This window comes from Pararge aegeria, chromosome 4 (genome assembly GCF_905163445.1).
Source record: "Pararge aegeria chromosome 4, ilParAegt1.1, whole genome shotgun sequence".
NCBI lineage: Eukaryota > Metazoa > Arthropoda > Insecta > Lepidoptera > Nymphalidae > Pararge > Pararge aegeria.
The window spans coordinates 15847939-16136296 of NC_053183.1; the positions used below are offsets into that span (position 1 = coordinate 15847939).

Genomic DNA, 288358 nt, shown 5'->3' on the forward strand with positions numbered 1-288358 from the left:
GGTGGTGAACTACGGCGTTAACCCCTTTTCATTGTGGGAGGACCTGTGTATGACGCTATGGAGATCCAGCACTCAAGATTTAACAATCATGCAATTCCGATTTACGTTACCCCAAAGTTAAGTTTTTAACTTGACAAGTTAGATCACGAGAGGCGTCCTTGCAAATTAAATATGAAAACATAATAATAAATAAATTCCTCATATATTAAATATAAAAAAATCCTTATTATGTATAAAAACGGGACGCCTGGCAGATGTGAAACATCGACATTGTTTTCTGTAAGTTATTGCAGATATTGCATAATGAAATGATAAATCATTATAAATTTGCTGCACAAATAAAAATAAAAAAATACCACCAAATCGATAACCAATCCTTTTTGTAAGTCGGTTAATAATGACTGTTTCATGACAAAATTAATATTCATATTTATTGTTACATACTACAATGTATAATACAAAAATGTAATCATAAAGCGTGGCGATGCGTCGCCACTCAAAAAATCAGGTTTACGCTCCGCCTATAGATGATAGATGCTTCACATCAAAAAACTTAGTTTAACATTTCAAATTATTTTATTATAACTTCCGATATAATATCCCCGGTCCATATTTTACAAGATTCAGCGCCTTAGTTCGAAGGCGCAGGTACTTTTCGAAAGCAAGGACGTCTATTATTGGTTAATGCATTACGAATTCAGGTCGTTTTCTCTACAACAAATATCTGACAGTCGCGGACGCGATGTAGTTACATAAATTTTAACCAACTATTTACCCATTTTGTAATTTTTTAACGTTGTTAATATAAACATAGTTACCTGAAGATTAGCTTGGAGAGAATGGTGCCTTTGAGATCCAGAAGAAAGGCTGCCCTTTTTAGACCGTTTTACGAAGAAAAGGTTGCATTATTGTCTTGTCACTTTTATATAGTATCCACTTGTGGGTACATCAGAGGCAGAAGTCCTAGCCACCAGGCTATCAACGCAAATAAGTCCGATAATTTAGAGGTGTTCCGGGGATCGAACTCTGTGCCCCATAAAGAGAAGCCAAAGTCTTACTTACTAGGCCATCACCCCTTTCGTTAGTACTAGTACTGAGTGCCAACAAGTCTAAAGTAGTGACATCCCTTTCACTAAGGTGTAGAATACATACTCTATTTAGACTACACATTTATCAAGCAAATGCTTACGACACCACATTGCTATAAATAATTATAAGGCGCCTTCAATCATCATAGTTTGATTCCGAAAAAAGGTTTAAAAGTATACTTTGCTTAGTTTATATTTTGCTTTCTTTTTAATAATAATTTTAAAATATTCTTATTTTAATTTTCAATTTTTGATTTTAATGTTAATTAATTATTCTTTTTTAAGTAGTTTATTTTCTTTGTTTCAAATCTGAGATAACCTACTTAAACTTTATTTTTATTTTAGTCTCTTAATTCTGTGTATGGACCTGAAATGAAATGTTTTCTTTTAAATCTAAGTCTTATTTGGCTAAACTATTGGATCTTAGAACAAAAGATAACCTGATTCTGTACAAAGGTTTAAGTTATTAATAATTTACAAAAGTTTTTTATAAATAGGTGTAAATAGGTGACTATAAACTATTTGGAAGAACGTTTTAAATATTTAATGATGAAAATAAAAAATATGACTCTAAAACCTATGTCAGGTTATTTTGTTGGATGCTCGGGTCCCAAGGTGCTGGAACGGCGACCCCGAACACACCATTGGTTGACAGACGACATCAAACGAGTTGCTGGGTGTCGATAAAACGTCTCGTGTGGATGTCCCTACAAAAGACTCATCTCCAGCAGAGCACTACAATCGGTTGAAGTGATGACTATGAATATATCTAGGAATACGAGTACCTTACTAATACTTTCTAAGCACGATGATATGTGTAATGTCGCGTATAAACCGATTAGGGGTACGACTACAATACTTCCTGAGAGTTTAGCCCGCTACCATCTTCCACACGGCATCATTACTTACCACCAGGTGTGATTGCAGTCAAGGGCTAACTTGTAGTGGAATAAAAAAAAATGTGAAAGTGGATTCAACAAACGCAAATATCATTTGCATCAGACGCTATCCGTAATAGGTATTTGTTTAAGAACGGTTATGGGAACATCTTAACAACGCAAGCGAAAGGTCAAATTCCTGCAATAAGTAATCTAGAAAAGGTCAAAGATCATCACATGAAGCTACTATTAGATTGTTGTAATACACCAACACAAAAGATATTACATTGAGCTTGTATATTATAAGTATTTATATATATTACTAGCGTACCCAGCCCGCTTCGCCGGGCTAGATTTTGCTTTATTTTATTTAAACAATAAAAAAACTTACATCATTTTTCATCAATTTTTAATTTAAGTCTCATAATATATTAAATCATTTATTTCTCTCCGTATTCATTCTCTTCTATTCTCTTCTCGAGCGGGTGAAGATCATTATCTACACCCATGTACACCCAACAATAGAATATCATCATAGTAAATAAAAGCTGTATTTGACAGTTTGACAGTTCAAAAATAGGAGTGCTCCGATCGTCACCAAACTTTACAGGATTACTCGCCAGGCAATCCGGAGATTCGCTGAAAGTTTCATTGAAATCAGTCGAGTCATTTCGGAGCCTATACGGAACATACCCACACACTTTCTCTTTTATATATATAGAAGATAGATAGATTCATAAAAATATTCATCAATTATCTTAGTATCCGTAACACAAGCTGCGCTTGCTTTGGGGCTAGATGGCGATGTGTGTAATGTCGTCGTATATTTATTTATTCATTGTATTATCGAGCGTACTGATCTATATTAAAGTGACAGTCAGGCAGACACGCAGATACATATGTAGCTAAATACCGTTTTCATTCATTGGCGACCTCCTTAGCGCAACGGCGAGCTCTGAATTTAAGTAGGAGGTCCAGGGTTCGTTCGGAATTTATAATTTCTGAATTTTCTTTGCTCTGGTCTAGTGGAATACTTCTGGACAAAGGCGATTTGGAGTTCCAGTGCGATGTTGAGTAGAAACCGATTAGGGGTATTACTAACACACTCCCAAACAGGTTAGCCCGCTACCATCTTAAACATAATAAAAAGCATCGTCACTTACCAGTAGGTGAGATTGCAAACAAGTGCTAACTTGTAGTGGAATAAAAAAATCGTTTTCAAACTTCTTTCTCCTTTTGTTTGTATACCTACATGACGTTAAATGGTAAAAGTTGTGTACACATGGTATTGACATACACATCAGCTCATGGTGTCGTATGTGATAATTTTCAAATGTAAAATTTGTATATTGTATGCGTTCCTAATACTAAAATAATAATAATAATACATTTAGGGTTGGCAAAACAAATAACTATCAAACTTAACAGATAGGTGTGTTGTTTTGGTTTTCCCAAACTTTATAGGATTTATGTAGTGCTTTTCCGGACCAGCTCATGTCATGAAAAACTCAAGTACTACTAAAAACGTGAAAAAGAAGTCTAATCTAAAAAACAAACACAATTATATCGATGTTACCAAAATAGCAAATTCTTGGCTTATTTTGTTTGTCTGCTCTTTGAACGAGACATTTTCGCATTTAGAATGTAAGTAGGATTAATTACATTAAATTTGGAATCGTTCTAAAAGTAACCGATACATTTGGCACGATAATATAGATGACGAATATAGTTGAGTATGCGGCAGAACAACCCAAATACTGCAAAAAAAAGCACAAAAGCGATCATCCCTACTACGATAGTCATCAACAACAATGTGCGTGAGTCATCCTGTTCTTTATCTCTTTCCACTAATTTTAAAATCTTTAAACGAGAAACTTTGCTGAGTATCGGTATTAATCTTATACTTTAAAATAATAATCGGATAGTATATTATTTATATAACTTAAACGTCTTTTAAGTAATGAATTAACGATGTTTTGGGAAAATATTTACTTAAAAATATACATAAATAGATATACAAAAGGTTTTCGGAATCTCGCAAGCGACGATACAAGACGTGTAAGTAAGGCAAGATAAGATGAACGATAGAAGAGAGAAGAACAAGGGTGTGTTTTTTATTCAGGAGAGAATAAAAGGAGGGCAATTGTTTTTTTAACTACACACAACACACAAACACACAGAGTTATACAAACAAACTACATAGGGATTTTTGGTACACAATAATAAATATAATAAATAATAAAATATAAATAAATAAAATCTGCCCAAACTTGGCATTATTGCAAAGGCAGATAGAAGATAATGCAGGGAGTAACATATGCTAAATTTTATTTCAGAAATCTACCCCTGAAGTTTGAAATACTTATGAGAGTCCCTTGTATTTTTAAAGTTATTGCGTAAATCATATCTTGCGAAGATGTTACATACAACGTGAAATCCGCATGTATTTTATAAAATCGTTTTGTCTCATTTGCTCGTAAGTATGCTGGAACGAGACAGCTGCTGAATTGGCACTGTTGTACAGTTTCAATGTTTGTATCAAACCTGTTGGACAGCCGCAAGTCACGACTTGGGGTTAAAATTTCGAGTAACTCAGCTCTGGAGGCTAAATAATGCTAAACGAGAGTGAAGCGTATGAAAAGCCATTAACGACTATATATACTATATCCTTAGACTACCCAACATAATGTTGAATTAAATTCTTGTTTAATGGTTCTTATCTTCAATGTAGAATAGATGGGGAATGCATTGGTGAATATAATAAAAATTTAAACGTTCTTAACCAAAGACAGCAACTTAACGTAAATCTAGTTTTTATAGTAATCATTGACTTATGGTTAGTAGAAAACAACCGACTTTAAATACACTTCGCAGAGCGTCCAACTTCCCAAGGAACACGCGCTGCAACGCGTCGCGTCGCCCTGTTTATATCAACCGGCGCAATTCTTCCTCAGAACAGCGAGACACCGTGTACGAACGCACCCTTATATGGTTGACATACAGGCAACACTCACGAAGCGCTTTTCATCTACGTTTCTTCGTTACGTGGCTGTGATGTAATAAAATTTTAATTCACAGAATTAAAGACATACAGAACCCGCATTCAGCCATTTTTGCATGCAGTGCATTGAGTCTAAAATAGTTCAAATGCCCCGCTCACGTCAAACTTCACACCCGCGGAATGTTGCTAGCTCATAAACTTTTACCGTTTGCCCTATTTTATAGCAAATGTTTAGAACATTAGAGGTATAATAATTACTGTCAACTGGTAAATGAAATGAAGCGAGTAACCTTCGTACGAGACACAATTCTAAAGTGGAGTGGTTTTTGATGCTTCAATATTCGTGTACATGGCTTCTGTATGTTCTTAATTCTGTGTTTTAATTATATCCTGAAAACCATTCTTCAATTAAATAAGAATTTTAAGCACATTCGTTTAAATGCTAATAAATTTTATTTACCTATTTAACAAAATTACTGTCGCAGTAGATACTTTTCTTCACTTACAGAAGCCGTCCATCTCCACTCTTCCACTTCTTTGCAATTCCAATTAGGGTTCATTTAAATCAGTAAATCAGTCTGTAAGTCCCTTTCTACATATAAAAATACACACCGTAATAACAACAGACTACAATCATAATAAAAGTAATAGCAGCGCAAGGTGCTCCTCATTGCCCCAGTGACTTCCTCGGATCAGAAATAGTAAACCCTTGTTCCATACTTTTTATATACAATTATAATTTATTAATATTAATAATGTATGCCTTCGACCAGTAATCAAAAAATGTAATAAATACTATAATGAAGTTCCATACCTGCCAGAAAAGTTCCAGAAGGTTATAGGTGTTCAGTGTTTAAAAATATTTAATATAGTTTATAACGTATATGTCACAGTTTTTCACTGTTATTGCATAAACACATTTTTCTTTCACTAGCATGGAAATGAAAATAAGCTCCCAATTTAGGAAACTTCCGGTGCGCTTACAAAAAACTTGACAAATATTCTTTAAGTAATTAATTTGTTTAAAGCTACTTTATTATCATGGGGCTGTAGAAAATAACTGTTTAGAATAAATTTTGCGAAAGCTAATAAAACAGCTATTTATAATTTTAATACAAAGTATTTTAATACCTATTACATTATGTTATTATGACATTAATATGACTCACATAACCTATCGTTATTCAAGAGAACCGGTTTAATGGTGCTTAAAGAGTTTCCATTTACCTTGACGTCCAATAAAGTAAATGCCAGATTATCAAACATTGCTTTTCCATCAATTTAGCATTTTTATCGTTTTTTTGTTTAGTTTAACACACTTTAAAGGATTATAGAAGGAAAATTTTATCACTTACAGGCGCCATGAATATTTGTCACTGCTACGTCTATTCCGTTTTTGTTTTTGTTACTCGAACACTGTGCATTTTTAAGCTTATTTAGTTGGTGGATAATAATTATATATGTACAGTACATATATATAAATATTTATTATTGTATTTATATATATATATATAAATAAGATTTATATATATATATTAATTTTATTTTATTTTCTCTTTTAATAATTTATTATATAAGTTATAAGTAGTATGTACTTTAGTGTCTAAATTTATGTAAGTATAGTTTATTGTAATTGCGATTTCCCGTCTCTCATGTATTATTGTGTACTCCCGTTAAGGTTACCTGGCAGAGATCAATTATAGTGATAAGGTCGCCTTTTGCTTCTATTTTTTTTTTAAGTATATTTTTAATTTCTCCTTTTCTAGGCAATAAAGATTTTTAAATAAATAAATATTGTCCTTAGCTTGTTGAACTACTTCTCTAAGCTGTATCGGATCTCTAACTGTTTAGTTTCGGCTCTATCATAATATAATTGCAAAGTAGTAATTTTTCTCTCAGTAAAAGCATCATAAGAAATTTTTAAAACACCTCACGTAAGCGATACAAAGCGCTAAAAACTAAAAAAACCATGAAATGTTCAAGTGAAATTTCAATACAAAAAAGTCGCTCAAAAAGCAATTTTTTTGTCTTAATGTCTGTGATACGAACACTCGGAAGACAATAAAAAGAAACAATTAAAATGTTTACGATCCCTTACCTATTATTAAGTAGGTACCTTAAATATATTAGAGGCACTCGAAAATTACGTAATCGTTTCCTCAAGGATTCTTTATGAACTAGAACCGCTTCCCGGATTTGTCTATCGTTTCGTTGTCTATAAAATAAAAAACATCATGTTATTGATTCGAATTGAATGGCTCATCACCATCATCATATCATTTCATTATCTGCCTACGAAAGGGCCTGTGGAGAACATTATGGAGAACTCTCAGGCATGCAGGTTTCCTCACGATGTTATCCTTCACCGTTGAAGCAAGTGATACGAGAAGTTAGAGGTGCGTGGGATTCGAACTCAGCCTCCCCGAGAGTGAAGTCGACGTCCTAGCCACTGAGCTATCACCGCTCCTAATTAATTTGAGTTCCTTGCATGCTCTGCGAAGTGTTGATGTGTTTATGGGCGATGGTTTTGGGTGTGGTGGGACATCTTCTTGGTCCTTAAAATTATTAGGAACAAAAAAAAACCTTTATCTAATTGTTACGGTAATTTTATAAAGTGGGTAAATAATTAAACTTTTGATAGCTATAAATTCATTTTTGCCAGATATTTTATTAAATTGATTAGGATTTTTCAAAAACGCTTATAATTATTATTCAATTAACTAATAGTTTGCAAGAAACAATTAAAATTATATTTGATTAACAACCAATGTTCATGACATTGAGTTTAATACACACATCGCCATCTAGTCCCAAAGCAAGCGTAGCTCGTGTTATGGGTACTGAGATGACTGATGAATATTTTTATCAATAATATAAATAAATATAAACATCTAAACACCCAGACACTGAAAAACATTTATGTTCTTCACACAAAGATTTTCCAGTTGCCCACTGCGCCAATCGGCCGTCATATTATATATATATTTATTTATAAGTATTTATTTATAGTAATTGCTCTGGTTCGAAAAATCTAGGTGAACACTTTTTGTGAATCCCTTATCCCACGTTATGTGAGGGTGGCACAATATATATATCTCTTCGTCAAGTTTGAACACAGAAATGTTGTATAGGTTTCGGCAAATATTAAAACCGCCCGTCTGCTAGGTGTCATCCTGATGGAATATTTTTGTTGGGGGAATAACCTTTCTATTGATTCAAGTTGTAATCCGCTTCAAAAGCAAAGTCACTTTGTGGTTTTCTTGACCATACAAATAAGTAAATTTCCAACATACAATACATTACATTTGGAGTGGCGCAGTAGGCAGCGACCCTGCGTTCTGAGTCCAAGGTCGTGGGTTCGATTCCCACAACTGGATAATGTTTGTGTGATGAACATGAATGTTTTTCAGTGTCTGGGTGTTTATCTGTATATTATAAGTATTTATGTGTATTATAGTCATAAAAAAATATTCATCAGCTATCTCAGTACCCATAACACAAGCTAAGCTTACTTTGGGGATAGATTTTTGACTTGTAAATGACAGTTGCAAAGACTTAACTTGGTAAACTGTATAAAATATAACAGATTTGTTCTAAGCAGTCCTATAGGCATTCCTAATAACGTGTTATCAACAAACCCAGCAGACAAGAGTTGTCTGCATTGGAGGTAATGGATCATCGGTTTAATCTCCATTTGCAATCAATCACTAGTTCTTCATAAAAAAACAACAAGTTCTCTCTTCTTCCCACATACATAATTTTACGATAGTTGGTATGAAAAGGAAGCGACGGTGATCTAAAAAACCGAAGTTCCTCAAGCCACTATTGTGGGAGAATGAGTCAATGCTATTTTTACATTGTAACGATTGCCGACGGTTGGGCTTCAAAGGATTTTTTTATTTACGCGTATGTGATTCCCCACAGTAAAATATTCCTTACACTTTTTATTCTTGACAGGTTGATGCTTGGTCCGAATACATAACATACAGCTTTTATAAAATATGTAATACCAGCTGTTGCCTGCGATCAAGACGCATTTCTTTCAATTTTGTATGATTCTACATATGTTTCGAAAGACGGAGTGATAGTCTTTTTTACGTGGTTATTTTAAGTGACGTTTGCGCCTTATCCGACGGTTCTTTTACGATAAATGACGTTAAGGCTTTAGATTATTCATCATTGGCTTCGCTATGGTTTAATTAAAAAAAACGATCTTAATTACAATTACTTAAACACATGAATCTGTAATAGATTTTATTTGATTAAAGAGTTCAACACATTCCCTGTACATTGCTATAAAATTTGAAGAATTCCCACGATCGTCATCACATCTCAACAGTGCGACAATAGAAATTCAAGATTAATAACCGTTTAATGTATGCATTAAACGAATTTACAATTTAGGTCCATGATAATTTGATTAAGAAATCGGTAAAAAACGTTTAGTCAGTACATTGAAACTCTTGCTTCTATGACGTCAATTAAAAAGCAACCTTAATGAGAAGGAATGTAGGGTATAGGGTAACCACCTTTTATAAATCGGCTAAACCGCAATAAACTCTATTGAACTTTGATCTGCTGCATCGTAAACGAATCGTAATTATCGTAAAGTAAAAAATAATATGAAACCCACATCAAATTATTTAAACATTAAAACCATATGGCTTTTAATAGACTAGTATTCAATTCTGATTCAGCATTATTGATGAATCATCATTTTTTGTGTATCGCTCAACAATATTTGAATATAATTAAAGGTCATATGTGAGCGTAAGATGATTGTTACATAATACAATTGTTGTTCACATTTGCTGGTAGTCGGTAATCCTTAAGTGGGAAATTATTCTAACGTAATGTTCCACCCACAGATTATACATACCAACCAGGTTCCCAAGGTCATATTCTAGCATACAGATAATGTATGGAAAATTATGTCAATTGCTCAAAAAAGTCTGTGGTATTTTTTATCTTAAAGCTAGCGCTTTATTGCAATTAAATCTGAATTTGCCTAACATAAGCGCGTATCCATATAAAACGCTTATTCACCTTTTGATTTCAAGGTTAGCACTTGCATTTTATATGTGAAAGTGCTTTTAGTTTTTACCAGTTAGGATTTCTATGATTCGTGTGTCACAGAAATCGCAATACATAAGTTGATTAAACCTCAAGATTTTAGCATTTATAGCAGTAATATTATCTAACATTTATGTATCTAGCGGCATTCTACCAGAATGCTCAAGCAGCAAGTCTTTTTCGGTAGGCTAGTAACCAACCACACCGAAGCCTCTCACTAAACCTGAGATAAGTCATAAAATATGACAAACTAGGTGTTGCCCGCGACTTCGTTTGCGTTTTATATTGTTTTTTAATGTAGCATGAAATTTAGTTGTTGTGCTAAGCCTTAAATGAGGGGTTTGCTGCTGTCCGCTGAGAAGTTCTGTCCCCTATCTCCAACCACAGTTTGGGCAAAATTGAACACAAATAAGCTCTATATCACAAAAACAATTATATAAATCAGTTATAATTTGGCGGAGTTATGGTGTAAAATCGTCAAATGGTTCTTACACTAGTGACCAAAAATGGTCAGATTGATAGATGAATGAATGAATTAATAAAGAAGTTTTAATCTACAATTTATTTTTATTTATATAATTGAGCAGATTAGTTTCAGTAAGAATAAGATGTTACGTCATACAATTTTGTGAATTGTTTTCATTGAACATACTTATTGTTATAATAAAGGTTTATAAATGTCAAACAATAAAACACCAGTGAACCTTTGTAATACTTGAATGCTAACAATAAACAGCCTGTTGCCAATGGAATCCCTTTTTATATCCATACAAAAAATGCCTGCACATCCTCCCATTCACAACTCAGGTAAAGACGGATACTCACGACATCGCACGTACGTGTTTCGATTAGTCTAAGAATAAAAGTATCTTATTCGCAGGTGAATGGACCTGTCTCGTATTTCACTTGTGTATTTGCTATGTTCAGTTTTTTTACAACATTAATGGCTGATATAAGAATTACTGTATAGATTTGATTGATGACACATAATATACGAGTATATTCCATTATTGTGAGCAGATAACCTACGAAGGTTCCAAAATTCCCTGGTCTAAGCTAAGGTCTGGGCTTCACCCACCATGAATCATGAAGTTAGCTAGCCATTTCACAGAAATTGATTTCCCAAGTTTTAAAGACAAAGCGTTTCGTGCCCAAGCACTTTTTCGTCTATATTATCTTTTATGTTGTGTTAGTTTTTTATTCTACTACAAACTAGCCCTTGACTGCCATGTCACCTGCTGGTAAGTGATGATGTAAGATATTGGCGTGCTAAACTATGTATTAACAAAATTAGGAATGCCGGTACTTCCCCGAACGAACTCTGTAACAAAAACGAGACCTTATTGCAACTAAAAGCATCCCTATCTATCTTTGAACTGAAGTTGTCAATATTAGATCGATAACAGTTGGGCTAGCATGCGCACCACGAGAAAATTATGTCTACTCATTGTCTATCTATATAGAAAAAATGCGTGTAACGGGTAGAAATAATTATCTTGCGCCGCACATGCTAGCCCGCCCTGCAGGTAATTTAAAGTTTAAATTTGTGTTACCATTATTTAAGACACATATTAACTGATTTCTATGATTCGTGAGTCACAGAAATCGCAATACATAAGTGGATTGAATCTCAAGATTTTAGCATTTATGGCAGTTATATTATCTAACATTAATGTATCTAGCGGCATTCTACCAGAATGCTCAATAGCTAAGCGGCAAGTCTTTGTCGGTAGGCTAGTAACCAACCACACCGAAGCCTCCCACTAAACCTGAGATAAGTCATAAAATATGACAAACTAGCTGTTGCCCGCGACTTCGTCTGCGTTTTATACCGTCTTTTAATGTGGCTTTAAATTTAGTTGATGTGCTGAGCCTTAAATGAGGGGTTTGCTGCTGTCCACTGAGAAGTTCTGTCCCCTATCTCCAACCAAAGTTTGGGCAAAAACAATTATTTAAATCGGTTATAATTTGTCGGAGTTATGGTGTAAAATCGTCAAACACTTTTATCCTCCCTCCCAAAGGAACCGAGCTTAATGTCCGGATATAAAGTATCCTATATTACTTCTAACACTTCCAAAAATATGTGTACAAAGTTTCATGAGGATCGGTCAAGAAGTTTTTGCGCGAAAGCGTAACAAACAAACTTACATTGACATTTATAATGTTAAGTAGGGTTAGGGATTGCCTAACTGCGCCTTTTTTCAGTTAAATGTCGTGGTGTAAAAGCTTTATTGCATCCTCCAACCCTTGGGCAGCATGAAGGTTATGTGGGATTCCCCCCTTTAAAGGGGGTATAGCTAAACTAAAAACCACCACCGAATGTCCCTGGCAGAAAACCTAGAATCCACAGAATTAAGAGTGTTTTAGTGTCAGACTAAATCACGAATTGTATTTACTGAGTTATGAACCTTAACAAACAAGAAGGCGTAAAAAGAAAGTGGTGACACCAGGGAGTCAAGTGGAAAGGTCAAAGGAAGTGGTTCGTGGCAAGTGGGGCGCGCACTGGACTGCGACAGCACATGTTATCCGACCGACTTCCTACTGGCCGTCTTGGGTTTTTAAGTAACCAACCTTGAAATAAATAGTTACGAAGGGCTACAGTGCCACAAAATGTTTTCGTTTTTATCACTTTGCTATGTTACCTTAAAACTCGAAGAGTATAATGCCCGTTTTAACTAACGAAGGACAAGGTAATGCCTACGGATGATGTCTCTTAAAAAGTTCAAAGTTTGTATTAAACGAAAGCTTATAGAAAAGCCATACTATAGTATAAAGATTAATCGATAAAAAAGCTTTGGTGTGAATTATTGCTCTAACCAGGTTACCTTTTCTAATAATTTTATATGACAATGTAAGATGCTGATAACAAAAAAAAACACCCGGCTAAGTTTGTTGTGGGCTTCTTCTTAGACAAGGATGCGTTTGGAACCCTCGTAGCTTTAGTTTTAAGTTTACGAATATGTTTATCGCTATCATGATTCTCATGTAATGTACGCACCAAAAGTGCCACCTACGGGCCTACTTGAATAAAGATATTTTTGACCTTGACTTTTAAGTAACGCCTTATCAAAGATTCTGCATACATTTACCTTTTACCAATTGATTTTCCATTGGAAACTCATATAACTTATTTTGTCTGTGATTCTTGCTACGAGCTGTCGTATTTTGTGTCTGATTATCATGCTATTCATTTTTCGTATGGAAAATAATAATTAAAAACGAAAATAAGAAATAATTAAAAATAAGAAAATATAAATTCAGAATTTTTAAAAACCCTAAAGGTTATCAACAAAACCGAATTTATAGTTTTTTCATGGTTCAAGTAACAGTTTATAAGTTTCAACCGATTATGCATAGCCGAATCAGTGTCTAAAGATGGCGCCAAGAGGTGGTATTTTTTTTCTCAAGCATCGCCGATGCTGTTATTTATTTATTATTATTATATAATTAGTGCTTCGACTACAACGACTTTACTTCTACTTTGATTATGGATAAAAGTAAATTTAAATTATGATTATAATGGTTTCACCATTATACTTATTTTAATGAATGAAACCATGCTACAAACAAAACAAGAAAATAAGGGGAACTTTTTGAATACGAATCCAGAATCAATATATTCGTAGAATCTCTTTTATTTTTAAAGAGAAAGTTAACCTACATATTCTATTTCTAGTTCTCCGATTGGTAAGTAATAGAGATTTAATACTCGATTCAAAAGTGCTTATCTTTGTCATCAATCATTTGTAATCTTAAGATTGTTGCGACTATTATGTTATTAAGTGGCAAGAACGAGTCGTGCTTTCGGAAAGCTTACTTGCACGGGCATACTTGCATCTTGTAATTTAATGATAACGAAAAATTACCGACACAAAAGGTTGCTATTATTTGATTGTATGTGTGCGTGTGTTTAATCAAACCGTATGAATGGAGAAGCTATATTCATTCATCATCATCGTCATAATGTGGATTGTTAGCCTTCGCACGCCTTTAAAGAGAACATTGTGTAAAACTCTAAGGCATGCAGGTTTCTTCCCGAAGTTTTCCTTAAAGAAATGTAAGAATAATTGCCGGGAATCGAAGTTGGTCCCACCGACAGGAAGCCTAAAGTCCTAACCATTAGGCTGAAAAATTAAAAAAAAAAAAATTTAAATCTGTTTATTATAAATAAAAAATACATACATTGTTGTTTAAATCTCAATTACATTACGCTAATCTTCATTATGGAAGATTTTTGCGCTCGAGAGGGTTGCACAAATATATATTAATTATTATATATTAATTAATGTTTAATGTAAGGAAAAAAAACAAAAGAAATATCTAATTCTATCGTGTTAATTAATGGAATTTGTAGGAATGGTCTGGATGAACTTCCGCCTTATAGTTTTTGCACGTACCCTGAATGTAATAACGTTTCGCGAGATGCAGCTTTGTATAGAAGTTTGCTTGGATAATATTAACATCGAACCTAATAAATGGCTGACATTTCATATACGGAAGCTACTCGTTCACCGACAATATTCCGCGAATCCATAAATGATTCTGAGACGATACTAGTATACTAATAAAGGAATTATTCATCTATTGTAAACGCTTTATACATTGATTTACCAGACCAAAGATTTAACGTTCAAATATAAGTATCTAATTATTGTTTTTAATACTAAAAAATACTTTAAATTAAGTAGATAACTCATCATCATCATATCAATGGATTGACGTCAGCTGCTGGACATTTGCAGAGAGTTCCAAAATCTACGATCCTGGACCGCTTGTTTCCAGCGGCTCCCAGCGACACGCTCAAAGTCGTCTGTCCACCTCGTTGGGGACCGACCTACGCTTTATTTGCCATTGCGGGGTCGCTATTTTAACATCTTACCCCAACGTCCACGTACTTAAGGGGTTTGGGCTTAACAAAACTGCCATAATCCTTAACAGGCTACAGGATAGCCCGCTACCGTCTTAGGCTGCATTATAACCTACCAGGGCTAACTTGTAGTAAAAAAACGAATCTAAGATTAAGAGCCTTTAAAAAAAATTTATTTGTATAAGACAGTTGTCTTATATAAATTTTAATAAGTTATGGTAGTTACCTTCTGGAACTTTCCAAGGCGAAGTGCACAGAATAAAGAACATACAGAAACCGTGTACACGACTAATATGGAAGCATCAAAAACCACTCCACTTTAGTAGTGTTTCTTGGACTGGCGGTTAGTCCCTTCATTCCATTAAGCAGTTGACAGTAATTATTTTATGTGTAATGTTCTAAACATTTCCTATATAATATTCCCATTTCCTGAAAATGGAAAAGCAGGCAAATGCGCAGGGCGTTTTCACTGTCTTTGGACACAATATGGCTATGCAATAATGGCTATATGCAGTGGCGTGTATAGGTATAGGTATGCACAGGGTATGCAGATGACATAAAATGAAGAAAATCTCAAGTACAAATTATAAAAAACTTAAGGATAGGCATTGTGAGAGTTATAAAAAGCCTACCCTTAAGTATTTATAACTCTACTGGAGATATCATACCCTGTGCATTCCCTCTATGCACGCCACTGGCTGTATAAGGGTTCTGTATGTTCTTAATTCTATGGTGAAGTGTTATCTTGTATAAATAGTCCAGTGGAGGACAATAGCTTCGCGTGATGATGTGAATTAGAGCGTAACCTACGGCTGCCGTACTGTCTTAACGGACGACTGCCTTCGAGGGTTTCTAGGATATATAGATTTCTATGTGAGGCTGCATTGGCGTATGACGTTTTCATTTCGCCTCATTCTTCTTTAAAGTTAGTTATAGTTTAACGACCTCCCTGGCGCAGGGGAGAGCGCTGTGGTCTTATAAGTGGGAGGTCCCGGATTTGATCCACAGCAGAGGCAATTTGGGAATTTATAATTTCTGAATTCTCTCTGGTCTAGTTGTTGGGATGCTCTTAGGCCGTGAAAACTTACCACCCTACCGACAAAGACATGCCGCTAAGCGACTTAACGAATTTTTCAGTACCAGAGCGGAGTTTGGAAGAAGACAATATTTCACACCCGGATAACCCGTCTTTCGGATAGCACGTTAAGCTGATCTCTTTCCGGCCGTGTTGCAGCTGGTGTCCTATTGAACTATAAAGGAGTGGAGAGTGCTCCTGTGATTGCGCAAAAGCTTGTGCTCTAAAATATCTCCCCAGTATTGGAATATCTCTCTGCAGATGGACAACTGCCCTGGGAAACTGTTTTTATATATGGCAAGCCATTGGTTCAAGCTACTGGCTCAAGTTACTTTTACGAGCCACTGAAATACATTCAACAAAAGAAATGTAAGCAGAACTTGTTAAGGTCAAAATGTTATCTCCTTTACGTTTAACTTTTAGGCATTGTATCCAAAAGGATGCTAAAGATACAAAGATAATTCATAAATTCTCCAAAACCCAGTCGATGTAAAGCCATAACATTTTTTAACACGCAAATGTTGCATTCCTAATTTATCACAACCGAGTAAAGTACACTCGGCAACGCAGAGAGACATTTAGTTCACTGTACTCTACGCAAAATGGTTACAAAAACTGAGGATCCTACCGTACGTGTATCGCTTGGGGATCGTAATCAAGCGATTCCGAGTATTCCCTTGATAACGGCTAAGTTTACCTGCGCTTTGCCCTCATATAACCCTGCCGAGTTGAGAAACTTTCGCGAAATATTCCACTCTTAAAGACGCTTGAACAATGAATCTTTTGCCAACTTATAATTGCTGTTTGTTAAGGATCATTGGGTGTTATTGATATTTGCTGATTTATGTTTGTTATAGTTCAATTGACATTTTTGACATTGACATTTTTCACGACACTTTATTTAGCTTTAAGGCGAAATTGTACTTAGAGTAATATTTTTTAAATTCTTTTTCTTAATTGTTTTACATTTTTTTTATTTTTATTTTTATTTTAATCATTATTTTCATTTGTTTAATCTTACTATTTTTGTTTTTGACTTAATTTAATTATTTTTAACCGGACTTACTTTAATGTTGTGTATACCTGTAAGTGATAACTGTACTCGGACATTAAACTATAATGTAAAATGATAAATGATAATACAGTGTATCGTTGGTATATCTAATGAAATAAATAAAAAAAAAAAATAAGAAATCATTATTGGACTGTAAAAAAACGTTTTAACAGAAGGGCACAGATACCGCAAAAAATGAAACAAGATGACCTCGTAGTTGTTGTGATGCGAAGGTGTTTTATTTTAAATTAAGTATGGACTTACGTTGGTCAATAAATAAAGTGTCTTGAGATAATATTTTACATAACTTTCTATTCATATGTTGACTGTTACTAACAGAATACGATATGAAAAAATAAACCTTTTTTATCTTCAAGTAATTCTCATTCATATAAAGATTTTATAAGTATAATTTAAACGTCCTGTTGAATCCATATATCAATTATTAAGACCACGTTTAAGGAATTCACTGGTATAGGTAGGTTTAAGACCGACAAATCTGTACGAGTCTTTAGATCTTTGCAGATTTACATTGTACTAATATTGCAACTAATTACTGTAATAGGTTTTATATTTTTCAGTCTAAACCGGAAACACCTACTACTATATTTTTATTAGGTATAATTTACCGGAAAATACTAGTTTCACTTTAACGCTCGCATTCAACCGTCAACTATTGTCCTTGAAATAAAATAGATTTTAATGGATTCCTATTATTTTAAATTACTTTACTGTACCTATTGTCTTAAAATTATACCTCATAAAAATAATTGGATATGTACAATAAAGACATAAAAAGTTATAGGTTTACATTAGTTTTATAAAAAAAAAATAAGTTTAATCGTCATATCGCCCCATTACCGGCCCACTTCAGGGCACGGGTCTCCTCCCAGCAGGGCTAGCACAAAATACAAAGGGATATAATTAAGGCCGTAGTCCACCACGCTGGCCCAGTGCGTATTGGTGGAATGAATAAGTAAGTATACTGAGAATTACGTAATTAAAATTAAAGATTATTTTTGCTTGCTAGATATTATTTTTTTCTGCTTACATACAAACCTAATTAGCTTTTATTATATGTATAAACCATCTGTCAAACATCCTCTTAATACCTAACCACGAAGAGCACATAATAATTTGATTCGTGGTTTAGTATTATTTAGCAAACAAACAGACAGACGCGGAAAGTGAAGAGCGGTGGAGAAGATCACAGAAGTTTACACGCACAAGGTATGTGCAATTTGATAATTATAGCTCTACCAACGAAGAATTTTCTACATAAGTTTAGGTAATGAAGATAAATCATCAACAAAAAGTACAATAAACCCTCAAGTACGTAACTTTTCATGGAACGTGGTAAAAAGGTTTGTACCTTGATGACGCAGAGTACCTTCCAAACTCCGCAGGTTTATCGCAGCGGCCAGCGCACGCGACCGGGCGCCACTCGCGCGCGCACCGCGGACCAAGCCGCTTCGAATTTCGAACGTTACAAACGTCAACGTCAACGCCATTTTTAAATTTACTTTATGAAGTGCCAGTGCATTTGGAACTGAGGATTTTGTGCCAGTATTGTGTTCCTTTTTCAAAACAGGTTAGTATTTATATTTTAAGCTGTTTATTTTGCTCCTTCGGTGTTTCGCATTTAAGATTAGCGTGATAAAGAACCTTAAACGGTTTCATAAGCTTAAGGCGAGCTTTTCGACTTTAAAATAGCAATTTTGTAATCATAGTTCTAAAAGGTTGTGAATTTAATTTCACAAATAAAATAGGTATAATTGAATTTGATATAAATAGGAAAATTTAACAGGTTTATTTTTAACTATTAAATTGTCACTTTTATATAAAAGGAGCTTTTAATCTTATCTATGTCTTAATTTGAACTAAGAATTTAAAACGATAATGTGATAAATGATAAGTTAAAATTCAAAAGTGAAACTTCTTAAGAAAAGACTTCAACGAGTTCTTGTAACCGAATTCGTAAGCAGCGTTCCTTCAAAGGAATCGAAATGATTCTCAAAGTTATGCAATTAGTTTTGGACGTTTAAATACCTATAAATGATTGCTGGAAATACGGTGATATGAGTTTAAAGTTAAAGGTAAACTGTCTACCTAAAATAATAATAGGTAACTTATTAAAAATAATTGCATTCGTTTTAAGTAATTCATAATGACTCAAACAATTCAATAATACCTATTTTATATAAGAATTCTAAATTTTAACAATAGTTTTAAACCAAATGTAACTAGGTAAATAGGTACAATTTTATTTGATCAATTTATGTAATGATGATTACATGAAAATGTCGAATCGTTCGCATATGTCTGTAACCTATTGTTGCATTACGTTTTGACATTCACTTCATCAGAATTAGGTAGGTACCTACTGTGTATGTAGGATTTATGATTATATTTGTCTATTATTTCAGTAATAGATGTTCAGTAGTAGTTATTCAGTATAATGTATTGTCTTTGGTAAATAATAAAACCTATTTGGAAGCTATTTGCGGTAATTGTCTGGGAAACAGGCACCTGTTTATACGTGTAACCTGTCTAAGCACCTGTTATCAGCTAATCTGTGTAAAGCCAGAAGGAATAAATAATAACTACATGTAATAGAATTGCCCTATTTCTCTAATGGTAATAACGTTCAATAACGAATCACAAGTTCGATTTCCCGCATCAAGCGAAGCATTGAGAGTTATTGGTGTCTTGTGTAAAAGTATTCTAGATACAAGCACAGAGTTAGTAAATTACCACCATGGTCGATTGTCATTGCTATTGTTGACTAGACACGTTAAAGCCCGCCAACTTTCATCGTAGCAACATGGCGGGTTTTAACGTTAAATCTGTCTCCCAAGCAAGAGGAGGCCTGAGCCTAGCGGAGCCAACGTGTTCAATTTCTGATTTTTTGTTTCTATTTGCTCTAACTTCAATAATAAATTACATGACCTTGAAGCAATCTACCTTCTAAATTTCAATGTCTCTCGTATCAAAAGTAGGATTTTTATTTAACTTTCCGACTTTTCCATTTTACTTTTCTTGTTTTCTTGTAAAGGGTTAAAAAATAACACGCGTTATGTAATTTTCTGCGCAGTAAAATTCGATTCAGCCGTTCTAAATAAAGAAAAGAATTCAAAAAGATTGTTCAGATTAATGATATGTAGTCTTATAAGTAACATATTAAATCAATGACTAGTTATTTAAAAATTAGTCTATGTGACACTACAGTTTTATTATTCTGTATAGGTACTTAGATAGATACAGTATACAGAGGTACTGAACATATTGAATTTAAATATGTAGGTATAACCTAATGTATCTACCTGAACCGATCTAATCAAAATCAAATCAAACGCGGGATATAAAATCCGAAATGTCCGTTGTAAATATAAAATCCTTATAATTGAATACAAGTCTGTTATATTAATATTCAGATAAACTCGTTTTATAGCTCACGTCAAGGCATCATAGATAGGTACCTACTTAAAACTTCGAACATGTAGGTATGACTTATAAAAACTTTGTATTCTAATAGCTTGGTGCTGTATCAAACATTTGGATGACGCGTGTGCACAGTTTTCTCTGAATAGCTAAGTTATAATAGAATCCGCTAACCTTCATTGCAGCTGCGTGGGGGTTCTAAGTTCTATATTCCTTTATTCTGCTAGAGACGATAGCTCCTTATGGAGCATTAAGTAGACTAATCATGATCTTAAAAAAATCAAACACAATATCTTTTTCGAAACTTTACTATAAAGTTTCGGATAAGATATTGTGCTCTCCCTCACACGCAATGTAAGGATGATGTGATAATGGTAGGTGATAATGGTAACTTCGGGGTACTTAAGAGTTTCTTTTGAATACAGACATACACAGCATGGCCCAATATTATAATTATATAATTTATATATATTTACATTGATTATCATTTATTTTTTAATTGGTTTTCTTTAATATTAATGAACTGTTCCTCATTCTCCAATAGTCATTGGACTCTTCTTAAAGCCTTTTTCAAAAATTATGAAACACCCAAAGGAGTAGGCGAGAATGTAAAAAAAGCGATTTAGTATTATAGTATGGGAACTGCCTCTTCGAATCACTTTCAATATATGGCGTACGGAATTATAATTTTTTTCAAATAAACTATCGATGTGTTACAAATAAATCAATTTCTGGTTGTACGAAGTCAACAAAATCACTTTAAAAAGTAATTAAGATATCACTTGCTTTAACGCTGAAGGAAAACAACGTGAGGAAATCTGTATGTCTGAGAGTTCTACTTATTGTTCTCAAAGGTGCGTGGAGTCCACCAATCCGCAATGGGCCAGCGTGGTGGACTAAGGCCTTAACCCCTTCTCATTGTAGGAGGAGACCCGTGCTTTGTAGTGGGCCGGTGATGGGTTGATGTGATGATGATGATGATGTTTATTTAAGCCCTAATCATTATTTATAATATTATTTGCTTTTGCCCGCTTTCTTCGTTTATTACGGTTTCTTACAAACCCCGTGGTAACAATTTGTTTTCCTTTCTACTAACTCTATGCCAAAAATCGAGTTGATTGGTTGCTTAGTTAGAGCGTAACGGGAGGACAAACCAGCAAACACACTTTCGCATTTATAATATTAGTAAGTATAACCGCCATGTATTCAAGACGGACTTCATCAATACTGCAATCATGTTTCAAATAAATCCAACAATTAACAAACTTAACAATTGTATAAATATAAATAATAACCACTTTGGGGGTGGAAATTTTGTAATACATGATATATCCTGATACATTTATTTTACATATTTAATTGTTAACTAAATACCAAGTTCTATTAATATAACTTAAGAAATGACGAAGTCTCATGGGACGGCTAAACCGAATTGAATGATTTTTCGGTATGCGTTTGGGTGGCACCCTGGATGGTTTAGATTATTTATATATTTTATTATTACGTATATTTATTTAAATTTTGTATGGATTTGTATCTTTATTAAAAAAAATTGTATTTATGTAGTATAAATTTAAACAATCTTGGCACTATCCCGCTTGCTGCAATAAGGCCGCCTTTGCATGTCTACCTTGTTTACTGTATACTCTTTTCTGTTTCTTTTCCTGTATGTTATACGTGCAATAAAGTGTTTCTTCTATTGTTTTATTAGTTTACTTTTCATCATCATCATCATCATCGACCAATGCTGGTCATCTTTTCCAGGATTCACGGCTCGACTTGCATTTCTTTATCGTTTTCAATTATTTTTTAAGAAACAATAATAAGATCAGTCTTTAGTAAAAATTCTACCTTATCGTTGCTTCGATCATATATCGCCACACTGTAGATATTTACGTAATATTTACTCATTTACTTGTCGATTATAAGTGTAAAACGTGAGCTATCAGCGTAGTATTTAAAAACATCGCTCATACTCTTACGTTATTTCGCTGTACATGATTGCATTATTTACTAACGATTAAATAACGTTAAGGTTATCAACGTCACAAAGCATTCTTCTTTTTCCGGCAAATAAATATTACAATATATTTAGAATTAATTAATTATTGCTGCACCGATAAAATATTCCGTATAACAGCCGGGATACCTTCTTATATTATTTTTTAATCTCTACTGATACTAATACTAATAATAAAGCTGAGGGATTTGGTTTTTTGTTTGTTTGTTTAAACGCGAAAATCTCCGTAACTACCTATCTGGTTAAAAAAAAATTGTATTGTATAGGTTATATAGCTTTGCTTCCTTAATAAGACAAGTTAGAAAAAAGAACACTATTGATAATCCGAGTCTGCTGTTTTTATCACCCGACGATAGGCTATAAGACTTATAAAAGGTCAATAGAAGGAGGATTTAAAAAAAACAGTTTAAATGACATACCTTAACTTGATAAGAATAAGGATTATAATTCTGAAACAAAACTTCAACAATATCGAAATATATCCGACGAAAATTCACGTGAGTTCATCTGTCTATTAAACAGTAAAAATCTAGTCACTATAGTTTAAATTCTTAAATATCAAAATAATATATAATAATAATTACTAGTCCGGTTAAATTTGGACATACTTCGAGAAACTACCTAGTTATTACCATAAACTTGCAAAAGAGCATATCCACAAAGCAAAAAAAGTGAAAACAGATATTTTTTAAATATTTAACTGTCATGATTAGTGCTATTCGTTTGTAACCCTTAATATTAAATAACATTTAAATAACGCTTAAAATGGTTTACCATCCCCGAAGAGTGTGAAATCACGCTACACCTTAAAGCGATTTCTCTGGAAAGGATCTACGTGATAAATAAAGACACTAATATTTTTAGAACACTGAAATATGTACTATTGATAAATTTAAATTAGTCAGTTTTTTGGTTTCAAATATTGGCTCCTCTGGGGTGCCACCCGCCATGCACAAAAGTTACCTTTCATAATTATTGTTTCTATTGAAAAGGTTTACAACATCTGAAATGTCTTTTTTCACGCTATATCTTGAAACTAATACTAGTATCGTAATCTACGTGACAAATAAGGAAACTTTCATTTAGGGCTAGCCTCTGAATAAAGCTTTTTTAGCGGAGTTTTACAGGAAAACATTTTGGCTCCTCTCGGGCGCCACCCGCCATACACAAAAGATACACATGGCGCCTCTGCGGAGCCATCCGCATTGAATCGGTTAAAGTATAATGGCTTAAAGAAGTAGGTAGTTTAAATTCTTACTTCGATTATTTGTTTTGGTTCTATGTTTTTAATATGGTAAAACTTTTTTAAATTAAAGTAATGGCTCACATTTGCGTTAAGAATATAATTAATCTGAGAAAATCCATATTTTTTGTTTCTACTATTGTATTGTATTGTATAGCATCATATTAAATTCTCTTTTTTTCAAAGCGAGATTTCCCACAAAAATAAAAACAGGTTTACAGTTCAAGCCACTCCTGACCTTGTGTGATTCTTTGGGGCCGTTTTGGGATAAAATAAATTATTATCATTACCTTTAAAACTTAGGCTTTTCGATACCTAATACGAATTCAGTTCGGCAGAGGTTATGGCACCCAATTAAAAATGGAATTTAAACGTACCTAGGTACGTTTTTATTTGAATCATTCTGACGTGGACGTAAATATGGCACAGATAAAAGAATCGTATAGTAAGACTCGATATGTTAGAAGATAAGAGAAATAAGATTTCTATATGTACCTACTTACAATTCCTTTTTAAGGGCGTTATGGCTTATTGAAGTAACTGAAAGGTAAAACTAATTACTTACTTAAGCTTTACCTATTCTTCCTACCTCTAAAGCACATTAAGTTTTTACCGGATTTTACAGGAAATATTTTTAATTGCATTAATAATTTCGGTAGAGATGCGATTTCCAAATCCAGCCTGTTCCAAAATTGTTTTATTCATTTAAATTTACATATAGACCTGTGATGACAGTCATTTGTGAGTTTCTTACCTTAGTCCGCCAACCCACACTAGGGTAGATTTGTGGGTCTAAGCTGTAACTCCTTTCTCTCCTATGTTCAGCTGTAGCCAAAATACTCTGTTGTGCTCATCATTTTCATTTCTTTAAGATATTGATTACTTTATTTAGCACCTTTTAATACACCCCAAAAATTCAGATCTTCGAAAACTCTCATATTTGTATCAACGACAAATACGTCTATAGTGTCAATCAGTTCATTTAGTAGCGCAACATTTTATATATTTCCACCGACCTAACACTTCAATCATTTTCGATCGTCAAAACTTATATAGACACAAGTTTTGTGGTTTCTAAAGGAAGGCAATTTAATTACCCACTTATTTTCCAAGAAATAGAACAGCTGTGGAAAAAATATTTTAAATAGCTCATTCATTACTAGATCTGACTCACCCTTTAAAATTGTTTTCCTGTATCGATAAAACAAAAACGTAGAGTCTAGCAACGATAATAAACCTCAGACAATTCCTAATTTAGAGTGGTGATCTAAATTAAGAAATCTTGCCTTTCACATTGTTCTATTTCTTGTGTATTTTGCACTACATTGAATAGTTTTTATTATTGTTATTACAATGTGCTTAGTGCAGTCTATTAAACATTTTTCTAAAAAACTACACTTTTTTATGCTTAGATTGAACAATCTATTCTTACTAAAAAAAATTATAGTAGATTGTATAACAAGTGCAAAACAAGCCATTTTCTCTGAAACGTTTATATCTGAGCACAAAAGGGACATTTGATTTTGTCGACCTCCCCGACCCAGTGGCATAGCTGTCGGCATATAGCTGGAAAGTCCGGGTTCTATCTCCAGCAAGAACAATTTGGGTATTTATCTTTTTTGTTTTATGTCTAGGCTTCGGCCTTCGCTAGTTACCACCCTATTTGCAAAGATATGCTGCTAAGCAATTTAGCGATCCGATACGAGCCAGCTACCATCTTAGACTGCAGTCTATTCTACACTGCACTGCAGTATATAGTTGTCGTCTCTCTAGTAATGCTCGAGAGTGAGTGTACCGCCAGGTGAGATTACAGTCTAGGGCTAACTTGTAGTAGAATAATAATATAAATCAGTTTTGGTACATTTACATTTATTAGTATAAACAACAAAACAACTATTTGATTGAAATTATAGAAATTGCGAATCTTTAAAAAGAAAGGCGGAGCGAGATATTTAAACAAAAAATTTATTACCTTTTTTTATTTCAGTATCTCGCTAAAGGACTAACTAAGTATTTCCAGAAAAGTGTCAGACGTTTTCAAGTGCTTTATTTATGTACCGATGCTAAAGTAATCATCAATCAATTGTCGGTAAATTAAATCTAAATTTCAATTTGTAAATTACCTTTTTCAAATCCAAAAAGCACTTACAAAACTAAACGAAAAAATAAAACGATTGGTGCAAATAATAAATTATACATTCATCGGATTTCGTTTCTTTTTATCGGTTGCTTAGAGGTCGTTGTGTCCCTTAAGTTTTATTTACTAACATTGCATTTGATAAAATGAAAACTTTCAATGCAAGAAAGGAACAGAGTATAGGGGTGTCATGTGGTAGAGTAAGACAGAAACACGCATGTTTTGGTTGGTAGGAGTGGTGCAGTATGCGTTTTTGCCGCGGCATTCTGCACCTTCGATGTTGTCCCAAGTTATTAGCAGTAAGAAATATAAGAAAGGATGTAAAGGTTAGCGATTATAATCCTTCAGAAATACCTACACTTTAAACTAACTGTTTACTAAACTGAAAGATCAATGGAACTCCCTGAAATAGAATCAATATAGAATTGAAGATGTAATCGCCTATCTCCAAATCGATATTTTTATTTAAGCAGAATGTTCTATTGACGAATGCACCGTGAATAATAGTATGTCTATTCGCAAAACGTTCCAGAGCTGTGCAAGATTGTAGCACGTGCCTTTTGCGTCTAACCTACGCTGCGCGCATTATCAACAAAAATCATATTTGAGGCATCCACGAGCATGAGCCCCTGCGCACGCGCACGAAACGTGCGTGCGGCGATTGAAAAGGCTATAGACATGTCACACATAATCCCATTGCCGTACTCACTCATTATGATTTTTAATACTTACATATGAACGTATAAACACAATATTTATAACCACGATTTGTATATGTGAGCAAGTGTGAATGTGCTTTAATTAATATTCAGACACCGCGGTACGTAATAAAAATTATTATGTCTTGTTTAAAGTGTCTTATTGACAAAAAAGGGCATATTATGATAATTTCGGCATCGGTGGTATGAGGCCCGATTGCCTGAGAGATGCGGGTTCAAATCCTATTGATTCCGAAAATTGTATTAGAAATTTAAATTTATATACTTACGTACCTGTACGTACCTGTACAGACTTGAAGATCGTATGTTTTCAAAGAGAATCCAAATCGCCTCCGCTTATAAATTAATCATGAACGTTAGACAAAAGCGCCCGCTTGTTGGCCTTCGAGCGACCGGTCCCCACTTACTTTCGCGTGCACCCACAAGCTATTTCGGCCAACGCTCGCTAAACTGCAAGCACTATTAACTTTACTAATGAATTGAGCGATTGCTAAACTGATTTTTTGCTATAAGAATTCCTTAATATCAGAATTAACAGCAGTGTCTAAAACACCTTGCGTTTTATTCAAAAGGTACATTATTACATAGTTCTACGATAATTTTATGTAAAAATAAAAAGTAATAAAAATATTGGGATATCTAGACTGCGCAACAAACGTTATCACAATCCAAATTTTTTAGATAAAATATTAAATTTAGTAGTGCTATCTTTTTTTCTACTCTTTTTTTCTTGATAAGAATAACTCTACTAATTTCATTTTTCGATCTGGAGATTTTGGATTAGATTAATTAATTATTATTTCAAAAAAAAAATTTTTATGATCAGCTGTTGCATAATTTTTTAAAAGTACTCGCACATTCCATTTTTTGCCCATTACATAAACGGCATTCCAGAGTTATTTTTCTCTGCGACCCATTGTGCGACGCCTGTAATGTGCATTAAGCTAGTGAGATATTATTACCAATTTCCTTACATGCAATGATCTGATATGCCGCAAAGTCCGCGTGGAAATTTTTGCTTCCGAGACTAATGTATTGGTAGGGGATAAAAATATCATTTAATATGTTACGCATGTTCTAGACACACTGGTTTAAGTAGAGGGGTTTAGTCAGTTGGTCAATCAATCTTTTAGTGAGACAGAGTTGAATTATTCAAAAACATAAAAATTTACAGATACTGCAATAAAACTATTCTTATGTTGACTATAACTTAACTTGATAGTCAAGTCTAGACTAATATCTTTATCTGTACCCCTTCTAGGCGGTCTAAGAAAACAGACCTAATCGTTCATTAGCATTATAAGTAAGCTCTCTAAGTCAATATGTATGAAGTGCCAGCTCACGAGTAGCCAACACGTGCAATCTTTACACAAGCAATCATGGCGGACTGCTAAAATCATAAAGTGGCAAAATAATTACACATTGCTAAAAACGTCATTACGCATCGCTGTAGAATTTACATATTCGATATCATATTATTGTTTAATAATAATGTATTGAACAGTTTGTATATTGAATTTGCGTTTCATTATAAATCCAATATTACTTTAAGGCGCGGTTTATGTAAAAACGGTGACGATGAAGACTTTACTTTACTTTGACAGAATGTTTACTTGGACAGAATCTTTGCTTTGACAGAATCTTTGCATGGCTATATTACGCGATTTCTGAGCTTACCCGGGCGGGCCCTGTGACTGTGGTAAGGACCCATCCTTACCACAGTCACAGGGCCCGGCCGCTCGGTCTAAACCCTAGTCCAGAAGCCCACCTTATTCCAAATTACGTCGAGTCGTGTCGACGTCCGAGTCATCGCCGGAAATACCTTGGGATCGAATCCCCCCTTCCCCTCGATGTCACCAAGCTCTGGGGTTCTTCTCGTGAAGAGCTTTCGCGCTAACCCTATCACCCCGGTGACGATGTTACAACCGTTGATGTGGTTACCAGATGGCATATTCCACATATGAAATAATTCTAAATAAACCCTTTGCAACTGCGGTACAATAGAGAATTTTTATTTTTTTATTCTGGGTCATGAAGACAAAACATTTAACAAATCAGCATAACGCAAATCGCCAAAGACAAATCGATCTCTAGAGCCAAATGTCAAACCACAGCCTAGTGAGGTCACCCACTTGAATTGTTGACCTACTGGCTTCCACATGCCACCTGATTACCGAAAACGTTTTACGTAATCAGTTACGAATGGAGCTTTGGAAAGTCAATTTACGTATTTACCTCTACTTACATTGGATTTTGTAATAAGTAATATTTAATATTTTTTCGGTGTTTCGAGTTGTTACGACGCATGTTACAAAAGTAAACTAAAAACAGATGATGCAGAAATATTATTAAAAAATATGTAAACTGAACTTTCTGCCAGCTATTCTTTAATGCAATGAATGAAAAAAAATATTAAAACAAACAGCACAGTACCTAATACTTACTAGTATGAAATAATTTGAATGGCAAGATTGAACAGCAATCTAGTGTTTTACATTTTAATATTTTTCCTTAACAAGTTGACATAAATCAGCATTAGTTATATCACTAGACAAGAACAGATAAAGTATTATCAAAAAAATAATAAATTTAGAATACAATACCCGTTGCTCACTTATAGTAAAAACTAAAAGACAAATATTTTTTGTTAATCGGATTTACCCATGGACCATTGGTTTTCTTCTTCTTTGTCGTAACACTCTGCCACTGTACTCTTCGTCGTGTTCATCACGGTGGGACATTGTTTGTGGCAGTTGTGACATTCGCCACTTCTCCCTATTTGCAGATAGTCTGGTACACTCATGCAAGGCACCTCCCACTGAAGATTTGATCTGATCGGTCCATCGCATGGGTGATCTATCGCGAGCGTTTTAGTGCCTTCTACCTTACCCTGCACGACCAGGCGTTCTATGGAGTTGTTGTCTCTCCGGGAGACGTGTCCGAAGAATTTCAATATGCGGCTGTGCGCTAATGTTGAAAGACGTTGCTTGATGTCGAGTTCTCGGATAATGGAAATATTAGTGCGAAATTCGTTCCATGAGACTCCAAGCATACGTCTTCAACACCACATCTCTAAAGCATCACTTTTCCTCTTTTCGACACCCGCAAATTCCACGTCTCCGCAGCGTATAAAAATATGGGGAAAACAAGTGTTTGTACAAGCCGGTTCTTAGTGGCCTTAGTAATGTTACGATTCCTCCATATTTTCTGGTTACCATTGGTTTTAAGAACTCTTAATTGCATGCAATAAGAACATTATGTTTTAATGGATCAATGGATACTTTTAATTTTATTAGTTAGGTTTATTTCAAAAAAACATACAATAATTTACTTACTGTTGCTCAATCACGGTGGCTACATAAGGCTACGTAAAATTATAGTGCAGGCGTATGTAACGACTTAAATCTTTATTAGACTACGCATATTTTATTAATATACTAGCTTCTGCCGCGACTTCGTCTGCATGGACTTCAGAATTGGGTCTAATGCTTCGCTCGTTAACAATTTTTAATCTTACCACGGGAACTTCTTGAGAGATCGGTATAGAAAGTGCATGTCCTTTTCTATAGCATAGGTGCTAGCATATCAAAGCGGTCTGACCGGCTTAGCTCGGAAACAATTTTCATTTTCCCTCGGGAACTACTTAAGGAATCGGGGTAAAAGGCAGCCTATGTTCATTTCCATGTCAAAGGCTACATTCATGCCCAATTTCAACTAAATTCGTTATGCCGTTTTAGCGTGATTGAGTTACAAACGATTAGATTTATAACATTACTAGCGTACCCAGCCGTATTGTTAGTAGGATCATCACCGTTCGGGTAGACCTCTTCCAATAAATTTTAGAGCATAGATCTACAACGCTACTTGATTGCGGGTCTCAAACGATAATTATGAAAGAATCGTAACCGAGACCAAAGGGTTAACATGCTCTCAGAAGAACCGGGGTGGACAATCCTACTCCCCGGAGTTACAAGTTTCTCAAACAGCATGTAATTCATTAATAAGATTTTATTTTATTTTATATACTATGATGTATACGTAGGTGCGAGTAACACCTTTCAAAAAGGCCAAAACATTGTTAAGTGGTGTATAACTTCGAGTATAAACTCAAACAAACTGGTGTGGGTTTTCCAATAGAGTTAACAACGTGTGTACCCAACACGTTAGCTGTATGAGTTAGTACCTATGTTGATAGAGCGCTAATCCTTCGAGTTGCGACGACACGGTGAACACAAGTAGCCGATCACGATCATGTTACATCGCTAAGGTCACGTCACAATCGTTTTATTCAGTATATCACAGCCTTGCTTTTATTTTATAACACACTAGCGGTTGCCCGGACTTATTGCGCGTTTTTTCTCACTTTTTTAACAATCTTGCTAGAGCATTTTCTTTATGGAATACAAAATATGCTATAACTAACTATCCAATAAGGTTTTTCTATAGTTGTAAATGAAGATTCAAGCAGATAGCTGGAGCTATAAGCACGTCCTACAAATTCCGCCCTGTGACCTCAACTTGATGCGTAGGTGTTAAGACACATGTGCTTATAAACCGGCAGTGCTACTTTGCGGCAGAAATAAACAGGACGGTAGTACCTACTTCCCTGAACGAGCTCTATCACAAACAGCTACTACTAAAGTTAAAGTAGTTAACTTTCTATGAGTATTATGTAAGCTTATAATAGCACAAATATATATCATAAATATATATTATAGTATACATAAATTTATATCGGTATTTTTTTATTTATTATGTAAATGTAGGATGTAAATTTATTTTATTTTTTGTAACATACTTTATCCTCTTTCTACATTTTTATCGGCCTCGCACGCTCAGGTTGCCTTTTAAAGATCACTTTTAGTGATAAGGCTGCCTTTACACCCTAGCACTAAGTGCTATTACTGTTTTCGTTGTTTTTTCCTATTGTGTTGTGTTGCAATAAAGTTCTTCTATTCTATCTACTTGTTAAGGAGCCATTTAGTTTTTTATTCAGAAATTAATAGCCCCCAAAAAGTTTTCCGCGTGGTTTATATACAATCGGTATCAATCATTTAACATTTTAACATTAAAGTTTGCATCAAAGATCCAATGGGACAATAATTTACCGAGGATGGTGACAAAGATATTATTAGTAACATTTTAACTGGGTAATATCTAGTTAGCCTATTAAATTTCATATTTTCATACTCATTTTCTTTATTTTCAGATTTGTCAAGGTGCCATCCGTGACTGTGAGCGTGACTAGTGATCTTAACAAACATTACGAACAATCGATTGACATAAATTAATCGATTAACTGTTAAACGAATAACTAATCGAATACCCGGTCCTTATAAAATGTTTTTACACCATTACTGAGGCTGTGAAACTGTATTGCAGTGATTATTCTTCGAGAAACTAACGTGAAATTCTATAACTAAGTGAAGTGCAGCAAAATATCTTCTATTGGGCTGCGCTCATTACCTTGTTCGTTTCTTCTTGGTAAGTGGTTGTATATTGTTTAAATAGTTATTATGTAAAACAAAGGAGTAACGACCTTCCCGGCGCAGTGGTGAGCAATATAGAAAATGAGAAGGTGGAAGGTTCGATACTCGGCAGGAGCAACCTAGAAATGTATCAATTTCTGAAGGGGTAAAGTATAGGTCTAATATAACTGCCATTTTAGGAGATATTTATAGAAAAGAGAGATAAGATTGCAGTCAAAATGTATAGTAGTGAGGTTAAAAAAATACAGTAACCATAAACTGAACTGTTGAATTTTTTCTAAATACTAATGCGGCTACCGACAACTTTCTTTCTCCCGTAATCCCATCCCATAAAATCACAAACGTAACGAGTTATACCGTATTATGTACCTATTACTACAAGACTTTCAGTACATTAAGAACCAGCGTATTGGTAGTTATGACATTCAAACTTTTTTAATCCTCAAAATCCATATCCTTTGTCATCTTATATTAATAAGGCATTCGAGGTATCCAAGAAGGATTTAGTAAGTAATAAATTTAAGAATTAACGTTAGGAGAAAGTTAGTTTCTTTTGTATTTAGGAAAGAATATTGGTATTTAATAAAGCATTCTATCCTATTTTCCAATAAGTAACAAAAGTTTCGTTTCTTTCAGCAAAAAAACCACAGCAAACTTGAACAGCAGGTTAAATTCTTATTAAAACTATAGTCATATTTTTGATTATCTTATTTATCAATTAATTTTATATTTTGTTTAAAATAGGTTAAATATTTCTTATTTCTGGCAGATTATGAAATCCAATGCAATCACAAATATCTATTAAACATATAAATGCTGCATTTAGCCAGTGAGCTTACAAATATACCAGTAATATATCATCAATTCATATAACTAAGTATTAATCTACCCTTAAAATCTCTTACGAATATTGTTAACGAATATTAACATAAAATCAAAACAATTGGAATCGACATGCAAGCCGTATATTATGTTATTATAAGTAGACTCGCAATCGTAAAGTTAGTTTCAAGTATCGAAACACTATATCGTCAAAGCAAAATGAACCTAATGTTTTTTGTTCAAAGTTGCAAATTCTGTAATCCTGATTTTTATTTTACAATAGTGCTTGCTGTCGAAGTGTGGACAAATTTAACCTTTAAAACTAGGTAAATAAATTCTGTATTACTCGGTTTTCTGTTTCGATTAGGAACGTACATATCTTAAACTATCCTCCGTTTAAGATTTGTACGTTCCTAATAGTCCCACTATTAGGAACGTACAAATTATGTAAAAACCTTAATATTATGAAATGGAAAAAATAGCCCACTATTCGCGTTGTCATAATAATAATCGTATAAGCTTTAATTATTTTTGACAAGTGTCGTAGGAAATGAAACTAGTTTTCAGAGCCGCCATTACGTTGAAGCTGTTCCGGTCTCCGATGATCTTGCCCTTGTAGTATCATCAAGGCCAAGGACTTAGCTTGTTCACACTATTTTATTTTGAGGAATCAGCCGTAACGGTTTTTTTATTTTTTTATTAATTATAAATATTACAACGGTCAATTGCACTTGTTATGCGCCATAAGTTTAATGATTGCTTCAAATAATTGAGAGTAACCTTCAAAAGTTTATAACAATAGCCAACTAAAATACCTACATTAATGTTATTTTAAAAACTTAGAACTAGCTTTCTCACATTTCATAATGTACGTAAGGTTACGTATTATTTTCAAAATGTAGTGTCCGATAATGTAGTTAGTTAAAAGAAACCGCAGCTCTTTTATAAAAAATAAATTCATGAAAGCTGGTTAGCCCAAACAAGTACAAGACGAGTATAATCACCGTATGCTTAATAACCAAGTATTCACGAGTTTCTCTTAGTTAAAAGTAAGTTAGTAATTCATCATGTCATATCAACCCATTACTGGCCCTCTACAGGGCTCGGGTCTCCTACCACAATGAGAAGGGGTTAAGGCCGTTGTGCACAACGCTGGCCCGAATTGAACGAATCCACAAACCTTTGCAAAAATTATGTAGAACTCGCAGGCATGCAGGTTTCCTCACGACTTTTTTCTTCACCGCTGAAGCAAGTGATATTTTAAGTGCTTAAAAACGTACATAAGTTAGAATAGTTAGAGGCGCGTGCTGGGATTCGAGCTAGTTTATTATTAAATAACTTGAAGAATTATAATCAAACTTGATTACTGCTGCGGACCGGCCTCCTACTTTTTTTTTAGGATTCAACTATATCAGAAAAAACAAAATACTCTATTAAAACTAAGTATGTAACTCAGTCACATTAATTGACTATCTCAGTAGGTACTTAGTTTCGCATATTCTTTGCATATCCAAATCAGGTTATACGCCAAAAAAATAAATATTCTGTACATCCGCTATTAGCTGTCATAGTCAGGCATTGGTTGTATATAGCCTTGAAAGGCCAAGGACATTCGCAGGCAATTCACAGGCAATTTTATTGTCACGCGGCGTGCGTTGGAAAATCATCCCCGCACTGTTGTGCTGTCATTTATCATGCACAATAGGCTTCGAGGCAGTTTTACTCCGCTATTAAATACTTTTTGCTAACTTTATTACCTTCCTTCTCGGTTATATGGATTACATGTAAAGGAATTGGATTTAAGAAGATCTATAGATCAATAGGTTAGCTAGACTAAACGATTACGGAAAGTTATTTCTAACTAGATGTTGCTTCCGTTCTTCCTCCGCGTTTATTACGGTTTCTTCAAATCCCGTGGGAACCGTTTCTTTTCCTGGGATAGAAAATAGTTTATGTTACTCTCCGTCCTTTCAACTAACCCTTTGCCAAAAGTCATGTCGTATTGTTGCTTAGTTAGGGCGTTCAGGAAGAACCTACAAACAAACATGTTTTCGCATTTATAATATTAAGTAAGTATTTAAATTTTATACTTAAAATAGTTACTTTCTAAATAAAATTATAAAAAAAAAGTATTCAAAGTTTTATTTACGATTATTTATTATTATAATGAGATTTTATGATAAAGTTGCTGTCACTGCTTCTTTATTTATAGACCTGTCAATTGAGTTTCGTTCAGAAATTAGTGTTTGAATTAACACCCTTAAATCTACATTTAACTCTTGAAAGTATGCCCAAGCGGTTAAATCTTCAGACGTTATCAAATCTTTATTCCTTGTTTATAGTTAAGTTAGTTACTGATTTATTTGAGTATTATTCACTTTGTGATATAAAAAAATTCCTAATATAGTGCTCGTTTATGACCGATGTGAATAATAAAGTTAATATTTCTTTATAGACGCGTTTTGATGAAACAAACAGCCAATAAGAAACGCACAGACATTATACCTACATATACAAAAACATATATTCCCCAAGATCTCAGGTTTTGACCTGAGATTTCATGATGACTTCACGAGACTCTTCTCAGGATTAAAGCTTGGTATTGCAAATCTCGGGAGATCTCAGGATTTTTTAATTTTAATAAAATGCATATACTAATTTCGGCATAGAGAGTCGCAGGTTCGAATACTGTTGGTTCCGAAAAGTTATATATGCATTTTAAATTTATAAAATGGTTAATTCCTCCAAGTGTAGGTATAAACACTAATAAAAATTATAAAATTGCAGGTAACATTTGAAAGATCTCTGTAATAAAAAGTTAAACAATATTATCAAAATTAAGCTTAATTTGCTATCTATACTCCGCGAAAAGCAGGAGAATCTGTGTGGCGTAATTTATAATCGTCTAAGTTAATCTCTTAACAATTATTCATTGTAAAGTCAACATCTCCTGAGGATGCTCCGATTTCGGAGATAACGTACGTAACAGATCTTCGGCAATATACCCTATTGCCGAAGATCTGTTTGGTGTGGAGTATAAGGATTGAAGAAATTATAAATTACACCACACAGATTCTCCTGCTTTTCGCGTATAGCAAATTAAGCTTAATTTTGCTAATATATCATGGATTTCCGCAAAGAACTCCTGCTTCTATCCAAGTTAAACAATCTTTAAAGTATCGTCCATTGGTTAAATATTGATCTATTATTATATAATATAGACATTGATTTATTAAATGCCCCACTTTTTTTATTTTCAATACGTATGTGAGAAAATTCCCAAACTGTAATAAGCTGCAGGATTTCTTATTGGAGATCAGCCTTTTTCAGATCTTTTGATTTTTTTCTGGTATCAATAAATAAGAGTGAAGACTCTTAGCAGAAGCTCAGAGTTTCCATCAGCACTTGAAATCTTTATAGTCACCGTTTGTCACAGTTAAAAAAGGCAAACTTGGTGGAAAATTACAGTATTTTTGTACAAGTACGCTCGAACTCCTTACACAACATGTCAATGTAATGATCAGTAAACAGATAACGTGGAAATATTTATGTTCTTGCATCTGTGGACCGCGGCAATACAGTACCGCGGTATGCAAATGTTTGAGATTAACTTCACTTTTCGCAGCTTTCGTTTTTACTTCTTCCGTGGTGATGCATACAGCGACATCGAAGTGATAATCATCATCGTTCTAACAAAAATAGTTGCTATAATGAGCATTTTCCTATGACCACGGCTACAAGGCATTTGGCCAAGGTGAGAGTAAAGCAGGCAGATTAAATAAATTTTGACGACCTCCATGGCGCAACGGTGAGCGCTGTGAATTTAAGTATGAGGTCCCGGGTTCGAATCCCGGGGCAATTTAATTTAGTGGGAGGCTTTGACCGTGGCTAGTTAACAAACTACCGACAAAGACGTGCCGCTAAGCGATTTAGTGTTACGGTACGATATCGCGTAGAAACCGATTAGGATACCATATTCCCTAACAGGTTAGACGCTACCGTCTTAGACTGCATCATCACTTACCACAGGTGAGATTGCAGTCAGACCTAACTTTTACGATATAATTGGGAATGTTGAATTAAAAAAGAAATGGAAAATAATTATTTCTGTATTATTCAGGCACGTAAGAAGTGCTGCCGGCTTTAGGTTTTCCCTCCGCCTATAATATAATAATCAAATCAAGAGTTAATAGGCGTCTTTTATACCAACGCACTCCATGCTAGATAGCAGCATAAGTTACCGACAAGTGTGAATCTAAGCAGGTTATTTACTTAAACATGCTAAGTATTCTTATCAAGATTTAAAAGAACTTTGTAGTCTCTTTATATATTTTTTTATTCCACTACAAGTTAGTTCCTGACTGCAATCTCGCCTGATGGTAACTGTTGATGCATTCCAAGATGGTAGCGTATGTGAGAAAATACCACCTAACTCCATTCTTCCAGTTAACGCCGATGCATTGCTTTTGGGAGAACGTGATCCATACAGCAATATGAAAGTACCCGACTCTTCTGAATTTGAGAGATGAGACTCGTTTTTTTTTATATAGTATATAGTATGTATATAGACGAGCGCTTGACTGCAATCACGCCTGATGATAAGCGATGATGCAGCCTAAGGTGGAGCGCGCTTGCCTAGAAGATGCCTATTCACTCTTGGTTTGAAGGTACTCATATTGTAGGCACTGGGGAAAATGGAAGCTGGAAGGGCATTCCAGATCCTAGCGGTGCGGATCAGTAACGAAGATGCGAAGCGCTTCGTACGCGTCCGCGGTATATCGACCACGTACATTTACATGGATCTCCTCGTCAAGATTTCAGGTTAAACATGCCCCTGTCTCCTTCTCAAATATGCTGGTTTGTTTACTCACTTTATTTTCCATAACCGTAGATGGCCAGAAGTGAAGCTGTCCCTACAGTCAATGCACTCGGAAATAAATGCGTGTATCTCACACGTCTTAAGGGAAAGTGCAGGGAGTGCCTGTAAAACTGGATTCCTTCCAGTATAAAAACTTATGCAACTTAATTTATGGAAATTCCGATGCAAGTGATCGTATACCAAAAAATAATTTTCACTTAAATGCATTCACAGCCTCAAGACACTAATGTTAAAAATAAAAATGTTGAAGTGTTTGTTTTTTTACTCTGAGATTACGATTTAGTTAACCATAAAATCAATGTTTTTTTTACCTTTTAACGTTGGTAAGTAAATGTAATAAACGTTTACTTTAACGTACCTTGAAATCTTGAAAAATGGAGGAAAAATGGATCAATACAGTTACTGACAAAAATTAAGTACCTTTTCTTTCTTTATTTCAATTGTTTTTTTTTTTATTGCTTTGTCTTTGATGTACAATAAAGTGTATTTCAGAGCGTTTTGGTACCTTGTGCGTTTTAGAAGGTGATTACTATCGTACTACATAATTGTATTCTTATGTTGTTTTCATATATTCGTATAACATTACTATACCATAATTATTACATATATATGAAGTTATTGCTTTTCGTAAGGCTACATCATCAGCTAACTGCGCAATTAAACTTAGTAGAAGCAGGTATATGTGCTATCGATACGTGTTACATATGCTATCAAATAATTATATTATGCAAATTAATATTAATAATATAGCATAGTTCGCTCTCGACAATTTAAGTTTCCATTTAATCTTAAATCAAAGTTATGCAATTTATATAGAGTGCTGGTTTTCAATTAAATAATTGGCGTTTTATTGTGCAGCGGTGCAGAAATGCAACGGAGAGTTTGTGTTATGTAAAAGACGAACAGGTTTGCGGGAACGGAAGTGGGTCGTGGAGCTTTCTATACACAATCAACCTGTCTTTATAAAATTTGACTATGAAATTGCAGTACAACCATCTGTATGTCAAACAATAGTAATGTAATAAGGCACACAAGCAGGTTATCAACAAAAAATAGGTATTTTAATTGAATAAAGATGATTTTGCCGTAGTCATTTACCAACCTATATACACGCAAAGCTAAGACCAGAAGCCTCGTAGATTTGGCAAACGAATTACCAACATGTTTGAAAGATATCAGAGTATCTAAAGTAAAATCCATTTCTTTTTTCATAAAAATACTTATTTTTGTAACTATCGTACATTTTACACTGCTCTAAATAATTCATCAAATTAGGTTCGACAGCCGATGACCTCGACGTGTAAAACTATTTGCGATCGTATTACTAAAATATCATAAACATTTCAAATCGAACGTTTACGAAATTCGTCTGATACTTTTTGCGAGTATCTTTTATAAAAAGCCACCCCGTTATATTTTGTAGTATTTTTACTTAAAATAGCAAGGTCGTATCAATGAGGTTAGCTATGCGTTAAAAAAATATGCCATGACTGACTGAACAAAATGTAAATATGATTCTTGAACTTAGCTGATAAACTAGGTTTATAGGTAAAATCTTATGCTCGTTTGGCGACTAATTAGCCATTTTATTAAAAGAGGGCAGCCATAGAAAGCAAGTGAAGTATAGAAAAAATTCGCACGTTGAAAGCGACTATAATTTTTAATTAGACTTTCATTAGCATTTAGCAACATCTCAAATAAAGATGGCCAAATAATAAACCATGTTTATTTATGAATAACACCTTGTTATTGTGGGAGGAGACCCGTGCACTGGAGTGGGCCGGTAATAGGTTGATATGATGATGATGATGATGATTTATGAGTACGGGAAAATTCAGCACCTAGAAATAATATTGAGAATAAGCATTTATTTGGTTTAATATAAAAGTTGAATAAACTTATAAACTAGGACATAATTTCTTATGGGAATATCTTTTTTTTTTGTTTAAAGAATTGCTGTTTTAGTATGTTTGTATAAATAGACTGTTAAATACATTGGACTTGTTTAACGTAGGTTTTATGAGCAAATTTTCCTTAGTTTTAAAATATAACGGTAAGTTAATGGTAACGTTCCTGGAAACTGCCTCGGAGAGGTTAAGTATAAATCGCCGCTTGACATCAATTAAACACAACAAGAATGGATATAGACAAATCAAGTTTATAGGCAATAAAGTAACTGGTTACCAGGACGTCAGAAAGTAGACGGCAGTGAAGCCCATATAAGACGCAACAGCTTTCGTTGAAGTCTGAATGCCTGTCTGATGTTTTGTTCCAATAAGATTAACACGTAGGTACTCGTAAGTTACGTAAATAAAATTCTTACTTTGTAATGAAACTGCGAACCTTAAATAATATCCTATTAGTTAAGTGCTAAAAATTACGCCCGAACGTATCTTTGACAAGCATTGCGCGGGGCTTCGTCCGCGGTTCGGGTTTTTATATGATTTCCACGAGAACCATTCCTATTAGAAATAGGAATGGTTCTGAATAAAAAACAGCCTATGAATTAATCCAGGATATAATCTAACTCCAAATATCAGTCTTATTGGGTTAGTTTTTGCGTGATAGAGTAACTAGCATCCATCCATCCTTACAAACTTTCGCATTAATATTACTAGTAGAAAAATCAAAAAGGATTAGATTATTGCAAATAATCTTGTTAAAGTGTCTCATGAAATCGCTGTTCCTACTTAATTTGAAAAAGATATCTTAGTAGTCGTATCGTCGTGATTTATGCGTCTTGCAAAGATATTTTATGTAATACTCGTCAATTACTTAGCCACTTGATTGAGTAAAATAAACATCTTACGTACTGTGAACGAAAACACATTAGGTATTTTGTAATGATAGCTCGTTCATAGCATTACGCCATTTTTAAAACTCTTTTCATGTAAAGAAATACTGTAACTCGAATGGCCAAACCAACCCAACCGGTAAATGTTGAATGCAGTGGTGCTGTTTGATGTCATCTGTCCCCCGAAGAGATGGACAGATGACAACAAACGAGTCGCAAAAGCCGCTGGCGACTGGACCAAAGCGGCACAAGACTGTGGTATTTGGAACTCCCCAGAAAAGACCAATGCCCAGCAGTGGACGTCCATAGTTTGACATGATGGTGAATCTATGTTCGTATGTTTGGAGCCTGTTGGGGTCCTAAGGTGCGGGGGTGGCGACCCCGAAATCATGAGCCGCTGAGAATTGCTGGTCACAAGACTACTGAAATAGAAATTCTTATACAAAAGACTCGTGATTGTTTATGTTACGTTTATGATAATATTAGTTGAACGAGGTCAAAGCAGTCGGGTGGTGGGTAGGGTGATAATGTTATGGATATTGTGTGTATTCACGGACCGTAAATTTAGAATCAACTTTATTAATTTTATTGTTATTATCTTAAATCAATTACTACTCAATGATACCCCGTTTAGTAGTAATTTATTTAATTCTTACTGCCCCGTTCTTATTGCTTCTTAACAATTTCTATATCTATATATCTTATTTGAATGAATAAATGAATTTTTATTGTTTACATACAGAAAAATAAAAATTTAACACAAAGTATACAATTTATATAAGTATAACTGATATATTTCTAGATTATTCCCAGATGTGTATAGATACACAAAAAGGCAATGACATCTGTAGATTTTAAGACAAACACCTTAAGCACACTATCGTTTTTTTAACTCCCTTACTTAAAAGAATTTTACAAGTCGCCTTCCCAGACATGATACTAAATACAAATATTTTACTATTTATTTTCTCATAAGTGCATCTGCCAGTCATGTATATTATCTAACTCTAATCAGCTATGCGAGAGTGAAACCGTTCAATTAACAGCACTTTTACCCACAGATCGCAAGCTCGCCCAGAATTCTCGCCCATTTCCATTTACGTACACTATTACTGTTTATGGACGTATGCTGTCTATAGCTCTATGCTAATGATCAATTTATAAATAACGAAGTTTTTGTTACGATGCCTAATCTAACTGAAATTATCTATATCTAAGTATCGGCAACAACTATCTATATATGCAGAAAAAACGGCCTTCACTTACCTACTGTTGCTACGATAGAACATTTTAAATCATTGCTTTTATTATAAATATTTTTAGTTTTGATAGCGTTCCGTGAATATTGACAGAATTATTCAAAATAACGCATCAATTTGAATAAAACGAAACCTACATACTAATTAATATTTTTTAAATGTTTGAGATGCTTTTATTTGACCGCGGTTAGCGATTATTACATTGTCATCATTGCTAAGCACGAAATTAATTTTGTGACGTCAATTTTGACTATTGCTCATATAATATCTAGAAACTTTCATATAAACTGGAGAGTTCGATGCAATTTGTACGTCATGCTGAAATGTAATTATAATATTAGGGACAACTTATTTCAGTACAAAAAAGTATTGCACAATAAACCAATAAAATAATTCTGTTTTATACATTCAAGCAACTCAAATTGACTTCAATGCAATGACTGTGTTCTCACCAATAAAGACAAATGCTTTTTCTTCATGGTCAATGATCACAGAATTTAGGTTCTGTAATCTGCTAGCATGAGCAGGAGACAATTATCTCCCCGGGAAAAGGATAATAATGTATCTTCTACCACAGCTTCATCAACTCTCAGAGCTATAATTTTGGTCTCACACCTGTGCTAGCCCTGCTGGATGATAAACTACGGAAAGTAAATTAAACCATGATGTGTATGACCCAAGTAATGTTTCATTAATCATAACCATCTAACACTAAACATAGCTAGGTAATCACATGCTATTTACATAATGGCTGTACGTTACAGCTATTTTGCGTAAATTCTACTCTAACGCAGATTTACACGGCTATTAACAAATTAATATGAGGCCTGTAGCTTATTTTGCCGCCGCAGTGCGTTTATATCGTAACGCTATGTAATTTAGATCATGTTCTATTACTAAATTATCATGTCTGTATGTTTGTTTTAAGCACATAATATACCTATTTTGGACTTCACAGACTGAATGAATAATTTGATCATTTCGTACATGATATACGTATAATTAATTTTATTAGAATGCACTACTACACTAAATTTTGAAGGAGTGTAAATTAATTATAATAATATTTTGATGTAGTACCTGCATGCCTGAGCTTCACTGGCATTTTTCTTTTAAATCTTTTATGTGAAGTGATGAAAAAAATATATAGTCGTATATATATTAAGAGCACTAATAACATGCATATTACACGTTTTTAAATATAGCACACACACAAAAAACATGGACTGATATTCACGTCAATTACAAGTGCACATAGCAATGACAAAGCGTCATGTAAACTTATTTTGACAAAAAATTCAACTCTCCGATAAGTGTTAGGTGAGTTCTTTCCTAAAAACTTTGGGTGAGTCATGGAAGATATCGATGCCAGGTATCTTTCATGATACATGAAATATATCTACATAAATACAAGAAGTGTCAATATAACATTTCTCATATTTTTATAGGAATTAAATGTACCTATGTCAAAGAAAAAAAATTATGACAGTTACAGCTTTTTGAGACACATACGGTTTTAACTTATAAACAGTTTTGAATGTCCTTAAATCGTCAATTATATTGTATGGTCCCGATTTGCAAAATTGCATGAATCCTCATCGGTTCATAAGTTCACATAGCATGAATTTTAACTCTGATACACGGACAGAATATAATGAATATTCACCTTGTTTAACTCGTAAAATACACTGGTATACAAGTTGCTGTACTGGTATTATTATATATTGATTGATTGAATCATAATTTAATCTCAATAGGTAACTTCGAATATTTGTTCTTGCTCTCGCTTCTACATGCTAAATAAAAGTGATTTGATAGTACTTTCTAAACTATAAGTTTTTGCAAAGTAATATTCAAATACGCGGTACGTATCTATGTACCTACTGTAAGTATTTAAAAAAATATACCCCCTTTTTCAAATTATTATAAGAACGTTCAGGATCTCGTAGGTAGCTAAAAAAATGTTTATTTTGAGAAGGAAGGTCTACTTTGCAAGTACATTTAAAACTTTTTTGTAGTGACTCTACCTCTGATGCGGAAAGCAAAGTCTACCAAAAAAAGTAGACTTGACTCAAGATATATTATTTACGACGGTATCCGAAAATAAACGTGCTATAGCTAGCTACAAAGGTATGTCCGGTTGTAATTTGAGAAATTTATCGATTGAATGCTCCGGATAGAAAGATTTCCAGGAAATCATGCACACAAGAAAGTAATCATTTCTCAAATTTAACTACTTATTTAGATACATTTCCTAAAAGTAGATCTGTTTACAATCTTAATTCGATCCACTTTTACTTCCTCACTAATTAAATCAATCAAAGTAATTTAAGTATACTTACTTAAACAAAATTTTAATTTTTGTTCAATCAAATAGTTAGATATATTAGCAAGCAATAAAGCTAAAAGTTTAAAAAGATTAATTTACTCACGAAGTACGTGATCTTCAGTTAAATTATAACATCTCACAAATCAATGACTACAAACACAAACTCTTTGACGGCCAAAGGGCGCAGTGAGCACTGACCCTGCTTTCTGAGTCCAAAGCCGTAGGTTCGATTCCCACAAATAGAAAATGTTTGTGTGATGAACAATAATGTTTTTCAGTGTCTAGGTGTTCATCTGTATATTATGAGTATTTATGTATATTATTCATAAAAAATTTCATAGCTCACCTTACACAAGTTGCGCTTAGGTACTTTGGGGCTAGATGGCTAAGTGTGTATTGTCGTAGTAGTAGTGGATTTATTAAAATACTCATTTGCTGTAAGTGGATAAGGAATACGATAATCAGCTGACCTAAAAGTTACAGTCTAGTTTTTCCCTAAATAAGTCTTGATACTTTTAAGGTGGAGTTGATACCTTGATAAGTGACACAGCCTTTAATATTTGGCAGCCCTATATCCTTGGAAGCCTTGATTCTTTATTGGTCGCTGAAGCAGTTCCTTACGGTCAAGTCTAGCTAAATACTTAACGTTGCAAAATAAAGTTTAATAAAAACCACATTTAAAGCCCAATCAATAAATAATTACGAACATTTAAGTCCAGACATGAAATAAAACGAAGTATTTCGTTAACATAGCCACATTGTTCTCAGTATTACCCAATCAAAGAAGACGCTAGCAAAATAACTTTTACTAAAACATTGCCAGTGCGTTCAAATCCTTGCGACTTAGACATTAAGTCTCAAGATTGTTCGTACCAATCTTCTTATATTCCGTAGCCTAGATTTGGTGCTAAAGGTTAGGCATCGATCACATCGCAGACTAACAGTAGTCTTTGATGAAAACTGTTTGTTAATTCTCCAAAAATGATTAAACAGAATCTCATGAACAGTTTGTTTTTAAAATCACACCAAGTTCGATAAACTTCGGTAAATGTCGATTTAAAAATAACATAAAAGAAATAAGAAACAACAATAAAGAACGCAGAAAGTTTTCAAGCACCAAGGCTTCTGGAATTTCGTTGAAACAAGACCGACCAGCCAGGACGTGATGTTTGCCTCTACGGTTCCCTTCACGCTACTCCAATCCGGGTTTGCGTGGAGTCATCGATAAGAATTTTTAATATGTGTTACTGATAATGAACAGTATCGACGGCGTAACGTTCTTATTCGAGGCAAGGAAGTGCAAAAGTCGATCATATATCTTGTTAACTTGGGAAATCGGTTAATATGCTGTTCCAAAAATGGGCCACACTATCCTAAGCCACTAAAAAAATCACTCAAGCCCCACTTAAATGAATAGCGCTTAAAGAAATAAAAAGATGTGAGCACCTTTCCTCTACTATTATTTGATGGATAAAATCACTGAACACTGATGAAAATCTGCACCGAAATCTACAGAGTTCGTTGACCGAAAACAGAACAGTCATATCTCTTCGAACGTGAAACTGATTGAGCGGAAACTAAGGCTTGACTTCCACCAACATGCGGAAGACAAAAAAAATCTGCCTGTTACGTCATGGCATCTGTCTTTTTTAAGCGATGTAAGTAAAGGACTGAACAGGTTATACATTCATTCGATTTATACTAAATTTTTCCTCTTATGAGTGAGTGTCCGGGGGGGATTTTCAATTATTAAACACTCCTTTTTTAGAATTCTTTGCTCTTTAAGACGATCTCATTCTATTTTATTGTGAAGTCTGTTAAATATGAAAACAAATATTCTTCATAAAAAATATATTCTTTGTGAATCCCTACTTCCCTACTCATATTATAAATGTGAATGTAAGTTTGTTTGTTACGCTTTCAAGCAAAAACTGCTAAACCGATCATCACGAAACTTTGTACACATATTCCTCAAGGTATTAGAACTAATATAGCTATGCATTTTATCCCGAAATTAAGCTCAGTTCTCTCGGGACGAAAATGTTTGACGATTTTACACCAGGCTAAGCTATCCTGAATACATAAAGTGCTGCCACATTAATGAGGTACATGTCTTTCGAAAAACAAAAACAAAAGCGGACGAAGTCACGGGCAACAGCTTGGTATAATATATATTATATATGTTATTATTTTTAATATTTTTTTAAGCATACATCTTAGCTATACTTACTAACAAATAATGAAGTAAAAGAGTTTACATGCTCAGATAAGAAACAAAAAAGGAATATAGCTATCTGATGGAAGTCTTTAACTCCAGCTAGTTACTGAGCACCATCATACTTGTAAAGCCGAAGCTGTTTAGCTTTCAGGTACAACTTCGTGTAGAAATGGAATCATTGATGATTGAATAGGTTTAAAAAACACTGCCTCTAAATTACCCTTTGAAAAAAGAACACGGCCAAGCGGTTTCTAGTATCGAAAAAAAAAATATTCAGAATTTACTCGCACTAGTACATTCTAAATGATTATGTCATAAGAAAATGTACTGAATGTACTTACTAATTAAATTAACTTTTTGTACCTCCTCCAAAATATGAGTAGCATATCTATATTTACGTAGCCAGGCCGTTGGACTCTTAACTTAATTACTTTCAAGTCACAGACCAGTCTGTGGCTAAGTTGAACGGCCATTATGATAAATGAAGATAATATAATAATTTAAGCTCCGCCGGTACAAAAAGTTACAGTAATTTTCCCCTTTACGGTAGAATTATAGAAAAAGTACCTTCATTTTTTCTTTTACACATTGACAGGTGACTATTTTACTGTCATCTTTTACTAGAATGTGATACCTATTGTTTTACTATGTTAATTTCACTTTGTTTAATAACTAAACTAATTCTTTGGCTTTTTAATTAAAGTGGTGCCCATTAAACTTAATGAAAAATCTAAAAGTAGGTGCTACCCATTTTACAATGTTTTGGCGGGAAAAAATAGCAATAGTTTACGTTTTAGTTTAGATTTAACAATTTTGTAGCAAGAAACCTAAACAGGTGCTGTTCTTTTTTGCGCTTTAATAAAATAAATAACTAATAAAACAAAAAATCCCATGAATATTCACGCGTTCTCAGCTCCGCATCGTTTATAATGCAAATAGTAAACAAAAAAAAAGCAAATAGTTTAATTCAAAGATTAATATCTTTTCGAAAGGAACAAGGAAACAATTTATTTTTATATTAATGCTTCCTATAAAAATTGAGATTTCGGGTGTGATAAGCGCCGAACAAAAATTTAAAAGAATTTATTCATAAATCACACATAAATCCGTAACAAAACATATCAATAACCGTTATCTTAAAAGTATAATTATTACTCACATTAGAAACATACGATATTAAAGAAATGTCTTTGTACGGTTTAGCAGCTAAACTGATCTTGTATAAATTTAGCATATACTCGCATTCTAGATTCCTGCCGGTTTTCTTTTTAAACATGGATCTAATCGCGGGCAACACGTCTTCTGATCTTTCTTCTGATCTGTCTTCTATTTCCGGACTGGTCTCCGTCCGTAGTAAGTGGCAGGCAACACTTATTAAACAAAACTTTGTTACGGTGTCGGTGACTCCCATTTTGTCATTCTCTTCCGACCTTTCATCTCCAACAAATACAAGGAACTGGAGCAACTGTTGTTAAGGACGATGCGGCAATATGCATGCCTAAGAAAGCCTAATATGAAAGCCTCCGAGTACTTAGGTGATCTAAATATGTCGTTTAATGCTTTGTTTAAGCTGATTCAAGTCTCCTTTTTGCGCCTTTTAGAAGTTGCCTGAATGAAATGACTCCTAAGTGATTCAGGCCGATGTTTTAAAACTAAATATATATGAAATAGTCTAACTACGTAATTTTTGAGAGCAAATTGAAACTTAATTGAATTGAGAAAGTGGACTCCGGCTCAACCCGCTCAAGGCCGGGGACTCATAAGAATTAGACTGGAAAAATTCTCGGCGCCGGAATTAATCTCTGAAAAGCCCGCATGGTAGAATTGTGAAACAGATAACTTCAAGGGCAAACTAATTGGTAATAATGTTATTGGTAGAAAAACGTAACAGGTGCCGAGGTAATTTGATAATAAGTGTTTAATAGTAACGACGCTTTTTTCCCCCGATCCGAACTATAAATTGCCACGCTCTTGCAGGCTTTGCTAGAAGCCAGGGGAGGCCTCGAGATCTTGACTGATAGCTATTATTAGTTACGACCCTAAGGTGTATCGCTTAGAGTTAAGCGCTCTGGCACAATACTGCCTAAAAGCTGATTAGGGTAGGTAAAAGTCTTTCATGGGTAATGTGTTTCCATCGAAGCCTACATCGTCATTTCCCCAGTAAACTTCGTAATGCAGCCATCCAAGCTCATTCCAGGTGCCTGAATCAGATTGCCCAGGTAACCTAGGACTCTCTGGAATGAGACAGTCGATCCCTAGTAGATTCGACGTTTTTCATTTTAATTCAGAAAATTAATATTAAATCATAGATAGCCGTGCGTTGCGAAATGTGAAGGCACGAGCAGTCCACGACTAAATTGCTCCCATGTTTGGCAACGTGTTAACAAACGTGCTCACGTATTTGGCTATTTGGTCAAGGTTCGGAAACGAGGTTTAACCAATTAAAACCAATTACGGTAAAATGAGTTGAAAGATTTTTGAATAATATTGTTTAAAGCTTTTTGCGGTTTTTTATTAATCGTTGGCCTACTTTTTGCCGCATTCTTGAAAATAGACAAAATATAGTAATCAAGACTAATCTTATCTACTACTTGCCTTTATACCCCCTTATGTAGGGACTTCTTTAAACTATAAGTAACAAAGAATAGTAAAAGAACGTTAAAGTACGAATCGAATTCGCATTGTTAGTGGATTCGTATGCTAAAGAGTGTCGTATTGTTTAAAAAATAAAATATAAAGCCAAAGCTATGTTTTCAACCCAAAAATTGTATATAGTTGTTAAATCATGATGTTCGGTCATCCAAATTATATACGAGCCCGGAATAAAGTCGTACGAACACGGGTATTTTGCATTACCTTTGAAAGTGAGGTAAAAAGACTTAATTCATTGCTCACTAGTACCTATAGCATGTAACGCTTGTTTGTATTAATTAAGTGCCTACGTTTATTTTTAAGCGTGTCTCATTTGAATAAGTAGCAAAATGTTACCTAATGTCTGTGATTAAGCGTATAACTTTATGCCCACAGGCGGTCCCTCAGGGTCGTCACCCACAGTCTTAAACAGACTCTTGGTACCAGTGACATTGGTGAATGTATCAATAACCCGCTGGTAGATACTGGAAAGTTTAACTATGGAATTTTAAGCCGGCAAAGCTCTACCGACAAAGGAATTCGAAATTCCAATACGCTAAGCCATAACCGTGTCACTGCCTTGGCGGTCTAATGGTAAGAATGTTCGGCCTCGGATCACCAGGTTTTCGGTTTGATTCGAGGGCTGGGTTATAAAAAGTATGAGTAGTTTTTCTGTTAGCTAAGTAGTTCTCAGTATGCCCCCTCAAAAATGTATGTAAATGCCATCGTAAACCTCCACCCTTAGCCAATTTATTAGTACTAACATTGCACATAGCTCGTTACAGCCTGGCGGGCTGCAATGTAATGTGATAAGTTGATATAACGTGTTATATTCACAGTAGCGCGTTAATCCTCCTTTCGAAAGAGGAGGCCTGTACCCAACGATTGGCCAAAAGTCTAAGCCCATGTCGATAACTATAGAGAACTTTGAACCAATACGGTTAAAAGTTCTCTATTAATAAAAAACTAAAGCTCCGTACAATTCTACATTGCACAATGTCAACGCACATTTATTTTGCAATTAGCTAGATATTTCAAAAAGTATTTAACATTAGATCGTGGCAGTTGTATGTTGTATATCATTTGTAAGTTGTTGATGTATGATGAAATACGGAATAAAACTGAGTGGTTGGTATGACAATTTATTATTACAGAACATACCTATTCATTAGTCACATGAGAAACTTGTATGGTTAAGATAGCGAATACAAAATTATGTTTTCACTCCTCAGTCACTTAAAGTTCCGGATTATGCAGATTAAAATTGATTGAACTCTCTTGTGCATAATCATGTACCTATATTTTTCTTTATGCGCTTACCTTTCCTTTAGAAGGTAGTAACTAGCACAGAGGATGCTGCCACCAGTTTTCCATTATATTATCTTAGTTGCCTCGAAAGACACCAAACGTTTATGACAACTGTTTCGAGTTAAATATGTAACCTTAAATTCAGCCTACGAAAACACGTCTTGCATGAAATGTTTTGTTTTATGCACTTGTTGTACAATCTTATATTTAAAAAACACCTCATCGCCTATGAATGTCATACTGCTGGACCCAGGTCTCCTCTCTCATTACAGGATAAAATAATTTGGAGCTTAGACCTCCCCAAGCATTTTATGACTTCATAAAGTAAAATGATAATAATCAGTCCTCGTATCTCCACATGTATTTTTTAATTAAAAAGTAAATAACCTCAAAATTAATAATTAGAATTTATTTTATCTAGGCAATATAAGCACTTTTTAAACGTATGTATATTTGTAGTGACTCTTGTATTGGTTTGGAAGGCAGATTCTACTTAGAAGAATCTGACAAGTAAGGCAGCAGCTTCTCTTTTCCAACATTACAAGTGGCATCTATTGTAATCTAATCCAAACGTAAGTTACTAACTAGGCTTATCTAAAGTTTTTAATGCAAATAGAAAGTCAAAATCCAAATTGCCTTAGATAATAATTATGCAACATTCGTCTAAAATCTTTTCCCTCATAGTATTATATGTAAGAATAAACAAAGAATCGTAAAATTTCAGCTTTTATTAAACTTACCGAACTATTAACACCTTTCACCATGGGAACCTCGAGCTTTTTGCGTAATTACTTTATTGTTTTAATTAGTGTTATTTCAAATCCGTCCGTTTCCACCGGACGCATAGCCTGGTGAAGTATATCGCTATACATTATAAAATACTTACGAAATCTTGATAAATAATTACGAAATAGTAAAATTTAGGTAGCGATTTATTAAAAAAATATATAAGTATATTATATTTATTAAGAATATAAATTAACCAAACCAATTAGTCCAATGCGGATTGACAGGATTTAACAATCACTCCCACATGTTATTAATAGTAATCGAGTCGAATTCCGACGCGTTCAGGACTACGCCAGTTTACCCGACCTCGTGCTCATCAAATAAGGTAACAACTACACAAAAGAGATATTAGAACACAATAATTATGCTGATAACGATGGTGACGAACTGAAACTGTAACTGTATGCATTCTCTGGTTTAAGTATACAACTCTCTATATTTTATTTTTATTGCTATGTAACTACAAAATACCGTTAAGTATAGGACGATAATACAACAGAAAAACTTGTTAATACCTGGATTTGCGTATTATTTATAGACCTATTACAGGTATATTGGTTTTATTTTGAACGTTAGATAGCCTGCCTATAAACTTACTTTTTAATTCTAAAGATTATTTTATTCCATGACAAGTTAAGCAATTAAAAAAAGTAAGACAATTTATTATTTCGAAGGGTCTATTTATTGTATGAAATCATTGCAATATATTTTCGTCAACTAAATAAAAATATTATAAACTCATAATTTTTTTTCGTAAAAACCGGTAAGCAACTTTTGGCTGAAAAAAAAAACAATGAAACCTTTCCATTATAATTAAAAAAAAAACCACATTAACCAATAAATACGAAAGTGTTGCTATTGTTTTTTTGTTTCTTACCTATTTTCAACCGCTGCACCATTCTCTATATAATTTAACACAGAAATAGCTGGTAAGGACTGCCTTACTTTAACACGAAATAATCCGCTGGCACTTCTTCAAAAATAACGCACACTGCAAACTACATATTGTTACTCCATAGCAAGTCAACGAATATTAAAGCAATTTTGCTAACTTCATTGGACCAAGACGTAACGCAATCAAACGCACTTTACATATTAGGCAAAGCAATTAACATCAATCGAATACATTTTATAAAGTGTAAATTGATCTGCGGTTTATTTTAGTAAATACCATGACGCCTATTTATTCGGGATAAAAAGATTGATTTACCAGAAAATATGTATCTCTTAGAAATTTGTTTTCAAAGGTATGATGAGTCCACCCATCCGCGCTTGGCCAGCAAGGTGAACTGCGGCCTTAAAACATTCTCATTGTGGAAGGAGACCCGAGCCCTGTATTTGGCCGATAATGGGTTAATATGATACATTAAAAAACAAGGTAATAATAAACGATTAATCACTTCCTTGGAGCAGTTTTTTATTATTAGTGCCGTTCTATATAAACCTGAGTTGTAGGTGATAATCTTCATGTACCTGTAATTGCACAGGCAACCCTTTAGACCGGAGCTTATATGCTGAGGCAGCAGAAATAAACATGGAGGTAGGTACTTTCCGGACGAGCTCCATTACAAAAAGCTCTACAAAAAGGGTTGGAAAGCTTCGATACAAAGCTAAGCATAAAGCATAGATAGATAAGCTGCAGCCAGTCGTATGACGTAAGTCTCATCAACCGTTCATTACACAATTGTTGATATTATAAACTGTTTCGGAGTGGTCCGTTCACATTTTGTCTTACATCCGGCTGGCGCGGAAGTAACGGTGCAAGTGGCGTGCGAATACGGCATACGCAGCAGGGTCTGTGACACTGTAGCGTGTATTGAATTTCTTATTTTGTTTTGTGTCTGACATAAGCTGTTATAATAGTAAAATAACCGGCCAAGTGCAAATAGCAATCGCATGTATTGCATCACATATTCTAAGGTCCCGTATTTTATATATTTTTGTATCGTTCCCTTGAGAGTACGGAGGCTTTGACAAGTATATCTGTTTTTATTCTTTAGTTTAATCTTTTATTGAGCTACGTAGCAAGAGAATGTATTTTGTAAATTTTTAACCAGGAAATTCCATAAATAATTTATTTTTCACTCTCGTAAACTTTAATTTTTTTTAACTTTGTTTGTATCCCACATAAAAATCCTTCTATTTGATTTATAGTAGACATGAAATATAAACTGATGCGGTCAAATATACTAATATAAAGATTTATAGGAAAATCTAATTTGATTGTATCTTCAAGGAAAAACAAAACGATAGCTTAATCTTCTAAACAGTGGTTTTTGAACCTTAACCTATTAATGAGGAAGCATTTTTACTGCTCTTGAAGATCTGTAAAAAAGTTACGGAAATTAATGGGAAATTCATTTTTTTTTATCGTTGACATGTTCGCGCATGACAAGATTCGACTGATGGGCCCAATCAAGCGCTAAATTGTTAACAATAAAAAAGCGTTTGCTAAGTTGCATTTGTGGTTGCGTCCACACCGGCGAGCCAACTTGAATAAAATCCTCGCTAAAAGAATGCTCGTTCGGTGCGATAATGCCTTGGAGGTAGGGTTGCCAGGTCGCCAATCTAAATAGCCGGACAAACCAGGTCGGTTTGGCCGGACATTTTGGTAAAAATGCCACACACCGCTTATTCTAGCTGGACGTGCAATCAAAATGTCCGGCTTTATACGGAAGCCTGGCAACGCTACCTGTACGGCTAGCATAGGCAGAAGACAATAATTATCTCCCCGGGGAAAGGGTAAAGATGTATCTGCTCCCACGGCTTTATCAATATCCAAATAGATAGATAAGGGTCCGTTGCAGTAGATAAGGGTCTTACTCCACTATTCCTTGGCAAAGAGTACTTGGCAACTCAGATCGTGTGGCGGTATGGAAGAGTAAGGAGTTGCATGGCAGATTCTACAAGGCCCTGTCGGGACCAGATGTAGATCAAATCGCATCTGTATCCTGGTTACAATTCGGTGACCTATTTGGGGAAACCGAGGGTTTTGTCTGTGCAATTATGGACGAAGTCATCAAGACGAGAAACTACCGGAAACACATTATGAAAGATGGTACTCTAGACATATGTCGAGCGTGTCATCGTCCTGGGGAGTCCCTCAGGCATATAGTTTCCGGGTGTTCTCATCTTGCTAACGGCGAATACTTGCACAGACATATTCAAGTAGCCAGGATAGTTCATCAACAACTTGCTCTTCGGTTTGGCCTTATCAATTTTGAAATGCCTTACTATAGGTACGACCCGGCGTCAGTTCTTGAAAATAGCAGTGCATTGCTCTACTGGGATCGAACGATTATCACTGACAGGTATATTACAGCTAATAGACCTGATATAGTGCTAGTCGATCGATCAGTGCGCCGTTCAATAATTGTTGACATAACTATTCCACATGACGATAATCTGGTGAAAGCTGAAAAGGAAAAAGTATCTAAATACTTGGACCTCACTCTGGAGCCCTGACCACCGGTTGCTTGGGTATTCAAAAGCCCCGCAAGCGGAGGGTGGAAGTTTTTTTTTTTTTTTATAAATTTTTAATAGTGTTTTTTAATTTATTTTTAAGCACTGTTAATAATTTAAAAAAAAGAAAAATAATAAATGATAAAATATAAATAAAAAAACGGGGGTGACCTTCGCATATTCCATGTTCCCGTGCTTTAGTGGGTGGACTCGTTAATTATATCCCTTGTCAGGGGATATAATCAGGGGTATAATTTTTGTCTTTGCTGGCTCTGCTGGGGGTATAAACTAAGTATACATGCGTTTGTTCTAGGGTCCATACGCCCCAACCATGGTATAACAAGAGAATGTTAAGCCGTTAATGATCTATGCTGCGTGATGGATGTATGCTCTAGACACCTTTCTCCTGTGAGAGTAGGCCTTTGCCCAGCAGTGGGACGTGGTTAAGCGGCGGACGAATGGTGACTTTATTAGTCATTGAATATACGAGAAGAAATAAGCTTGAGCTGCAAACCTCTAGCCACTGTTCGGACGAGGTCATGTGTCATTAAACATACAGTTCACTGTCAAGTAAAAGTTGTTCAGCTTACATAATCAATAACCGCTAATTGACGAATCGAAAGCTAGTCTCACGTCCATTACAGTTGTTTTGAAGATATCAGATCGATTGCGAAACACTTTCGTTCGCTGATTGCTACTAGCAGACGTGTTACATGCTATATCGGCAATATTCTTGATAATTTTACCTAACCAAAGAACCGGCCTAGTGCGAGTCGGAATCGCGCACGAAGGTTTTTGTGCGATTAGGTATCTATAAACGGCAAAAAAATTGATCAGGCAATCTGTTGTATGGAGGCGCCCTATAATGAAAAAAATAAAATATGCTTTATTTCTGTTTATCTCGTAATATGTCAATTTTAAAAGAACTTGCATCAACATATACCAGCATTGTGGGTACATTAGTATCCGCAAGATTCATCTGAGTCGTAACTTTTTATTGGCACACACCAAAGACTATTAATAATTAGTTATTAAATTATAAGTAGCTCCGTGTTTTTTTCTGCTAAATAAACATATAAATATTCATTTTATTCTGCTTTTACTATTTGTTGTAAACAGAAAAACATCATCTGTGAAAATTCCATGGTCCAAAAAAAGAGTTACGTTAAGCTATGCAGCATTGTACCGGAACGCTAAATCGCTCAAAATCGTCCGATATAGCTTACTGAAAATATGAATTTAAGAAAGCGGAAATAACTTTATCGGAGCCTGAAAAATATGTCAATTTAAAATGTATATAAAAACAATAATAAGCACTAGATATCGATTTGTGACATATAATAATTATATCATTGACATTCATTAGGCTTTGGAATTCTTAAAGTTTATTTTTTATGGCATAATGCACTATGCCACAGTGACGTAAGTTACACACTACCAAAGGAAAGCAGTTCCTTCTTACTTAGTTCCCTAACGCCCGTTTTCACTGAACCGGCATCGCCATAAATCGAACGCCTAATCATTGTGTGTGAATGAAGTGTGTGAGAGAATGAGGCTGCAGGCTGTTTTAACTCCCAAATAGTTACGCCGTAATCTAAACGCTGTCGGAACGTGAACAGTTTCTTGGTGACAAAGGCGCTATAATCTCTGTTTATAGTTATCGTACATCTCAATTATAATTTTCATTGAGACACTCATTATAGAGATCAATTCAATTGTATCGTGATAATGGCCCTCGGGCGTGAGCGTGACACCGCGCCCAAATTCTTTGCAGTTGACAGCTTGTCTCGGAGTATATAAACAGGCCGCATTTCTAAGAACATACAGGTTTTTATTTAATAACATATTATGTTCTTATTGAAATACATCTTTGCCACAGCTTTGTCGACCGTTGTGAAGCTTATCAGTGGGGTTAGATCACCGACAGTAGCAATGTGGATACATATAACTTTTAAATTGTCTCCGATTTTATCTGGTGGGAGGCTACAGCCGTACAATGCCACGTAGACAACGATTAGGGGCATTAGTTTTGTATAAATCCAGGTCGTCTGTCTTCTTTCGACAGTTCACAATCTTGAGCGATAAATTATAATCTTATTGGAAAGTGTTTTAAATATAGATCCTAAAATATTGTTTTTTTGCAACTGAATAAAACTCGACCCTGTCACTCATCTTAATGTAACAAAAGCTGAAGTCCTTGCAACAGTATCGTTCTCCTCAAATGCGGATATGGATTAATAAAATTATAATATAAAACTATAAAACCTTAACCAGCGCGCGTGACCAATGCTACAAATAAGGTTGACTGGCTGCATTCAATACTTCGAATATGATCACGACAAAGTCTTTATATTATGTTTATCTGTCACCGGCCTTGTAATTAACGATGACTTCCCGATCATTTGCTATGAAAAACCTCGACAGAACGCTGTTTAATAGAAAAACAAAAAAAAACCCTATCAGAAAGTGTACGCTACTCTGACCACCTGGACAAAACATTTTTAACACAATGTGACGTAAAAAAGTATGGCAGCCAGTGCTTGACGATAATATCTGAACTACGCCAGAAGGGCCAAATCGACTAACATCGCGGAGGCATAATTCTTCGGTTCTTCAGTTAACCCCTATGGCAAGCAAACTTCGTTCCAAAAGTTAAAATTTTGCGGGTTACGATGCCCTTCATGCCTATACTTTTGTTGGATTTGATGGAACAGCTAAACTGCATTGGAGCAAGTACTTTAGTTAGGTTGTCCAAACTATGTCTTGCGTCAGCTTTATATTATGTAAAGTTACCCAAAAGTTAACTGAATTAAAATTCAGAATTTATCACATAGATATGGGACTTTCCTCGCTTCACCGAAGTGTATGAATGATTTCACATATCTTTGCTTTAGTAACCGGTTTCCCCGACTTCTTAAAATCGTCATTATCATTATGAAGTATGCGAAAAATTCCTGTGCTCGCTAAACAGTTCAGAACTAGAATATGAAACTCGTTACGGGAAACGTCGCATGAACAATGAAAACTTGTAATTACATTTAACTATGAAACCGGATTTGTATCGCCCAGCTGAATACCTGTTTTAATTATTAAACCAGAGTTGTGACATAATATTTGGATGTGCAAAATATAATATAAGTATATTATAGTATCTGGTACTATCAGGTAAGTAAATTCACTACCATAAGCAATACTTATTATTGTGTAGTGACTTAAAAATGTTGAAGAAAATATATGTTTTTTTACGATCGAGCTAAAATTACATACCATGGAAGTGATCTGATGACGGAACTAAATCGTGGCCAAGGGAACTCTGTCATAAAACCATGCAATCCCATGGCGTTTGGCTCGTTCGATTCGACTTGACAAGGTTGACTATGTTCAATGTTCATCATAATATGATGTCTATAACAAATATCCATAACAAATTTAAACTGTTTGAAATTATATACTATCTATTAATTATATACCTATAAATTTTTAATCCTATTATTTATAACATTTAAAAAAAAAAATTCTCTTAAGATACCGATACCTCCTGATTTTATTTTGATTTCATACTCTTCCAGTATTACTTTTTATTCATTCATCCGAGATATAATTTTCCGTTATATATAAATTCATTATTCATATTCTATTAGTGAACGAGGCAACGTAAATTTCAGTCTAAATAGATACTTAGATGTCTTCGCAAGTATGCAGACCTATGAACAAAAAATGTCTATGGTACATTAACGCAAAACAGGAGCGAGCGAAACACCAAAAAAAAGTTTACCGAACCGAGTTGATAACGGAGATCACTGACAAGATTTGTTTGAATGTCGGTCAATTTTTTTTACAGTACTAACGTATGTTTCCGATACAAGCCTTCAAATTAATTTCCTAATGCTATTTTGTTTCGCACTCAAACTAGAATTTTTAAGTTTATCATCATACCCCACCCCGACCTCTATCATTAAAAGAGCTGAGAATTTCTAATATATATAAGTATTACGGAAATGTTTGCCGAAATATGATAGCGTGATTGATGCAAATGACAGCAAACCAGCTCAACTAACATGAGTTATTTTCATATGAGCCGAACATATTTTTCTCCACGGGAAAAGGACAAAAAAAGGAACATGGGCGCAAGGGTGGAAATAATATCGGCCGTATTGTTAAATTATCCCCTGTTGTAAATTGTTATGCTGTGGAAGTTGGAAAAGTAAATTTTATCCCTTGTTAGTAGTTTTTTGTCTCGGACTTACTCCTACGAAATATCCTTAGGCTTTATTTTGATTAACTTGCCAGTTTCATAAAAACCTTTGAAGAGTTTTAAGTAGTTATGGTTCTAACCGATAAAATAAAAAATCTCTGTCCCACTAAAGCGATTATATATGCGCAACGAATCTACGCCGCAGTAACTTAATTGAAACTTAATAAACCAATTCTGTATGAGAAGTTCAAGTGAAACGTTTCCAACAAATGACGGTGCCTTGTACAGCGATGGTGAATATCCCACGCGCCTTGGTTCATTTACCTTCGATACCGAGTAGACAGCGATGGTCACTGGCCATTTTACAGTTACCCAAAATGGCGCTTCAAGCTGCATATAAGGAATCGTGCAGATGACAAAAAAAGTGAGATTTACCGCATATACCAAAAAGTGTACAATATAATTGTTAAGAACATCTGAACTTCTATGCTTTTAAAGTGAAAGTTTGTCTGTTTGCCCTTTAATTGCTTTATATATGAAAGAAAGACAATATTCATATCTTTCTAAGTTTAAACGCTTTAGCATCTCTAATTACAACATAGCACATTATAAACATCAATCTATCTGAACTCTAAGCTCACTGTTACTTAACTTCAAAGAGACAACTTCTACCATTTTCCCTTGACACTCCCGTCTGCACTCCTCTTGACCTATATTCCTCTCGCCATTTTGTATGAACTTCCTTTCCGATCCGGGGTTCCGGTCATTTTGAATTCCAACTTCTACCGACCACAGATTATGCATAATTTCGACCATTCTGAACGAAGATACCTTTTTATCTTTAACCAAATGTACATACAAAGGCAGATTTGCTACATTGCAACATTTACAATTATAATATGTAGAATCGTAGAACCGATCTCGATAAAATTTGGAGATTACCTGAACAGAGAGAGAAGCTCAGATGAATCCTGGAAACGGAAATAGGATATTAAGCCCGGGAAAATAAATGGTTCCCGCTGGATGTTTTCCTATATGGAGACGGCTAATAAATTATAATTTAGGAAATCTACATTAGGTAGTAGTGACTTATGATTTTGTATTCACCTCCCGTTTATCCGCTTCTTTAAGTTTCTATCTTTTTTTTACTAAGAATATAAAAGTGTAGATTAGAATATATTTTGATTGGTATTCAATTCTAAAGTTTAAAAATTGCTTTAAGCTTAGTCACGGTAAAGACAAAAATGTCCGTAATCAATCTTCATTACAGCTATAATAATAAGAAGGCTGCAATTTGCGCCAAATTTGTACAGGTACCGTTGCTTTGTATGTGATGCGATCACGCTATATGATGCATAAGAGTAATGGAACATCCTAAAATATTACGGCAGTATATAACTCATAAACACAGTTTAATTAGAAGACAAATATACCAATAATATAATACAACAAAAGTGTTTGTTTAATTAATATGATTGTTACCTTTGAAAAAAAAATTTACTTTGAATGAATAAATGAATGAATACTGTTTTATTATACAGCAAAGAGAAAATGCACAGAGATACATATACAATAGAACAATAAGTTAAAAGGTACAATTTGGCGGCCTTATATCTATATAGCGATCTCTTCCAGCAACCAAAGGTATACGAGTATTATAGTTCAGCTTAAAATTTGTATACACACAATCTACTTACTAGCTAAATCGGCTGTGGCCGTGTTATAGACTATAATTGAACGTTAGTTAAGTCCACCAGCTCGTTATAGAAACATTAGCGCGTTTTTATTTTTATACAAGCTATTATTAGTGTGTGATTAAATGTTACTTGTCGTACTTTCAACTAACTCTCTGCCGCAAATCAAATTGATATGTTGCTTCACTACAAGCAGAATAAAATAAGCAAACAATCTAAAGTATTAAAAATATTAGTAAGGATTGTATATCAATATAATATTATGTAATCTCTGTTATGCGTAAAACTTACTACTATTTCCTAAAAATATGCTCGTACTACAACAATTTTTGCAACACAGTGCAGGCTGTTGGAAAACATACGCAACAAACCTTTTTGGATAGAGCATGATTAATTCCGAATCAATTCAAACCCGCAACGAGGTCGTCTGGTGCACGACACTTGTTCTGCGAGGGCGAAAGTTGATTAACTTAGAGTACATAATACAAAAACCAAAAACACATTTAAAATACGAAGGTGATTTGGATATTTTTTGCTAGATGTACCCAAAGTAGTTTGCCTGGTCAGCCTTTATTAAATATGTCAGATTGTATATATATTTTAAATACAAATCTAAATGTGAAATTCGGCAGGATTTTAAATTTTAAGTCTTACAGTCAGTTTTAATCTCTAGTAATTTCTTCTCTCCACATTATGTATTGGCAGTCCACTATACAGGTTAAACATAAATAGATGTATTTTAAATCTTAATTTAAAAATTTATATAAAATTTGACATATTTATTTTTAAATTAATATTTAAAATACATCTAAATTTCAAATTCAGCGGAATTATAAATTTTAAAAAACAGTCAGCAAAAATTTCAGTTAACCTTCGACCTCTAGTAAATTATACTCTATACATTTAGAATTGGTAGACCACTCACTCACTACAGGTGAAAAATAAATATATGTTTTACACCGTTATTACTTTTAATATAAGACCATAATATATAAATAATAGTACGTCTAAACGCAATCTTATCGTTAACTACTCTAGGTATGTAACTTAGAGTCATAAGAAGATCTATATCTTCCCAATAATTATAGGTACTTTCCCTGAATCAACATACATATGACGGCCGATTAGCGCAGTTTGCAGCGACCCTGCTTTCTGAGCCGAAGGCCGTGGGTTCGATTCCCACAACTGGAAAATGTTTGTGTGATGAGCAGTGGCGTGCATTGCATATATGCAAATAAGCAGTGCATACCCTACCCTCAGGGTCTTAAAGAACCTTCAGATAGGACCATTAAAGTTTAGTAATTAAAAAAACACCAAGTAAAAAATATATGAAAGCGCCATCTAGTAATGAGCGGCCAAACTTCTAGGTCAATGACGATAGATGCGTAGGTATAACTTATAAAATAAAATTTTCTACTTCGTATTTTAATTTTTAACCGTAAATGCTAAACATTTACCTTTTAAAACACGTAAAAATACCTATATTATCATTTAAATCTCATGTTATCGATTGCAGGGTAAATCAATTATTATGAATCACTCGACATATGACGCCATCTACTGTTGCATAGAAATATCAAATAAAATAAGCACGCCCAAAGAAAGAATCGTTCTGCTAGATGTGTGCGTGCAAGTTAGTAGTGTGTGTCGTGTAATGTTATAATCGTGCGCTTGTACTTACAAGATTAGCATCGGTCTTGTGTGAACAGTTTCATTCATAAATTCTCTATGTATGGGTGTCTATAAGCACTGCTTACGGAAGTGGATAATCAATTACGTGTTTGATTTTTTTATGAAAAGTATTCCAGGAATTATTGGAAAGTGAGAAAGTTAACAATAAATATTGTTTCTATTTATTGTTGACATATCAAAATAAAATAGCGTTCGTACCCATACTTACAAAAAAATTAAAGACATATTTTGACTAATTTCGATTGCAATATTATCATTAGCATATTCAATCGCCATTATTGTTTACCTTCGAACAATGCTCTATGGCGTTGGTGATAAATAAACGGTTAAAGTGCATAAATTCAGCAACTTATAAAAGTTTGAGTAGTGATAGTTTAATGTGTTAACGTTATTTTATAGTTTATTCATTCATTTTTATTCGTGCGGTCTTTGTTTGGGTTCAGTGTGCCTGGAAAAAGTACTTAGAGACAACTTTAATTTCTATCCCTTTATCGTAAAATTAGAAATCATGCGCAAAGGAAGGTGTGTACCAATGTTACAAATATCCACAAAAAAAGGTGATAAAGTAAAACGTAGGTATGTGTAATAATAAATATTACGAAAACTATTCTTGACTAAGCGGCTTTGTACACACCAATCGATTATTTTGCTTTCCTTTTGTTTTATTGTCCAATATACGTAAAGTTTGAAATGATAAAGGATATTGTGATATTAATAATTTTCATCAAGACGCTAAAAACATGTTGGAAAAAAATATTATCATCTTCAGTGTGCTTAGAAAATGCTGCCGAATGGTGTGTCATAATTTTGTGACGTAAATCAGGGTATGTACTTTTATTCAATTGGCAGTAGATAGACGATAGTAATAAATCAATCAAAAATATAACTTTCGTAAAGTAATTTGATTATAAACCGACATATCTAAAATATAAATTTTACTTTATGTTTGTGCTGAACACCTTGTGCATACCCTGGGTCAAAGGGCTATGCACACCACTGGTGATGAGCATGAATGTTTTTCAGTGTCTGGGTGTTTATATATATATATTCTAAGTATTTATGTATATTATTCATAAAAATAGTCATCTTAGTACCCATAACACAAGCTATGCTTACTTTGGGGCTAGGTGGTGATGTGTGTATTGTCGTAGTATATTTATTTATTTATTAAAAAAAAAAAAAAAAAAGAAAAAAAAAATATTACACCATTAAATAAAACATTATTTCTTTGTTTTACAAAATATCTGTAATTGTTTTATAATGTTACCGTTTTCTTCTTGACTTGATAGCATTACTCAGGAATAACTTTAGAATAGGGCCTTGGGATATGCAAGGAGCTGCTGTGTTAATTTAATATATGTTCATAAAAAAGTTTCCAAATTTAAGAAAAAATGTGACTGTTATTATTTGAACATTAGAAGTAAGAATAAACTTACAGTGCAATATACTAGGTTACATAAAATTCATAATTCGTTTAAAGGAATTTGCTTACAATTCTACAATAAACTACACATTGACATCTTGGTGATGTCTCTTTGTAGTTCAAAGTTTGTATTAAACGTAAGCTTATAGATAAGTCCTATTATAGTATAAAGGACTACGTTATGTATAAAATGCGTGGGTGTGAATTATTTTCCTAGCCTGATAATTAAAATCACAATGTGAGATGGCGATTACAAAAAAAAACTCCCGGTTAAATTTGTTGTGGGATTCTACTTAGACCAGGGCGCGTTTGGAACACTCGTACCTTTAGTTTCAAGTTTACGAATATAGTTATCGCCATTATCTCACTACCGTGTGTACTTCTCATGTAATGTACTCATCAAGAGTGACACCTATGGGCCAACTTGAATAAAGATATTTTTGACTTTGAATAATATTGTTCTAAACTACTTATTTCAATTTAGAATTTTACGACTTGTAACACTAGTTCCTTGTTCCTTGATTGATTCGAATTCCGGTGCACTTTGAAAATAATTCGATCAAAATTACCTAATTACATCCGGGCGAGAGAATAATTATTATCAATGGTTTTATAGTCTGTATTCCACGTGACTAATACAGAGAGAACTTTGAGTCAATTGAAAGCTCTACAAGGTTACTAAATAAGCGAGAGGGCGGCTTGCGTACACGCATACCATATGAGTCAAGTTTCTGAACCTTTGAAGGATGCTATTGTTCGAGTTAACTCAGCTATGCACAATATGTAAATTACCATCAATTTCTGATACCGAACTCCAAAAATTGTAAAGATATTTTAAGAAGTACACCTAGACAATGCTTTCCTATAGTACCAATAACATATTCTATTTATATCCATAGTGATATTTTTAATTCGAAAGTATATATAATGTTACCTTTTGGATCAGCCAGTGCACTGATTTCCGTAGTGACTTAATCTGTGGGGAATTCATATTTTCATTATACCGGGCTAAAAGTGTGTAAATAATGCTAATAATTAGGGCAAGCAGGCTTTCGGGAGGGAGCCTACTTACTTACTTTAGGGAGGACCGAGTTCGATGCGGGAGGGCAAGGAGCCTTAACTTTTCGGAGTTCTGTTTTTTTTTTATTGTAAAAAATTAATTTATCACCTTCTCGGTGAAAGAAACCTGCATACCTGAGAGTAATCCGAAATGTTCTGAAGAATGTGTGAAGTCTACCAATCTGCGATTGGACGTGGTGGACTACGGCCTCACCTCTTGTCATTCTAAGAAGAAATCCATGCCCTGCATTGTTTCAGTAAGGGCTTAATAATGATAATAGGTATACCATTATAAAAAAATAATCAAAAAACTCTCCGACTACTACTCCGAACAAACATACTCAAATCTTTAAATGTAAAGGTTTTAGTATTGTTTCTGTAATATTAATGTTATTTTTCACTATATACCTAAATTAGAAAATCGAAAGATGAAGAAAATTTACAAAATTTGGTTGCACCTACAAATGAACCCATTTTGAGTTCCTTTCTATAATTGAAGACCTTGTATGATGCATAAAAGGATACAATGAAGACCTAATAGAATTAAACAGTAAAACCGGAATTTTGATTAGCACAAGCGTGGGTTACATCTTCCATCACGATTCAAAGCATTAAACAATCAACGTCACACACCCACGATATATCTTCCCAAGCCTTAAGGTTCAATGTAACTTAAAAAAGCCACAATAGTGTTGGATAATGTTGTAAATTAGTAAGACAAGTGCTAATGGGTACTAATAAACATCCTATCATGATTTTAACTATGCAAATGGCTTGATCAGAGGTCCAAGGTCAAAGAACGAATTTATTCCCAAAATCGTTTCGATTGTTTGATTATTCTAATGTTTATACAACGGTGTATGCAGCAGACATTTTGGTTTCATCATTTGGAGGTGTGGATTCTCGGCTCTGGCCTCCGGTCCATTTGTTATATTGTTTTATGTCGGGATGTGTTCTTTCATGTCTGGAATGGTGGACGGGGCTTATGACCATCTCCCGAAGTCCACCACCGAAAACGTAACGCCAATTAAATCGCGTCTGTGTTATCAGTTATTATGAACCTAATGGTTTTTTTTTTTATTTTCTTAACGTGTTGTTGAGTACAAATACAGAGTGTAAATAAAATAAAATATTATTTTACAAACCTTCCTTTAGCTAAGATATCTGTCGACGAGTGGAAGATTTTGAGCTTTAAAACTAGTTTGATGTAATATATGACATTTGTACACATGCGTGCGCTAGTTTAACATATTAAACTAGCTGACCCGCGCAACTTCGTCTGCACCGAATCGGTTATTAGAGGTTTTAATACCTTAAAAAACCTAGAAACGAATTGCAACGTTACCAGGTCCAGTTTTATTTCCAAACTATGTTATTCGCGGCCCGCTGCATTTTGTGACTTAAAAGTCGGTATTACATCTGTAGAAAACATCGTTATATTTCAGCCAATTGACAGAAAATCATCGTAAAATATAAATTAAATCCATCCATACTTACATGCATCCTCACAAACTTTCGCATTTATAATATCAGTAGAATGGTTCGCATGCATTCAATCTTTGTGCCATATGCCTTGCGACTTGCTAGTATGTTAAATAAAGGAACTGCACTCATAAGTTACCAGCGTACATGGTTTCTATGCGAGCTCCATTCGCTTAAGTTTTCCTGATCATTGACACTAGTGTTTCGATACTCGAACATTGCCGGCTGGTGAGACCCCTTCTTGGTTCTATCTTACCTGTTACCTGTAAACTTTCGGTTGGAAGAATTACGCTTTTTGTAAAGTTAAAAATGAATTTTAAAATTTACACTCATTTTTCGAATTTTACTTTTATTTCGTAACTGGCAAACACATTCAATGCACTATAAACTACAGTTTATAATAAACTATACTTCCTAGACTTGTAAACTCTTTCGTAATTAGGAGTTTTTCTTTAACATAAAGCACGTGGTTTTAACACCTGAGCTTATCTCTATCTTTGAAAGCATTTTTAATTACGACAGCATTGCACAATTGACCTCATGAGCTATCTGTCAGAATTTTGTCAGCTAAACTGCACGAGTCGATTTAGTTACGTTTAACCGCCAAGGCCAGTTGGAAGTAGCTATAAACTGTGACCTCATACTAATTTAAATACTAATATAAGTTGCGTTGTTGGAAACACTGGTTAAAGTTGCAGTTGTATGCAGATCGGATAGCGTGTCGCAAGCAACCATGATCGGAATTACCTAATATTGCAGCCTGCCTGCAACGCTCCGCTCTGAATCTTTGATCAACTTTGGTTTGCGGCATGTCCAACGTTTATAAGACGAGGTTCATACAAATGTGCACCTTACGGCCTTGACAGTACTCCTGGTGAATTACAATTATTGAGCACAAGGGCTTGAAAATTGCTTTAAAGTACATTTTGGCTCGCATACAAAACATGTAGGCTAGTAGCTTGTGAGCAAAATTTTAACTATGTTTTGATTCGAACCTTTGTTTATTAAGTATCGATTTGTCTTTTTGTGAACTGTTCCTTAATGTATTATTACTTCAAACTTCGAAACATTTAAGTAAGACTTATTGCTTAATTTTTTATTCCACTGCGATCTCACCTGATGGTAAGTGATGAAGTAGTCTAAGATGGTGAGGAAGTATGGTAGTCATACCCCTAATCGGTTTCCACGCGACATCACCCGGAACACTACATCCCTTAGCGGCACGTCTTTGTCGCTAGGGTGGTAACAACCACGGCCAAAATCTCCCACCAGCTCAGAACAGGGAAAATTAAAAAAATATTAATTCTAAAATTTGCACTTCCGGGGATCGATCCCGGGACATCCTATTTAAATTCACAGTGCTCACCGTTGCGCCAGGGAAGTCGACAAAACCTTTTATGTACTTTCTTAATTTTTCTTGATTTTTCACTTGCTTGCACTGGTGTTGTGTTTTGGAAATGGGTCAAAATGACGTGAGTAATCTGGATCCGTATGAACTAGAGCAAAAGAAATAGTTAGATCACAGATAAGTGGCAGTCGAAAAATATAATTGACATCGAGTCAACTCATGGACCACATACCCTATAATATGTAGAGCGTTTTACCGAAACACAACAACTAACTCATTTTATTAGTCTGACCAGAAAGACCACATACCAAACAACTGGTTTTTTTCTGGCACTGGTATGATCTTTCAAGTTTTGTCGGCAAAAACCCCCTAGGGAAATTGCAGCAAAAATTATAAAGTCGGCAACACGTGGAAGTACCACGTGATAGCTAATGGTTACAATGGCTGTCAGTGGTATGCTGTTGTCCTTTGTGTAATCCAACTGGATTTACGAAGACCTGTAATGGACTCTTTGATCTTGAAATTTGAGACGCACGAAATGCTTTTTGAGCCTTAAATAACACCTTTTTGTAAATGAGAAGCCGTGTTGTGGCGGCAGATCAAAATATACAGACTGTTGTCACCATCCCTCCGGCTCCCGCAGGCTAATAAGGAATATAACAGAAAACGGGCAGCAGCTTCCTCTCTACAACTACTACCATCTACTGCGATCACCAAGCTGTCTGCTCAGTGTTGGGATTTGTTTAGAATGTGTTACTATTGGAATGTAATCAATCATAGATGTCAGATCATAACTCAATTTAAATTGGATCATTAAGGCAAACAATTCTTTCATATAAAATAACAACAATAGAAACTAAGACTATTTTCATTATTGGTATTTTATATCAAGGGATTTTGAAAGAGGAAGGTGATATAAAAGCTTTCAGACGGAAACATAACCGCACGAATTTATTAGATTTTATATATAAAACTCAGCAGTTACGTGTATTATTGACGAAGTTATGGATTTGCATATTTAAATACATTGCCTGGTCCTTTTAATAGTTGTAGATGAACTAACTAGATAATATATAACAACAAGTTTCCTCATCATTAACAAACATTAAAATGCTATGCATTATCTTCAATCGTTCATCAATTGAATGGTTAAAGACTTGTTTAAGACTGACCGTGCCGATTAAAAACCCTTGTACCTAAGTTTCCTTCCTGCGTCATAAATCTGTAGCTGGTTATCGTTCTAGGGTGATTACCTGATTGTTTAATGAAGCTCGGGTATTTACGTTGTGTCATCAGATGACATAAGAGTTACGAAAGGTACCGAGAAGTTTTATTATGAACAAGGTTCTCAAAAAAGGGAAGTCACGTATTCAGTGGACTGAAAAAAGTGCTACTCGAAGCAAGGATTTACTTAACGGCACTTACTACGATTAACTAGCTCATACTTTCGTGACACGTATTTCATTAATTAACAATCAAAAAGTGCCTTATATTGTATTTATTAGAAAAAATAAAGACAAAGATTTGATGGATCATAATCATCATCCTTTTCACACATGACCTAAATTAAATAATCTAGAAATGATTTACATTAAAAAAAATTATACGCAGAAATAGTTAGTAAACAATAATAATTCTAACACTAAAGTATGAGACGACATCCTTCGTGATGTCACCTTCAAAGCCTTCGCACCCGGATCAGAATAATCTCGATGCAACCACTTTTTATTTGGAAAAAAACACGCTAACTAAAACAACCAATATTTTGTTGTGAGCAAAACTTTTCTATGATATATCCACCAAAGTATGGTTTTAAAGTTCATATAAGTTAACACTGTTTAAGCCCGCGCTGCTAGCGGAATATTAATAAGTAAATACACTACGACAATATATCTTGTGTTATGGGTACTAACTGATCAATATTTCTATGAATAATTTTCATAAATAGTTATATACAGAAAAACATCAGATACTGAAAAACATTCATGTTATTCACACAAACATTTTCCAACTGTGGGAATCGATCCCACTGCCTAGAACTGCCCAGCTCCAATCGGCTGTCATCAGAATATTTGTTAGTTAAACCAGTAGACCTAAATGTAAGTACTACTTTAAACCAAGGACGAACATTACGCACATTTCACTTTCACATTGTAGAATACCGATATGCAAATAGGACAGAAAAATAAAAAATATCTCCGAAATTGAAAGAGTTTGCACCATGTATTTGAAATCACATAGACACATACGAAGCGCTTTGCTTTCCCGTGACTAATAAACATCTCTAAGATCTGGAGATTCCTATCTAGTTTTCTTTTTAAACGAGAGTAAATCCACAACCACCACGTAAATACCACCAAGTTTGATGAAAAGCATTGGTTAATAAAAAGTATTACTGGACCTTTTGATTGTGCAGAAGGCTAAGTTTTCATCAGAGCTTTGGTACATAAATCAAAGCAAGCGCGACTCCGAGCAAGGCTCTTCTTAACAGCACTTAAACTATCATCCTGCAGGGCCAGCACGGGAAGGAGACAAAAATTATATCCCCCGATTATATCCCCTGAAAAGGGATATAATGAACGTGTCCACCTGCTAAAGCTCGGGAACATAGAATAGGAGAAGTTAGCCCCCTTTTATTATAACACATATATTATTTGGATATTATTTCCTTTTGTGCACCAGTGCTCTGAGAGTTGATAAAGCTGTGGGTGAAGATACATTTATATCTTTTCCCCGAGGATATTATTGTCTCCTGCCCATGCTAGCCGTGCTGGCGTTTACTACGATTAGCTCCTTCAACTTTCGTGACACGTATTCAATTAATAAACAATTAATTAGACAAGTTCCATTATTCGTTCATCGTTTCTAGTTTCTTTGAAAGCCGTTGCGGCATAATATCCGCATTAAAACAATTAATTTTCAAACAACCTTGGATGTGATTACAGGAGGTGTTTTAATTAATTGATGAGAATCACGGAATTCAAATGTTACCTACTTAATACTATCTGAATGCAATTAAGACGAGGACGATAGTATGCTTTTCATTTCAGCAACTTTCATCTCAAGCGCCCAATGAGCAATCTCATAATTTTCAACATAATCAGAATTATCAAGGAACTTTATACCTTTACAAACTTTGTTTCTACTATTTTATTGCAAAACATTTCAGCAACTTGGCTAGGTACATTCCGTTTCCGAAATTTTATAATTTTTATAGTGCATATATATAAATTTCGGAACTGACAAAATTTTTAACTGTCTTACCTGCAGAGCTAGCACAGACAGGAGACAAAAATTATATCCTCCAATTATATCCAACAAGGGATATGATTAACGTGTCCACCTGCTAAAGCACAGGAACATAGAATAGCCCCCGCTTATTATTACACATATATTATTTGGATATTATTTCCACTTGTGTGGCAGTGATCTGAGAGTTGATAAAGCTGTGGGAGAAGATAATTTTTGATCCTTTCCCCGGGGAGATTATTGTCTCCTGCCCATGCTAGCCGTGCAGAGCGTTTCCTATTAAGTTACTATAAGCGAAATTAATATAAGCCTTTTTTATCGGTCTTATACTGACTGTAGCGCCATCTAATAGAAACATTTTCGTCCTACTTTTCAGAGGTCCATATTACAATGAGACTTTTTTGAAAGAAGATATCACATTGATTTATTATAATTCTATAATTTGATTAAAGTGTTTTTACCTAAACTTGGAAGATATATCCAATAAATAATAATAGATAAATTTATAAATTAATAAATCCATTGAAACATAGAGATGTGACCTAATTCCATCTTTATCAGGGTTATTAATAAGGTTTTCACAGCTTTTCCATAACACATATTTATACATAGTAAGAGAGTCGTGACTCATGTAGCCCGGAGCTCACTTTCACAAGCATGCATGTGCGGATTAGTGTCGGTGTTTCGTGCATCGAGCAATGAGCGTGAACAATTCGTAATCGAACCCCGACACTACCGTTGTAGCAACGGCCTTAGGAGTGGTCCATAATACAAAATATTTTGTAATGTGCCAGTTTATAAAACATTAATCCGGCTCGAAGGACTATATTTCACAAGCTTTAACACTTAACGTGGACCCCTAAGTTTTGGTCTATAAGAATGGTTTCCAAAAGTTGTTGAAAGTTGATAGAAAGTTTTTAGGCATTATTAATGGAAATACAATTAAAAGCTTCTAACTAAACCCGTTAAATAATAATACTATTCAGTGAAATTTAATATAGAACTTTATAAACAGAGTTAGTCTCTCGAAAAAATATATATAATATTAATATTACTATTTATTCATATATGTATTTTGGGTTACATAATTATTCACTCGTGGATACCTTCTTTATATGTGCCTGATTTTCTGCACGCGGATCGCTTTGGTATAAAATCGGAGAGCTTAACTGTGAAGCCCATTTACAAAGGTTTTGCGCATCAGAACAGCAACAAAAACAGACGTTATGACGGCAAGTACAAAATGCAGTTGGTCTAGTATGCGCCCGGTAAGGCAGGGTTGCCTTTCACAACTGCGTGGTAAGCATTCCACCACAATAAAAAGTTCTATTAAACTATAAGATATACAGCATTACAGCATTAACTTGTATAATATGCATGATGGTTTCATATTTAATTTTTACTACAAGAAATTACAATACCTAAATATTTCTTTGATATTACCATCATTAATTAATAATAACATATTTTTACATTATTCTATTTCATGAATGTTGTACCCGTTAAAACCTTATTTTGTAATTAATTGAATAGATATTTTAATATTGTTCAGATTTCGGATATGAAAATGTGTAATTAAATGAAGTGTATAATATAAAAATCACAATTAGCCATTATAAAGCAAACAATAGAATTGTGGGAAAAACGATCTACATGTAAAAATGTCGCTCACTCCGTACTCAAACAGAAATATGTAGATCGTAAAAATCACGTGCAAAATTACAATGTTAGCATGAAATTTTGACACAAATGCTATCAAACAAATCAGTACGCGTCATTACGAGTAAAACATCATATGTTAGAATGAGTATTTTCGCTGAATCGGTATTCATTCATTGTACAGGGCAACTTTTCATAAATATTTTAACGAGGCTAAATGATTTGAGCTCAATGGTATCTTATCATTATTTTCGATTCCTTTTTCTTAATTATATACGGTGCTAATATTTAACTGTATTTATGGTGGTTATTTTGTTATGGAAATACTGTTCTGCTCAACAAAATTTTAATATTATTGTAAGGAAGGGCAAAATCATTTTCATTTTCTTTTAGTCTAAGATGCAGTATCACAACAATGGATTTTGGAGTCTCCATAAACAAGGATACTAAAATATAACGAATTATTTGGTTTATTATCTACCGTTCTTTGTCTACTGAACGACAGTACCGCGGTCGTTGTATATTATAATTTTAGCATGAAGTCACGCTTCATGTAAATATTCTTATACAGTCTGATTCTTCATGCATCAAATTCATAAAAAGCAGGAAGTTCTAAATTAGACGTCTTGACGTGACAGAAGATATAAGAGTTCAGATCAAGATCTTTCAAAAAACCCTCCAGAGAAGAAGAGATCAAATATAAAATCTCTTCAATACAAGAAAAATAATTTAAGCGTTAGCTAGTAATAACATTGTATCTCAACGTATAAACGGGATTATTTTTACCTAGGGCCCTTAATTACGGCATTTAACGTAACTTAAAATTCATTCTGTGATTTAAATTTGGAAATCTACAAAATATAAAAGTCTATCTATCTATAACTTTACATCTCATATTACGGTAACTGAGAATCAAGGTCCAGATTGTGTTTTCAAATCTCAAAGTCAGATTTTTTTACGTTGATGAATATTGCCATCGCTTAAAATGAAGAAAAAATTGAGAAGGACACGAAATTATTTTTTGATTGAACAAAAGTTGTTTTAATTTTCCAAGAAATGCTGGTTTTTTACATATCCGTACATCAATGCATATTTCGTTTCATTAGTGGATAATAAATTGCTATGGTACTACCATTAGTATCATCATTAACTTCATAGCTGAAGGTCGTGTCAATTTTGTAGTTAAGTGTTATAGGAGTGTTATGCACCATGAACCAAATTAATGGTATTCAATTTTTAATCTGTCATAAGGATTGGCGATGAAATCCTCACCAATGTGTAGTGACTTAAATTTTATTTTTGCTATATTTTATAAGACTATTCAAAGGTTCGCTTAGAACTAAGTATATGACCAACTAGCATATAGTTTAGCTTCGCCAAGTAGTTCTCTTGTTTTCATACTTCATAACTAATAATTCCTTTTGTTTTTCATTAACATAACATTGGTATTTTATACATTTCAGTTTACCTATATTAAATGAAGATATCAAATTTTTTTTAGAATCACCTAACCAATTGTAATCGAAGGCACGAAAAGAAATTCTAATACCAATTCAACTTATAATACATCCTGTACAAAACAATGACAACAATTATTGTTTACATGATTTTTTTCTTCGTCATATGAATCTTGAGCGGACTGCGTGTCCGCACGGACGTTAGCACTTGTTTAATAACCTTGTTTAACACCATTCATTACCTAAAAAAAATTAAAATGACAGAATATGTCATAGTGCGTCCTTTTCTGAACGGAACGGTTGTATGTGAGTGAGCAAAATGCCAGGGGGGAATTTGGTACGCAGCGCGCGGTACAGGAAGACTCCACGAACACCAAATTCTGCGCATGCGCAATACTACTACACTAGATCCTTGGTGATTGGCTCGCCAGTTCAGCGACGACCCAACACGCCAAGGTCAAGGTGAGTAATGTCTTCGGCCTCTTTTCATTTTCCTTTCCTTCGCTAAGTTTTCCTCATTGGCATTTCTTCAAAACCTAAATGAACTTGACCGTGGCGATGCTTAAATAGTAAATATACAGGATAATTAATTGATATATTTGAAGCGGTTTTGAATTACCAAACAATTAACAGCCTGTATGCGTCCTCAACTGGCTATAAGCCATTTTGGAAGCGTGTGACATGATCCAGGGCATTCTAAGTCAGGCATGTCTTGTCCAGTGTCAGTTGCTACTTTACCTTTGTAATTTTTTGTGCTCCGTCGATAGCTTATAGATCTACTTTATGTGTAAGTATAGTATGGTCTGTCCTCAAATACAGCAACATTAAATAAGAAGTTTTCATTATAATTACTAGTTTACCTTCAATAATTGATAGCAGCAGCTGTTCACTTCCTAACACAGTCTATAAACGATTGTCTGTAAAGTTTGAAGTATCATTTATAATCAGTTTGAACTTTGAAACGAGCCAACCAACTCTTATATCTTCTGTCACGTCAAGACTGCCTAGATCGCAAAGCAAAACAAATGCCAATCGTCTCAGTGAGGAACGCATCGGCCCGGAAGCGAATGAATGGGCCCAGTGTAATCGACTTTCAATTGAACTGTGCATCACCTGCCTCGCCGCGCTGCCCTCCTGGTAGGACAGCCGGTTTTTTGCCGTCGAAGATTGTTTGATAACAAGTTTATTTTAACATTTCTTACTTTAATAATATTTCTTCAAAGTAGATACTATTTAGTTTTTAAAATTAAATTATATTCAGACTTTAAATAACTTAATCGTTACAAATATTATAAATGCGAAAGTGTGTTTTTCTGTTGGTTTGTAAGCTAAATTAAGACAATGGTTAGCTGAAAGGATGGAGGGTAACATAGGCTACTTTTTTACGGTTCCCACGGGATTTCTAAAAAAATAATAAACGCGGACAACAGCTAGTACTATAGCTAGTAGATAAAGAACGTCAAATAAACAACAAAAATATTTTGATCGTAAATTCAAGGCCACTTGACAGTAACACTGTCCATTCGATAACGACTTGAAACACTGAATTTGAGAATTTTTTTCAACAACAGTACTTCAACAAACGAGAATAAAAAATACTCGTATAACTTTAGAACTCCTAAAGTTGGAGGTTAAAAAAAGCAAAACGAGTGACAAAACTCTGATGACTCCTATGAAGCATCTGACTGAGGTGCTCATCGCCAAATAATGGCGAAGTCTTACTGCTATACGATTAAGATATCAGAAGCAATTATGTAGCAGTTTCCAGGTTAAAGATGGATCACTAGAGCACTGTAAAATTTTAGAAGTTGCCACATGGAAAATCCGGCCGGTTGAACGGCATACTTAACTAAAGGTCGTTCCAAATAGTAAGATGAATTCTACAGCTTGCAAACAGCTACAAGTGCTAATATCTACAAACCTTGTCATAAAGGCACTGAAATTAAGAAATCACTCTTTGACCTTAAAAACAAGCTACGGTCAACTGCGATTTTCATAAGACAGCTTATTAAATACACAGCAATAATGTGTCATTCTTATAAACCAACTTGAGAAGGAGATGGATTAATTTAAAAGTTTTTTATTCAATAGTCTATTAAAATTTCATGAGGATCAAATTTAGATCTTCGGAGATAGAGTACGTAACTCTTTAATGTGCCTCGCAATAAGTATGGTAATAAGTACGAGTTTAGTAACTTTTTTTATTCTATCAATAATGGGCAATCCGATCTACCAAGCGGCATACGTTGCTTGCTGTGAGAGAATTTGTTTTCTCGCCCCTTCATCAATAGTGTACTGCAGTGGACTAAAAGCCTCCCAAAGAAAGGGTTTTCGCCCTTTAACGAACCCAAAATCGCTAAATTTTCAGGGAACGCAGTAGATAGAAGAAAGTTCAACAATTTGTCAGAAATTATCTGGTGTCACGGATGATAGAATGCCATGCATCCGAATTCCCATTTGAATGCCTGGTATTCTATGTGATATTCTTTATGAATCTATGATATTTGTTTCAAAGGTAGCGTGGTGTTACCCGGATGCCGCCGGAGAAATCTATTACAGTCAAGAAAAATATACTAAAATATTTATTTTATATTTGGCTATTAACTACAAAGATATTGCTGATAGTTTATGGGTTCTTCCCCAATCAACATTAATATGAATAAAACATTAATGCAGTCACTATTACACATAAAATATTTAGGTACTGTAACACATGTATTGCAAAATCTGGTTTCTGATTTAAAGCTTATACAATTATTCCATTTTTAAATACGTCTGCGCGTAATTTATTAACAATAAAAATAGGCATAACAAATCTTAACTCCTTGACACTGCAATTAGAAAAGACCTGACATCATCGGTGACCATGAAATTTGATTATTTATTAGTCAGTCAGGTATTATTAGAAACAAAGATAATTTGTTTTCATAGATAGTGACATAAATTCACAAATAAAAGACACCATAGATTACTTCCTTAGCTTTTAAAAGGTGTAATATGATGATTAGAATGTTAAGAAAAAGACAGTTTCTGAATTGTTATTTGAAAATTGGTTGAAACTGTAAATAGGTTGAATAAGATCCAACACGATAGTCATATGTACAAAGTTTATAACAAAAGAATGTCAGGAATTCGGAAAAATAGCAATATCACAGCTTGACGTCGCGTCGTTTAGTAAAAGGTGGCTTGCCTTGCCGGTACATTATTGAGAGTAAGGACGGCGTGGCGTGGCAACGCATTGCAAGCATATCAAGCAAGCAGGTACATTAACAGCACTTCTATATGACAACACTAGCGGTTCTGGCCGACTTCATCCACAGGACAGGAGAAAAATATTACATCCCCCAAGGCACGGCAACAGAAAATTGTAGAAGTTTACCCCTGTTTTATTTTTCTATCATTATTGAATTTTTAATAAAAACAACTCTATTAAAAATTCATAAAAAATAACATCCACTTCTCCGCTTGCGGGGCTTTGGAATGCCCAAGCAACCGGCGATCAGGGCTACAGAATGACTAATAAACCCGTATTTATACAAGTATATTATTTGGATTTTTTTTGGGATTTTGTGCCAATGCTCGGAGAGTTGATAATAGCTGTGGGAGAAGCTAATATTAATACGTGCTGATTCGTTGCGTCGCTCACCTGCGTGTTACTTAATTAATGAGTCGTAACATGAGGTTAATAATGACTACTTATTCTAAAAATGGGATGCAACAAAATAAAATTTCATTCGACTGGGAATTCCAGAGTAGCGCGTTGAAAATCGCGTTTGTTTCTGTAAAAGGAAACACTTTTCCACGCCGGAACCACTGAACAGATTTCGATAAAATAGATTGCATCCTGATAATGGGCGTAGTATACTTCTTAGCATGGGGTCCAGAACGAAATTACGGGAAAGAGCTAGTTCTTAGTTTAGTAATTTTAGCAATATATTGAAGGAAGGCTATAGCTCAGTGGTTAGTACTTCGCCTTCACTTTAGAGGGGCAGTTCGGATCGCAGTACGCACCACAAGTTATATACTTTTAAGCAATTAATTATCACTTGCTTCGACGGTGGAGGTAAACATCGTCAGGAAACCTGCATGCCTGGGAGTTCTCTATAATGCTCTCAAAGGCGTGTGGAGTCCACCAATCTGCACTGGGCCAGCGTGGTGGACTACGGCCTAAACCCTTCTCAATGTGGAAGAAGACACGTGCCCTGTAGTGGGCCGGTAATGGGTTTATTTGATGATGATGATGAGTAAATATGGCAGACCTATCTAAATTTTCACAAGGATTATTCCACAAACACAACACTATGAATTATGACGCTAGATTATATTGTTAAAGTAGTTTTTACTTAAAGGAGGTTAGTGTTCGTTCCGTCAGAATACGTTGAGTCATAACGCCAAATCTCCCGTTTCTTAGTATGCTGATTATCTTAACGGCGGCGACTAGGTTTAAAATAAAAAAGCTACTTTTTTAACATCGCAGCAACTTTGCTGGCAAATAAACGTTTGATGATAATTTAGCAGGAGGTTGTTTATTTGTACATTCGCTTGGACACTGCCTCTTGTAAAACTGTTTCATAATGCTCTAAGGCCAAAGTTAGCGAAATAACACTAAATGAAATAAACTGTACTTCCTTGCCAAATTTTACAAACATGGAAACTTTAATGCAAATCCTAACAAGCGGCAAAATCTTTTGTAACCGGTATATTGTTCAAACTTCAGGCCGTCGAAATACTGAGACCAATGCATTTCGTGCTACGTTATTCACAATAAATCGCGGACGTTCCGATAGATGCTGGTCATAATAAAAACCTGTTTCATGTATATTAGTGGCTTATTTTTGACCGCTACAAGTTTTGGATTGGATTATAATCGTCCGAAGCAATATGACATAATTCATAGGGACTTAAAAGGGTTAACATAAATCATAAATCAAAAGGACATTTATCAACAAAACGACCTTAAATATTACCGAATAACCTAGAATGGTTATGGATAACCATTTCGGAGGCGAGCAAAATAAAACACTTCGATTCATTAACAGAATCAGTTGGAGAAATTATTTTTCTGAGAGATGAGAGACTTCAGAGAACCTCAGGGTAATAATGAATGTTTATTAACTATCTATATCATAAAACAATTATTAAATGATCTCTTTTCTTTCCAGATGTCAGTCCGCTCCTAAAGTAATGGATAGCCACAGTAGATCGGCGTCCCCAAGGGAGCCAGCGCGGCCGCAACATCGTCCACCCTCCCCACCATCATCCCCCCAGTCAGGCTTCGACAACAGAGCGTACCAGCACGACGAATCAGACCCGAACCACAACGATAGTTTTACCTCCAATGGCCCACACCAAAACCACCAGAATGGGCACAGTAAAGAACCTAACGGTGATACCAAAACGCTAGAGGCAGTGAACTTAGAACTGATAAATCTGACACCTAAAAATGGGTCCAAGAAGAAGGACGTGGAGGTTGACATGAATGCCACAAACCCGTACGACGAATACTTCGTGCCAGTAAACGAGCATCGGAAGTACATGAGGTATGTGACTAGTTTTATAGAGTGATTGATTGATTTTATTGAGACATTGACAATGATTCTTCGCGATACGGCAAAGTTTAATGAAGAACGTGTATCTATTGCTTTCTTTAATCAATCAATCCGTATTTAATAGGCGAAGAGGTACATCGTCAAGAAATTTAGCGTTCTACGATGCCGCGTCAGAAAACGATTAGGGGTGGGTGGGGGATACAAATATATATGACATATGCTTTTCCGATAAGATAGCTGTTACGACTATTTTGTCACACCAGGTATCACAGCCCAACAATAATTTAACAACTTACTTTAATTTTAAAAGATACCAAATTATAATTACGAGTATGTACCTACTTTCGTTGATTTTCACATCTGCCAGAATCTTCTTGAGGTCAGTGTTCATGTTACTTCCACTTGACGTGAGGATAGGCATTTTTATAAAAAAATATTTATAATTAGTGTGCAAGTAATAACCTACGGTTGAAACAATGAATGATATTGAAATCAACAGTCTTTATCAGTGTTTCACTAGATTCCAATCGAAATTGAAATAAAAAACAAGGGCTATGGAGAGAAAAAAAGAGGCCCTGTTTTAAATATCCACCGGCTATTGATCTAAATATAGGTAAACAGATTGTAGACGCCTATTGAAGTTTAACAGTTTTATCTATCGCTATTTTTAATCCGTGTTGGCATACAATCGTATAAGCATGTATCCGTACTCACTTTATAATATAAAAAACTGACCACAAAAAAAACGGTACAGTTACTGCAATGAATGTAATAAATAATGATTTGGACTATCGACGCTAGCAAAACTGACTGATAGATATCTATCAGTGATACCGTTCGGAAACCGGTGTACCTACACAATAGAATTAAAACTCTTCGCCTGTGTTAGTGAACTAGTAAGTTTGTATTAAAAGCTTGATAATACATTTCTGACCGATCAAAATGAGGTGGGATGACCTCGGACTAGAAGCGGCGATAGCCTATTAGATAGATACTAGTGGTTAAGACTTCGGCTTCATTTTTGGGAGCTCGAATCCCAGCCCGCACTTCTAACTTTTCTGAGTTATGTTCCTTTTAAATTAAAAATATTTATTGCTTTCGACGGTGAATGAAAATATCGTGAGGAAACCTGCATGCCTGAGAGTTCTCCATAATGTTCTCAAAGGCGTGTGTAGTCCAACAATGTCCGCACTGGGCAGTGTGTTGGACTACGGCTTGAACACTTCTTTTATTTATATGATGATGATGTTGAACGTCGGAATATGCTTAGTAATTCAGTATATTGTACAACAAAAGGAAAGAAAAAGTAGAGCATAATATGCAAATAAGAATAATAATAAAAATAATAAATAGTTGTGAAGTAGGAATAAATCTGTCACCAACAATATAGCGTGTGCGGTGCAAATTGAAATTCGCGTCACTCCGGGCGACTTGTAAAGCTGCCTCGCTAGAATGCGGTTTGTTGCGTAACCGTGCTCAACCAACTGTTATATTATTGTGTCGCGTAAAGTACCAACTCGATAAATGATTTATATTGATAGGGAAGTAAGAAAATCATTAACGAAATTGCTTAGTTTAATTTGTAACAACGTTTTCTTCTGAGTTAAATTACTACATACCTCATAGTGTCAATGGACCGTTGAATAATGTGAAGGAACCTTTTGTACTTGCATTACAATTTTCAAGTATCTCATTTTCTGAACACATTTAGATTCCCGTGAAGAAAATCCCGAATGGTAAGTAGTTTAAATTAAGTTTACGACAAAATTACCTAAAGCTCCATCGCGCCGTTTTATTTCTATATCTAAACAAGAGCTAAATTGTAACTTTGAATCTGCAAATTTAGTAGCATGACATTCACTTTAGTAAAAAACTTTAATTAAATTCATTAAAATACATTATCTACCTATAAGTCTTTATTTAAGCTAGGAGTATTTTATCTTCTTAATACTGGATAGAAGTAGTAGTAGAATAGAAGCATATAAGCATAGAATTCGAGCATAGAGGTACATTGCCGAAGATCTGTTTGGGGTGGAGTATAAGGATTGGAGAAATTATAAATACACCATACAGATTCTCCTGCTTTTCGCGGAGTATAGCAAATTAAGCTTAATTTTTATAATACAATCTTCTTAATACGTAAAGTTTTCTCAATAGAAAGCGAAATGACTATTAAAATCAACAATTTTTGAGGCTAGGCGTGTGGCTTGTTCTAGATATGAAAATAATGACCTAGGAATTTATATTCGACCTTTTAGGTGAACTTATGGACTAAAGATATTGAATCTCATAATATTACTTAATTCGTTATACCTACAAGCAAAAGTCAATAATACACAACCATAAGTTATATTTAGAACTAGGTTTATTGGTGAATACAATTATATAACTAGTTCCACATATACACAAATATATGTAAATAAACCAGTTCCAATCGGCTATAAAATTCTACTTTAATAATTCATATGTCAAACAGTCACCCGAGAAACCGCAGCAACCTCTTCCCTCGACCTCGTTCTAATAAAGATTATATTAGTAGATATGTACAAAAGTTATTTAACACACTCGCTGACCTTGCCGGTAACCAAGTTGTCAACCGCGCTTTGCGTTTATGAATCCGCGCGAATCGTGGAGGCCTGTTGTGAATTTAAATTTTTTTAATCTGTTTTTCTCAAGCAGGTTTAGCTTTAAACAGGCTAACGATTCGGAATTTTAAAGTGCCGAAATAGGTATTATTTCTAGCTGGGTATAAACGTATACTATAGAAAACGTAGTCCACCAATCCGCACTGGGCCGGCGTAAACTACGGCCTTGACCCGTTCTCATTGTGGGACTGTCATTGTCCTTAACCCGTGCCCTGTAATGGGTTTATATGAATATGATTATTATGATGATAAACGTATAAAGGTAAGGTGAGAGTAGGAGCCTGGGAGGCTTCGGCTGTGGCTGGTTACAACCGAATAACACGACCATGTGATTAAGCGTTCCGGTCGCGTTGAAACCGATGAGAGGTATCGGTTTAATATAACTGCCATACCCCTAACAGGTTAGCCCGCTACCATCTTAGACTGCATTATCACTTACCACCAAATTAGATTGGAGCTAAGGGCTAACTTGTACTTGTGTTGTCCATCCAACAAAATTTATCAAATTTATAAAATGTAAAAGCTTTTTAATTCAGAAATGATAAGAATTGTTTAATATCAAACACTTTATTTCACGAAAAACATAAAATAATACAGAAATAAATTAAAAATGTATGCATGAAAAGGCGGCCTTATTGCAGGCAATCTCTTACAGGCAACTTTTGTATGACAGAACCTGTGGCAAGAGAGCGGGTTAGTGCTTTAAGCGTACTAATAAATATATATTGACATACATATGCTTTAAAAACATATATATATATATATAAACATAGTTCAAACAACATAATTCTAAGACAGGTAGTAGTCTTTCAAACGACATTTAGCTAAATATGGGTTAAGTAAGGGTAAGTTATAAATTATAATATACTAGCGGACCCCAGCGCCATCTGTCGGGCTGATTTGTGAATCTAAACCATCCAGGGTGCCACCCAAACGCATACCGAAAAATTCATTCAAATCGGTCCAGCCGTTTAGGAGGAGTTCAGTGACACAAGAAATATATATATAAAGATAACTTTTAACTAGTAGGTACACGTAACACAGAAGTCGGTTTCGTTTTTTTAAATCCTATTAAGTAGTAAGTAATTATAAGTTTAAAAGCAATTAGTCTGAGTAGGGTCAAGTGGACTATTACTAATTATCGGGGACATATTTTTCTATCACTAATTACGTGCTCTACACATGTTAAAAGTTACTTTCGTGGAATGCAATTAGCTTTAATAGTAGTGTCTAATATAGGACTCGCTGAGTATTCCTTTCATTTAGTTTTTACGACCTTTTTTATCATCGAATGTTGTCCCAGAGGCCAGATAAGCACCCATTTGTATTACGAGTAAAGTACGTTTTTAAATTTAGTTTTAGTACAGTTACTTTTCCCGAGGCTAGTTACCACCCTTTTTTTTTTGGCGTGGTGGAAAAGCTTTATTGCTGCCTCCGACTCTTGGGAAAAAAAAAACATCACGCGGTGTTCCCAGGCGGTCACCTATCCAAGTACTGACCGCGCCCGATGTTGCTTAACTTCGGTGATCGGACGAGAACCGGTGTACTCAACATGGTATGCCGTATGGACGTTTGCGGCTAGTTACCATCAAGTGCGCCTGGATTTTTTATAATTGCCATACCTATAAAAGGTTAGCCCGCTACCATCTTAGACAGCATCATCACATACCACCAGGCTAGATTGCAGTCAAGGGCTAACTTGTAGTGGAATAAAAAAAAGTTACGTAGTATGTGAGTAGGTAGATACTTACACCACCAACAAAACCACGAAGAAAATGTATCTTAATCACTTGCCTCGTTAACCTAGGGGATAAAATTTTCAACTAGGAATCGGAGTTCCTCAACTGATAGCATGCGATCATTGAGTATGAAAATCTTTATCAAAGACCCATAGCCAGCAGTTGGTTAAATCAGTCACGTGCATACAGATTATGCACATGGTATGCACTAAGCGGGCAGATGACAGAAAAGAAAAACAATTCCAGTACGAGTGATAAAAAACTTAAGGATAGGCATTGCCAAAGTTATAAACATAGATTTTCTTCATTTTATATAGTCTGCATATCCTGTGCATACCCTCTATGCACGCCACTGGGTTCAATCTATAAGTTGAGATCAAGCGGGTCCTTGAGATAAAGAAACTCGCTCTCAGGTCGTGGTCGAAATGCCTAAGCTATTTAGCTCGAGAAAGCTGTTGCATATTCATGGCCAGTCAGTGCACAATACAAAGGAACTCTGCGGCTGAAAGAAATCCAAAACAATACGGCTAGACCACAATGCCGGCTGATGTGACTTAAACATCGACAGAACAATTTTGACCCCATTCGTTCACACATAGGTTTGCTTACGGTGATATTATAATAACGTAAAACTTCAACTCCTCTTTTACCTATTTTCGAAACCTACTTAACTGTGTTGTTAATTTTTCGTTTATAATTTTATAGAACTTCTAACGTATGCCTACTGTCCACGGACAGACTAGGCATTTTTTTATAATTATGTGCGTACACTTTTTTGTGCTTTTTGTTTGCCAGTCACAATAATGTATTCAAAGGGTTTTTTTTAAGAACAGAATATAAAACCTTACCTCACCTATGAAAAATATTTTAAATGCAATTGAATAATATATCCAAATAAAATTATACTTAATAAAAAAGAAGTTACTTAAGGAACTCTCGGCGCAAAAGTCTGACTTGCACAATGCCGGTTTTCAATGCTATGAAATGCAAATTCACCATGCAAAATTACATATTGCCGCCCGTCACTATAACTGTCCTCAGGATCTTACGTTTAGCAACAATCATCTGTTTTAAGATGAGGCACATCCTAAAAAACAAATGCGGGGTTTACAAACTAAACTTAGTTTATAAACGCCGTAACTTATGGGTAATTTAGTCACATCCACTGGACGCAAAAAGTCAATTATATTTTTGAAGTAGGTAACGTGTCTAACGAGGCTCGGTGGAGAAAAAATATACGTGAAGAGGAAATGACATCATGTTACGTATAATAAATAATTCTTACGCGCCTCTGAGCTTTTTGATTTTATTTGCAGCTTCTCAAGACTAGGTCAGAAATGCGCAACCAGATTAACCTATGCAACCAGTTTGAACTCCTCGAGGCTGCGACCGGCGGTTTAAGCTGTTTATGTTAGGTTTTAAATAAATAAATGTAGCCTAGCCCCAAAATAAGCGTAGTTTGTTTAATGGGTACTAGGATAACTGATGAGTATTTTTATGAACATTATACATACATATTATGACGGCCGATTGGGGCAGTGGGCAGCGACTTCGATTCCCACAACTGGACAATATTTGTGTGATAAGTATTTATGTATATTATTCATAAAAATAATATACATAAATACTTATCACACAATGAATACCGGTGTACGGATAAACCCGATTGGGTTTTTGTTACGCCGTAACAGATATTATTACGTAAACATAAAAATGTATATTTTTCATTAAATAAATAACAAAAATCTACAGTTAAACATCGCCAAACTAAATGTACGTAATGTATGAACATAACCAAGCTAAAGCGTATGAATAGGAACGTAGTTCACAATCTTGATACTAACATTACAAATAAGTAAGTGATGTATGGTGTGACTTAGCGATGGTTGCGCAATCACAAACACGTTTGCATTTGATCCCATTCATGAATGTCAGATACGCTTGCCCAACTGCTCGTCAATGGAGAGTGAAACTTCAAACAACAATGGACCTATCCAACTTATAACATTTAGAAAATACTATTCAATCATCTGTAGGCATAAACCTTTCCTAATTTTGCTAAAAAAAGACAACTATTTCGCTTTCCGCTCATCCATAAAAATATATTCTGAAAATAAATTTCAACTAAAATATAAATATATTTTGGTTGCCTGGAAGAGATCGCTATTTAGCGATAAGGCCGCCAAATTGTACGTTCTACCTTATTGTGCTGTTGTATTTGTATCTCTGTAAATTTTCTCTGTGGTGTTACAATAAAAGTACATTGTTTTTTGTGCAGTCACTTCGTATTGCATATTTAAATCAAGAGTGAATAGGCAACTTCTAGGCAAGCGCGCTTCACATTAAACTAAAAAAAAAAAAAAAAACATTACACCACAGAGAATGTACATTGTACATTCATTAATTAATTATTGATCGATAAAAGAATCTAATAAATCACCTTATACCATATAATAGTAGTAGAGCTCGCACGTTCGGGGAAGTACTATCGCCATGCTTATTTCTGCCGCTAAGCAGCATTGTTGCTATGCTGTGTTCCGCTATAAAGGGCGTGGCTTCCGGTGTGATTAAATTCACATGAGGCTTAACACCTACGCCTTAAATTGATGGACACAGGGCGGCATGTTGCAGGACGTGATCCTTGCATGCCCTGTTAAGTTTTGCTCTGTTTATAGACGATGGTTTTTCACTTACCTTTAGTTGAACGATCTGCTTGGTCCGTCAATTAGTACAATAAAAAAATCTTGCCCGCAGCAAAACATTATCTAAATCAATTAATAAAATAACCTCACTCTACACGGGAAGTAATCTTTTATTAAGCTGTCGGTTCGGAACGCAGTATGCAGTTATCAATTATAATTTCTAAATACTCAATTTAACAATAAACTGTATCTGAAGGAAACGTTATTGTAAGTGGGTAATTAAACGAAATAAGGAGAAACCAATATAAAGTGCCTAATACTAGTAATTAGGTAGTTACAAGTGAAACTGACAAACTAAAATATTTTAATTGCTGCCAAGGATATTTTCAGCACAGTAACCGTAGTTAGGAGTTTAAAACAAACATAAGGCATCGATGACAAACTTTAACTTATATCATTAGAGGCCCACTGCAGGACACGGCTCCCCTCCCAGAATTAGAAAGGTTTAGGCCGTAGTCCACCACGCTATTGGATAGAAGCAGGTCTTACTCTGCGGAAATCCATATTTTTTTATTAAATTAAGCTTAATTTGCTATACTCCGCGAAAAGCAGGAGAACCTGTATGGTGCTATTTATAATTTCTTCAATACTTATAGTCTACACCAAACAGATAGCATAGCTTGTGCTTTGGGTACTAAGATGTCTGATGAATATTTTTATGAATAATATACATAAATACTATAATATACAAATCTACGTCTCTTTAATGTCTTGTCGTCTGACATCTCCACACCACACCAAACCATATAGCGTTGTTTGTATACTCATCGGGTATAACATACGGTTGGCAACTTATTAGAAAAAAATACTGAATAAACTTGTAAGCATGAGATAAAATCGCGGACACAAGTTACCTACATTCATCGTACAGTCCTCAGAAGCTAATGGCTACTTGTTTTTGCTCTATTGAACAAAGTATTTTAACTCAAAATTAACACGTAAGTAGCAAAGGGCCACCTGCGTAGCTCCTAAATAAAGGGTCACGTAACACCTCTAAGGAGGTTCTAGAGCCTTTGTAACTCACCGGTACCGTACTAAGGCACGGTCACAGGAACAAAGCGCGGGTCAATGACCTGCGCGCTCCGTACCTGGATACCAGCGGATTTTATAATAATAACATGTCTCAGTATTCCATAATACCATATTGTACTATCCTTTCACATCCCGTTCTATTGTTAATGATAGAAAGGGAAAGGTATATAGATGCCTCTTCACTTACTTGCTCGTTTTTTGCGAGACACGATTCTAGTCGATCGTAGGAAAACTATAATAGAACTGGTTCAATTTTTTTATCCAATATTTATAGAACTATACCATACATAAAAAAAAACATAAAGCCATGTATATTGACAAGTTGAATATCCAGTATAAGAGCGAATGTACACTATCGACTATAGTATCCTTATACATGTGTGTGTATGTGTTCTATAATAATCTTTCGGCGACTTACTCGCTTTCGGCGACTTATATGTTGAGTTGTTTGGAATATTAATTTCTTCTAACTGCCTTGTTATCCTAGTGATAAACGTTTTCGATTCCTGATCATAAAGCCCGGTTTTTTTTGCAGTCAAGAGCTAACTATCAGGCCAATTCTGTTTTACACAATTCACTACACTAAACGAAACTAAATTGACGGGTTGTTTTGTCTGATGGGAGGCTTTGTCTGTGGTGGGTTACCACCCTACTGGCAAAGACGTGCCTCCAACCGATAACCGGTACAATGTACCGTAGAAACCGATTAGAAACCCATACCGGGTTTAGTAGAACTGCCATACCTCCTTACGACCATAGCCCGTTACCATTATAGACTACATCATCAGCTACCAGACCACTTACCGATGGAGATTGCAGTCCAGGGCTAACTTGTTGTGGAAAGGATCTCAATCTACTATCTCTTTCATAATGTTTCCCGTTGAATGGGATGGCACTAGACATTAAAAGACCTGGATATAGTCTATAGTCCCTAAATTGTGAGAATGATCTATACATCCCATTGGTAAACATATAACCGTATTCTCAAATGTTTACCAATGCACAGACACCAATCTTACCTATTTTATTAAGTAGTGCTATTTATATAATTAAAAAACGACCAACAACCTCCAAAACATGCACATGTATTCATTTGCATAGGTGTACTAAACCTATCCTACTCAGCACGTTACCTAGAACAAAAATAACTTGGCCAATGAGCATTGCACTTTATAACATAGCAATAGAGTTGTATTTCAAATTTTCTTAGAAAGCTCTATACACCCTTTGAGGATCGTGAACACATCGGAAATTTGACCGCACACGCAGACAGAAAATTTTGTTGAACAAATAGAAATTAATTGAGTGAAGTTACCTACTTATTTTAAAGTCAGTAGCGTGGTGTGTTTTAATGCGACAAAACTAAATTACAAAGTGACGAGAAATACAAGTCTCTCCATAAAAAATATCAAGTAATCAAGTAATAATACGTGTTTGGAGATGGAAGGAACGCCAGCGGAAATTCGACAACTATTTAATAAAAATATAACGCGCAGCGCTGCTATCGAAATCGAAAAGTACGAACATTTTCGAAAAAAAACTATGTATTGTAAATATTATTAAACAATCGCCTGTATCATATATTCTAGCAGTTCACTACTGGAGTAAAGGCTCTTCCAACGGGAGGTTTACCACGCTGGGCAGATGGGTGGGGGATCGCAGTAGATGTTAGTAGTAGCATAAAAAACGTTGCTGCCCGTTTTCCGTTATGTTCCCCTAGTCGCCTCATACGACAATCGAAGGATGTGAGAACTGTATTTTTATCTGCTGTCACCACACTGCACATATTATTGAACTGAATCATTAATTAATAGATTTATTTTATTTAGATTTTAAACGCAATGTATTTGGACATAATAATTTCGACGGAATCATCATCAGATCCTGACTTGGTCGCTGGGGCTCTCAAGAGTATATTCTGTGCATTAATAAAACAATTTTCAAAATTAGTCTATAACTTACTTTAAAAACATAAAAAATAATAAATAATACTTTCGAATATAGAACGTTGGTGCTCCTTTATTGAAGGCAGTGAGAAAAAATGCAAATAGAATGCCTTGAAAAATGAGTGTGCTTTAAATAAAAGTAGGCATCATCAACCTATTAACGTCACTCTGTTGGGCACAGTCCTCACATGAAGATTTATCTGATAGAAGGGAGGGTTCAAGGCCATAGCAAGATTGTAGCGGAAGCTGTGGGCGCGTTGAAGTCTTTGCGTAACACCGTCACCGAGAACTCTAAAAACAATAAGAATTAAATTTTCTTATAGTAATTTTAAAGCAATCAATTTTTCAATATCCGTGTCTCCTTGCTAAGCTTTTTCAAAACATATTTATAATAAAAAATTATATCATTTTGTTCACCTTCGAAACTGATTTTGTAGTGACTTCCACAGAAAGAGTGTTATTTTTAATAGTAACGATTTTTAAGTGCAATTTTTATTCATATCGAGGAGACGGTTATTCATCAACATCACTTTAACCGACCCGGTTCACTGCTGGACATAGGTCTTTTGTAGGGAGTTCCAAAATCCACGGTCCTGAGCCATTTATTGCCAGCGGCTCCCCGCAACTTTCTTGATGTCATCCATTCGCCTGGTCGTCTACCAAACATTTATTAATTTAAAAAAATTGTTTACCTTTCAGAGGAGAGAAACTATACGTGACTGCTGATAAGCGCGGCGAGAAGGGAGGCTGCAAGCGGCCTCTATGCTGGACACTCTTAGGACTCGTCGTGATTGCTATTGTCGCCCTCATCGTATTGGCAGCCAGTAAGCTTGTCGCCTTTGTTATAGTGTTTATATCCTCTAAGACCTATTCATCTTTTTCACTGACTGTAGTGCTTGTAAACTCATTGCCATAACTTCTGAATAAATATTTTTCCAAAGCTTCCATTCTAACCATTCGACAATGTTCTTATAAGAATTTCTCCGAAGAGCGTAGCGAGTAAACGCAACTCATGCGTTTGTCTGACTTTATGAACTTCATCAACCTGTCACAGATCCGATTAGAAACTACGGAGCCTTTGGTTCAGTCACCAAATACTAATATAGAACGGAAGTCAAAAAATGAAAGTTTTACGCCTTTATTGAGGTAGTTTAACTAAGTAATGGCAAAACACCTTAAAATGAGAGATGTTCTTTTTGGAGGCTGCTATCTTAGACGCAGCTTGGACGAAGATATTAAGATACTTTTTATACACTTTCTAAAAATTCTACACCATATACTGAAATCCAGCATTATACGTGTTTCACATTGTTGCTAGACCTCTTCCTGATTCTCGTACTTTATCATTTTGCCTTTAGGAAACTTAGATGATACTTACCCATAGCTTAGTACTAAAAAGCAAGTTAAAAGTAAAAATTACATAGTTTACTGAATTAAATTTTTTCGGAATTTCAAACGTTGATATATCAAGCAATACACTAACTAATACTTTGTAGGTTTCACTTACAGTAACTACTTTTATCCAACGAAGCGATGCTCGCTTTACAGTCTATTTTCTCTTACTTGTCTTACAGTGTACCTACCTAAACAATCTTTTTCTTACAGTTTATTTTCAAATTGTTAGAAAATAATAAAAAAAACACTTACGTAACGAGAATCTCTATTTTTTGTTTCTTATTATTCCTTTATTGCACTTGTGTTTTCATATTTCTAAAACAAACTTTACAATAAAAACTATCTAATGAAAAGATTGATAAAAGTAAAGCGTGTGCCGCTTCAAAAGTGCTCTTGGAGAAAGCAGAGCTCGTCCGGGGAAGTAAGTTCTACCAACGTGCTTATTTCTGCCGCTAAGTAGCAATGTCGCAATGTTGTGTTCCGATCAGAAGGGCATATACATGTTTGAAGGACACACTTTGAAGGATGCGTTTTTTGCATGCCCTACGAAGTGTTGTCTGTGTATAGGCGATGGTTTTCGACTTACCATCAGGTGGGCTATCTGCTTGGTTCATCAATATTAATTAGAAAAAAAATCCTAAGAAATCAACAATAAAGTTATCATACACATTATAATCAATAAATGAGTATTCAAAGTTTGTGATATAGTCGTGTAGGTACATTAAATAAATAAATAAATATACTAACACAATACACACATCGCCACCTAGCCCCCAAAGTAAGCGTAGCTTGTGTTATGGGTACTAAGATGACTGATGAATATTTTTATGAATAAATGAATAGCAAAATACATAGAAACACCCAAACACTGAAAAACATTCATGCTCATCACACAAACATTTTCCAGTAGTGGGAATCGAACCCACGGCCCTGGACTCAGAAAGCAGGGTCTGCAAACTGTGCCAATCATCAACATTGCAAGAAGCATTACATAGGTAGGCACTCCTGGGTGCTACATTTCATAGCTGTTTTTGTTATGCTACATTTCATAGCTTTTTTTGTTATTATTATAGTAGGTATCACTAATAATTACTTTAGTTAGCTTACATTAATTCTTATCGGTGAAAACACCATCCGTATATAAAAGATTCTATGATTCAATGGTTACTTTTGTCGCGTTTCAGCTGGAATTCTCTTCACGAATTCGCCAACTCCCCTCGAGCAATACAACGCATCCGTTAGCTCGGCGCGTGCTTTCGGCGGCATTTCAAGCGATCACAATCACGATCACGACCACAGCAATCATCACCACGACCACAGCGGCCACGATCATCATCATGGTGAAGAACAGAGTACTTCTCCACCACAATACGGTACAGAGACTCAAAGCGACGAAGCACAGTTACCTATGACCTCCGAAGAATCTAGCGACACGTCAATGTACGGTAAGTGGAAATCACTAAAGTTATCAATCAATAAAAATAATGCAATAAAAAAAAACAGCTTCCCAGACCGATTTCTGCCACGGCCGATGGACAATCTCCAGAGGGTTTTAAAACTACGTAGGAGATATTTGAGTGCACAAGTATGTGACATAAATTCATTCAGACAAAACAACAAAAAGATTACCGAGATATCTTATACAGCATCTTCAAGTAGGTACTCTATTGCATAGATAACTTAAAATTGCCATTTTATTTATGTTCATTTTCGAAAATATATTTCAGAAGGAGAAATATGAACAAATGATATTTATCTCAATAAATTATATTATATTGCTGTAGATAAATTTATTATAAATTCAGTTTTCATAGTGTCAAGTTCGATAATAAAAAATTAAATAAAAAAATGTTCAATTTCGTTTAATCCTCGACGACCTCAGTGGCGCAGCTGTGAGCGCTGTAAGCGGAGGTGGCGGGTTTGATTCCCGACAGGGACATTTATGCAATTTATAATCTCCGAATTTGCTCTGGATCCTGCAGACATAGACGTGCCGCCAAGCGATTTCACGTTCCGTTACGATGTCGCGTATAAACCGTTATGGGTTTAATATACTATATAAACTGCCTTACCCCTAACAGGTTAACCATCTTGTACTGCATTACTAAATTGAAGGGCTAACTTTTAGTGGAACAAAGAAACACGTTATATTTTTCGCCTTTTAATAATTATAAATAATAGTTGAATTCACTTTAAAAACCTAATCTTAACAACAAATTCTCGTTAGAATTCTCTTTAGGTTACAATACGTACGTATACTAAAGCACAGTTATTTTATTTCAGTACCGAAAACTTTGGAGGGGGTATTGAAGATAGACAACGAAATATTCACTCCAGAACTTGAAGACACGGAGAGTGAAAAGTACAGAGATTTCACAAAGAGTTTCAGCGATGCTCTGAAACATGCTCTTTTCAATAGGAACACTTTAGAAAATGGAGATAACGAAATAATGGTCGAAGTCATTCAGATAAGGTAAATCTATAAAATAATAATATAACTTCGTCGATAATATAAATAACTAGAGACATCATACGCGTTTATTTCGGAAACCCCGCAGACAATACCTTTATTTTACTGGGATGAAATGTATCGTTTAGTCGTCTCCAGTATGCAGACTTTCTCAATGTGTATTCCTAATTTAACCAAAATAAGTTTCGGTAACGAAAAGCGTTACAAAAAATTGTATTTGTGACCAATGTAACAAATGCTATTTATTAATCCCGCGTGTATCTTCATCAGTAGCTTTTCCGGTATAAGTATTATTCTAAGCCCATCTCCAGAATGCAAGCTACATGCGTGCCAAAATTTCATTCAAATTTAAAAAAATCTTTCTTCATGTAAGCCTATCATAGACACTTATGAAGCGTTCATACATATATTTTTACATAGTTTTAATTTGATGGTGATAACAACGTTCGCCAACTTAAACCTTAAGCTAAGAGGGTTGAAAGACGCCCACAACCAACTCAGATATTTAATTTCATAAAGATCGGTTCAACATTTGAGCCGCTCATAGGTAACAAACAAAGAAACAAACGGACACACTTTCGCAATAATAATATTAGTATGTATAATTACCGATACCGCCCTACTACAGGGCACGGGTCTCTTAGCCGTAGTCTAATACATTGGCCTATCGCGGATTGGTAGACTACCACAAATAACTAATACGGCAATTTAATTAATAATATTTTTCTTTTTACACAGAAATGGCTCGTTAATTGTAACGTACCGAATTCACTGGATCCATAAGTATAAATCAGAACCGACTGAAGAACTACTTACAGAAAGCGCTTTGAAAGCAAACCTCAACAATTACCTCGATGATAACAACAGAATGATCAGCGTTTACCACGTTGCCGAAGAAGAGTTACCCACCACACAAGTACTTGATTTATGTAAAATAAATAACTATGATTGTGAATACAAATGTGAATTTGATGATTCTACACTAGATTTCATGTGTGTTTGTCCAGTTGGACAAATCGTTGATATCAGCGCACCTAAGAGATGTACACCTCTGTTAGATAATTCAGAGAAATATAATGCAGAAACTGCAACACCAAAGCAAACGAATGTTGATAGATCTAATTCGAATGAAAGTTCAATGAAAAGTAACTCTGAAGAACAAGGTAACACTGAAACAGTTCGTATAGCTAATGAGGAAAGTGTATTTGACTGGAAGGAGCCCCGCCAATATACCCCAGAAACAACAACCGAAACGGAACCTGATTTAAACTTTTCTCATATATTTGGACCGGAAACACCAAAACCTGAACCGGAACCAAATGCAGAGCCTGAAACCATCCCTATTTCAGAGCCAACACTTTCTCCAAAACTTGAAGACGAATCAGATTCTATAACGGAGCCAAAATCTGAACCAGAACCTACATCTGAACCACAAGCAGAGCCAGCACCTGAACCTCAAGCAGAACCAGCACCTGAACCAACGGCTGAACCAATTCCTGAACCAGAGGCAGCTCCTGAACCTACAGCTGAACCAAAACCTGAGCCCGAGCCAGTGCCAGAACCCACAGCAGAACCTATATCTGAGTCTGAGCCAGCTCCTGAACCGACGGCAGAACCAAAGTTCGAGACTGAGCCAGCTCCTGAACCAGAAGCAACGCCAGAACCTAATCCAGAACCTGAACCAGCTTCATCATCCACTGCAGAACCAAAATCGGACCCTGAATCTATAGCAGAACCACAATTAGACGCCAAAACAACGACAGAATCACAAAAGGAAACACAGTCTGCAGACTTGACGACTACTATTCCGGAGACAATCAGTTCCGTTAAAGACATGCCAGTTGCAAGCGATGATCAAGAGATAAGACCAATTAAATTGAATGAACCTAACACTATAAGGCCAACAACAATGTTTGACAATCCTATATTTGATTTAGAAAGTATAGTAAAACTTCAAACAACTGCAGAGCCGGAATCGAATGAAAATAATGAAAGTTATTTGCAAATCAAGCCTTTAGAAAACAATGAAAACTATGATGAAGGCATGGAAAAAATGATGACTACAACAATGAGAATATCATTGTCTGAGCCTAACATCATTAACGAACCGTCTTACGAACCCAAGCCTGATATCATATCAATTTTGAAAGAAAACGGACAACGAATGAATTTTACAAGTATTGATACTACAGATTACACAACTATTGAAAATGATTGGCTCGAGGCAGAAGACGAGAATAGTACTTTTAGTTTTGAAACAACATCCAGTAATATTAATGCTCAAATGGACTTAGAAATGCATAATGAAGGAAGTAGTGAGCATGCTAATAAAACGGAACAAAGATCGTCAAAGCAATTTGAAAACTTTGATTTTGATACGACAACCGATAGCATGAACGAAAACAATAATGAAGATATCACATTCGATCAAATTAAAAAAATATATGAAATGGCACCTGTTCTCACTACAATAGGACCAATTGTAGAAAAGACTCAGGACTTATCCAATGATGATACTTCCAAAATAAATAATATAGAAACCACAACATTAACCAATATTTTCACCAACAAAATCTTTGATCAGGGAGAGGATAAAGTGAAAGAAACTGCTGTAGAAAATAATACAGCGGCCGTTACTCTAAATCAAACAGAAATTAAATCCATTCAAAACGAGACCACGCCGCAAGATCAAAAACTTATGGAAGTAATAGATATAAACAAAACATCGAACAACATGCCAAATGTTACACCTACAGAAAAAGATTTACCGGAGGTAAGTACAGATGTAAGTTTTGATACTATCAGTATGCTTTACAATAGATCTCCAAAATTAATTGAAAAAGATGTAAATATAAATAAAGAAGTTACAGATTCAAATGAATTATCAAAAGAAGACTCTGAGGAAACTATGACTGATTCAGACTGGTTAACTGAAACAGTTACAGAAGTTAATTATGAAGGAGTTATGAATAAAATGGAAAAACATGAAACCACTGAAACTTCTTTAACAAAAATAGACGAAATAATGGGTCGTGGAGTTAGCAAAGATGATTTTGAACCAGACTATTTAAGCAACATGGGCTCTAAAACAAGCAAAATATCTGACCAAGATGAACATTTGTATGGTATGTCACAAGATTACGATAATGAAGACCCCAGAGTAAAGAGAGTTAATTTAGATGAGGATAAATCTGAAATGAACCCGCGAGAAAATATAGGTAAATCCAGGAAAAAAGACACATCCATGGCAACAAGTTTAGCTTCAAATGCCACATTGGAAACAACAACCATAGGACAATATATATACCAAGTATCGGCACAAAAAACGAATGAAACAACAATGGGTAACTCCGAAATTTCATTAAGAACCGCTGTACCAGCTCCTGTATGGGAAGAAAATGATCTAAAAAAAGATCTTTCCGTACTGCCTCAGCAAAATGTGGATACCCAACAGATTGATATTATTAATCAAACTTACATGGGCCGTCCTGTAACGACTACTGCCGCCAATTTTGATCAAGATAATACAACAGGAATGAGCGATTTTATCGCCCAAAACACAACACAGGTAAATAATCTAAACGTAACTATTTATGAAATATCTAGTCATAGCGGAAATCAATCATTCGTTTCAGCAAAACCTACCAATTTACCAACTACTGAGTTCGTAGATCATGAAACTGAAATGAATCCATTTTTACCTGAAGTAGAAAATAATAAAAGTCTAGTAAAAAAACTTCAAGAAGGACATGACCTAGAACCAACAAACTTAAATGAAACACAAAATGAAAACGTAGAAGAACATAATCCAAATATTGCAGACGTACCTAGCGTCAATTCTAAGCAAACGACAGAAATAAATGAAAGCAACACTTCAAACACAACATTGCTGATTACTCCTCAAGCGGAACCTGAAGTTACCACTGTGGCGATAGTCGATGATGATTTTATGTTTAATCAGCTGTATACCAACTCCCATGAAGAGGAATCTGAATTCACAACTGAAATAAATAAAGTTCTAACTTCGCCGCCAACATCTTCTAAAGACCCAGCTACTACAGAACTAAATAATGATAAGGAAGTACTGCCGATTTCTACATTCCTATTAGACACAGATGATTTAGATACAACGAAAAAGCCAAGTTCTTCAACGGCGAATGATTTGAACTCAAACTCTTTCAATGATCAGATGACATCAAATCCTATTAAACCTAATGATAGTGAATTTTTAAGCGTAGTTCCCATCGAAAAGGAAAATTACATGGAACCGCTGAAAAAAAATTACAATAGTGCAAGCATTCAAGAATTAAATTATATCAGTGATTCGCCAAAAAAGAGTGACAGGAGGACAATCGATGTAAACAATTTGGATTCTGTTATAAATGATGTAGCGTAGTAATATGTTTAATTGAAAAATTGTACATTATTGTTACTTTGTTTCCTGTGATTTTGAAAAATAAAAATTATTGCGACTTTAAATACCAATGTAAATTCATAAACAGTATAGACATAAAATAAGTCGTAACATCAATATTCTCGCTAAGATTCCAAATGGTTCTAAGTTTATTAATAAATACTAAAGATATTTACCTATATTGTATTGATTAATAATAAATAATTACTTGTTTTATTAGACTAGTCAAATTAGAAAAAGTAAAACATCAAGAGGATTTTAGATTATTTATTGCTTCAACTACGTAAGATACAGGCGCGGTTAAAATGAATTATGACATATTATAATTTCACAGCCTGACTTTACAGAGAATTTGATGAAGGTTATGTTTTTTAAATTGTTACCATAGATAAATGTATATTTTATTATTATAACCGATAAGTCTTCATTTGTTGGAACTTAACAAATCAAAATTCGACTTTAAATAACAAAAATATAAAATTTGATCTGTGTGTCGTAATGTGATACGGTCGAAGAAGAATGTGGCATTCCAATTGTTAATATTTTTTTTAACTTAAGTGACGCTTTGCGGATGTGAGGTCTGATTGTAAAATAATAATTTTATTAGTTTAGTTCTTGTTAACTAAGATATATTTTGTATAATATGGTTGAAAATGTAAAGAAGTATGTTGTAAATAAATATAAAGTTAATAATAATTACCTAATTTCATTAATAAATCCCATATTTCTTAGAAAAATAAAAACCATTTCTAATAAAATAGTGTTATATAATTCAGTAGTTAACAATAATATATTAAAGACTAATTTAACATTAATAAAATATATGCAATCACAGAAAACACTATCTTGATATATTTGGCTGTGGAGTTATTTCATCAATTTCTTGTGAAATTATTGTCTGGTCATCCATGGCCATCTTCGCACAAAGACATTCCTCACTCATAGCACCGTTTCCACTTGCAATACATCTCCCTAACACAGCCTGACAACTATTGTATGGCACAAAACTATTAAACTTAAATATATCATTTTGTTCATCTACTTTCATTTCGCTTATAGGTGCTGTAGTACTGATTGGTGTTATGTCCATATCAAATGTATCTTTTATTTTTATAACTCCATCGTTCCTGTATTCTATTTGTGGGAAATCATTGTCATCATAGAACTTTATGCCTGCATTTAAATTACACGTAGTTTTACTAGAACATTCACAGCCTCCGCAGTTATTATTTGATTTTATTTTATCGCCAAGTGATTCTATGGGCACCAATTCATTTTTAACGTTGAAGGGTTCAATAGGACTTGCTATATCATGAAATTCGACATCTATTTTAATTTGAGCACACAAGCAGTCGTTATCGGGCGAGTCGCCACTAACAATACAACCACCTAAAATTGACTCACAGTTCAACTCTTGCTTTTTCGTGATAATATTGTTAAACTCTTGGGTATTAGGCAATAATTTCAAAGACAGGTCTTTAGGATTTTCTCCATTGAGTCGACATTGTTCCTTATGATATTCATATTGCGATGACTGTATCATTTGCCCACATGATGCACAGAGTTTTGAGCCTGTAATATAAATTTAAATATGCTTAAATTAATTATCTTTATCATTAATTAAATTGCAATACCGAAACCAAAAATGACGGAAACTAACCTTTGGTGAAATCTTGTGAAATATCACAGTTCGAATCTGATGATATTCCGCTGTCAACCGTTGTTTCTGAAAAGATAGTCACAAAATTATTTGACTGGTTTAATTGGAATTTTAATAATTTTGACGTGTGATAGGTTTCCAAGTTAAACTCAAATTCCTTATAATGTCAATAAAGAGACATTGAAATTGGAGACCTCGCAAAATTTTAACGTACCTATATTTATGCCCAAGACACATTCAAAAAATCCTAATCCGAGATAAAAATAATCAATTTAATTTGAACACGCATTTGAAAGTCGGTCTACTATTCGTTCCACGTTTGTAATGCCCGTCCGATTTGGAATAAACAAGCATGATTTTTCGACCAGGTGCCACTTAGTATACGTTACGCAACAAAAGCAAACCAGAACCTAGTGAACAGAACATAATACACGAGCCACTACAACGTCACTGCATTATATGAGGGCAACCAAAGCACTTTATTTACAATTAGACACTACACCTAGTAAATGATTGCTTGAATTAATACTGTGTTCTCAGAGCAAATGTAGATACGACACTAGGAGAGCATACTGTACGCATACTACTGTATGCTACCTACAAGAAAACTCGAAGGTTACTGTCTCGAGAAGAACTAAAAGAAAAGATCCTATAAAGTAAGTTCAAATGCTTCTTTTAATAGCATGTGTATTTCTGTCTTCATATGTAAATTAATGCAATACTTACTGTGTCTGGCAATATGTCTTTTTCTAGAGCATTCAGTTGAAAATGTTTTATTACAACCCAAAATAGAACAACTTAGCAGCTTATCTGAAGTATGGGATTTAATATGTGTTTTCAGATGATGCAATTGGATAAAACCTGGAAATAAACACATAGTATAATTCCAAAGTAGTCTGAAATTGGTTCAAGAATGCATATCTTGTTAGATATCATAATGAAAGAATAAAAATCCTCTTTTACTGTTTTTTCTTACAATTGTTTGGTTTTATTAAAAACTATTTTTCAAAGCTTTTATGTGTACCTTCTGTACCACCTTTTACTAGTTAGATGAAACTCTAAAGAATACATTGTAAAATTAAGCAAAATGTTTTACACGAACTTTTCAAATTATATTATAACTGGCAAGATTTTTAAAACCGATTACATTTATTGTTTAAGTTTTACTAATTCACCCTTTATATTCTTTTATATATTTACCCTTAGCGTAAAGAAGTATTTCTCACCCTCCTATACTGTAAAAATGTTGTCAGATAGGTATAATGTGACAACCTCCCTGGCACAATGTTGAGCGCCGTGAATTTAAGTAAAGTTTTATAAACTCAGGACCCCCCTGAGTTTATAATTTAGGGAGACTTTGGCCGTGGCTAGTTACCACTCTACCGACAAAGACGTGCCGCTAAGCGATTAAGTGTTCCGGTGCAATGTCGCGTAGAAACCGATTACGGATATGACTACCGTACTCCCTAACAGATAAGCCCGCTACCACCTTACACTGCATCATAACTTACCACCAGTTGAGATTGCAGTCAAGGTCTAACTTGTAGTGGAATTAAAACAAAAAAAATATTCTATGGAGCATTTTGGTATACAATTTTATACAAGCATCTTTTAGATGCAACTAGTAAATCATAGATGGTTAAAAGGTTCATTATGCATAAAACTGTTATTTACCTACGTAATTAATAATGAATAATAGGATGATGCATTGTATTCTGTTATCTTGTTGGTTAGAGAAATAAATACTTCATACTATTTGGTATGAATAACTTTAGGACAAAGTATGCAAATAATTACTCATGAGGAACCACAAACAATCACGCATTGAACTGTGATTTCACAAACAATATAAATAAATTTTGTATGAATTTTTTCAGGCATCAATCTACCTACTCGGAAGATCCCTATTGTTAATCATTGTTATCATACTTAGACTGGGATTTTATTGTCAAGAACTCTCTGTATACATATACATCTTGGTGTTACAAAATTAGCCCTAGTATAAAAAGGTGGCTTACTACCAGAGTAAATAGATTTATTATTTCAAAATAACAGTTTTATATTGCATACATTACCATCCCTAAAAAAAAGATCATTATACTCTAACAAGAGAGCCAACCATAAAATACTACTGCTCTAGGCAATGGTACTAAGCCCCCATTTTAAAATAACAATAAAAATAAATTGACTGTAAATTCAACGTCACTCCCAAGTTACATCGTCCACTTGACATAAATGCACTCTTTAAAAGTCCAAACAATAGGTTTACCTTTGCCACATATGTCACATCTATGCTGTTTTTGATTTGTATGTGTTAGCTCATGGTGTTTCAGATGGTGTGTGAAGTTGAATGACTTGTTGCAGCCAAAATATTTGCATTTGAACCTCCTATCTGACTTTGGTTTGTGTGACTTCATATGGGAGGATAATGCCAGCTCGCTGTTGAATGTCGAACTGCATTTTGAGCAAACAAGAGTACCTGCAAAATCCATACTAATAATTAGGATAGCTGTGTCTATCAGCATATGCTACGGCTGTCTATCAGTTGGGAAGAGAACACTTATGAATATATTAAATAAAATTATGCAGTGTGGTGATGGCAGTTTAGAACACAGTTGTCGTCAACCCCTCCTCTTGCTATGGGCATTGGATGAGACAACTAAGGGAATATAAAACAGAGTGGGCATCAGTGTTCTCTGTGCTATTGTCTACCACAAAACCGTTCCTTTAAGAAAGGCCTTTACTCCAGCTGTGGATTGTTATAGGCTATTGATGAAATAAAATTATTCATAGTGGGAACTACAGAACACAGAGGTTAAATAAACCATGGGTTGTCAGTCAATAAGTCAACCATATACATACCCTTATGTGCATATTTTATATGACGCTTGAGTAATGAATCATCTCTGAAGCTGCGCCCGCAATCACTGCATACAACGCTACAAGTCCTTTCATGTTGCTTCTGGTGTCTTTTCAGTGCAGATCTACATTGTCATCAATCAATAAATAAAATCAAAATTATATAAGTGAAAGATAGTAAGGATGGATTGGTGGATGTTTGTTGCTCTTTCATGCAAGAACTACTCAACCAATTTGATTAAAATTTGGAATGATGATAGATTAACATTTAGGCTGCCTTGGACAAGCATAACATATGGCTCCTACTTCCTTTTAACATTAAAAAAAAATGTGTTAACTACACATTTTTTTCACATTAAGTTTTTTCTTCATAATATTCTTTTGTACTGATCTCATCTCTTCAGAAAGAAATTTATATAATTGCTGTTTACACCTGGATAACAAATCTGTTGGAGTTTGATTATAAATTACTATGTTTATAGGTAAAATGTACCCATGACTATTTGTCATATTGAGATAATATTCCAGTAAAACATGAAATTAACCACCTCTTGAATTAAGAATTTATATAGTTGGATAGATATAACTTACAAACTTTCTTAAAAATTCAATTTGTAAAGTTTGCTAAAATTTCAATAAATCTATAAACTTACAAAAAACTAAATCTTTTTCTGCACTCTTTGCATTCAAACTGTGGAATATGACTAAGTTCATGTCGCTTCTTCTCACTTTCATATTTGAATTTTTTAGCACAATATGAGCACTCCAGCATAATAAATTATATTAATTAGTTTATTAATACAATAACGATAGCCTCCAAGAGCAAAATATTTTTAGTGCGACGTGCTCTTGGTAAAACCACAGCGGGCAAGTCGTCCAAGACATTATATTTGAGACGACGCTATTTTTAAGTTATTGGTGATACACATGCTATGTTATCACAGTACTTAGCAGACTTATCACACACTTAAAAATTACAAAATCAACAATACAGTATGAATACATCTATTCAATTCAATTCTTGTTTATGGCTTTTGTCTGCGCCAACTGGGCACAAGGTATTTCGCCAATGTCTTGTAGATGAAGAAGGCACGAAGGAGATTGATCGGTGAAACTAATGAAAAGTTAATTTTGAATTTGTACCAAGAAATAGTTGTTATTAGCTAGTTAGCTCTTTAACCTAAGGACACAGACAACATATGCATATATATCTTACACGGATATTTTTTGTACATTATACTTTAATTTTATTACTTACTATATATTTACATAAAAATCTACAATAAGGACTGAAAACAAACATTAAAAAACATTTAACACTCAAAGGACGGGGGACTTTGGGAGGAAGAATGGTGGGATTATGAAGGTTAACTCATGTTTCTTGGGACGTAAACTTTTACAGTTCCACTGTAGCAGGGTTATTGGGCCCATTTTGGAGTAGTTTAAAAAGTTGGCTTAAGTTTTTGGCAACGTTGGGCGGTAAGGGAATTTCACTACATGGAGCGACAATACTAAGTAGAAATTCAGAGATAAACTCAAGCATTTTACCTTGGGAGGGAGGGTTCTCAACATTGTTGTTGAGAGCGCATCCATTAGGAAGGGATGAGGAGTAATCACCGACAATAGTCTGAACAGCTTTTTTATCGTAGCCCTTTGCTAGAGGAGCTCGGGGACGAGGAGAGCGGAAAACTGTTTGCCGGTAGGAGGTTTTGGAGGAAGTTACATTAGTAGGAGTAAACATTTCTTTTGTTATCTCAGCATAGGACCTGCGGACAGGAGGAAACTGAGATGATGCTTCAATGTAAGATTTATTATTCTGAGACATGACCATTTTAATAGATTGCTGCCTGGAGAATTCTGGGCAGTCTTTATCAGTAGCAAAATGACTACCAGAGCAGTGTAAACATGTAGATAATTCCTTGATGACCAAACATGAGTCACCTGTATGGGGCTGAGCACATCTGTAGCATCTGGGCTTAGATCTGCAGATTGTTTTAATGTGGCCAAAACGGCAGCAGTTCTGGCACTGTATTGTTGGAAGTTTATATGTTTCAACTGGCAGTGAGGTGTGGTATGAATATACCTTAGCAGGAAGCATTTGCCCCCTGAAGGTTAGGACAACAGATTGGGTAGGCACCCAAGTGATGACACCCTCTGTGACAGATTTTCTGTTCAGTCGCCTTGATTTCAGAACCTCACCACAGCCAGGCGGGAGCTCTAGCGAATCAACAAGCTCGTCCATCGACCAGTCCACGGGAACTCCTTTCACCAGCCCCATTCTGGTTATGTTGTATGTGGGAATTATAGCTCTATATTTGCATAACTTCAAAACTGGACTAACCAGAAAGTTGTTGGCAGCTTGGGCAGAAGTAAACTCTACAGTAATTTTGTTGCGGCCTATATTTTTGACGCCGTCGTGGATAATTGAACCAATTTTGTGTTTGTGCAAGAATTGACCGAAATTTATAGCCCGTAATGACGCTCCAGAGGATGGGTCCTCCACTTCCCGTGAGACTTGGACGATAAAAGGCCCATTATCATCGTCAGAGTATGACTTGGCGCCTTCGGTGAAGGAAGGATGTATGTAAAGGCTTTGAACGGATGGGTTTACCAGAGTAGGATCAGTTATAGTTTTTTTGGCCGCATATACGTTGGTATCCTCTCCTTGTCGTTTGCGAGACGAGGCTGATGCCCCCGGGTCGGGCGGCTCAGGAGGTGTATCTAGATCCATTTTACTGGAAACACTATAACTACAGACACATAATAAATATTTAACCAACACCAAATACGGTTAGATTTATACGAATATCACCAATAACAACTATTTCTGCTGCTGTGTAAATTCACATAAAACACCGAAATTACACCGGAATCTCACTAACACGTGTGCACAAATTGACAGGCCAAGTTACAGTTCAATATAAACAACACCAAATCCTTTTCAAGACGAGTTTACAGTAAAATCAAAGAAAAATTTGAGAAAACCGCGTCCGCCATGTACGAAGTTTCCCGCCGAAAAAAAAAAAAAAAAAAAAAAAAAAAAAAAAAAAAAAAAAAAAAAAAAAAAACTAAAAAAAAAAAAAAAAAAAAAAAAAAAAAAAAAAAAAAAAAAAAAAAAAAAAATCTATATTGAAATCTAAAATCAAATTCACAATACGTCAACCACAAACGTCAAAACATGTCATTTGTAATTTTTTTTTTTCTTTATTTTTTTTCCGTAGGAAAAAGGCAAAGGTATATCACCGTACAGCCCAATTCTCATTATTTCGTCAATTGACAACTAATCTTCGTTCCAAAACAAAATGAATATTCAATATATATATCACGTACTTTAATTCATCACTGTTAACCTAAATAACCTCAAATATAACCAACCACTTCTTCTTTTTTCAAGACCAAAACTCAGTACAATCTGAGGTGGTTCTAAGGTTCAAAATCGTTGTCAATGTCACGTGCCCCGTATAAATGTCAATCAAGTTCAAACTTGTCAACAAAAGTCCTCGAAATCAGTTTTTTTCTTTTATTTTTGCGAAAACCCAATTCGTGAAGTGAATTGAATTTCCTGTGATTATTTTATTACAACTTATTTGTAGATATTGGCAAAGTCACAGAAATTATTATAGCAATAAGTACAATGACCCATCAAATATTCGTAAAATAAATGAGAAACCTGTTGCGGTTAAACCTCTCCCAGCGTGTTTTTAAAAACAAAATAATTTAGAGAACATAAAATGCACAGACCCAGGAACTTATGAACGTCGGAATAAGAGCTAACATCTTACAAATTATAACTGGCCACGATGGTCCGCAATTTAATGAGTAGAACAACATTACGTAAACATTTGTATAGCGATACTCTGAAAGGCTGCACGTTGCTCCCATGCTGTCTTGAACATAATTTTTCGTTTTTCGTGACTTAAATAAAAATGGAAGACTGGATAAAAGTAACTCTGATACTATGTTTGTTTGGTACGTTACGAGAGATACGACCCTCTGAACCTTTCGTTACTGAATTCCTGTCTGGTGAATGGCGCAATATTACACAGGAACAATTAAACCAAGATGTTTATCCCGTGGGAACATACTCATATTTGGGGCTGCTTGTTCTAGTATTTTTGATCACAGATTTTCTACGTTTCAAGCCAGTGATTATTCTATCAGGTGAGAAAATAATTGCTTGACAAACTATATTTCTAATTCAGCAAACATGCTAGCTAAATAGTGACAAAAAATATATTAGTGGTAATATGGTGGAATAGATATAGTATTAAGATCCAGTTTTATTCAGTATCCAACTAGAATATAACATAGTAGTTTCAGTTCATTTGTGTTGCTACAATATGTTATAAGAATAATAGTGTAATATATTAACTATATTTTTTTGATTCCTGAGTTGAAACTAGACTATCTTAACATCATCTCATCTTCCTTGAAAACATAGGTCAGCTATTATTTACCACATTATTTATTCACAAAACATACTGTCTGAGACAAAGCCTATCTTATCTTGGTCTTACATGTGAGAACAGCATATACACATAATAACACTTTTATCTCCACTATGCGTTTTAACTTTATTGATACATGTAATCAAGTGTTGGATCACAATGATAGTAAGATTATGCGATAACACATAATCTAATACTTGATTTAAATTAGTATTGAAAAAAATTAAATTCTTAGTCATCATCAACCCATTACCAGCCCACTACAGAGAACAGGTCTCCTCCCACAATGAGAAGGGGTTAAGTCATGCTGGCCCAACACAGATTGGTAGACTCCACTCATCCACTCATGCATAGAGGTGCTGGGATTTGAACTCTCCCCCCCAAAAGTGAAGTCCGACCTACTGGGCTATCTCACTCCTTCCAATTTCTTAATACTAGACTTAATAATATAAAAAATGGTCATTCAGATCTGGCTGATCCAGGTTTATAGGGGAAAATTTATATGAAAATGCACATAGCTGACCTATTAAACTTTATCCATGAAAGCAAGACAAACATGTGAATTTTAATTATTCACTTTATTTATTTTTTACTCATGGAGAAAATCCTCAATGTGATACTCTGTGTTGCTACCACAATCAAAAACTCAAATGATACCAATTATTATTGTAATAATATCCATCAGTTTTACATATTGTCTTGCTTAAATGTTTTAAGAAATATTAGAAGCAACAACATATACCTCAATGACTAAACTCAATTTCAGTTGGTTTTATTATTAGCAATTAATTTTCAAGGTTCTGTACAATGAATGTTATACGTAAAAGTATGTGATGTCACACTGCACTAGCCATTGTCTGCTACTTCTACTGCATAGAATTACTTACTACTACTACTTAAAAATGAATTTTCCAGGAACAATAAAATTGTCTCATTTATTTCTCACAAAGTTTTTCTAAAAGTCTGAGAGAGTAGCGAAGCTGAAGTGACAATGGGCAGGGCACATAGCTCGGAGTACTGATAGATGTGGGGGTCTTAAGGTGCTGGAATGGCGACCCGCACTGTTAAACGCAGAGTAGGTTGGACCCCAACGAGGTGGATAGATGACATAATTGGAGCCGCTGGAGGGAAGCGGCCCAGGACCGTAGATTGTGGAACTCCCTACAAAAGAGCTATGTCCAGCAGTGAAATGATGATTATGATTATGATGAAGTTTCTAAGTTTGACATTTAACCGATAAAAAATAGTAGATGTAAAGTAGTGTGTGCTTAATTGATCTAAATAAAGAAAAATATGGTTTTCTTATTCATAAAACATAAAATTTTCAGTGAAATTGTAACATTTTATCCTCAGTCAACATAAAAGATAGTCATCTGTCAGTACGGAAAATAAACAATAAAAAATGGTTTATCGTAAAACATCGCGTCACTATTATATTGTTCATTCAATAACAGCCTGCATAATTGCTGTTGTATAATATAACATTGTTCAATTAGGCTGTTTATAACTTTTAATCCACATACTACGTGATTAAATCAGAAATGAGGAGATCTTTAGAAGAACCAGAGTTACCGACATAGTTTAGAGTCGCGAAGCTAAAGCGGCATTGGTGCTAGAATGGCGACCTACTTCGCAAGAAGATAAGACACCCGATGAGGTGGACGGATGACATCAAGCAAGTCATCTGTGATGAAGCCGTTGGGCCCAAGCGGCAAAAGACCGTGGTATTTGTAACAACAAAAGCAAAGGTCTTTTGTTGTTACAAATACCACGGCAACCAGCTGTGGGCGTCCATCGGTTGACACGATGATTATGATGACTGTGATCTACATTAACCAAGTTCTTTTCAGGTCTAAGTGGGATATCAGTTTATGCAGTCCTCCTATGGACTTCAAGTTTGAAATGGGTGCAAGTGTCCCAATTTCTCTATGGACTGTATATGGCCACAGAAGTCGCATATTTAACGTACATTTATGCAAAGGTGAGCTTTTTATTTTAGAATACTTGCCTAGTTGTTTCGTTTAGTTAGTTTATACATTTTTTTTTATTCCACTACAAGTTAGCCCTCGATGGCAATCTCACCTGATGGTAAGTGATGATGCAGTCTAAGATGGTAGCGGGCTAACCTGTTAGAGTATCGTGGTCGTACCCCTAATTGGTTTCTACGCGAAATCGCGACGGAACACTAAATCGCTTAGCGGCACGTCTTTGTCGGTATGGTGGTAACTAGCCACGGCCAAAGCCTCGCGCCAGACAAAACTGTCAGACGTGCTGCCAAACGATTTAGCTTGCCACAGATTCCAAACCGATTAGGGGTATGGGTCTATTGTAAATATATAGCAATACACCTAACAGGTTAGCCGCTTAAATTGAAGTGAATAGAAATATAAAACTTTGTCGGCATATGCGATTATGAAAGACGAGGTTCAGGGTACGATCTCAAAATCAAGAGTGTTCGACCGTATCCTCGTGACGAAACGCTCGCGCAACGAATGCAAGACGAAAGTTTGCGAAGCGAATGCGCCCGGTGAGTATCTTCTGTATTAGGAATTGTTTCGTTGTATATGGCTGCCACCTCACTTGATGTTGAAGTGTATCTAAAGAGCTAACTTGTCATGAAGTAAAGAAATATTTACATTTTAGTTGAAATTATCAAAAGAAATGTGACCCCATAGTGTAGGTATTTATCAATCCCTTTGCTGAGCACCGACTCACAATAATACATACATAAAACCTACGTACAACGGAAAGAACCTGCCCAAGCATTACTACCCTTTTACTGACCCACTACTGTAGGGCTGTATCCGTAGTCCACCACGCTGGGCAAATGCGGATTGGTCGACTCCACACGCCTTTTATTGAAAACTCTCAGGCATCCAGGTTTCCTTGCGATATTTTCCTTAAAAGTTGAAGCAAGTGATATTTAATTGCTGACTCTGACTCAGAAGTCAGAACGCACGCAGAAAATATATTATGCGTTAGATTTATGCGTGCCAGATCAATATAACTCGTTCCAAGTCTTTTCCTTCACCATTAGCTCGGCCCAAGACCTCAAATCACATACTTATCGCAATCCGCACTTTAGGTACGTTACAATATACTATTTTGGAGACCCCGTTTTTTACGTATTTATTTTTTTGCTAATATTTCTGTTTTTTGCAGGTGGATCCCGATAAGTATCCGCTGGTATCCTCTTACACACGGATTGCGGCACTGACCGGCCGCTTTGTGTCCGGTGTTAGCTCGCAATTACTTACGCATTTCGATCTGATGAATTATAGAGATCTCAATTATATCACTCTGGTTGGTAAGTAATCTATCCATACTAATGTTATAAATGAAAAGTGTTTTTCTCCGTTTGTTTGTCCTCAATTCACGCCCTATCTAAGCAATCAAGTGTGGCGGTCGCCACATTATCTAACTAGATGGCGCCACAAAGATCCTGGATCGCGCTAACGATGTGTTCACAAATAATGACCTTGTATCCAATTTCGGTTGTAGCCCAGTGGGTAGGAGCTCGACTTCACTTTCGTGGGGTCGTGTACGAATCCCAGCACGCACCTATAACTTTGCAAAGTTATGTACGTTTTAAGTAATAAAAATATCACTTACTTTAACGGTGAAGGAAATCATCGATGTTCCTGCGTACCGAGTTCTCCATAATGTTCTCAAAGGTGTGTGGAGTTCACCAATCCGCACTGGGCCAGCGTGGTAGGCTGCGGCCTTAACTTAACCCCTTCTCATTGTGTTTGTGGTAAAACGCACATAACTTTGATTTGGGCGTGCTGGGATTCGAACACGGCCCCACGAAAGTGAACAATATCGAGAATGAGATGAGATAAGTCTCAGGGGCATGCACGTTTCCTTAAGATGTTTTCCTTCACCGTTAAAGCAAGTGATATTTTAATTTCTTAAATTATTCCTTGTATGCGTGTCTAATTATTTATTTATACTTAACTAACAGTCATGCGCGAATTCGTCCGCGTTTGTTTCGCTTTTTCAAAAATCATGCGTTGAATTATATAATTTTAGAAAAAACATCAGTTTGAAAGCAAGCACTGTTTACGAAACTGGTTCTTTTCATAAGCATCGATCTTTACTTCAATAAGCTTAATGTCAACATAGTATTGAAGAAAGCATCTCTTTGAATAGTTATCGCAATGTAGAAAATATATTGTATCAAATGCAGTCTTTCATTAAAATTTTATACATAAACAATCTTTGTTAGGTCTTATCATACGGTTGGTAATTATTTGTATGTGGATATTATTGAAACAATTTTGATTACAATATTATTCAATCACTTTCTTTTATTGCGAAATGATTGCAATTTTTGATGATAGATAAAGCTCAAGAAGGACTCTTCATCCCTACTACATAATATATTTATATCGAACCTAGTGGTGAGCGTCATTGTGTTATAAATGGGTTCAAACCCATTTATAACACAATGACGCGATTCCCGGCGGCAATTCGGATATTTATAGTTTCTGAATTTTCTCTGTCCGGTCTGCTGCTTCGGTCGTGGCTAGTTGACCACCCTACAGCCAAAATTTTTGTCGCAAAGTGAATATACCGGTACGAAGCGGCGTAGAAACCGATTAGGGTATGAAATTATAAGTCTAAAAAAATGGCGACGTAAAATTAACGAAATTGAAAAAAAAAAAAAAACACCGAAATTTGTTGCTATTTTGTTGCTAATTAGTTGCTAAAAAATTATTTTTTTTGCTCTAACCGATCGCATAAAATCGGCAATAACGCTAACTTTACATTAAGATAGCGAAGTCTAAAAAAATGGCGACGTAAAATTAGCGAAATTGAAAAAAAAACACCGAAATTTGTTGCTTTTTTGTTGCTAATTAGTTGCTAAAAAATTAATTTTTTTGCTCTAACCGATCGCATAAAATCGGCAATAACGCTAACATTACGCGTGGGAATCACTGAATGTCGACTGATCAATCAAGCAAATAAGGGTCAATTTGTTGCTAATTTGTTGCTGGAAGATGCTTAGAAAAAAAAAATAAAAAAAAAATTAAACTAATTGTTATTTTACTAATTACACGTCGCCCTTTTTTTAGACTTTGAAATTATGATTGCCATAGCTCAAAATTCAAAATCCATTAATTTTAGGCCTAGTTTATAAGCACTTGATACGTCAATTAGCCCCCGCTACCATCAAAGACAACTTATTCACGAACCAAAATTTGTAGTTGTGTAAAAAAGACGCAGCAATAGTCCACCAATCCGCACGTAGCTAGTGTGGTGGGCTACGGCCGAAAGCCTTCTCATTCCAGTAAAAGACTCATGCCCTATAGTGGGCCGGTAACGGGTTGATATGATGAACGCAAAAATTATCGGTCTGGCATTTACTGAGATAAACATATACAAACAAAGAAACTGTAACCTTCAGTTGAGCAATACTAGCTGTGTTGCCCGCGACTTCTTCGCGGTTTTTTCGTTTCGTTTTCGTTTTTCATGAATCCTGCGTGAAGCGTACATTTTCCTGGGATAAAAAGCAGCATGTGTGTTAATCCAGGGTATAATATATCTTCATTCGAAAATTCAGTCAAATTGGTTCATCTATCCATCCATCCATCCATCTATACAAACTTTCGCATACAAGGTGGATTACTTAACTTTTCAGCTCAAGTTTTGGCTACTTTCTGGGCGTTTTGGTTGCCACCTGTGCCTTACGGGATCTACTTTCACCGTCGTTCTCGTACATCGCTGCAACTTGACATTGACCACGCCGACAAACACACACCTCCATCTAGTCCAAGTAATAGGGTAGGTATTGTATGAATGAATGTTAAACGTTTATTAAATAATACTTATGCATCCTACAATATTATTTCGTGCTCTGTTATATAGGTAACATATGTGCACGTTTCATTGCAAGAAATTAAAGCGTAAAGAAGAATGTTTAAAAAAAAAAAGAATGTAGGTACTTAAGACCGCACGGCAGAAGTACCAATGACTTTGTATTTTGTAATATTTAATGTTTATAATGTTTTCAATTTATTAGCACGATAAACCGCTGTCTACACACAGTAAGCTCACAATGTTAACCAAATAGTTATTATTAAGTACATACTAATAATAACTATTCAATTAACAAAGACAATTATTAGGTACGAATTGAATATACTAAACACAGCGGCGCAACACCGAACAACAGCTGACTTGTGTCTCTCTCTCGGGTTACACAAGCCGGTCCCGAGTCCACCCGATCGAGCCTTTCATCTCAGAGCGTGACGGTTCAGTCTAACTCCTCGAAAAAGACGTTTTTCACTTAAAGAAAATAAACTCTTGCAGCGCTCGATACGTAGGGGCATAACAGATGCGGCGACTTTAATAACGCGCCACGCCCGCCTAGCGTACACACGACCGAAGGTGCTCGCGTGGTCGGCGCTGTATGCAGTCGTGTTGGCGCTGTTCGTACTCGCCCAAACTAACATGCAGATACTTTGGAAACTTGTGCAAGGGGAGAGCAATGAAACGGTAATGTACTATTTGTTTTTATTAAACTCACATGTATTATGAGGCCCTAATAACCTTATTAATAAACGTGGTGCAACGTCAGAATAGTTACGCTTTATTGTTTCGAACGCTACATGTGTTTCGACTTGACCCTAACCCCCTTAATAAACGTTTAACAATAAGGGGTTACTCCGTTATTTCATAAACGTCAAAATCAATAAGGGAATAACTTCTTATTGATAAGGAGGTAACCCCTAATTTAATAAACGTTTATTAAATTAGGTGTTTGGGGCCATAGCGTCGGAACAACAAATCGTAACTATTATGACGTTACACGACGATTATTAATAAGGGTATTATGGTTTTATAATGCAAAAAGCATAACGTTGGAATAGTTATGCAGTGTTTTTTCGCGCTCTGACATTTGAAAAGTATTCCCAGTTGAAGTGTGACACTGCGTTACTATTCTGTAGTAAAACAACGTTTATTAAAAAGTGGGTTATGTCCTTATTAATACACAGGGCATAACGTCGCGACAGTTATAATATAGTTACATTCACTCCTTAGCATTTCAAAGGTTAACAAAGTTTAATTATTAACAGTTGGAGTTTAACTAAACACTGCGTAACTATTCTGACTCGACGTCACCTTTATTAATAAGGTGGTTTTATTAATAAACGTCGGTATAGTTATGCTGTGTTTCTCTTCGCACTCTATTATTTTAATGGTGCTGGCCGTTAAAGACTGAAAAATCACTGCATAACTATTATGATGTTATGCTTCGTTTATTAATAAGGGGTTACGGCTTTATGAATACATATGGCATAACTTCATATTTGAAAGTTGCTTTGAGTTAAAAGTGTTAAGACACTGCTGTGAATAGATAATCATATCTTCTAGGTAGCATACAACGGTGCAGTGGAAGCGATACTAACTTTGCTGGGTGCATTCGGTGCTTTCATTGCGTCGTACTGCACTAAGGCCTTGCTCCCAGCGCCCGTGGCCGCGGTGCAAGGGGTGGCGACATTCGTGGGCACGTACGTGCCTAACGTGTTCGCGTCTTATGTTGGCTACATAGTTATGGGCATGCTGTTCCACTACACGATCACTTTAGCCAGGTAACCGTTTGATATTTTATATACATACTAACACACAACCACACATACGCACGTACAAACATACGTCCTAACACACAAAACACACACACACACAAGCACAAATACGCAAATACACACACACAGTTTCTCTGACGGACTTTGGCCACGCTGGTTAATCTTTAGAGTGGTTTCCAAATTACAATTAAAAACTGTTGTATCCCAAAGTCAGCGCAGCTTGTGTAATGGGTACTAAGATAACTGAAGAATGTTTATAAATACTTATAATATACAGATGAACGCCCAGACACTGGAGAACATTAATGTACATCACACAGACATTTTCCAGTTGTGGGAAACACACAGCCTTGGGGTCAGAAAGTAGGGTCGCCGCTCATCGACAGTTTAGAATCACTGCCAATTTCTAAACTACAGGCTCGTACTAAAGATACTATAAAGAAAACTCAATACTATTCGTGCATTCTTTTTTTAATAGACATTCTGTGAAAACTTCAACTCTAAGCTATTATGGTTCATTAGATACAGCACGGCGTCATAAATAAATGATAATATATATATCATGACAATACACACATCGACATCTAGCTCCAAAGTAAGCGTAACTTGTATTGTGGGTACTAAGATAACGTATGAATATTTTTATGGATAATATACATAAATACTTATTAAATACAAATAAACACCCAGGCACTACAAAACATTCATGTTCATCACACGAACATTGTCCAGTTGTGGGAATCGAACCCACGGGCTTGGACTCAGAAAGCAGGGTCGCTGCCCACTGCGCCAATCGGCCGTCAAAATAATGAAGATAGTCAAATTGATAAAACTCTTACAAGTACATTTATGTCAAGTACATATATGTACATGACTCCCATAGTCATGTATATATATGTACAATGACAAATTGATAAAACTCTTACAAGATATGGTGTCACACCATAACTTGTAAGAGTTTTATCAATTTGTCTACCTTCATTATTTTGACAGTCAGTGGTTTTAAACTCTGCAATTCATGTTTAGTTGCGATTTCGTTTTGTTTAAGAATCAGGGCCTAGCTAAGTTCTGTTGTTTGCTATTTATTTAAATTAACTCTAATAAAATTTCTGGTAAAATTAAGAAAACATCAGCATCGTATTTTTAATTTCGGTTTACACTATTTTCTATACTTTAAAAGCCCCATTGATAAAGCGTGGACTAAATAAATTGGACATTATAAAGTAATATATCCTATTGTTCCAGTGCAAAAATAGCAAGTCAGCTTACCGACGAGAGCTGCTTCGGTCTCATATTTGGCATCAACACCCTCGTCGGCACTGGACTCCAATCTATACTAACATTAATACTCATCCAGACAATGAAGCTACCAATAACAGCCCAGTATTTCACCATCAGTGGACTGTTCCTTGTACTGGCCTCCGCATGGCTTCTGGGGTGGATAGTGCACCTATATAAACAAAATAAAAGTATTAACATTACCAATCAGTATGGATAACAATATAAAGGTTTAAGCCCATTAAGAATAAAAATAGCTACACAAAATAGGGTTAAAAATGAATACACTAACAATATTTCTATCTAAATAAACTTGGCAAGAAAAACAAATTTTAACCAAATTATTAGGGCTCCTCCTGAAATACCAATATAGTTTATGTATAGATATATATATCTATACAAATAAATACATCTTAATGTATCTGTCTGTTATATCTAAATAACTGCCTTTTATTATGCTCATATTACTAGATAATGGTGATACTTCAGTGGGTAGGACTTTAACTTCACTTTCGGTGAGCAGAGTACAAATCCCAGCATTCCCTCTAACTTTAAAGTTATGTGCGTTTAAAACTAATTAAAATATCATTTGCTTCAACTGTAAAGGAAAACGTGAGGATGCTGCATACGCGAGAGTTCTCCATAAAGTTTCTCAAACGGCGTGTGGAGTCCACCAATCCGCAGTGGGCCAGCGTTTTGGGCTGTGGCCTCAAACCCTTATCATAGTCAGAAAAGACCCGTGCCCTGTAGTTGGCCGGTAATGGGTTCATATTATAACCTAAACACACGATTCCAACTTTAATACATTTAGCATCCTAAAATTATCTTTGGAATAGCTGAACTGATTTTGATAGGATATTCAGAAGACACTTTGAAGGATTATACAATGACAAAGACTCCTTTCTAAAAGTTATCTTGAAATTATGGGCATCTTCTATGTATCTAGATCTTTCAAATTCCAAATTAAATAGGGGGATTGCAAATTTTTGTAGGATAAATAAAAATAATATATTCCATTTTATCTAACCTGTCTTAAACTCTTTGTTTTAGTTTCATAGTAGTGCAAAGTACTTAAAAAAAAAATATTATTAAAAGCTTATTATAATATACAAAAAAGAAATCTCAATTTATTTGTAATTACACAAATGTAGACAGGTAAAGAATAATGGACTGTTATTGCAAAGCCTATGTTGTAATAGCGGTGATAACCTAGTAGGTATGGCTTCAGCTATCCTTTCGTGAAGATAGAGTTGGAGCCCCGGAACTGGCTTGTACGTTTTTAATTTAAGCAATTTAAATATCATTTGTTTTAAACGATAAAGGAAAAGAACATGAGAAAACCGGCATGCCTGAGAGTTCTCCATAATGTTCTCAACAGCCTGTGAAGTCTACCAATCCTCACTTTACCAGCCTGGTAGACTAATGCCTAAACCCTTCTCATTCTGACACTATACACAGCTTTCATCATTTCAGATGCTATGTCTTCTAGGTATATATGTAGACTAAAAAGACTGGGAAACGTTAAATTTAGAAGATAAATATCCATTTAAATTAGAATATTTTCATATGTAAAATTAACATTGTACAGTATTTAAGTATAGAAACTTAAATAAAATGTTTTTCACCAATAAACACAGTATTTTTTTGATAACATAGATAAAAGGAACTCCTAATTGCAAATGCAATAATACCACCTAAAATGTATAGAGTGTATGTTACTGAACATACAACACACTTTTAATTCTTCTGTTTTTCCATTTTATTTTACCGTGCCTGCCAAATGGATGGGACATTTTGATATATCATAAATACCATGCGCATGCATGTCCATGGATAGACTGGAATAATGTTTTTAAGGTGTAAATTCACTTTTGATTTTAATATATTATAGTAGCAGTAAAAGTTTTTGAAATAGGGTGCATCAAGGGAAAAACTACCTTGCTTATTTTTGCCTCCAAGCAGCATTGCTGTGTCTAATTACAAGCACATGTAGCTTAACACCTAAACCTCAGGCTGACAGAAACAAGATGGGACTTTGGTAAGATGCGTTCCTTGCAGTCCCTACAAGGTGTTGTTCTATTGATAAGCAATGGTTTTCCACATAACTCAGCTACTCTCTCACACACACACACACACACAGCTACAGCTCTCAGCGCTATAACGAGTCATTCACTGTTAAAGGAACTGTGGAACTCGCTCCACTGGGAAATTCGTCATTCCAAAACCATTCACCTGTTTAAACATCACTTAAAAAATTATTACTCATCTATGTAATTGAGTATTATGTAAGTTTATAGTAGCATAAATATATATCATATATAAATTTATATCAGCATTTGTGTAGTTAATATGTAAATAGTATGTATGTTCATGTAAGTTTTTTTTTTTGTAACATACTTTATGCACCATCCACTTTCCACTTTTTAATTGGCTTCGAACGCTCAGGTTGCCTTCAAAAGATCACTTTTAGGCCGCCTTTGCACCCTAGCACTAAGTACTATTACTGTTTTCCTTGTATTTTTTGTGTTGTGTTGCAATAAAGTTTTTCTATTCTATTGTATTCTATAACATCATATTGTGGCCATCTATTTGGTCTGTCAATTTATACTACAAAAAAAAACTTTATCAAACTTTTACTTTAACAAACTAGGAAGAAAACTATGTTTAATTGTTATGATTTAAAATATTTTATTACTCAAAACTCACAATAAATTTATATTTATTTTTTTAAATATTTCTACATTTATATCTTTAATCTATATATATAAAAGAGAGTTGTGTGTATGGTGTTACTAACACCATTTATAACTCAAGTACGGCTGGACCAATTTTTATGATATTTGATTTTTTGGATTCCTCTTAGACTGGAATAGGATAGTAAGTATTAAAATATAACATTCATAAAAAAAAAAATGATCCGCGGTACAAAGTTCGCTGTGACAGCTAGTTTAGTATACTGTTAAAGAAACACTCTACAACTCTATTAACTTTCATGCATGAGTTTTCACAACATAATGAAATCAACAAAACACTAAAATGCACCTACAATAAAATAAACCTAGAATGCACAATATGTGGTAAATTAATAATATAATATAATGATCATACTATAAATAATGTAGAAAAAGCCACTGAAAGTCATTATAAAGACCTTAATGACATAAATACCTTAATGATATAAATTGACAATAGAATGTAACAAATGAAATTTCTAAAAACATACTTTTTTCCATATTTATTTTATAGATTACAGAATATTAGATAACAGTCACATATAATTCACAACCATATTACTAAAATTTATTTGTATACCGAATTATTTTAATTTTTCACCATATGCCCAATACCAATCATATACTATTTACACACACTATTCAGGAATTGCATCCGTTACGTATATTGCATTGTGGAAGGTCTAGTCTTGAAGTACACGTAGATACATATGAAGAGAAAAATAACACCAAAAGTTGGTAAAACAATGGTATGTATCTGTTGACGCATTTTAGCAAATTCCTGCTTCCTTTCGCGTTTTTGCCGTGCGTTTTCTTTAACTAGTCCTTTAAGCTTCCTCATAATGAAACTAAAAAATTTTGTGGAATGTTATAGAAAGTTATTATCATAATCATGGCAACAAGACGCACAGTATTCTTTCATTAAATAATGTATGTTGTTGTTATATTTTTAAGGCTCGATGCAAATAAATACTTTACCTGTTAAATCTTTATTTAGAATAAATGCAAATCTCGTATTTTAATATGAATTGTAATTAAACACGTCAGCAAGCAAGAGTTACCGAAAATTATTTACTTTTTACAACCAGTTGTACAATTTCGTGTCGTGTTCATATTATTGACATTGACACCTGACAGTTGTGTTGACTTAGTTACCTACCTACCTACATTTAGTTGACAGACAATATACTAAACAGCGAACATGTTATTAATCTGTGCAGCGGACCTTCTTCCCAATTACCCTCCCAACTGACTGGCTGACAGACTGATAATAATTACTATAAGATAATCTTCTAAGATTTTCTTCATCTTGCGGTAATTTCGTAAATTCCTGTCTATTTATAGCAAGGCGAAATAATTCTAAACTCGCAATTCCCGTCAACTCTCTGATGTTACGAATCCAATACTTTTTACCGGCAACTTTTCCATCATATTAGATGCAGGAGCTCATATCTTTCGTGTCCCAGACATGCAACTTTCCTAACCTTGATGGTATGCAAGTTCGCAGTTTTCGTTGACGCGTCGCAGAACTTCCACATTGGATACTTAGTGAGTCAAACTAATAGCCAACATGCATCTGAACTCTGAATGCCCACAATTCAAATGCTTCTATAAGTTTCCCGAGGTTGGCTTTCATAGTACAAGCCTCGCATCCATATAGCAGTATAGGAATCGAATGCACGAAGGCATCTTAAGTCTGCGGTTGCCGAGTACTTTTTTCATTCTAATAAAGGTACTTCTAGATACTTTAACTAGTCTCAATTTTCTGATCATTAAGCCACGTAGGTACCTAAATATTATACATACCTATAGTATTTGCGCAATCACACCTTTTTGGCCTTCTACGGTGATGTCAACATGAATTTAATCTTTTGATATGAACATGGAGTTGGTCTTCATATTCATCCTAAGACCAGCGTTTTCACTACATGTATTGAATATGAAAATTCTTCGTATCTTCCAAAGACTTCTATAAGGACTGTACCGTCGACTTATGTAATATTATGTATAGTACGGCTACTTATTTTAACTCCACAGTCTAGGCCCCGATTGCTTTGGCGATTATTTTTTTCAGAGTACAAATAAATAGAGTAGGTGACAAAATACATCCCTGTCGAACTCCTCTCTTAATTTCGGCCTCTTCGGTCTCTTCATTATCAACCCGAACTTTAGCTAGTTGATACAGATAAATACAGATTCTAGTTGATACGTATGTCCCAGCCATCTAGGCCGATATTATGTAATTTGGCGATCATGCAGCACTCGATCGAAGGCTTTTTCTTAATCTATGAACACATGTTGCTGCATATCACTACATTTGTGTATCAGAAACTGTATTGCAAGGAGTCTCTCTGGTTCCAACCCCGGTCTCTAAGATTTTAATGCTTATTTAAGCATCAGTATGGTATGCCCTTGTTATAATTAACAGGAATAACTCAAATTGAACTCACACTTGATTGTTAGATATTTGCTGATGCACAAAGGGCATAGTTAACATACAGCCATACGAACCTGAACTCAAGCACCAATTCATAAGTATTTCACCATAATCCTAGCTCAAGATCTGGGTCTCTGTCCAATACATATTAGAGGGTCATAAGATTATTTTTACGTGGACAGTTAGATTCATTGTTGCAACATCAAATAATGTTGTTATTTACAGACTCTTTATTGTTTTATACATTAATATAATAACACAATTGTGTTAGAATTTAACAATGACATTTGTGTTTACTTGATTGTATTTCATTTCAAACCTAAATAATATTTAAACAAGCAATTGCAAATTTAAATTAGATTTAGTTCCGGGTAGCTTTCATTTTATACATGGTACTCCCCTCCATCTTTCTTTTCATCCGATAATGTTGATATGATACTGATAGCTGTACTTTGAGAGAACCACATCAGTGATATAAGTAGGCCTTCCAGCACTCCAATGCCTAATCCAGCAAAAACATCTAAAAAGTAGTGTCTCTCTGCCAAAACTCTTGAAAGAGCCACAGCTCCTACCCATGCAAGCAAAGGAGGGTAGAATATAAATGAGATCGGATCTACACAAATCATAATAAATGCAATCATGGCTGCTCTGCTTGAATGGCCCGATGGAAAGGAATATTTGTCAGGGTTTCCAGGAAGTAATTTGTTCATGGGCACTGGCCGACGTCTTCGAACAAATGCTTTTAACACTGCTATAACAACAATGTCTATTAATAGTGCTGAAACAGAAAATTCATAAATATAATGGGAAAGTTCATTAAAAGACTAATATTTAATTAATAACACTAGCTGAACCGGCAAACTTAGTACCCCCTCAGAATAATATAAATGTAGTACAGTGCATTTATTTCAGTTAGAATTTAATGCACTTTAATTAAATGAAATAAAAGATAACCCGATGAACTCTGTATTACTTATACATCTATAGCAGTACGTAATTATTGAAGTTATATCCATAATATTTGGGCTATTGATTTAGTTTAGAAATAAAGATATTGGTATGCCATTGTTTTTTTGGGAATTTTACCCCACAGGAGCCAAATAGGGAATTAAACATTGTATGAAAGACCTTTAATTTTCATGTTATATCCAAGTAATTCAGTACTTTATTTTCTTAAAAAAATAAAAAACGTTAGTTAGTTTTATGTATTCAATCCAGTGGATAAATGTTTGTAGAAAAGTCGTTAATTTTTCAAGTAATATTGCTTAAAATTGGTATTTAGGTTGATAATTAATAGAAATGGTTAAAAACATGTTCAAGGGTTTATTCCAATAAAATTTTTTAATCCATTTTTTTTCAGTTCCTACCCCAATTCTTGAGTGAGGCTATATGCTACGACTTTTGATCATATATTCGTGCGTCGGGCGGTGTGTCGCAGAAAGAGTTTGTATCGGACGAATTGACTTTAACGACGATACGGACGTAGGACGAAGTCTTTAATATCCTATATTTAATATCATAAAGCTGAATAGTTTTTTTGTATGTTTGAAATTGCCAGCACGATTGAATATATCTTTACGTCAGGTAGCTGATTTATTGAATAATAGTTATTATTAATAATAGATTTATCATGATTTCCCACTGTTAGACCTTCCCTAGACTTCCATGAAAATGTAAAGATCAAAATTAGCCAAATAGGTCCAGCCGGTCCACATTTCTTTTAAATATAAAGATAGGATTATTTCAGTAGTAGTAGAGCTTTTTGTAACAGAGTTATTGGTTATTATGAGAGATAAAATACTGGTGCCAATTATTCTTTGGCTCATTTCTCTAAACTTAATTGACTAGAAATAGCACTGCCACAGTGCAAAAAGCATAGCACTCTATCTACACTAAATTGACAGGTCATCAAGATATGTTGATCTTTGTACGTACATAAATATCTCTAATTCTAGTCCTCTATCTAAATTGCTCTAAAATGTGTGCAAATTGCTCTATATTGCAACTAAAGAACTATGATATTTATTCAACCAAGTACATTCATATCAAAATCATGTGATTTTGATTTGAATGTACAAAATCTTTTTTTAATATTGTTTCGGAAACTACTATGAAGAATAAATAGTTTTTTAAAATCCATTGGGTTTTAAATTAATTAATATACATATTGGCATGTCTAAAAATGGTGCTATCTTCCATAAAGAAAACACTGAAAATATGTGGAACTATTACACCTGCCAATTTAGTTTAGAGATTCATTTTGTACAACTGAATCAGAACCAATATGCTTTGAAAAAATAAAAATATACATACCAATAAACACATTTACTTGTAATTGATACAGTTCTTTGTTGTTGAAAAGCCAAATGAAGCTAAGCCAGCCTGCCAACCAGACAATACCATGGCATGATACCTAGTTAACAAAAATAACCTTAAATATTCTGAAATCCACACTCCAAAAGATACTTATAGCAATAAAAGGAGCTTACCTCTAAAAATTTTGAATGTATGCGTAGGGACCTCAATGCTGTTATGTTATGGGACATGTCCACAAACTTCTTTGTGACTTGGATATCAAAGTGTAATAGTTTTTGCAACATTGTTGGTACTTTCCTTTTTTCTTCTGCTTCTCCTAACTGCAAATAACAAATGAAACAGTATTGTTTTTGAGAAAGACATTTTGATAGTATAATCTTACATTAAGGAGGACCATTTCCACAAAGCTCAAACAAACCATAGAATCCCAAAAAGGCTAATTAAAGATACACTAGAATTTAGCGATAAGCTTAAATTAATCCAGGCTTTGTGACAGCCTAATTGATCAAAATTAAATGTGCTCAACCCTGAGAGGATTAAATCAGGACACAATCCCATCCTTATAAATTCTTAATTCACTAATAATAGGTAGGTTATACAGAACAAATAAAAACGTAAAAGATGGCAAAGGTCTCTTTTAAAGGCAAACAGAAGACGGAAACATATTGTCCATTTATAAGAATACATTTATAAAAGGCTGATTATATGCTACATCTCTTTCACACAATATACTGGTATGAAAATACTATGGCAAATGAGCCAGCAAACATCAGTCATCTTTCAGAAATCAATTCTCTAATTGGACTATACTTAAATTGGGAATTTTCTCTATTTCTTTAAAATTATATTTATAGAAAATTATGATTAGTGTTATAAAATCAAATTATCTAACATTACGCATGTTAAGAGTCTACAATCTCAATATAGCACGTACTTTGCATTATGTATTCAGGTGTTCAGGTGAATATGTACAGTCATTAGTCACTATCATAATGATGTCATATAAATCATGCTTGTTAGGTAAATTTGAACTTAAAGTGGACTTACTAAGATACAAATGACAACTTAATACAATCAAGAACACAGAACACTATCATTGTATTTTCACATTATTTGGCTTGTAGGTAAGTTAAGAAATCTGCATCAGTACCTACTTTGTTATTGAAGGGATCATATAATGATTATGACTTTATTACATACAATAAAGGATTGGTTGATGACATGAATCGAGGAAATAAAAAAGTATGACCTAATCAAGCATCATTTATTTGTAACCAAACGCAAAGCACCTAAAATGATGAGTCCCCGACTAGGTTAAATGGATGGAACTAAAATTTAATAAGTATGCACAACATTTCTTACCACATTCATTATTAAATAATGAGTAAATTAATCTCTGTTAAGGCTGAGCTGAAGCTATAGCTACACGGAACACACTTTTAAATATAAAAACAGATGATAATTTCAAGTGTAGGTACATAAATAACGTAGTTAACCAGGTAATGCACATTCAACAACCATGCTACAAAGATGCTCAGTGAACCTACAAGTTTAGCGAGATTTACTTTATCTTAATATTTTTCTTGTGTGTACCACTATATTGTTTTTAAGTTCACTCCTGAAAGTATTTCGAAATTCCAAAAAGGTAATTACGTGATTATTTACATCAGCTCTTGGAAACAGAACAACAGACTATAGAAATTTCAAATTATAAAATATAGATTAATGATTTAATTCTCTTTGATAGTTGAGTCAACACAGATAATGTCAATATACTCGATGACGATATAAACACCATGTGACCAAGACCAGTTCTTTGCTCCTTCAAGATATTGTTTGTTGCATAGATTTAATATGCTTCTATCTGGTTGGTTGCATTTTTTTTATTAGGTAAACATTACTTTTAAAAATGATTTAAACCTCTTTATACAGTAATTAAAAGGAAACATGTCATAATATTCGTGGTTAAGGTTATTTATTCAAATTTATTCAAAGATTTGATATAATTAATTGCAATAATGAAAACAGATTTAAGAAATTTTTATTAATATAAGTTATTTTTGTAAATCCGTTACATATTATATATCTCCATCCTTCTTCTCCTTTATATATTAGAAAACTAAATGGAGTTTTTTGGAATATCCTTGTACGGACCAGATAATTATATTAAAGATACCTTAAAAATTGATTATGAAGAACCTAAATCGAAAAATGAAGTTAAACCTTTAATGGAAAAAGTTATTCAAAATTCTACACTTCCTAGCAAGGTTGGTTTTTCTGATATGAGGTAAATTGTTCAAATGAAAGAATTTTCATACAGCTTGGTACGCTAAATAAGTACATACCACCGTCGCAGTAAACCATTTACCAATTTTTTTTACAATTTTTAAACATCTAACTAGCTGTGCTATTATCGTCCACATAGTTTCGATTAACCACAAAAATTTAAAAATAAATTTGTTAACCAACTTCAGAAAAGATTTTTTGTCTTTCAACAGATTCAGAGACCCGATATAGATACTATCCGCATAATTGATGTATATGTTGGCAGAGTTGATGGTTTCACATACGGATCTTCACAACGATTTATGAAAATGAAACGTAAGGGTGTGATAAAACCGGTTGGCCCAGCAGATATGTATAGGCTACCTACTACTACTTCGCTTGAGGTTTTAATGTCATAATTTTTACTGTGTAAATTATAAGCTGCCTCGTTGGTCTATTGGTAGGCGTTTTTAAAAATAGATTATGTTCTGGTTTTAATTTCAAGGTGGGGTTAATAATTACCATCCTTTTTTCCTGCCCGAAATTGCCCTTTAATCTGTATGATATACTTCCTTCTAAAATTCCTCGTCCCTTAAATGTCGAGTGTGTGTTAATGTCAGTGTATAGTCGGTATGTTAAATATCTATGCAAATTTATTAAAATTAACAAATTAAAACTATGATTTTTATATTTTGGATATAAAATTTGAATTCTATTTTATCTTCAAATGATTGTTAAATTCATGCGTACTTAGTTCATTTCACTAACAACTACTATTGCAGGTCGAAGTTATGAAATAGACATTTCTTTTTCTTTACTGACCACTCTAGTTCGTGCCTTTTCCAAGCTACTTAACACTGGCAAAGTACATTGTGCTGTTTTGGCACTACGAAAAGCCATAAATCAAAAGAAGAAGAAGAATAATTACCATTGAGTTTTTCTGGCAATAATAAATGATGGATGATGTTATTGACAAAACTTTGTCCTATCAATATAAATATTAAATATGATTTTAGCTCGATTCCACTCATTGTGCGTCGCCACGCCAACAGCTTGTCTTACCTGCTGCTTTAGATATTGTTTTTTTTCCAGTACGGATGGTGGCAGCATGACCCCGCGATAACAAACTCAGATTGGCATGTAACTTTTCCAAGACACCCTCAACCCATATCTACAAATAGCCGTATTTTAGACATTGTTAAAAGGAATAATAAATATGCTACCTTATTTTGAGCAAGAAATATAAATCAAAATGATCAGAATGCGGCATGTTTGTATGCCAATTTTTTATAGATATTTTGTATATTAAAAAAAATAACTGCACAAAATGGTTTAAATCTAGAGCTTTAAAAGCTCGTAATCGCCCATCGTAGTCTATTTATATACACTTTTCTGTTTATAAGAGAAAATATTCTTCAAATGTTCCTGCTTTTTTATAACTTGCAACAAATAAGCATGTTTATTCTCAAATTTCTGCCACAGTCATAATATGTACCTAAAAAATGGCGTGGAGTTCTGAAGAAATGAACTGCCATTTTCGAGTTCGAAACTACTAAAATAAATACATGTCTGTCTCTTTGAGTTAGTCGCTGTTATTCGTTTGCAAGCATTACTGTTGTGGTAAGGAATTTATAAAATACTGACACTACCATCCAATCCTATCCGATCTTAATTTTTAATCATTAATATAGTAGGCTACTTTAATTTCTTTAATGCTGCAAGTGAGTATAACAACCCTATATAACAACAATGTGCACATTGCACTTAGCTCTTATTATATAAAAAAAAGCCAAACAAGCATATTTCAATACCTAATTATTTGGACACTCAATTCATAACTGAATGCTCCAGTACTGCTAAATACCAATCAGTTCACGCCACTTATGGATGAACGAATACTAATAATTATCGTTGCACGTAAATATTGATAAGTACAGCTTTCTCACCTTCAGCAGGGCTAGCCCCGTGCTAGCCCTGCTGAAGGTGAGAAAGCTGTAATTGAGATAAAAAATATATCCCCCGATTAAATCACCTAAAAAGGAATATAATTAACGTGTCTACCTGGTAAAGCACGGGAATATGGAATAGGAGAAGTTTAACCCCGTTCATTATTACACATATATTATTTGATATTATTTCTACTTGTGCGCCAGTGCTCTGAGAGTTGATAATTCCTGGGGATATAATTATCTCCTACCCTTCCTATATTGTATGTCGAAAAGTTCTGTATCTATTCTGTGGCATCGACTGTTCCGCTTTAAGGTTCAACACAGCCTATCTGAGGCTTATCTGTCATTTGAATTGTCAAAAGTTTTTATTCCGTCATTCCGACATTGAATAATCTTTCTCTTTTGTAATTGTGACAACGGTAGGAAGAGGTTGCTGAAACCAAAATGTAAGTAATCTGAAAACATCTTAGTAATTCATTAATTTTGATGCTATTATTTTATTTAATCTTTACAATTAATTGCTTATTCAATTAAAAATATATTTATTTTAACACGTTGGCTGCTGAAAACACAACGTTTGTGTTTGATAACTACGTAACGCGTGTGCGGCTCGAACACGCTAGGCGTGTTAAAATAAATGTACCTACAAGGATGCGGCCGAACACGCTGGGCGTGTTTTTTCGGCGTTCTGCGAGTGCGGCAAACACAAACGCTGTGTTGTTTAAATATACTGTTAGAGCGGCCTTTACGCAACAAGTGTGTTATACGTTACCGCAAGTACGTTTTATTAAATATTAGTTAAACGTTAACGCAATTACGTTTTATTATATATTAGACAGTATACCTACTTAAAATTCGTTGTTTTGTGAGTTATCTAATCATTATACATGAGTGTTTTTCTTAATAATTCCCATGCCATCGAGAGAATCGACCATCACACGTATAACTAACAAGTTCATATAAAAAACATGTTTTCGACCAAATATTTGCAACAATAGTATAATACCATCGATCACTAAATAATACCCACCTAGATAATTGCATTGTTTTAAAATATTTTATAGGGACGCGAAATAGATATTGATATCGATATAGGATCGTCGTCCTATATTTTAGCATACTCTACAATGTTTTTCTGCAATAAAGGTATCCGCAACATAAGTTTGACGTCTATTTGTATATTTTTTAATATTTGTACGCCTGAGTTCGCCTGCACTATTTTCATTGGTATCGGTATCGTCAATAATTTATTTTATAAATATCGGTTTGCATTCCATTATACCGACAGAATTACAAAACGATGCATCCGCATCCTTATTTTTTCTTATCTTCTTAAATAAACGTTATCGGTGCGGCCAGCGGTACCAATAAACTACTCAGGAATGAGTTACTATTGTTTCGAATTTAAAAGTAAATTTAACAATGGTTCTGTATATTTACTGGAAGGATTATTATATTTAAAATGCATATTATTTTAAAATTTGCTTCTTTGTCGGCAATCCGCATTCGTATGTAAGTAGGTATTTAATACTGTTTTTTTACTTATTTATTTATCATGATTCCTAAATGACATTCACAAGTTACACACAGGTTGACGTTGCCGCGATTTTGAATATAGTAAAATAGTGTACCTACCAGATGTAAAGCCACTATATTTAAAGCTCTTTAGAAAATGATTAATTTTGAAAAAAAGAAAATCTGTGTTGACTACATTAAAGTTTTATTCTATTTTATCCAACAAAAAAATACAAATTGCTATTCAAATGCGACAAGTGTTGGGTTTTCATGTTGTTCAATAAATAAATGAGAAAATACGAGTGATGTAATAACACACCTGTTGCGTAAAGGCCGCATAGCTGTCGCGATAAGTTTAAACACGCCAGGCGTGTGGGGCCGCATGCTCGTAGCGCCTGTTTCGAATACGCTTCACCAGTGCTGAAAACACGCCTAGCGTGTAATCCTGCCGCGCTCGTGTACCGTATTTGTTAATGTTAGGCAGCAGTCAACGTGTTAAGTATAGTCGATCACATTCGGAACGCTGTATCAAGCGGTATCCAAACCATGGTGATTAATTTGTGTTATTTCCTACTTTCAGGTCGAAGGTATCGCGTGATACGCTTTACGAGTGCGTAAATGCCGTCCTCGAGACATCCAAGGAAAAGAAGCGTAATTTCTTGGAGACTGTCGAACTTCAAATTGGTCTGAAGAACTATGACCCACAGAAGGACAAACGTTTCTCCGGCACCGTCAAGTATGTTTACCTGGAAAGAGCTTTATTGTGGACATAATTATTATGGACATCTTCACAAACAATTTTGAAATTTCTCACGTGACTGACACGTTTTAATTCGTAATTCGTCCTTTGTAACCTCTCGCGCAAAGACTAAAAGGTCCTAGACCTAAACCTAAAGTACTAGTCTTTAAGAAATATTGCGTTATCAAAACAGATTTTAGAACAACTTTATCACTTTGTATATTAGCTGTAGAATTTCTATTCAATACTCGTTGATCTCAGTTATAAACCCAATTAAAGGAAAACATTTCACTTTCATGCTGCTCACAACTTATGAGCAGCGTGGTTGTACCAAGGGTTAAGGCCTTAGGACATATACAAATACATTACAGTTTGTATATTATGATGTTTGAAAATAGGTAGATGTCTATATTTGCCACAATATTGTATCTGGACAGGGAGTCAGTGGTAACTGACGGGACTCCACCCAGAGTCTTTAAATAACGGGTAGGTTTGCTTTGGCTCACCGACCTAGTATAGAAATGTAAAACTTAAGGACCTGTGGTAAGACTAATGTACAATCAATTTTGATGTTGTAGAACTAATTTTTATTTTGGGATTATAAAATATTTAATAATATATTGCAATGGTGTGCACAGGGTTTATGATCAGAGTAGGCGAAAATTAAGAACATGAACATTCAATAAAAAATCTTCTCAAAGTTCGGTATTTATGAAAATTAGCAATAATAGTAAAAAATGTGTAGTTATACAAATAACTTTTGATTTACTTTCTACGTTTCTGTACAAAGGACCATATTCTTTAATTGTTAAGTAACAATTCTTTATTGTTGGTTAGGTTTTTGAAACAAAATACATAAAAAATATTACCTAATTCAGGGACACCAATAATCATAATTTCTTATTAATCCTTAGTTTTAAGATTAAATGATGATTTTTTGATTGCATGTATTATCTGACAATTGATGATATTTTTCACTGATTTTTAATTATGAATCTAATTACAAATGTTTGCTTATAAAATATTAATTTTATAAAAAATTCTTACAGGCTAAAGTTTATCCCAAGGCCTAAAATGCAGGTGTGTGTATTGGGGGACCAGCAGCATTGTGATGAGGCAAAAACCTTGACCGTTCCTTGTATGGATGCTGAAGCTTTAAAGAAACTTAACAAGAACAAGAAACTGGTCAAGAAACTAGCCAAGAAGTAAGTAAAATAGTGTAAAGTCCTTGATATCCAAAGAGCGGACATGTATTTGCAACAGACAACTAATGAGTAACAGCACATTAATAAATGTATCATTCTATGAGCTGAGTTTATTTCAAACAATAAAAAAAAAAAAAATTTATTAAGTATATTTTTTTCGATTTGCTATTATCTTAAAAAGTTTCATTTGCTTAAAAACAAGCTGAAAATTTGAAGTTTAAATATGTACCGCTCACTCTTAGTACAATTTCTTAATTTATTTTTAGATATGATGCTTTCCTTGCTTCCGAGTCCCTCATCAAGCAGATCCCTCGTCTGTTGGGCCCTGGTCTTAACAAGGCTGGCAAGTTTCCTGGTCTCCTCTCCCACCAGGAGTCTATGACAGCGAAGATAGATGAGGTTAAGGCTACAATCAAATTCCAAATGAAGAAGGTAATAACAATATACTTTGTCGTCTCACTAGCCTAGAACTAGAAATATTTGAATAAATTGCGAGAATTAGTTGTGGAGATACCATTGTAATGTTTTAATTTGCAAGAATGCGATTAGTGTATAATTTCTTTATACAACCTGTTGTGCTGGAAAAAAGTTGTCAAATCATTCCTTAATTTATGTATTTTATTTATTTCAGGTATTATGTCTCTCGGTAGCTGTTGGCCATGTTGATATGACTCCAGATGAGCTTGCACAAAATGTGCACCTGTCAATCAATTTCTTAGTGTCCCTCTTGAAAAAACACTGGCAGAATGTGCGCTCACTGCATATGAAATCCACTATGGGGCCACCCCAGAGATTGTACTAATTCATTGTAATAAAACTTGACTAAGAAAATTCTAATGGTATTATTTTACAAAGTTCAATTCAAAAATTTTACAGTAATGCGTAAAAGTGCGAATTAGCTGCAAAACAGGTAATATAATGAAAACTAAAATTTAGCTGTTTAAGAGACATAAAATACGCTATTCTCACATAATATAATTACCACTCACTTCCATGAAACCCATTTACGCCCACTGTCCCCATTCGACCCCATCCGCTGTGATATGTAAATATGCGTGTTCCGGAGTTGAACCATATTACTGTACATATTGATAGTGAGGATCAACTATACCTATAATAAAACTAATTGGAAGATTTCTGCACATTTAATCGAGACTTGAGTCCAAAACAGATTTTTATTTAATTTTGTGTCTGTCCGCATCACGCGAAAACTATTAACCCTTAAATGCATGATTTTATTTTTAGACCGAGAAAAAATATATGTTGGAGCCATGAATATGCTGATTTAGGGAAAAATAATAAAAAAAATAGTTTTTTTTATTTTCATAGCTATTTTTATTAAAAACCATTTGTTGCAGAACTACAACACTATGCACTCACTAGACAATAACTACATATGAAAATTTTTAAAACAATTTTTGGTTGTGGTAAGACAAAGAGCTACTCCACACTTCTCACACCTGTTTTGCGTGTATCCCTTGCATCCAGGCATTTTGCATCTGCTGCGAACACAATTACCAGGCCAGTGACCAACATTATCAGTCCTTATGTCCTAAGGAGGAATATGTTGAGCTGGTCCTCTCCTTTTTTTTGCTTGTATTTCCATTTCAACACTGTTGCTGGTACTTGGCCTTCCTCTTTTGTTGCAGAGTTCAAATGAGTTATTTACTTTGGCTAATACCTCAGCTAGTTCCAGTCTATAGTTACATAGGTTTAGAACTGATGAATTGGCTTCAGTTGTTTTTAAATTTTTATACACAGCCAAGAATTTATTACCGTCATGTCCAATAAGTGGTAAAAGATACGAAGATACCACTTTCGGCTTCTCATTGCAATTCGGTACCTCCCAATAAAGCTATCCATTAGGTCCACTCCGCCCATTAGGGCATTATATTCCTTTATTATATGTGGGCATAAAATTTTAATTCTAGTCTTATTTGCCTTGTCAAATCTTTCTACTTGGCCCACAGGTTCAGCTCCAACATATGAAGATAGAAAAGTTACAACTTTATTGTCCTTCCAAGTAACTGCTGTCAAATCAATACCGTCAAATTCAGTCATCTGCTCTTCATAAGTTCCACGAGGAACAGATTTCTTCATCATTGTTTTTTTGTCCGGCAGTTTGCAGTTCACTAGCCTGTTAGATTGCACAGTACCTAGGCTATAGATTCCTTGTTTGGCAAGATAGGTAACTAAAGGTACAGAGGTGTAAAAATTATCAAAATAAATTATATGATTTATATGCCTTGGGACACCTCTAGCAAGCCGGACTACAACATTTCCCACTGGCCCAAAATCTGGTTCATCTGGAAGCCGTTCATTCTCTTGGCCAGTATATATTTCAAATTTATGAGCATAACCTTTCACGCTGCACATCACATATAATTTAAACGGATTTTAATTAAACTCAGTATAGTGTTAGCTGATATTCTGGGTCAACATATAGGACATTTTTATCCCGAGAAATGGGAAGAATTTTTTATCAATTTTACTTCATAGCTCGATTGAATTTGAACCGATTTTAATATTTTTTTGACGTCCACTTCTACTATCAAGCATGTATCTGTAAGATCTGATAAATATTGTCGGAGATAAAGGATATAACTCTTCACAGATAACAGCAAGTCGCAAGGCATATGGGACAACAATCTAATGCATGCGTACCATCCTGCTAATATTATAAATGCGAAAGTTTGTAAAAATGGATGGATGGATGTTTGTTACGCTTTAACACCACAAGGAATAAACCGATTTGGCAGACAGTCTGGAATAGCTCATAGGCATCTTTTTATCTCGGAAAAGTAAACTGCACATACAGGATCGCTAGCATCACTAAATGCGGGCATTTGTCTTTTAAAATCCGCGCAACGGAGTTTTAGATTGACGCAGTTTTTTTCGATAGGCATAGTTGAGGACCTGAAAAGTGACGAAGGTTACTTTTTAATCATTCCAGAAAAACAAGCGGCAGCGTGCGTGCGCATGTGTATGTGTCTGTTGTGTGATGACATTCCTATCATGATATTAATCCTTATCCAACTAAATAGTTTTACAATTAAAATTGATAATGTACCATCAATTTTGTAAATTCCTCTATTATTCAAAATTTGAACTACCGTTTAACGAAGGGTACGGAAATGCTAAAAGCAAGAAAATGCCGAGGGACGCGGTCTTCCGGCCGCGTATAAAGGACTTCACACGTCACATGACACGTACATTAACATACATAATATAATGTATGTTAATTTACGTGATTTTATTTCTATGAATAATCGATTTTTTTATAAATCATTCAATCAATTATTACTGATTTTTCATCTTCAACCCCCCAACATTGTTTGCTTTTTTTGGCCCAGAACCCAGAACGCGACAATCAATACTACATTAATGCCATCTATGCGTCTATGGTGGCATTCCTTCTGTGATTTTGAAACAGTTCAGTTTGATCAAACCGTAGATCGAGTCAAAGAACTGCACCAATATTTGGTTGATATGCCAACCAAATGTTGTGAAATGATTCGTTGGTGAAACATAATTTTTAAAACAAGCTGTTATTGCTGAACTCGTTGCCTACGGATTTTTAGTTTTTGAATAATTTAATTTATTTGAATAATTTGATTTATGTGAAAAAGATTTTAATTTCAACTCTTTAGCATTTGATTGTTCTTAAAACCTTAATTTGTGTTGATTATATAAGAATTTACTATTTATGTTATTCATTTTTAATTAATGAAACTATTGATATACTATTTATGGCGTTTATTTTGAAATTAATTGAGGTAAGAAGAAAACCCGATTAATTAAAAATCGATTTTTTATGTACAATGTCACACCCCTACCTGCAAATTCCTCTTTAAATTATTAAAATTTGAACTACCGTTTAAAAGTTACGGACGGGTACAGAAATGCTAAAAGCAAGAAAATGCCTGAATGCTAAAAGCATAAAGGACTTCACACACGGCAGCTATAATGTGTGTTAATGTACTCCACATGTATACATCCTGGGATGTATAGCTTTAAATTATCTTCACGTATCACACACACAACAGGTAATGTAATACACACATCACCATCTTGACCCAAAGTCAGCGTAGCTTGTGTTATGGGTACCAAGATGACTGACGATTATATTTATGAATAATATTCGCAAATACTTATAATTTACAGATATACACCCAGACACTGAAAAACATTCATGTTAATCACAAAAATATTTTCCAGTTTCGGGAATCCAATGTTGTAATAATATTGATCTGTCGAGGTACTTATTACTAAATTAAATCACATAATAAATTAGCACACAAAAAAATTTGTGATTATTTCCGAGAGTCAAGATTAACCTTTTCCAAACTCCATGGTCTAATTAACACAACAACAGTGGGAACAGATTGACTGGCTGTACTATTTGTGTCTCTGTCTATCACATAAACATTTTGAAAATCCGTTTCGAAGAGAGATGTTTAGTAAGTAGTAGTAGCATCTATCTATAGTAGTAAGTATCTATCCTTACGCGTTACGCTGCACAAACAAAAAGAGATAAACTATAGATTCACTAAAATCGGCTGGATTTGTATATGCGATCGAAGTAGAGTCGCTTATTGTATATAAAAACAAAATTGATTTTTTTTTTAGTTATAACTATTTTATTTTTCTATTAGTAAATTCAAATTTTCTTTATTCATGTAGGCCTATCACAGGCACTTATGAAGCGTTCATACATAAATGTTTACATAATTGTAAGGGGATGGTGATAACTTCGTTCGCCAACTTAAACCTAAAGCTACGAGGGTTCCAAACGCGCCCTGGTCTAAGTAGAGCCCACAACAAACTTAGCCGGGTAAACATTTTTTTTTGTTATCATCATCTCACAGTAAATTTATATTCAGCTATGAGGCTAGAGCAATTCACACCCAAGCTTTTTTATCGTTTAAGTAATCCTTAATATTATAATAGGATTTTTCTGTAAGCTTACGTTTTATATAAACTTTGAACTTATTGAGAGACATCTCAAAGATTTCATTTGGTAATTTGTTATAAAATAAAATACAATTGCCCTTAAATGAATTTGCAATTTTGTGTAGCCTAGTAAACTGCACAGTGAGTTTATTTTTGCTTCTAATGTTTACATTGTTACAGTCCATTTTATTTTTAAATTTTGTTATATTTTTATGGACATAAATTAAATTTTCATATATGTACTGACTATGCACTTCTTTAAATTTATCCCTTAATGACTCTTTTGGGCCCATTTTATATATCGCACGAACAGCCCTCTTCTGCAGGACGAAAAAAGAATTTATATCAGCAGCATTACCCCATAATAAAACGCCGTAGGACATAATGCTGTGAAAATAACTAAAATACACAAGCCTAGCAGTCTCTATATTTGACATATGACGAATCTTTTTTACCGCGTATGCTGCAGAACCAAGTCTGTTCGCTAAATTATTTATATGTGGGCCCCATTGAAGCTTAGCATCTAACGTTATTCCTAAAAAGCTTGTCGTATCCACCAAATCTAACTCTTAATCTTATTAAGTTGTGCAATGGTTTTTACTTGTTTAACATTCGGTAACTGGTGAATTTTATACTCTTTTCCGTTAAGAGCTAAGTTATTAGCCTCAAACCATTGTACTACTTTAGCGAGACATATGTTTACATCGTCAAGATTTGTTTCACGTCGTTTAATTTCAAACATCAATGATTTATCATCAGCAAAGAATACTATCCCGTGATTGTCCTCAGCAAGGTAAGGAAGTCATTCATGTAAATGAGGAAAAGAAAAGGTCCTAATATAGATCCCTGGGGGACACCAATTTTCACAAATGACCCGTTAGACCGCTTTAATTTTTTTTAATTCTATCATTAAGATAGGAAATCATTTGTATACTTTATCCTGGGGAAAGGGCCTGGTGGCTTGAGATACAAGTCTACCTAGTTCAAGCATCAGTCCCCACATTATAAATGTGTAACAAAATAGCCCGTAAGCAACATTATATTGTACTCGTACTTATAAGTAATGTAGAGAAATAAATAAATCATTCATTCATTCATTAAATCTAGAGCTATGACCCGAATTCCATAGTGGTGTAATTTCCTGATCAATGTTTCATGTTCTACACAATCGAAAGCCTTGGACAAGTCAAAGAAGACGCCAAGTGCGTCCCGTGACTTCTCCCAGGCTTCAAATATATTTTTTACTAACTCAACACCAGCATCGGTTATTGAGCGACCACGTGTAAAACCAAATTGCTGCCCATGCAATAAAGCGACCACGTGTAAAACCAAATTGCTGCCCATGCAATAAATCGTATAGCATGGTATGTACAGTCCACACTCCACAAAACTTATTAACTTATAACGAAATAAAATATCGCAGAAAACTGAGAATATCAGAATTATAAAAACAAGCTTTTTCGAAGTTTATTGTTTGCCCGACAAACGTCACTGACATTTCTTGGGCACAAAAACAGGCCTCGGTATCTCCGATAGGCCGTGTTTCGATCGATTTTAACATCATCCAACTCTGGAATTGTCACTCAGATTTCTGTAATCTGTCCTGTCACACATGTGACATGACTAATTTTACAAATGACGTTTCCATGTTATTTTAGTTGCAATTTGCATTGAGGTTACTGAATTCAAGAAATAAAATTAGGACCTCGGACTTTTTGTATAGGTAAAGATGAATCTTAACATTTCGGGTCTAAGTAAATTTATATGGAAATCGCAAACAGTGTCGGGTTTCGGGGTAAGTTGAAAAGACTTCAGTTAAGGTTTTGAATAGTTCGAACTTCGCTATTACATTTTTATCTCGTACAGTTTCAGCAGGTTAGGAATAAATGGGCAAATTGGTTAATGGTAAGGGACGTAAAGAGGCGGAGGATGAGCGCTGAACATTTTCTGGAAAGGACTAGAATAAACGCCTTAAGAAAAAACAATGTATTGCCCTTAGAGATCAGAGAACTGGCCGATAAGGAAATCAACAAGTTTGAAATGAATGCTATACCACTAAGGATCAATAACAGATGTGTTATAACATCAAGGTACACTGTTAATTATTTTTGTACTAAAGAACCCTAACCAGATTTTAAGCCAGTAATATACATAAATTGCAAACTTGCTCTGATAAAAAGCTGGATCCTTAACTTGTTTACTTATTTAATGTTAAAATCATTTAAAATGTAATAATTCCAAATTTTAAGTTTTTTATAATTCTTTCTTTTACCTTTTGGAAGCTTTTCATCCAGAAATATACAATATTTCATCAATTATAAGATGTCAGCTTGAAGTAACAGTACTTGTAAGCTAAGCCAGTAGAAAATATAATTTTATAAATTATTTTCAATAAAATTGAAATATTATTAATTACTATATAATAGTAGTAGGAATGTGCAAAGAATATGAATGACTAGTCAATGCATTTCTCCATTAAAACTTTGCCACTGGCCAGAAGATTTTTAATGACATGTTTTGTTGTTTTTAGGCCACGCGGTATTGTCAAAGAATGGCGGATGAGTCGTATTGTCTGGAGACATCTGGCTGATTATAATAAGCTCTCAGGTGTACAGAGAGCTATGTGGGGTTAACCATAACCTAGGGCATTCTTTATACAATGAACTATTATGTAGGTAATTTGTTTTTTTTAGTTTTTAATTAGACCAATAAACATTGTTTTATATACCATTTTGATTTCATTTCTGATTTTTAGCCTAGCAAGGGCAGGAGACAAAAATTATGTCCTTGTAATAGGGATATAATAAATGTGTCTGCATGCAAGCACAGGAATATGGAATAGGAGAAGTTTACCCCTGTTTATTATTCCAAATTATTTACTTTTGTACCGGTTGCGCCAGTGCTCTGAGAGTTGTGGGAGAAGATAAATTTATATCCTTTCCCTGGGGATATAATTGTCCACTGCCTAAGCTAGCTGTGCAGGACAATAAAATCTTCTAAGGATAAAAATTTATCTTCTCACACATGCAGTGTGTAAATTATAATAATTGGGGGTAAAATTCTCCTATTCCATGTTCCCATGCTTTAGCAGGTAGACATGTTAATTATAACCCCTGGAATAGTGGCAGTGAATTTAGAATTACTTTTTTAGCCTTGCTCATATTGCTTTCAACTTTTGTTTGCCGCTATTGAACCAGTCTTGATGAATTTTGGCACACATGTAGCTTCAATCCTCATGCTGTGCGCTCGAGAAGCGTCACTACCCTTTAACCAATTGGTTGCATACAAAAACACAAACAATCTGAATGTTGTCAGTAACATAGCCAGTGTGTAAAGCATATTGAAGAATTATTGATAACAAAACAGGACACATATTGCATAGTGCTACAAATGTCAATCTCTCCACAAAGGTCAGGTATCAATTTTTTTTGCTAAAAAATTCTTTCACTATCTAAAAGGTTTAAACCAATAAGTGAATTATCTAAAAGGTTTAAACCAATAAGTGAATTCAATAATTCAAACATAGAACAATAAACAATCATGTGTGAACAATAAAAGAAAGTTTGAAATTTTTATTTTTTATATTATAAGTTTCCTTACAACTAAAGAAGCTTCATAAAGCTTACAATGGAATACCAAAGCCTTTATAAAAAGCTTTTTAGTCGAAAAGACCTGTAACAAACAAAGACAAAGAATTAGAATTTCTCTTTTTAGATGTATTTGGTAGTAAAACCAGCTTGGAATCTCAGCTTTATTTCTTCAATCATTAGTTTTCTGAAGCTAATACATTACAATCAGACATCATTGAGAAAACCTAAATGTTAATAAACACATTAAATCAATATCAATCTCTTGTGCCGGCCAATAGTGAAAACCATGAATTCTATATCACACAATGAATGTCAGCATATTAATTGCTGCAGTGCAGTGGACTAACAAGGCATTATATCTGTCTAGCAGGTGGCCCAATATTGAACATGGAAACTACAAAATAACAAATATTTAATATCAAAAAGTATGCTTTGAGACACAGTAATTATTTTTAAATTTCGCTACAGGTTAGCCCTTTAAATGCATTCTCAAAAGAAGATGTAGCCCTTGACGGCAGTGTAAATAAAGATGTGGTCTAGGATTAGACCTATACTCTTAATCAGTTTCTACAGTAAATCATACAGGAACGCTAAATCACTTGGCAGCGTGTCATTGTCAGCAAACCAGCCATATATGTGTAAATATTTGGTGTCTGGTGTATTTGGTTCAAGGCAAACCACTAAAATAATATTAAATGCCACCAATTAACAGAAATAGTAACTGAAGTTGATACTATTATTATAGATGGGACTCTTATAAAATATTATTTTAGAAATCAACAGACCTAGGGACAAGTTCTGAATAATCAAACAATATAAAAGTTTTATCACATACCGAAGCCCATGTCATCATCAGATTCCTCAGGTTCTTCTTCTTTCTTTTCCTCCTTGGCGGCTTCCGCTGCGGGAGCTGCAGCCGAGGCGGCTGCAGCGGGTGCACCACCAGCGGGTGCAGCACCCACACCGGAGCCAATGTTTGTGATCAGATCGCGAACATTGACGCCTTCCAACGCCTTAGCGAACAGACCGGGCCAGTATGGCTCCACGTCTACGTTGGCGGCTTTCAAGATGGTCGAAATTTTCTCACCCTGTAAACATAAATTAAAGAGTTTTTGGTTAACTTATTAAGTGTACCTACGAAATATAAATGAGTTTACAAACCTCGATGACCTACAAACTAATCACTTTTACTTTTTAATAATATATGTAGCTAGTTTTTAAGATGGAAATGGATATTTACGCAGCTATCTGAAGGTGTGTATGGTTTATGGTTATGTTCAGAAATATGCTATCAATACTTACCGTGACGGCAACATCATCATCAACCAGGATGAGAGCGGAGTAAACACAAGCTAATTCAGCCTTTGATGCCATTTTTTTATAATTTTAGTGCAAGTCGCCAAATGGCCTTAGCTCGAAGAGGACAAGCACGTTTGACTTGTAAACTTGAAGAGAGAAGAAAAATTGTTACATAGAATTTGTCAATGTCATGAAATGTCACAATGTATTAACGGTATAGTCTGTGGTTTAAGGATTAACAAACGAAGACAAAAAAATATTAGGAATCTATGATAATCAATGCTATCATAATGTTTCTGAGAAGAACAGTGAAGAGAAAGATGATTCAGAAATTGAAATTGTTCAGCCCCCCAGCGTCAGCTAGAAACCAATACCTTTTTTTTAGTTTGTAATTGAAAAAATAAACCACGTCGTATCCGATTTGAAACATTTTTTCACTATAGAAATTATATTCTCAGCGAGTAACCCATGCTAGGTTTAATTTCAGTAACAATAAGTGGTCAGCCTAAAATAATGGCAGATTTAAAGCAACTACGACACACACAACAGAATTCTGTAATATAAACCAAAAACGAAGAAAAAAGTCTAATGAACGTGCGCTGATTAAACGCTCTGTCATACGCAGCGTTACCAGAAGCAGAATGTTACTTTTCCTCGCCCTCGTCTTTCGATTTGTCGTTTAAGTTTCTAGACTGTTTTTTAACATAGGTAATGTCGATCGGGATAAGGGTAAGGCGACACGGTTCTGAATCCAATACTTTTTGGTTTTTGTGTCATAAAGTTATTGTGTCGTTTTTTCACTTAAATTAAGGTTATTTTTCTTTTCCCGTAAAAATGTTACATTTGACTATTTGCCACTGACAACATTATTCATACGGAGATACTTTAAAGTACATCATTAATCTGTGTAGAAGAGGTGTACAACAAAAATATTCGTCATAATTGATTGAAATTGATCAAACGTCCACCTAGTAATTAATAGGTAGTCTGGCTCGCAGGTTTATTGATTTAAATTATGTTCTTTTAAAAAAGTATTTTGATTTATTTATACAAAATAAAACTGAATTTCATTGAATTTTATACCTAATAGCGCAACCCTTCTTCTTTGTACTGTTTTCTAGATAAACCCAGAAAATTAATTTAAATGGCATCATCTTCAATTCTTATAAAAGCGACAGGTTTATCTAAATAGCAAACGAAATGGGAAACATTAATTGTAAAGCCCACAAGCCCGAATTACAGTAGCGTGGTGGGTCCATTTACTCGTTCTCGTGCCAAGGAGTGAAGTTATAATTAATGATTATCTTTATAAATGTATCAAAGCAAATATTTCAAAATAAAAATATTCTGCGGACATCGTGCCACTAAAGATGGTTCTGTAGGCATGGCATGCGCGCCGATAATAATAAATAAATAATGTCTTATCTATCTCGTCTATCTTTATAGAAGAACAACGAGTAAACAGGCACCCAGAGATAATTGTATCGTGTAATATTAGGCCCGCCCACAGTCAATACTATTGATAATTTAAAATGTATTACAGATTTTTTAACAATACTTCAATGCGCCACACTCAGGCAATATTAATGTGTATTTAATTATTAGTATACACGTGATTTGGGCCGTCAATATCTGTGTAGCCCCTGCGCTGCTGAACATTGGTACAAAGGTAGTGTTTTAAATCCGGCGAAATAAGTTCCGGGGTTCTTTTCCAGGATTAAAGTGTTCTGTGGCTTCAAAGGTCATTATTCACGTAATTTTAATAATCCCGCCGAAACCGATAGTTTTCCTGGGATCCTTTGTAAAGGATGTGATATAATGTATAATGCCAAATTTCATCAATATCGGTGTAGCGCTTGAGCCGAACATCGGCAAGAAATTTACTTACCGACAGCGGTGATAGCCTGGTTAGGACGTCGACTTTTCTTTCAGGTGGCCGAGTTCGAACCCTGTCTGCGCACCTCTTTAACGGTAAAGCAATACATCGTGGAATTCTGCATGCCTGAGTGCTCTATAACGATTAACGTTCCCAGTCGTGTGAAGTCTTCGGCCAAAACCGTTATGGTTGTTATTGATGTTGATATAAAATTAAATGCTGGCAACGGGAAGCACGTTGCGACTGGCGAAGCGTACTAAGCGTATACGTTATAACGAGCATGCCAAGGTGCAGTGGCAACAGGCGATTTGTCACGTGGCCAGCACATTCATATGGATTTCATTTTGATTTGAAATTTTCTATTAAACATTTTCTATTAAAATTCAAATTTTAAGGTTTGTTCTGGAGAAAATGAGGTTCTTGGCTATATTTTAAGTTCCTACAGCTAAATAAAAAAGAAAAGAAAATAAGCACTTGATATATTTTACAATTCATAAACATTGACAACTAGGACACTTTACAAAATAACTATTCACATCAAATAAATTTTTAAAGCTTATCATTAGGTTCACATACGTAACAACAATAAAAAATTCAATAAAAAAAACATAAGTAAAAGGCCATAAGAAATAAGTAAACTTAAGGAATTAATTTAAATATAATATGTATCTGCTATATTGTACTTTACAATAAAAGCTTATAATTTTGAAAATACTCTAAGCAAAGCTATCTTTGGAATGTTAAAGATCCTACAGGTCCCAAGAGAATAAGTGATGTTTTACCAACATATCTCGTACACCCTCTTTTAGTGGTTGGTTTTGTGTATCTTTTTTCAATGGCAGCTCCCAATCTGGATTTAAATTAAATCCAAATTGTGATAGGATTCTTAGTTCACACTTTATCTGCACCCAACCAGGAGAGTTTATAAAAGACCAGGGATGATACCATTTTTGTACAACATCAACACAAGAACACAGCACCTCCAACCATAAATGTAATGCTTCTTCATTCAATCCCATACATATCAATGTGCGTAACTTGACATCCATCTGAGCATGGGCATTGTCATGTGACAGGTTAATAGCTTGCACACATCTGTACAGCAATTCTTCTGGTGTAAGTACTTTACCATCTTCATCTAAACGATAGGTTTTGCAAAGAACTAAACGACTGTACACTGAATTGAAGTCCTTTTCTACCTCTCTGGAAGATGCTTCCTCTATAAATAGCCATGGATGACATGGTCCATCTAAGAAACTAGGTTTTTTAATACCATGTAGAAGTACCCTTTTAAATGCAGGAGCTAGCACACCCCTAACTAAATGAGCGGCTTTTTCTGTAACTGAATCATCACCAGCTCTGCTATATTTGACTCCTTTTTCATCTAATAATTTAACAAATCTTGCTGGGAACCATCCTCTTAGGCCATTTAACTCACCAATCCAACAGTGTTCATCTCTTGAGCTGATGACTTCTATAACATCATTTTTCCTAAAACCAAGTTCATCACCATCCCGCCTTTCAAAGTCCAGCAAAGCTTTAGCTCTGCGTCTTTTGCTTCTTGAAACATTAACATACCTTTCTCTGTCAGCTGCATGACTTTGCATAGTATAATCTGCAGTTAGTTGAACATCAGACGCCAATTGAGGTTCGAGGGCAAGAAAGTGACGAGCAACTTGCAATATTGCCTCCCGGAGATCAACGAGAATTTCTGTTTGCTTCACATTCTTAGAAACAGCATCTTCATTATTTGTATCATCGCCAAACAATATAGTCTGAATTACAGATTTGCTTCGTTTTATTTGACGTCTTTGCAGTTGTTGTTTTGGAAGATTTGGCACTGCATTTGGATTTCCTACCAGTGCACCCTGATCAGCCATTAGATAAGCCAAGTGTCTTCTTCTATGAGTTTCAATCAATGCTGGACTTAATGTATCGCCACAGACCTCATCTATGGTTTTTATTAAAAGATCTACATCATCAATTTCACCAGGTATATCTGATAGTGTGTTGAAAATCTGAGCAGAATTGGATATTTCAGTGAATCTGTTCTCTTTTATCTTCAACATTGCTAAGGTGGCTTTGAACAGTACAATGGAGCCATCTAAAAAGAAAAGATCCCAAATCCTAAGTAGTATTTTCATGTGGACAATATTTGCATACAAAGTGAGGAACCAGTGCATTGTAATAAGGGACAGCTCAATGTCATGTGCGTTTAGTACTTGATCAATACCTGGTAAATATGTGGAGATCAAGCTCCTAAGAACCTTTTGATCGGCCTGTATGCCAATCAATGTGGAAGAGTAATAAGATGCTGGCAAGAGGTCTTCCACAGTGGTACACATAATCCAAAATGCTTCTTCTTCCTCCATAAGCAACAATAGCGATGCAGCAATCATACCAGTACCCTGGCAATAACCAATATCTGGATATAACCAAGCTAACGCTCTAAGGATTCTCCTTAGTCTCGGGACTCCTGTACTGGTGGGATGGGAGAAACATACATTGTTCGGCAATATCTGCACTAGGTCTTTCTCTATTTGTTTACTAGTGACTAATCCATCATCACTTGATGCCCTTACAATTTCATGATAAGTAATTTCTGTTGTAGCTCGCTTTTTGTTGGCGCCGCAGAGATGCATCCAAACTTGGGGCCGTAATGAATGTGGGACACCATCTTTCACCATTCTCTGAAGTTTATCTGTCTTCTCTAACCTGCTTTCATTTTCTGAAAAATTTATTTCCTTACTGTAAAATTCCCACTGAAGACGATGCTGGTCATCTTCTACAAACACATTTGCTAGTAACTTGTTGGAGCTTTGTTCAGGGCCGTCTTCTTCATCTACACAGAAACCAAACTCGTCAAATCTATAGTCAGGGAGCCCACCATGTCCATCTGATTCTGGCTGTGCCAGTTTTGCCATGATATCTTGGGGCACCATACTTGGTGTTAGGGCAGAAAACGGTCCCCCAGGTGCTGGCAGAAGTTCATCGGCGACGTTCATGCCCCGAATTACATCAATAATATCTTCTGGATCGTCATCCGCTAACGCTGCACTAATTTTTCGTTCGTGTTCTTCACGGCCTACATATCCCACATGATCGCGTGAGCTAAATAGAGACTTAGCCAGATCCATTTTTTTGTTAAAATAATTTACATCAACTTGATCACGTATACAATGTAAAAAACAATGTTATTTTCTTTGTAATTTGTGCATCCTGAAACACATTCGAGGCCAAAGACTCCAAAGAGTATAAAACACAAGTATAAAATTTCAACTTTGCTTGACAAAATAGGCAGGCGGAAAAATTATCAATGTATCGGCAACAATTTGAATTGATTTATCCGCTGTGCGCATGCTTTTCCTTCTCCTCAATATTTCTTAGATAGACCTGTTATAAAATATTGGGTATTAAAAAGGATAAATTACTACAATATACTTCCTAAAACTTTAAGTTAAGTCCTAGTTTTGATATAAAGGATATCGACTTTGTGACGCTTCTGGCATCCTAATTACAAATATAATATATAAACACAATATCATCATAAAAAAAAGACAATCTAATGAATGAATATGGAAGTAGAACCCAAAGCCGTAAATATATTTATATTTAAAAAAAAAAGACGTAAAAATCGATAATGTTTTAATTTTTAACCTGTGGTTATCTTATTACACGATTAACGATTTTCCAGCTTTTCACTGTACCTCTGTTTTAACTAGTGTGTAATCTGTGGTACTCTGTGATTGCGTCACATTGCGTTATTTTTGTTAAAATGTCATAAAAAATAATATTTTCTATAAAAGTCAGCATTTTTTATGTTTAGCCCGTTTAAATGAGGCTAAGTTTAAAGAAATAGCAAGCATTTTTTATATTCAGTACATTAAATGAGGCTAAATTTAAAGGAATAGCCAGCCTTAGCCCTTGTACTCTATACAGACTAAAGCTTTGCATAGTACATAGGTGAGTTACATATTATAATCCAATGTTAAATTGTATTATCCTGATTAAACATACTATTTGGCTAATTCCAAACTACGCGCAAGTGTTTACTAATACTATAATTATAATGTTTGGCTAATAACTTTTATAAAATAGGATGGCTGTAAAAAAATGTTCTATAGAAAATTGTAGTTCTTCACTAACAAGACTCGAAGATAAGGGAGTGACATATCACAAGTTTCCTAAAGATACAAAAATACGTAAGATTTGGCTGTCTGTTACCCATCTAACCAGTAATAATAAAGAAAGCCCTACGTATGTATGCTCTCGACACTTTTGTAAAAGGGATTTTAAAATTTATCAAGAATCAAAATATGTCCTGAAGTCAGGTATTTCATAATATGAATAGATTGTAGTGTTTTAGTTTGGCTGTATTTGTTTTTTTCATATAAAAACCTTTAAAGTTTAGTTAGTTCTTGGTTGTTAGTTCTTGGTTGTTAGTTTATAAAAATTATATCTTTCCTTTTTCCTTTTTCCTTTTTGGAATTTATTCCTATATTTAACCTACTCTCTAGTTTTTAGACTCTCATGCTTTAATTGTATATTGTGATTTGTATGACTTTTGCAGATTATTATATTTTAGTAGTTTAAGAATACCTGCACTTTATTGGAGCACCAGACTAGGTTTAGAAACATGTTGACCAGGTTAGGTTTAGAAACATGTTGACTCAATAGAGCAAAAGGGGGATTAAAAATCCCCATTCACAAACTACCAGACATGCAGTTTTTGTTTAGAATTTTATAATTTGTTTTAAATATTGATATAATGCAGGTTTGTAAGGCTAATTGATATAAACATTGTGGACTTAAAATTAAAAGGTAGGAGTGGGGAGAGAGCAAAAGGAGAAGCCTTGGTTAGTTTTCTTAGGGCTTGATCATGTGCCACCCATTGGAGAAGGGCTCTTTGCTTTCGTTTTTGTAGGTCAAATCATAATACACAATTTAAAACTCCTTCCTGCCTTATATTAATTTTCAATAACAAATTTTCACTGTTGATTTCTAAACTTAGTTATTGGTTTTATGATTGTTTTTTGAAGCCAGAAAAATGTTTATAGTATTTGGCAGCCTGAGTAATCGTTATTTATCTGGCCCAACTCTTTATTCTTCAATTTACTTATGGTAATAGCATTATCATAAAACTTATAATCAATTATGAATAGTATTATGAATGTTTATCTACTTGGAAAAAATAGATAGTTTAAAAAAAAATAGATTTCAAACTTGCAAATAACTACTGAATACCCTGCAATTTTGATATTCTAATAAAAATGTTATACATAGATACATTTTATTATAGTGAATACTTTGCACAGGTTACATAGCAATGTTTTATAGAATAGACCTGTGCACAAAATTTGCACGTCTCTTAGGACTATTAAACATGTAAATAACGTTATCAATATTTGTATGTATTATTAGATGCTGTGCCATCAATATTTTCTTGGAATCAAGATATAAAATCTAATAAAATGGACACTGAATTGAACAAGGCTAATTCTGAAGAACAAGCTCTCAATACCTCATCAAGCAGCAAAGAATCTGAAGAAGAAAATGTAGATTCAATAAAAAAGTACATAGAAAAACAAGAAATAGAGATTCAAAACAAAAAAAATGAAAACGAAAGACTAGCCAAGGCAGAAATGGATGACAAGGAGAAACCAGGGACATCACAAAGTGTGGAACTTTCAGAAAGTCTAGAAAAACATGACAGTATGGAGAAACATCTTATTGACCCAGCTGAGAATGTGGTGATAGGTATAAGTGTTATGGACATGATCCTAAGTGAATCTGATGCCCATCAGAATGACATCAAACCCATACCTAAGCAGACTTTAAGTCCTAAAGGTAAATTACTGACCCTGATTCTCTTTTAAATAATAGTAGCTCACTTACATAATTATTTTCTTAAAAGTTAGATTCGGTCAAGGCAGTCCTTGTATATAGACATCTCAAAATATATGTCTCTTATTTTTTACAACAGATAAGATTTCAGCACCTTAGAAATTTAAAGAATCTAGTTTTGGACTGGTTGTTAAGTAAATATGTCTATTTAAAGAGTAAACCAGAAATGGGAAGGATTAATATATTATGCAGAAACCTCATTTAGCCATTATTGCATGCATTACATTGTGTCCAAAAACAGAGAAGATGCCCAAAGCACATCTCACTTCACATATGTTATCGTAAACATTTAGAACATTAGAGGTAAATTAATGATCGAGAAAAACTACTAAAGTGGAGTGTTTGATAAGAATATACAAAGCCATGTACTTAATGTACATGGTTTTGTATATTCTTAATTATGTGGCAGTCGTATTATGGTTTTAAAGAATTTCTGATTGCCCGTTACTCGCTGTATGGCCTAGAATTCATATTATAAAGTTCTCATAATTGAAAAATTACAAGAAACAAAAATAGATGAAAATGTTTAGTGGGAGTACCTTTTAATTGACAACCTCCATGGTGCAGTGGTCAGTGCTGTGTTCTTTTAATTGGAAGGTCCCGAATTAGATATTTCACAGGAGTTGTTTTCTAAAATTACCTATATGGTCTGGTAAGAGGCTATTGCTAGTTATCATGCTACAAAAGACAAGTTGCCAAGTGATATTCCGATATGATGCTGTTTAGAAATGGTTTATTTGGGGTTACAAGTCACAGGTTAGCCCGGTAATATTTTCCAGCACCACCATGCGAGTTTACAGTCAATTTCAATTTCTTTATTTGCAAATTGAGTTACATAGTTGGTAGGTACAATATCATAATAGTGCTACAATCGCCATCGATTGACATGCAAATTAGATTTCTTAAAAACTATGTCTTTAAGTCACAGACTTGTTGTGGAATATATAAAAATTGATAACACACTAACCCAAAAAAGATTTTTTTATAAATTTATAATGATTTTTAGGTAACAGTGTGGCATTGTCAATTGGTTCAAAGGTGAAAGCCAAAGATTTTTCCGAGTCCTGGTATCCAGCGGAAATAGTGGAAGTTGACTATGACGAGATGGAAGTATTGGTGCACTATGAAAATGCACCTAACAAGTAAGTTGTAGTTTTTATTCAAATTACAAAGATTCTTAGAAATAACAATCAGTTGTAAAATTAATTTACGTTTGTTTCGCATTTTAAAAATCGCGCGGGAAATAAAAAGGCTATCCTATATCTTTCTTTCTTTCTATCTCTCTCTCTCTCTCTCTCTATCTCGCGCTCTCTCTCTCTTTTTCTATCTCTCTCTCTCTCTCTCTCTCTATCTATCTATCTATCTATGCTGAAATGGTTGAGCCGAATATGGCTAGCATAAACAGACATACTTTCGCATTTATGATATTAGTATCGACTATCTCTGTCGGATATCTATTGGAGCTAGCTAATACCACATCATCTCAGATATTGGGCTCCAAATCTCATAAGAGTGATGATTGGTATGACGAAAACAATCAAGCTCTCACTGAGGCGATTGCCAAACACAGAGCTGTTTTACGACTGCATCAAGATAAACAGGTTGAAGAAGTGAAACATAGCAATGTAGAACTCCGGAAGCTAGTGCGAGAAACGAAGGATAAATGGTGGAAAAATAAAGCTGACCACATGCAGTGGCTCTCAGACACCCATCAGAGTGGAGAGTTTTATGAGGAGGTTCGCAAGTTAACTGGCTCGTCGATACGTTCCAAGGTTCCAATTAAATCACTTGATGGTACGCAGCTAATTGCTAACAAGAGCGACCTCCTTAAACGTTGGTGTGAGCATTATAACAACTTGCTCAACGTCGACCGAGCCGTGGATCTACAATACATCGGCACGATAATGGCACTACCTACTGAATGGGAGCTAGACGAGCCACTGTCACTGAGTGAGGTCTCTATTGCAATACAGCAGCAACGCAATAATAAAGCGGTCGGCATTGACAATCTTCCTGGAGAGCTACTAAAATATGGTGGAGACGAGCTACATAAAGCGGTATGGAAACTTTTCATACGCATGTGGAGCGAAGAACGTATCCCAGCTGAGTTTCAGATTTCATGCATTTGCTCGCTATATAAAAATAAAGGCGATCGCTCGAACTGCAATTCATACAGGGGAATATCATTACTAGCATCTCCAGGAAAAGTTTTTGCGCGAATTCTCATGAACCGTTTACTGCCGCTATCGGAAAAATTACTGCCCGAGACACAATTTGGTTTCCGGCCAAACCGAGGCACATGTGAAGCTATCTTTTCTGTACGCCAGCTTCAAGAAAAAAGCAGAGAGCAGGGTCAGCAATTATTCCTATGCTTTGTTGATTTGGAAAAAGCTTTTGATAGCGTACCGAGGGAAGCTTTGTGGGTAGTATTAGCGAAAATTGGTTGCACAGAGAAGTTTGTGAGATTGATACGGCTTTTACATGATAACATGCAATGTTGTATAAAGATGCAGGGTGAGCAATCAGAATTTTTCAATGTCAGCTGTGGTGTTAAGCAAGGTTGCGTGCTTGCGCCGACTCTTTTTGCCCTGTACTTCTCAATTGTAGTAAGAGAAGCCCTGCAAACTTCTAATGAAGGTATTCGAATTCGCTTTCGAACCGATGGCGGTGTTTTCAACCTATCTAGACTAAGAGCGTATACCAAAGTGTCTTACGACATAATAACCGAAATAATGTACGCTGATGATTTGTGTCTTGTAGCGGAATCCCCGGATGGTCTGCAACACCTAATGACTAGTCTTGATGTGTCTTGTCGCAGGTTTGGTCTTAAGATTAATGTGACGAAGACAGAAGTAATGGCGTTAGATACATCTATTGGTGAGCCAATGGCCATAAAGTTAGAGGACGAGTCACTTGGGCAAGTGCAGAAGTTCAAGTATCTGGGAAGCGTGATAACATCTAGGAGCCACCTTGACAGTGAGATAAATTGCAGAATAGGAGCAGCTGCTGCAGCTTTTGGCAAGCTGAGAGACAAGGTGTTCCGTTCACATGACATAAAGCTATCTACCAAGGTGAGCGTCTACATGGCAATGGTGCATCCAAATCTCTTGTATGGCTCTGAGACCTGGTGTCTTTACCGTAAACACATCCGCACTCTGGACAGATTTCACATCAGATGTCTTCGAGATATAATGAATATTCACTGGTCGGATCGTGTTCGCAATACAGAAATATTAAGGCGAGCAAATGTCTGGGGTATCGAGGCATACTTGATGAGGCGGCAGCTACGGTGGTGTGGGCATGTCTCACGGATGTCTGACGAGAGAGTTGCAAAGCGCATCTTCTACTCTGAACTGCAAGATGGCAAGCGGAAACAAGGCGGCCAGCTTCTGCGGTATAAAGATGTGCTGAAGCGTCATATGAAGCAATGTTCCATAGTTCCGGCAAGATGGGAGACCTTTACAAAAGACCGCTCACATTGGCGGCGCTTAGTAAACACGAACGTGACGAAGTTTGAGTTGAGGCGACTTAAGGCGCTTGATGCTAAACGCGATGAGCTAAAGGCCCGACAACCAGCGGCCTTATCATATAACTACATTGCCGGTGTGTTGACGTGTAGCGAATGCAGCCGCACGTTTAGCACAAAATCAGGTTATGCGAGTCATCTAAGGGCTCACCAGCGGCGCTCTCAGCCGGAATCTGAAACAGTCGCTGTGACCGAATACGGTTAGGATTGATTGATTGATCGACTATCAACCGGCCTGAAACTCCTTCGCCTCGATCTACTCAAGATGTTATGTTACGTTCGAAATTAATTATCAGTCTATTCCAATATCTTCAGATGACAGAATGGACTTCTAGGTCGTAAGGTAAGGGTAACTCTACTCTCTTAAATTATATATTAAATCTCTCATCTTAAGAATTTGAATTATATTGATTATTTATAAGCACCAGGTGTTAGATAATAATAATATTAGGATGTAAGACAATATTTATTTGTGTTAATAGTGGCAACACTTGAAAAATTTTTAACGGGCTTCAAAAAGGAGGAGTGCGAATCGCATAAAATAATATGCATTATTTACGCAATCGCACATCATAACATCGCGCCTATGAGTTCGTAAGTGTTACGGTACAAGTTACAGTACGGTTTATACAAAAAAATCATGTACTTTTTATAACAATTATTTCAGACATAATCTTTTTTTTGTTAAAGAAATTTCTATTTTGAATAGTGACAAGGCACATTTGTCCGCAACAAAGCAGTTGACTCACTACAATTATATATCTTGTCTTCATATATATGCTACGAGTGCTGCAGATAGACAGGGGCCTTGGGTCAGAGTGTGAGTGAGCTATTGTACCTAATATAATATAATACTCGAATTTTCTGGAACGTTATGGGTATTTTATTAATGTATTTGACTATCACCCCAGCGAAACCCGGCTACGCTTTGCTGCGTCTGATGTTATTTCCGTTCCGTTGCTTAGGGATAAAAAGTGTACACAAACCTTCTTCATAAATAAATGCAATGTTGTGTAAAGATGTGCAATGTTCAAGTCAGTCGAACGTGTAATTTTTAAGTTTTGTGGATACAATGATACTGTATTTTTAAATAAATTATAAACTTGATTTACAGGCATAACTGTGTATACCTTTTCAATAAGGTAAAAACTAGAGTGGGTGCGTATTTTTTTTATTAAATGCAGTTTTGAATCTGAACCACCATAGAGGAAAACAAACAAAGCAATTATATAATATATATTTATATTAGGGTAGATATTTAAATTTGAACTATTTATGTTGAGAGTTAATGCGATTCTAAAGAACTCACAAAATTGAGCTGGCAACTTATGCCGATAACTTGTTTGCCTTAAAAAAAACCAGATCCAATAAATGTGAATCTAAACCCTACACCGCCTCACACATCAAATTTAATCAAAATCGGTCCATTATTCGAATGTAGGGGAAATGATGTGACATAAGTGCACTACAAAAATGATTTAAATAAGAAAAAGATGTCAGTGGCTATGTATATTTATGAGTTTTACTGTATCATTTTCAATATATAAAATCCCATTTCAGGTATAGTTTTTGTCACGTATAAAAACATTGTGTATATACAGTATTTTAAACATTAAAATTGGAAATAAAATAAAATAAATAATTTTACGTCTTTTAATATGTAGAGTTAATTGACATCAAGTATCATGCTTGCCACAAAATAATTTTCTTAACCCATTACTCGTATTTTTATATATAGACGAGATAATCTCTATCCTCTTAGGGTCCCCCTAATTACGGTCTGTTATCCTTTTGTTTTCCTTATCCTAAGAATGAGATGCTACTAAGCGATAAGGCCGTCTTTTGTATACTGTTTCTCTTTTTTTATTCTTCTTTTGTATTATGCGTGTGCAAATAAATAAATAATGGGTAGAGATAATTTCCTCTTTGTGCGCATGCTAGCATGAAGCGGTGATAGAGCATTAGGTAGGAGCTGGACTTCACTTTAGGGGGGAGGGCGAGTTCGAATCCCAGCCTTTAACTTTTCTAAGTTATGTGCGTTTTAATTAATTAAAGATGTGAGAAAGCCTGAGAGTTCTAAATACGGTTCTCAAAGGTGTGTGGTCTCTGTAGTGGGCCGGCAATGGGCTGATGTGATGATCTAAACTTTGCTTCAGATTTGATGAATGGATATGCATAAGTAGTCCTAGACTTAAACCGATAACGAGATCTTCAACGCCAGCAACACCACCAGCGACCTCCGAAGTGGCCCCTGCCCAAAATGCAGTGGAATCGGAAACTAAAGAGGAGATCAAAGAAGAAAAACCAAAGCTACAGTTTGTAGTGGGAGAGCGCTGTTTAGCACGATGGAGAGATAACCGTAGATTTATGGCAACTGTTGCTAACAATTTAGGCAATGGTAAGCACCTATTGTGTTTTAAAGGAGTATAATATTTTTAGGAGTTTTGTATGCATGTGAGTTTCTCGATTCAACCGTATTTTCTGAATTCCTCAATGGAATTGTATGTATGAAGTATTGTTAGAATTCTTACATTATCTTGAGGCTATAATTTTTTTTTATACATTATTTATGGCGGCTTTATGGCTACATTTCAAATAAGAAAATTCAAGTATTGATTAATTGTTTAATTTTAAATAACGTCATGTAAAAATTAAATTAATAGGAAAAGGAAAAAAATGGCGTGACCATTGTTGTGCTATGTAAAATGCATTAGTAATTACATAAAGCAAGTGTTTTATAATAACGGGTATTACCTAATTATTAACAGTTGCATATACCGACGACTTTATCTATATCCATAATATGAATTCTCTATAGAAGATTCTGGAACACTAAGATTACTGCTAACATCAAACAGCCAGTCCTTGCAACCTAATATCATCCATTACTGAGTTATTATTAAAATTAGTAACTATTAAAATTTACTAGAATATGTTGTTTAATTTTAATGCAGAAAAATAGCGGGGATTCGAATAACCTATTTTTTTTACAGTTGCGGTGTTCTGAAATGCGCTCGAATGACAATGTTCTTTTTTTAAATTCATAAAGAAGTTTTTTTTTTGTAATTCACACAGATACCACGCAACAAGCTTTGATAATGTGGATGTATGTTGAGTATACCTTTGCTTAGAAGGAATTAAAAAAAAGAGTGTAATTATGAAATTCAGTACAACATTATATTATTCGTGTGGATGATAAAATGGTTACAAGGACATTGGGTGCTTTAATGTTATCAATAAGCTAACTGTTCCAGAATCTTCAGGATTCATAAAGATATTTATAAGAAATATGATGAATCAATAATAATTCTAATAGTAATACGTCGAATATTTTTTGATTCGCTGAAGGTATTTATTATACTTATATATTTACCTATTTTGATTAGAATCAACAAGATACAACAACATGTTTACAAAGCTGGAATGATTTTATTGGAATTTGCACTAATATATATATGTTCTCTCTGCTTCCCAGTGCTGGCCTAGTCAGTACTAACGGTAAATGGAATCCAAAATAATCCAGACAGATAGTCTGTATTTCTCGTCACAAATCGTTCAAATCACTTCAAACATACAAACTCCTCAGCATTTTAATAATGGTATCAATTTTATCTTATCCAAAAAGGTTTTGTTGAATGCAATCTATATTTGAAAATAAAAAAAAAACACTATGGCTGCTATTGTTTGAGGGATTTATAAGTTAAGTTTGAAAGTCTTGTGTCACATGTATTCTCGAAAAACGCTCTGCTTTTTCTGTAAAGACAAATCTTTACAGAAAAAGCAACTCGTGTAAAAAACATTAATTGAGGTCTATTTTACGTTCGCGTTAATGCATGTGAAGATTTAGCCATAGTATATTTACGTTCAAAATAAAGTGTTGTATTGTATTTTTTATCAACAGGCGTTTACGAGATCATATTCGACGACGGCTTCCGCTGGAAGTGCAATACGTCGCGATTGTATAAAATGAAAGAGTCTCGAAAGTGTTCCGAGTATTTAACGGTCGACACTTCAATGTCAAACATAGCCTCTCCCCCTTCCCAGGTTCCACATGGGGCCGGATCTAGTACCGGAGATATCCCAAATCCAATAATCCCTCCCCCTATTTTCCACAAACATCTCTTTGACCCCACCCGTGATTATTTAGGTTCTAAATCCGAACGTCGTGAAATGAAAAGAAAGCTAAACATCAAAGAAATCTTTAATATTGGTCAAAAGAAGAGGAAGAAAGAAACACCGCCCAAAGTTGAAAAAGAAAAGAAACCAAGGGTGCTTCTGAAAAAGCTGGAAGATAAAGAACTAGATGAAAAGACTGAAATCCAACCTGAGGTCAAAATTGACATTAAACATGAGATACCTGGTTAGTGAATATCTATGTTAAGCTTGAGATTTTGCAGCGTACACTAATTTAAGTCTTAACTTACTCTACGCTACTAAGCTCAACTGTTAGGATGTTGATCTAAATAATCAGACTTAGATTAACATCTCAACTGTTAAGATGTTGATCTATATAATCAGTGAACCATTGCAACGCTCGATTTTGTTTTTAATAATCATTTTGTGCATATAGGTTTTCCAAAAAAGGAAAATACTTGTAGCTAGCACCAGAAAACCACGACCTGGGTTTTTAATACATGCTAACAAAGAGTCAAATTTAAGTGTGTACGTTAACTACAGAACATTATTGTTATGTTATGTTCTGTAGTTCTTCATAGGAGGATAGTTATTCATAGGAGACTTACAAAGTAAGGCTAAGTTTTTTCTTAGGACTACGATGGTAAATATGATACTGTACATAAGTAATTCATTAATGAGACGATAGCCATTGATTAGGGTATTGTGGGATTAATGTTCCTACATTAACGTCAATTATTATCTGCAGATGCTATAGCTTCCATCATTGGCACCATCGCCAAAGATGACGTGGAAACACCAGCAACGCCCGGTGAAAAGATTTATGTGAAAACGGAAAAATTACTCGATAATGTCGAAGAGCAAAACGAAGATGAACTTGAAACGCCCGACGTTAAAGAGGGAAGTGATAAAATAACGTTGGACGACTTGGTAGATAATAACTCGAAAGTTTGCGCCGACATTGAGATACCCAACGATTTTGATATCATACAACCCAAACATTCAGTGGCACCTGTAAGTGTTTTATTTTAACATTAACATACATATTGACAAACATAAGGTAGCAAGTCTACACCTATGACTTATCGTAACCTTAATATAGTAATGATGTAAGTATTAGAACTTTTTGTAGCAGAGCTTGTCTGGGAAGTACTGCAGTGCCATGTTTAATTCTACTGCAGCGCAGCATTTCTGTGTTCCGGTCTGAAAGTCATCCGAGGCTTAACACATCTAACACGCATCCGCATTGGGCCAGCGTGCCCGCATTTTGAGAACAGACCCGTGCCCTATTGTGAACCTGTAATGAATAATAATGATGAGGCTTAACACATACGTTTAAGATTAATGGACACAGGGTGGCATTGTCCAGGACATGTTTCTTGCATGCCTTGCAAAGTGTTAATCTGTTTCTCGATTTTGCTGGTAAAAGATTGTTAGTATTTTTTTGTCGCTTCCAAAGAAACACTAACCTCATGTTATGTGTAAATGTAATATGATATAGTGTTATACTATAAATATACTAAAAAGTCGAATAAATTCTCCCCAGTTTTACTGTTATCTTAACATAATTAGTGGCTTGCATAGAGAGTATGCACAGGGTATGCAGATTATACAGGATGTTTGGTGCATCGTGTGCCAAATCGAATCTGATGATTGGAGGGGTCTTTGGCTATCTCTTCAGCCCTCGTAAAAAAATCTTGCTCAAACGGTTTTTTTTATACTGATTTTAAATTGTTTTTTTAAAAATTGTAAAAATTCTACATTTAAATTTTAATAAAAAATAAAGTTGTTAAGTATTAATTAATTTTCTTTTTAATCTTTAATTTGTAACGTTTTACGCTTCTTTTGAAACTAGAATTACACGCCAGCAACATCTAGTTTTTGTTTTACAGCCCCGCAAAGTTTTTTTTACGTAAAAAAATAAGCTTGAACGTCAACTTTCGGTTTTAATAAAAAAAAAACTAAAAGTGATCATGTTCTTCCAATTTTTTTAAAACATCTCTGGACTGTCCCCTTTCTAATGGTGTGCAATATGCCATGAAAAGTAATTAGTAACATCACTAATTTTCAAATTTTCTAAACTTAGTCACAATTTTCTAATATTCAACAGATGAAAGAAAAACAAGTTTTTGCGTAAATAAAACTCACAAGCAGGTAAAATTTTTAAATTTCGTAGGTTTTACTTGAAATAAAAATAATACATTGCATTTGAAACATTTATTTCATAATTTTTACAAATTCTGCTCAAATTGTTCACCCCTGTTTCGAATGCAGGCCCGACATCTTTGACGTATTGTTACAGTTGTAGTCCGAAGCCGTATTTCGTTCTTAATTGTACCGAAGGCCGCTTCTATGCGTTTTATTAGTACCTCCCTCGTTGGGACTTCTGTGGCGTATACTAGCTCTTTGGCACGTCCCCAGACATAAAAATCTAACGGAGTTAAGTCTGGGGAACGTGGAGGCCATGCAATAGGCCCATCGCGCCCAATCCACGAATTGGGGAACACATTATCGAGGTATTCCCTCACAGTTAAACGCCAATGCGCGGGACAGCCGTCATTTTGAAATACTATGGGCACATCTTCATTAAACACGGGCACCTCGGCCAATAATTCCGGCAGATCATTTTGCAGGAACTCTAAATAATTATCGCCATTTAAGTTATCAGGCAGGTAGTGCGGTCCAATTACCTGATTCCCAATCACTCCTGCCCAAACGTTCACACTAAACCGTCTTTGAAAAGATTGCTGTCTTTTGGCATGTGGGTTTTGCCGTTTCGGTGCCCAATGGTGTAAATTGTGCAAGTTAAGAATCCCTTCTCTGGTAAATTTGGATTCGTCAGTCCACAGTTTTCTTTTTAAAAAATCAGGATTATCCACATCTGTGTGTAACAAAAACCGACAAAAGTGCATTCGTCTGTCAAAGTCGCCACCCTCAAGACCTGCAACAACCAAAAATCTTTTTAATTCCCCTTGAGCAGTAATTAATTGCACTAGAAGATTATGGATACCTGCTAAACAAAGGCAACGTCAAACAAAGGTTTTAAATTACGTACCTTGAACCGGAGTCTCGTGGAATGGATATTTTTCGTTTTGTCGAAGGACTTTCCACACTTTCCATATTGAAATATCAAGTTGTGCCGCCACATATCTAATGCTTCTTGTGTCGTCTTCCTCAAAAAGTGCCAGTATTCTCTCGTCCACTTCAACATTATGTCGCACAACATGTCCCCTTGGTTCATGAAAATTGACACTCCCAGTCTCGCGTAAACGTCGGTATGTGTCTTGGAAGACTCTGCGGCCAGGTAATCGTCGACCAGGAAAGCGTTCCTGGTAAAGTCGTTGCGCTGCACGAGCGACACCACGGGCTGCACCATAAACCATTATGATGTCCGCATATTCCTCGTTAGAGTATGTCGTCATTGCAACAACAAAAAAGTCAACAAAGTTTAACAATAACACCAAAAGTAAATAAAACGTAACAAAAAACAACAAAACTTAACGAAAACTAAATAAAAGAATCGTGGAGTACAGTAAGCTAGCACACACGTTAGGCAGCAGAGGCAGTGATGTCTCGACTAAAAAATAAGATGGCCGCCGTGTCGACGCGACGCGGGGCCCGTTCGCGATTGGTTCAAACAGGTTTGCACTATGCAAGAAAGGAATAGAAGATAGATTTCGCTTCACTAGAGTGAAAAAACTATTTTTGCCTGTTTAAACGAACAACGGGCGTATAACTTTATGAAAGAGACAGAAAATGTCATCTGCCTTGTGAATTGTGAGTGTTATTTACGCAAACCCTTGTTTTTCTTTCACCTGTTGAATATTAGAAAATTGCGACCAAGTTTAGAAAATTTGAAAATTAGTGATGTTACTAATTACTTTTCATGGCATATTGCACACCATTAGAAAGGGGACAGTCCAGAGATGTTTTAAAAAAATTGGAAGAACATGATCACTTTTAGTTTTTTTTTTATTAAAACCGAAAGTTGACGTTCAAGCTTATTTTTTTACGTAAAAAAAACTTTGCGGGGCTGTAAAACAAAAACTAGATGTTGCTGGCGTGTAATTCTAGTTTCAAAAGAAGCGTAAAACGTTACAAATTAAAGATTAAAAAGAAAATTAATTAATACTTAACAACTTTATTTTTTATTAAAATTTAAATGTAGAATTTTTACAATTTTTAAAAAAACAATTTAAAATCAGTATAAAAAAAACCGTTTGAGCAAGATTTTTTTACGAGGGCTGAAGAGATAGCCAAAGACCCCTCCAATCATCAGATTCGATTTGGCACACGATGCACCAAACATCCGGTATAAAATGATAAATATCTCAGTACGGGTAGTAAAAAAACTTATGGTAAAAAACTTATGGATGGGCATTGCAAGAGTCATAAAAATCCTACCCTTATGTTTTTATCGTCTCGTACTGGATCAATTCTACTGAAAAATGTTATAATGGCGTTGAAATCATCACTCGGGCTTTAGGGCATGGCGTTCTTTCTTCTACCTTTTACTCATACCTTTTGATCATACCTTTTATACCAACGGGTATAGCCTCCATAGAAAATGAAATGCCGCGAAAAAAAATCCTACACGTCGCCTGAGTTAGTCTAGAAAAAAAAAATATGAATTGATATTAGAGCATTATTCAATTTAAAAAATATATTTAAGTAAGTTAAATATATTTTTAACAAATTATTTCATAGTGTTGACGGTTTAACTATTTCATCATACGATTCTCTCCTTGAATTAATTTTCTGGATTTTGAGTTAGTGTAGAACAACATATTTAAACTAATAATTCTTTTTTAATAATCACTATAAAATACAGGACGTTGAAGAGGAACAGAAATTAGAGAATTTCGAAAAACCGGATGAAAGTAAGAAAGAAGTCATAGAGAAGATGAAGGAAGTCATTAGCAAGTTAGAAGATGGACTGAACAAAATCGAAGAGGATCATAACAGTCGGGTCAATTCTCCAAAACCGGAACCGAAACCTGAGCCACCCATAGAAGTTATAGAAGTTAACCCCGCCGCAAGCGAAGTTGATAAAGTTGATGCCGTAGAGAAGCCGAAGAAAAAGTTGTCCAAGATAAAGAAAACTAAAAAACTGAGGCTATTGCAGGAGAAAAAGGTTCAATTATTTATTCATTTATCATGTAGAACTTTAGCGGTTTTTTAAAAAAAAAAAACGCAAATGTATATTTTTAGCCGTATTGATTTGATGTGTATGTATGTGATATTATTGTAATTATGTTCACGATGATCTATTATGGCATTAAAAATAATATACATAATTAAATGCGCAGGTATTTCTCCTAAAACTATTGATGGGATTGTGCTGAATAATTTTTTATTGGCTCACATTTTCTTAAATTTAGGAAATGGACCGATTTTGATGAACTTTCATCGATTTTATCGGTTTTCAAGATATGTATGAACATAAGTGTAAGAATAACACACAACACCTGTAAGATCATTTTCTTAAAATTAAACACGTCCCCGACGTCCTTCGCGCAACTTCGCGCGGCGAGCGCAGCCGTTTTAAGTTTGAGATCCCGTCAATGGCAATTTGAGTTTTCTTCGGTCTGGTCTGGTGCCGTGCAGTTAAGCGATTTAGTGTTCCGTTTCGTTTTCGCTTATAAATCGATGAGGGGTATGGGCTTAACATAACGTAAGCTTATAGAAAAGTCCTATTATAGTGTAAAGGACTACGTAATCGATAAAAAAGCTTGGGTGTGAATTATTGCTCTAACCAGGTTGCTCTTCTAATAATTTTAAATGATATTGTGAGATGGTGATAACAAAAAAAAACACCCGGCTAAGTTTGTTGTGGGCTTTTTCTTGGACCAGGACGCGGTTGGAACCCTCGTAGCTTTAGTTTTAAGTTTACGAATGTGGTTATCGCCATCATCTCACTACCGTGTAATTCTTATGTACGCATTAAAAGTGCCACCTATGAACCTACTTTTATAAAGATATTTTTGACTTTGACTTTGACTAACTGGTAGTGGAATTAAAAAAAAAAAGTCAGCGCTTTAATTTTACAAAGCGTTTATTTTCGGCAGATAGTTTTAAAAAAGAACTGATGTGTATTAATCGTGCAGGTAAAGGACCAAGTGGAAAAAGTGAAGATTGAATTGGAGGAGATGAAGCGTCAATTTGAAGAGATGAGAAGGCAGATGTCAACCCCGGTCAGACCGGGCGAGATGCCGGAGAGCTTCCTGTTGCCCGGCGAGTGGTGTTGCAAGTGGGTGAATGGCCAACCGGTGGGCACCGTTAGTGAGATCGAGGGGGACCCTACAACGGACGCTAATAACAAAATGGTCTTGCCACGGCGTAGTGTACAGGTAAGTGTATTCTACAAACTCTCTTCTACTAAGAGGATTCTACGGGTAGTGGGTTACTGGCCAGAGATGGGCACTGTTAGTGACATCAAAAGGAGACCGAAATGGATTCTAACAACAAGATGACTGTGCCGCGACGTAGTGTACGGGTAGGGTATTTTACCAATCCCCTATCCATCGATTTTATTAATTACGATATTTAAAAGATTAAAGGGGTGATGCGCGACTGTCCTAGCTAGGACTGTTCGAAGGCGATCTAAAAATGGATTAAAATCATAAAATGGTCTAGCTACCACGTACTGTAAAGTTTAGTCTTCTACAATATCTCATTATAACGCTTGCATAATCATCGAAAAAGAATTATTGATTACTGATTAAGCGATGGGCACTGTTAGTTTCATTAAAAGGGAACCTGAAATTGATACTAATAACTAAATGACTTTGCCAAGAGGTAGTGTACAGGTAAGCAACTTTTAAGATCGTCTATACGGCTTTCTGTCTACTTAGAAGCTCCAAAAGGTAGTGGGTGAAACCAACCGGTGGACACTGTTAGTGACATCGAAGGCTATCTAGCTACGACGTAGTGTACAGTTAAGAGTCTTTTACAATATCTTATTCTTACGCTTTAATTCTACTTCGAAGATCATACGGGTAGTGGGTGTCTGGCCTAAATGCTTAAATGGATTCTAATAACAAAATGTCCTTGCCAAGAGGTAGTGTACAGGTAAGGAACTTCTATGATGCGCTTTTCTAAGGCTAGCGGGTGAATGATCAACCGGTGGGGACTGTTAGTGTCATCAAAGGCTAGTCAAAATTGGACTCTTATGACAAAATGGTCTTGCCACGACAGTGAAACAGCTGAGGACTATCTTTCTAGTGCTTTCATCATACTTAAAATACTCCAGGGACAAGTTGGTGAATGGCGAAGGGTTTGTCAGGTCGAAGGCGATCCAAAAATGGACTGGGGGGATGGGCCATCTTTTCGGTCAATGAGAGTAAAACAAGCTTATGGGGAACTCTTTGACGTTAAAGAAAGTCAGTAAATATTTAATTTCGGTTTCGCTTGTTAGTTAATTTTTTTTGTTTAAGGTTGAAGACAAGAGATTGCCCGAAGGCTGGACGAAGCACATGGTTCGCCGAAGATTAGGCCAGTCAGCCGGGAAATGGGACGTGGTTTTAGTCAGGTATGTTGTGTTTGTTTGTGTATGTATTGTCACTGTTTTTTATAGTCTTGAGACTCTAAAGAGAATTAATTTATACTGTGATCAGTTGTGATAGTTAATTTTAATAGGCTGCTCGTTTCTTTATCGTTTGAACAATTTTATACAAGTTAATTGACACAATCGACTTAAGTCGCGAGGCGGAAGACGGTATTCTCCTCAGTTTGTTATTATAAATTTAATATGCACGCGAAGCAAAAACTTTGTACCCCTTCTTACGAAAATTGCGCGGACGGAGGAGTATGAAATTTCTTTAGAGAAGGAGTGCAGAATGCTCATATTAAAAAAAAATGCATAACACATTCATTAACTCAATATAAAACACACTAACGTTGCCTGCGACTTCGTCCGCGATGAAATTTTAATTTGCCCCGAAATATAACTACTCGGCTACACCTACACCACGTATTTGACACATACACGAATATTATATACTCTTTTTTAATAGTTTTTTTTGGATTATAATTTGTTTGAAAAATAAAAAAAGAAAATTGACATTGTAGCGAATCAATACAACCAAACAAACAATCAACAAGTAATGACAATAAAACCTTATTAAATTAAATTATTATTTTAATTAATTATGGTCAAATTTTGACCACTGGGCTACCACTGTAAAGTAAACTTAATTATTTGAATTTCAGTCCAACTAATCTTCGATTCAATACCAAAACCGACATGCGATACTACCTGGAACAGAATGGTAACGAGCGTTTGAGACCATTTGAACACGCTTTACTAGATTTCAGCGCACACCTCAAGCTATCCAGACGTATGGGCTGGTTAACATATACCGTCGATGGGAACTCCGATACGGGGGTCGTGAACACTATGTCCCCGTTGGACAAGGCGACGAAATACCGCATTAAAAGAAAAATTGACAGGAAGGAAAAGAAGAAGAAGAGGAAGAAGCAGATCGCTGCATTCCGTCGGCCAAGTGTAAGTTTGCTGGAAACTAAAAGTAAAATGGATTTTATTCGTATTAAATTAAAGCTCAAATTTGATAATTACCAGGAGTACAGAAACATCATCTACTACGTTTACTACGTTTTTGATACTCGAAAACTACTGATTGCAAATGTGTAAATCATTATACTTTACACACAACTCCGTAATAGCTGCATGGTTGCCGTACAGTCACATTGCATTTTTTTAACACGCTTTTATTAGCTTCACCTGTATGTATGTTTGTATGTAACTGACCCCTTTGAGCTCGTTTTTGTCCTACTTTGAACGATCAGATTTCATTCAAACTTTGTAGACATATCGAGGACCGATGACATTACACTAATCTGAGAAGATTATTCCAATTTTCAATATAAAAAATAAGATTTTTTCGAACTATTAATTACAATTACTACAGCGCCATCTAGACCCAAATGTAAAAAGCCCTAAACCCAAATGTAAAAAACCCTAGACCCAAATGTAAAAAACCCATGGCGTTTCAAACAGATGGCGTTCGCGTACCTAACAAATTCCACAGAAAACATTAAGCTACTAGATGGTAGAGGGCGTTAGCTGTTACTTTTTAATGGGCTGTTTTTATAATAATTAGAACTTGAATTTCGAGAGACACTCTGACCGTGCACCCGCGTCGGGACTGTTATGGGAGTTACGTCTTCATATAGATTCCTGAGCGGGTAATGGGGCTCTTACCGTACACATTTATAATTTGAAAAATAATTACAGTTACTTATAGTTATCACGGAATTGATAGTAGATTAGATCAAATAACAGTTTAAAATAAGTAATAAATAAATAATAGTTAAAAACTAAAAAACACGCTTTTTATAGAAAACCGAACTAAAAAATAGAAAAAAAATTAAGAAAGTGTTAAAAATTTTAATAATATATTTATTAATTAATTAAGTGTGTATAAAAAAAATATTTATTTAAAAAAAAGCGTAAATATCTTAAAGAGCACCCTTTAAGATATTATCAAAATAATTATCACTCTACTCATATCTGTCATTAAAATATTTATAACTATTGACACCATGCACCCCACGCTTTTTTTACAATAAAATATTTTTTTTTAAAGCTACGTACAGGTTGACAATTTCTTTTGTTGCATGAAAATGGCATGGCATGGTTGGCACTTGAAAATGCCATCATCTGCCATAGAAAAAAACAAATGTGTCATTAAATCATCTATTTTCATACATTTCAGTCTACAAACGTAACGCCTGGGCCAAGTGGTCTAGCATCGTTAGGTGAAGCTGATATAGATGTTACACCTCCCGGATATCCTGCTCTTGAAGATGGATATGGTATGAATGTTTTTAATAATCACTTGATATATAAATGTTTTAAAATTCAGTGCTTCTCTGTTTAGAATATGCTGCATGGTTTAATTACTTTTTTTATTTCATACCTATTTTCAGTATATGTGGGGTCACTAAAAGTTCAAATTCTCGAGAATTTATTGCGGTGCCCGGCCGAGGGCTGCTTTAAAAACTTCCGAAACAACACGTTGCTCCAAATGCACATCAAACATTATCATAGGGAATTGCGGAAGATGTTGGGAGCGACGCCGAAAGTTCTCGATTTGGCCAGGAAGAGGACTAAACCAACAGGATTGGAGCGGAAGAAACAACCGGTTTCCAGAGTATTCAAAATAAAAATTACCAGACCCCCCAAACGTGTTGAGGAACCTAAACCGGAGCCAAAGGTTGTTAATCCTGAAGTAAATGTCGACATTAAGCCTTCAACTCCAACTCCAAAATTAGATCTACCGATACCAAGGTCGCAAGATTCGCCGAAACTTCGCCAAGCACTAGCGAGTGCTACGGGAAATAAGCCGTTTAAAAAAAGACCTAAAGTTTTATTACCAGTCCGTCGGCCGGATCCGCCTGAACCGATTCCCGAGGAAATAGAGGAGGAATTTCCACCCCTGGTTTACGAAGATGACATTGCGGAGTCTACGATGGAAATACCGGAGCCGCAAGATTTTGAAACTGCGATTTCCACGCATACCGTCACAAAACCGATTGACGATTCAAGACGGAGGGCTGAGAAGAAACGTAAATGCTTTTCGACCGTTTCTAAGATCCCTGGTAGTGAAGACGACGAATGGTATGGCATGAACTCTGATTTGGATACAAGGTCGAGTTGCCCTGGTTCCGGTACTCCCGATTCCAAAACAATGGATAAAGTGTTGAGTCACCAACAGGCTGTTTCTTCGGAATCTGCCGAGGAACAGAAGGCCGCTAATATGTACATGTTAACAGAAAGTAAGTAAGATAGCTAATGTTTTTGATAATTTAGTTGATCGTTTAGAATAGAAGTAGGCGTTTCTTTGCGGAATTCTAATATGACTATAAATATATATACTTTAACCATTATTTGCTATACCTACTCCGCGAAAAGCAGCAGAATCTGTACCGTTTAATTTATAATGTCTTCAATCTTTATACTCCACACCAAACAGATCTTCCGCAATGTACTCTCTACTTGAATCCGATGCTGCGTGATAAAAAGGTCAACTCAAAAAAACATCATATATGTAGGGATGGGAATGTAGCTGCAAAAATTCCGAGATCGTTCTAAGTAGTAATTTTGATTTATTTCCGAAAAACCGTAGCTACCTAACTGTAACTAATTGTTTTGAATGGACAGTATTAGTAAAGCTTTTTGTGTAGCTCTTCCGTGGTAAAACTATCGCTACGCTTATTTCTGCTGCAAAACAGCGTTGCTGTGTTCCTATTTGCCGGTTGCCGTGGTAATACCTACCCTCAAATTGACGGACACAAGGCGGCAATTTGTAGGACATGTTTCTTTCTTAACCACTGAAGGTTTGCTCTGTATATAGACGGTGGTTTTGTATACAACATACATCAGCATGGCTAGCTTGTGCAGTAGACATTTTTCTCCACAGAATAAGGATAAAATTATGTATTCTCCCACAGTTTTAATCCCGAGAAATTAGCGCACGTTTGGAACAAACATCCAAAGAATATAAATGGGGGTTCATCATCAGCCAATGTGCATCCACTGCTGGACATAAGCATCTCTCAAGCAGCTCTTCCTATTTTCAGCCTTTCTCAATCAGTCCTTGCCTGCCACTTTTCGGAGATTGTCACTCCACTTAGTTGAGGGACGTTTACCGAGACGCGGTCTGCATTCGAGGACCTTTCGATTCTATCGTCCATCGGTCCTCCGACAAACGTGCCTCGCCCACAACCACTTTAGTGTGCTAGACCTAAGGGTCATGACAGTAACTTTAGTGCTAAGGCGAATCACCTCGTAACGGACTTTATCACTAAAAGAAAAACCAGTTATAGCTCTTTCCATAGCACGCTGAGCGAAGTTTGTGTATCAGGATGATTTACAAACTTCGAGTCGCTCAGCGTCAGTGTGCACCTTTCGGCAACGTAAGTCATGACTGACAGGATGCACTGATCAAAAACTATTGTCTTCAGGCATTGTGGTATGGGCGATGAAAACACTCGGCGGAGTTTGCCGCAAGCTCCCATGTCCAGCTGTATTCTCCTTTCGATCTAAATTCGATTAAGAGGGGGTTAACTTCTCCTATTCCCTGTTGCTGTGCTTTAGCAGGTGGACACGTAAATTTAATCCCTCGTCAGGAGATATAATCGGGAGATATATATTTATCTACTGGCAATCTGTTTGGTCAAAATAATGAATTTCCGGAAAACCTAAAGTTAATAAATTTAATTTTACATTAGGCGGCGAACGTATTAAGATAGAACACATGAAGCGCGAAGAGATCATCAACTGCCATTGCGGGTTCCGGGAGGAGGACGGTTTGATGGTGCAGTGCGAATTGTGTCTTTGTTGGCAGCACGCGCTTTGCCACAACATACAGAAGGAATCTGAGGTAATTTCGCATTGTATTTACCTACGATCAACTAGGAGGTTGATGGAGAGTTAATTGGGGGGGCGTAACAGCCGAGGACGACCCAAGCTAAGCAAGAGCTAAGCTTTGGTGATAATGATTCAAAGAAAACCAAACTATACACAAAATCCTAATTTTCTGTCAATCTTGTTATTTATTTTCTACTTACGATTGTCATTCCAGCACGGCTTATATTCTACCAACCAAGTGTAATGGCAAAAGACAATCTTTTCACGGAAAAGGACAAAATGTTTATCTGAGTATGGGCGTATGAAAATAATCATAAAAATAGAAATAATACCTTCTGATGAAGGAAATTTCTCCATATAATTTTTAGATTACATACGACAAACTGTACTGTCTGTACATTGATCTGACGCGCCTTAGTATATCGATAGCACGATTTTTTTGTCATTTTCTAAAATCGGCCATGACTTTTGGTCACGTACAGATCTTCAATCTTTTGAATAGGGTGTACATAAAATCCAGTCTGAATATCTGATACGCTCAAATTATTTTTCCTTTTTGCCCTTCTAACAGTTGTATGTAATGTGCTTGTCCTTTTAGGTTCCCGAAAAATATACCTGCAGTATTTGTTTAAACCCGAAACGAGGTCGACGCTCGAAGCGGTTTCTCCACGATCAGGACAGGTTATACGAAGGCCTGCTGCCCGGGGCGAAGCCCTGCGAGTCTTTGAGGAGGTCCCACGAGCTTTCAGGCAACTTGTTGAGGATACAGGACGCTTTGCACGCTTTGAGAGTCAAGTATCATGTAGCTACGTGAGTATTATTTTGTGTGTTTGTTTTAAATAATGTCGAACTTACTTGGATGGATAGCAAAGGTCTAGGTATGGTTTCTCTTGCCTAGAAAATGGCAAGATGGTGGTCTTCTTGCTTTGATGAAAGATGGCCTTGAAGGAGGTTTATACAACGTATAAATGAAAACCGAAATAATACTTTAGAGTTGTAACTCCAACTCAGCTGAAAATAAAGGAAATGTGAATGTGATCTTTACGTTATGTAACATGAAGTAAACTTTCATATTATATTTTTCTTGTTAGTAGTATACGGACTACTTCAAATGATTTTACTAGAGCCGAGTCGGTGTTGAGTCGATATGGTATGCGAAGGTCTTAGCAAGATACGTTTTTTGGCTATACTTATCTAGCAGAGGGAAAAATAATTAAAATTCGACAGTAACTCAAACAGATAGGTTCAATTTGACTTTAAGAAATACACAAAACAAATAGTTTACGAACTAGTAACAAGACGGCAGCCAGACGCCGCAAGTTCGACGGTAGACGATAAAATGACTAGAATGACAGTGACTTTTATAGAAATGCTCGCATTTCTAGGTTGGAAATGATTTCTGGTTATACTAAGTGCACAACAGAAAGGGTGGGGAGTTTATTTTCCGCTGAGGTTGTTTACAAATTTTCATATTTTCAACAATTCTTAAGAAAATTATTAGAAAATTGATTTTGGATAAAAAAAAATTCCATCCCCAGTAAAAAGGACCATCCGAAATTGTACCTCTGGGCGAAAGACTGGGAGAATGCTGAAGTGAATTTAATTCAAGAGAGGCTCAACTCTGATTATTCAGACTTAAATATAATAGTCAATAACATTGACAAAGAGAATTTACCAGTAAAAAAAGAAGAACCTTCAGACATTAGCCCGCCCGCGACAGAAGATTTAGATCAAGAGAGTCAGGTGGATTCCCCGGATCCGACGGCTATGTCCAGCCCTGGTGGTGCATCGTTAGATCTGCCGATAACAACTTCTGAGCTGGAAAGATTGGCTCAGACTGTACAAGGTAAGAGAATAGTAGTAGATTTTTTTGTAACAGAGCTCGTCCTTGGAACCATTAGTGGCACCCGCAAAGAGCGTTATGTCATCCTCATCATCTATTTCATAAGATAATTTTTCGGTAAATTTGAACCAACTTAACGTTTTGAATAGCCTAAAAAGTATGATACCCTTCTTGAGATAAATTAAGTTTGCTTATAAGAAGCGGTGATAGATGCGGCTAGATGGCGTTGTCTGTATTATATTTATTGTCGTAGTATATTTATTTATTTTTGGTATTATTTATTTATGCCCCACTGAAAGTTATAGGTATATAGTTCTTGATGAATTTTGATGGATTGTCAAAGAAAGACAACGGATAAATTAGATAGAATAAGATAACTAGCGTCACGCATGTGCGTTGTCGAGGTACGCGTATATTCCAGCAGTGGCGTGCATAGAAGGTATGCACAGGGTATGCAGATGATATAGAACGAAGAAAATGTTATAAACACTTAAGGGTAGGCTTTTTATAACTCTTACAATGCCTATCCTTAGGATGTTTTTAAACTCTTACTGCAGATTATCTTCATTTTATATCATCTGCATACCCTGTGCATACCCTCTACGCACGCCACTGTATTCCAGTTGAGGCTATTAATTAATCTTATATTAGAATAAATTGCTGAAGAGTTTGTTTGTTTACTTGATCGCCATGATCTCAGGAACTACTGGTCCGAATTGAAACATTATTTCAGTGTTGGATAGCCCACTTATCGAGGAAGTCTTATATATTGTCACGATAAGATAAATAGGAGCATAGCACAAATGTTTCAAAATCGGGAGTTTTTTTTCCTTTTGAGAGCTGGGTGCGCTGCGTAAACGGTTAGTTTCGATAGAATCATGTATGACAAAGTTGTTCCCCTTTAAAAGTTCTAAACAAATAGCACCTAGTAGTATTAGCACTACTAGTATAATTAAAGTTTTTTTTTATTTATTTTCTCGCAGAGCAAGAAGTGCGTAACGTGACGGTACCCCAGCCAGAGGCGGCCATCGAGAACGGCGCGTGTCGTAATCGCCTGTTACTGCATGTACAGCGCTGCCACGCGCTCATCGATGCACGGCTCGACTCCATAGAGGCGCAAGTCGCTGGTAAGTTTGAAAATACGAAATTTATATATATTTTTTAGTTTTTCTTTGTTTCGTTTTTTAAGCCGATGAACTATATCTTGAAAAACTGCCCTATCTATCTTCTTAAGAGGCGTGCATACAGCTTTTTCACAGGGTATGCACTAAGCGCGCAGAGGTTAAAAAAATTAAAAAAATCTCTAGCACGAGTTATAAAAAACATAGGGATAGGCATTGTGAGAGTTATAAAAAGCCTACTCTTAATATAAAATGAAAATTTTCTTAATTTTATATAATCTGCATAACCCTCTATGCACGCCACTGGTCTTCTTCTTTAAATGGCTCTCCATTACTGAAGACAGTGGCGTGCACTTCAAACATTCACAAAAGTGATGCCTACCCAAATTTATTTATACAAGTGTAAATGAAAACCGAAATAATACTTCACAGGCTTTAGTGGCACATTTTTTACTGTCCCTGAGACTTAGTGAAACCGAAACGCTTATAGTTTTTGAGTAAAACACTGCCATAGCTTTTACTGAAAAAAATCAGATACAGCTGCATGCAATATTAAAATCAATTGACTCCTGGCACTTATTTAATCTACTTATGATAAAGGTGCGCGTCGCGTAGCGTAGGCACTATGCGCGTGTCGGTCTTTTATCTTCAATAGGGTTGTCAAAAGTAAAAATTTAAAAAGCTTTTAATTAGTTTGTATGGAAAAATAAAAATGCTTCTTTTGATTTAGTATTTTTACAAGGTGATTCCTTATGAAATATACTTATGCACTCAACAACAGTATTTCGTAATTCGTTAACGCGTTGTATAACTCTAATATAAGAAGGATTTTTCCGGTTTGTGTATTATTCCTCCTTTATGCCTACTAGCTGGGCTAGCAAGGGCAAGAGATAAAAATTATATCCCCCGATTATATCGCCTAACAAGGGATATAATTAACGTGTGAATAGTAGAAGTTTATTATTACACATAGTAGTAATTACCCCCGTTTATTATGCCAGTGCTCTGACAGTTGATAGAGCTGTGGGAGAAGATACATTTTAATCCTTTCCCCGGGGATATAATTGTCTTCTGCCCATGCTAGCCGTGCAGGGTAGAAATCATCCTCAGTCATCGGCGTGTTTTTTTCATCTGTCAAGTGCAGGGGCGTGCACTTCATATATGCGCAAAAGCTCTGCCTACCCTAAAACTTTGGTATTTACTCATGAATGCAAAGGATTTTTCCAATTTATGGCATCTTCCTTCTTTATGCATACCCTGGTCAATAACCCTGTGCACGCCACAGTCAAGAGCCAGTTTACAAGTTACCTTCATTACAATTAAGTTACCTTATATTACCTAGCTAATAAAATTGCAAAATACCTGTATCTACTTTTACTATTTATTTATATGAAAATATGTCTACCGCAGAATTGGAGTCACAGGATCCCTCGTTCGAAGACGACGAAACTGCAGACTATTTCCCTCGAACCAAGCAAACTGTACAGATGCTTATGCGCGATTTGGACACAATGGAAGAACTTGGAATTTTAACTTAATACAAAGACACATGTAGTCTCTAATATAAATGTAATAATATGTAGTTACGACTATATTTAGAACTTTACTATGAACTCTCACTGTGCATGTTGATGTAGTTTCCAAAATTATATCATCCCAGATATTAACGCTTCCTTCTTGTTGTGCCACCAACTCTTTGCACAAGACAACTTTATTAAGAACTAGCTGTTACGACTTTGTCCGCGTTTTTGTCTGTTTTTAAAGTTCATATGAGAGATGTCTGGCAGCGGAAAAAACTTGTAGACTGTTCTGCGTAAGCTATAATAACTGGGGTCAGTTAATAGATACGACCCATTGTGGAGGTTTAGATGAGTTTAGGTAAGAATTTTATTTCACCTCGGTTTCAGTATTTATCATTTTCAAGGAGTAGTAACCGTTTTATAAATTTAAAATGCATATATAAAAGTCAAATCCTGTGGGTTCCGAAAACTTTATATATGCATTTTAAATTTATAAAATTGATAACTCCTCCAAGTGTAGGTAAACACACTAATAAAATTTATAAAAAAAAAGTAGTAACCGTTATATTAAGAGAAATCATTATGCTCTCAACAATAAGGCCGTCTTTGCATGCCTAAATTTTTGTTTATTCTTTATTTTATGTATATTTTGATGTTTGTGTTCAATAAAGTATTCTTGAGTCTTAGTTGACTTAAATAGGTAAAGATATCTACTAAAATTCGGTCGTTCGATCGTTCATTTCATTTAGGTTTAGTTGTACAGATATTTTTAAGTTGTTTATTACTGTATAAAAATTGAGTGTAGTTTTTTTTTTAATTAAATAAAATAAAATAAATAAATATACTACGATACACACATCGCCATCTAGCCCCAAAGTAAGCGTAGCTTCTGTTATGGGTACTAAGATGACTGATGAATATTTTTATGAATAATATACATAAAAACTTTTCTTACATATAAACACCAAGACACTGAAAAACATTCGTGGTCATCACAAAAACATTTTCCAGTAGTGGGAATCGAAACCACGACCTTGGACTCAGAAAGCAGGGTCGCTGCAAACTGCGCCAAACGGCCGTCTATATTAAGTGTAGCTTGATAAAAACTTTTGTTTAGGTATAGTAGTCCTTATATACTAAGCGGTGATAACGCATTGGGCAGGACGCACCAGCACGGACCTCTAACTTTTCTAAGTTATGTGCGTTTTAGTAATTAAAATATAACTTGCTTCATTGCAACATGAAGGAAAACATCGTGAGGAAACCTGCATGGCTTAGTGTTCTGCATAATGTTCTCAAAGGTGTGTGGAGTCCACCAATCCGCACTAGGCCAGCGTGGTGGACTACGGCTTAACCTCTTCTCATTGTGGGAGGGGACCCGTGCTCTGTAGTGGGCCGGTAATGGGTTGATGTGATGCTTGATGATAGTCCTTTAACTTGCGATAACTTCTCACTTCAATGTCAGATTAGAATTTAAAAAAGCTTCTTGCTTCTATATAAGAACTCTTCATTATAAGACTATTTATTTGAATAATTATTAATACTGCTATACATATGTAACACACTTTTCTTTGCTACCAGAGATCTAATAAAATTTTAGAACACAAAAGCTGCTGACTTAACTATGTTAGTTAGATGTTCTTCCCGGACTTTTTTGTAGCTAATAATTAGTTCTTTAATCATGTAATATAATACTATTTTTATTAAGCACCAATATCTATGATCAATAGTTTTCTTATAATGTGTCGTTAATTCTTAATTGAGGGGTTCGCTGCTGTCCGCTGAGGACTTATTTCCTCTACCAACAATGTCTGATTTTCATGAATTTTTGGCAAAATTAATTTAATTATACAGCGTTTCCGGAGAAAGAAGAATTGTGATGATCGGTTAAGATACGTTGGAGTTTATGAAGTACATAAATACATCTGCAAAAACTTTTATCGCATATGCTGAACAAACCTTATTGTTTTTCAAAAAGTGTTTTATTATTTTTATCCCAAATAATTTAATCCATAAATGTACCTGCTGCTTTCAATTCCGGTAAGTAGTTTTTGCGACAAACCAACAGACTGAAGAAGAATTGCATTTATATGTTCCATTGCTTATTTCTAACATCTCCCAGTTATCTATTTGCAAAAATCTTTAATCAACAGACATTGCTAGTCCATGGTTTTATTATATGTATAGATGTTATTCGAGTTATATTTTAAGGGAAATTAAGTAGAGCATCATCCGGACTCAGTGGTAGGTTGAGGAACAACAATTATTTCTGCTACGTGGAACGAGTTGGTTGCACAACTAGGTGGAAGATTTTTAAGCGTTTCGCGTTATTGCTTATTAAGCATTATTTACTGTATATATAGATGTAGCAAAGGCATAAAATAAAGAAAGTATTATCGTGTTTTCTTGTTTGATCTACCTACTAATCCTGGAACCTGATAAATAATAATAACTTGTGTTAATTTATGTCTAATATGATGAGTTTTTAATTTCCTTTAAGCAATTTAAATATCACTTTTACAAAGGTGAAGAAAAACGTGAGGAAACCTGGGAGGAAAACTGCATATCTGGGAGTTTTCTATTTTCTATTTTCAAAGGTGTTTCAAGGTCCGCTACAGCTTTAACCATTCTTTTGAGAGGAACCCTGTGTAGTGGGCACGAAATAAATGAATAAATAAATATACTTCAATACACGAATCGCCATCTAGCCCCAAAGTAAGCCTGATGAATATTTTTTTGAATTATGTACATAAATACTTATACATATAAACACCCAGACACTGAAAAACATTCATGTTCATCACACAAACATGTTCCAGTTGTCGGAATCGAACCCACGGCCATGGACTCTGAAAGCAGGGTTGCTGTCTACTGCGCCAGTCGGCCGTCATAATGATGACGATGATGACGATGATAGTCACAAACGATCACAGGTTTTGATATATATCGATCATGAATAATAAATAAAAATATCTTTGTGTTGGGAATAAATATGAATTAAATATTCAACAGCTTTTATGCAAAATTTATTAATACCTTAAATATAGAAAAACATTCAACCTTCATAGAACTTGGGCAACTGGTCACCAAGGATTACCAATCTTTCTACACCAGTCTCCGTTATGACGCCAAGTCTAACCACACCACCTGAAGAACCATCTCTAAGCATGGCCAAGGTAAGAGTATTGGTGACAAACTTCTTCGCTTCTTCCTTACTCATGTTTGGTTTGAAGTTGGCGTCAACATAACCGTAAACATAGGAGGAGCCGGACCCACCAATAGAAACAGCTTGACGTTGAACCATACCTCCTATTGGCACCGAGTAGATTTGTCCTGATTAAAAAATAATACATTATTTCTTAAATACATAAGGACTAACTTTACATAAGGATCTTACTACTAAGAACCCATTAAACAGATTTGCACAGATACCAAGTTAAGAATATGTTATTCAAATTGTTTTACAAATTAAATTTAATCCATATACTTTCATTTGTGAATTCATTATACTGGTTGCTTAGTTAGCATTATCAAGAACATTTAAAATTAAGAAAAAATTAGAAGTCATTGTCTGGACACCACTTATTATTATTGCTAATAAAACCAAACACAGGTTAACTGAACAAAAATAGATTTTTTTAATTGCAGGGGATATGTAATCATACCTCCTTTTTTCTTATCCCAGCCTGCAACTAAGATACCGGCAACAAGAGAATCACGATAATTGTAGCACAATTCCCGGAAGATTGCTGCAGCTGTTTGAACTAGAGGTGGTTCACCAAGTTCCATCTTGTGGAAGTCTGAAATAAACATTGAATTATAATGAGTATAGGGTGATGCTTCTTCTTCTGAAGAAGAATAAAAAAATATATAATTATAATATTCAATAAAATCCACATCACACAAAATCAACAAGTACTTTTGACCATTCCAAGCATGTCAAGCAATTCCCTACCTGTGCAATCTTCCATAGGCTGATATGCCAATTCATTGCTTAGGCTCTCCTCACTGCTTAGATAATATTGGTGGGCTTTTAAGATTGTTATCACATAGTTACTGAGATATAATGTAGATGTTACCACCACCACCTCACAATTATGTAAAAAATATACCATGATTTAAACATATTAGGGTTCTTAAAGGTTCCTTAACAATAACACTTAATTGTAGTTTTATGGAAACAAATGATATGAGAGCTGATTCAACAATTTAAAAGTGTACAACAGAATTAGGATTTCATTTGCTTACTTTTGTAGAACCTATGCTGCAAGCAGATCAGATGTATAATGAAGAACAAACAATAAGTAGTTATAAAACTTACTCAAATGATAAGTGACAATATCAGCAATAGCCTGGGTGTCGGCAGCTGATCCGGAGCGACAACAATATATGTGGTCAGTGATCTTTGTAAGCTTGTCCGTAACTCTGTTGGCGATGTACGCGCCGGTTGTGGTGCGAGAATCAGCGCCGATCACCACACCGCCTTCGAACTCGCAAGCCATAATCGAAGTACCGGTGCTGTGGGGCGCATTCATCCAACTCATGCTTGGATCGGAATAAGTGTCTACTACTGAAGCAGCCATGTTTTTGTTTCGTTATACTGTAAAAAATAATAATACTAAGTATTTAGTTAGCCAAATTTGGAATCAAACACTGTACAGACTGTTAGACGTAAGTTTTAAAACAAATATATTTAATATAAAACTATACGAGTGAAATACATACCTTTTGATTAAACTACCTAGAATGCGCATTAATTGATTAAATATAGATACCCTTACCTGATTTTGTTTCAATATAAAATTAAAATACAATTTTTGAAAGTCACGATACAATTCGGCTTCGATGTCATATGTCAATTCTCAAATGTCATTGTCAGATATTAAACAGGTAATAAATAGTGCATGGATCTGTGGTATAGCTTAGGTTGCGTTCGGAATAACGCCACGCAGGTTTTTAAAGAGGTTAATAAAAAGCCGAACCCTTACTGTTTGTATCCTCACAAGCCAGCACCTTATGCTAAAGAAGATATGTTTGTATCCTATGAGAATATATAAAAAACGAATGAGAAATGAAATAAATGTTAAGAAAAATGGCAAAATAATCACAAAAAATGGCAAGATTTTTCACCAAACTTTAATTATGTTTAAGCCTCATAGAATTTAGGCAACTGATTTCCGAGGATCACCGATCTTTGTACACCAGCTTCAGTTATAACACCTAGTCGCACCACTCCGCCCGAAGAACCATCTCTTAACATAGCTAGGGTGAGCGTATTCGTGACAAACTGTATAGCTTTCTTCTTGCTCATGTTGGGTTTGAAGTTCGCATCGACATAGCCATACACGTACGAGGAACCGGAGCCCCCGATGGCGACTGCTTGCCGTACCAGTGCACCTCCAACTGGTATTGAGAAGATTTGTCCTGATTAAAAGAAGGTGAAATAAGATCAGGTCATCAGGTAATAAAAGCTTCATTGCTTTTGTCGTTAGCATGTTCAACAGTAACAGGAACGGGACAGGAGTAGCTATATTAGGAGCAGGGATTTACTATCAAGAAGTCACACTGTCAAAATACCCATGTCCGGCAGTGGACGTCAATCGGTTGATATGATGATGGCACCACGAATACTTTTGTTAATTGAAATTATTTCCGGTAGTGTTTTTTATTTTCTCTATTTTCGGGCGAGTGCCGTATTTTTTTGGCTTTGGATTCCTGTTTATAATTATTCTATAAGTATAATAATATTATGAGCATACAAATAGTCATTTAAAATTTCAAATCCTTATTTATAAATTTAATATTTTTGCCTTTTGTTCTCAGGAATGAATCGCTAGTCGTTACGTGGCTTTTAGAAATATTGTACTTTCTAGAAATATTTGTTCTATTATTATAGTATTTTTGTTGTTTTTTATTATTAAAGTTGTGATATTGATTAAAGCGGTGATAGCACAGTGGATAAGAGCTCGACTTAATTTTCGGAGGGCCTAGTTCGAATCCCAGCACGCACCTCTAACTTTTAAGAGTTATGTGCGTTTTATGTAATTAAAATATCACTTGCCTCAACGGTGAAGGAAAACATCGTGAGGAAACCTGCATGCCTGAGAGTTCTCCAAAATGGTATCAAAGGTGTGTGGAGTCCACCAATCCGCACTAGGCCAGCGTGGTGGCCTAACCCCTTCTCATTGTGGGTGGCGAGCCGCGCCCATTGATAAATTCTTTCATTGTGTCGATCTCCATGGCGCAGCATTGAGCGCTTCGGTTATGAGTGATAGGTTTCGCGCTCGACCCCCGTCAGCGGCGTTTTGGTAATTTATAATTTCTGAATTTTCTCTAGGTAGGAGGCTTCGGCTATACCCCACCGACAAAGACGTGCCACTGCCATACCTCTAACAGGTTAGCCCGCTCTAATTTGAGACTGTATCATCACTGACAGGAGAGATTGCAATGAATGAATGAATGAATGAATGAATGAATGAATAAATGAATACACTTTTACTGTACACCAATTAATTAATGTAATTTTACTGCAATAAATAAAGTAGGGGAATAAAAAAAAATCAACACCTAAAGATGTCAATGGAGTTACCTCCTTCCTTGTTGTCCCAACCTGCGACTAAGACACTAGCTTCTAAGGAATCTCGATAATTGTAGCAAAGTTCACGGAAGATTGTTGATGCTGTTAGCACCAGAGGTTCATCTTCTACTTCTATTTTGTGAAAATCTGTAATAATAAATGCATTATCTGTACTAATATTAGGTGAAGATTTTGATTGGTTGAACGGTTCGAATAAGAAAACTATTTTTTGTGTTGGATAGTCCATTTATATTTAACATCATGCTACGACAACTAGGAGCAGAGCAGCAATGAAAAATGTTGTAAAAACGGTGCGCGTGCGATGCGTAAACCGTTAAAGTTACGCCAAAATAATGTAGGTACCTAAAGCGGAACTGTTACGCTTTAAAAGTTTTAAAAAACCTAAGACGACGACGTAGTTGCGAAAGACTGCTAGCAGGTTTGGTTATAAATATTTTTTTATTTTTTATTTATTTATTGATTTGTGAACAATATGAATATGTTATAGGAGGAAAGAGTAGACTACGCGCCCGTGTCGATTCAATGCAGTTCGGTGGATTTTAATGAAAGTGTAATATTCATCAGGACTTCTCTTAGAATGATAAAACTTTATTTGTACAGCACACAAAGAATACAAGAAACAAAAAAAGAACATGAAGGAAGAAGTAGAATACTTACAAAAGGCGGCCTTATCGCTGAATAGCGATCATTGCCAGGCAACCTTAGATTTAGAAAAAACAAAGAGGAGAACAGACAAAAATGTTAAACTACATACTAACATATAACTAAATTTATAATTTTTAAATACATTAACATAATAACTAAATTTACACAAAAACATCATACATACGATTAATAAATATAAAATAAACTAATATATAAAGAGATGGACAACATTTCTTAATCTCTTTTTAATAAATTATTGTGGTACTAAAACTTCATCCCTACAAACAATAATCGCGACAGTTGTTCGTTGGTTTGCCCTATTCTCGCAAAGCAACAATTGACGTGAATTTTTGAAATAAGTAGTCTACGATTAGCATAGGCTACATTTTATCCTAGAAAAATGCACGTTTCCTATCGGATATAAAAGTCATGCTAATTTTGATGGTTTCTGGAATAATATAAATTTAAAATACCACATGTTAGTTTTTATCTTGTAAAATCTACTATTTTAAAAGCAAAAGTAAATGTTTTGGATTGCCCTTCTTAAACTCCGCTTCTTGGGTTGATAATATGAGTAGAAGAAAGATGCCACTGAAGGGCGTGGCGTAGAGCTAAGAAAATTAAGCATACTTAAATGGTAAGTGACAATATCCGTAATGGCCTGTGTGTCCGCAGCTGATCCAGAGCGACAGCAGTAAATGTAATCAGTAATCCTTGTGAGTTTGTCTGACACTCTGTTGGCGATATACGCGCCGGTGGTGGTGCGAGAGTCCGCGCCGATCACCACTCCATCTTCAAACTCACAAGCCATAATCGAAGTGCCTGTGCTAACGGGTTCATGCATCCAACACGTTTTTCTGTCAAAATTAGTGTCTACAAATGCCGCCATATGGTTATGTATATATGAATATTCAATTTAATTCTTGTTTATGGCTCTATATTAATATTCATAAATGTGTATAGAATAATATCAGTCATAAAAATAAATAAAGCAGACATCAAATCAAAGATAATGTTATGACAAAGAGTAAAGCATTTTATTTGACAAAGAGGAGATCCTAGAAGATCCAAATACCACGGAGTATGAAGGAAGGAATTTGACAAAACGTGCGCAAATAAAAAAAAATCGCGTCGGTGGAATTGAATCATTATTGTTGTTGTTTTTTTTTTTGATAACCTCTGCCTAGCGGCGCCCCTCTGTGATTTCTACGGAGCACCAGGTTGGAAAGCCCTGTCCTAGTGGGTAATGCTTTGACTTTCCTTTACATTCCTTTGGTCCTCCTGCTTGGTCCAATCTCTAACTTTTCGAAGTTAAGCAATTAAATATCGATTTTTTCCTTCAGAAGGACTTGCCTCAACGGTGAAAGAAAACATCGTAATGAAACCTGCATGTCTGAGATTTAATAATGTTCTCAAGGAGATGTGAAGTGTACCAATCCGCATTGGGCTAGCGTGGTGGCCTCAAACCTTCTCATTCTGAGTGGTGACCCGTGATTATGGTGGCCATAATTTTGACTACAATTTTTTTAAGTAGGTACCGTTCGGAATGACAACGCTATCGCATTTTCCTTCTTTCCAAAGTTTGCGAACCTACATCTTCTGAAAAATAAAACGATAAAATGAGGTCGATTGATGTCACCTATCAAGCTAGTTTACCAAAACTACATTTTCCGGTGCTGGCTAAACTCGGAGCTACGTATGTACTTACTTACCCTTTAGCTTTGCATTATGTGTAGCTATTTTGGTAACTGAGAATCTCCCATGTATCGCTGTGTTTCTACATTTTGAAGTGAATTGCATTTTAATCCAAGTGTCTATACAGAAAAGAGAAGATCTGATCGCGTTGTCAGATAAAACTATTCCTACAGTGATGTAGAAAAGATAATAAAATGATTCTTCCTAGTTCAACAGATTTTTTAAAATAGGCCCGAACTATAGGCGCTCACATAACACACATGCATATTCACACACACACACACACACACACACACACACACACACACACACACACACACACACACACACACACACACACACACACACACCACACACCACACACACACTAAATAAGTCGCTGCATGTTTTTATTGTTTTTTTTTGTATTTGAAACTTAATCATTGTTTTTATTTATCTTTGTTTAATTGACTCTAATTCTTTTTTTATTATTGGCATTTACTATGTTCTACTTTTGTTTTATTGGTACTATACATTTATTGTTGGAGGTGGGCGTTAATTGTTGCGACAGTCTATACTACTGCAACAGTTATCGTGGCACCAGGTTTATTGTGTCAATTCTGTACCTTTACCAATATTCTGAATAAATAAATAAAAATATGTTTCGAAAAAGAACCTACTAGGGTAGGTACGTATACAAGACGCATCCTTAAGCCGATGTTTTCCTTAGGAACTTCATTTTCTTAACATCCACGGTATTTTTGAAGTGGTATTCTATGAATACCTCAACTTTGTACCATAAGAATTTCAGTATACATTGTTGTATCACTACGATAAAAGAACTTGCAGATCATCGTTGCGTGGGTGTCCGCCACTCATTAGTACTCTTATCCCACTAAAAACGTTCCTATAGAAAAATATTACAATTCGGCACGCAACATTTTGTCCGTCATCCCGAATCGATGTTTATTTAAACTATAAAAGACCATTGATCGCTTTGAATGAGCAGAAGTTTTTGATAAATCGCTTTTTTATTTGAAATTTTTATTTAAAAGGAATATCGAATTTATATTTGTTATTCATGAAGTTTGCGATTCGCCACCGTCGTCTCCCAAAATGATAGGAGAAGCGTCTTGGAACCTCTCTGCTGATTTTATAGAGCTGCGTTCGATCTTGATATTTGGTAATTTTTTCAGTTTCTCGAGTTTTCATTAAGTTTTCATATCTGAGTTGAAATATTATTCTTTTATGCATATTAATAGTAGTGCTTATAGTTAAATAATAGGTTTTTAGATTACTTGACTCTTTGGTAAGGAAGCGGTATTGCCTTCACTAAAGCTAAGTAATTACTAAACTCAGCGTGTTGGGTTTAAATTTAAATCAAGGAATAATATTATATTTATAAAAAAAACCTAAAAAGTAATGCAAAAAAAAATTGGAATAGAATATTTACATTGTATTTAATTAAGTTTACTATCAATTTATTGTTATTATTCATATAGTAATAGAAGATAATGTTTGTTAGGTACCTATTTGATTAAGGAAGTGTATCCTTAACAAATATTAATGTACCTAAGTAGATGTTATCTCGAGAGGCGCCAATACTACAAATATTTGTCATTACGAGTAGTTGTTATCGATAGGACAACGTTGTAACATGTAAGCATGCCACAGTTTTTGTTTATAGCTGTTTCCCCAGTTTTTATCAGAGTTAATTAAGGGTCGTAACTTAATGCTATGCTATATTATTATTCAAAAACTTTAAAAAGCCCCAACATAGGGCAAAATTTAAAAAGTAAAAAAATACCAATATGAAAGCTGTTGAGAGCCGTCTAATTCAATTAAGTAGTTAGCACCCTATTTATTTATTTTAATGGTGGAAATTCATGGACTGCTTATGTAGACCCTTGATTTTTGAAAATGACAAAGACACCGGGAGTTATCTTTGTATCGTTCATACAGGACTGAAGTGTATCGATAATGCAGTCGTATTTATATCAAAATACCCACAAACTCAATTTTATTAACTTTGGTTGTTAATCAAGTATTATTTAAATGTTTTTTTTTAAGTATTTATTAATTAAATTATAAATATCAGCACATTTGTTAAAATCGTAATCAATTTAATAAAATATCTCGCATAAATGATTATTCAAAGTTTAATTATTTACCCACTTTATAAAATTATTGTCACATTTGATTTATTAGCATTTCCAATAAATACTTGCTCCGTTGCAAATCTAGTTACATTAGGTGTTACATTGTTAAGTCTGGGACTGCTATGAGTTGGCAATCTCCCTATTTTTTAATGAATTGATGGCTCAACCTGCCAACTGTGAGTCCCTTTTTTTTGACCAAGAAGAAAAACAGCATTCAGGCCAGTGAACACTGGATACGCCGTAGGTTAAGAAGTCACTTCGCTTCGTCAATAAACCTTATTCAAAGTCAACAATTCTTTATACTTTATACGTGTAAGCCTAACGCAGGTACTTATGATGCGATTATACATATATGTCTCCACAGTGGTGTACACTTCATACATGCACAAAAGCAGTGCTTACCCTAAAACTGATATATAACTCTTGTAGGAGGGGGATTTTTGCCATTTATGCAATTTTCCTACTATATGCTTACCCTGGTAAGAAACCCATTGCACGCCACTGTGTCTCCAGTATTGTGAGGTGATGATGATAAACACCTTCGTTAACTTAAAACTTAAGCTAGGTGTTTGGGTTCCCGGGCGTCTAGTAAAGCAAACGAGATGGACATGCCGTGGTGGGTTTACGAGTCCCAAGTAACCTCTGCCCAAAAGGACGGAGGGAGACATTAAGATTTTCGACCAAGCCAAAAAAAGGGGCTTTAAAGGAGCGTTTAAGCTTCGAGTATCAAAATTGTGCGCACACTACAATTTCAGGAGCAATAAGTAGGCGTATTATTATGTGGAATCCCCGTCCTATGGAAGTAGCTGTCAATCGTACTTGAATAATGACGCGTGCGCCGTGCGGTGGAGACATTTTGTTATATTTTATTTATTTTATTCCACTTTATAGAGACTCCCCCGCCGGCGAGACAATGGCCAGATGTTGGTATTTTTTTTTAAATTACAATGTATTTTAAGTTTCGATTCGGCTTTGTGATGGACACGATGGCAGTTTCCGTTGATTGTGTACTCAATGGCTGTCCATTTTTGTTTGCTGGTTAGCGCTTAACGTTTGATGTGTCGTTATGAGGACTCAATAGCTTAACAGCACGTTAAAAGCACAAAAGATCTGGATTAACTTAATCACATTGAACGCTTATTTAATTTGCATTTATAAGAAGTGCCGCTAAGATGTGGAACGCCCTCCCGGAAACTGTGTTTCCTGCCACGTATAATTTGAGTACCTTCAAGGCTAGAGTAAATAGGCTTTTTCTAGGCAAGCGTGCTCCAACCTAGACCTCATCATTGCTTTCTAACAGGCATGATTGTCGTCAAGCGCTGGCCTATAATTAGATAGTAAAAAAAAAAAATATTCCCACAGTACAACACACGCGGGAAGGAGGAGGAGGGGGGGGTTTGATAAATGTATTCTGATCTGACGTCATCAGACGGAAATCCCAGACTAATGTAGGTACTTTTAATAATATGGAGTGGATTTGTAAGCACATTTTCTGATGCCCGTTAACTGTAGTTTCTTAGTACAAAGTACTCATTTCTTGATTTGGCTTCCCTTTCACAACGTTTCCACATAGGTAGGTACGCCGCTTTTCAATTTCTAAGCGTCAAAGCAAACCATTCAATACCTATAAAAGTTATTAAACGTAGGTGTTTCATATTTCTAAACACCCATAGCGTTAAGCTCGTGATAAATTCTCTCGTATAGACTATATCAACCCCTATGAATTCTATTCATAATAAGTACCGGTTTTTTGCTCCTTCCTCGTGCCGGCAAAGGTACTTCCCTTTATATAAATTTGATACGATATTTTATAGCGGGGCCATTGTAAGCACGCGCCGAAGCTCGCGCTATATTTTGTTCTTTTTTTTTAAGATCGGCTCCCCCCTCGGAGGCTGTGGGGAGGGGGCGGGGTGGCACGGGACCGCAGGGAGGCCGGCCCCTAAAAAGTTATGTATTTTTTCTCCTCTTTTTTCCCATCGACGTGATGAAACGGCGAGCAATATTGATCCAGCGTGCGATGGCAGTTGGCTCATGTTATATCGCTATTAGATTCTGTACGAAGTTTTGGATTAGATAGCATTAGATGTTTAATTAATTTACGACTTCAAAGAACGCCTCTTCTTAGCTACTTATCGTTGTAAATCACTGTGTAGTCAAAGAATATACATTTTCTACATACATTCTTCGACTTTATTTGTAGATACGTATTTTACTTTTTTACGACACCTTGTATTGATCTACCAACTTTTATAAAGTATATTATGTTTTTTATACGACAAGTAAGCCCTTGACTACAGACTCAGACCTTGTAGGGGTGTGGCAGTGATAAGCTATATTACTAATCGGTGTCAGCACGACATCGTACCGGAACGCTAAAATGCGTGGCGGCACGTCTTTGTCGGTTGGTTGGTAACTGGACACCTCGTAAGAGCCTCCAATCAGACCAAACCAGAGAAATTAAAAATCCCAAAATTATCCCTGCCATAATATTTAAACATAATTTCTGCCACGTTGTTGCAAATTGTAAAAAAATCAACCATCAACGATGATCTCTCGAAACTATGATTCAGGGATGTTCCACGGATAAAACAATTCCTTTAAAGATAGCAATGGGTGGTGGTAACCACTTAACATCAGGTGCCCGTGCCTGCCCGTTTCCCCGCTAATAGTACAAAGTAAAGCTCAAAAGTCAATACATTTCCTATATAATGTAGATAACGAGGATTTGTGTGCGTTTCTATTGGCATCAAAACTTCTAGAGCTTTATGATAGCGTACCTATCAAAAAAGGAGTAAGACACCTCGTGGTCTTGGTCGTTTTTTCATATGTAAGATATGAAAATACATATCCATATATAGTAAGATATATAAAGGAATAGTGCTCCTTTTGCAGGTAGGACCAATCTGAAATGCAATTGTAGCAGAATGGCAAAAAGGCTCCTATTTAAATAAAACGCTAGACTTAAAGTAACTACCTACTCTAATCATTAAAATATATCAGGAAAGTATGAAACAGATATCTACGTATCTTACTCATTTGTTGAGTAAGATACGTAGATATCTGTATATCTGTTTTGCAGCGGAAGGCTGTCTGAAATTCACTCGCCTAATTCATTGGAACGGTAGTATTAGAGTACTTCCCTGGTAAGTATAATACAATTAGAATATTTATTCTTATTGTATTATACTTACCAGGAAAGTAGAAATAAATATCTTAAAAGCGAGACCTAGGCGATACCACCGTTGCTACGGCTATTTGTTCTAGAGGATTTTTTGTAATATTTTTTTGCACGCAGGTGCAGTGCGGACGTGCGTCCATCCTTTATGTTATTGTGCGTATGGGACAAGCTGCTCGGATACTGTATGGAGTGGGCACCCATCACGCACATTGTGTTCGTATACAGGCTGTTGCGAGAATTAAGTATATTAAGGGCGAAGTTATGTTACTTATATTCGCTTACAATACCACGCAAATCAAATAAGCAGAGTTTTCGAGAGGTACTTATAGTAAACAAATTGCATGATGATGTTAAATTTAGTGTCTTAGCCATTTTTAGTTTATTACCTTTCTTAGTAAAAATCATTTCACTTATCGTCGCGTGGTTACAATACCACGCAGATCAAATTAGCATACTTTTTGGAGCCTACAGTAAATAGTTCTCTTATACAAAGATCCTGATAAAACTGCCAATGATGTTTAAAATGAAAGGTTGTCTAAGTAATATCGATGGGCATATGGTTTATTTGATTGGGGCATTACATGGTAAGTACCAACATATAATATATCTGCTCCCGGCGCTTCTACCAATTTTAATATGTATTATTCTATAGACATATGGGTAAGGGACTAAATAAAGCTGCTAGAAATCTATACAGTATGGCAACTTTTCATTTTCGATGCAAAATGATATTGAATACGGAAATATGGAACGATTTCTTTGATTAAATAAATACAGTAAGTATTTATTTAATCTTTCTTGGTCATCTTTCTCGTTCAGATTTAGAAGTTAAATGCAACTAATACAAAATTACTGTACGTTCTAAATGTACTTACAATGAATCGAAAGTAAAATGTTGAAATTCTATATAATATTCCTTCCATCCATCTTTTAAGCAACCAATCAAATTAATTTTTGTTGTAGAGTTAGCGGAAAGGACGGATATTAACATTCGCCACTTTTCAGTGGCGTGCGCTTCATACATGCACCAAAGCACAGCCTACCCTAAAATTTATATATAACTCGTATCAGAGGAGGATTTTTGCCGTTGTATGCAATTTTCCTGCTGTATGCATACCCTGGTAAGAAACCCAGTGCACGCCACTGCTACTTCTTATTCCAGGAAAACAAACGGTTCAAAAACCGCAACCAACGCGGGCAACAGCTTTTATTACTATGACTTTTTTTCCAAAACCTATTTATTGTATCAATAAAAAAGAAAATATTTATAAATATTATTTGTGTTCTAAACATTATTACAAACATCCTGTAGATGTTTCTATTGCAGGAGCATACATAAAAATATCCACATTAAATACGCGATTTAAAAGATTTTTTTAGGACACAGTCGTCGGTATTCAGCGTCCCTATGCCGAGCACTTTGGGGTCACTTTTTGGAGATTATTCTGTATTGTGGAGCGGAGTCGAAAAATTCGTACAAAGCGCTTAAGCCCTGTTGACTGACCGAAGACTTTTTCAATATAACGGATTACTTCAACGGGGGGATGGATTTCACATCTTGATTCTGGCAATGACCAAAGCCTGATAGTGATCTAAGTAATTAAGATATCTGTATTGATGGAACGTGAAATTGGTTTTCGTTTTGAAGGAATGAAAACTCAATTGGGCAACAAATTGTTTGTTACGTTTGCCACGTGTCTTGGCAGATGATGGTAAGGTAATATCCTTCATGTTGATAATAGACGGCTGAAATACGATGCTTTCCCATGAAAATTTTCTACCGTATACCTAGTACTCACCTTCAATAAAAAAGAGGTTTGTGTCGCGAATAATTCGTTTACTTACCTTCATAGATTTGATTTAGATACTAAAAAAGGAGGTATAGTAAAGATGTTCTCGTACAATGAAATTCATAAGTAAAACGTGAAAACCTTTTAGGGTTGTATATTGAGTGTTTTAAGTATTCAAATTGATATATGTCGTCATTAAACTGGCGCCATGACGAGATCACCCATTTCTTAATCAAAAAGATTTATTTCAGGGAAGTTTCTATTCATGTTAGTATATATTATCGTGAAATGTGTCTACGAACGCCACTGGTCCATAGCTTTATTAAAATCTCATGTGGTCAAGAGTAAACCAGTTGTTGATAGAAAAGAAATAGTGCAATGGTTCTTGTATGACGATATTAACATCATGTTATTTTTTTACGTCTCTCGGCAAAAGACCTTTCTGACATTCACTGCAAACAAAAAAATAATTAACTAACGTATTTAATAGTAACTCATCGCTGATTGGCCAACTAGTTTTTAACCCATTCGGGGCTCTTAGTCATGAGCTCGTTACAGTAATTTCGTAAAGTGGGTAAATGAATAAACTGTTAATAACTATAACTTGATTTGTGCTAGATATTTTATTAAATTGATTAGAATTTTAACGAATTTGCTAATAATTCTTATTTAAATGAAAAGTTTTCAAGAAATTATATTTGACTAGCTGTTGATTGCGACTTCGTCTGCGTTTGATTTTGTTTTTTGATGTGGCATTAAATTTAGTTGTAGATCTAAAAAAAATTAGAATATTCAGTATCGCTGAGCCTTAAATGAGGAGTTTGCTGCTGTCCGCTGAGGAGTTCTGTCCTCTATCTCCAACCACAGTATGGGCAAAATTAAACACATATTATAACCTCTATAGTATAAAAATAATTATTTAAATCGGTTATGATTTGTCGGAGTTATGGTGTAAAATCGACAAATACTCATCCTCTCTCCAAAAGGAACCAAGCTTGATGTAGGGATAAAAAGTATTCTATATTACTTCTAACACTTCCAAGGATATGTGTAAAAAGTTTCATGAGGATCGGTTAAGTGGCTTTTGCGTGAAAGCGTAACAAACAAACTTACATTGACATTTATAATATCAGTAGGATTCACAATGCTAATGCTTATGACATTATGCCGGCGGGTATTTTAATATGAATACGGGTGCATTTTGGATACACCTCAGTCAACTATAACCGATATGTCCCAACAACTAGATAATTACACACACATACAACCTTCACAGCGTCTTTGCCGGCGTTGAAGGGGGTCCCAATTTCTGGCGTCACCCAACTGTGTATCCATACCACAGTCACGTGGGCCATTATTAGTTCAAAAGTCCACCAACACTAGTCCGCAACATCAAACCGAGCTGAAGTCCAAGCCCTTGAAGGTGGCACCCTCTGGTCGACGTCCTTCCCCACGATGGCGTCGAGTCGGTCTCTTCTCGTGGCGATCTTTCGCGCTCTGCCCATTTCCCTGGTGACGCTGTTACAACCCCTTAGGTGGTTCTCGGCTACTGTCCTACCGAAAAGTAAAGATACACCTGAATCTTGTATGAGACTCAAACGATACAAAGATACCTACCGGTGTTTCAGCGGTTATCACGTGTTATGACACTTATGACTAAGATCCCCGAATGGGCTCGAAACTAGTAGGGCAATCACTGCTGAAAATTCACGCGAGTTCAGCCGTCTATTAAACGGAAAATAAATTCTAAAATTTCATTTTATTTATTTCATTTATTCAGAATATTGGTAAGGGTACAGAATTGACACAATAAACATGGTGCCACGATAACTGTTGCAGTAGTATAAACTGTGTCGCAACAATTAAAGCCCACCTCCAACAATAAATGTATAGCACCAATAAGACAAAAGTAGAACACAGTAAATGCCAATAAAAAAAAAAAGAGAATAAGAGTCAATTAAAATAATAAAAACATGCAGCGACTTATTTAGTGCGGGTGTGTGTGTGTGTGTGTGTGCAATTGTGTGTGAGTGAGTGTGTGTGTGTGTTATGTGTATGTCTAATTGTCTTTTGTTTTAAATCTGTTGAAGTAGGAAGAATCATTTTATTATCTTTTCTACATCACTGTAGGATAGATTCCTATGCCAATGTATAATAGCACTTCTATATTTATGGACAGTTAAAGGATATATATTTAATGTAAAATTAATTTTGTTATAAAGGGTACAGCTAGCATTGTGAAATTGTCTTTTAGCAAGCATAGTGCGGCATGGTTTAATCTGACAGACGCGATCAGATCTTCTCTTTTCCGTATAGACACTTGGATTAAAATGCAATTCACGGTGTTTCCTTAAAATGACATGAAGGATATATATTTTCCTGACTGAAAGTACTTCAGTAATATTGTATAGTTAGACCGATGGGAACCTAACCGGCTTACCTAACATAACTTTTAGAACAGCTTTCTGTGTTCTTTCTAGTCTCAGCAGTAAGGTTTTGCTACAATTACCCCACGAAGTGATACAGTAAGATAAGATTGATTGGGCCAGAGAAAAGTACACCATTTTTAGAGTTTTGTAATCAAGAATTGAACGCAGATTCCTAAAAACGAAGATCAATTTTCTGACTTGACCAACGAGTGATTCTATTTGTGGCATCCAAGAAAGTGTACTATCTATTTTAACTCCTAAATACTTTATGACATCAACACGATCCAGGATACAACACCCGCAAGCAATGTTATTAACAAAATACCATAGTTTTGTTGTTTTTAAATTCTACATCGAGTCAGCCATCGACTGCAATCTCTCAATACTTGCTGGTATCTAAGATGTTAACATGCTGACTTGTTAGGTATGCAGTTGTATTAAGCCCATACCCCTAATCGGTTTCTACGGAACAATTACCGGAACGCCCTTTTTTTTATACAGAGAAAATACCTGGCGCATAGCACTCCGTTGGGGGAAACGGAATAGTTATTTGGGACTTGCACCTACTAAAAACTCTGTGTGTCCCTGGATAGACCTATAAGTAAGAGTAGGGGATTCACTTGCATATTCACCGCACTTTTACCGGAACGCCCTAGTCGAATCGCTTAATGGCAAGTCTTTGTTGCCGAAGCCTCCCAAGACAAAACCAGAGAACAATCAAAAATTATAAATTTCTAAATTGCAGCGGCCGAGGATCAAAACCGAGCACTCCTACTTGAAACCACAGCACTCACTGCTGCACCAGGGAGATCGCCAGAAAACTATCTGAGCTCCCCAACATCGCTACTAGAGACACTCGGCAACCTCGGAAGGCGTCGAGGTTTCTGTAGCAAGGTCGCTTGAGTAGCTTTACGGATGGGGAAGAGATATCTAAGTAGGTATCTACCTACTGCCTAAGAAGTGCCGTGCCGTGTAGCGCACGCCTCTCTGGAGGATTTGGCAGCGATCAGGCCATTGATGATAGGACCCGCCATGCACTGGGGGGTCAAAACCTTGGCAAGAGTGCGGTGAATACGCAAGTGAACCCCGTGCTCTCACTTATAGGTCTATCGAGGGACACACAGAGTTTTTAGTGGGTGCAAGTCCCACATAACTACTCCGTTTCCCCCAACGGAGTGGTATGCGTCAGGCATTTTCTCTGTATAAAACAAAAAAAGGTATCTATCTACTGCAGACGTTAAGATTTTAGGTGTGGAAACTTTTCCAGAAGGGGGTTCAGAGTAACTTGGCCGGAGCCAACTAGAAGTAGCTTGTAGTATTCTATAAAATGAATTACATGACACAATTATACCGCATACTATGTTAATGAATATAGTTATCACCAAGCCCTCCCGATAATGATAATAATATATGTATTAACGCTTCATAAATGCCTGTGGTAGGTCTACATAAATAAAACCTTTTTTGAATTTGTATTTTGAATTTGGTACATTGTTTTATGCGGATGTGCCCTATAGAAAATAAACAAATTAAGTATAAAAAATCCCCTAAAATGAAGTAACAGGTAGGTACTTAGTACCCTATAATAAACCGCATTTTGAAATCAACCACTTTTTACACGCCCATTGAGTAAAAAACGAGATAAAAAAGACCCCAAAGTTTTTAAAGTTACACCTCGAAAATTGACCTCTTTTTGTTAGGGGACTTTTTGTCGTTTTTACGCAGGAATGTAATATTAAATTTAAATTAGTTAGTTTTTTTAGGGTTCAGGAAAAAAAATATGATGAGGGAAGTCGCACTTTGTACCTATTGTTTAGATAATACGATAACAGTTACGAGCGACTGTTCACGTGCACATCGAGCTATTAATGCCGACTTACTGCAATAGACAAAATAAAATTTTTACATAAGGTTCATTTAAAAATCTCGAAAAATAATAGTGCTTTCAATGAAACAAACAGGTTATACAAGTTTTAACTTTATAAAAAGGTGACATTTTATCATAATGGTAAACTTAGGCCCGGATGGAAATGGAGACAGCCAATATTATTATTATAAAGACGCTGACATAAAAAAAAAATCAAATAGTGTGTAAATAGAAATTATTTTATGCTCCTTTCTGTTCAGTACTGAATATGGATTTTTTATTTTTTCGGACAAACACTAAATTCTTAGATTAAAAAACCTTTTTTTAGAATAATTTGCAAATAATTTTGACCATATTGCAATGCTCTAATTTCCAAATAAAAATGTAACCTGCCCACCAAATTTAAACAATTATAACTCAACAATAGATCACCTGACAACCGCAAACACGGAATTATCATGCGTGCAATACTAAAAAGGTGTACAGTGAAAAACATCAAATGTTACATACGTTTGGGGGAGCTTAAAACGTGCTAAACAATTTAAAGGTTTTTTGGTGTTCGCGTGCGTGTTTTTATTCCGGGGCGTGTAATGTCAAGCGCGCTTCCGGAAACCACGACCCTCTTAAGATTTCAACGAGGGCTTTTTTTACAATTAAACTTCTATGTTTTGTTATTTCGATCATGGGGAGCTTTTTATTCGGCACGCGACTATTTGAATGGCTATTTATTATTGTATAGATTTCTAATACGTTATAATTGTAGCTTTTATGAGTAAGTGGTGATAGCCTAGTGGTTAATAGTAATTTTTCAAAGTTATGAGCGTTTTTAATTTAGGCAGTTATTTATCACTCGCTTTAAAGGTAGGGAAAAACGTCTTGAGGCATCCTGCATGCCTGTAAGGTCTCCGTACTGTTCTAAAAGACGTACGTCTACCAACCCACAATTGGTCAGCGTGGTGGAATACGAATAAATTGAAAATTCATATATATTCAAATATTTATGTAGGTCTGTGGCACTTCTCAAGCTTTATGCACCTACATACACCCTTGCTATTCTGAGAGTAGACCATGCCATGTAGTGGGCCGGTGATGGATTGATGATGATTTGTATTATATTGTATAGATATTTTAATACGTTCTAATTGTACCTTTCTTAATTCGGATGAATGGATGAAGATTTTAAAACTAACGCTGAAATATTTTCAAGTTGGACTGAATTAGTACTGACGCTAACTATTCAGCTTAATAATACTAATACGTTAGAGAATGAATACGTTTGGTAACTTTTAAAATATTAAACTCAAATATATGTAAAAAACGGAATAAAAAAGGTTGGTGTAAGTATAAAATATAAAAATAAAACCGAACCAAGTGCGAGTCAGTCCTGTGCATTAAGGAGTCCGTATTTTGACGTAATCCCCAGTTTCATGTAAATTTTTATCTTATAATTATTAATTTATTTCAATTAAATATCTTTTGTCAAGTAAATTTATTTAAAATGTATTCCCAATAAAACTATCCTAGTTGGCAATATGTTTACAATAAATATTTCACATGTTTCCCTTTTTTGACTTCGGAGTTCCGAAAAAACATTAAATAGAAAAAAAATATGTTTGAAAGCGTCATAATCCCACGATTGATCTAGTAACCACGATTACGTACTCAAAGTAATCACGACCGCAATAATTAGACATCTGATTTCCGGTTTTCTCTTTACTTGGAGAATTAAGGGCAGATAGATCAGTTGTTAGCGAGTAGGTAGGAATTTCAGCAAAAAAACCCGCCTTGAAAGTCTACGTCATTAAATTTTCGTTAGTCGACCACGATAGTTATTGGGTCGCCGAAAATTATGTTGTTCAAATCAAATCGCGTTAATGAGGTAAAGTAAATATGTAGTTTGCTTTCATTTCGTAACTTGGGATTTTTAAAACAATAAGAAAATAATAAGTATAAAAAATATAGTGATCAGTATAGGTTTCGACTTGATACCTTCAGTCGTTACGTAGTAGGTACCTACTAAGAAAATCGGGTGTGCTTTTACTCTTTTTAGGATGGACAGAGGAATAAATTGATTAGGGATCACTTTATACTTTTTCTTAAAGATTTTAAGCAAAAACCTAAAACGCATTTACATTATAATATTATAGGAATTCATTAAGGAGTGCGGAGGCATAATTAAAACTAAAATACCTTTTATTGCTTTACACGTGCCATTTTTTATATTAAAAGTTCAAGAAAACGTTTGCTAACATATTCAATAAAAACTGACAGCGTTTCTGATAAAACCTTAATATATATTTTTTGCTTTTATACGAAAACATATTTTTATAACAATAATTACAGTGTTTGTTTGTATTTATTACATACTTTTAGTTTTATGAACAAAGACAAATGAGACACCCCTCGTATATGGCGCCCTCAGGCCGACGATCTCTTATTTTGAGCGATCGACACAGCTCAACGAGTCGCGAAGCAGAAGTGGCAATCAGCGGGGCACATGGCCCAGAGAACCGATTGTCGTTGGGCTCCCAAGGTGCTGCAATGCCAACTACTAACTAAAACAAGTCGCAGGGAACCTGAACCCAAACGGCAAAAGACCGTGGTATTTAGGACTCCCAACAAAATTTCTATGTCCAGCAGTAGACAACCATTCGGTAAGGTGATGATTATAATAAGCCGGAGTTTGAGACGCGGGGTTGGACAATGTCAGCTTCCTTTTGTCTACATACCTACATGAGTTATTTTGATTACAGACAGCTACATATTATTTTGGTAAACACCAAAAGTTTTGTTTATCTTTCGGAATAGTAATGAGAAAGAGCTTAAAAGCTGTAACGGCGAGATGAATGTGCTTAGAGCACCGTTATTTTATACTCGCCATAGAAAACGGTCCTAACTAAACAAATTTTAATACCTTTGTCCATTAATCAAGTTAAAAGGATTTCGTTTGCAAAAACTGTCGGTTGGTCAACCCTTTTTTTATCCACGCTGTCCGAAATACCGTTTTCACTGCAATATATAGAACATTTCTATTGTCTTCAGTTAAAGCTTTTTACGACAGGCGAAGGAGTCCGCCGCTGTCCTTTTGTCGTTGAAACAAACTATATAATTTGCATATTGTGACCGGATTTGCATTTTGTTTGTGGAACGAAGGGCTTTTTACATTTTTCTCTATGACAAAGAGTTGAGTTATAAAATGTAAATCAATGTGAAACTTTATGTCCTGTTTTTGATGAGATTTCAAAGTTTTAAGAATGTTGTCAACGGCCGACTTTTTAAGTTTTATGCAGATTTTAGCTATTATGTAGTTGAGTTTATTTGTAGACGCGCTCACCTATTTTAGATTTTAGTCATAAAATGCAAATACAGTTTTAGGAAGATATAGGCCAGTCAGTCACTTCTTTGAATAAGTAACTACCAGGTGCCGCTTATATAACTTTGTCGTGTTAATCGACTTAAAAAAGGGGTTTATTCCAATGCTTACTTATTTTGATTTTATACTTAAATAAATTAAGTTTAATTCATTATTGTGATCTGTTCCCAGCTTCAGTGACTTTATTTAATTCAAAAAGAATTAATTCATTTTGAATGGTCATATCCTTAAACGGTCGCATTAAATTTTTTATAGTTGTTTATCATAGCACTCTTTTAAAACTGATTCTAATGTTGTAGTGGCTAAAACGAAAAAACAAATGACTATTGTTATTGTAGAGTTCGATATTAAAAACCAAAAACTCTTATCTCATCTTTTGGTAAAATAGTGGTGTTAAGTTATATAAAAAACTAGCTGTTGCCCGCGACTTCGTCTGCGTTTTTTTTTAAAGTATTCAGTATCGCTAAGCCTTAAATAAGTATAGTAGTATATAGATATATATATATATACATATAACATGTGACTGTCAATTAATTAAAGACAAATAATTTGCAATAAAATAAAATTGCGACTATAATTAAAGATATAAGCTATCCTATCTCTTAAGTTGGACCAGACTGCTGACGGTATGCCAATTTAATTTAAAATCGGTTAAGTAGTTTAGGAGTCCATCGCGGACAAACATCGTGACAGGAGATTTATATATATTAAGATATATAAAATTATATTACAGGTTTTAGTGTTTTTTTTTACCTTTTTAAATAGTTGGGTCGGGGCAAAGGTAAGCTACACGTACTAGCTCTTACGCACCGTTTTAACTCCTTAGAAATAGCATTATAAGGAAGTAAAATTAACAATCTCTACACAAATAGCATAACATTTTAAGTAGCGGTGATTACAACTGGAAACTTCTAAAGAAGCAGAGCATACAGACCGACGCGAAAGAAGTCACGTCTCAGGAGCTCTGATAAGCGCCCGTTTTTAGGAACTGGTCACAATCGGAGTATGTTTAGACATATCATATTTGTTTAGTTAATGTTTGTAACCCAAATAAATTAAATAATTACACCAATACATAAAGCCTTCTGCTTTTGTTATATTAACAAATTGATAGTGAATTTTTTATCTTAATATGTCGCCTGTGGGAGAAGTCAATAAGGGAGTCAAGTTTAGAAATAAGATAAAATACTTTAAAAAAGTATTTTTTATGACAGATAGAAGTGGCTTGTGCCGATAGATTATATTATTAATGGACATCATTGGAAGTGCCGTAGCGATGTCGATTAGGTATATACAAAATATGCTGCATTTAGTATATAATTTGCGGCAATTTAATATAAATTTACTGTGAGATGGTGATAACAAAAAAAATACCCGGCTAAGTTTGTTGTGGGCATAGACCGGGGCGCGTTTGGAACCCTCGTAGCTTTAGGTTTATGTTGACTAACGAATTATCACAATCCCCTTACTATTATGTAAACATATATGTATGAACGCTTCATTACTTACTTCATTTAATAGAATTTATATATTTATTTACGCTAATGTACTATCATCATCATATCAATCCATTACCGGCCCACTACAAGGTACGGGTCCATTACTGCAGTGCGGATTGGTGGACTCCAAGAACCTTTTGGAACATTATGGAGAACTCTCAGGCATGCATCTCAGGCACTCTCAGGTATCCACACGATGTTTTCCTTTTCCCTTGAAGCAAATAACTTTGAAAAGTTAGAGGTGCTGGGATTCGAACTCGGCCCTCCGAAAGTGAAGTCGAAGCCCTACCCACTGGGCTATCCCCGCTGCCTATATTTCCGCTAACAATAAATTGTTACGAAGATAAATTACATTACTTTGCTATCTATCCATCTATCTATATATATATAAAAGAGAAAGTGTGTGGATATGTTCCGTATAGGCTCCGAAACGACTGGACCGATTTCAATGAAACTTTCAGGGAATCTCCGGATTGACCTGGCGAGTAATCCTGTAAAGTTAAACGATCGGAGCACTCCTATTTTTGAACTGTCAAATACAGCTTTTATTTACTTTGATGATATTCTATTGTTGGGTGTACATGGGTGTAGATAATGATCTTCACCCGCTCGAGAAGAGAATGAATACGGAGATAAATAAATGATTTAATATATTATGAGGCTTAAATTAAAAATTTAATGATGTAAGTTTATTGTTTAAATTAAATAAAGCAAAATCTAGCCGGCGAAGCGGCCTGGGTACGCTAGTTCTTTATATTAAAAGTGACATTAGAAACGGCAATTGCTATTTCCATATACCTACTACACATATCTTTACGGCAACAGCCTTTTAGCAAAAGGATTAAATTTGTTTTTTTTTTTTCAATTTCTATCCATAACCGAACAAAGAAATTGCAATACATTCGACAATAGATTTTTTCGCGCGTTAAAGATGGATGTCTATGCTCTATGGTGTTTTTTTTCCTTGATAATCACTAGAAAAATTTAGGCATAGAGTGAAGGAAAATGGTAGACAGAAAAAGTGTGGTATGGAGAAGACAATTTTCTATTTCATGTTTGTTAACAGGGTCGACTGGAATCTGCTTACTTACCCTTGGTAATGGGATGCAGAAAAATGCATTGAAACTACTCAATTTCTGTACTAGTTCCTACACTTGTACTATGAAACCTTATTATGACAGGCGGTCACTTTTCCGCTGACTTTACGGAGTTTCTAAATGAAATAGAGTTAAATATATTAAAAATAAAAATTAAATGTAGAAAAATATTTTTTTAATACACATTTCAGAATCTGCGGGAATTGAACAACATTTTTTCAATTCAATAATTGATAACGACGATATATAATAATCGTTTACCTAAGTGCTTCATCATAGTCTCGATTCCCTTCAACTGCGCTAATGTTTTTACGTTTGTTTGCAAGAGCTCCATCCATCTTTTCCCTTTAGTCTGTGTTTTAAAATGGTATGCATATGGCTGCAAAGGGACAGAATAAGCAGGTAGGTTTCGTACTCGCGTTTTTGCATTTCCTTTCCACGCTTTTTACAATAAAAACTTTCTTTTAAATAAATAATCCCGACAACGCTTGACAGGGATTCATCTTAAAATAATAATTGCTGTATGGCCAGCTTTTTATTTTTTGTATCAAAATTTTTGTTGTATCTCTCTGCCATTAGATTTCTGAGGCTATGATGTAAGATATCCGTAAGTTATAGGTACTCGATTCGATACTCGATGAGGTTACTTTTAAAAATTATATCTAATAGTTTCATGTCATGAGAAAATCCAAAAAATTAACCAGTTCTAGTTTCATATGTTACAACAAAATTTATTATGAAACTAATCACTGAATAATATTTATTTTATAGTTTTAAAAAAACAGTAAAGGGCTCAATAAGTTTTTCTAAGTCTAATTTCTAAGGCCTCACATAGTACAACGTGCTGATTTGGCACACCTAAAAGCCAAAAAAGCAAAAGAAGAAGACAAAGAAGGAAGAAGGTTTTTAATATACCTATTATTTAATCTATGCCCCACCTACCAATCGGATATAAGTTCTTTGTATAATCATAAAGTTTTGGGTAATTGCATCATTAATTACATTTTATTTAGAAGTTAGCGAGTAAATCTTATATATTTTATATCATAATGTTGTTTTATATCTAAAGCTCTAGGAAAGAAAAGGTATGTAGAGTAGGATAACTAACATACTAAGCAACGTCCGTTGGTACATATTGTATATATTTGTCGGTACATAAATGTGGTATATACATCGGAGGAGGGTGAAATGGATGCGAGGGAACGGGGCCATAAATTAGCTGAGCCTCATTTGAATTTCCAATACGTTTGTACGTTTATTTACGGGGTGCCATTCTGATTTCTAGAAATAAAAAAGAAAAGAAGAAACATTGCAAATAAAGGAAAATGCAAATGTGATTTATGATAGCAATAATGTATAATATAATAATATTATATATTGATTGATTGGTTATGTTATTCATCAAAAAGGATACTTTAATTATAAGTGTTTATAAAACTGTTATTTGTCTTAGACGCGAGACATTATCGCGAGATTAAAAAAAAATGCATTTTAGCAACATAAACATTTAAGCAATTTGAGAATTGAATAAACGTTTATGCTTCTACCATGTGGAAGATATACCTGCTTAGTAAGGTTGGAGATTATTATTTTTTACTTATGCTACGCTTGTGTTTTGGCTGAAATATTAAAGTAACAACAGATTTATTTGTCACAGATTCCCAAAAAACAAACGAAACACGTGTCGCTGAATAATAGAGCATCTGCGATGGAAGATTAAGCAAGTGTCGCATTCTCTTCCGAGAAGCGGGCGAAATCGATTTTTATTCCAATAATGTGTTTCTGAACGCGTCTCCGGGATTAACTGGGAAAGATTTTTTTGTCTCATCTTTTTACGATTCTTTCAATAATACAATTAAATCATTAAGTCTTTACTTTTAATTTTAATTTTATGTACCTAGCAACTTTATCGCTTAAACGGAATCTACGAGTAACTGGATTTAAATTGCTTAGTAGAGCAATGAAAATATTTGCTTTAGTTACCTTAAGAACGATGTTAAGTTGGAATGCGACACGGAAAAGGTGAACGATGATTATAAGAATTGAACATACTTTTTGGTTCCTAAAGTTAGTAGCATCTCCTGTGATTAAAGATTTTCGTGGTTAATTAACATTTTTTAAGCATAGATCAACGGGTACATACCACGATAATATTTTGAATTTGTTCATATTTCGATCCAGTTGCATAGATCGTGATCACGACGGGACTGACCACGATCCGTGCAACTGGGTCGAAATATCGACAAATTCAAAATATTATCGTATGCTTAAGAAATGCATCTCCTGTGATCTCTTATTATACGTGAAAGATATATATATAACCTTTTCTTTAGAGGATACGTTTCTTAAAACCACTTCAATCATAGTATCCTCTAACATGGTCCAAAAAATCTGTTATATAATGGTTCTATAGTGGTCATCAAACAACAGCTGTCCTTTGAAAAAGAAGAGAAAAAATACGCATACGAGGTTCTGAAGCGTGCCGGCCCAGCACCGCCTCTTACTGGGTTTTTACTTAGATTACTTTTTTTATTAAAAGGCGGTTAAGTTAAGGTACGTGGTCGGCCATATGGTTTTGGTTTACCATGCAGGTTTTATTTATAAAAGTAATTCTCAATTTAAAGAAGTAGGTAACTGAACCAATCTGATAATTCATTTTTCATTTGCAGATAGTTTAAGTTGCCTACTAAAAAGACTTGTAATGTTTTTTAATTTATGTACTTCCGTTATCATTTTGCTTATAAAGAAATGTTTTATATAAAATTCTGCAACAAATAGGGTAGGCCATTTTGAATTTAATTTTAAGGTATTTTATTTCGAAAACCTTTTCAATCGTGTTCTCTAATTTTTTTCATTATACCTACCTACTTATTTTTTAACTTGAAAAATAAATAAAGTCAGTATCTATTGTCTATGTTAAAGAAAAAGCCTATTATACGTTTCGTTACTATTATATATTCCGCATCATTAATAAATGATGCGGAATATCAGTGCTAAATTCAAAAATAATCCGAACCCAGTTTTTATAAAAAATAATAAAAGATTAATAATGAATGTCCATCTTTTACTGTTTAATAGCTAAGTCTTTAAGTAGGTGTGTGTGAAAAATCACAAATTATCGGTCATTTGTGTGTGGCATTAAAAAGATATATCAGAAACGTTGGCGCCGCCCTTTGATGAGTGATTTATGAACGAAATCTGTTGAGCTGAGTATTTTTATTCACGCTTAATTTTTGAATTGTAAAAACTAATTGTTTTTTCTGCAGAACCGTAAAAAAGGTGGTTTTAAGTTTTAGTTTAACATTAGAAGGGTATTTTTTATTTTTAACAGATAAAATTAAAATTTTACTGGTCCAATGCAATAAGAATTTATAATGGTACCATAACGCAGGTAGCAATATGTATTTTCTATAATCTGTAGATAAGTTTTTCAAAGGATAAAGCTTCCTTATCTCATGCTACCGTTTGTCGGTCTGATAGCCTCTATGTTTGTATATTTGTTTATCCTACCTAGTGAAAAATATGTCCATAGTTTTTTTGTTCCTTACAAGTGACAGATTTAATTAATCCATACTAATATTACAAATAGAAAAAGAGCAACTACTGAGTTTCTTGCCGGCTCTTCTCGGTAGAATCTGCTTTCCGAACCGGTGGTAGAGTCACACAAACATACATACTTGACGTTTCAAAAGTGCTTATAAAGTAGGCTTACTTGAAATAAATGAATTTGAATTTGAATTTGAATTTAAATGCGAAAGTATTTTTGTTAGTTTATCTGTCCTTACTTTATACCCTGACCAAGCAACCATCGACTTGATTTTTGACATAGAGTTGAAAAGTAACATTATCTATTTTTATCCCAGGAAATCAAAAGGTTCCTACGCGATTAGTAGAAAACCGTAATAAATGCTACAGACAACAGTGTGGTATGGTTATATTTTTGTTGATGCCCACTACCAGTGGCGTGCATAGAGGGTATGCACAGGGTATGCAGATGATATAAAATGAAGACAATCTCCAGTACGAGTTATAAATACTTGAGGGTAGGCTTTTTATAACTCTTACAATACTCTCTATCCTTATGTTTTTTATAACTCGTACTGGTAATATTCTCCATTTTGTATCATCTGCATACCCTGTGCATACCCTCTATGCACGCCACTGCCAACTACCTAGTATTATTGCCAGGTCACACGAAACCTGTGCATCACGAAACCGAATTATGCTATTCTTTTTATACATCTCTACAAAGTAAGTTTCTTAACAAAAAGTACAAAGTAGTGTGGTGCGCTTTAAAATGGCAAATAAGTGGGTAACCAGTGTATGCGGAGATATATTGTACGTTAAAAATGTGTGCTAAGCAGGTCTTGTATTTTTTTGCGGCGCAAAGACACCTGCGTCAGCACGAACCGTGAAAAAACATGCATTCTTCCATTGAGACACCGATTCATAGGTTTATTTGAGGTGTATGTAGAACACGAAGGTCGTAGAGTTGTCTTTTGAATGAAGATTTCTTAAATTTGGTGTTGTATGGAATAAATTTGTTTTATATTTAATAATTCAATTATTATAATAATAATAATAATAATAATATCTTTGATGGTGATATTAATAATTCAATTATTATGTATTATGTTATTGTTATTGTATTGTATAAATGTAGTAGTCACGTTTTTAATGAAGTGAGAGCCATTTCAACTTTGTACAAATCTATATTCTGAGCAAATTGAGTGTTCGAATCATGTATAGGTTTTTTAGTATCGTTAATACTTCAAAGCTAAGAAAAAGTGAAAGTAAAGAGTTCAAAGTGAACATTATATAGAACTCTCAGGCGTGCAGCAAGTGATATTTTAATTGCTTAAAATGCACATTACCCTGTAGAGTAAGAGGTGCGTACTTTGGTCAGTTAGTAAAAAGATCAGTCGACTCTACATCGTTGCTGTTCTGATTTTATGTGGAGTTAAACCGAATTCTTTTTAAGTTTTTTTCGCGATTCATGAATCTGCAACATCCGTAGGATTTGGGTCAGACGACAATTGTTGCGATCCCCGAGCGATAATGTATTAGTTTTATTGAAACCATTTCTAGTAAATGCCGTTAAAATACATTCTATAGTGCCTAGTGGACGAAATAATTCGAGGAATTTATTAAAAAGGTACCTCTCTATACTTAACGTTTGAAGAAGTTTTTTTTAGATTTGATTCACCGACAAGTTAGTACTTGATGGTGATATTACCTGATGATACTCTTATGTTACCATGAAACTCCAATAGCTACAGTTTACATACTAGACAATGTAACGAATATAATTAATGTCACCAACATTTCTTGAACATCAAATGTTTTAACTTATCATTGATTGGATTTAAACAAGGTTAAAGCGTAAAATGTCGTACTGGTAGGAAAAAAGTAATTTTTAGCCGACTTACGAAAATGGAAAACGTTTCAATGTTTTTTTTTATTAGCTCAGAACTCTGTCATTTATAAACCGATTTGATAAATATTTTTAAATTAGATGATGATCTATACATAGATAGAGCAACTTTCTACATGTTATTTGGCACCGACTTAAAAATGTTATAGAAAATATTTATTTCTTGCTTTTTAGTTGTATTACAAAGTCGGTTTTTTTTTCAAGTTTTTTTTTATGATTATCACCATACTCACCCACCAACATGTATACGAGTGGGTGATTCCGTGCATATAACACCCACGCTATTCTATAAGGAGTTGGCGGGTTATATGGATTAATTAAAGTCACACAATGTTGCTATACGGCAGAAATAAGCAATAGCTACCTACTTCCCCGGACGAGCTCTGTCACGAAAAGTTCTACTACCGGTTCTACCATTAATCGGCTATTGTTCAAACTTGATCTTGATGAAGTTTTATTCTTTTTAGAATTTGTTCAAGTGAAACTTCCTTAGAATCGTTGTGATTTCAAACTCGAAACGAAAAAAGAAGTCCTTAGAGACACATACGTATAAATGTATAGGACAGAGTGAGATAGAGAAAATTATACATTTTTTTACCAATTCTAGATACCATGGAAACTAAATAATAAACCTTACATTTATCCTAATAGTTCTGATACTATACATCCACCTCAATCTCTCGTAGGCAACTTTTCAGAACTTACACTTCTGCCGTGTGTGAATAAATTGCACAGGATTTTATTTTTTTTCTGTGAAACGTTTTTTATGAATCTGCGTCGCACAGCGCAAGTCGTATGTAACGTGTTAAGTCTCCTTTTTGAATTTGATCAAAATGTGGCAAAGTTTACTCATTAAGTTTCGTAAATTTCCAGTCTGTAGTGTTGAGATACCTACCAGATATATAAATAAATTAGTAAGCGTACACATATTAAGTGGGTATTATACTGTACATATAATTTTGTTAGGTAGGTAGGCTAACTAGAAGTAAGTATCTGAGTACCTAATTAACGAGGAAATATTATTTAGACAATAGAATTATTAAATTTAAATTTTTTCGTGTACTTGAAAATGTAAATGTAACTTTAATGTTAAAAAACTTCCAAGTACACATATATTATTATTATTACTAGCTGTTGCCGATGACTTCATTCGCGTTTGTTTTGTTTTTTGAAAATTTCGAGGGAACCTCTCTTTTCTCCAGGATGCTATCTAGGTATATCTCTCTCGAAAAAAATATCAAGATCGGCACGCACAAGGAGATGGGAACAAACAAACAAACGAACTTTTGCACTTATACGTATTCTGAACTAACACTTAAAGCCCTCATAATTAGGTAAAACGCACATACCTCCTAAAAGTTAGAGGTGCGTGCCGGGGATCGAACTTTAAGCCCTGAAAAGGATACCGAAGCTATTATCTGGTTGATAAGAAGGTCTTTTTTTTGAAATCATACACAGACACACAAATTTTATTTACTCGTCTATAGATTTAGCATAAAATTTTTAGCCTTGAGCAAAACGTTTGCATTTACACGTGGCATAAGATTTTTTGTTCATAGCAACTAACTTGCTTTTTTTTTCCATTTACTAATTAATATTTTAAGACCTGCGCATACAAAAGTTGCAGCTTATTTGCATTAGTTTAACGGCGTCGTTGGCCTAGCAGTTAGCAAGATATGAGTCACGAGGACTTGGGTTCGATTACGGCCATCGAACCTGCATTCTTGCAATCACAAGCACTATTTTCCACCTTTATTAGCTTGTTAAGCCTTCGGTTCTGGTTATTCTAGCATGTGATAATCATGGTTAAAGCCCCCCAACCCGCTTAGCGGCGTGGTGGGTCTCTGCTCCAAAACCCTCTGTCATATAGGTGAGGAGGAATATGCCCTGTAGGACCACGATACTAATAAACGTCAGAGGCACAGAATAAAGGACATGCAGAAATCGTGTACACGACTGGTATTGAAGCTTCAAAAACCACTCTACTTTAGTAGTGTTTCTCGAACAAACGGGTTGGCACTTACCATTTAGCAGTCGACAGTAAATATTTTGCCTCTAATGATCTAAACGTTTACCATAAAATGGGAAAATTTGAATACTTTTGTGAGCTACAAACACTTCGCGGGTGTAAATTGAGACGTGTTTTGGACACAATGCACTGCATACAGTAATGACTGAAAGAGGATTCTGTATGTTCTTAATTCTGTGATAAAAACCTATGAAGCCTTATAAACAACTTGTTGAAATAACCCTATTTAACGAATTTCTTAAAATAAAAACTCTTCTTACTTATTCAACCTTTCGCTATTTTTGCAATGGAAACCATTTTTTTGGCTTTTTTAATACTTTGTTGCACTATTAAATATATATATATATATATATGTATAAATATTGATTTATTTATATATTTGTACACCACAAAGAGAAAAAAAACAATGCACAAAACTGGAGGAAACTTAAAAGGCGGCCTTATCGCTTAGTTGCGATCTCTTCGAGGCAACCTTAGGATTAGGAGAACCGATTGATTGAAGATTATTTTTTAAGTTATTACATACACACCAATATAAGATGTGAGGTACGCATTTGTTTGTAAAATTATTATAATTACTTTACGTTACTTTACTTGTACATGTGCCTACCTATGATAAATAAATAAATGAATAAGTAGAAATAATGTGTGTGCGACCTCCTAAAATATCTTATCATTCAAAGCAATGGAGGTTCCACAAGAGCATATGAATATTCATTCGAAGTTTTTAGCCGTAACGGTGACATAAAATAGTATTGTTCTTTTAAAAAAATAGTCGAGCCATAACAATTAACTGTTCAACAAAGGATTGGAGTATTTTTAGACGTCACGTACGTATATGCTACCGTGTAAGATTCGACATCGCTTTCTAGGAGGTTTTAGTTTCAAGACTTTAATACATGTTTTCATAAAAAAAGTTAAAAACTATAACCCGAATACGAAATTTTATTGTAATAGAAAAACTTAAACTGGGCTACAAACAGATTTAATCTATCGGTTCTACAGTAATTCAAGCAACACAAAAATAAATGGAGTTTCCTATGCCAGTCATTAAAAAAATTAACACATAAATTTCTGCATTTACAAATTAAGAAACAGCTGATCAAATAAGTAGGTAGGTCAAGTAATCGAATATTTATTTCTGCTGGGCCAAACACAGGCGATTGATTGAATTGATAGCGCCGCCGCTCGGCACCGCTGACACTCTATATAGGATGTCTATATATATTTTATAGAACTCGGAACCTCCCACTTATCATCCCACACAGTGATCACCACTGCACCAGGTAGGGCCACAAAGAACTCTTACCATTACATTTAGTTGAAATGAAACTTTTATATTAAACTGTTTGCTACAGGTTTGCTGCAAGCTGAAACTCCTTTTCAGCAAAATGCCTTTTTGATCAGCAAGGTTGGCTCTGCATTTAATACATACGAAAATAAGAAGCCATAGCCTCGGAGCTAAACTGTGGGCACTCGGAGAACGGATGAACGTTGGGGTCCCAAGGTGCTGGAATGGTGCACTGGTGAGCTCAGGTTTGGACCCTCAACGAGAGGACCGACGACATCAAGCCCGTCGCAAGGAGCCAAATACAAGCTTCACAAAACCGTCAAATTTAGAACTCCCTATAAAATACATATGTCCAGCAGTGGACATTTATCTATAAGTTGATGAAGAAACCTTATTGTATAGAACGAATAGTCAAGGGGTCGAGACTCGAGTGCTTATGTAGGACGCTAGCATATATTATTATGTAGTTGACCTATTCACAAAAAAATGAGAGAGCATCAACTTATATATACGTCATAAAAGCTTCCGGTTTGGCTTCTTTGTAGTCGGATTTAACTACAATTTATTTAATATTGCCCTTTTCGTTAACATATTTGGGTAAAATGAATATATTTACGAAATAGGTTAATACTATACATGGATAATGGTGCCAATAATTGTATTGTACTAGAATAAAGTAAACTAATAACATTAAAAAATCATTTCCTTTCAATATATCTAGTGTACATTATACTACCAGTCCTACCTAGCCCTTTCATTGGATACCAGCGAGCGAGTTGTGAAAAAATCGGGATTCGCCATTTTGTAGTAGCGGCCATCTTGGAGTATATAGTATTCTATTCATCAATCCCATTTAATTTAATACCCATATTGAGGGAGTTGTGAAAAAATTGTATTCTGCCATTTAGTGGCGGCGCGGCGGCCACAAATCAAGCCATCAAAATCGGTTCAACCGTTTGGGAGCTACGATGCCACAGACAAACACACACAGACACGTCAAACTTATAACACCTGTCGTATTTGCGTCCGGGGTTACATTAAGAGGTTTACAAGTGATGCCATTCTAGTCGCAATGTGGTAATGGAGACCACAATTTTTAAACCTAATTTTGTTACTTTAGAGAATTGTTCTTTCATTGTTTTAAATTGGCAACACTTTATACTATCCAACTGGATGGTTGGTCTAGAGGTTAGCATATTTCACTACGGATCACGAGGGCCTGAGTTCGATTCCCGGGTCAGCCAAAAATGTGAGGTATTGGATTATTCTATTAAGAAATCTCAGCATCAACCCGAAGTTAGTTAGGCGGTGTGCATATGAAAGCAAGATATCATCTTCATTCTGATCATTCCCGGCCCACAATGAGAAGGGGTTAAGGCCGTAGTCCACCACGCTGGCCCAGTGCGGATTGGTGTACCCCACACACCTTCGAGAACATTATGGAGAACTCTCAGGCATGCAGGTTTCCACACGATGTTTTCCTTCCCCGTTGAAGCAAGTGATATTTTAATTGCTTAAAAAACACATAACTCAGAAAAGTTAGAGGCTGGGATTCGAACTCGGCCCCCCGAAAGTGAAGTCGAAGTCCTACCCACTGGGCTATCATAGCTTAGGAACCTATAATAAACCTTAACATTACCAGTTCTGCTCAGTTTGTGAAAGATACTTCCTTTCTTACGCTCTTACTTTTCAGCTGTTATGTGCCTTTTTAAGCAATTAAACACAGAATTAAGATCATACAGAAACCGTGTACACGACTAATTTTAAAGCATCAAATAGCACTCCACTTTAGTAGTGTTTCTTCGAACAGGCGGTTAGACACTTAATTCGATTTAGCCGTTCACAGTAGTTATTTGGCCTCTTATGTTCTAAAGGTTTGCCATCATCTTCATTGCATCATTCCGCGGGTGTGAAGTGAGACGTGCGCGGAGGTTTCACTGTTTTTGGACACATGCATGCAATAATGGCTGCATGAGGGTTCTGTATTTTCTTAAATCTGTCCAGTTTAATATCACTTACTTCAATGGTGAAAGATAGTAAGGAAACCAGCATACCCGAGAGTTCAAAATGTTTTCCAAAGCGTGTGTACTTTACCAATCCGCACATGCCATGGTAGAACATTGGGGACTACGCGACGGTCTAAATCCTTCTCATTCTCTCAGGAGACTCGTGGCTTGTAGTAAAAATCTAATATTAACGTTGACTTCCTATAGTCCAACATTATACCGTTAATTTTAGACCAACTGCCTCGTTGGTTTAGTGGTTAGCATACAAAACTAAAGACCTAGGTAGAGGTCCAATAATCGAACCTAGGTTAGGTTTGATTATTGGAACGGGAAAAAGATTTAGTACTTTTCATTGCTTTTCATTAATTAGTTACCTACGTCTGCGCCTACATGGTTAAGATAATAAAAAAAAAAAAGAGAAATCACAGAGAATTTGAGCCGGTAAATACAATAATTAGTTTTTAATTAAATAGGTAGGTATTACTTTGAACGGAATAAATGTTTTTTAAAATAGTTAAAGGATAAATGCTATTTCCTGTTATTCTAATAAAATAATGTTGTTATTATTTAAATTAAGCTACCTACCTGCTCAAAAACAATAGACATTTTGATGAGTAATTTTTAAACGAGTTAAATAAAAAACCATATTTGAATAAAACTGGTATTTTTTATTATTTTGTTTCCAGCACACAAATGAAATTCTTCCTTCAGTTAAATTACAATAATTTTCCGTACATACATAGTTTATATGACACAAGCAATTTTACTTAGATACTGGAGTCTTATATACTCCGGATGCTACGTTTTTAGATACAACATTTAGTTGTACATAACAACCTTAATCCTTAACAATAACTTAAGCGAAATAAATAAATAAAATAATAAATCTTTTTCTACTACTATAAATACACTTTGACTTAAATGTAGCGTTAAAATTACCTAAAAGATGCTGTCCATTTATTTATGTAGTACTAAAAACCACTTACTTAAGACCCTTAATTTAAGTAATTATTTCTTGATGTTTGTTTTAAGGAAAAGACAATCCAAGTAGCTTCTAAGTTTTGAGATGGTTTTCAGTATTTGATTCTAAGACATCCATTGTAAGGAAATACAGACAGTAATCAAATGAACAACTCTTTGGATCCACAAAATTTTAACGCTATTCAAATAGGTAACTTCACCGTAAGTTAATAATTGTACAACTTAATCTATTCTTAAACACTATCACAAACAAACTTCTTACTGACTTGAACATTGGATTTGTACTAAAACGATACAGTCTTATTTATTTATTGGTCACTCACTAACTCACTTACAATTACAAGGTACATCCATAGTTGTAGTTAATATAGTGTTAACATGTATGTTTTATTCTAAAAGCACAAACCTACTGCTATTTACTTCCGATCTTAATACGAAATATTTTACTTATCCCAAATAAGAAATATACATTTTAATATAACTTCCAGCTGTGTTCATAATAATTCATAATAGGAACAAAATTGAAATTAATAATTCATTTAAGATTGTATTACAACATAATTAGTAAAAGTGCTTTACCTTTAAACGAACTTTTCAATGCCTACAAAAATACATGCATAACAAAATTAATCTTTGGCTAAAATGAAAATACGATTCGAAAATATTCCTGTAATAAATAAGTTGACTTCACCCTAAACAGCTAATGAGCTATATTTACGACTAAGGTATATCCTAGTAGTTTCAAACGCTAAATAGCGTTGACTAGTTTAACTCGTTTACACATTCACAGTATTTTTAGGAGTTTAAGCGTGTTGGGCACGCCCGAGGTGAATAAAGAACGCTATACGATCAGAACTTCTCTCACCGCATTTATTACACATAAAGGGATCGTTGTACCCGTGGAATCCCATGTGGATAGTGTGCATAGTAAGATCTCCGAATGTAATGTCGCAATATTGACAAGTATACGAATTGGAGGCTGTAGAGGTTGGAGCTTCGGCGGACGCGTCGGATTCTGAGTCCGACGCATCTGCATCCATTTTGTTGTCTTCGTGCTGCAATCTTAAAGCAGCCGGTTGCAGTTTGAACGCGCGGCCTTTTCTTCTATTTTTCATTGCTGTGGTGGGTGTTACTGCGTTTGCAGAACTCTCTGTGGGCGGGGGAGAGCCAGCCTCACTAGTCTTTGTGTTAGTCAAGTCGAGCGCATCGTCGGCCTGGGTTGGAGAGTGACTGCGTGGAGCCGTCGGTGTACGGGGTAAACTTGCAGGTGATTTTGTAGGGGGAGGTGAAACAACGTCGTTAGGAACCTCTCCGTACGACAAACGTTGGTGTAAAATGGATCGGGGAGACAGTTGTTGTTCAATTTGTTGTTCGACAACCTTAGGAGAAGTTCTTTGTTGTTCGTAGTTATTGTTGGGTGGGAATAAGAACGAATGAGGCAAAAGTGGAGGTAAGTATGGTAGGTTTATAGGAAAGTGGTTTCCGAATAGAGGATGCGATGGTGGAGGAGGTTGGGGCTTGTTATTGGATATATGGTGTTGATCAAACATCTTCATCATTGGCTTCTGTTTAGGCCCACGTCTAGTGCCGTACACATCTATTATCGGTAGAGGATTTGGTGTTCCATCCACGTTAAGTACCATCGCCGGATTGTGTTTATATTTCCGCAGGTGGAGTTTAAGTGAATGGCAGTATTTCGTTGCATAGTTACAATCGTTGCATCTGTATTGATAAATATTCGAATGCGATTTGAGATGAGAGTTGAGCATCGATTTATTCACGCAAGAATAAGAGCACTGGGTGCATTGAAAAGGCTTTGATCCGAGATGATTTCGCATGTGATATTCGAGGTGGTGCTTGTATTCCGTAACAAAAGGGCACTTTCGACATGTCAGCATTTTTTCGGGCTTGATATGCTCTTTGCTGTGCTCCCAGAAGCTAAGCTTAGTCACGGCGACGAATTCACATTGCTTGCATTTGAACGTTTTCACTTTTCCGTGGGAATTTACTGCTGGTACGCGGAGACCGGGTTCTTCGTCGAAATCTTCAAGCCCAGAACCTTCCTGGCCATCGTCGCAGTCTGGTTTATTTTGACCGACGCCATCGAAGCCAGAATCGTGGAACCGATCAAAAGATCGCCTGTCGTGTTCTCCATCAGGAGACGTAGGAGTTCTAGGGGGAGATTTAGGTGGAGTAGCATCAGCGCGAGCCAAGGGAGTAGAAACGTGAGCTGGAGGCGCGAGAGATCGCGGAGAGTATGATTCGTATGGGGATGGCTCGTGTTCTTCAACGTTCCTGCTGTGTACGAAGCCAGGGGGTGTAAGAAGATTGTATGGCATTCCATTGCGATACGAGTCTAAGTGCATGCCAAGATTTGTTTTAGCCTTTAATGGCATGTTGTCGTAGAATGGTAGCGGTTCCCCGGAGCTGCCTACGCTTCTGGGCGAATGCCCATTTGAATCCTTGCTTGATGACGATGGCGATGCGCTGTGGAACCCCTCCGAATAGAATCCGCTTGTCTGTTCCTTTGAGAAGCTGCCCTCCTCCATTGGTTCCGTTTTCTAAACAAGGAAACGTAGTTTGAAAACAATGTTTTTTTATAAATTTTGATAGTATTTGCTACTAATGTTGTTACAAAAAAATGCATAATTAGGGTAACGGGTTAATTGTTAACTAATGATTATTAGAGTAATCATAAGACTCATCGCATTATATCGGTGTTCTTTGTTGGCAATATTTTGAGAATGGAGAAAAGAAAAAATCTAAATGCTTGTATTTTCTTTAATGCATTTGTTTTTTAAATCCACAAAGTTCAAGAGATTTTTTTTTGATTCTTACAAATATTTTGATTGTTAAAAAAAAAAAAAAATTGAATATTGAATTAAGTTAATGTGACATGTTCTTTTATGGTATGTTTTCACATACGGTGTAGTAAGACTTACAATAATTGGCTGTTGGTTGAACGAGCCCCAAGACTGCGCATGCGGCGCTGGCGGCATGCCGGCGGGGGATGCGCAACTTATCATACCTGTGACAAAGAAAATTATCTACATTATTAATAGTTCGTTTTTATAATAATAACAGACGGCCCACTTGTGGTTATATCAAAACCATGCTATAAAAAGAGCAAAATTTAGCAGGGCATGGAAGAAACACGTCCTACCACGATTACACCAGCAACCACGCCCTTCAGACCGAAACACAGCGATGCAGAAATAAGCATGGTGGTAGTTCTTCCCCGGACGAGATCTGTCACAAAAAGCTCAATACTACTTACGCACTTAGGAACGCTTCTTGATACATTAAGATGTATCAAGAAGCGTTCCTTTAGTATTCACTTCTTATACCTAATGCCAGCCCGAAAACACCCTACAAACAATCCAAATAGGCTTCTGACTTCTTCTGACTGACTTGTTGCAATATAACCTTAGAACTGATAATAATTAATCAAAAACTATAAATAACCATGCTTCAAAGCTAACATTAACTATGATATGGTTATTTCTTAAAAAAAAATATTTATTTCAGTTTCTTACTTTGCAAAAATAGGTTTTAAAAAGGGCAAGTATTTCAAGCGATTTACGAAGTATTTTACGAAAAAAGTTCTCTAAGTTGTCAATATGTTTATGCATCTATAAGGGAAATCAGACTTCGTTTTGATAATAGCACTCTCATAACCACTATATCTGCGGTAAAAATTGAAGTAGGTTGGGACAAAAATTTTGGCCACGAAATGGATTTCGTGTAAAGTTAACATTCTGTTGTGTGTGACATGTTGTTTTTGTAAGCTAGGGAAATATCCTAAAAGCTATCTAACACCCTGAGGAAGGTACCGGAAAATGTGGTACTTAAACCCACTAAAGTCTCCTTGGTAACCACTGTCACACATCCGGCTCGCGGAACTCCTAAGAATGAACAAATACCTTCCTTGCATGGCACCCGTTGCGATCGATCTATGAGAAATATGATTATGTCTGTAGTCTGCAATCCGATCAAACTGAGAAAACCCTACTTATAACCCATATCCCAGACGATTTCCATCGCTTACGATAATGTTGATAAAAAAATTATACAAACGTTATAAAGCTTAAGAGTCCCGAGAAGCTTCTACATCGTATTAATAAATCTATTTGATTTCAATACCTACCGCGTTTATTCAGAAAGATTATAAATATGAATTTATGATAATATTCCTCTAAATAGGTAGATAGGTAGGCATGGTATGGTTGGAGCTAAGACTTCACTTTCGGGGGGCCGAGTTCGAATCCCAGCACGCACCTCTAACTTTTCTAAGTAAAGTGCGTTTCAAGTTATTAAAATATCATTTGGTTACGGTGAAGGAAAACATCGTGGGGAAACCTGCATGCCTGAGAGTTCTCGATAATGTTCTCAAAGGTGTGTGTAGTCCACCAATCCGCACTGGGCCAGCGTGGTGGACTACGCCTTAACCCCTTCTCGATATGATGATGATGATGAAATATAAATGATTTTACCTTTTATTATTGAATAGGTACGTGTGGCTCCATACTATTTAATAATCGAATGATTTATAATAGGTACGGTTATAAAGGGAAAACTAGTACTATTCTAATAAACAGATTTAATTGTAGTTATTATTAAGCATATTTTTATTTAAACGTTACCTCAATCTTTCCGTTTGCAGTAAATAATATAATTGAATGTGCACAAAGTAATTTCATTTGTTAATTTTTGATTTAATTGTGAATGTCTTCATTGAATCATCAGTCATCACAAATGCTTCGTGGAAAAAATTTGCTTGCAATGCAAATGGTAAAAAAAAGTGAAACGTTTAGTCACGTTCCCTATATGCACACATACGTATTATTTATATACAAACTGGTACGTTGTTGCAATCTTTTTTTATTTAATTTGTAATTAACAGATATTTAGTTTTGTAAAAGCTACCGACGGCTATTAGGACTAATTATTTCGTTTGTTTTTAATGTATTTAGAATGATTAGTAGATCTAATTATCTTAGAAGTCCCCCATTGCTTCTAAGATGTTTACGTAAAGGTAATAAAGTTACTAGTTATTTACACCCACACTCATAGCCATATGGCTAAGGGCATTTACCTATATTTGATTACTACTAAGACTATGTGAATGAATGAATACACTTTTATTGTACACCACATCTTAATATATATAAATCTCCTGTCACGATGTTTGTCCGCAATGGACTCCTAAACTACTTAACCGATTTCAAATTTAATTGGCACACCGTGAGCAGTCTGGTCCAACTTAAGAGATAGGATAGCTTAAATCTTTAATTATAGTCGCAATTTTTTTTTCATTGTAAATTATTTGTCTATGATTATTTGACAGTCACAACTCACATGTTATATTTATATATATACTACTATACTCATTTAAGGCTTAGCGATACTGAAAACTTTAAAAACAAAATCAAACGCAGACGAAGTCGCGGGCAACAGCTAGTAAACATATAGAAATATTATAAATAAAAATTTAACAAAAAGAAAAGATCTCTTCCAGGCAACCAACGGCGTTAAACACAGCTCAAGAAGAGAGGTAGGTATTTGCATATATACCTGAATGTCCATATATAATATAAACATATAATAAACTTTAGATTTATATTAGGGGTATATAAAGCATCAGAGTAGGAGTAAGAATTAAGGTTTTCTAAATCGAGTACCCGCGGAGTAGACCCCTTGGATTTTATTTCGCCCTGGTATATAGGAACATAGGAAGGTAAATAGTATTGATTTATCAAGGTTTCCTTATTATATAAAGCTTTATAGTAGATAATAAGTACATAGGTATATAAAGACTTACTTAATATACAATGTACAATAACGTTAGTGCGTTAAACGTTGTTGACTGGGTACCTATATACCTCAAACTATTATACCGATGATAATAATTTCCTTTTGTATACGATACATAATGCGCTATAGATATGTTGTCATAGGATAGGTAATCCAGAATGCTGTATGGACGTCTGATGTCTCCAGATAATCCATCAGGCATCTAAAATGCACAAACCTAAGATTCACTAAATATTTTCCTATTAATAATTCCGAAAAATAATACTTGTATGTTCATAATTATATTGAAGAAATAAAAAAAAAGTTTATTACGTGCTTTTAAGTGTAATTAGGTAAAAATTCACCCTTAACAGGTTGCAGGGTGAATTATCTAAGCGCAATAACTTATAACGTAACAAATTATAAAAAATAATTTTACATTCTATTTAGAAACACCTAGAATAAGTAAACTTAATAGTAGGTCGGTAATTAAAAGGAATACAGTATCTATAAGGCTAAATTAAAAACATATCTACATACCTTCCCCTTAAAATCAGCAAATGTTAGTAAACACACCACTTCGGTAAGTTTAGCATTAATCAAGTTTATAACTTCACTTTTGTTTATATTCCACTCAATGTCCGAACATAGCCAAAGCTCACGAACGTTAAAGCTCAAAATATTTTTTAAAGACAACCCTTCGACACCGCGGTCTGGACCGGTATGACTTCGACAACGTCTCACAATGAACTGAAAAAAATCTGTCAATTTTTATGCCCCAAACATCGATAAATGTATTCTACATTTGAACGCGACGAGTTTTCCAGAGTGAGCTAGACGGCACGATTCAGCAATACGCGCGTCCCTTTCCCACCCCCACAGCCTATTTTTACCCGAGCCAATGCGCGGCCGGCTACTGTGGGTGGGGATCAAGTTATTAAGTTATTGTTTATGCGATATTAATAATAAAAAAACAAGCAACTCCTGGCGGGCTGTTATTGTACTCGTAATAAAGTGTGCGCTGTTTCGGTTATTATGCGGCCATAAAACCGGGAGTACAGGCAAATGAGATTGTTGTTCCTATTGTATTCGTAATGCGATAATGAGATTTTTATGTTTATATGTCACAATAAGCTTTATGGTACAGTTACTTTTAGCGTTAAGTTAGGATGACTATAAACCGAGCCTTTAATTTTTATTAGGTACGGCGTATCACAGTCTACTTATAAAGCTTAAATTGTATTCTTTGTAATCTAGTATATATTAATATGTATATAACAATAATCACTGCATAGTGCAAATATTTCATTCTTCAGTAGCCCTATTTTTAGCGGGATATAAAGAACTGGTTTATAAAAAACGTTTGAAAGGGCAGGCGCGGCGCGAAAAGAGGGCGTCGAGCTTTTTACATCGTCGAATCGACCAATAACAGAGGCCCGTTTAAAAAAGGAATCTCGTATATAACTTTTTTTGGAATTGACACCTAAATCCACCAATCAAAATGCTGAGACGTTATGAGTATATTTCAATCAACTTGATATTTTTAGATACACGGATTACAATTTCAATGGAGTTAAGCTTATTAGAGTTAGGAGGAAGCTTGTAGGGAATACCCAGATGAGGGTGGGGTTTCCTAGTTGTAATTTCTCTAATTTGGTAGCTGGATGGATGAGGTCTGAATGTGGTTTTTATATTTCGTTGTGCTTCAGACAGTACAGTAGGTAGCCGTCGATCCAGTAGGCATCACACACACACCTGTGTGTAATACTTGCTTAAGAGTCGAAGACCGCGGCACAAGATACACGTTACCACGGTACTTGGAAATCCCTACAAGATACCTATTTCCAGCAGTGGACGTCAATCGGTTGATATGATGAAGAGTCGAAGTGCATTATTTGTATACGCTCATGTTATATAGTACCAAACGTTGGTACTATATAGTTTTCAAGATAATGCGGTTTTTCAATCATTTTTCACATATACCCTAAAAATACAAAATAAAGCAATAACCATATACAAAAGGGTTGTATTGGTCCTGAAAATGTAATTATTTGTAGCTCAAGCGGGACGCCATGGTATAAAAAACCACTAGATTAATTTTGGTAGGACTTTCTGAAAGGATTGTAGAGGCTGAGTTTATAGGCTTAGCCTACTTTAAATTTTGGGTTATGAGGTAGAAATGGACTTTGGAAGGTTGTATTAAAATCTTATGGATTTTTTACGAAACAAAAAAGCCGCAGCTAGTTTTTCTTAATATTATGGTTTAAAAGAAGAGTGCCATTGGGAACAATTTCATTTATAATTTAATTAACTCGTGTATGGAGATGGACATGGTATAAATATGCCCATCGAAAGAGTCACATCATGATGTAAAAAGTAGATCTGTTGGCAATAACATCCGAAATTCGACGGAAGGAACCGAATGACTCCTTAGTGTTACGTGACGATTTTTTCAAATTAGCTTCGCAAGCCGATTTAAACAAATTTTGTTCAAGTAATTCTTCTAATGTACACTTTTGAGGGTTGTTTTCCAAAAAAGTACAATTAATGTGTGACACTTTATTTCATCATAAATAACGCAAGTATGTAAAACGGTAGGAAGGAAGGAAAGTACAAAAAAAAAAGTATATATTAGTATTTTTTATTTTTTGTTTTTTTTTTGTAGGAAGGTACATGGAAAGATCGCGTACAACCGCTAGTTGAAAAAACCTCTTTAAAGTTTACTTTACATGTATTTCTGGAGATATCATTTACTTCGGTCCGTATGTTTCCTATCAACGAACCGAAGTAAGTACCTAAGTAAGTAAGAAGTAAGACGCTTGCTGACTGCATTATAGTAGGTAAATATAATCAAATCGTTTTATAAAAGTAATAACGACACTTAAATAGTTTCGTTAATCGTTGTTTGATTTTTAATAACCGCAACGATAACGTAACGCGGCGTTAACAAAGACAAGCAGCCTATTTACTAAGTGGATAATAAAACGAAGGCAATAAAATTAATCACATGTTAATATCCCTTTATTTGTGATATGTGTTTTAAGTTGATAAATAAATTATTAACGATATGTTTAAAAGTGTAAACAATCAGTGAAAACTACATAGATAAGGGAAACTATGGTACTGGCCACCGATTATACTCGACTTTAACCGAAGTATTTCTTTTTTAAACCGACTTACAAATTAGTTTGTTGTTTGTTGTATGTTTGGTAGCTCAGAACTTTGTCATTTATAAACCGATTTGAAAAATTATTCTTTTGTATGAGACGTTATACTTTCCATGTGATCCCATTTTCATCAGGTCAATATCTGTTGACTCTTCAAATATTATAGCGACACATAAAGCGATTTGAGTATTTTTTAAAGTAACTTGAGCATTTGCTGTCGAAAGCCACCATTTGGTCTAGTAAAACTGATGAAACGGATGGCCACTTTAACCACACAATAATAAGTATTACACTGGTTGCGGATCGATTATTGTATATGGTGTATAAGCAATTAATGCCTTACATTATACTTGGCACCGACTTAAAAATGTTGTAGAAAATATTTATTTCTTTAGCTGTATTTACAAAGTCGGTTCTCTTTTGTCAAAATTAGTTTTGTTTGTTGTTTGAAATCTTTATTGCACACACACATTTTATACAAAGTAAACACATATACAGAGAAAGAATACTTAGAAAATAGAGTGTGCAAAAGGTATAGGTATAGGTATTTTGTATATATACATATATATATATATATATATATATATATATATATATATACATATATATATATATATATATATATACAAAATAATTATTTCTATTTCCGCTGTATTATATAGCCTGTACTTCACAATGTATTTAGACAAATATTAGTCTATGTGAAGAATTACTATCCACCAATCCGCACTGGGCCAGTGCTGTGGTGGACTACGGGCTAAACCCTTCTCATTGTGGAGGAGATCGGTGGGTTATAGTGGGCCGGTAATTGAGTTACCTACGAGAAAATGCCATAAATTAAATTAAAAAGAAGAAGTGGTGAGGTTGAGTAGTTATCTATTATCTTTTTATCTATCTTTATATATATAAAAGAGAAAGTGTGTGGAAGGTGTGTGTATGTTCCGTATAGGCTCCGAAACGGCTGGACCGATTTCAATGAAACTTTCAGCGAATCTCCGGATTGACCTGGCGAGTAATCCTGTAAAGTTTGATGACGATCGGAGCACTCCTATTTTTGAACTGACAAATACAGCTTTTATTTACTATGATGATATTCTATTGTTTTCTGTACATGGGTGTAGATCTGGGGTAGATCTTCACCCGCTCGAGAAGAGAATAGAAGAGAATGAATACGGAGAGAAATAAATGATTTAATACGTTATGAGACTTAAATTAAAAATTTAATGATGTAAGTTTATTGTTTAAATAAAATAAAGCAAAATCTAGAACGGCGAAGCGGGCTGGGTACGCTAGTATATTTGAAATAACATGATTTTCCTTAGGTTATTTTTTACTTAACACCGCATAAGTTTAAACAAAGTATAGATGAAGCCCATTGTCCAATAATTGTTTGTAAACACACAGCTCCGCTACCATCTCTCGTAAGACAGAATAATGATTTTAAAAGCTTGATGCTGGGACGGAGCGACTGCTTAGTTTTTTTCCTGATTCTTCTCGGCTGAATCTGCCTTCCACACTGGTGTAAGAGCTATAACAAATAGAGAGACTCGGCATTTCAAAGTGCTTATGTTAGGCCTACTTGAAACAGATATATTTTGAATTTTGTAGAAGTATTGGATATATGAAGGCGTTACGTTGCGGAATTCCATTATATTTTTTTAAAGAAGCGGAATTCTTTGATACTACTTTGTTAAAGAGACTACAAAATTGCACCGCACAGATCTTCCTAGTTATCGCAGATATAGCCAATTAAGTTTTTTTTTTGAGGAATGTTTTACATGATGCAATGTTATTTCTAACTGAAAAAGTTCAGTTGAAATCGTTTATGTCTTTCCAACTAAGTGAAAGCAATCTAAGTTAGGGAAATACGTAGATTAAGGTATTTTTGGCCTTTATAACAGCTGAATATTCTATTAAAAAATATCAGTAGGTATCAGCTTGGAGTACAGAAATTGGCTTTGCCCACCTTTGTGTTTCGGAAAGCACGAAGAGCCGCCTGTCTAGGTTGTTATTACTAACTTGTGATTATAATCGTTGGAGTACAACAACCCGCATTCAGCAACAGCCTATAAAGAAAAAAAACAACCCGCATTGGAGTTCCGTGGTAGGTCTATGCTCTAAATTCCATTCTCCTATGAGAGAGAGAGAGGAGGCTTGGGCGCTAGATTAAATGGCTGATGATGAACCTTTAATTCAAATGATATTTCCATTGTAGGTTTTTTCCAGTACAGAAACATAGCATCCTACTAAAAAATAGACCAAACATTTATCGTGGTACGTTAAAGTGGTACTTTCTCTGCTGCTGGAATTTATTCTACCGTAATTCCACTAGGAGCTGGATGCTGCTGGCTTAAATGAATTTAAGCATAAGAAAATGAACAGTTTTTAATTCAATTTGCGCTACTATCGCGCATTTTTTTTTCCTGCTTGTGGTTGGGCTTAAAGTTGACAAGCATATGTAAATCGAGAGTTGATGGAGCTGGAAGAAACCCTATCATAAAAAGTCAAAACCCCATCGAGGCTCGTTAGATTCTTCTTGACATGGACTATACTTTGGTTCTATAACGAGAGTAGAGTCTTTGATAAGGTTGGTTGACTATTAGAAGTTATTATACATATAGGAATAATATATGACGCACATTTATTTGTATGCCGACTACTGGATAAAATTCTTACTAGTATTATTAATGCGAAATCGAATTTGTTTGTTTGTTTGCCTTCTTTTCACACTCTAACTAAGGAGCTAATAAATTTTATTTTTGGCAAAGTTAGGACGGAAAGTAACATTGGCTTTTCATACCAGTAAAGCAAACGGTTCCCACGGGACTTGTAAAAAAATCAGACGAAACACGCGGTCAAAAGCTTGTAGTACTTAAAGTTTGAGTAGGCACTCTGATTGTTAATATTTTGATCACATAATTTAGACGTGAACGGACAGTTCAAATTATTCACAACGGGGAAATAAGACCCATTTTACGGGCGTATGTACTGAAAAAGTCTTTTTTCCGGTCAGCGCTCAGAGTGACCGGTGGAGAAATATTCGCGTAGGGCCCGAAAGTGCCCTTATCGCGAGTAAAAAGTAATGCGCTCGGCCTTTATGGCAGTTGCGAGACACGCTCTTTATTACGGAGGGCCGGAGAGTGGCCTTGGGACACACCGGGCGCATGAAAATACGAGTAGAAGCATCCGATTAAATCTACTATCTCGGGAACATGCATACCTACATATTTTAGTCCAACAACAAAGTCAAAAGTCAAAGTCAAATATTTCTTTATTCAAATAGGCACATAGATGGCACTTTTGATGCGTTATTATATACAAAATGTGAACATAGCAGTGAGTAGTGATGGCGATAACTACAATCGTAAACTTAAAACTAAAGCTACGAGGGTTCCAATCGCGCCCTGGTCTAAGAAGAAGCCCACAACAAATTTACCCGGTGTTCTTTTTGTAATCACCATCTCACATTGTCATTAGAAAATATTTTAGAAGCAACCTGGTTAGAGCAATTGTTTACACCCAAGCTTTTTTATCGTTTACGTAATCCTTTATACTATAATAGGACTTTTCTATAAGCTTTCGCTTAATACAAACTTTGAACTTCTTTATTGACATCCCCAAGATATCAACCGGTAATTTATTGTAATTTATTGTAAATAACTTCTATTCATTCTTCTATACGACCTGATTTTACACCAAGAACTTCTTGTTTTTTGTATGTAATCGTAGGAATGCTAAATTAGTCATCCAGCCCACCCATCAATGGCGGTGCAGAAAACAATCAGCTACACAACATGCTACGGAAGGCTGTACTGTGGAGATTAGAAATGTAGAACAATGTGAGATAGAGTGAACTCTTTAACGAATAAAAGTAAATCATTTGCCATCATTAGGTTAATTTTATATTTTATCGAAATGTATTTATATACACGGACCGTAAATTTGGCAAAGCACTCATTAAAAATAAAAATGGAACAGCAAATAGTTTATTTTACTTGAAAGGTTTGAAACACAATAAATAAGGTTTAGTGATTAATGTGTTGGGGATGTTGTATCGGCACTTACCTACCAAGTCGCAATACAAGTTGAAATAGTCAAAGTCAAAGTCAAATATTTCTTTATTCAAATAGGCACATAGATGGCACTTTTGATGCGTTTAAAATACGACATAGAAGTGAGTTGTTGGCGATAACTAAATTCGGCAACTTAAAGCTCGAGGCTATCAAACGCGCCTTGTTCTAAGTAGAAGCCCCAACAAACTTAGCCGGTTGTTATTTTTTTGTTATCACCATCTCACATTGTCATTTAAAACTATTAAAGAAGCAATAATATGTTTAAATATAAATTGTATGGCTGAGATATCAGTGGCTTAGAAATCAGCTGTTATAAACCTATTATAACTAACATATATCTAACATATCAATAAAAATATCGTGATTAATTGAAATATAAGTTATCTCTCATAGCGAAACAAATAAGAGGTTAGACTTTTCACGTTGCTTCATTGCCACTTAACGCTGCTTGATAGCTTTAATCATTAATACATCTTTTTAGTAATAACCATCATCGACGGTTTATCGTACTAGAGGCACAGAAGTCAACAACGCCAATTTTCCTTTGTCAACGCCGCTACTTAATAATTATATTTATCCCATACCTGAGAAAGGAGTTAGTCAGATTCCCTCATCAACTAGAAAATAATTAATGAGCTTCAAACGGCTGAACAGATTTTCATGAAACATGGCTAAGAAAACTAAAGATAATCTATGACAAAAAACAAACTTAAATCGGTTCATCTGTTTGGGAGCTACGATACCACTGACAGATACGCAGATACAGAGATATACACGTTAAATTTATAACATCCCTCTCTTTTTGCGTCGGGGGTTAATAATAACAGAAATACCATGCACCCTGTGTGCCCCAGGGAGGGCGGGTATTATTTCCCCTCGCATAAAAAATGATTGTACCTTCAAATCTATCCCGCCCGAGGGCAGCTCCCTCGCAGCCTCCCCTTCCCCCTTCGCCCCTCCTTAAGCGCCCCCACTGCGTATATGAATGAGCCGATCTTGTACGATAAAATGGTCTGGAGAGTCGTTGATTTTGGTAGTGTTTGCTTTTCTTTTTTCTTTTCCCATATATATTTTTTTGAAAAACTCTATAAGTTATGAGTGGAAAGATAGATTGTATAAGTGGATGATACCGGCTAAGTTTGTTGTGGGCTTTTCTTAGACCAGGCAGCGTTTGGAACCCTCCTCGTTTTTAGTTTTAAGTTAACAAATGCCGCCACTTAACATTAATGTTAACATGTTAAATGCATGAACGCTTCATAAGTGCCTGTGATAAAGTCTAACGAAATTCAATTTGAAATTTAATATTTAATTAACAAATGATTCTCCATTCCTATGAGCTAAGTTTATAAAACTTGCTAGTTTCGCCGTGCTAATATTAGTATTTATTAATGCAAAATTATTTTAGGTGAAGTGCCACATGAACTACAGTGTGGTTTACTGTGCACTACGTTATCTAATAAAACATAAACACGAAAATAAGATTAGTACATTTATGTACACCACTGATAGTTAAGTACTATTAATTAGTAGACTTTACTATATTTTACTTATTTATTTATTTATACTCTTTATTTGTACACCACTCAGAAAAACGAGACAAAAAAAAGAACAAACACATGAAGAATGAAGCAGGATACAAAAGGCGGCCTTATCGCTAAGTAGCGATCTCTGCCAGGCAACCTTATGGCAGGATTAGGAAAACTAAAAAGAAAACGAATAGGTGGGGTACACTATTTAATACATACATACGAATATCTACATACTAATACATAAACCAGACTACACAAATACAAAAATACTATTGATAAATATAAAAAATAAATATACTAACCTAATACTATACCTTTATGACGACCTCCCAGGCGCAGAAGTGAGCACGGTTGGGAGGTCCCATTAGCAACCCCCAGCAGTAGCAATTTGGGAATTTATAATTTCAGAATTTTCTCTGACGTAGTCTAGTGGGAGGCCTAGGTAGTTACCTACCTACGGACATGACGTGCCGCTCAATCTGTTACGATTTCGCCATACAACTTTGAATACATTACCCTTTCTTTGATCCGTAGTTGGATATAAAACTATCTACCTAAGACATTCCTTTATATTATGTTAATTACCAGTGATAGTAATTTCACAAAGATATATAAAGTCTTGAGATTGTAATTTACCATAGAGTACCTACTTAGTTAAGAGTGAAATAGTTCAATAACAATGGAGGTAAACCTACCTATGTTTTACACTAATAAATATGATTACCATCATTTTGGAAATGACTTGTTAATTTTAATTTGAAAACGAGTTGTAATCCATTGTTGTATTGTGTATTGTAAAATACTTTTTATGTTCCGTTTATTACGCACTTTGCACTTTGATTATATTAACTTCGGTATGGAATAAATTATAACTTATTGTTAAATAATTAATTCTTCAGATTTAATGTTTACTTACATGATTTAAGAAATAATACTCCGAGAGAGCGTCGGCGATTTAGTGGGAGTGCGTGGCAAGAGATGAAAATTAATAAAGTAGGTCCTGCGTTGCCTCAGTATAATGTATCTTTAGCTGTATGTAATATTTGATTAACCATTGTATACTTTTAAAGAATATCAAAACACATTTGTCATCCAATTTGATCGTAATGTGGACCTTATTGTATGGATATAAGGCTTATAATCCAAGATTAATATCTTGGATTGTAACGTGATGCGCGTGTTTTATTGAAAGTTACCGTACTTGTGCTTTATTTATGATGACCCAATTAAGTTTAGTTTAAACCTCACTGCAAGTTATTTATATGAAGATGGACACTTTTTTAATTTAGCCGGGTGATACAGATTTATTTTTTTTAAACCAAAAAGAGGTTTCATGCCGCTAAAAATAGTAGGCATTTCCTTAAATTAACAAATATTTTTACCTTCTCAATTACGATAAATGAACGTTTAATTTTATCAAATTATTCACAATTTATTACGTTAGTTTATATTTTAATCATGTTTTAAATACGAAAATATTCCCTTTTTTTATATAGGCCGTAAGCAACGAACGATACTGTGGCTGTATATCGGTTTACCTTGGCGCGTGAATAAAACTGTCGCGTGAATAAAACATTTTCAATAGTTAATGTTCTATTAATATTTTCCCTTTAAGGTCTAAATAATAATGGAGGCTGGAATCGTGAGTGAATAACCTGTTTCAACTAAAATCTAGAGAGTGGCTTACGAAAGTTTCATACATAAAAAAAAAAGATCAGTTAGAAGAGAAAGATCAGAAAAGTTTATCCTGTTTTTTTCCTCGCAAGTGTGACGAAAATCGTCGTATGAAACGCGTATTTTACGAGTTCATTAGTAGTTATTTTCTCGGTTTTCTTGGCGCGTTCTCTTTTAGCTCTCGCCTTATACTGTATCGACTGTAAAATGCAATAAAACCATACATGGTGCATAATTTACTATAATACTCGTACATCAAGGTTACTCTACTATCGATTAATTGATTGATTTCAAGGTTTGTCTTGGAAGCAAGTCGCTTCGGTTTCAACGTAAACGAGGTATTGTTGAATTACTTGTCGGCTTCTTCTCAGCAGAATCTGCTTTACGAAACGGTGTAGAGTCACTACAAACAGACATACTTGACGTTTCGTATGTGCAAAACTACCTAATCTCTCTCGGTTTATAATGTAAAAATATGTTTTAAACACATTGTTACGAATAAACTCATAGTGCCAGGTTAATAGGTCTAGGTCGAACCCTAATCGCCTCCCTCGTACAGACCGATGGAAGTCGGTTGTAGGTACTTCATGTGTCCAGCTCGATTTAAAAAATTAAATTAAAATGTATATACTACGACAATACCCGCCATCGCCATCTAGCCCCAAAGCCTTGGACTCACAAAGCAGGGTCGCTGCCCACTGCGCCAACCGGCTGTCAAAAAGTTATAGTTTGTGGACCAAGCAGATTCCCCACCTGTAAGAGTTAAATCATCGCCCATAAACAGAGGATACTTCGAACATGTCTTGCAGTCCATCACCCTGAGACGTTGCTGTTAAGTCTCAAGAGCCTTTGTAATAACACCGGCAACCAACGCGTTCAGACAGAAATACAGCATGGTAACAATGCTGTATTTCATGCATTGTGGTAATGACAAGGTTGCCTGGAAACAAGCCGCTCCGCTTTCGTCTCTCATAAGATAGAACAAAGTTAAATTGTAAAACTATGTTGGAAAAGAGCAACTGCTGAGTTTCTTGCTGGCTTCTTCTCGGTAGAATCTGCCTTCTGAACCAGTGGTAGAGTCACTACAAACAGATATACTTGACGTTTCAAAAGTGCTTATATTATAAATAAATGAATTTTGAATTTCGAAGTTTTTTGACCTTCATGTAATTCTTTTTCAGAGTTATGATTGGCTGACCAAGATGACGAACTTACCTGATAGCAAGAAGAAAACCATCGCAAATTAACAGAGCAACACTTCGCAGGGCCAAAAACATGTTTTACACAGTGCCACGCTGTAAACCATCAACTTGAGGCGTAGTAGTGTAATTACACTTGTAACCACGTCCGTTAGACCGGAGGAATACAGCGTGCAACAATGCTTGGAGGCATGGTGGTAGCAGGAGATGTCTCTTAAAAAGTTCAAAGTTTGTATTAAACGCTTATAGGAAAGTCCTTTTTTAGTATAAAGGACTACATAATCGACAAAAAAGCTTGGGTGTGAATTATTGCTCTATCCAGGTTGCTCTCATGTGTACGTGCGACCTCAATTTTCAAACATGTTAATTAAATTTTAATTTTAATTGTATTTATTTCACATTAAAACATAGAATTGTGATTTAATAACTAATACACGTTTGTCACATGTTGCTTTAAAATGGTGTCAAAATTTAAGCTGCCATTTGTATGGAGTCATCCACTCCAGTATGTAAAAATGGTTCAGTGGTTATGACCAAGTTTCGCACCAAGTTTCGAACAAAGTTATGGCTGCTCATAGTACTTATAGCATAGGCATAGGCAATATTCGGAGGTGAAAAAAATTTACGTAACACACCTGTTGTACTATAAATAAAACTATTCAGCTGTATAAACACTTAATACGACTTATTTTGACTTTGAGTCCAAAATAATATGATGATAAGCATGTGAGACGTAAAAAATACTTATATACGTAACGGAAAAAAACTCCATAAAAGACAGCCGTGGCTCGATATAACAAAACAACACTTGATTCAATATTTTTACTGTAATATTTGTATATTTCAAAAGTTTTCTTGGCTAAGGTACACTATGGAAAATTCCGCATATCAGACTACTATACTTTTAACAATATTGAAAGAAGATACATTTAATACTTTGTATATGTTTTACTATGTATTAAATAAAAAAAAAAACAAAAAAAAAATTATAAATCCTTAATTATAGTAGCCTATAATTATGAAGAATGTTACTAAATATTTTTTATATAATTAAAAACGTTGTTTGATTGAGGATAAGAACTTTCATTTTCACTTAAAATGCAAGCTCTTAGCAAGTTTATAGTTTATAGCGAATAAGTTAATAGCTAACAACTACTTGTAATAATTTGATTTTACTTTGCCATATATTTTAAGTAATTAAATAAAAAAAAACTTTTCTGAGGGAGTTTTACAAAAACGTCCGTGTAGTTGCAGTGTTTCAAACAGAACTGTTCCTCTATAGAGGTCCATAGACGATTCCAATTGCCAAGGATTGCACGTCTAAATACAAACATCACAGGCGACTTTCGAAATCGCATGGAGCGTTTCCATCTGCTAGTAAACTCGCGTAAGTCTTGCAATATCGTTAACATATCGTCCGTTAATATACTGCACAGGTTACTAGTGCAAGTGACACGCACATACCTACTATTTACACAAGATACTGACTGACTACTTGCACAAACTTTCTGTAATCCACGTCCCAATGCAAACGAGTCACAGTGATCGATCGTAACTATCGATTGCATGTGCGTGGACGGCAATTCTGAAGCGATGGATTGCTGCAATCTGCGTGCAACTGATTGCTGCGACGGAGTGCCAGTAAGTGGCGACCTTAATAGCATTACTCATGCTAGCTTTACTTAATCAGGTTAGCGTTACGATAAGTTTGTTACGTCACTAACAACGGCCACGTGTCAATTTTTCGCTCCAAAAAGCGGGTGCCGGAAGCAGAAAGGGCAAAAAACTAAAGTGGCTAAGAGAGAATACTTGTGAAAACACGTAAAGATTACCAACCGACTTTTGGTTCTGCTATCTTAACAGTGAAACAAAGATAAGAAAGATCAAACTTCCACGTTGGTCTCGTAATAAATTACGACAGATCATGAGGTCCGGGTTTAGATATCCGGGTTGTTCTAAAAATTCTCAGGTATTGGGGTTTTCCGGTTCCACATTAGCCTATAAGCAAATAAAGCAATTAAGTATCATGACTTGGACGGCACGATATTAAAATTTGCTACCACATGAAAGGCAGGCAAATGAACGGTTATGGTAGCAACTCCATAACGTTCTCAAAGGCGTGTGGAGTCTTCCAGGCCGACGTCATCACTCAGACGACCTCCATTCTTAAAATTCGGAGTACTTTGCTTAGTTTAACGTTGCTTTTTTTTGAGTATTTCTACAATGAGCAATGAGGATACAAACACTATGCTTTAATTATTTATCAATATTTGTTCAATGAGGAATGAGTAAGAACGTTACTTAAATAAACCATGTTGCTTACGCGTTTTCCTGGAAAAACCTGCGAATATTGGTCCAGATAACATCCAGAAACCAGAGTTTAGTAACTTTAAAAAACTGATTGTTGTGCCAAAGTAAAGAGTGCTATATTCCAGGTCTGTATGATAAATAGGCACTAATTACAATACCTATTTACACACCCAGTTGTAAATGGGTAAAAGTAATACCAATTTACAACAGGGCCTTTGCAATGACAGGGTATGTTTCGTGGGCCCTGCGTGATTCCTTTAGAAACCAATTCGCACTGTTTTGGCAAATTTTATCCTATTGTTATTTTAGTTAAACAATTTACAACCTTATACATGGTGCTCCTTTTTTATAGGGCAAGCTGTTCTTTCGTAGCGCGCATCTAAGCGCAACAACTTAGTTTTAGGTATATAAATACAGCATTTCAAGTTTCAACGCATGTAGGGCAATGTGTTTACAATTACAATGCAACTTTGACTTTGACTTTCTAGTCAGTAACATGTAAAGGTTACTGACTAAAAAGATAAAAAAAAAAAGCTGTGCAATATTTTCAAATCAACAACTAAAACATTTACCGATAATGATGAAACTTTCGTGAATTAGTTTTGAGATTTTAACAAATCAAAACCAAGCGTAAAATCAATAAGATATAATTATTTATCATCTACTTTCTTTACTTCGTGTCAAAGTATATTTGTGTCCCAGCGAGATCCCAATGAATAGATGACTCAAAAGTTTCTCGATTCTCTCGAGTAGGTATCAAACTTAATAACCCATCTAGCATTTGATTTCTTTTGTTCCCCGTAAACTAAAACTGATATTTGTTTTTTATCAAATGCAAATCAAAATACACCTACATAATATTCAAAATAATTAATAAAAATACATAGTAGAATTAAGTGTGTAGGTGCGTTATGGACGTATTTGAATATCTTTTTACTAAAGTGAATGGCCGGAACAGTTACAGACAACACCGATATCGCACCGCGTCCAACGTTGTCGCTGAAAAGTGTTTCGCAATGCACAGTTTTTTTAAGTTCTTACTTAGTTCTTTCAAAATAAAGAATAGTAATTGCAAATTTGGTCGTAGGACTAAGAAGTAACAGACATTTATTTTTTTCCATATAGTTTATCTATGGCATCAATAAATGAATCAGCCTCTATATAAAGTAAAGTGACCTATGAAAGTGAGCTTCATTTGAGCATTTTTTGCTTGGAATGGACACAGGAATCAGCTGCCGTCATAAATCAAGTGTTGGCTCATTCAGTAGCCAAAATATGCTTTACTTAGAAACTACACTTTTTAAATGGAACATTGTTACTGTAGAACCAACCCATGAGTATTTTAAGATAGATTTTACTCTACACTGCAGTTATTTTAACTTTGAATTTTATTTGAACTCCTTTAGAAACTGGAAATAATCATGCTATTTGCATGATTCTTTCCTATTACTGTTACGTGTCCTGTTAGCGTGCTTTGGCAGGTGGACACGTTAAAGCAGGCAATTTTTTATTTATAATTCGAACTTTTAAAATCTTAAGGACAATGAGGCACCCGTCTTCACCGTTTGGCACTTCTTTGCTATCCCATTCAAATTCCGTTTATAAGCAGTTTGATAAATAAGAGAACCAAAAAGGGTTTTTCATGAATTCAACCCGATTGCCAGTTAATTACACAATTTAAATATGGTAGCCATCAAGCCGTCAAGAAACCGATTTTATGGTAAGGATAAAAAATTGTAACGTTCAGAAACAAAAAAATGGCTGCCAGTTGAGCATGCAAAAAGTATTGACGGCACAAGTCGGCACGAGGCGCAGCTGCCGTCGCTTCCTCTTCCTAGAAAAAATAAAAACCCACTGAAAATATTGGATATCAAGAACTGCGACCAATAGAAGCTGCGTATTTTGCAACAGCAACAGACTAGGAATACATGAAATAAAACAATATACTTCGTACACTCTACATCTAACTCAACTTAATTTAATTGTTATATTCGGAGATAAATATTACTAAAAAATGCTTCGAAAATATATCGGTTCCGGTTACTATCATCGTTCATAATACGCTATGATAGCTCTCAAATCTGTTCTACCTAATTTAGTTGACTATGATTAAATATTTTGTAAATAACTATATATTGTACTAGCGTTCCGTACCCAGCCCGCTTCGCCGAGCTAGATTTTGCTTTATTTTATTTAAACAATAAACTTACACCATTAAATTTTTAATTAAAGTCTCATAATATATTAAATCATTTATTTCTCTCCGTATTCATTCTCTTCTATTCTCTTCTCGAGCGGGTAAAGATCATTATCTACACCCATGTACACCCAACAATAGAATATCATCATAGTAAATAAAAGCTGTATTTGACAGTTCAAAAATAGGAGTGCTCCGACCGTCACCAAACTTTACAGGATTACTCACCAGGTCAATCCGGAGATTCCCTGAAAGTTTCATTGAAATCAGTGCAGCCGTTTCGGAGCCTATACGGAACATACCCACACACTTTCTCTTTTATATAGATAGAGATAGATAGATATACCTATTAAAGTTTTTTAATTTTATAAGTTAAATAATGCATGTAAAATATTCGGAACCGATAGGATTTGAAACTGCGACTCTCTGGCGTTCGTGGCCTTAAAGCAGAGAGTTCTAGGTTCAAATCCTGATGATTCCGAAGTTTCCTGATTTCAGGTTAGGGTACTCAAACTCATACTATATATTTTTAAACATTTATTTCGTAAAACAGAAACAAAAGCTGTTAATATGAAAGATTTTTTTATCTATGTTTAAATCGCTTAAAACAATAATAATTTAAGTGCCCCGAATTCAGATGGAATTGCCACCATTGTCCCATTTTGCCTTCCAGTTCCAAACCAGTAGCTAATTGCATAAAAAAACGCATTTTGCACTCATTCCGAGAAGGACTTGCATAGATAATACAGAACGTGAATGCAATATTTTTTTGTAGCAGCTTTTAATTTTGTCGTAAAGAAACGGAAAGTTATTGTTAATTGTTTCTTATGAATTGTTATGCGTTTTGATGACTTCTGTGTTGCTACTTAGGTAATTAAAAAGCCTAGGTAAGTTTTTGGGGATCGTAGATACTTTACGATTTGGATCGATGAGTACACAAAGCGTTTGGTTACTTTTGTTGCTTTATTATTTTGGTTACAATGTAAGTAACATTGTAATACTTATTCATTAAAGTTTATATTTATGTTTGAAGTTAGTTTCTGATATGATGGGACTAAACAAAATAGAAAACATTGAAAATATAAAAAAATATAAAACATTGAAAAATATAAATATTTTAGAATCTACAACTCGAGGCGTTTATTATTATGATGCACGACTTGACCGAGTAACCATAATTTTATATTTTGTACCTCTTGGGGCAATAAGTAAGGCAAGGTTTTATATTACATAGAATTAACTACAGTCATTGGTAATTGATAATTGTTCTCAACACAAAATATATCAACTGCTTACCACGTATTTTACACTGTTTTTACATCAATTGTGACAAAAAAAATTATCACACATCAACTGACAGCAACTTTCAAATATCATAGCGTTAAGAAACACTGCGTAACTGTTCCGAGGTTATGCTAAATCAATTAATAAGGCTCTGAATGTTTTAATTATTAGCTTATGAATTTTTGTACAAAAAAAAGTATATTATAAATTGATGAACTCACGTCTCATAAAATGGATACTATAAAACTTCAAAAGGAGTTTATATAAACATACCTTAACACAACACCAACCGAAATATAAGTCTTAGCTTACAACATTTTTTTCTGTGATAAAATAATGTGTGCAACTTTCTACCATCCAGGAAATTAAATTCAACAAGGAGATTCCATTAATTTATTCAGCTATTTTATTGCGTTAGCCTTGAAACCGTTGTCTTTAATATTCTGTTTAAATTTCAAATTAGTGTCTTAATTCGTCTCTGAGAAAAGGAGTGAAAACACACGAAGGGATAGACGGAGGACAGACGAAGGAAGGACAGACGGACAACAAGTCGATAAGGATTCAGATTCAGAACATAAGGTACATTTCCTGAACTAAATAATAATCTGGGGTGGCTTTATGAGTCAGGTTCATAAAAAACATAACAGGTTTTTTTAGAATCCACACATTCAACTAGTATAAGCGATTTGCCGCGTGAACCGCGAGGGTCTTTTTTACTGTGTTTTTCGGGGGTGAGTTTTTTACATAGATAAATTACACAACACGCGCGTTTCGTATTGAGTAAGGGAGCAATAGAAAGAGATAGATTTAACAAATTGTTTCTTCAAGTATAGTTGCCTACTATCTCTATCTCGTTCTATTTTTGTGTGCTGGTTGAAAATGATTGCGCAGTTCGGACTTTATTGTCAATGGTGTTATTTTGATACAGGTTTTTTATATGATAACGATCTCTCTCACGTTTTTTAAAAGGTTTTTGCACGTGTGACGTTCATTTCACTTGATTAAGGTATGTTTACATGTGTTAACTTTTTGTGTATTCTATTGATGTTTTTATAATAAAACATAATAGTCGCTGTGATTGATACGTTTAGGGATGTTTTATGGAATTAGATATTTTTGTAACGTTAGATTTAATCCCCGATGAAAGAGGATTTAAACTAATATAGCAATATATTTTTACGTACGCTTTCGTATTTTTATTTTAAAAATGTATTTATTTTATGATATGCTTTTTTTTTGCATTTGCTGCAGCGGCCCGTGGCAGCCTACCATCAGACCTAGAGAAGTCATCTTCATCGACCCATTACCGGCCCACTACAGGACAGTGGTCTTCTCCCACAAACAGAAGGATGTAGGCGGTAGTCCACCACGATGGCCCAGTGCGAATTGATAGACTGCACACGCCATGGAGAACATTATGGAGAACTCTTAGACATGCAGGATTCCTCACGATGTTTTCCTTCACCGTTGAAGCAAGTGACTTCTTAATTTCTTTTAAAGCTCATACCTTGGCTTCAAACTCGGCCCCCCGAAAGTGAAGCCGAAGTCCTAACCACTGGGCTACATCTAGAAAAGTCAAAATGATCAAAGAGGCAATATCTAAGTATCGAAAGCATAAAAACCGCTCTGTTGTGCCATGAAGTACGTATGCCCGTTTTCATTAAATTTAGGCATTGCCTAAATAGAATTCCTAACGATTTAGGTGATGATTATAGAAACAAACGTTTCACCAACTCTTAGGAGATAACTATACGTGAAAGGTTGATCGAGTGCAGCAGAATTATTTCGCCTCGCGAAAGATAGACATGAATTTACGAATCTGACTGCCAACCTTCACTAGTCGGAGAGGCACCGCAAGAAGAAGAAGAAGAAAGGTTGATGTATGCCTGGTAATCTCCTTAGATTAGGCGTAACTTATTTAGGCATTGCCTTACTTATCGTTAGTGAAAACGGGCAGTAGTCACGCAACCTCTTGCCCAAAGCATATACCTACTAACCTTGTATGTGTTTAAAACTGTAGTATATTAATATTCATATTACGTCAGTGTTAATAAGCGTTGATTTAAGTTAGAAACTAGCGGACCCTTGCGACTTTGTCCGCGTGTGAGTCAATCGAGAAGCTAGAATAGATCTGATGCTAACATCCTAATCATCGTCTAGCTATGTACCTATTCTTATTTTACGTGGTATATTGAGTTAGTGAGATGTCATTATTTTAGATATAGACATACATCCATGCATCCATCCTCACAAACGTATTTATAATATTAGTAGGATGGTACGCATGCATTCGATCGTTGTCCCATATGCCTTGTCACTTCCTGTTATTTTCGAAGTTACGTCCTTTATCTCCGACAATATTTATCGGATCCTTATTAAAATAAGAAAATACATGCTTGATAGTATACACTTTCGAATAAAAAAAGGATTATTAAAATCGGTTAAAATTTAATGGAGCTATGAAGTAAAAGTGATATAAACTTATTGTTTATCGGGATTAAAAGTATCTTATATGTTATCAGCTACCACTATACCAAATTTTATTTAAATCCATTCAGTAGTTCTCACGTGATGCCTGGACAGACAGACAGTCAGGCAGATCGACAAAAATTAAATAATAATCTGTTTTGGACTTCGTACCGATTACAAAGCATCCCCCGGTCAAAATTTTCAAAATATACTAAATGTACAGAAATCTTCCAGTTATAGTTTTATTATAAGTATAGATATTAAAGGAAAGGAACAAAACGTCAAATTTATTCCTAACGAACTACAGATTATATGGCGAGTGAAAAATCTGCCCTTATAGTTAAATAAATTCCTTACTTCACCCGAGCTTGGAATAGAACCTGGATACTTCCACTTGAAGACCTCAACGCAAACACCGCACCAGCTGCGTTAAAATAAAAAAAATATATGTACTAACGATAAAATAGATGAATCAATGAATGCTACAATAATTTATATTTGCACTTTTGTAAACAGTAATTCATAATTTATGTTATCTCAATAAGCATTGTAATTGTAGCTATTATTGCGGGTCAGCCGCCCTAAGACGCTGGCTGCATTGTGTCGCCCGGTGGGGTCAAATGGTCGGGGGGTCAACGATTTATTGGGTTTTCACAAAATTACACCCGTGACATTCTTCGTCAAATTTCTAAAAGCGAGGATTATATCGTATTACTCAGTGAATGGCATCTGAATCCGTTATGTTCTTGTGGTCAAAAATTCAAAATATTAGGATACTTTATAAACAAAAATTTTGATATTTTTTTTTACTACGACAATACACACATCGCCATCTAGCCCCAAAGTAAGCGTAGCTTATGGGTACTAAGAAGACTGATGAATAATATACATAAATACTTATAATATGCAGATAACCACCCAGACACTGAAAAACATTCATGTTCATCACACCGAATACATTTGATGAATTTCTTAATGACAAGGTACATTGAAAGCAGCCAGCTTCGCTCTCATCTCCCGCAAGATAGAATAATGATTGTAAATGTTGATGATGGAAAAGAGCAACTGCTGAGTTCCTTGCCGGCTCTTCTCGGTAGAATCTGCTTTTCGAACCGTTTGTAGAGTCACAACAAACAGACGTACTCGACGTTTCAAAAGTGCTTATAAAGTAGGCCTACTTGAGATAATGAAATTTGATTTATTTTTTTGCAAATTCATTTATTTCAAGCAGGCATGATTATAAGCACTTTTGAAATGTAAAGGCTGCCTGCTTGTAGTAAATACTCCGGTTCTGAAGGCAGATGCTTCCAAGCACAGACTTAAGATCACACGGAAACCGTGTATACAACTAATATTGAAGCATCAAACATCACTCCACTTTAGTAGTGTTTCTTGAACAGGCGCGCCGCGGTTACTCACTTGACTCCATTTAACAGTTGACAGTAATTATTTTACCTCTAATGTTCTAAAAGTTTAGCATGAAATTGGGAAGATGGTAAAAAGTTAGCAACATTCCGCGGGTGTGAAGTGAGACGAGTGCGGGGCATTTTCCCCGTTTTTGGACGGCGGACAATAATGGCGGAATTAGGGGTCTGTATACGCGGCTGGCCACATCACTGAAGTAGGACCAGAACCGATCATACCAATACCTTTCAGTCAATATAAAACATGGCTACATAAACAAATGCAATCACACATCACATACCCAGATCTATCGATTAGCGAAAATGAGTGTAAACATACAAAGGAGGCCTTTCCAGACCTTAACACATGACTGACAACCAAACTACTAAAACTAAGTCGTAACAAACTAAGGACGGTAGTAAGCATGATAACAGGGCATTGCCAACTAAACAAACACCTTTTCATTTTAGATATAACTGAGTGTCCTCTGTGCAGAGCATGCATGGAGGCAGATGAAACACCGACTCTCGTATTGCTCCGATGTAGAGAATTAGCAGAGCAACGCCCAGCATCACTCCCTAAAGCACTTGGCGACCTGGGCGGCCTGCTAAGCTTCTGGAGTGAGCTCGGCTGGCTGGAGTGACCCAGCGGGAAGCTGTAGATGCGGCACTACGCACAACGGCAGGTTCCGGCCGATCAAGTACGGAGACAAGCCCTGGTAAAGACGAAGAAGGGAATTTACGAATCTTTTCTGCTGTATGTTCAGCAGAAAAGATTCGTAAATAGTTAAAAATCGGATTGATGTTGCGTTTAAACTTTAAAAGTGTCGCGCACTCTGGCATCTAGTGTCGCTGAACGGCACAAATCGGCACGGCTTTTCACAATAATAAAGACAGGATTATTTTTTTGTATCCAGACTCTCTGCTTTAAGAGAGGAATGTGCCATGTAGTGCACTCAATGGCGGCGTGTTACTATGACGCACTTCTACATTGTTAGTAATAAAATAAACATAAAAAAACATATTTTACGGTTACAGCGTATATGCAAATATTTTTGCACACAGCTATGTTCTCGTATTTATTTAAAGCCATTTGGTATATTAATGTTTTATTTTTAGATAAAAATGTAGTTACAACTATTTAAATGGTGTCAATTATAATTTTACCTGGTAAGAAAAAATTCTAGAATTCGATTCGGAAGGAGCAGATGAAATTAGCTCTAAAGTGTATAATTTATTAAGGACATACAGCAGCGCGCGCGCAGACCATGAAACTCTCCAGCATCTGAGAAGCCACTAATAGGCTACGGACTAAAAATTCTCCGCCCATATGATAACTTCAAATGCCTTTGAGTTACATACGTTAGCTAAGTTCAGAGCATAAACTATTTATCATCATCATATTAATCAATTACCAGCTCACTACAGGGCATCTTAGAGAACATTATGGAGAACTCTCAGGTTTCCTCACGATGTTTTCCTTCACCATTAAAGCATATTTTAATTGCTTAAAACGCAGACAACTTAGAAAAGTTATAGGTGCGTGCTGGGATTCGAACTCGCCCCCCTCGAAAGTGAAGTCGAAGTCCTACCCACAGGGCTATCACCGCTACCATAAACTTTTTATACTTACGGTAACTTAAAAGTATATTGTTTGGCTGTGCACTTTCTCGCTCTATCGTAGCTGTTCCTCTCTATCAGAGATTGCTTAAAGCAATACCTAATTCCACCTTTGTAGGCCTTGTTTTTTTTTATTTTGAAGATTGCATACAACAATAAATTCTTTATTTTTCTTCTTCATTAAGATCGTATAACTTCGCTAAAAGAACAATTTTTGACATTCCCGATTGAAGTCTATAGAAATCTACAGGAACATTGCGAGTCCCTTAAACTATATCAATTTATTATACCTAGGTAGGTAGTATAGAAAAACCTTTTCCCGGATTGGAAAATGGAAATCTTTTGATTTCTGAATCTTTCTTATAGCCAACTAATTTTAAAATACGTGCAGAAACTAAAATTATTCGCTACGTTTAAAGTCTATCATCTGTTTGGTTTGAATATAACTTTAAAGAACACATTGGTTTCTTATAATGTACATAAAAGTCAGGACAATTTATTCAATCTGCGAAAGAATCAATAAGGTCATAATTTATGATTCAAATAGGTGGAATTCAAGTAAACGTATTCTCAAGGCGACCGTTAACCTTTGCACTGCAAGTGTGCGATTTGACCGTTAGGCAATTAAAATACGAACACAATCAGCCTATTGACCCGTAACCTAAACATCTTCCCATCCCGGCTTAAAATCCACACTTTCCTAAAATAAATCAACCATCGAACACAATTCGACATTTGAAAATGTGTCAAAATCGAGACCAACCGTCTATGGTCACTTTTTTTTTCCAATTTCTGTTACTCCACGGACAATAGTTATATACGGTTACATTTTATTTTATTTTATTCACGCAACAATGTACAATTGTTATCGAAGGTAAAAGGGTAGTAATCTTCTTAATGGCGTGTGTGAAAAGATTATAAATTAAGTTTCAGCTACAAATAAAAGTGACCCCTGCATTGTAGGGGTGTCAATATGTGTGACCGGCGCTTTGTGTTTGACCCCAGGGTTGCACCAATTTGCAATAGGTTCGCTTCATCCGTGACCGTCTGTCTCAAATGCGGATTTTAAGTTTTTCAATCGATATAGTACTATAATTATTAGCAATAAATCCTTGTCCGTATTTTATTTTTGAGGAATCGATAAATATTGATAGGAAGATACTTGCAAAATATACCTTCGATTATTAATTTACTTGAATATTATCAGAATAGATTTAAAATAAAAATATTTTTACAATGAAAGCTTAGAAGGTACACAATTTTCTAAATATCTGCAATGTAGCAAGTTACAGTTTCATTATAAGTTCTGCATAAAATTCGCGGTTTTTTTAGATTACCTAACCGTAAAGATTCTTGATATTTACACATCTTCCATTGTTACTTCTGTTTACGGTTATTGGACAAAATTATAAAAAAAAAATAATAAATAATTTTTTCATTATTTATTGTTATGATAATCGGCATGTATTTACGTGTTGTGTAAGTTTATTATATTTATGTTATATGTATATATTAATATCATAATGGATTGGTTTAGTTTATTTACTTATTAGCATGTATGTTTTTATTATACACCACATACATGTCTGTCCATACTTCAATATCTCCTAGCCCTTAACTTCCCGTTAACCCTTTAGGTTAACGGGAAGTTAAGGGGAAGAGATCGCTCTTTAGCGATAAGACCGCTTTTTGTACTTAGGTACCTAGATTTAAGTTTAATATTTTTATGTCATCATTATAAGTTTCTTTGGTGTACAATAAAGTATTCACATACTTACATACTTAAAAAAATAATGTCTAAAGACAAATAAAGCACTGAATGAAATCTTACAAATGAGAAACTTTCAAAGTTGGTTAAAATTGTACTTAACAACAAGACAAAAATGTTACGAAAATAAATTGTTAAAAAAAATTGAATCCATTTATACAGCTGTCATATGACGTAAGTAGAAATAACTACAATTGTAATATTTATAAATAAATATTCGAAACCTCGTTATATACTTTGTGACGTCTATTCGAGAAATACTATCGTACCTACATAATATTAAAAAAATATTATTTATTACATAGTCTACATAGTTTTTTTCCAACCCGTCTTTACACAAAATGTTTTATTACTACTATGTGTAAATTAAGATTTAGAGATAGAAAAAAAAAGTCCTAAACCTACCTTACTATAGACGTACATACGAGTATATACATATGTTGTAGGTCTATGTTTTTAAACATTATAAGACCTGACAAAAATAGACTAAGTATAAAAAACAGTTTAGGCGGTGTTCAAAGACATGAGTCTTTATTACTTTTTGCCTTTGAGATATGTACCGGAGGCTAAAATATCTCCTGGATTAAGGTGTTGATCTATCCAGAGACAAACAGACAGATAAAAATTAAAAAAAACAAAACGAGTTATACGGCATACCAAAACATCATCACATCCACCGATTAACGGCCCACTACAGAGCACGGATCTCCTCCCACAATGAGAAGGGGTTAGGGCCGCAGTTCTCCACGCTGGCCTTTCAGAAGATTATATAGATGTCAGGCATGCAAGATGTTTTCCTTCACCGTTGAAGCAAGTGATATTTTAATAACTTAAAATAAATGATAGTTTAAGTTAATTATGCGAGGCAGTTTTTCCAAAAACAGATAAGTATAAACTTAAATTTATTTATTTGATTGGATACATAAATGTCAGCACGCAACTTTGTTTTCGCAGATTTCCAGTTTACTATATCTTGACTCGTGACATGATGGTCTATCGGTATGAGAAATCTCATTCACAATATTCACAATAAATCAACTCTGTACAGCTGTTAAAGGAAAAAGTTTGAACTATATGTAATTTAACTTTTTTCGTCGATTCTTTTGTTTGGTAAAATTGTCCTTAAATTCGGACAGTCCATAAATTTCATTACGTTCACAGGAAATGCAAGCACATGCGTCGGCTCAAAATTTAGATCGGCCATAAAACGCACTCCGTGGATGACCATTAGTTGGACAATAACGCTTGACCCCTCGGCAAAAATAATGGCAGGGGGCAGATAAATTAAAAATGCCTCAAAAATACCCCTTGATGGCGAGACTTGATCGGATCTTCTTACCACCATTAAGCAAAACAACACATATAACTCGTATTGCTATTGCTATAAGTCTCAATATTCAATAACGAGATCGTGGTGTCATTTGAAGGGGCGTATTTGGTCTAAAATGTTTGATTGAACCGTTACATTAACGCTTGACATTTTCACAGAGAAGTTTAATTTCATCTATTCTTCCGTATAAAGTATACAGTAGCGCTGCACTTTTTTTTGAAGTGGCCAGTGCCACTTCCACTTTTGCCGTCCATGATTTTCAAAATATGGTTACCTTAATTCATTTATTTAATTACCAGCTGATATCGTTATATTTGAATATAGTGAAAACAAACTGGACAGCAAATAAACCGAGCCATTGGTTTTGATGGACCCTGGAATTCATATTCGATTTTCTCAGAAAGTATAAAAGTTACAGCTATCAAAGTTATAATTACAGAAAGTGCTTTTCATGCTGATTAAAATGAATGGAAATTCATTGAGATTACTCAATTTATTAATTTAGATTTAGTACAAAGAAAACTGGCGTTTTCGTGTCGTGTTATCAAAAAATAATCATTAGTAATCAAAAAATAAATAAATAAAACCAGACACAAAGAAAATGTTACAAAAAAAATCTTGTCAGTATTCAGTATTCCCTCCCCATTCTCGGATAGCTGCCATCATTATCGTATTTATCAATCTCAGGAGCCTGCGAATGAAATTTTGAGGAATTGCATTCCACTCCTCTTCAATTGCGATCTTCAGCTTAGGAAGCCTTGTTGGAGATAAGCCTTGTTACCTAAAAAGATTTTCTTCAAAAATAAAATTAAGTAATACAATCCACAACAGCTTAACACTAAAATACCCAGGTCCTTGCACAAATCACCTCCTATTCATTTTTTCTAACCATTCATGCCACAAATAGCAAGATCGATGCGCTTTTTTACATTAGCAAACCATTTTTTAAGCCGGTAAAAGATCTACTTTTAGATAGAGTACAAGCAAATGTAGTTCTTTATTTAATACGTTTAAGAACTAAGTATTTTTGAAATGCAGGTACTTGGTCGTAGGTTTAAGCGTGCGTTCTTTATGAATTCTATTGTACTTTAAAAAGGACAAGGCGATTAGGAATGTCCATTTTGTATCGTTTTATCGCTGGCGGTAGTAAATGCCACATTTGATCGATGCATTTATCGCACCTGCAATGAGAAAACTATTGTAGAGATCACAATGCGCAAAAAAATAATATCCACTGACACTGAGGTACTCGTAGGTATATAAAGTTTTTTATATTTTCTTACTTTTCATGGACGTCTTTTCATCATTAGACTCTTAAAATATATCACGCTGAGACCTTACCACTTCTAGTTGCAACTTGTGACGTAAATATATTTGACAGGTCTCGTTTATATGGAGTCGAAATTGACGTCATAATATAATATTTCGTGCGTAGTTAAACGAATGATGACAATAAGAAAAACAAATGAGTGCTTTTACTTTAGTACTTATATTAAATTGGTTATTGAAAATAATTTCAAAAACCAATTTAATATAAGTACGAAAGGCATTCTCAACAAAGTAAATACTTCACGCTGGAACAGCTTCTAACCCTGCACCAAGCTAAATTTGTTCGTGCATGGAGTACTGCAACCATTTATGGAATGGCTCGACCAAGTACGAGTACCAACCAACCAAGAACTCTATGGTTTGGATTCGGTGGATCGTCGTGCTAGGAGACTCATTTGCAACGACGTTGTAGTCAGTAGACTTCAAAGCCTTGAACACCGTCGCAAGGTTGCCTGTCTAACAGTATTCTACGAGATATATTTCGGAGAGTGTGCTCAGGAACGATTCGATTTGGTTAAACCTAAATCTCCTTTCTACCTTCGAACTGCGAGGCACCGAAAGAATCTGCATCGTCACGTTGTTGAAATACTAACAACACGTACGAAGCCCTTTCCTTCCTTCTATCTAATACGCACCGCAAAGGTCTGGAATGCCCTTCCGTCTTCTCCGGTACCCATAATCTGGGTACCTTCAAATCAAGAGTAATTAGGCATTTTCTAGGCAAGCGCGCCCCATCTTAGGCTCTTATCATCAGGTGTGATTGCGTCAATCATTAGATCATCATCAGGTCAAGCGCTATTCTATATATTTAAAAAATAATAATACTGATACTCTAAATTTATATCCTTGATTTCAGGGATTTTTAACTATGGGAGTTGTTGGAACGAAATCAAAAAACGCCGTACTCTGTGATCAGTTGTCACAATCATTTGGACGGACGAACCAATTACCAAATATTCAGTTCTTTTAAATATTTTTATTGGTATGTGGCATTTTTTAGCCAAAACGTATTTGAAAATTTAATGTATATTATAATAATAATAATAAGTAATGACAGTCTAAATTTATATCCTAGGTTTCAGGGATTTTTAACTACGGCAGTTGTTAGAACGAAATCAAAAAATGCTGTACTCTGTGATCAGTTGTCACAATCATTTGGACGGACGAACTATTCAAATATTCAGTTCTTTTAAATATATTTATTGGTAGGAGGCAATTTTTAGCCAAAACGTGTTTGAAAATTTAATGTATGCTCACAAAAATATATCTAAATTTAAGAGAAAATGTGACTGCAATAATTTGAACCTTAGAAGCAAAACTAAACTTGCAGTGCAATATACTAGATTACATAAAATAAGTAATTCATTTAAAGGAAATTGCATACAATTTTACCCTACCAGTTGATGGAGATATCTCGTAAAAAGTTCAAAGTTCGTATTAATACGTAATAAGTAGCTTAATACGTAAGCTTATCGAAAAGTCCTATTTTAGTATTAATGACAACGTCAACGATAAAAATGCTTGGGTGTAAATTAATAGCTCTAAGCAATAGAATAGTAGCAGTAGTAAATAAGAAGCAACCTGTTCTTTCATCATTTTAAATGGCAATGTGAGATGGTGATAAAAAAACAACCGGTTAAGTTTGTTGTGCGTTTCTTCTTAGACCAGGGGGCGTTTCGAACTCTCGTAGATTTAGTTTTAAGTTGACGAACTTAGTTATCGCCATCAACTCACTTCTTGGTCATATTTTACATGTAATGTAAGCATCAAAAATTCCTTCTATGTGCCTATTTGAATAAAGAAATATTTGACATGACTTGACTTTACTTGAATTAAGAATACTGATTCATAGAAATCTCTATGCGATACCAAGTTAAAGCCGAAGGATATATCTACAATATAAGTATGTAATACTCTTTTTTCGAATGCCAAACAAGTAAATAACGAAAGATTGCGAATCTGCGAAACTAGGGGCCCTGATTCGGTTCGAACGTTACATGAATAAAACATGGCGGATTGACAGGGGGGATCAACCCTTTTCCCGTTGGCAATTTAATAAATGCGCTCCCACAGTTTTTTTGTGACAATCGACTATGGGGTCCCGTGAACAATAGGCATATAGGGGTACCTATTGATTTATTTTCATTCAGCCTACGATAAAGGGTTAGGGTATCTGATGGATGCATCAGTCGACGATTATGATTCGACGGAAAATAATTATTTTAAAAATATATCGTAATCCTATGCCAAAAATTGGACATAAAGTGAAAAATTTGGCTGGTTTACCTAAGTATATAACTACTTGGAAGCTTTTTTAAGTAAAACTTTTCGTTGCAGTAGACACTCGTAGTCGTTGGTCTAGTGGTTGGTATGTTTAACTAGGAATCACGAGGTCCTGAATTCGAAAAAAAAAAATCTCCATATCTGCAAGTTAGGAGCAGTTTTGGTGTCCACATACAAACCGATTTCAAAGCAAAGCGGACAAAAATTTTTTGACGACCTCCCTGGCACAATGGTGAGCGCTGTGAATTTAAGTAGGAGGTCCCGGATTCGATTTCCAGCATGGGCAATTTGGGAATTTATAATTCTGATTTTTTTCTGGACTGGACCGACAAATATGTGCTGCTAAGCGATTTTGTACTCCGGTGCGATTCCGCGTAGAAATCAGGTTTAAATTAAAGGTTAGCGCGCTACCATCTTAGACTGCATCATCACTTACCACCAAGTGAAATTGCAGTCAAGTTAACCCGATCCATACAAAATGTGTACTTTTTTTTATTTATTTATTTGTGAACAATAAAGTGTAACGTGTTAAAGTGCAATGAGATGATGGCGATATCTTTACGTTCGTACACTGAAAGAGATCGCTACTAAGCGATTCTTTGTGTGGTGTAAGTACAAATAAAGTGTATAAATAAATAAAACTTAAGCTGCGAGGGGGGTCTAAGAAGGAGCCCAAGCCAAACTTAGCAGTTTTTTTACGTTATCACCATCTCGCATTGTCATTGAAAACAAAACTACTTAAAAGCAACCAGGTTAGAATACTTCTATCTAAAGTCATATCTGAATACGTCCACCTCGGTCTCAGCACGCTAAAACTTAAGCTGCGAGAGTTCCAAACGCGCCTTGGTCTAAGAGCCGAGTGTTCCTCTTTTTATCACCATCTCGCATTGTCACTTAGAAAAAACTATTTGAAAGCAACCAGGTTGCATCACTTATATATAATGTCATATCTGAATACGTCGTTCTAGGTCTTAGCTTGCTTAACGCTAGCAAGCAGTACGTGGCATATTCGCTGATTCGCCGCTATATAGCTAAGTAGGCCAGAAGTCATGGTTAGGCTTCAGCGAGCTAGGCTATATGCCCAGTGATGTGGCGTTAATATTCATTTTTTTCATTTATTCATTTATTAAGAATATTGGTAAGGGTACAGAATTGACACAATAAACATGGTGCCACGATAACTGTTGCAGTAGTATAAACTGTGTCGCAACAATTAACGCCCACCTCCAACAATAAATGTATAGCACCAATAAGACAAAAGTAGAACACAGTAAATGCCAATAAAAAAAAAAAAAAAGAGAAGAAGAAGTTAGTACTTATTTAAATGTCCGTGAAAAAGCAGGAGGCGGACGAATAAACAGGGATTATAAAATAAAGAATTGTTATCTATAATTATTTTGCTATGATATGATTTACGACTCGATATATAGTAGCTTAAAGCGGTTATAGCCCAGTGGGTAGGATTTCGACTTCAATTTCGGGAAGCCGAGTTCGAATAGCACAGCACGCACTTCTAACTTTTCTAAGTTATGTGCGTTTTAAGCAATTAAAATATCACATGCTTCAGCAGTGAAATAAAACATCGTTAGTGTTACAGTAAATTTATATAGTTTGTAAATAAATAAACTTTTTATATCTATCAATTCATATTTGCCAGATATTTTGTTAAATTGATTAGGATTTTTACAAATTTGATTAAAAACCAATGTTCATGACATTGTGTTGGTGGGTATATTGATATAATTACGGGTGCATCAGTCCTAAATGAACTCTAACGATGCAAAGATCACCCTAAGAACCTCCCGGTTTCTTAGTCGCTTATCATTAGGTAACCGGCATGCCTTAGCCCCATGATGTTCTAATCCACCGATACAAAATTCAAATTTCAAAATTCAAAATTCAAAATTTCTTTATTCATGTAGGCCTATCACAAGCACTTATGAAGCGTTCATACATAAATGTTTACATAATTGTAAGAGGATGGTGATAACTTCGTTCGCCAACTTAAACCTAAAGCTAAGAGGGTTCCAAACGCGCCCAGGTCTAAGAAGAGCCCACAACAAATTTAGCCGGGTAAATTTCTTTTTGTTATCACCATCTCACTGGGCTAGCGTGGTGGACCTAAGGGCTACGGCCTTAACCCCTTCTCATTGTAGTTGGAGACCCGTGCCCTGTTGTGGGTTGGTAATGGGTGGATATCATGATAATAGTTTTGAGTTAGGCGAAAGAAATAATAGTTTTGAGAAATAAATAATTTCATCAACGTCATAGTACCGAAAGATATATAGTTCGACATCCAGATTCGTTTCTTATAACTGGGAAATATCCCTTACTCTCATAATTTTAGATTCCCTTGGAGAATATTTTTTCCGAAGGCTGAAATGGGAGAGGATGAGGTTAGAGGGAGAGGCCGATAAAATCCATACTTATAATATTTGCAGGCTCCGCACTTCACTCACACACGTACAGTGCGATTTACTTCTCTTTGGAGACTTTCGGAGTGTATACAGGATGTTCTGATTGGAAACGCACTCTGAAAGTTAAAATCCATTGATAGGTTGTTATAGTTTGAACTCTGGTTTGTATTATGTGAATTAAGATGTGACGTAAGATATTATGTAAACTAGATCGAAGCGTAGCGGCGATAGCCCATTGGGGAGGACTTCGACTTCGCATTCGAGTTGCCGAGTGCGAATCCCATCACGAACCTCTAACTTTTAGAAGTTATTTACGTTTTGAGCAATTAAAATATCACTCTCTTCAAAGTTGAAGGAAAACATCGTGAGGAAATCTGCATGCCTGAGAGTTCTACGTGATGTTCTCAAAGGTGTGTGGAGTCCACCAATCCGCACCGGGCCAGCGTTGTGGACTACGGCCTAAACCCCTTCTCATTGTGGTGGGAGACCCATGCCTTGTAGTGGGCCGGTAATGGGTTGATATGATGATGATGATCATGAAGATACTATGATATTAAGACTGAGTTTCTTGTCGGCTCTTCTCGGTAGAATCTGTTTTCCGAACTGGTGGTAGAGTCACTACAAACATACATACTTGACGTTTCAAAAGTGCTTATAAAGTAGGCTTACTTTAAATAAATGAATTTGAATTTGAATTTGAATTTCGAATTTGTGTTTGGTATTTTTTTTGCGTCGACCTATTCTTTGTGTGCGGGCGATTAGACTGAATCTATGGTATAAAACCCCAGGTATTTTTGCAGCTATTGTTGCATGATTCGTGTGTCTTCATTTGTTTAATTTAACGTATAACTTGTTGGTAATACGTTGTGAATTCTTGTTTTTCCACTTCCTATGACAGCTGCACAAAACACAAAGTATCGTTTATATTAATCCAAGACGGGCGCTATCAGTATATTAAGTAAATTAAACTAAAATTTTCGGGTAAGAAACAGTCGTAAGGTTTAACGAGTAAGATCAACACCATAATAAAGTATCAAAATATTGCGATAACTTACGATAATGTTTGGCAGATGGCTTAAGAACCTATTTGAAGATATGAAGGATTTTATTCCATCCTTAATTTGTTGAGCTAAAATCTTTGATACACTATTTTAGACTTTGCTGCTGAGTATTCTAAAACAGTTTTACATGTTCTTACAGAGTTCGTTCTTCAAATTGGAAAAAAAGTTATATAATGTTAAATAAAAATTTCAGAAATATTTCCAAAGTTTACTCTAGCGTAAATTTACAGTAAGGTTTAGTTTAGCTTAGTTATTTATTGAAATTTTAATAACTGATTATTAATAATGCCATGTTTAATTTCAATAAGGCAACTAAAAATTACGAAAAAAATTGGAAATGGAAAAGTGCACGGAGCATTTTAGGTCGCGTTTTAGTTTGCAGCTTCCAAAATCGAAACCTAATGCCAGGCTTTTAAGTTAAATAGAAGCATGAAGCATCCCCTATAGCGGTACACACTCACATAGAACCACCTCCCCGGACGGCGAGCGTCGCGGCGCTGAGGAAAAAATGTACGATGCCATAAAAAATCACCGTCCATTCGCTCCCGGAATTTTTACCCGTTTTTTCCCCTCGGAGGGTCGCGCGTTGCTTAGCAACCGCCGCCCCCGCCCACCGATAAAAGCTCGCTGTTTTATAGCCGGCAAAAATGTTAGGTCTTTTTACTTGTGGATATATTTTAGGTTTTCGCTAAAGTAAGCGACTCATTTATCTTTTGACGAGATTCCTATGTAAAGGTTAAGAAAAAGTAATCTTATCTGACTACATACACGCAGAATATATAGGTACAACTTTCTATTCGCTGTCAAAAATGTTAGGTCTTAGTACTTGTGGATATATTTTGGGTTTTCGCTAAAGTAAGCGACTCATTTATCTTTCGACGAGATTCGTATGTAAAGGTTAAGAAAAAGTTATCTTGTCTAACTACATACACACAAAATATCTAGGTAACACCTTCTATTCGCTGTCAAAAATGTTAGGTCTTTTTACTTGTGGATATGTTTTGGGTTTTTGCTGAAGTAAGCAACTCATTTATCTTTCGACGAGATTCCTATGTAAAGTTTAAGAAAAAGTAATCTTATCTAACTATATACACACAAAATATCTAGGTACAACATTCTGTTCGCTGTCAAGAATGTTAGGTCTCTTTACTTGTGGACATATTTTGGGTTTTCGCTGAAGTAAGCAACTCATTTATCTTTCGATGAGATTTCTATGAAAAGGTTAAAAAAAAGTAATCTTATCTAACTACATACACACAAAATATCTAGGTATAACCTTCTATTCGCTGTCAAAAATGTTAGGTCTTTTTACTTGTGGATAACTTTTGGGATTTTGCTGTAGTAAGCATCTCATATATCTTTTGGCAAGATTGCTATATGAAAATTAAGAAAATAACCGTATCTACCTAAGCATATATACACATATCTTATTATTAGTTATGTTTAATGTAAGTATACATATTTATCAATCGGAAAAAATTTTAGTTCCTTTTACTTGAATATATTTGGAGATTCCGCAGTATTAAGCAACACATTTATCTTCTGACAAGATTTTTATTGAATGGTTAAGAAAAAGCTATCGTGCCGAAATACGCACAAAACATAACGCCTATATTGAAAGCCCTCAAATGTTAAGAAAAACTTATCGGTTCGGGTTATGGTCTTGATTCATTCACTCACCCGTGCTATAGCTAGACATTTAATCAATAGCAATTTGCTCATGAGTATCGATCGTAGACATCTTAATTTTAAACCAAATTACAAAACGAGGTTTTGCTCTCTTTACTTACTCAACAAATTTTGTGATGCTTGAAATTTAAAAATGGAACCTCGTTTATTTTATGTTTTTTGGCCTCCCTGGCGCAAAGGTACGGGCTGTGGTCTTATTGGAGGGAAAATTTGGGAATTTATCATTTCAGAAGTTTGTCTGTCTCTTATTGTGAGAGACGTTCACCGCGGCTAGTTACCACCTTACCGTCAAAGACTTGCTGCCAAGCGGTTTAGCGTTCCAGTACGATGTTGCGTAGAAACTGATTCAGGTTTATAGGTTTAATGTTAATGCCATACCCCTAACAGGTTAACCCCCTTTCATCTTAGACAGCATTATCAATTACCACCAGGTGAGATTGCAGTCAAGGGCTAACTTGTAGTAGAATGCAAAAAAAATTAAGTCGTTTTAGTTTTAAATATATTTTTTGGCATCAGTGCCGATTCTGTGGGGTACACTATAATCACTAAGTTAAATTGAATTCGCAGTTCGAAAAGTAGCGATTTCTTTTTTAGACTGTATATATCCTCTGGGAAGCTGCTTTCGTGTTACTGTTGCTGCGTGAAACAGCGAGAAAACTACCTAGTTTGTCAAAAACCTTATCAACGCTATCTAATAAAAATATTCTAGAATTTCTACATTCACAGATAATAGATATCTGGTTACTAAACTCTGTGGTAGATACAATAAGAAATAGAATGCTTAGTAAATAATAGAGTATAAACACAAAATTGGATATTCCTTCTGAGTAGTACATTCGCAAATATAGCCGTAACTTAATATTTGGAAATCAATTATCCGTGGACTTATTTGCTCCGGAAAATAACGGGATTAGGAAAATGATATACTGCCAGCAAAGTATTATTGTTTATGGTAGAGCTCTCTTTAATGACACTGAGTTATCTGTGGTGATGTAGGCAGTAAAGTCTTGACTCTTGATCTTTATGTTAATGGTCCATCCGACCGAGCTCTTAAGCTTCAAATCACTTCAAACCGTTGCTGCGTGAATGAAGGACGAATCAATTTAAGCCGGAAAAAGTTTCAGTTATTTTTTTTGATAACTTTTGAGATTATGCTCAAGCAAGACGGCATCGTTCCGGACCGCTAAATAGCTTAGTGGCACATCTTTCTCGGTAGGATGGTAACTAGCCACGACCAAAGCCTCCCACTGGGCCCAAATGTCAATAGTAGCAACGGACTAAAGTGGATTTTGTTACTTTATGTCCCAGGTAATAAAATTTCTTCTACGTGATATTAAAAAACCTAAATCTACACGAAAAAAGTTAAGGGTAGAAAATAGTCGATAGATAGTTATAGATTATTAATGTTTTTATTTCGGACGTAAAAAAAAATATGTATAAGAGGTACCTAAACATAAACTAAATACAAAAGAGAAAATAAACGAAATAAGTAAATACAGAAGAGATACTAATAATAATATCTCATAACAGATTATAAGATACTAGGTACTTGTCGTGTTTTGGCATTTCATTAAAAAACGTTTTTAATGATGAAATACTTTTCAACAATAATCCTATTAAACTATCCCGTATTTCGGCTGTCAGTTTACAGTTTATAGATCTATTATGTTTTTTAAGGGGCGTATTCTTCTCTTCTTTATATACCGAAAAACCCGCCTTCATCTCTTAAAACATATCTAACAAAAACTAAAAAACTCCCCTAGTTTTTAATACCAAAAATAAAACCAACCTCATTGGCCGGGTTCCCCCAATAAAAAAGCTAAAGACGCGTGTTATAAGGGCACGCGTTCCACCATTCAAATTCAAATATCGAAAGCACGCGCTCATACGCCACATACGACGGCGGCTGCAAGTTATTATTGTAAACTTACCATTTTAAAATAACCTCCCCCTTGTTCCTTTTAACGAAGCGGTATTTAAAAATAGAGACCATCTAAAAGTGGTTGGTTAAAAAAATACGTGGGCTAGGAAAAAATATAAAATGAGTAGGGAAGTATTCAAAAATAGAACGTCTCCCCTTCTCAAGGGGGACTCGCTTGATATATTGACGGTGTTACTTGGGATTTTCATAATACACAGCGTGTGTTGGTTCATTGAGGCCGTAAGATTTGTCAATATATGGCATACTGCGGGCGCTATTTCGGTCTGGTCACGTGGCATATCGAATTTCCTAGATATTGTATCTATTGTTTACCTGTATTCAAGTTACATTTTCCGGTTCCGTTGAGTACCGAAATCCGGAACCTTCTTGTAAATACTTTTTAAAATTATTATCCCTAATATTGAAATATATTAGTCTAAGAAGGAATAGGACTAGGAAGTGGGAATCATAAAAAAAATATAGTACCTATTGCTATTCTAATGTTAATATTTCTAAGGGTACATTTTTAGGCTCTGAATACAGTGTTAAAACATATAAGATTCCTTAAATTAAACAGCTGCAAAGGGTTAGAAACAAGTTCCTAAATAGGAGATGTTGCAGATGAAGAGAATTTGCCGTGCTCTAGAAACCTGATTCAAAAGAAAATAAATATTGCCAGGAAATCTTTTTTACAATTATTTAGCAAAAGAGGGATAACTTCTTAATGAGCAATTCAATGTTGTGAAGGCTTCAATAGAATTATGCAAAATCAAAACAAAGAAGACTGCTGCGTTGATAAAAAATAAATTAAAAACCAACGCCATTTTATTATAAAGAAAGAAGCTTCAAATGGCTTAATCAACAAAGATGCTTTCAAAAGAGAAAAATGACAACAGTCTGAACAACAAAAGATACAAAAATAAGGATCAATTTAATTATCATTACTCACGCTCTCCTAAGCGTAGTTAAAACCGTCAATTTATTATTATGGACCCGTATCCAATTTAAAACAACACACGCTCTCATACCATTAGCTTAGGTGTTGGGGAGAATACATTGTTTTCGAACGGAGAACATAAAGAGGGGAATCCTTGTGGAGCAGAAAAAACAATTTAAAAATAAAATGAAATAATTATAAAGGGGAGGGCGCCCGGCTCGTGTCGCTTCTTATTTATTTCCGAGTCTGTTCAGCTGCTTCTAGCTAAGTTTGAATTTCGAACGCCCCGTGCTGGCACATAACACGGCATATGGCGTAGAAAAAGTAAAAATGGTTTCAGTTTTACACCTGTTTTCGGTTTTATAGGAAAAAGGCGCGTTTTTTTTTAAACAAATAAGCTGACATGTACTAGTCATACAGCTGTACACTTAGGTTTATTTACGCAATTTAACAATGAGTAACTATAATGAGTAGTACTTGTAAACTCATGTTGCTAATGATTATACAAAAACTCAGAATTCAGAATAAAGTTGAACATAAACAAAATTCATAACTGAACTAAATTTTTTCATTTAGTTCCGGCTTAAAATTGATGCTATTCTTTTTACAATGCTTCTTGCGGAAAAGTGTATCACTACTTTAAACATTCGTAGAAGGACTCATTTAAACCCATTTTTATTCATAAGGTAACTGACCTTTATTACCTTATTGGATTCAACCTAATAGTTGCTTTGAATTCAGTAAAATGTATGTTTTACAAGAAAATTAGCTCTACAAAATGCGGGTAGAAAATTAATTTAATCACAAATAGGGGCAAAGTTGGCGATCATTATTTACAATTGCTGTTTGATTTGTATTTTCGATAACAAATTACTATCTATGTGTAAAGGAGGGGATTAAAATACTGATTCTAGATAACGTTCTATTGATTCACAAGTGGTTTTTGTTTTGTCACCGTTGGGGAAAGCTCGTACGGTTGAAAATTGATCCTTTTGTTCATCCAATACGTACTCTGTTTAATTGAAAGCCAAGTTTATATTAGTTATTTATAATTTTATATTATTTCACAACTAAAACGTAGAGTTGTAGTTGTGCCCATGGCTTCACCTGAGCGAACCCTAAAATGGAACCAACATTACAAAATTTTTTTTGCCTTACAATTTTTGAACTCTTTCATTTTTATTTTTGTTCCAAAGGTATCCATTAATTGAAAACTGGCGCTAGCCGGAAATCGAACTGAAAGCTTTTCAGAAAAAGGTATACGTCGTGCGGCGGTGTGCACGACTAGAAGTTGGTGCAATTAGAAATTAGTTTTTATGTAACTCCACAAAAAAAAAAACAACAGCATCTTTGTTTCTGGATCTATTAATCTTTATCTGTCACAGTAGGTAGTAATTTCGAAGATCTTAAAGGTGGCAAGTAACAAGCGAGATTTTATCAGATCGCCTCCGAGGTGGCTCGGAACTTTATCTTACGTGGTCACTTAATTACTGACCACCCGTAACAATGTGACCAAAGAGTGACAAATGTCTTTTGATGATTTTATTTGTTTAACTCTGTGCTTATTTATAAGTCTGTACCGATGACAAAAAATGCTAATTTGTCGATTTTTTATACTAATGTAGGTATGCTTTAACGCTTAGTGGTTATGACTTAGGCCTTCATTTCTGGTGGGCCGATTTCGAACTCCGGCAAACAACTATGATTTTTTGGAGTTATGTGCGTTTTTAGATATTAAATGTGCTTTAATGGTGAAGGATGAATGATGATGAATACATCATGAGAAAACCATGCTGATAAGATTTAGAGACATACCAATTCGCACTTGGCCCGCCTGGTCAACGGCCTACACATACTGGGATAAAATGAAAAATTATTATTCTTCGTAAGTAAAGTTTTTTATATGTATCAAAGCATTGATAACTTTGAAATATCCAACTTTCACTGGGTTACAAAAATTTAGGATCGGAGGAATTCGAAGTCGCTTCTTGAAGCATCGCGGCCGCAGAGGTTTGCCAATTCGATTTTTTTTTAATTATTAACGACAGGCCAGCCATTGACGACAATCATGCTCGTTAGAAAGCAATGATGAGGTCTAGGTTGGAGCACGCTGGCCTAGAAAAAGCCTATTCACTCTAGCCTTTAAGGTAAGGCGTTATATTTGCTAGAACACCTCACCGTCTATTTAATAGTCATTCACATAATGTAACCAAAGCTATAAAGTAAAGGAAAAAAAACCTAGTCAGTTAAAAGGAGTGCCGACAGAAGTGAAAACTTATAACAATGGAATAACTGTGTTGAATACTTTGTTTTTGTCAATTATTTTTCTACATTAACATATAAGTAAAATAAGTACTAAGACCTCAGAAAATGCATCGAAGCATTTGAGATGTGGGCATTCAGACATATGTTGGCCATTAGTTGGACTCGCAAAGTATCCAATGAGGAAGATCCATCATCCACATCCACGATCAAGATCAGAAAAGTTGTATATCTGGGGCACGTGCTAAGGCACGAGAGATATGAGCTCCTTCAACTTATTATGACGGGAAAAGTTGCAAGAAGAAGAGGCGCTGCTGGCTTCGTAACATCAGAGAGTGGACTGGAATCGCGAGTGCAGCAAAATTAGTTCGTCACGCGAAAAATAGACAAGAATTTACGTAGCTGACTACCAACCTTCGCTAGTCGGAGAGGCACCGCAAGAAGAAGAAGAAAATAAGTACTGTTGTGTAACGTTGAGTACCTAAGTGTTGTCGTACAACAGTGATTTTATAATTAATCAATTTAAATAATAACCATCGACACAATAATTAAAAATAATGTACCTACTGTATACACCGAATGAAATTTTCATGTTGTCAAGATAATTTCTATTGCTATGACAAAAGGTCAGCGCCGCGAAATCTCGTAATTGCATGCATTATATATATTTGATACCATGTTATCGGTGACTCGCACCCGCAAGTATTACCCGCGGCTAAAGAGGTATTCACTTCAGAAATTAAATTTCTAACGGACGAAATTAATCGGTCACCATCTGAAGCTCTCCACCTACACAACCGATTTGGCACAAAATAAGCACAACAATAGACTCTCTCACAAAACATCTGCAACCGGACACCTATAACGGACCACAAAGACTACTGCACATAAATCTACTCTACACAATCTACAATTATTTTAACCATTGCTTTTTTAAACTAAAATACCCTAAACTAAACGATCATCGATCGTCCACCCCCGCTTTGTGTTAAAAGACTCAACTTTTTCTGGTCATTTTAAGGGCCATTGTTAAAAAGATGTCCCGAATGGGGGGACATTTTTGCTTAATAGCGCGCAGCTGAATTTTTTGTTGTTTAAGAAAGTGTGTTACATGATAGTCGGATGGTCAGTTGACTGAGATATTATGCGGGTATTATTTGATTTCGTATCTCTGATTCTGCATATCGGAAATATCTAATCGTCTTTAAAATTTTTAGAGAACCGCCATTTTGTAAGATGTTTTTTTCTACTGTTAATAACATACTCATTTGTCATACTTTCAATAACATACTCATTGAGGCATCGTGTTGGCCCAGCGCGGCGATTGTTTTCTATGCACCATCAGGTAGACCATCTTATTGCTCCGTATTACCACTGTAAATATAACATTAAGGTACTGTGGTATTATCTACTATAAAAAAAAATTACAAAATACTTGACATGGCTTAGTAGAAAATGCATTAAGTCCGCTTTTTGTAAACCTTTTTCTTTTGATTGTGCAATAAAGAGTTTGAAAAAAGAATAGCAAAAATATAACGTGTGTGCTCTGTCCCCAATGATGGTGGAGAGTGATTATTTTAACGAAGTTTTGAAGTAAGGTTTGCAGTAGGAGCTGACTGGTAGAAATCCTCAAACTATTTACTTAATGTTTTGTTTTATGTTAAACGCCATCGTGCTATTAATTTACAAATTTATAAATTCAGTTTTCCTCTATTTTTAATGGGCACGTACCTAACTGTAGCATTTAACTCTATAATTATGATGGAGTAGCTGTTGTCCGCGTTCTTCATCGGCGTTTGAAACAGTTTTTTATATATCCAGGGGGAATCGTTTCTTTTCCTGGGATAATAAGTAGGCCACGTTACACAAGGACGGGCCTTTCAACTAACTCTATACCCAAAAATCAAGATGTTTGGTTGCTTATTTGGAGCGTGAAGGAAGGACAAACAAACACATTTTTGCATTTATAATATGAGTAAGTATTAATATTTTCAATCAAATAATTAGCTAGGCAAATAACTTCTTTCAACTTGAAGTAAGCGATACTATAAAAAAGCTCTTAAACTTTTGATGGAGACTTGAAAGCTTAAACTTCCAGCGTGACTGACAAGGGTGAGCCGTAGACAAGAAGATGACACGTGGCGACACGAGTTTATGTAACATTTGGTTTTTGTGTTTCGTTCATTTGCGCCTCGTGCGAAATAAGAAAATTATTTAAAGTTTTTCATAACAAAAGGATTAAAAAAATCCTGGTTTAGTACTCATTTCACGAATAAACGATATAATCGAAAAAATATGTGTTATAGTATATACCTATATATTTAATGAGGGGATGTCTGCCATTTCCAGACTTTTTATCAGTCCTATGTAAGGATCGTTCCACTATTCTATTCGCCATGTTTGAGACACAGGTTTTACTGGTGTCCCTGCGGCCGCGGCATCTCGCCCTGAAACTTACCAGTCTCTTTGGTGAGCCTAACAATATCCCCTTTTGAGAGGTTTGCTAGCTTCACATATTCTATCCTTACCTTGTAGTTCCCATCTTACCAGCGCGTACATGGGGTACTCAGATATAAAGTGAAAGCTGGTTTCCACCTCACCGCACTCTGGACAGGATGGATCTTCTACAATTCTCGGGTTTTAGTCGCAGTAGAGCTTTGTGTTACAGAGCTCGTCCGGGGAAATAGTACTACAATCATGCTTATTTCTGACGCTAAGCAACATTGTTGCAGTGCTGTGGTCGAACAAAAAAAAACACTTTCGGGTGACCGACTTTGAATTATGTGCGTTTTAGCGGTAAAGGAAAACATCGTGAGAAAAACTGCATGCCTGCGAGTTCTCTATAATGTTCTCAAAGACGTGTGTTGTCCACCAATCCGCACTTGGCGAGCGTGGTGGACTGCGGCCTAAACACTTATCATCGCGGTAGGAGACCCGTGCCATCTAGTAGTTGGGTAATGGGTTGATATGATGATGATGTTTATGGTGTCTTTCACGCAGCAACTTCCGCATTTATAACACGATTAGGATAACCTTACAAGCGTATTTTAGTTGCCACTACAAACATACTGATTCGTCCGAATTGCTTGTAATATCGAATTTGAATTAGTGTTCTCTACGTGTTATAAAATCACGACGTTTCAAAGGGGTGAATAATTCTGTTCATCATTACACCTGGAAGAGATCGCTATTTAGCGATAAGGCCGCCAAATTGTACGTTCTACCTTATTGTGCTGTTGTATTTGTATCTCTGTAAATTTTCTCTGTGGTGTATTATAAAAGTGTATTAATTCATTCATTCATTCATACTTTTTCTTCTGACATAAATAAGACAGTTATAGGTTTTTAAAGTTCGTTTCCAACATTAATTTAAACACTAAACTATCTCCGTCACATGCAATGAAGACGAACGACCCGTCTAATGAATGACGCGAGCCTACTCATAGATGACGATAATGTTTGCAGATGCGACACTTTTAGTCGGCTTCAAAAATTATCTTGCCTACCCGACTTGAAAATACATTTAAGATAAGCAGCATTAATATTGGCTTATTTTATTAATCCTCCTTAGTCGTTCACTCTTAACATGGTCGTGGTCGTGGTTGACGATCATACATTTTCTTTGGCTACAGCAGCCCCCGCGATGCGCCTCCACTTGTTACGATGTTCAATGTTCCAGAAACGCTTCAGCGTTTCTGGAACATTGGACTATTGAGGTTTGTGTTGCAGCTTTAATTATGTCTGTCCAACGCGTGGGTGGTCGACCGCGTGACCGTTTGCACGGTCCACTTTCCCCTGGACAAAAAGTCGTTCCATGGAGAGTTTATTCCAAGTTATGTGTCCGAAGAACTTGAGGATTCGTATGTGCACAGTCGACGATAACCTCTCTTTGACTTTTAGTTCCTCCAGGATCGACACGTTAGTCCGAAAAGCTGTCCATGGGGCCGCAACAGTGCCGCCAGCACCTCATTTCTAGTGCATCGAATCTGCAACCGTCTTTCAAGCGTACTGTCCATGTTTCTGCGCCATACAGAAATATTGGGAAGACCAAACTTCTCATCAGGCGGACTTTATTAATATTGACGGTCAATTGGCCCAGTGGGCAGTGTCCCTGATTTCTGAATCAAAGATTCGATTTCCACAATTTTTTTTGTGTGATGAACATGAATGTTTTTCAGTGTCTGGGTATTCATATATTACAATTAGTATTTATGTATATTATTCATAAAGATATCCATCAGTTATCTTAGTACTCACAACACAAGCTACGCTTACTATGGGGCTAGATGGCGATGTGTGTATTGTCGTGTTAAATTTATTTATTATTTTCTTCGGTCCTCTTAAAGTTATCATTTGTGCAATGTGATGTCTCTATTATTTGGTGTTTTTAAATCGTGTTGGTTCCTTGCGTGCTTTGTTGGGAAATGTATTCTTTTAATCGGTAAATTTTCAAATATAGATCGAAAGTTGTATACCATATAAGTAATTATCCTCAAGGTGCGATATCTCTATACAAAATTTTGTCAAAATCGCTTCGAAGTAAATTAGTGCGTATGAGACAAATAAAAAATTCATTTTTTATTTAGAGTATTCGTAGTAGGTACGGATTAATAATTCAATAATTCAATATGGGCTTCTCCGTCAAATATTATTCAGCTTCCAAAGAATATAAATATTTAACGTGACCTTATAGGTATTCTATAACTAAGAATTAAACCATGTGACTCATCTGTTTACGAACTCTTTGGCTAAAAGCTATAAGGCGGAACCACCGCTAAAGTTCGTTCGCGGCACTTGTTTCCCCGCATGGTAGCCAACTTTTTACTTGGGTTTCTTCCGCAGATAAAAAATACTGTAACACGAGCCGTACGGCATGCGGATGTTCTGCCAACGATCCTTTGCGTGGCAATTGTGTTTTTAATGCGTTCTCCGTGCATAAATTAGCTGTTTTGCCAGTCGGCTTATTCGGAGAAATTTAATTTTAATTTTAACGACAGTTTTATTTTTAAGTGCGACAGAACTAGATCTTTTACAATCTCCTTCATGCATCGTCCACCTCACTGCTGAGGATTGTGATTCATGCCATGGAATATCATATTCCTGAAGATTTTGCACCATCTTGAACTGTCCGCGGCGTTGTGCAGAGCACAGTTGGCATGGACAGGTGTTCCGACTGTGGTACTGATTTGGCCTGCCTAACGAATAGAGCGTTGCCCAGTGGAGTGCACTGACGTGACGTGTCCATACATGCACAAAAGCACTGCATACCCTAATTTTTTGACGGCCGATTGGCGCAGTTTGCAGCGACCCTGCTTCCTGAGCCCCAGGCCGTGGTTTCGATTACCACTACTGGAAAATGTTTGTTCATTCATCGTGTGTGTGATGAGGATGAATGTTTTGCAGTGGCTGGGTGTTTATATGTATATTCATAAAAATATTCATCAGTTATCTTAGTACCCATAACACAAGCTACGCTTACTTTGGGGCTAGATGGCGATGTGTGTATTTTCGTAGTATATTTTTTTTTGTATAACTCATAAAGGCGTAGGATTTTTCACTTTTATGCCATCTTCCTTCTTTATGCATACCCTGGTCAAAAACCCTGTGCACGCCACTGGCGTTGCCTAACGTTCTTTTGGTCTTTTTCCATCCCATTAGACTGATACCAACAGTTTCTCTACGTTGTCTAGGTTTCTGCGGGCAATGTGTCCGAAATATTCCAAAGTTCGTCGTAGGTCGATAGTCTGGCGGTATTTTTAGTTACTTTAGGATGGACGCGGTGGTTCTAAAAGCCGTGCAAAGTATTCTTGGTCCCCATCTTTCTCCAGCACCACATCTTGAAGGCATATATGCATTCGCAGTCTGCGGATCGAAGAGTCCATGTTTCACTGTATAAAAATAAACTACTTATACCGTATAAAGAGAAAATTAGAAAATTATCTCAGTTTTGCGCCCATAGATATATCTCTACTACAGATCTTCGACAGGTGAGACATTGCGTTTGTAGCCATGCCAATAGCCGAAATCTACCATACTTTTTTTTCCATATGGCTTTACACACACTTTAACCAATGTCAGGTGTTTTCATTATGTTTACCCATTATCTGAGTATATTTTTTTTATGTCATACATTTAGTACCATACATTGACAATACCTTTTCCATTACCTACCACAGACCCTTGCAATGCTTACACAGAATGCAATAGTTTAATATCTATAAAAACATAAACAAATAAAAAAAAAATTACACAAATCATAATGTATGCGTAGATAATATACTTGTTTTTATTACTGTTGCTAACTACTTATCTACAGAAATTTATTTAGCCGTTTTGCATTTTTCACCGTCATTTTTTTCAGTTCAGTAGCAAGTTCGCTCTAGCAGGAAATGATGTTCAGGAATGAGGATATATTCTCGTTAATTTGCTTCATAAATCATCGAGAATGTTCTTTTTGGCGTTTCTGGTCGGTAGGAGGCGTCGATTGGACCTTTTTGTCGCCGCATTTCTAACGTCGCTTCGGCGAATATCGGATTTCAAAGTTCTTTGGAGCTTTTACGAACCACTTTTTAATTGGACACGTTGTTTAAAATAAGCAAAATTAAATTATTCTGTGTGTGGTGCTTTCCTAGTCTTTTAATAACTGATGAAACATGAGTAATAGCTTAATATTATTTAACCCAACTTAGGCTTGTAGAGTATCGTTAGTTTTTTTTTAAATAGGTACAAATATATTTTTTTAAACGATGGTTTTAATGGTTTTAATGGAATGCTCGGAACAGGCAGCTAATTACTATTCACTATTTTTTAAACACATCTCATTGCATCAAGACTTATGCAGGGCAGTGGGCATCTACTTATACTAACTTTTTGGTATAATTTATAAAAGTATAATTAGCTTAAATCGTACGTCCCCGGCTAAAGAGGATATAAACACTATGTTTCCCCTAAATTGATTCAATAATTCCCAAATTAAAATGATGTTATCACATACCGAAAAGATAAGAAAAGTAGTTCCTACGTATGTTGAACTAAGGAAAACCACCTTTTTGCTACGCTCTCGTGCTTTGGTGTGAATACGATATTTTCCATGAAGTCTAACAATCTACTATTCTTTTTTCGAAAATCGCACATAAATCAAGTCTACTTTTAATATCGAGTTCCGGATCGCTTCCCCCGGGTCAAATAAGTCAGAATCGTACACCACTTGGCGTATTCCCAAAACTATCATAACGCTATCCGCGATACATGTTGCTAAAACGTTTCCTCGAACGCTTCAAGACGGACCGCTAGTGTATCCGTAAGCCATAAACTAAACATTTAATAGTCGATCATCGATGAAAATATCATACAGTCTGGGAAAGGTACAGAAACAATTTATGGGAGTATGCTTTAATAATATGATTCCTAAAATAATTTTGGACCTAACCAATGCTAACCAATGTGTTAAGACACATTTATTACAGCAAGGTTACTATAAAATTGATGAATTTCTTAATGACAAGGTTTCTTGGAAGCATCCAGATCTGCTTTCATCTTTAAGAAGATAGGAAAAAAAAAAGCTAAATTGCAAATGGTAAGGAGGTTGGAATAGAGCAAACTGCTGAGTTTCTTGCCGGATTCTTCTTGGTAAAGTCTGTCTTCCGAAACGGTAGTAAAGTGACAACAAACATACAGACGATCCAGGTAAATAGGCATTGGACCTATTTACCTGGATCGTCTGTATGTTTGTTTTTCGTGACATTTTTCGTCCAAAATCTCTGAGTGCCTGAAGACCAGACTTTCGAACAGCGCGTGTTGATCAAATCATCAGATCAAATCAGAAATAGGGAGATCGGTAGAAGAACAAGAGTTACCCACATAGCTCAACGAGTCGCAAAGCTTTTAGGGCGTTGGGGACGTTAGGGCCCCCAAGGTGCTGAAATGACCCCGCACAGATAAACGCAGCGTTGGTCGGCCCCATAACAACTTAGAACAACATGGAAAAATCAACATAAAAGTTACAGAAGTTAGCAACCCAATATTAAACCAAGCCACACAAACTCCAAAACAGATGGCCCATCTTGCAAAATAATAGGTTGACATACATCTTGAGTTCTGACAATAGTAAATGATATTCGGATACCCCCGATGCTAAGTGGCGATCTGCGGAAATGCCTCGCGGTTCAGGGTTCGAGTCCCACGGGACCCCGGCTCATTAGCCGCGCCACCTGTGTTAACCGCACGTGGGCGTTGCAGGAACATTGTAAAGTTAGGAATGTTGTAAAATGTCTAGTTTGTTGCTTTAGTGAATCGAATTTGCAGATAGGCATCAGATTTGGAATCGACTTTACTACCGACAAACAAAAGCCTTCATGAAATAAATAAAATGTCTTTATTAAGTCCAATTAAAATATTATCCAGTGCCTCCAGGACACTAGGGATGATGCAAATGAAAATTGGGCAAGGTTTTTAATAAAATATTATGAGTTACCTTTTACATTTTTTGGGTGTTTTGAACAAGAAGAGACTGTTTCGACTGTGGCTAAGAAATTGTTCGCCGATTTTATGAATAGGCCTCGACCATCCCTCTAATAAATAAGACCATACTGTCCATTAGGGACTCAGTATTATACATAACTCCCAGATAATCTGTTAATTAAGAATAAATTACTAATAATTATTGTATAATTCGCTGAGAATATATCGGAGCTCTGGTCTACTACTACTGCGATCGCCAACCCGTCTACCCAGCGTGGTGGATATGGGCCAAACCTCCCGTTGGGCCTTTAGTCCTGCAGTATAATATTATAGGTTATTGACGGTGTATAATAAATATTTCATAGTGTGAATTATAGAATATCACAATTACATCGAGAATCGGCCCTAGCTCAGTGGCGTGCACTTCATACATGCACAAAAGCACTACCTACCCTAAAGTTGATATATAACTCATATAGGAGGAGAATTTTTGGCGTTTTATGAAATTTTCCTGCTCCTTGCACACCCTGGTAGGAATCCCAGTGCACACCACTGCCCTAGCTTATACTGTACGTGCTTATTTAAAATACCCTAGGTTAATTACATATATCAAGCTCACCTAATGCTCGTTGCATACGTACTTAATTAAAAATACCAACTACCTTAATTACCTAATTTTAAATACCAATTAAAATACCGAATTTTATCCTCGAGGACTTGCCAGCCCCATCGTAACCTACGCAGTGAGATCCTCAAGTTTAATCAAAACAAGAACCGTTTACCGTATTACAGTTAATACTGTGCCACTGTGTGAGAGTAGCAATCGGGCGAGTGTAGTATTGTTATTTTTATTATTTAAACTAATCAATACTAACTTAGTGGAAAGGAAAAATTGTTACTAATATACTAACAATATATGGATGGAAATGTCTGAAATAAATGATTATCAATATTATTATTATACTTACATACTATTGTATGATTTAAGGATGAGCTGAAGCAACTAAGTCATAGAAGTCCATCGCGATCGAAAAATACCTACGTCGTTATAACTGAGGTTGAGTCGGCTTATCAGTGAAAACCTTCCACTTTTATTCCGATCACACTCCATCAACAAGTGTTGCAAAATCAGCAATTTTGTAAAAAATATGGTTATTATCTAACGTTAAAGCCGTAACATAGAAACTTTAAAGTTTTTGTCACAGGACAGGATTTCACACTTTCAAGAGCTACATCTTAGATACGGTTCACACTTTAGCCGTTCACACCGGTACTTAATGTAATGTTAAAGCAAAATATGCTCTATTTCTAACATTCTTAGGTTGGTTTTATATAAAACAGTATTTTAGACGGTAAAGCACGGTAGGTAAAGTTTTGTGGTTTCCTAGAGACGAGTCAGATTGGAGCTGACACCATCGCACTTTTAAAGACAAGAAATACTTAGCTGGTATTATAAGACTTATTCTATAGGTAAATTAAAAAATAGAATGAAATGAAAATACACTTTATTGTACACCTAAATAAATTATAAACAGTTACACTATATACAATACACAATTGCAATGGGCGGCGTTATCGCTATGCCAGACAACCCAATAAAAGAAAAAAAAAACACAGATTAAAAGCCCTCAGGCTAGGTTGTACACTAGAAAAAAAAAAACGTAAAACGATATGATACGATAACGTATGTCTGTTTGTAGTGACTCTACCACCGGAAGGCAGATTCTACCGAGAAGAAGCCGGCAAGAAACTCAGCAGTTGCTCTTTTCCAACATCGTTTTACAGTTTAACAAACTTAGTTCTAACTTGTGTGAGATGAAAGCGGAGCGGCCTGTTTCCAGGCAACCATGTCATTAAGAAACTCATCAATAGTATAGTAACCTCGCTGTATTAAATGTGTTTTTATACATTCTTTAAACTTTTGTAATGGTAAATCTAATATAACTTTCGGTATCATGTTATAAAAGCATATACTCAGCCCCACAAAGGTTTTTTGTACTTTCCTAAGACGATATGCTGATATCACTAATTTATGACCGTTTCTAGTAAGTCGATTGTTTATATCCACTTTTTTATATAGATTAATGTTTTGTTTAAATTGTTATAAATATATTGCGAAGCTACTGTAAGTACACCCACAGTAGCTTCGCAATATGTATAGTTATTTATAAACTACCTAATATGAAATACATGAATAACAAAATCAATTGAAAAATAGGTGCTAATAATTATAACATTCAAAGTATAAGCCAACAACACAACGGAAAATGACGCAGAAGCAAAAGAAAAAGTTGGGTGGCATAAAATGCTTTTTAAGTGACCGCGAACGCCTAATTTTAAAGGAAGAGAGATCCATAGCCGAACAGATGCAACCGAAAGGGATCTAGAAAATAAACAAATACTATAGGAAGGAATTTTCAGGATTAGGCTATCTTCGGAACGGAGAGGGCGACAGTGGGACTGGGAATCACTGAGTACACAGACCTTTTCTTTCAGTAAAGGAGACCTGCAGCTGGTTTGAACAGAACACAGTATAAGAGAGACAGAATAATGCTGAGACTTTGTGGCTGAGATATTGCTTCGTAATTAAGCACTAAAATGTTTGTATCAATTTGACGAAATGTTAATGGAAAAATACAAAGTTGTGATAGCTAGTGTAGGCTTCGGTCTCCTTTTCAGAGGGACCGAGTTCGATCCCCAGCACCTCTTATGTTTCAGAGTTATGTGGGTTCTTAATTTATGCAATGCTTTGACGGTGAAAGAAAGAAATCAAAGGAAACCTAAGTCCTACACGCTTGAGAGTTCTTCATAATTTTTTCGGCGTGTGATGTCTACCAATCCGCACTAGGCGAGCGTGGTGGACTAAGGCGTGACCCATGGCCGTGCCCTGTGGTGGGCTGGTAATGGGTTGATAATGATTCATATGGAAATTACAAAATCAATTAAGTCATCATTAATAGTATATATAAATATTATATATAGATATAGAACACAAATAAAATTAAATCTTAACGTATACATTGAAATAAGGAAGAAATACATTAAAATTTAGGAATTATCAGTTATCACTTTAATCCGTGTCCCACTATAACCTACTATTTTTTTTTTCAATTATAACATAATTAGGGATATAGCAGGTACGTTCATATAGTAGGTAAAGCCATGGGATGAGCTAGTTTTGAATAAGCACCTTGCAGGATGTACTTCTTCATATTCATGCAATTCATCATAAATAATACAATCTCAGCTTCGGAGCCACATTTTGCGACAATCCTTTTTAATCGTCCAAGGGTTTGCGTAGCCCATTGTTGTCATACAAAACACTTGCACAGGCGATTATTTGACAAGAATCTCTCTGTTCTATTTACCTACAGTTAAAGGTGCTCTATTTTGGAATAGGGTAAATGCACAAATACCGAGTTGGTACTCCAAGCGAATTCGTCGGCAGCAGATATTAAAAAAAATTAAGAAATTTATTCTTACTACTAACATTTTTAAATGAATATCCGAAAGTGGGTTGGTTTTTGTAATTGTTTTCACACAGCAACACATCAAAAGTATGACAAGTTTTGAATACATACACAAGTTTTACAGTATCACGTATGTGCAGATCGAGATTTTGTCGGCTATCTTCTGGTTTAATTTCCAGTAGTATTTTTTGACAAATAACAGTAACAGTTTTTAGACAAGTACCTATGTGTATACAGTGGGCATACAGGATTTTCATCTTCTAATTTCTTTTAAAATTATGTGAAATCTGAAGCTTTGGAAGCAGCCTCATGTATCCAGAATCTTTTAAGCATCAAAGTTAGAATTTTTTTTTTAAATTATCGTAATTTACATAAAAATTAAATAGTAATTGTTATCAATTTTGTATACAAAAATCAAACAATTTGGATATTTTTAGGGATGCGCCTAAGTATTTTATTTAATTATAAAAACTAAGGACTATACGAATGGAATTCCAAATATAGCAAAAATCCCGTTCTTAAAACTACAGAATCATGGTAGATGTATGGTAATTTACCCTAAAACCAGTGAAAGGTGCATTTTGAATGGGTTGAGTGCATAACGAATAGAGGTACATAGCTATTCTTTTCACAATAAGTGTTTATTTGCGAATGCATCTGCTGCACACACATGTGCTACAATCGAAATGCCAATATCGAAATATCAAAGGGTGAACATTCTCTTTAGACTGAAATGATTGATTGACCCTCAAATAGTTTTTTTCAACACATTTAGAGAACTTAAGTTATTGATTTACTATAGTAACACTTAAATTGTTCAGTTTTTGTTTTACCGATATAACTGTGCAATAATAAGACTAAGGCAAGACTAACATGCAAAGACTGAGCAGATACATATCAGCGCTTGCTAATTAGGTGAAATTTCATTGTTCCAGTTGGCACATCAGGTAAAAATGTAGACTAAAACTCAGGTCACACTACACTCGTCTTAAGTTTTATTTATTTGTTATTTGTTATAGTGCAACGCACTATAAATAGGCTCGAGTATTATATATAAAAACAGTCGTCTATGGATATGAAAAAAAACTAATGCTCGAAATTTGTAAACAATCAATAGGTATCCTACCCCTTGCCGCCCTTAAACTCATAAATTAGAATTTAAAATAACGGCTCTTTTTATTACATAATGACTTTCACTAATTGCAATAAAACACCGTTCTCAAACCAATTGTTTTCTAAAGAAAAGCAAAACAAAGCAATAAAACCATACTGTCGCAAAATTATTGTTGCAAAGGCGAAACTGCCCCAAATTTTGGCGCTACCTCTTTCCATAAATGTCGTTTAGTATATAGCACAGGTAAAAATTCGTTCCCAGATAAAAAAAAAGTGCTCTATAAAAGCCCCGGTGAAAGTTTTGTAGAATCTGTCTGTACAAACAGGCATAATGTAAGGTTTTTTATATTATGAGATCGTCCGAAAAAATCGGCCTTTCTCCGAACTGGAGGATCACAAAAGGGTTTTAGATTTCACAAACTAAGGACTCTTTTTGCAATATTAAAAAAATACACAAATGTCATATCCTGTGGCGAGGATTCGTATTTTAATTTTTATTTACTTTTTGTTACATACCTACCTAGAAAAGAGATACAGATAATGGCTTTGCAGTGGTTTTACTCTTAATATATTTCGTGGACCTTTTGAGATGTGTTTATTGATTTAAAAAGTATATTAAGATTTATTTTTTATAAATCTCGTTGAATTTTTCTTTTTAGATAAACTGCGTGCACTGTAATTTGAAGCTTACCTCTATTCGACTATTTTCAAAGAAATAAAAATGTTTTGTATTATTGAAGCCAGTTAGAAAACTCTTCAATTAAAGTAGGTACCTAAAAGGAATTTTAATGCAATCTATTTTGAAGCTTTTCTGAGCCAATAAGGCCTACAAGTCTTCCGGGGAGAAGTGTAAAAAATACAGATAAAACTTATAGTCGTTCATATGGTACTAACAAAAACTTCATAATTTCTGGAAAATTGATCAAAAATAATAAATATTATATTCGCAGGGGATTGCTGTTGAGCTTGCCATGACATGCCAGTTTTGATGGACACTCACCTTTTCTGCCCTTTGCAATGCAAGCACGCGACCTTCTTGTATTTAATATTTACACGGTAATTTGTTTGTAATATTTCATAAAGGTTTCTAAGAACACCTTATAAAAGAGGGTTAGGTCATTTTTTTATGTTAACGCTTAGGGAACGTCGCAATTGAATGACTGGTGTTATGATTGAACGACTGTGTTTATTGAACTAGAGAACTTCACTTTTAGATTCATATAAATGTTATTAAACATTTTGGTACCGATTTTACCTTAACTAAGTGAAAATGTTTCTATTACAGACTGAGCATTAACAGCGTCGCTGTGTTCTGTTGTGAAAGGTGCAATTGCTGGTATCATTACAGGCACATGAGGCGCAACACTTACGCCTCACGTTGATGGACACAGGGTGACAGTTTGTAGGACGTATTCCATGCATGCCTAGCGAAGTGTTGCTCTGTATATAGGCGATGGTCTTCCATTAACCATCAGGTCATTTTCCCCAGCTTTTTGATGCCCCAATGCTGGGCTTGGGCCTCCTGCTCTATAGGAAAGTAATTTAGAGCTATGCGCTAATGCGCTCTGTCAATTATGCCATTTATTTGGAATAATGGTGCTCATTCTATTAAACACTCATTCTTTAAAATCCGTAAACTAAATTTACGGATTTTAAAGTAGTAGTGTAGAGTAGAGTAGAGTACTTCTCAAAATATTAATGAGTAAAGAGGAATTTTAGACCTGTCAATTTAGATTTGTGTAGAATTCTGTGTCCAACAGAATAATTACCATTTACCGAACCGAGAGACTTGCTAATTTTTAATTTTTTTACTATTACTTAGCCTTTGACTGCAATCTCGCCCGGTGGTAAGAAGATGGTACTATGTTTTCTCAATTTGCGCCTACTGGGGATCGAACCAATCAAAAGAACATTTATATAATCCTACTCGGGTGTTATTAAAGTATTTTCGAAAGAAACAAAGAAAAATATTGTCAAAGTTCTCAGGTAGATGCGAATTTTTCAATCAAACAATTGTTTACAAATTATAATTTATTCAGAAACCCTTTCAGAATCTTATAAATAACTTATTTGTAACAAATACAAGTTTAATCTCAAGGGGCGATAAATTAAGCTATAACATTATTTATGTTAGAAAATACAAAATAATTTTTAGTTGTCGTCGAAAAAGCATATTTAGCTTTATGGACAAAAACGCTTGTTTGCTAAAAATTATACCTTTTTTGTATTCACGTCATAATTTTATTATATAATAGCCTATCATAGACCATAGCTGGGAAACAGTAAAATCCTTCTCTGTCACAGGAGGAATGTGATAAAGCATAAACTTTCCTACACTGTCCCAATGCTGTTCCCATATTATCACACTTTATTTTTAACAATAATCGGTAAGTACCGTACAAATTTAGTATTACTGTAATTATCTAATCATCTTTTTCTTCTTTCTTTCTCTGGGCTTGTCACCCTACTTGTTCAGCCGTAACCTTCCGTTGTACGTAGTATCTAATCATATAACTTTAGCAAACATCTCTAAGATTAAAACTCCATAGCCATAACTTATTAAATAAAAAATTTAGCATTTTTTCCATAATAATTGATAAACATTATCCTACAATTATTATACCTACTTACATAACTTATTTCTTACGTATAAATGCATTCAATGGCAAATTATAATAAGCTATTTGAGCATCGGAAATTGGCTTCTTTACCCTATAATGAAGCATCTAATAATAATTATTAAAAAAATATCAAAATATAAGAATTAATATCTAATTTTACAGTTTGCAACTGAGTTGTTTTTATTAACCTCCTTATTATACGTAGCAATGTTTAAATCGAAGTTAAAAAAGAGGTTTTAATGTGTCAAATGTGTACAGGATTTCATCGTTTTTGTTTTATATCGTGGCCCTGAGTCTTTAATTGCCTTTAAATCTGCGCACGAAATCGATAATGTTGACACTTCCTCGATTGACATTTGATGCATTACTTACTTGTCACAACACACACAAAGTCGGTTTTTATTATTTTATTATATTCTATTATTAGGAGAAATTGTGACTTATCAATCCAGCTACAAAAAATGTAGAATTTAGGCAAAAAACAGAAGCCTTAACGTATTTTTTTTTTAATTTTTTTGTTTTCAGTGTGGTGTCATAAAAATATCAGACTTTACTTTTGGCTTCCGTACAGGGAAAGCACTAAGCGCGCAGATAATATAAAATGAAAAAAAAACTCCAGTACGAGTTATAAAAAACTTAAGGATAGGCTTTGTAAGAGTTATAAAAAGCCTACCCTTAAGTTTTTAAAGCTCGTACTAGAGATTTTCTTTATTTTATATCATCTGCATACCCTGTGCATACCCTCTATGCACACCACGAGATGTAGAGCATACGGACAAAATAACTACTTAAAGATTTATTTTTGTCAGCGTAAAGTTCCTTAGGCTCTATTTGTACATTTAGCTAAGGAAACTACAAGTATAAATCGTAGTCTAGACTGCTTCCACCGCTGAGGTAGTCGAACATGTATGCCGCCATCTCATCCAGGGCTTCGATCCGTGGGTCGCCAAGAGTATCGTCGCGGACTGACCTGGCTGACCTTGAGAGTGACCTAAAAATAAAAATAACAAAATACCAATCATTAAATACAAATCATTCATCGTTTCTTGAGAAATAAACTGTGAGGAATGTGCAGAGTCCATATAAACTCATGAGCGTTTGGAGACGCCAAGATAATAATAGCGGCGATAACATCCTTAATTTAAGAAAGGTTGTTTAAATAGTTATTTTTTTTAGTTTTAAATTTTCTTCTTTTTTTCTTATTAGTGTTAACAGCAGCCATATGTACGATATTAATTAGCATGCTTTGTTCGCGTTGATAAAGCACAATTGTATACACATGACCTAACTTAACACAAAGTGTTTCGTTAAAATAATAGTCTACAGTGATTTCCACTACCTCCCTGAATCGTGGAAGACACTTTTGTAGATTACAATTATATTACACTCCATTTTAATAAAAACCTTACCTGAAATCGCCATCTGTGTCAAGTTCATCTTCGGATGTAAATCTCTCGCGGATGTCCTTCATTATACAGGCTTCCAATTTCTTGTGCTGTTGGACAAAGTTAATAATAAAAAAAATTTGGTTAAAAAACTGAGTTACATTAATACATTTATAGTAAAGTTGATATTTCTGTGTTAATATCGGTCTTATTGTCGAAACAGTCTTTCGGTATAACAAGGTATGTGCCGTAGCGTACTCGTGGCTTTAGGTTTAAGTTGGCGAACGAAGGTATCAACATCCACTTATAATAATGTAAACATATAAGTATCAATGCTTCATAAGTGTCTGTGATAGGCCTACATGAATAAAGAAATTTTGAATTTGAATTTGAACAGATTTTATCCCGAACAATTTCCATCAACTAGTACTACATACAAAGTGTAGAAGCATTTTCCTACTCCGAACCGAATAAGAAGATATAGTTGGTTGAAATGTATTTTCATGCTATATGCTTTGAATTCACTGACCTTGTAACAGCGGAAGAAAAACATTGGTTTGATCAGCTCCTGGGATAGTGGTGCCACGTCCCGTTTGATATCTGGTACGCATTGCTAAAAAAATTAAAATAAAATATCTTAATCAATTCCTTAAAAATGCTTTCTGTATTATTAGGTAGCGTCAGTAAAAAATATTAAGTGGTTACGAACACGTTATCATCTGTAAACACATTTCAAATCTCACATACACATACGTAAACTGAGGTAATTTCTCTCCCAGGTTAACATGTCCTCACGCAAACACTGTGCACTGTACGCAATACAGAATTTGGACTTAACGATATAGTATCACGACCTTTCAGTTTACTAGTGATGATTTAGTTGAATGTAAATATGAAGTAAGAATTATAGAAACATAAGAGTAGGCTTTTTGCAAGTCCTACAATGCCTACTCTTAGGTTTTTTATAATTCTTACTGAAGATTTCTTCCACTTTATATCATGTATGCAAGCCAGTGACTTGTGATGCTGCAGACGCGAACGATCGTTGCGTATAAGTGTTAATACTTACCGAGAATTTCTAGCAGAACTGGCAACATAAATAAGATCCCGGATGTCACCGTTCAGTTCACTCAATAGGGGGACGACCAAGCTCCTGCATGACGTATGTGATGTTGCGGACCCGACCGACCGCTGCATACACGTTTTAATACTTACCGAGAACTTCTGACAGAACTGCATCCCATCCTGTATGTCTCCCTTAAGTTCACTCGACACGGGGAGGTTGCTGATGCGTTGCGTGATCTGTTCGTAGTTGGGCTGCATATTGTGGTCGACGTAGCCAAGCTCCTGCATGACGCATGTGATGTTGCGGACCCGACCGACCGCTGCGTTGCGGTGGTGGAGGAGTTCGAGATGGTCGCGTTGGTCGTCGCGTTGTATGTTGAAATCGCGCTGGAAGATATAATATGGAAATTATGCGTGAACGAATAATTTCAACATCAAGTTTTTGGTCATGGTATAGATACAAGTAATGAGCAGTTCTTAGTTCAGAATAACTAGTATTTTAAGGTGTTTTTCTCAAGATTATAAATAAAAGTTCGTTTGTTGGTTTGTCCTGCTTTTAAGCTTGCACGGAGAATGAACGCGGTTTTGCGCAGATACCTGTAGTTAATGGTAGGGACCTATGGTATGGTAGGGTATTTTTATATATTAAGTTTACTGTACGCATTGATTTAATATGTTTCTCAGATAGTTAGTTTTCCTTTTAAAGACCAATCGAATTTTTAAAATTACTACGACTTAATAACAAAATGCGGGCGAAGTCGCAGTCAGATTAACTTATTTATTGAAAATGACTGGGGTAAAACTAAGATATGTACTTACCTAAGTATTTTTTTACTAGGGGCTCAGAAAGAAGAAGAGATGCGAGTTAAATGATATTAAATATACTTACAGACATCCTGCTGTTTCCTGCAAAGTATGGTTGTTGGTACATCCCCTGCTGGAAGGGCTGTTGTTGCTGGTACGCGTAGGGGTTGTATTGCAGGCCTGGCGGGGAGTAGAACATGGGGTTGTACGGGTACTGGTAGTAAGGTGGCGCTAGGGGGCGGAACTGACCCGGCGTCATGTACGGTGACGGAGGCTGGAAGGGCTGAAAATATAGGTACAAAATGTCAATTAGATATCTGTATTTCACTATTAACTAGATAAATATAAAAATAATAAAAAAAAAATACTAATCAAGGATAGGAAAAAAATGTGTAGGAATATATACGGAATTGTTTTGTCAAAATCGGCTTAGTAAAACTAAAAGAACCCGCACTAATTATTCTTCACGCAAAACAAATAACTATTTTTAAACAACAACTGATAAAATTGATAGTAAGTGTAATAATCATTGAAACTACTTGCTATCGGTAAAATCGAAAAGCACTAAGTTTTTGATAAAATTTAAGAATATCAATAAGTAAAATAAGTTGTGTAATGCATTGTATTATTTCCACATTGTATTCATCGCCTCTTTAGCTCAGTGGTAGAGCACTGGTCTCGTAAACCAGGGGTCGTGAGTTCAATCCTCACAGGAGGCATCTGTTATATAAATTTTATACTTTTTTTTTATAAATTTGAATTACCCCTTGTGATCTAAATGGTAGAATGTTTCCGATTGGTGGAACTTTCTGAAGTTGTTGCCCTTGGTCTGGTTGTGGTAAATTATTATCATGATTGTGAGCGCCATCTAGCGGCCTAGTTATTGTTTGCGTGTTGGGGTCCATGGCGAACCCTGGTGGCAGTTTGCCGAACAAGATCGACGGCAAGCTCTGTGGGTTTGGCGGTTCGTTTGGCAAATCGTTCGACGGTTCGTCAAGAGATGGCGCTGAACAACACTTTGCGACTGCATCCTTCATTTCTTGTCGCAATTGCTTTACTACTTCTGGGCCAAAACAACTTTCGTAGATCTGAAAATGAAAGAACGAATTATAATTATACTTCTCATTTTGAATGCATTCTCGCTGAATCGAATACTTTCTAAAATATTACCAAGCCAAGCGCCAAACTGTGCAAGCATGTTTCAGCACTAGGTAGGTACATTTTGTATGTTATATTTTAACTTCGAATCTATTTTTCATTTTTAATAGAATAGAATATATTTATCTAGAATATGTATCTTATATTATAGAATTTTAACTATTCGAATGGTAAAAGGACGCAAATATAAAATGAGCTCAATTACGTTTGTGCGGTTCGATGTTCGTATTTTTGTTCCACACATTTTATAATCTAATATATTGGATTGTACAGTAATTTCAACACAATAAGAAGCAGCAGTCGTGGCCGAGCGGTTAAGGCGTCTGACTAGAAATCAGATTCCCTCTGGGAGCGTAGGTTCGAATCCTACCGACTGCGAATTTCTTTTACTATATTTGTTATTTATTTTTTATACCAACCTTCATCATAGCGTATTTTTTGATAAATTTGTCATCACTGATTGCTAACGTTTGGGCCGTTAGACACACCAAACACGCCAAAAAAAGTCTAGTCATTTTCCCCCTGTGAACAAACATTTGAGTTTTTACAGCAGTAAATAGTAAATGGTATTGTAATTAGATTAAAGGTTTTCAAAATGGTAGAAATTGCACCTAATTGTGCGACTTTATCAATCCTTCTTTCCGTCTTAAGCGATTTTTTCACTAACGACATTATAGTTAGTTATAATTAGGAGTAATATTGGTGCTAACAAATTCATAAACTTGAAACTTACGCTACAGGGGTTCGTTCATTGTAAAAACAAGTTTATTTGCATTGAAAGCAATTTATAGCTGCGTGCCGGGGCTCGAGCTCGGTACCCCCGAAACAAAGTCCGAAGCCCTCACCACTACGCTATCACCGCTTTAAAATTTTCCTTTACCGAGCTGTACCGGAAATATAGGTAGGATTTCTTACATTCTACGCGTCAAGATGGCGTTAGTAAGTAAGGGTCAACGGTCCCACACGGCCTTCGCACGGTCTCTTCACATAATCTATCTCCCACTTACACACAACTCAAGTAGAGTAGGTAGGTACTTGCGTAATGTTACTTTAGCACTTTTTGTTCGTTTACGAGATGTTCGAATAACTTGTTTAGTTGGTTGGCTTCTCAGGGTTCCGTAAGAAAAATGCTACTTGGGAAACCTAGTATTATTAGTGCTGACCCTTTCCGTCAGATTCAACTGCCCGTTAAATCGTTTGTGTCTCTGTTTTCGATGTGGTCATAGCCATAGCATAGTGGTGAGGACGGCGTCAGCCTTACCTTAGGGGGCACCGAATTCGACACTATTCATATATAGCTTTGTTTAACGTTGAAGAAAAACATCGTGAGGAAATCTGCTTTAGAGTTTGACATTATATTCTCAAAGTATGAACGCCAATTCAGCTGGAGTAGATGAGAGCCTAAAGTCATTCTGCTGGAGTAGCACAAAAAGTAGTGTACGTACCTAAGTAGTGTAGTAAAAAGTAAGTAGAGTAGTGGACAAAAATTAGGTATATACCCCGATTATATCCCCTGACAAGGGTTATAAATAAAGTGTCCACCTGCTAAAGCACGGAAAAGGGAAGAGGAGAAGTTTACCCCCGTTTATTATTACACATAATATATTATTTGGATATTATTTCCACTTGTGGGCAACTGGTAGTTAATAGAGCTGTGGGAGAAGATACATTTTTATCGTTGCCTACAGCTCTATAAGAGATTGAGATAATTTCTCTTGCCCATGCTAGCCGTGCTGCGAGGAGCGTCGTGTTATTTCGTTGGCCGATAAACGGGTGTGATAAGGATAACGCTGATCTCATTACCTAGGTAGGTACATACAGTGGCGTGCACTACATACATGTACAAAAGCACTGCATACCCAAATTATTTTATATAACTCGTATTGGAGGGGAATTTTCCATTTTATGCCATGTAGGTACCTGCTTTATGAATGTTTATAGCTCGCAAACTTATCCCCATTTTCCCATTTTATGGTAAACGTTTAGAACATTAGAGGTAACATTATTACTGTCAAACTGCTAAATTGTATGAAGTGAGTAACCGTTCGAGAAACACTACTAAAGTGGATTGGCTTTTGATGCTTCTGTCTTTAACACGGTTTCTGTTTGATCTTAATTCTATGGTTTAAATTGGTTATATACTCGCAAACATATAAGTACGTTTTCGTCCGGTGTATGGAACCCTGGGCGTGCGTGTCTACCTCTCACTTGCCATGTGTATTTATATAGTAAACCTGGCTGTTTATATTTATAACCAAGCTTTGTTGACTACGACTTCAGCTGCGTGAAGTGTTGTTTTTCAAAATCAACTCCTTATAGGCATGGGTAATCTTATCTTATATCTTTAAACGAGCAATTCTTGTATATATATAACCGGAATCTCGGAATCGGCTCCAACGATTTTCATGAAATTTAGTATACAGGGGGTTTCGGGGGCGATAAATCGATTTAGCTAGGATTCATTTATATTGGACATACGACTATTTTTTTTACGTCGACTCATTCGCGGACGAAGTCGCGCGGGTCTGCTAGTATTAATTAAACGCGAGGCAATTGTAACGAAATATAAAAATTCTAACTACCTCTTTTGACTAGTTTAAATTCGGTCACGAGATTTGGTTCCAAAGGTGAGTAAAAAAAAAAAACTTGCTGCCTAAGAGAACACGTTAGGGTGATTCGGGTCCGTCGCATCTCTATCCATAAAAGTTGTCGGCATTCTACTATTAATCATTCTATATCCTAAGCCTGTGATAAACAAAGCGAGTAAAATAGAAATAATAAAGAACGGCAAAAAATAGGAATATTGGGCTTGTGGTAATCTTGTGTCAACGACAGTGGGTAGTTCGTTACCGTGTTTTAGCTTTACATAAGTTTTTTAGTTTAGTCGGTTAAAAATTTTTTTTTTCTAAATTAAATCGTTTATATACTTTGAAAAATGAAATATTATGTGGAAGAAATAGTAAAAGAGGTTTTGCAATCAGCAGTGCATGCTGTTTTCTTTAATAATTAATGGTGAAAAACTTACGGTAACCGAGCGGAAAGTAAACGCAAACTGAAGCGACACCCACGATACAGAATAGACAGTGTGGGAACCAGTGGTAAGTATTATTCATTTTTTACTGTTAATAAACGGTGATAGCCCGGTAGTTAGATCTACCGCTTCACTTTCGGGGCCCCCTGAGTTCGACTCCCAGCACTCATCTCTTACCTTTTTAAGTTATGTGCGTTTTAAGTAATTAAAATATCACTTGATTCATCGTGAGGAAACCTGCATGCCTGAGAGTTCTCAATAATCTTGTCAAAAGCGTGCGATGTCTACCAATTCGCAGTGCCCTGTATGTGGTGATAGATTGGTATGATTGTGATGAAAAAACGTTTTATATTTTTTACGTTTGCCGTCTGTTTTTTAATCGTCGCGTCGCGTCGCCTCAAGTACACAGGGCACGTTTCCGAATATAAAGGCCATGCGGACGTTATCGTTTAAATATTCCAAATGGCTAAGTATTAAAATATGATTTCTCTGTAAGTGAATATGTAAAATTATTCTTTAAGAGAAATAAATGACTCTTTAACCTGATAATAAAAACACGTCTAAGATTCTCGCTGGTGTCTTCTTACCCCCTCTGATCTAATCAAAACCCCCTAGCTTTCGTTTTGTCATCGCAATAAATATGATTTAACGCCTTTGGTTGCCTGGAAGAGATCGCTATGTAGCGATAAGGCCGCCAAATTGTATACAAAAGTACACAATTTAGTTAAATTATTACTTATAATTTGTTATGTTTATGTGGTGTACAATAAAAGTGTATTCATTCATTCATTCATTTATGAACGTTTCATGAACGTTTCATAGGTGCCTTGGATAGGTGCTGTAGCTAGAACTAATGGTCCGATTTGAAAAATTCTTTCAGTTTTTGATTGCCCTTTTGCGAGGAAGGTTATAGGCTCATCATCTCGTTAAGACCAATAGGTGCTATGAAACAATGAAGAATGTTTCAAAAACGGGGGTTTTTTTCCTGTGAGAGCTTTCGCTGCATGCGCTGCGTTAACGGTTAGTTTCGATAAAATCACATATGATGAAGTTGGTTTCCATTTAAAAGTGCTAAAAAAATTTCGCCACGGCATATGCCTATCTTTTAAGGTTGACTTATATTTGACGACCGACTGGCGCAGTGGGCGGCGACCCTCCTTTCTGATTCCAAGGCCGTGGGTTCGATTCCCACAACTGTAAAATGTTTGTGTGATGAACATGAATGATTTTCAGGGTCTCGGTGTTTATATGCATAGAATGAGTAATTATGTATGTTATTTATAAAAATATTACCACGCATCTTAGTACTCATAACACAAGCTACACTTACTTTGCGGCTAGATGACGATGTGTGTATTATTGTAGTATATATATATTCATTTTCTACTCGGCAGAAATTTCGAGGAACCGCATATAATATTCATAATATTCTTCGTTGAAAGAACGATGGCCTCTTTGTTATAAGTAGAAACTTTTGTGTTTCTGTACATCATCGCCTCATGCAGATAAAGGCTGTACCAAGCTTTTTACCGACAGCTCCATTAACCAACACGTAATAAGTAACGGTTAACTCCATATCCAGTTCTACCATCGCTCAGTGTAAACTTGTTTGTAAGGGCGATTCTTCTTGAGCCGACCACAGCGGATTTCAATGAGCATTAATAATTTCGAAATAACATGAAGATGAGATCACTGGTAGATTACCAGTGACCTGATTTTGTCTCAACACAGTCTCACACAAAAATTGATACGAGTTTTTATTCAGTAAATGAAATGTAGGCTATGATTTAATAAAACGATGCATTTAAGAAATAAAATAAAAAAAATATATGAACGTTATTTTTAATAGGTAGTTATTTTCATCGGTGACTCGAATACCTAAAGACAAATATACAGCTACACAGTTACAAAATTTGTTTATTTTCAGATGTTTTGCTTCAAAAATAATTATCGTCAGGTTTTGCTAGTAATGACAACCACAGGATTCGTAATAACATAAGGTTGTAATTATATCTACCACTGACCAAAAGCTTTCTATAAATAGGTCCCTGATTACGAATCAGTATAAACACACATTATCGGTGACAGACGCTTTTAGTGCCCTTCAACTGGGTACAGTTTGCCACTTATAGGAGAGGTGGTTTTAAAAGATAAATCTACCAGCTCCTACTCGGGGTGGTGTGATAATCACCGACACCTCCGGGCTGGTGTAAGTTACGTCCAATGTCCCGGCTAAGGCTAATGAAGGCTCTGCCTTTTGGGCTAGGATGCGCGCCACGAGAGATTTATGTCTACTCATTATCTCGTGCGTAGCAACGCAGGCGTTCCTATAGTAAGTGCATAACAACACGATAAGTTTTATCCAACATAGTGTACGGGAGCTATGGTGATACGCTCGACCGTAACAATAGGAAGATCTTCCTCCGAGCGGGTGATCGTGCTTGGGGACCGAGGTCCAAACATTCATTTTTGGAAGTTGTGTAAATAGGCATTCTTTGTGAACACTTCGCTAGCGCGACGCAGGTTTTTGTTAGCGCCATCTAATTATTTAATGTGGAGACCGCTACAATAGTGACACATTAAATCAATGTATCCAATAAAATAATTAAAAAAAATTTATGTCATCCTCTTTCAAATATTACCACCCAATGAGGATCAAAGTCAAAGTCAAATATATCTTTATTCAAATAGGCACATAGATGGCACTTTTGATGCGTTATTATATACAAAATGTGTACATAGCAGTGAGTAGTGATGGCGATAACTACAATCGTAAACTTAAAACTAAAGCTACGAGGGTTCCAATCGCGCCCTGGTCTAAGAAGAAGCCCACAACAAACTTAGCCGGGTGTTCTTTTTGTTATCACCATCTCACATTGTCATTAGAAAATATTTAAGAAGCAACCTGGTTAGAGCAATTGTTTACACCCAAGCTTTTTTATCGTTTACGTAATCCTTTATACTATAATAGGACTTTTCTATAAGCTTTCGCTTAATACAAACTTTGAACTTCTTTAGTGACATCCCCAAGATATCAACCGGTAATTTATTGTAAAATTGTATACAATTTCCTTTAAATTAATTGCTTATTTTGTGTAGTCTAGTGTACGGCACTGCATGTTTATTTATGCTTCTAACGTTCAAATTATTGCAGTCACATTTTCTTTTAAATTTTGATATATTTTTGTGAACATACATTAAATTTTCAAATATGTATTGGCTATAGAGTGTCATTATTTTAACATCTTTAAATTTATCTCTCAATGACTCTCTCGGACCCATTTTATAGATCGCACGAACAGCCTTCTTCTGCAGCACGAAAATAGTGCCAATATCAGCAGCATTACCCCATAGTAAAATTCCATATGACATAATGCTGTGAAAGTAACTAAAATAGACTAGCCTAGCAGTTTCTATGTCTGTCAGGTGGCGTATCTTCTTTACTGCATAGGCAGCAGAACTAAGCCTGTTCGATAAATTAAATACAACGGTTAACCACCTTTGTTTTCACTGGTTGAGCTTAAATTATACTGAGCAAATCCATAGATAAAACCGGAACGTACGCTATTGCATACCAGTAAAATAGTTGGTCTTGACATTGATTGGACAACTTTATCGGCGATAAGACAAATCTTAGATTAACGGAACATCCGTTATCTCTTACTGTCCGAAGAACTAATTAACGGCTCAGTGGAACTGTCCTTTCCTCCATTACTTATTCATTAGGTAAAGGTCAAATCCGCATTCATTCTAACGATGCCTGACTCACGATGGGCTTGTACTTTATCGGCTCTTAAAACAAACGGATTTTGTGATTGTTATCTACAAATAAGGTCTACTTTGCGATCATTGAAATTGTCTTCAATCTTTAGACACCTCCGACACCAGAGCATCCAAAATTCAAAATTCGAATTCAAAAATCATTTATCCTCATTCATCCACAGGAGATGTTGACCTTTATACTGGAAACCAAACAGACCTTCGGTTATGTACGCACGTTTCGCCACGACATCGGAGCATCCACAGGAGATGTTCACTTTGCAATGAATAATTCTTTTAAAGTATTAATTGTAAAGTCAACTTCTCCTGAGTATGTTCCGGTGTCGGAGCGAAAAGTACATAGAGGGTACATTGCCGAAGATATGTTTGGTGTGGAGTATACAGATGAAGACATTTTAAATTACCTAGACCATATATACAGATTATCCTGTTTTTTGCGGAATATAGCATATTAATCTTAATTTTCATGATATATCAAAAGAACAGCACAGTACAATACAGTATAACTTAATTGCATCTTGGAACAAGGAGGAATTTTTATTAAAAAATAATAATCAGTAATCCAGACCAGAATCAATAACTGAAAATAAAAAAATATATTAGTTTACAAATTACAAAAGAGACTAAATTTCTTAATACGAAGACTTACCCAGAGGAACTTTTTCGAAGGGGTTCGACTGATATCAGCGGATAATCAAGGAAACTCACAGAATTTGTAATTAAAAACTTTGATCCCAAAAGTGGGAAACATGTTGTTCTGACCCATTACGTAACGAAGCTACCTGGGATTTCTCCCACATAGGAGAAGGATTTATAGTTTAAAACTTCCACGCTTGTACAATACCGGTTTTGCGGGACTTTTGACATGCTCTCCAAGAGACGGTGGACAACGGTTTTGACAAGAAAACTTTCTGACACTCAGCTGGTACTGAGAATTTATTTACAGTAAATGCATCAACATTTTTGGGTCATATAATATGAGAGATTTCATAGAACGTACTACAAGAATAGGTAATCGAGAATGTGATCTTTTCCTACATAAAAGTCTCCTTGCAATAAAAAATCGCAACTTGCTTGTTCGGAAATAAAGGAACGAAGAATATATAAATAGGTACTTTCATTTACACTAATAAACGCATTGGTAAAATATTAACAATTGAATTGCTATTGTTAAAATTAAAAGCGGATTCTGCCTTACAACCAAACTGCCGTTATGACAAATAAGAGGACAAATAGGACAAATAAGATATAAAGATGCGTGTGGAAGACAGAAGATGCCAAGAAATTGACTTTTGGATATTTATAGTAGTCTTTATCATCATCCTACTAATATTATGAATGTGATTGACATGGAAAAGAACATAGGCTAACTTTTATCCCATTTCCTTAAGTAGTTCCCGAAGGAAAATTGAAAAATGTTTACGAGCTAAGCCGCGGGTGGACAGCTTTGTAATTTGGTCACCAATGTCACCTATGCTATGGAAAAGGACATGTCTATACTGATCTCTTAAATATTTCACGTGGTAAGATTAAAAATTGTTAACGAGGGAAGCTTTTTTTCTTCAGATTCTGAAGTCCACGCAGTCGCGGGCAGAAACGTGTAAATTTATATTTATAATATTAAGAAGAAGAAGAAGAAAAAGTCTTTATTGCACATACAAATATAAAATCAGGTTAACAAAAAAATTAAAAATAAAAACTATACATATGCACAAAGGCGGCCTTATCGCTTGAAGCGATCTCCTCCAGACAACCTTTGGTTGAAGAAACATATTAGAGAAAACGGGATAGTGCAATAATTAATTTGTGCTAATTATAAACATTACATACTAATACTACATATATATAGTAAAACATATATATTTATATATAAATATCAATATATATATATATATCAATATATAAACTTAAATACATATTACTATTTGAACATACACATAAAATACATAGATATTTTGCTACATACTAGACAGGAAATAGTCTTTTAACCGTGATTTAAAGATGTTTAATGATTTGGACTGTCTTATATCCCTTGGCAGCTCATTCCATAAATTAACCACCTTTACCGTAAAAGAATTGCATATTAATATGTAAAGTAGATATAGTATCGTAAATTTGAAGTTATGCTCGCGGGGCAATGCGCCAATTCTCAACCTGTGTCACATTCACTGCTTACAATCAGTCATTTAATCAATTCAAATGCGCATTCTTATCTTATCAGATTACAGGTATTTTATTAGGGTCAAAAATTAGCTTTTATTTTCTATTGGCCCGTATTACTGGATAACTATCTCGTTTCTAGTGGCCTAGATTTATTAACAACGATAACCATTCCTGCGTTCGATCTCATATTATATGACCCAAAAATGTTGATGCATTTACTGTAAATAAATTCTCAGTACCAGCTGAGTGTCAGAAAGTTTTCTTGTCAAAACCGTTGTCCACCGTCTCTTGGAGAGCATGTCAAAAGTCCCGCAAAACCGGTATTGTACAAACGTGGAAGTTTTAAACTATAAATCCTTCTCCTATGTGGGAGAAATCCCAGGTAGCTTCGTTACGTAATGGGTCAGAACAACATGTTTCCCACTTTTGGGATCAAAGTTTTTAATAACAAATTCAGTGAGTTTCCTTGATTATCCGCTGATATCAGTCGAACCCCTTCGGAGAAGTTCCTCTGGGTAAGTCTTCGTATTAAGAAATTTAGTCTCTTTTGTAATTTGTAAACTAATATATTTTTTTATTTTCAGTTATTGATTCTGTTCTGGATTACTGATTATTATATTTTGGTAGGTACACCTTTTTCTTCGTCTTATTTTATGACGCGTCTTGTTTACTTTGAAGTCTTAGATGAATTTCTGGGACGTCTAAGTTTTACTAGACAGGGGCCTGGTTTTTATAATAATAATAATAATAATAATATCGTTTATTTCTTTCATCAAAATTGCGCATATAATGAGTTGACGAACTGGCTACCCTAGCTAGATTTTATCTGTGTTAAGGATAACCAGCCCTCGCCCTCGGAACATACATAGACAGATTGAAATTAAGACATTACTATTATGTAGCTTTAATTGTAAATTAAAAGAAAAAAAGGAAATAAAAAAATAGTAAAATAGTATAAAAAATAATAATGGAAATCACTGGATGAGTATGTGTAAGATGCTTTAGCTAATGTACGACAAGTCAGTTAGGAAGAACCCCGATAGCAATGTCTTTTATTTGAATAAAAAAATAAAATGAAAGAAAAATAGTGTGTGGTGGCTCACTAAGCAATCCGGTTTTACACCTCCGTGATCCGTTACTTTTCCTTACACCCATGTAAGGTTACCAACGCTGCCTTTATTTGACATCATGGACGGTCTACCGCGAACTCTGGACGAGCCTTCGACTTTTTCTTGACCTAAATGCCGTTCGCAAGAACATAAACTGTAACCGAAGAGGTTGGTAATACGAGCTCGTATGTTGGAAAATACCTCAGTGGTACTACTCGACTTTTATTTCAGGGGGACCGAATACGCACGGACCTTTAACTTTTCGGAGTTATGTGTGTGTGATGACCATGAATGTTTTTCATTGTCTGGGTGATTATCTGTATATTATAAGTATTTATGTGTATTATGTTCATTTAAATATTCATCAGATATCTTAGGACCCATAACAATAGTCAATAGTCAATAGTCAATAGTCATTTATTCATAAATATTAATATTATACACAAGCTATGTTTGATTTTGGGGCTAGATGCCGATGTATTGTCATAGTATATTCATATAAATTTATTATTTATATTCTGTAAGGAGACCCGTGTCCTTATCCTTATGTCTAAGTGTAAACGTACAGCCGATTGAAATGATGCTGATGATAAGAAATTCCTTCGCCATTTTATTTACGCTAAAATAAGTAGTCAATCGTTTATTTTCTTCTCTTTAGAGCGTGATATCATTACTTTTACACTTATCATCATGATCTGGAAGTTAACAACAAAAAACAATGTAAATGAGATACTAAAACGATTTTTGTTTACAACACTACGTACTTTCGTACTTACTTAATTGCCAACTCTCCCATCCGAACGGTATTTTTTAATATTTGCATTTTATACGAGACAAAATGGCCGTGTAATTCAAACTAGCGGAAGCGTTTTTATACAACTCATACCTACATAACGAATCTGAGAATGTGCTTGTACCGTTATTTTTATTGGCAAACAAAAGCTGGGTCCGTCTACGAACTTCTACGTGGGCTAATGCGCAGAAAGATTTATGATTGTAGCAATCAAATTTGAGAGGCTATTTTGTAGGGACGTATGAAATATCTACATATTCAATTTATTGAAAGCAACAATAAAAAATGTTGCTGTTCGGCCTATATAGTGTTTCAGAAAAAAACCGGCGAAGTGCGAGTCGGACTCGCGCACGAAGTGTTCCGTACCATTATTTTTAGTAAACATGTATGTCGTAGAGTAGTCCTCTTAAATATTTAGTTTATCCTGTTTATGAGTATTTGTTTTTATAGCGGCAACTAAATACATTAATTAAAATTACAAATGTCCAACTGTCACGGCTCATGTTATACCTACTGATGACAGACAGACAGACGGATGGAAACCAAAGGTTTAGTAATAGGATCCCGTATTACTCGGTACGCAACCCTAAAAACAGCACCGTAAGAAATACTGATGAAACTTACTAAAAAAATATGTTTTTCATTTTAGCTTAAATTAATATTTTTCTAAGATACAATCTTTATTTTAGAGTACTAGGAACGGCTAATGTCTTTTGTTTTAATTGTATGTCTTTATTATGTCAGTGGTCCGAATTATTAT

The 288358-nt window shown here is 35.2% G+C and overlaps 15 protein-coding genes, 2 non-coding genes and 1 pseudogene across 25 annotated transcripts; 8 read left to right on the forward strand and 10 right to left on the reverse strand.

The window, feature by feature from the left end:
* Positions 1-18470: 18470 nt before the first annotated feature.
* LOC120623472 (E3 ubiquitin-protein ligase lubel-like) lies at positions 18471-98374 on the forward strand. Of its 3 annotated transcripts, XM_039889509.1 has the most exons (7): positions 18471-18627; positions 31806-32080; positions 78997-79374; positions 90147-90271; positions 92027-92287; positions 93126-93315; positions 94051-98374. In XM_039889509.1, the coding sequence occupies exons 3-7, from the start codon at positions 79019-79021 to the stop codon at positions 97706-97708; spliced, it is 4590 nt and encodes a 1529-aa protein (XP_039745443.1). In that variant the 5' UTR covers positions 18471-18627; positions 31806-32080; positions 78997-79018; the 3' UTR covers positions 97709-98374. The 3 variants fall into 3 exon arrangements, with proteins under 3 accessions (XP_039745443.1, XP_039745442.1, XP_039745444.1); XM_039889508.1 differs by lacking the exons at positions 18471-18627; positions 31806-32080 and adding an exon at positions 74139-74296; XM_039889510.1 differs by lacking the exons at positions 18471-18627; positions 31806-32080; positions 78997-79374 and adding an exon at positions 88836-89018.
* On the reverse strand, positions 83479-83604 carry LOC120623554 (annotated as a pseudogene).
* A 77-nt stretch (positions 98375-98451) lies between the features above and the next one.
* Positions 98452-103245, reverse strand: LOC120623359 (zinc finger protein 14-like). The gene is made up of 6 exons (XM_039889335.1): positions 102899-103245; positions 102249-102370; positions 101656-101865; positions 100113-100247; positions 99387-99452; positions 98452-99298 (listed from the first exon to the last, which is right to left on the reverse strand). Exons 1-6 carry the CDS (start codon positions 103015-103017, stop codon positions 98568-98570), a joined length of 1383 nt encoding a protein of 460 aa, XP_039745269.1. The 5' UTR covers positions 103018-103245; the 3' UTR covers positions 98452-98567.
* Positions 103246-105736: 2491 nt separating this feature from the next.
* LOC120623265 (thiamine transporter 2-like) lies at positions 105737-117143 on the forward strand. The gene is made up of 7 exons (XM_039889185.1): positions 105737-106406; positions 108544-108674; positions 109856-110000; positions 112338-112480; positions 113009-113194; positions 114074-114291; positions 115531-117143. The coding sequence occupies exons 1-7, from the start codon at positions 106172-106174 to the stop codon at positions 115781-115783; spliced, it is 1311 nt and encodes a 436-aa protein (XP_039745119.1). The 5' UTR covers positions 105737-106171; the 3' UTR covers positions 115784-117143.
* Positions 117144-118779: 1636 nt separating this feature from the next.
* Positions 118780-119813, reverse strand: LOC120637888 (single-pass membrane and coiled-coil domain-containing protein 4 homolog). Its single transcript, XM_039909939.1, has 2 exons — positions 119274-119813; positions 118780-119143 (listed from the first exon to the last, which is right to left on the reverse strand). Exon 2 carries the CDS (start codon positions 119134-119136, stop codon positions 118954-118956), a length of 183 nt encoding a protein of 60 aa, XP_039765873.1. The 5' UTR covers positions 119137-119143; positions 119274-119813; the 3' UTR covers positions 118780-118953.
* Positions 119814-120939: 1126 nt separating this feature from the next.
* Positions 120940-124756, reverse strand: LOC120637887 (phospholipid phosphatase 6). Of its 2 annotated transcripts, none has more exons than XM_039909938.1 (4): positions 124596-124756; positions 123222-123368; positions 123046-123145; positions 120940-121510 (listed from the first exon to the last, which is right to left on the reverse strand). In XM_039909938.1, exons 2-4 carry the CDS (start codon positions 123330-123332, stop codon positions 121116-121118), a joined length of 606 nt encoding a protein of 201 aa, XP_039765872.1. In that variant the 5' UTR covers positions 123333-123368; positions 124596-124756; the 3' UTR covers positions 120940-121115. The 2 variants fall into 2 exon arrangements, with proteins under 2 accessions (XP_039765872.1, XP_039765871.1); XM_039909937.1 differs by having other exon boundaries at positions 124411-124756.
* Positions 124757-125133: 377 nt separating this feature from the next.
* On the forward strand, positions 125134-126623 carry LOC120637907. 2 transcript variants are annotated; one of them, XM_039909966.1, is made up of 3 exons: positions 125134-125315; positions 125547-125717; positions 126406-126623. In XM_039909966.1, exons 1-3 carry the CDS (start codon positions 125172-125174, stop codon positions 126544-126546), a joined length of 456 nt encoding a protein of 151 aa, XP_039765900.1. In that variant the 5' UTR covers positions 125134-125171; the 3' UTR covers positions 126547-126623. The 2 variants fall into 2 exon arrangements, with proteins under 2 accessions (XP_039765900.1, XP_039765901.1); XM_039909967.1 differs by having other exon boundaries at positions 125547-125649; positions 126406-126486.
* A 933-nt stretch (positions 126624-127556) lies between these two features.
* Positions 127557-131553, forward strand: LOC120637906 (60S ribosomal protein L10a). Its single transcript, XM_039909965.1, has 5 exons — positions 127557-127708; positions 129358-129513; positions 130566-130721; positions 130988-131153; positions 131353-131553. Coding segments are annotated over exons 1-5 (651 nt in total). The 5' UTR covers positions 127557-127706; the 3' UTR covers positions 131524-131553.
* A 5721-nt stretch (positions 131554-137274) lies between these two features.
* Positions 137275-138402, forward strand: LOC120637857 (28S ribosomal protein S14, mitochondrial). The gene is made up of 3 exons (XM_039909895.1): positions 137275-137469; positions 137541-137764; positions 138205-138402. Exons 1-3 carry the CDS (start codon positions 137404-137406, stop codon positions 138305-138307), a joined length of 393 nt encoding a protein of 130 aa, XP_039765829.1. The 5' UTR covers positions 137275-137403; the 3' UTR covers positions 138308-138402.
* An 817-nt stretch (positions 138403-139219) lies between these two features.
* On the reverse strand, positions 139220-140745 carry LOC120623388 (60S acidic ribosomal protein P1). The gene is made up of 3 exons (XM_039889394.1): positions 140567-140745; positions 140100-140352; positions 139220-139346 (listed from the first exon to the last, which is right to left on the reverse strand). The coding sequence occupies exons 1-3, from the start codon at positions 140636-140638 to the stop codon at positions 139333-139335; spliced, it is 339 nt and encodes a 112-aa protein (XP_039745328.1). The 5' UTR covers positions 140639-140745; the 3' UTR covers positions 139220-139332.
* A 2197-nt stretch (positions 140746-142942) lies between these two features.
* Positions 142943-145910, reverse strand: LOC120637933 (small G protein signaling modulator 3 homolog). The gene has a single exon (XM_039910003.1). It carries the CDS (start codon positions 145574-145576, stop codon positions 143189-143191), a length of 2388 nt encoding a protein of 795 aa, XP_039765937.1. The 5' UTR covers positions 145577-145910; the 3' UTR covers positions 142943-143188.
* A 274-nt stretch (positions 145911-146184) lies between these two features.
* Positions 146185-173693, forward strand: LOC120637666. 4 transcript variants are annotated; one of them, XM_039909596.1, is made up of 18 exons: positions 146185-146402; positions 146538-146770; positions 147861-148286; positions 149350-149485; positions 154026-154267; positions 155771-156229; positions 156752-157017; positions 160835-161137; positions 162111-162353; positions 163440-163534; positions 164215-164509; positions 165741-165840; positions 165955-166803; positions 168259-168410; positions 168996-169207; positions 169936-170243; positions 171224-171367; positions 172772-173693. In XM_039909596.1, exons 2-18 carry the CDS (start codon positions 146539-146541, stop codon positions 172897-172899), a joined length of 4590 nt encoding a protein of 1529 aa, XP_039765530.1. In that variant the 5' UTR covers positions 146185-146402; position 146538; the 3' UTR covers positions 172900-173693. The 4 variants fall into 4 exon arrangements, with proteins under 4 accessions (XP_039765530.1, XP_039765532.1, XP_039765533.1 ...); XM_039909598.1 differs by having other exon boundaries at positions 162117-162353; XM_039909599.1 differs by having other exon boundaries at positions 146538-146641.
* Positions 173694-175885: 2192 nt separating this feature from the next.
* Positions 175886-177748, reverse strand: LOC120637787 (proteasome subunit beta type-6-like). 2 transcript variants are annotated; one of them, XM_039909802.1, is made up of 4 exons: positions 177663-177748; positions 177203-177481; positions 176547-176681; positions 175886-176214 (listed from the first exon to the last, which is right to left on the reverse strand). In XM_039909802.1, exons 2-4 carry the CDS (start codon positions 177462-177464, stop codon positions 175937-175939), a joined length of 675 nt encoding a protein of 224 aa, XP_039765736.1. In that variant the 5' UTR covers positions 177465-177481; positions 177663-177748; the 3' UTR covers positions 175886-175936. The 2 variants fall into 2 exon arrangements, with proteins under 2 accessions (XP_039765736.1, XP_039765737.1); XM_039909803.1 differs by lacking the exon at positions 177663-177748 and adding an exon at positions 177607-177654.
* Positions 177749-178027: 279 nt separating this feature from the next.
* Positions 178028-181004, reverse strand: LOC120623551 (proteasome subunit beta type-6-like). Its single transcript, XM_039889612.1, has 3 exons — positions 180755-181004; positions 179471-179605; positions 178028-178305 (listed from the first exon to the last, which is right to left on the reverse strand). The coding sequence occupies exons 1-3, from the start codon at positions 180966-180968 to the stop codon at positions 178028-178030; spliced, it is 627 nt and encodes a 208-aa protein (XP_039745546.1). The 5' UTR covers positions 180969-181004.
* Positions 181005-210644: 29640 nt separating this feature from the next.
* On the reverse strand, positions 210645-217440 carry LOC120623441 (protein hunchback-like). Its single transcript, XM_039889470.1, has 3 exons — positions 217265-217440; positions 213874-213959; positions 210645-213492 (listed from the first exon to the last, which is right to left on the reverse strand). Exons 2-3 carry the CDS (start codon positions 213955-213957, stop codon positions 211735-211737), a joined length of 1842 nt encoding a protein of 613 aa, XP_039745404.1. The 5' UTR covers positions 213958-213959; positions 217265-217440; the 3' UTR covers positions 210645-211734.
* A 55722-nt stretch (positions 217441-273162) lies between these two features.
* Positions 273163-277237, reverse strand: LOC120623429. The gene is made up of 7 exons (XM_039889457.1): positions 277142-277237; positions 276329-276652; positions 275650-275847; positions 274911-275147; positions 274225-274308; positions 273720-273805; positions 273163-273301 (listed from the first exon to the last, which is right to left on the reverse strand). The coding sequence occupies exons 1-7, from the start codon at positions 277235-277237 to the stop codon at positions 273163-273165; spliced, it is 1164 nt and encodes a 387-aa protein (XP_039745391.1).
* Positions 276212-276283, forward strand: Trnat-cgu. Its single transcript has one exon. It is a non-coding gene; the product is annotated as a tRNA-Thr (tRNA).
* Positions 277019-277100, forward strand: Trnas-aga. The gene has a single exon. It is a non-coding gene; the product is annotated as a tRNA-Ser (tRNA).
* Positions 277238-288358: the final 11121 nt, after the last annotated feature.

Excerpts from the sequence above, each read along its gene's own strand:
- LOC120637906 (XM_039909965.1), top strand. Across the intron at positions 129,514-130,565 it reads CGTTTCTCCGGCACCGTCAA|GCTAAAGTTTATCCCAAGGC; the intron begins GTATGTTTACCT and ends AAATTCTTACAG. Across the intron at positions 130,722-130,987 it reads GTCAAGAAACTAGCCAAGAA|ATATGATGCTTTCCTTGCTT; the intron begins GTAAGTAAAATA and ends ATTTATTTTTAG.
- LOC120623359 (XM_039889335.1), bottom strand. The coding sequence starts at position 103,017 with ATGCTGGAGTGCTCATATTGTGCTAAAAAATTCAAATATGAAAGTGAG. Across the intron at positions 102,371-102,898 it reads AGAAAAAGATTTAGTTTTTT|ATCTGCACTGAAAAGACACC; the intron begins GTAAGTTTATAG and ends ATGACAATGTAG. Across the intron at positions 99,299-99,386 it reads TTCACAAGATTTCACCAAAG|GCTCAAAACTCTGTGCATCA; the intron begins GTTAGTTTCCGT and ends TTTATATTACAG.
- LOC120637888 (XM_039909939.1), bottom strand. The coding sequence starts at position 119,136 with ATGAGGAAGCTTAAAGGACTAGTTAAAGAAAACGCACGGCAAAAACGC.
- LOC120623472 (XM_039889508.1), top strand. The coding sequence starts at position 74,154 with ATGCCAGGGGGGAATTTGGTACGCAGCGCGCGGTACAGGAAGACTCCA. Across the intron at positions 79,375-90,146 it reads GAGCATCGGAAGTACATGAG|AGGAGAGAAACTATACGTGA; the intron begins GTATGTGACTAG and ends TTTACCTTTCAG. Across the intron at positions 92,288-93,125 it reads TAGCGACACGTCAATGTACG|TACCGAAAACTTTGGAGGGG; the intron begins GTAAGTGGAAAT and ends ATTTTATTTCAG.
- LOC120637907 (XM_039909966.1), top strand. The coding sequence starts at position 125,172 with ATGGAGTTTTTTGGAATATCCTTGTACGGACCAGATAATTATATTAAA. Across the intron at positions 125,316-125,546 it reads ATTCTACACTTCCTAGCAAG|ATTCAGAGACCCGATATAGA; the intron begins GTTGGTTTTTCT and ends GTCTTTCAACAG. Across the intron at positions 125,718-126,405 it reads CTACTACTACTTCGCTTGAG|TACGGATGGTGGCAGCATGA; the intron begins GTTTTAATGTCA and ends TTTTTTTTCCAG.
- LOC120623441 (XM_039889470.1), bottom strand. The coding sequence starts at position 213,957 with ATGATAAGTTGCGCATCCCCCGCCGGCATGCCGCCAGCGCCGCATGCG. Across the intron at positions 213,493-213,873 it reads TCAACCAACAGCCAATTATT|AAAACGGAACCAATGGAGGA; the intron begins GTAAGTCTTACT and ends TTCCTTGTTTAG.
- LOC120623388 (XM_039889394.1), bottom strand. The coding sequence starts at position 140,638 with ATGGCATCAAAGGCTGAATTAGCTTGTGTTTACTCCGCTCTCATCCTG. Across the intron at positions 140,353-140,566 it reads ATGATGATGTTGCCGTCACG|GGTGAGAAAATTTCGACCAT; the intron begins GTAAGTATTGAT and ends TTATGTTTACAG.
- LOC120637857 (XM_039909895.1), top strand. The coding sequence starts at position 137,404 with ATGAATCTTAACATTTCGGGTCTAAGTAAATTTATATGGAAATCGCAA. Across the intron at positions 137,470-137,540 it reads AAACAGTGTCGGGTTTCGGG|TTTCAGCAGGTTAGGAATAA; the intron begins GTAAGTTGAAAA and ends TATCTCGTACAG. Across the intron at positions 137,765-138,204 it reads AGATGTGTTATAACATCAAG|GCCACGCGGTATTGTCAAAG; the intron begins GTACACTGTTAA and ends TGTTGTTTTTAG.
- LOC120623265 (XM_039889185.1), top strand. The coding sequence starts at position 106,172 with ATGGAAGACTGGATAAAAGTAACTCTGATACTATGTTTGTTTGGTACG. Across the intron at positions 106,407-108,543 it reads GCCAGTGATTATTCTATCAG|GTCTAAGTGGGATATCAGTT; the intron begins GTGAGAAAATAA and ends AGTTCTTTTCAG. Across the intron at positions 113,195-114,073 it reads AAGGGGAGAGCAATGAAACG|GTAGCATACAACGGTGCAGT; the intron begins GTAATGTACTAT and ends CATATCTTCTAG.
- LOC120623551 (XM_039889612.1), bottom strand. The coding sequence starts at position 180,968 with ATGCATGAACCCGTTAGCACAGGCACTTCGATTATGGCTTGTGAGTTT. Across the intron at positions 179,606-180,754 it reads TATTGTCACTTACCATTTAA|ATTTTCACAAAATAGAAGTA; the intron begins GTATGCTTAATT and ends TTATTATTACAG. Across the intron at positions 178,306-179,470 it reads TTGGGACAACAAGGAAGGAG|GACAAATCTTCTCAATACCA; the intron begins GTAACTCCATTG and ends TCTTTTAATCAG.
- LOC120637666 (XM_039909596.1), top strand. The coding sequence starts at position 146,539 with ATGGCTGTAAAAAAATGTTCTATAGAAAATTGTAGTTCTTCACTAACA. Across the intron at positions 154,268-155,770 it reads TGCTAACAATTTAGGCAATG|GCGTTTACGAGATCATATTC; the intron begins GTAAGCACCTAT and ends TTTTATCAACAG. Across the intron at positions 166,804-168,258 it reads TATGTACATGTTAACAGAAA|GCGGCGAACGTATTAAGATA; the intron begins GTAAGTAAGATA and ends ATTTTACATTAG.
- LOC120637933 (XM_039910003.1), bottom strand. The coding sequence starts at position 145,576 with ATGGATCTGGCTAAGTCTCTATTTAGCTCACGCGATCATGTGGGATAT.
- LOC120637787 (XM_039909802.1), bottom strand. The coding sequence starts at position 177,464 with ATGGCTGCTTCAGTAGTAGACACTTATTCCGATCCAAGCATGAGTTGG. Across the intron at positions 176,682-177,202 it reads TATTGTCACTTATCATTTGA|ACTTCCACAAGATGGAACTT; the intron begins GTAAGTTTTATA and ends TGTTTATTTCAG. Across the intron at positions 176,215-176,546 it reads CTGGGATAAGAAAAAAGGAG|GACAAATCTACTCGGTGCCA; the intron begins GTATGATTACAT and ends TTTTTTAATCAG.
- LOC120637887 (XM_039909937.1), bottom strand. Across the intron at positions 123,146-123,221 it reads TACATTCAAAATTTTTAGAG|GTATCATGCCATGGTATTGT; the intron begins GTAAGCTCCTTT and ends TTTGTTAACTAG. Across the intron at positions 121,511-123,045 it reads ACAAGTAAATGTGTTTATTG|CACTATTAATAGACATTGTT; the intron begins GTATGTATATTT and ends TTTCTGTTTCAG.
- LOC120623429 (XM_039889457.1), bottom strand. The coding sequence starts at position 277,237 with ATGACTAGACTTTTTTTGGCGTGTTTGGTGTGTCTAACGGCCCAAACG. Across the intron at positions 276,653-277,141 it reads AAAAATACGCTATGATGAAG|ATCTACGAAAGTTGTTTTGG; the intron begins GTTGGTATAAAA and ends TTTCATTTTCAG. Across the intron at positions 275,848-276,328 it reads TACCATTTAGATCACAAGGG|CCCTTCCAGCCTCCGTCACC; the intron begins GTAATTCAAATT and ends CTATATTTTCAG.